This window comes from Acanthopagrus latus, chromosome 21 (assembly GCF_904848185.1).
Source record: "Acanthopagrus latus isolate v.2019 chromosome 21, fAcaLat1.1, whole genome shotgun sequence".
NCBI lineage: Eukaryota > Metazoa > Chordata > Actinopteri > Spariformes > Sparidae > Acanthopagrus > Acanthopagrus latus.
Genome location: NC_051059.1, coordinates 22,483,459 through 22,766,082, shown reverse-complemented (window position 1 = coordinate 22,766,082; position 282,624 = coordinate 22,483,459). Strand labels below are relative to the sequence as shown.

The 282,624-nt window shown below is 43.5% G+C and overlaps 16 protein-coding genes across 36 annotated transcripts; 11 read left to right on the top strand and 5 right to left on the bottom strand.

Moving 5' to 3' along the window:
- The first annotated feature begins 22,187 nt into the window (after nucleotides 1-22,187).
- On the top strand, nucleotides 22,188-25,332 carry LOC119011259 (C2 calcium-dependent domain-containing protein 4C-like). The gene is made up of 3 exons (XM_037084229.1): nucleotides 22,188-22,622; nucleotides 23,188-23,948; nucleotides 24,277-25,332. The coding sequence occupies exons 2-3, from the start codon at nucleotides 23,217-23,219 to the stop codon at nucleotides 24,826-24,828; spliced, it is 1,284 nt and encodes a 427-aa protein (XP_036940124.1). The 5' UTR covers nucleotides 22,188-22,622; nucleotides 23,188-23,216; the 3' UTR covers nucleotides 24,829-25,332.
- Nucleotides 25,333-28,805: 3,473 nt separating this feature from the next.
- fem1a (fem-1 homolog a) lies at nucleotides 28,806-32,624 on the top strand. Its single transcript, XM_037084489.1, has one exon. It carries the CDS (start codon nucleotides 29,133-29,135, stop codon nucleotides 30,984-30,986), a length of 1,854 nt encoding a protein of 617 aa, XP_036940384.1. The 5' UTR covers nucleotides 28,806-29,132; the 3' UTR covers nucleotides 30,987-32,624.
- Nucleotides 32,625-36,207: 3,583 nt separating this feature from the next.
- LOC119010936 (receptor-type tyrosine-protein phosphatase S-like) lies at nucleotides 36,208-110,137 on the top strand. Of its 9 annotated transcripts, XM_037083551.1 has the most exons (37): nucleotides 36,208-36,588; nucleotides 53,151-53,364; nucleotides 58,101-58,246; nucleotides 59,485-59,626; nucleotides 69,187-69,375; nucleotides 76,990-77,100; nucleotides 77,856-77,867; nucleotides 82,432-82,446; nucleotides 83,833-84,102; nucleotides 85,012-85,391; nucleotides 86,631-86,832; nucleotides 89,055-89,191; nucleotides 89,429-89,573; nucleotides 91,870-92,187; nucleotides 92,307-92,500; nucleotides 92,643-92,669; nucleotides 92,877-92,994; nucleotides 93,195-93,860; nucleotides 94,628-94,722; nucleotides 95,898-96,151; nucleotides 96,356-96,443; nucleotides 96,632-96,850; nucleotides 97,437-97,594; nucleotides 98,464-98,475; nucleotides 98,713-98,825; nucleotides 100,504-100,601; nucleotides 100,873-100,996; nucleotides 101,468-101,643; nucleotides 103,023-103,142; nucleotides 103,917-104,071; nucleotides 105,397-105,682; nucleotides 106,349-106,527; nucleotides 106,923-107,049; nucleotides 107,156-107,281; nucleotides 107,897-108,051; nucleotides 108,380-108,515; nucleotides 108,753-110,137. In XM_037083551.1, exons 2-37 carry the CDS (start codon nucleotides 53,220-53,222, stop codon nucleotides 108,819-108,821), a joined length of 5,907 nt encoding a protein of 1,968 aa, XP_036939446.1. In that variant the 5' UTR covers nucleotides 36,208-36,588; nucleotides 53,151-53,219; the 3' UTR covers nucleotides 108,822-110,137. The 9 variants fall into 9 exon arrangements, with proteins under 9 accessions (XP_036939446.1, XP_036939439.1, XP_036939438.1 ...); XM_037083544.1 differs by lacking the exons at nucleotides 91,870-92,187; nucleotides 92,307-92,500; nucleotides 92,643-92,669; nucleotides 92,877-92,994; nucleotides 93,195-93,860 and having other exon boundaries at nucleotides 36,212-36,588; XM_037083543.1 differs by lacking the exons at nucleotides 91,870-92,187; nucleotides 92,307-92,500; nucleotides 92,643-92,669; nucleotides 92,877-92,994; nucleotides 93,195-93,860 and having other exon boundaries at nucleotides 36,212-36,588; nucleotides 58,101-58,249.
- A 6,470-nt stretch (nucleotides 110,138-116,607) lies between these two features.
- On the top strand, nucleotides 116,608-125,434 carry LOC119011042 (GRAM domain-containing protein 2B-like). 2 transcript variants are annotated; one of them, XM_037083794.1, is made up of 14 exons: nucleotides 116,608-116,832; nucleotides 117,739-117,891; nucleotides 117,984-118,038; nucleotides 118,780-118,852; nucleotides 119,134-119,237; nucleotides 119,345-119,434; nucleotides 120,345-120,416; nucleotides 120,513-120,566; nucleotides 120,693-120,792; nucleotides 120,956-121,012; nucleotides 121,122-121,215; nucleotides 122,440-122,550; nucleotides 122,687-122,742; nucleotides 123,861-125,434. In XM_037083794.1, the coding sequence occupies exons 1-13, from the start codon at nucleotides 116,759-116,761 to the stop codon at nucleotides 122,694-122,696; spliced, it is 1,047 nt and encodes a 348-aa protein (XP_036939689.1). In that variant the 5' UTR covers nucleotides 116,608-116,758; the 3' UTR covers nucleotides 122,697-122,742; nucleotides 123,861-125,434. The 2 variants fall into 2 exon arrangements, with proteins under 2 accessions (XP_036939689.1, XP_036939688.1); XM_037083793.1 differs by lacking the exon at nucleotides 122,687-122,742 and having other exon boundaries at nucleotides 116,622-116,832.
- LOC119011041 (alpha/beta hydrolase domain-containing protein 17A-like) lies at nucleotides 125,435-134,351 on the bottom strand. 2 transcript variants are annotated; one of them, XM_037083792.1, is made up of 7 exons: nucleotides 134,164-134,351; nucleotides 133,265-133,350; nucleotides 132,581-132,806; nucleotides 132,313-132,508; nucleotides 131,904-132,098; nucleotides 130,917-131,096; nucleotides 125,435-129,249 (listed from the first exon to the last, which is right to left on the bottom strand). In XM_037083792.1, the coding sequence occupies exons 3-7, from the start codon at nucleotides 132,801-132,803 to the stop codon at nucleotides 129,024-129,026; spliced, it is 1,020 nt and encodes a 339-aa protein (XP_036939687.1). In that variant the 5' UTR covers nucleotides 132,804-132,806; nucleotides 133,265-133,350; nucleotides 134,164-134,351; the 3' UTR covers nucleotides 125,435-129,023. The 2 variants fall into 2 exon arrangements, with proteins under 2 accessions (XP_036939687.1, XP_036939686.1); XM_037083791.1 differs by having other exon boundaries at nucleotides 132,313-132,806.
- Nucleotides 134,352-136,457: 2,106 nt separating this feature from the next.
- Nucleotides 136,458-174,362, top strand: LOC119011607 (semaphorin-6B-like). Of its 2 annotated transcripts, none has more exons than XM_037084889.1 (17): nucleotides 136,458-137,204; nucleotides 154,647-154,770; nucleotides 155,777-155,888; nucleotides 157,461-157,521; nucleotides 157,641-157,703; nucleotides 160,767-160,865; nucleotides 160,957-161,047; nucleotides 161,290-161,409; nucleotides 162,078-162,166; nucleotides 162,251-162,468; nucleotides 162,560-162,691; nucleotides 162,979-163,128; nucleotides 163,207-163,383; nucleotides 165,299-165,439; nucleotides 167,486-167,563; nucleotides 168,665-168,726; nucleotides 170,033-174,362. In XM_037084889.1, exons 2-17 carry the CDS (start codon nucleotides 154,650-154,652, stop codon nucleotides 171,016-171,018), a joined length of 2,700 nt encoding a protein of 899 aa, XP_036940784.1. In that variant the 5' UTR covers nucleotides 136,458-137,204; nucleotides 154,647-154,649; the 3' UTR covers nucleotides 171,019-174,362. The 2 variants fall into 2 exon arrangements, with proteins under 2 accessions (XP_036940784.1, XP_036940783.1); XM_037084888.1 differs by lacking the exon at nucleotides 136,458-137,204 and adding an exon at nucleotides 143,895-144,026.
- On the bottom strand, nucleotides 167,551-204,423 carry gpr35b (G-protein coupled receptor 35 b). Of its 4 annotated transcripts, none has more exons than XR_005072229.1 (3): nucleotides 204,294-204,423; nucleotides 192,001-192,170; nucleotides 167,551-167,653 (listed from the first exon to the last, which is right to left on the bottom strand). XR_005072229.1 is itself a non-coding variant. In XM_037084896.1 (2 exons), exon 2 carries the CDS (start codon nucleotides 176,801-176,803, stop codon nucleotides 175,862-175,864), a length of 942 nt encoding a protein of 313 aa, XP_036940791.1. In that variant the 5' UTR covers nucleotides 176,804-176,809; nucleotides 192,001-192,135; the 3' UTR covers nucleotides 175,195-175,861. The 4 variants fall into 4 exon arrangements, 2 of the variants coding, with proteins under 2 accessions (XP_036940791.1, XP_036940792.1); XR_005072228.1 differs by lacking the exon at nucleotides 167,551-167,653 and adding an exon at nucleotides 191,120-191,319; XM_037084896.1 differs by lacking the exons at nucleotides 167,551-167,653; nucleotides 204,294-204,423 and adding an exon at nucleotides 175,195-176,809 and having other exon boundaries at nucleotides 192,001-192,135.
- Nucleotides 190,630-204,750, top strand: LOC119011608 (nuclear receptor ROR-beta-like). 2 transcript variants are annotated; one of them, XM_037084890.1, is made up of 10 exons: nucleotides 190,630-191,125; nucleotides 197,510-197,595; nucleotides 197,705-197,846; nucleotides 198,428-198,955; nucleotides 199,514-199,635; nucleotides 199,771-199,903; nucleotides 200,471-200,578; nucleotides 201,216-201,326; nucleotides 202,150-202,262; nucleotides 202,359-204,750. In XM_037084890.1, the coding sequence occupies exons 1-10, from the start codon at nucleotides 191,119-191,121 to the stop codon at nucleotides 202,518-202,520; spliced, it is 1,512 nt and encodes a 503-aa protein (XP_036940785.1). In that variant the 5' UTR covers nucleotides 190,630-191,118; the 3' UTR covers nucleotides 202,521-204,750. The 2 variants fall into 2 exon arrangements, with proteins under 2 accessions (XP_036940785.1, XP_036940786.1); XM_037084891.1 differs by lacking the exon at nucleotides 190,630-191,125 and adding an exon at nucleotides 192,073-192,210.
- Nucleotides 204,751-206,343: 1,593 nt separating this feature from the next.
- LOC119011610 (endophilin-A2-like) lies at nucleotides 206,344-217,501 on the top strand. Of its 2 annotated transcripts, XM_037084894.1 has the most exons (9): nucleotides 206,344-206,551; nucleotides 211,020-211,088; nucleotides 211,258-211,474; nucleotides 211,744-211,877; nucleotides 212,118-212,276; nucleotides 213,072-213,175; nucleotides 213,484-213,617; nucleotides 213,749-213,805; nucleotides 215,034-217,501. In XM_037084894.1, the coding sequence occupies exons 1-9, from the start codon at nucleotides 206,507-206,509 to the stop codon at nucleotides 215,213-215,215; spliced, it is 1,101 nt and encodes a 366-aa protein (XP_036940789.1). In that variant the 5' UTR covers nucleotides 206,344-206,506; the 3' UTR covers nucleotides 215,216-217,501. The 2 variants fall into 2 exon arrangements, with proteins under 2 accessions (XP_036940789.1, XP_036940790.1); XM_037084895.1 differs by lacking the exon at nucleotides 213,749-213,805 and having other exon boundaries at nucleotides 206,346-206,551; nucleotides 215,034-215,215.
- A 425-nt stretch (nucleotides 217,502-217,926) lies between these two features.
- stap2a (signal transducing adaptor family member 2a) lies at nucleotides 217,927-223,682 on the top strand. The gene is made up of 11 exons (XM_037084893.1): nucleotides 217,927-218,265; nucleotides 219,047-219,118; nucleotides 219,205-219,324; nucleotides 219,405-219,461; nucleotides 219,559-219,710; nucleotides 219,806-219,937; nucleotides 220,028-220,097; nucleotides 220,999-221,101; nucleotides 221,197-221,292; nucleotides 221,375-221,503; nucleotides 222,294-223,682. The coding sequence occupies exons 1-11, from the start codon at nucleotides 218,020-218,022 to the stop codon at nucleotides 222,347-222,349; spliced, it is 1,233 nt and encodes a 410-aa protein (XP_036940788.1). The 5' UTR covers nucleotides 217,927-218,019; the 3' UTR covers nucleotides 222,350-223,682.
- Nucleotides 223,683-225,282: 1,600 nt separating this feature from the next.
- On the top strand, nucleotides 225,283-232,716 carry sema4e (semaphorin 4e). 2 transcript variants are annotated; one of them, XM_037085137.1, is made up of 15 exons: nucleotides 225,283-225,592; nucleotides 227,155-227,471; nucleotides 227,603-227,748; nucleotides 228,367-228,429; nucleotides 228,515-228,613; nucleotides 228,706-228,805; nucleotides 228,907-229,017; nucleotides 229,127-229,278; nucleotides 229,438-229,616; nucleotides 229,721-229,877; nucleotides 230,042-230,264; nucleotides 230,398-230,513; nucleotides 230,617-230,774; nucleotides 230,863-230,915; nucleotides 231,026-232,716. In XM_037085137.1, exons 2-15 carry the CDS (start codon nucleotides 227,363-227,365, stop codon nucleotides 231,694-231,696), a joined length of 2,337 nt encoding a protein of 778 aa, XP_036941032.1. In that variant the 5' UTR covers nucleotides 225,283-225,592; nucleotides 227,155-227,362; the 3' UTR covers nucleotides 231,697-232,716. The 2 variants fall into 2 exon arrangements, with proteins under 2 accessions (XP_036941032.1, XP_036941033.1); XM_037085138.1 differs by lacking the exon at nucleotides 225,283-225,592 and adding an exon at nucleotides 225,618-225,826.
- A 98-nt stretch (nucleotides 232,717-232,814) lies between these two features.
- cactin lies at nucleotides 232,815-237,892 on the bottom strand. The gene is made up of 10 exons (XM_037085136.1): nucleotides 237,588-237,892; nucleotides 236,181-236,781; nucleotides 235,976-236,071; nucleotides 235,734-235,879; nucleotides 235,448-235,610; nucleotides 234,731-234,845; nucleotides 234,409-234,601; nucleotides 234,137-234,259; nucleotides 233,627-233,979; nucleotides 232,815-233,513 (listed from the first exon to the last, which is right to left on the bottom strand). Exons 1-10 carry the CDS (start codon nucleotides 237,890-237,892, stop codon nucleotides 233,023-233,025), a joined length of 2,586 nt encoding a protein of 861 aa, XP_036941031.1. The 3' UTR covers nucleotides 232,815-233,022.
- Nucleotides 237,893-238,396: 504 nt separating this feature from the next.
- LOC119011783 (ubiquitin-conjugating enzyme E2 R1-like) lies at nucleotides 238,397-243,748 on the top strand. Of its 2 annotated transcripts, XM_037085144.1 has the most exons (6): nucleotides 238,397-238,942; nucleotides 239,088-239,340; nucleotides 239,930-240,016; nucleotides 240,426-240,523; nucleotides 241,636-241,770; nucleotides 241,856-243,748. In XM_037085144.1, exons 2-6 carry the CDS (start codon nucleotides 239,155-239,157, stop codon nucleotides 242,064-242,066), a joined length of 717 nt encoding a protein of 238 aa, XP_036941039.1. In that variant the 5' UTR covers nucleotides 238,397-238,942; nucleotides 239,088-239,154; the 3' UTR covers nucleotides 242,067-243,748. The 2 variants fall into 2 exon arrangements, with proteins under 2 accessions (XP_036941039.1, XP_036941038.1); XM_037085143.1 differs by having other exon boundaries at nucleotides 238,398-239,340.
- Nucleotides 243,749-244,300: 552 nt separating this feature from the next.
- sirt6 (sirtuin 6) lies at nucleotides 244,301-253,226 on the top strand. 2 transcript variants are annotated; one of them, XM_037085141.1, is made up of 9 exons: nucleotides 244,301-244,518; nucleotides 245,535-245,662; nucleotides 247,556-247,738; nucleotides 248,907-248,966; nucleotides 250,528-250,623; nucleotides 250,710-250,790; nucleotides 251,714-251,837; nucleotides 251,984-252,249; nucleotides 252,331-253,226. In XM_037085141.1, the coding sequence occupies exons 1-9, from the start codon at nucleotides 244,453-244,455 to the stop codon at nucleotides 252,464-252,466; spliced, it is 1,140 nt and encodes a 379-aa protein (XP_036941036.1). In that variant the 5' UTR covers nucleotides 244,301-244,452; the 3' UTR covers nucleotides 252,467-253,226. The 2 variants fall into 2 exon arrangements, with proteins under 2 accessions (XP_036941036.1, XP_036941037.1); XM_037085142.1 differs by having other exon boundaries at nucleotides 244,303-244,518; nucleotides 251,984-252,474.
- A 5,860-nt stretch (nucleotides 253,227-259,086) lies between these two features.
- On the bottom strand, nucleotides 259,087-263,706 carry LOC119011781 (relaxin-3 receptor 1-like). Its single transcript, XM_037085139.1, has 3 exons — nucleotides 263,221-263,706; nucleotides 261,229-261,672; nucleotides 259,087-261,140 (listed from the first exon to the last, which is right to left on the bottom strand). The coding sequence occupies exons 1-3, from the start codon at nucleotides 263,425-263,427 to the stop codon at nucleotides 260,529-260,531; spliced, it is 1,263 nt and encodes a 420-aa protein (XP_036941034.1). The 5' UTR covers nucleotides 263,428-263,706; the 3' UTR covers nucleotides 259,087-260,528.
- Nucleotides 263,707-269,397: 5,691 nt separating this feature from the next.
- On the bottom strand, nucleotides 269,398-279,383 carry LOC119011708 (cyclic AMP-responsive element-binding protein 3-like protein 3-A). Of its 2 annotated transcripts, none has more exons than XM_037085043.1 (10): nucleotides 279,077-279,378; nucleotides 278,871-278,969; nucleotides 278,297-278,570; nucleotides 276,936-277,066; nucleotides 276,525-276,635; nucleotides 276,250-276,356; nucleotides 273,052-273,120; nucleotides 270,775-270,859; nucleotides 270,134-270,227; nucleotides 269,398-270,030 (listed from the first exon to the last, which is right to left on the bottom strand). In XM_037085043.1, exons 2-10 carry the CDS (start codon nucleotides 278,955-278,957, stop codon nucleotides 269,918-269,920), a joined length of 1,071 nt encoding a protein of 356 aa, XP_036940938.1. In that variant the 5' UTR covers nucleotides 278,958-278,969; nucleotides 279,077-279,378; the 3' UTR covers nucleotides 269,398-269,917. The 2 variants fall into 2 exon arrangements, 1 of the variants encoding a protein (XP_036940938.1); XR_005072261.1 differs by having other exon boundaries at nucleotides 269,982-270,030; nucleotides 270,688-270,859; nucleotides 279,077-279,383.
- Nucleotides 279,384-282,624: the final 3,241 nt, after the last annotated feature.

Sequence of the window (282,624 nt, the reverse complement as noted above, 5' to 3'; positions counted from 1 at the left end):
ATACATAAGAGATGTGATGGCAGGAGCCCACCTGATGTTTGCTATCAAACGCCTAGTGCTGGTTTCGTAATTTCTCTCCAGGTTTTCATATTGCTCTCAAAATCAAATTACACACTGATCTGAGCACCTTCACCACATTCTTGAATGTTTTGGAGTGTGTAACAAAAGGAGTGTAATGGAAACAGATGGCAACCTATATTTGCATTGGCAGAGACTCTTTTACATTTAACCCTCACACTCTGAGGGGCTTGGTTGGCAAGGCAACAGATTCTGCAGTCTGTTTCCCATGACTGCGTCTCAATAGTCCAGATCAGCCTCCTTATCCCTCCGTCTTCCTCCGGTGAACACAGGTTTAAAGCTTCAGTGTTGCGCTGACAGGGAGTGGGCAGCCCGACTCGCTTCATCCCACACCCACGTCCCTCAAACGCATCCCAGAAATAAATTACTGCCTGACCTGTTTGTAACAATCTGAGCCTTAAATGTTTGGAGCTTAGTTAGAAACCGCAACGAGGTTCGAGTAAACATATTTCCAAATATGATGCTTCATAACCACTTATCTGAAATATTTATTGGAGTGAAAATGCAATGCTACCTTTACTTCACCACAGTGAGCATTTATAGATGTGCACTGGTGTGTCTGTCGTGGTGATATAGCAGATTGTCAGCTGTACTTTCCCCGGTAAACACATCGACCCATTCAGCTCAGCTGTGTCTCTGGACTTGGATAGAGTGGATAGGCAGTGTTCACAGGGAGCGCTGCCCCTCCATAAGCACCGGTCTTTACCGTTATGTGGTTTCAACTGGGCGCATTTGCCTGTGGGAAGCCTGTGGAGGAGAAATAAAACCCAAGAAGAGCAGTGGTGGGCTGGTAAGAAGGTAACAGTTGAAGAGGATGATGTGTTTACTTGGGAAACTGCAGATCACTTTCTCTTTACCCAAACCTTATGGATCCTGCTGCTGTTGTTGAAAATACCTTCCCTATTCTTTCTATGATTAGCTGACAAGTCATTCTGAGCAAAACTAACTAAAATGCAGCTTTCCAGCGATGTTCCGTGTGTTGTATATGACATGTTGAATCTATGATTGTATGACAAATAATACATCAAGTGAATAAATACCAAATGCCAGGTACAAACAAGAGGGAAGAATTCATTGATCTGGCATCAGGTGATTTTAAAATTGCACACATCTCACTCACAAACAGGACAGATGATCATGTCAGGACCTTTTTTTGGGCTAATAATTGAACATAATTGGGAAGAAAATTAAGAAAAATCAGTTTTATAAGGGCCTGAATGCAAAATAAAATTAAAAAATTCACCTGGTTGTGATGGCAGATTTCTGTGCGATTACACAAGTCAGTACAGAACTTAGAGTACTAAAAGAAGAACTAAATCTGTGGCAGACGGGCGATAAAAAAGACAGTCAGCAACAGCATGCCTGCAGTTGGCACAAAGAGTAAGAAACTCTCAAGTGTCAGACGAAAGATTTTGTGGTCTGATGAAACAAGAAGTGAACTCTTCAGCTGTAATTGAAAGTGCCACAGTATGTCTGGAATAAAAGCCGGCACAGCTCATTAACCATTTAACATGATCCTGGAAAGACGCTGGTGTTGAGCAGCGGGGACTTGGACACTCGAATAAGAGCTAAAACATAAATGGAAATACATACGAGGAAAATATTGAGGAGAATCTGGTTCAGAGCGCCAAAGACTTGACTGAGAGAGCATTTTGTTGTCAAACAGGATCCTGAGCACCGCCAACTCTACATAGAAACGGCTTCTGTAGTCCCTGCCAACGTTTGGAAACTTTGAGTGCTTAAGAACACACTTCAGCAGCCTTTAATCACCGCTGACCACTTTCCAAGCCATGCAGTCGAGGTTCAGCTCTTTGAAAGCATGTTTTCATACGTCTCCGGCAGTCATTTCCAATCATTTAGGTTAATTTCCATATGACACGAAAATCACAGGTTTCCAGATTTAGAAACCTGCTTCAGTGCTGGAGGCCATTGTAGTGAACATCAGCTCTGCATTAATGTCCTTCAAAGTTAATTTGCCATGAAACTTGGATGGAGGATGGAAGAGACTCCATTAACTTCTGGGGCGGATCCAAAATCTTTACCACTGCCAGATAGGACCTGTTTTCTTCAAATTTATGGTCAATTTCTCAGGAAATGCGCAGATATTTAGGTGGCTGATATCTATGAGTGAGTGCAAAAAGGAGACTTTTGGGACATGGTGGAGGTTTGCGCTCTACTGAGTGTCATTCTAGTTTATATTTAAAAACCGTCTAACATCTGGTGTACATCTGGTCCCAGTCTACTTGTACCTGAGCGACTGGTGTGGCATTTCTGGCCACTACGGTAATAGAGAACATTTCACAGCCTCTTATTAACTATCATGTGATAATACAAAACCATCTGACAATGCAGTGAAATGTCAAGTGTGGGCCTTTTTAAGATCTTCAGGTGTGTTTAAGAGCGTCTTCGTGATCCTGCACAGGTCTGTGGTTGCATGTGAGGCGGCACTAGCTGCTCTGGTATGGGAAAAGCCAAATGAGCAGGTTTGACTCTCATGTCATTACCTTCTGCAACGTTTAAAGCATCATTCCGCATCCCATCCGATTGGCAGATCGCTGCACCGGCTCCACTATTCACATTCACAAAATGGCATCAGTGCTGGAACAAGCTGCAGCAGCAATAGTCGCTCTGCACCTGCTTGTTATAGGAAATTGACTTCAAGGAACAGAAGCTACATCTATTTCCCAAAACTTAATGAACAGATGAATACAGATGCTCAACAAAGGTTTTTGTCGTCAAAGGAAATTCAGTGTTTGTGGTCGGAGAACAGAAGAGCACATGAGTCATGCCAGATAAACAATGATGAAAGTGCCTCAGTTGGAAATGCACTTTTCATGTCATTTTTAGGCTGTTTAGACGCGTGGCGTGCTGCTGGCAGTCGCAGCAGCGGTCCTCTGCTCGAGACGTGCTTTCAAAAGGGAGGACGAGTGGATCGGCAATAACACAGAAGGGCAGAGAAGGAGACCTGTGTTCACCTGCTGCCTCGCAGCAAGCCCGGCCACTGCAGCTGTCTTTAAAAGAGGCCTCTCTCTTTCATGTCTCATATTTTTTCTTTTGCTTCCCTTTTTATCGACACTTCTCTTGAATTTTTTTTCATTTTTTTTTAAAAAAAACGCTTCATCTGGATCCGTCTTTTCTTCTTCCTCCCCTTCCCCACTTTCTCACCTCGCGGCCGACACCCTGCTGTGTTTCCTGTCTGTCGTTCAAGCAAATTGGTTGACTTTCCTCAGCTGTGATTTCTCCTCACCTGCCTTTGAGTCGCACGTACAAGTGTAAAAATTCAAAGAGGCGCTTAATAAGCCAGGTGTGTGTTTGGTAACTTACCCTGTGAGAATGTGCTATAAGCTATAACACTGTGAGTTCCTTTTTTGTTTCCTTTTCTTTAATGAATTGTAAAAAGCTTGTGTTCACAGCATTTCTATCGTAGTAGAAAGCTTCCACTCAACCTGCAGACAAACAACACAAAGCATTACATAACATGTGCATAACACATAACATACATAACACTTAAGACTGAAAAATAACATCATAGGTAGAGAAGATGTGTTACTTACCATTCATTCTGACTGTAGTCTGTTTTCTCCATATCAACACAGATGAGCAGATACTGACACATTGAGAATGTGGAGGAGATAAGCTCAGTAAATTCCACCCTCTTTACAATCCTCTAAAACCTTTCTAGATATTGACTGCAGGCATTAAATCAGTAAATGTCAAAAAGACCCCTGATGCCTTTTCAGCAACCCACAATGTTCCAGTGCCCCATTTTGCACTCAGGGCAGAGACGGATAAATCTATAACAGCCAAACAGGGGTTATTACTTCATTACGTGGTCCAAGTCGAAGAAATCCATTAATGAACCCTGCATATAGCACAGGAGACAAAAATGTGATCCACCATTGGGTCAAAATATTCGTAGGGGGATCTCGCTGTCCGTTGTTGTCAAGATTTCAAAAGTTTCAAAATCTGGCGAAATGTTTCTTAGACAGGATTTTCCTGAACGAACATGAGCTCACAGCACGTTCAGTCAAGCTTGAAAGATAAAGACAGAGACGGCCCACGTGTTATAATGCAGAGGAAGATGATGCATAACTAAAGATCAGCAAGCAACAAAACCTGCATAATAATAAATACAACAAGGTGTTTTACTCTTCTTTTTAATAAAAGTGTTTCCTAGTAGCCAGGCTGCTAGTGTTAGTCCTGGTGCTTTAATAAAGGGGCAGTATGTCATTTTGGAGAAGAAATTCAAACACAGATTTTTAATATTTAAAACTCAACACAAATGCACAAATATTTATTTTTTCCATAACAAGGTGTTCGCAGAGGAAAATAAGATCCCCAGAACAATGTTTGGTAGGTAGAAAAGGTGGCAGGGTCCGCCACATATGAACAAAGTACAAAGTAGTATGAAATTGTGTTGTCCTATATTTAAAGCCGTTATGGTGGTGGGACAGTTAAAGTTTGCTATGTATTGGAAAATGAATAGCGCAAAGCAACAATCAACTCTCACAATGGCTAAAAATAACTAACTTAAATAAATATACGGAGACGTTCCTTCAGCCCTCGCTGCTTGAGGTCCCTTGTTTTTGTGACAGCAGTGCCGACAGTAATACCACTGTGAAACACTAAGAGAGAGGACTTTATAAATTTGTCTGTATTCACTTTGCTTGATGAGTCGCTCTATTTTAGATTTCAATCGAAACATTGTTTTTACATTTCATGCTTCAAGTTCTGTTCATGGTTTGTAATGCTCTGTCTTTCATTCCTCTTGCTTGTTTATTCATTTTTATATGACTGTGAACTTTATTGCACGTTTGTCACTTTGAAAGGCTGATTTATATTTAAGTGCCGTATAAATCAAGATTATTGTTATACTAGTGTTATAACTGTTATGATTCTTGAGATGCTCTCATGGCACTTGTATGTAAAGGAATTTTCCTCTGGACACATTTAAAGTTGAAATAACCACCAAACACAAACTCTACCTGTACTTGAGTAAATATATGTTCTCTAGCCGCGGCAGCATCATTATAACTAAAGGCAGAACAATCACAATTAACTCATGCTTCCACTGTGATTTAATTTAGAAAGACATTTCTTTAACTTGTCATCAGCTCAGGTTCGACTGAAATGAGGACGACTGCGGAAGCTGTGAGACGCGAGTAATTACTCCCTCCTGTGGAAGCATAACCAAGTGGGGAGGCATGTGTTTGCCGTGCTATAAATAAAAAAAGTTGATTGAAGGGATAATTGTTTGACAGAGAGTTTCAGCTGGAGTGAACAAACAGAAATACAAGTGCATACCTTAAAACAGGCCTCCTGCTGCGGCGTCAGACAGAGAAATGTTTTGATAAAACACATTGTCTTCTTTTTCTGTCAGCTGAATTTATGAAAAAAAAAAAAAGACTCCTGTGGACGGATGGAGCGCTTTGACAGGTGGAGGTGACGGGTTTCGAACAGACACAGTAGATGCGGTGCATGGATGGAAATGTGATCTTCCTCTCCTTTCCCCTCAGTTTCAGTTCAGTAGGCTTTATATGGCCGTGACATTTCCTGGTTGCTTTAGCAACCGAGAAAGAATTTTATCTCCCACCCTTCTCCTCCTTCTTCACGGGGGTTAAACATCCCCATACATATATATTTCCCTTTTCGATATCGCTACATATGCATGAAGGCATGTGTGAAAACCAACCCGCACTTCACGTATAAGAACATATGTAGTTGATGAAGCCTCTTTTTTGTAAATTGGCACAGAGGGAGCTATGTGGGTGGTTGTCAGCATTTAAGTCCACCCTTTATTGGCTCATAACACTGATCATTTGCATAACAACAAGAATGAGACAATAACAGGTCCTTTGAATCACAAAATTGAATTTCAAAGCTCTCAAACTGCAACACACAGTTAATTATAATTCCACAGAACCTGTAAAATGACATACAGTGTGTCGGTTTAGATGATAATCCATTCAAATCTTTTACAACGGCTTTATAATCGCACCAGAGTTTGCTGGCACCTGAATCCAGAGAGCTCAGGGCTGGTGCGTCTCCAACTGTAGTTTGTGGGAGTGTTAACAACATAAATAAACCCGGGCCATGTGGCGTTACAGTGTGGCCTGTTATTGTCTCACCGCCTTCCTCCATATCATCTCTTAACACCACGCACCACTAGCCTTGCCGCTGGGTGAGCCAAGAAGCATAACGGGCAAAGAAAGCAGCAAGGACTCTGAACTTTTATTTAACAAGATAGCAGGGGCCATGCTGATCCCGTTCGCCGAGCGTGTAGGTTTGTTTTCAAGTCACAAACAATGGCTCTGCGACTGTGATTCATGTGCGACCAAGAACACATTTTATGTGAATGAGTCAGTGCATGTAACAAGGCGGCGAGCCATAAATACAGTCTAACAATCAAAGCTAGACAATTTGTCAAGTGTGTGCAAGTTTTTTTTTTTGCTTGACATTACCGTCCGCCAAAGCGTTTCATCTCTGTCGGCACGAAAAGCTTATCTTTGAGCGAGACAGGTGTCACATTTCCAACAGTTGCATCACAAACGCTGCACCGAGACATCTGCTCTGTCGGCTTTGGCGGGGCCCGTCAAGTCGGTTGGCTCACAGGGGTTTTCACTTCAGACAGAAGTGAATCTTCCAATACAAAGGCGAGAGAACGAAATAATGTTCGAACCTCAACAACTATCTGAGTCCACTTTCTTAACTGCTGCTATTTCTGCCCATCAAGCTTTCTGTTCTCGCTCCCGCACGTGACAGTTAACGGTGATCTACCACTCCAGATTCAGAGGAATCTAAAAATAAAATGAGACAAAATCTGCCTTCACATTTTAATAATAGCCACAGTGACACTTTACAGATAACGTGAGTCGTTACTGAGATGTGAGTGAGGAATGAATCAGGAATGACTTGATAGTTAATTCATCGTTAATGAGTAATAAACTGTGATTTGATTTGACTCTACAATAGATGATGATGAACTGCTGAAGAACATGTTTAGATAATGATTAGTTCATGAATATCTGAAAATATATCAATATTCTAACCTTCTTTCAAGAGTTGTTCACTGATTAATTATCTACTACCTGCTGATTGGCTCGAACTAGTGATGACTCATTAATTACAGAAGCACTAGCATGTTTTTTGTTTACCTTGAATTAAAGTGAAACATAATACTCAGTAATTACCCAACAGCTTCATTAAAAACTAATTACTTAATCATTTGTTACTATCTTTATGCCTCTACAAGTACGCTTGACTCTATTGTTGAATCCACTACTTGACCTGAGAACAGTCCTGCTGGATCCTGCCTGATCTGGAGACATTTACTGACGCAAGAAGAGCTCAGAGATCCTTTTTATAACTTTTAGGACTTTAAAGTGGATTTATCTTCACTCCTGTTTATCAGCCAGACTGCAGCTGAGATCTGCAGAGGAGAGCACCATCGTCGGTGTTGCATAGTTGTTGAGCGTTTACCTGAATTGAAACGCACAGACACACACTCCCCTTCTGTGCCATTGCTAGCTACTGTTAGCTTAAGGCTAAAGTGGTAAAGTAAGGAGGAAGGAGATCTCAGATCAAGCCGTTACACTCGACCAATGGACTTTGTTCTGGACCGACAGCACGCGGGACGACAGCTTGTTGGACTCTGCGTTTACAACATCTAATGACTAATGATGACAATCACCCTGACGCAGATTCACATGATGCACCACGTATTTATATTTGTTTCTCATATCAATAACTGTACATATGTTCTGTAACTTGTGTGGCATGAAGATTGAAGCAACCCTGTGTTGTATAATGACAAATAAACTACCTTGTACCTTGTGGAGGATTCTGAACGCACTTTTCCATTGTTGTATTTGCAGGCAACCTTTACTTAAGCAAACACAGCACACCAGTTTCGCAACATGTGGAGACAGTTTGAAAGGACTGGCCCTGTTATGACTGCTGAAGTATTATTAGACAACGGCTGTTTGGGGGAGGTGTTTGGTGGATAGGCAGCAATTAGCGTTTCTCTGTAGAGTACAGTGAACTTTTTCAAACGCAGTAAATGTGCTTTATGTTTTGCAAATCTTTTGTACCGTACTGATGGATATGATAATGATGCTTCTTATCAACAAAATCAAATCTGATCCAAATTAACTTCTGACATTCAGAACACAAAGACACAGACTTAGCACAGTACTAATGATCTGCTCTTCATAAAAACGTCTCACCGGTTTATCTTCTGTAAAACCTGTACATGTACACTAAAGCCTTTGTTAAGTAGTTAGTGCACGTGATGACAAACTCTGCTGACATAAAAACATTTTTTTTTTAAAAGCTGGAAAGTCTCAGGCTTTGAATAAGAGCACGCGGCGGTAAAGGACATTTTAACCGGACAGTGTCTGTGGTCACGACTGTTTTCTGTCCTGCCACCAATTATGGATTTTGAGTGTTCTGGAGAGCAGCGCTGTGCGCCCGCTGCCCTGCTGTTACCTTTTGCCTTCTACAATAAATACCAGCAATCATTCACATTTTCATGGTGAAGCAGGGCAATGAGTCATCCACATGTTGCCTTTATGAAAGGCCGGCAGAAGCGCTGCTCAGGACGTACTGAGAGACCACATAAAGGAGCCTGAAGGGTCGTCGTTTCATTTAACTCTGCCTATTAGCGGGGTACTTCAGTCCATGCACTTCCTCATCTCTCCTCGGGCTCTGTGCTGACATTGAGAAACCAATTTGGAAGCAGCGGGATGTGGTTTTTTTTGCTGCAAAGAAAGTATTAAAAATAGACTACATACACAACAAAATAGATATATTTTTGTGTCTTTGGCATCGTGTGTGTCCCCTGAACTCTGTGTGATCACGAACACATTTTTACTTAATGTTTTTTTTTCCTCTGTCGATTGAACAAACTGTCCTTTCAGAGATGATATGACAAGAGATGTTCAGTGGTTTCAAGAAGTATTGACATTTGTTGATTGTGGAACTAATCAAGCTCCTCTTGTCCCGGAGCCAATCAGCGTCTGCCGTGATTCACCCATCGATTTGTCTGATTCGGCGATGAACCCGGGCTGTTTTGTTTATCTTCTCGTCAGAAAAATACAGCGCAACATTTGGTCGTCCCATCTTGTCTCTCTGTCTGTCGGAGAGACACTGTTCATGGCCGGCATATTGTGTAAGGACTCATCATGCTGCCGATGTTGACAGATCTGACTGTCACACACTTGTCAAGATGCCAAGCAGTCACAAGGGAACGGCAAGAACACGCTCGCAGAGTGTATGAACGCAGGCGGGGGAGATCTGAAGTGATTTTGTCTCGTCTGTCAAATACAACTTGTTGATGGAAAAAGAAGCTCCAATCAAGTAAAAATCATATTTTACGTTTTAAAAAGTGCATTTTAAGAAAGCGGAGTGACAGAGGAGGAAAATCTGCAAGAAAACAGAAACTTACTTCAATGTTTTCCGTGTTATAAATTATTATAAAAAGGATTCCCAAATGATGTTGGTGTTTCTGGTTACTTGATCTGCCTGATTTGATTTGTATGGTCTTTTATATGTTTTCACAAGCTGAGGCATTCTGGTCACCGAGGGGTTAAACCACAGACCACGACACCCTCCATTCGCTCTCGCTCTCTCAAACTTGCATTCCTGTCGTCCGTCTACTTCTAACTGTCCAATAAACTGCCTCCCACAACCTCAGCTCTCCAACCTTTTTGGGACATTTGGTCTGATAAACCAAAATAAACACCATCTGCTTCTTTTTGCCCAGAGACAACAGATGTACATTAGCCGTTAGCTCACTCCAGGGCAATTATTTTTAATTGTGGGCTGTCCCTGTGAAAAGAAACAATAAGAATAAAAATCTATAAAAAGCAGAGCGCTCAGTTTTCTGGAGGCTAGTAAGTTGATACAACGATCTTTCAGGGAGGAGAGAGAATAAATGAGTAGTGCTGATACGAAATGGGATTTTATTTTAATGAGGAGACATTACAGTGAGATCTTAAAATCGAATCCACAAGATGTGGAGTGCTTACGGACGATCTGCTGCAGAAAAAGAATAATGGCTCGTACTTTTTTTTTTATGAGATATTATTGATACGATGTTTTCAAGGGTAAAAAAAAAAGTTATTTCACATAGCAGCAAGATGTTTTCATGTTATTATGAAATGCAAACACAATATGACAATAACTGTGATATTGTAACATAATGTGTAGAATACTATCAGGCAAGAACAAGATGTCTTTATGTTATAATATCACGTTATCAAATTCTGATGTTTGAACTATAAAAATGAAAAATAAATAAGTCAGAAATTCCTTTATTCGTCCCAGAAACTGGGATATGTGAGTGTCACAACAGCAAAGAACAGTTCAATATAACAATAAAGAATAAGAAGAGTAAAAAATGAACAATATGAGACAGAGTCCTATAAACATAATGTGTAGAAATATAAACAGTGTAATTATGAACAGTGTGAAATTGTGACTATATAAGTTAAAAAGCAGACTGGCTAATGTAAACTAGTTTTTGACACAATTATCTTTTTTTAGAGGAAATGAAGGAACAATGACTACTGACGTGAAGTTATAACGGTATAAGTTGACACGTTATGACATGATACATTTCAATACGTTTCTGTTGTTGCAAGTTTTCACGTTAACGCACGTTGCCAGACATTTCATGTTATAACAAGATACATGCAATCGTGTCTTGGCACGAAAAAATAGTCAAGTCCTGATAATATGAAAATATTTGAAACCTCTGCTGGCTTTGCCGGATTGCTATCGTAAAGTGAACACAACTCACCACTCTCCTGCAGCAGGTAGCTCGTTGTGGGGAAGCCCTGATGAGACGATTACCGAGTGCTGTAGAGTTCCGCAGCTCAAGGATGAAAATGTATGATTATTACTCCATGGAAATGCAATCAAAGTTCATATGTGTCTTGCCTACCAGATTATAACAGTTATTATCAAGAGCAGACTGGGAAAAGAATGGAACTGAACATTTCTAACAGCACTCGGTAATCAACTCGTCAGGGCTTCCCCACAACAGGAGGCTGCTGCAGGAGAGTGGTCAGTTGTGTTCACTTTACAATAGTTTACTGACTAAACGTTGCTGCTGTCGATGACTACGGCTGACGATTTTACTCTGTCACATGTGAAACCTGCACTGACAGACCGTCACATGACAGCATCTGTTCTTTCTGTGTGTCTGATAAAATATGATAAAAGCACACAGGTGAAACGTCACCCAGACTTGACACAAGGGATCCATTAAGAGCTACAGGTGTACGGTACTGGATGAATAGAGAACGGGTGTGGTGTATTTGCTGGAGTGTTTATGGGACAAATCGTTAAACTGGAGATGATCCGTAGACGATTAAAGATGAGCTGTGAATGAGGCATAATGTTCCTCGGTCAGCTCTGACATGAATGATTTAGGTCGTTTTTGTTTTTTTTTTAAGCTAATTTGAAATCATAAGTGAAAGTTAATGAGAATTGACGCCTTCAAGCAACTCTGGGTTTGTGTGTGTGTGTGTGTGTGCGTCTTTCAGTCAGTGAAGGCACTTAAAACCTTTTCAAACTCATTTTAAATTTCTTTTTAATAGGGAATTTGTCTGCTTCGAAGCGTGGGCTGGGAATTGTTTCGTGGTGTAATTGTTCGTATGGAATAACCTTTTAGAGGGTCAGAATTTGCACCTCGCGCAGATTGTCTTCAGTTCTTTCTTCGTTTTATGAGCAGCGAGCGATTGAATCATAATGAGGGGAATAAGCTGCAGCTGGAAGCTGTGTGCCATCGGAGGCTTTTATTAACTGAGAACATCTGCTTTATGTGCTGACTGCGCTGCGAGCTCACTGGGAGACATGAAATGAAATGCTCCTCTTTGTGTTTATTTTCTCTGTTCCTTGTTGTCCTCTCCTGTAGGCTATTACTCCCAACTGTTTTACAGATGGTCCAGGTCCACTCTTCACTTTGTAAATGCTCCATCTTGTACCGTCTTCACCCCCTCTCCATCTGGTCCCTCTTTTTTTTTTCTTCTTCTTCTCCTGTTTACTTGAGCGATGTAGACTCACAGCTTCTGGTCTGTTGGTCTGTATGCTCGACGATCCACAAACAAATTTATCACCGTAGCTCTGAAGACCAGCGATGAGCAACACTGAATCCACTCTCGTTAGTGTTCTTAGGGTTTGTTTACCTCGGTGTCCAGTGGCCCCTGAAACCAGATGGGTCGGTTGTCTCCGAGCCATAAAGAGGATATCGGCGCCGCAGCAGAATGAGCCCGGTGCCAAACTACACTGTGTATTCTCTGCTCGCTCAGACGCTCGCAGGGTTTACGGTTACATCCTTCACACGTGCAGCATCACCTCGCCTGAAGAGGAAATAAAGCAGAAATGAAGCTGAGCACATTCCACACACAGCTGCACAATTCACCGAAATATCAACAAAAATCCCAAAATGGCCAAAGTCAAAAGAAGCTGCTTTTTTTTTTTTTTTTTCCAAATCTGATTCTCCAGATGTAAGAACACATGTTTGTTTGGTAAGGAGCCTGATGAAATGTCACATCATTGTGACTTTTCTTCAACGAGAGTGAAAATATGTGACACAAAAACGATCATTCTCACTAATTGTGCATTGTGTCGGCATTGTGTTGGCTGTCAAAATAACTGCAACGGGATTTATTTCACTTTCCCTCATCGTGCAGCCCTTTGACACGTTAATACCACAGAAATATATGTTACAGATATCTGCTGGGTAGAAAGTACAGGACACATGAATGAGCTCCTGGTTTAAAGCAACATTATGTAGAAATTCACAATTTATGCATCCACGCAAATCCCAGGTTCTTGTAACAAGTTGTCAGATGTAGCGTTACATTATGAGCTAACCAGAAACGAAACGCGGTGCGTCATGACAACGTTGTGAAAACTTACATGTTGAAATAAACGTGCATTTTTGGACAGTTTGCTAATGCAGCCGAGAACTAAGCAAGTGCAACAACACTTGTAACAAAGCCAGACAGCTAATGTTACCTACTTTTAAACGGTAACAAGTTCAGCCCCCTTTGTGCAGGGTTTTATTTAGCGAAGCTGTCAGCAACCACAAAAAAAAAGCCAGTCAGAGATTTACTCTTGATCTACTCTCTCATTCTGTCACTCTGTTTTTCTCTTCTACGTCGACGTCTTCCTCAGTATCTTCGTCTCTGTTTTGACGGCTGCTGAGCTTGACTACATTACCCATTGATGCCTGTACTGAAATTAGCATGCAAACCAGCTAGCCCGGGCCCTCATCCTGTCTCATAACACCACTTCGAGCTGAGCCCCATTGCTGATGGTAATTCCCCCGTGACCCGAGGTCCAGATGTTGGCAAACTCTAGGGCCGCTGGCTCAGTAGGTAAATGAACCACGAGCTAAGCGGCTGACAGTAGATGCAATAGCCGAGGATAGTTAGCTGTGGATACTTAGTGTGGTGTGTTTATTCATCAGGATGTTCTTTATTTTGTTCTGAATGCTGAAGAGCGGGGACGTAAAGTGTTTGGACTGTTTCCAAAGTAAATCTGATCCCTGTGTCTCAACATGACTCAGCTCGCTGCCATCCTCTCATCTCTACCTTAGAGGAGGCCGTGACTCACACAGAGAGCCATTAACTTCATTATGGGCTATCATCGTATCTGCAATTAATTCACACAGCATCATTCACATTGTAGAACGGACTGAATGAGTTGTTGCCTGGAAATGAAACATCTCTAGTTTCCATTGACACGAGAGAAAATTAAGAGGACTTCTATGTAGTGTTGTAATGTTTTCATGTTCTTCTTGGTTACAAAATATGATGTTTTGCCTTGAAATGTGGCCCAATTTCCTTCCACATTTTCACTATCCATCATAGTCTCAGTTGCTGATCGATCATGAATCATGTTTATACAACTTACAACGCAGCACACAGTAGTTTAACATAATCTGAGCATTCGACGACGTCAGAGGAAGATGGCCGCCGTGTGATCAAGGTCTATTATCAGACTTCGTGCAAAGGATTGTCAAATTTCTGAACACATGCAGTTCTCCCCAAGACCTGTAAACAGACTTTGATGTCTAAAATTGCTTTAAGAATTAAATTCTGTCCAGGCCAGTTAAATCTGAAGGCAGAACTGGGTTTGTTCCTATGAAAGCGGCTCAGTGGTGTTCTGAAAAACTCCCGGCAAATTTGAATGAGAATAAAACAATTTAAACGTGCGGCTCCTCTAGACTTTCCAAGTTTCATTGGACAGAATGGCTCGAGTTGTGATGCTCAAAATAATTTATCCACTGTTTCACAGATGCTCCTTTCACAATACGAGCTTACTGTCTTTTTGGGCCGCAGCGCATCACGTGACAGTTTAATTACACAATAACTGGCCACTACGAAAGCTGGCTCCAAAGCCTGGCGCTCTTCCTGGGAGCTCGGCTCAGGCCCGAAAGACAAGGAATGTTATTTCGTAGACACAAACATTCATGCGGCATACATTCGGACGATGGACACAGATAACTTTACAGCGTATTCAGTGATTTGAATATTCTCTTCATATTTTTGAAGCAGGTTTAGAGGATTAGCCAATGAACGTTAAGTGCGTTTTAGTAGCGCATAAAAAGAAAATCTGGAATGGAAATGTTCTCAAATACATGACAGGAGCATGAACATATAATGGCAGTAATCCCTGTGACATTTCATCTGACATTTAGTTTTCAGTTGTGTTCCTCAGCGAAGAACTCAACCACCTACATCAGCGATGCAAGTAATGAGACCAGAAATCAATAGTTTCTTTGGCTCCCATTATACCCCTGGCACACACTGTACAAAAAAATAGATCTAAAATGAACAGATGGGGCTGCTATTTTCTCCGTGAGGCAGGATCAATTTTTACCTATAGCCCATAATAATGTCAGCGAGGAACATCGGTGAATGAACCCTAATGAAGGCGATGCTGCTGAAATGCGTAGGCAGACGTTTTCAGCCCATTGTGTCCCCGAGTCCTGTTTATAGACAACCTTCGCTCTAATATGACAAAACCAAGAAAATAGCAGGACTTTAACTTCATGGAGGATTTTTTTTTTCTCAGTCATTCCAGGTGAGCATATTGAAATAAAAAAAAAAATGAAAAAATATCAAAAGGCAATTTCCCCTCAAGATAATAGATGGAGCCTCTGTGTTGTTTATTGAAGCAACGAGTATTTTTAGATGTAGATGTAGGTTCGGAAAAATCATAGCAACAACGTTCAACCACTCAGTGTGTGTGTCTCTAAGTCAAATTTAATATCACAAAAAAAAAAAAAATATGGAGACAGATTTTTATTTGAGCCACCCACATGGTGGAAATACCAAGAGACACATGATAAACAAGAAAGAAACATAACATTAAAATGTATATAATCTTACAATTATATATGTTTTAACAATTTAAAATGCTTTATCAAGAAGCTGACACCAGTTTATCAATTAGAGAGGGAGTACTTAGTGCTATAATATTGAATAAAATTGAGATTTTAGAGAATACTGCATATACTTTACACTATACTGAGAGAGAAAGGCACGTGTGTGAGACGTCACCATGGGCGGATCAATACACAGCATAGTTAGGCTACTGATATTTTTAAAACCTCAGTCAGATAAAGGATCAATAATTCAGGCGGACAAGACTAATATATTCAACTAAATAACCCCCTGCGTCATGTTTCTCTCTGCAACAGACAGGTCAACAGGGGTCACGCATTGTTGTCGTTTGGCTAACAAGATGGAGACGGATGGCCTCCGCCCGCATGCTCACTCAAATCACCTACTGACCTGAAGTCCTTTAAACAGATATTAATCACCAAACTCTATCGTCCCCCTATGATGTCTTTCAGCGCATTGTTTTGGTTTTCCAGCCTACAAATGTATTTTCCAGCAGTAGGAAGCTGCTGTTTCTTCATGTTTTCAGCCAAAGATCTCTGATATAACCAGCTGGTGATCGTGGAGAACATGACGTAAGCTGGAGTGACGGATGTTTCCTTCGGGAGTTGGCAGAAAGCTTGCGTGTTAACAGGACTTACAGTCATCTGTATGTTTGCTGGTGGTGTTGATTTATCTGTGCTATTTAAGGCTTCATATCTAGTTAAAGAGGTCATATTATGCTAATCTTTGGGTTCATACTTTTATTTGGAAGTGCTAGTAGAACAGGTTTACATACTTTAATTAATTAAAAAAAAAAAACTAAATGAAATCATTCTCATGTGGTTCATTTCTGCAGCATCTCGTTTCACTCGGTGTTATGAACGCTACGTTTTAGCTACAGAGTGAGACATCTCACCTTTGTTCCATCATTGGCGAGAGCTGCAGATGTGCATTGCTTAGCGGGTTGAGTTTGGCAAATCAGAGACAGAGTGGGGCGGGTCCTGCTGAGCAAGGTAGTGTGATCTAAAATAACATTACAGCAGTAGAATGTCTGCAGACTGACTAGAGTGTATTTGTTTACAATAAATATATATATATATTTAAATGCATGGACTCAAAAGCATAATACGACCTCTTTTAAGCAGCATTATGCAGAAATCAGGCTCAACACCGCTGTAATAAATACAAATCCCAATTCTATAACTATATGTCAGACGTAATGAGGGTGCTAATGACAAACAAAACTCATGACATCATAACACGTCATGTGTTCTGAAGATCCACAGTGCAGAAACAAGTGACAGAGAGACTATTCACCCTGTTACAACACACTGTAGCGTCAAAACGAGTCTGAAGCTGTTGTTCTGAGGCTATAAAGTTACGTAATGTTGAGTGAAAATAAGTAAAAGAAGCAGCAAACTGACTTCAGTGTCATCACTGAGCAGAGTGTTATGACATATTGTCAAGTGACACGATGATGTTAATCTTATCCGGACCTCACCTGTCACTCGTGCAGCCGCTAGCTTAGCACAGATTATTATTCCACCTCATGACACGATGATCCGGCAATTCTACATGACATTATCATTACTTCATGTTTGTCACGTCAGAAACTTTAACACAAATAAACACAATGAAGCGACAACTTATGAACGTATCTACACACACACACACACACACACACACATCTGCCAGCATGGTTATGTGACTGTCAGCTTTAATTGGACCAAAGCTGAAGAGTTCTGTGTATAATGAGGCCGTCCACACTTATCTGATGGTTTCCACACTCTCTCCGACACAACCTACGGGATCGAACGCACCATTTCTTGCTCCAATTAAGTCTGTGCTATAAAGGCTACAGTACTTACAGTTACTATATCGACACCACGCATGTCACTTCGTCTGACCAGCGGCTCACTCTTTAATCACTGAGCGTGTTTGACATGTGAGCGAATGTGCTCTGTTTCTGCAGTTCCAACCAGCCGCATGTTGACTGGATTTGCTTCTCCACCTGCTCGCCGACTTGTTGCTGCCGTGGTTCAGACCGGCTTTTATGTGTGGGGAGTGTATTAACTATTGGATAGATAGCTGTGGGAATTGGTGCAGAGTTAAATGGTGGCCAGAGGATGAGTCCTGATGACTCTGAGGATCCTCTGAGTAAAATATCTCAGCAGCTTTTGGATGGATTCCCAGAAAATTGGGTACTCACAGTCACGTCCCCCGCCTCAAGATTTGTAACCACTTCGGTGATTTTGTTCCCACTTTTCAGCTAGAGACATCATCAAGTCAAGATTTTAAATGTGTCTAATAAGCCTTATTCGCACGGGACTTGCATTACCATTAGACCTCTAGTCATTTGGAATGATTGTGGAGGTTGTCTGTGATCGTAATTCTGTACAAATCTTGCCATGTAATTGCTACGTAATTTGTCAAAATAGATATTACCTACCATTTTTGTGGGTGGCTGTGGCTCAAGGGTACAACCAGTGTCTTATTATCCAAAGTGCTCGGCACCTTCGCATGGCAGCCACGAATTACTGTAAGTTGCTCTGGATACAAGCATCTGCTAAATGTAAATTTCACCATGCAGAGATATCATGTGATAGAATCGGTCCAGAGCGAGTAAATCTAAATCCGTCCAGTGTTACATTATTCTGACGGCAAAAGCACGAGTGACAGTTGGATCAGGCTCAGCTGTAGTTTGCAAATGTTAGCATGCAAACCTGCTCAAATAAGATGCTGAAGCTAAGTGCTGCACCTGCCAAACATTAACCAACAAACCACATTAACGCAGTTATACTAGCACGGTCATATGCTGATGGTAGCCTTTAATATAAGAATTGTGGAGCTCTGTTCTTTAAACCCCCTGTCAGAGATTTCTGTAGGCCTACCTCAGCGTTCTGTTCAATATTTTACTGTTTTCACCCCGCAGCCCTTTTCCACTTGGAGGGTTCCCAACTGAGATAAATTGATCTGGAGAAGTCAAAGCATCAGCCGTTATTTAAGCTAGTCGAGGAGAAGTACCGCGGAGAAGTGAATGCAGTGAAGGTTCATGAAGAACGGCCGACGATCCGTTAACATTCAGCACATTTATTGCAGTAACCTAAGAGGAGCTGAAGTCGCTCTGGAGGCGAAGTTGTACTTAATTGGGTAAAATATGAACCTGTAAATGGATGTGAATTTGACTTTAAGATATCATAAATGTACGCTAATGCTTTATGGGTTTTAGTGGATATAATATATGGTTATTGTTTTGTTTTTGTTTTTTTCCCACAACAACCTTTGCTTTTGCTGCATAGAGACTCTTAGTGTCATTACAGTCGATGCACATCGATGCAAAATAAATCATTCCTCCTGCTAATCACTTAGTAGTTGACTGGTCGAACATCTGAATGGATGGTAGTCCGGTGGATGAATCATGCCGCTGATGTACAAATCTAATGGCTCATCACTAATCTATAATTGACCACAGTCTATTTTAAGAAAAAAAGAAAGTGTGAGTGGATCTCATCTGCATTAGTACCTAGCATGTTTATTTAGGTCTCTGCCGAGCCGTCACTGGCAGCAATTAATCGTACGTACGTGTCTTTCCGGTTCACACACCTGCTTCTTGAAGTCCCTCTAACTCAATTACAAGAGCTGTGGAATGTGAGTCAATTGGTATTTTATGTTTTTCTCCAATACCAGTGTGTATTTCTGTCTGTAATTAATAAAGTAAGTGTTACTTTAGGGTGAAAGTCGTCGGCTCTGGATGAAGTTTCTTGCGGTTATTTGGAAAAAACAGAACGGCACTCTCAGTGAAACTCGCCTGATTAAGTATGGTTAAAGGAAAAATGCTTTAATTAGGTTTGCTTTTTATTCCCCTGACAATGGGGTGGAAAACAATTCAGCTGAAAGGGAAAATAAAATGGAAAATAAAAGTGAACAATACTGTCAGAGACATGGATTACTCGTTAAAGACCGAGACAACGTGCTGCATAAAACCTCTGTCGAATAACCCGTTCACCCTGAGCTTGTGTTACATCCAGCCAAGCAGAGCAGACTCTAACCACAAACAAGGAAAAAAAAAAAAACATGAAAATACCAAAATATCACAGAGTTTAGAGCTAGACACAAAGTAGCTAATCCATGTGTGATGATAAACAACTTTTAATGATCATATAAAGTTATGTGCAGACGGATAATTAGTGTGTTTCTCGGCAGTTCTCTATATTCGATCAACAGCATCGCCACCAGAGTGTCGACTCCATCAGGTGGGTATCCAGTGACATGCAGGCCACCATATCACCCCTAAAATACAATGATCTCATGTTGGGGTCCATAAGATTGGTCTCCTCTTTACTGTGCACATCAATATATACTTGTTCCCTCGTAATAAGTCTCTCCTAATTGAAATTTATACAGACGTGTTCTTTAATTAGTCTTTTATTTGACAGTAGTTGTGCAGTGCCAGTTCAAAACTGCTCAGCACACATCATTTTTGTTTACTTCCTGTTTTATTTTGTATTCTCATGTGTCTTCCTGTCTTTGTCTCTTTTCTGTGAGCACCTGTGTTTCATGTGTTAATCACCCCTCACATTCTCTATATTGTTTTTATACTCATTTTCATCACGTCTGTTTTTGCGTTATAACATTGTAAAGATTGGCGCTATTTAAATAAAGTTATTATTGTCTATTATTTCCAGCAACTGATCCTATGAAATGGCCTCAAATGTGTTGGTTGTGTTTTTAAAAAAAAAAAAAAAAACCTTGCAGAATACTGATTGCTCCAAAGGACTCCTACGAGATGGCTGCTCATACCATGACAGATCCACCTCCATGTTTAACACCTGGCAAAAGACACTGTGGGTTGAATGCATTCTTTGGCTTCCTCATCAAAACCTTCTCACTTAACTTTGCTCTGGTTTCACGTCCTCACACGACACTGTGCTTTATTTTTTTAAACTGTCGTCTGCATTAAAATGAATGGAATGGCTGCTCTCAGGAAAAGTGCGACGGATGTGTTCTGCTTCAGTGTGTGGTCAGGGTTTTTTAGACTTCCCCCGTTACCACATTATGTAATTTGGCAGTTTTTGTGCTAAAATCTGTCGTTCAGGGACATCATGTTTTGGCTGTGTTGTGTTGTTTTAAAAACTTTTTTTTTTTTTTTACATAAAACATAGTGACTGTCAGGTCTCACTTCACACAAGACACGCAGCTCAAAGTGATGACCGTCAAGGTGAACAACTTGAAATATTAGGTAACACTTCCACTGGCATTAAACCATGATTTAAAGGACACATGTTCTGTTCAATTTCATGTTCATCATGTTATTTTCGGTTACTACTAGAATTGGTTAACATGTTTAATGCTTAAAAAACATGTCAGTTTTCTCATATTGTCCTTGTTGAAATGCTCTGTTTTAGCTCCTGTGTCTTTAAGGCTCCTCCCACTGAATACCTAGCCTGCTCTGATTGGTCAGCTCACACACACACACACACACCTGAGCCAGCACCGTAAACAACAGCAGAGCAGCTGCACTACATCAGTTCTTACAAGCTAAACTAGATGCTAGGCATAAAATATGCAAATTCGGACACTGTGACACAATGTGATGTCACAAAGTAACAGATTTAAAGGCGGGACTACTGACGAGGTGTTTCAGGTGCAGTGTTTTCTGTGAGAGTCTGTTAGTGGAGACTTTGACCTCTTTAGCTTTCAAGACCTTTTAAGAACCGATATAACATGCTGAAGCATAATTCCATAACATAAATGGTTTGTAATATATATATATATATATATATATATATATATATATATATATATATATATATATATATATATATATATATATATATATATGTAGCTAGAAGGAGATGTAAGCATAACAGTTTTAACTTAACTTGCGGACATATTTCATATTATAACAACCTTGTCTTTCTACGTACAGCCTCCTCTGCTTATGGGAGCCTACAGGTGAAGTTATAGATGCTGACAAATACAAACGTAAACACATATTCCTGCTTACAACCACTTTATAGCATGCTGTAATAGTTATAATTGCTGAATATGGGAGGTTACGTCTTGACTGTAGGGATCCAAAAGACATGTGGTGTTTTTATAACACATATACAATCTTAAAGAACCCCAAGATTGTTGAGTACAGTACTTGAGTGAATGTATTTAGTTACATTCCCTCCACCACACCTTGTTTGCTCTTGCTGCACTGAGATGGGCAGGGCGACGGTTCCAGTGACTGGGTCCAACACCACATCAGGCAGCTTCACCGCAGGTCTCTGTCAGAGTTTTTGGGTAAAGGCACCAGCAGAGAGTCTCGCGGAGGGACAAATCCCAGCAATACATCAAAGTCAGCGGCGCAGCCAGGAGAAGATTTATGGACATTTAACGCCAGGATGTAAGAAACTATCAGAAAATGTGCTGGAGGCAAGTGTAGGGACTTGACAACAGGCTTTTTTTCTGAAAACTTCCTGCTGTGATGATTTATAGGCTCGTCTGACGCAGCACTAAAAAGTTTCAAAGCAAAAAGAAATAAGAATAAAAAATATCTAACAAAACTTCTGACCATCGACGTTCACGGTCATCTCAACTTTCTCCAGGCTAAATTGAGCAGAGCCGGTGGATGTAAACACAACATGCTGTCACTCCACATCATCACCAGACTCCCAACAGGAAGTCCAATTAAGGCGCGTGTGTCAGAGGCAGAGAGGAACTGTGTGGCAACAATGCATGAGAGGATGGAGCTCACGTGTAGGCTTAATGAAATGCCTGTATCACTCTCTTTAAGAAAAATCAATGAGGTGTGTGATAATGTGCAACACTTAGTGGCTGATGAGGCAGCAGCCTTTAAATTTGACTGCCCCCACCCGCAGGGAAGGGTTTTTATGGTAAATATCATGGGAGGCTTCCACAACCTTCTCATTGGCTCAGAAGTCGGAGACCCCCGTCGTATAAAGCGGGAGTACCTCATGTAGCAGCCTTTAACCGCTGGCAGGCGTTCTGAGTCACGCTTGGACTTGAGCTGAACGGGAAAATACCTTTTTTACGCACGGAGCGCTTGGAGAGGCTGCGGACGAGAGCGCGCCGGCGATCCATTTTTTTTTTTTCCGAAGGAAAAAGGGGGAAAAAGAGTTGCAAGACCAACAGGTTTGTTTGTGTGTGTTCGGTGGTACGTGTGCACTTCATGGGGCTTTGTTCGGGGCGGAAAAGTTGTTTAGACTCGCCTTTCCTCGTGTTTTAAACGATCTGAGCGCGTAATGACAACTCCAACGACTTAAAGTGGTTTTATTTTGGGGAAAAACGCAGCAGTTTGATTTGTTGAAGAAGATGAGTTTGTTTGAGGTGATACTAATGTCAGTACCGCTAGTTTAAAAAGGAGAATTAGGCTATGTACAAGATATGTAAAGTATTTTTTTTTTAATGTCACTTTGTTTGCACAATGATTTCACATTTAATTTGAAAGTCTATTTCCGGACAGTCTTTTAATGTTTGAATTGTGTGAGAATGTGTTGTTCTTGGCTCCGTAGCCTTCGTTCCTTCACTAATTGGTTCAAGAGATTTGGTTTCCTCTGTGGGTGACAGTGACACACACAGAGTCCAAGTTCTTATTATTTAGTTATTCTGGGAAAATGTTTAGTAAACCTGAACACAGAGATGTGGTTCTGCTCATATGTGTGTTTGTTTTGCTCTCTCCTCCTCCCTGTGATCACAGAAGCTGTGAGCTGAGGCGTCTGAGTGGGCATGTGGCTCCTGGAGAAGCTCCGTAGCAGTGGGACACAATCCCAGCCCCCGCAGACAACAGAGGCCATTCCCGTCTCTGTTTACGCCAACGTCCTCACTCCGGACAAGATCCCAGATTTCTTCATCCCCCCGAAACTGATCTGCTGCCCGCCAGAGGAGACCCTCACCCCCGAGCCTCAGCACTGCTCCAAGCTGCGCCCCTCCTCCTCTGACCACGCCATCTGCATCCAGAGCCCCAGAGCACGGAGCAGCAAGAACCCCTGCAGCCCTCGCCTCTTCTCCCGCATGGTGGGCGACACCCGCAACCTCCAGAAGTCGGCCAACCGTCACATCATCCAGATAGAGAGCGCCGACGAGCCGGCGTCTGTGGACAGGGTCAGCTCTGATGTCAACACCAACGCAGACCCTCAGTCACAGACTGCAATGTCTCTGCCCTACGTCCCCAAGGCTCAGACCTCCTACGGGTTCTCCACCCTGGTGGAGTCTCCCCACACCCGACGCAAGGAGAGCCTCTTCCACAGCGACCCCAACAGCCCTTTCACCTCACCCAACTCCCAGAGGCGCTCCCAAGGGGGGACTCTGCTGGCTCCAGCTGACCCCAACCCCTACCGGTACTTCAGCGGCGGAGAGAGCGACACCTGCTCGTCAGCAGACTCGTCCCCGTTTAACTCCCCTCTCCTGTCCCGCTCTGCCTCCCTCCTGCGCTCCATCACACAGCAGACACAGGCCAAGGTGACAGCTGTTTCTGACTTTAACCGTCGACTGCTTTGATAATCGATAAATCGTCTCAAGGGGAAAAAAAACCCAAAGTTTCTGATTCCAGCCGCTCGGCTGTGAATGTGTCCTGGTTTCTTTACTCCTCTGTGACAGTAAACACAATATCTTTGGATGAAACAAGACATTTAAGGAAGTCAAACAACCAAACATCCAAACAATTAATCGAGAGAACGATCAACAGATTATTCCATGATGAAATAATTGTTAGTTGCTGTTAATGACACTGAGGGTTTTTTTTCTTCTTCCTGTGTGTTTACCCGTTGCCTTTTCTCTCTCCCTGAAGGTGACTCGTGCCAAGCGCACCCTGGCACGCCACAGCTCTCTCTCCACTGATGACTGCAGCTCAGCAGACAACAGCCCCAACATGCAGCGCCGCCGCAACCGCTGCCCCCCGTCCCCCGCCTTCAGAGGGTGCAAAAGCGGTGGCTCGCGGGGCGCGTCGTCGGACGTCCTGCAGCGTGAGCATACCATCAACCTCCACAAGGGGGGGACACTGAGGCTGAGCACTCACTACGACCCGGAGGCTGCCCGACTGAGGGTCCGCGTGCTGGCGGCCGAGGCCCTTTACGACAGGCAGACGGATCTTAAGAGCATCAACTGCTGCGTGGCGCTCTACCTGAAACCAGGCAAGCAGCAGAAACAGAGGAGCACCATCATCAAGAACAGCAGGAACCCGGTGTTCAACGAGGACTTCTTTTTCGACGCGCTGCCCAAGGCGCAGGTGAAGAGCCTGGCCATGAAGATAAAGGTAGTGAACAAAGGGACCAGTCTGAGGAGAGACGTGCTTCTAGGCGAGAGGGAGGTGCTGCTCAGTGAGCTGCTCGCAGGCCTCTAGGGAGCCGCTGTCAAGACCCGGCTGAAAGCAAGCAGCTCCACGTCTCCCGGGGGAGGCGCCTTTTTTTCTTCTCTGGCTACCTTTTCTATCGCACTCCACAGATGTGGCGAGGGCTGGGCAGGTGAAAGCATGCCGATCACGTCGATGACAAGGGAGCTGTTTCTCACGCAACCAGAATATAGAAGCGCTCTGTCCCGATCCAACACATGAAGGCCACCGTTATGTACATGCTTACCAGTGTATTAGCAACGTGAACAGTGGAGCTGTTTGTGCCTAAATATTGAGGTGTTTTTCCTTCCGATGTGGCTTAGTGTCACATCAGCCGCAGTGGTGACGCAGTGATAGTACATGTGGATTTTTTGCACGTTCCTGTGGTCCTCTGTGTACTGAAGAGTTTATATATTTTGGGGATTAGACTGTAATGTGCCCCTGGGTGTACTGTTGATATGACTGTTGTTACATGTGATGACATGTGAACACGTGAATAAAAAAACGTTAAACTCGCTCATGCTTTTTTTTTCTTTTTTTTTTTTTTCCAGCCTGCAGCTTTGTCTCTGTGATTGTCTTCTAATAATTCCTCAGGATCAAGCACGAGCCCGAGGAAATGATTACACCCCCCTCGTCCCCCCCGCCGCCCTCCAGCGTTCCAGTTTTTGTAAACAGCTCGCTGGGCCCCGGGAGGCAGGCGCAGGCTGGGTGTCATTTGCGAGGCTTTTAAATCCGGAATCTCTGCGCACGATATTGTCTTCCTGTGCAGCCGAACTCCCTGTTTAATTTCAGAGGCATGTTTACTACGCAGCCTGTCCTCCGGAGGGGTTTCAAATTGATATTAAAGGCAGCGTGAGGTTTAATCACGACTCTCATGAATCAAGAACTCTCCTGCCCATCTGTACAGCGAGGAAACATCTTCATTTATGTGTTCAATATTTGGGTTGAGGCACGAAGATACGTCTGCGCTGAGGGAGTACAACACATCCCCGCAGTCCTCACCAATACATCTGTCATGCACACAGTGGTTGTTCTACTAAAGAGCATCATCTATAAATGTGGATGTGATGCGCCCTCTACTGGTGGAACACTAGAACTACATCTCACAATCTGAGAAATACTGAATTATGAAAAGCTAATTTAATTGACTTGTGACCTGCCCTCGTACACAGTGGGACAGACGCTCTGATGACCCCGAAAAAGGAAAGAAAAACACATTTTACTGAATAAAAACACTGTGAGAACACTCTCAGGCTGATAATCGTACTCTTCATTCACTTATAAAGGGACACATTCATCTGTGAGCTTTAAGAACTGTTCAATGCTGCAGACATGAGAGCAGAGAGATAAAACTGGCAAAGATAAATTAAGTGTTTTTGCGTTTTGCAAATTATGGGAAAGAGACAAAATAAGGTAATAAACTCTGAATGGAGTGAAGCATTAAGTGTTTCTATACCTTTTTTTTATTTCCACTGATACAGAAGTCTTTAAAAAAAACCCATTTCTCAATCAGCGTCATGCTGTAAGTAATGGGATCCTACTTGAAAACACATATTTTATGCCCAAGTTAAAACAGTTTTGGTTATTTCACAGTAACCTCTGCTCTTCTTAGGGGTTTATAAAGTGGCTGGGACTCATTTGCAAAAACCTGATGACAGATTGTGCTGATTATAGATTTGAAAGAAGCCAAACAGCAGTCATTTATCATGAGATACCACAAGCTCGTTCCTGCGATGTTTCATGCTTTTAAAAGAATCTCAGCCGTCAGGGCAGCTCGCTTCCTGACATTAAGTGGGGTGACGGAGAGACTTTGCTGAGGTCAGTCTCGAAATGCTACCCAGGCACTTTAGAATTGAATAATTTACATTTACATGAATAATCATTCATTTTAAGTAACAATTACTTCTGCTGTTTGACGAGAAATGCAAGCGGGGACTATCACACAGCCTGACTGCCAATGACATTATAATTCTGGCACAGTCGTCTGAATTTCCTTGTAAACAACTCAAAGTTTTAGTGTATTAAAAGTAACTATGGTACGTTCTCGAATGTGTTGACTTGTTTGTTCGATTATGATTTTTGTTTTCCTTTTTCCATCTTTCGGTTTAATAACAAAGAAGTGAAAATTCAGATCTCTGTGATTGTTGCCGAGCCGAAGGTGTCATGTCATTACACCAACATTCAAATCCCCCCAGATTTCAACTAGCATTAATTTTTTATTTCATTTTCTAATCCTACTTCACAGCTCAGCTCTCATTAACAGCTGCAGAGTCCTGCATGCCACACTGCATTCATAAATATGAAAGTAGGTGGATGATTTTTCAAAGAGTGGGAAGATCAAATTACATCCAAGTTACAATAAATGTTGTGTTTTGCACAACTTTACAATTTGCATGTCAGTATTCAAGTCCCCTCTCTGGTCTTTGGCTTTATGTAGGAATGTGATGATGTTAAGATTAGTCGCCTACAGTTTAATACCACATTGTTCTTACTGTGAAAATGTTTGTAAGATCTATAAAGAACATTTTGTACACAGGAGTCTAGAGATGTGATATTTATCTGGTAGGTGATGTTTGCAAAGGACAACTTATTATTTCTTTGTAAAGGAAGCATTTAAATCCACTGTTGGATGCTGAAGCTGGGGCCTTCATTCAGCTCTTCTTCTTCTTCTTCTTTTTCTTCTTCTTGTCTCGAGCATCTCAGTTGCGGATGTCAGATGGCTCTTCTGCTGCTTGTCACCTCTGTTGGTGACTGCTGCAGAGTCCTTGTCCTCTCCGGCCATCAGCTGTTCGTCCTTCCGCTGACAGACTTTTGAATCATCACTGTCCAACTTAGACTCAGCTTTCTGTCACCTTGCCTTTTACCACATGGCAATGATTCAGTGACACCTTCTGTTGTGGAAGTCTCTGAAACATCTGGCTCTGATGCTGTGATGCCAGATGTTGGATCAATAACCATCTCAGTGGGCTCAGCAGGTTCTGGAGCTGGTCTCTGCACGTGTCCACCAACCTCTCAAGAAGTTGCACAGTGGCCCAGTGGCTAGCACTGCTGCCTCACAGCTAGAAGATCGCCGGTTCGTGTCCCGGTTGGGACGCCTGGGATCTTTCTGTGTGGAGTTTGTATGTTCTCCCTGTGCAAGCGTGGGTTTTCACCGGGTACTCCGGCTTCCTCCCACAGTCCAAAAACATACTGAGGTTAATTGATCATTCTAAATTGTCCGTAGGTGTGAATGAGAGTGTGTGAGAGTGTTCGTCTCTATGTGTGGCCCTGCGATGGACTGGCGACCCGTCCAGGGTGTCCCCTGCCTTCGCCCTAAGTCAGCTGGGATAGGCTCCAGCCCCCCCGCGACCCTGCAGAGGATTAAGCGGCGTGCATAGATAGTACAGATGATGGATGGATGGATCTTCTTCTGTTAAGAGGTTTGATCTGCAAAGGCTCATCAATATTCGTTTATTTGTTATTTGTTCATGTGCTGTTCCTCTTTTTTTTTATGCACATTGATGAAGTCTTGATTTTCAGAACTCTGGTCCAAATAAATCAGACTTTTGGCTGCAAAAATGAGTGTGACAAGATGCCCCGCTCTCCCCTACTCAACATAAATATTTATATCAACATATATTCTTTACAACATGAAAAAAAAAAATTAAAAAAGAAGAAAACAGCTGCTCCATTTAAATGGTAATTTGATTCCCAACACTGTGGATACATAAAAACTGTATCACACTGTATATTTTGCTACAATAAATTTGATTCAACACGAAAAATATATATAAATAAAAAAATACATTTGATTCAACACAAATATATATATACATATATATTTTAATCTTTGAACTTTTTATTCTATTACTGGACTAACTCTTCTTCTTCTGTATCTGTTATCAGTTGAACGTCTCTTGTTTCTGGGGGTGTGTTCGGTTTGTGAGCCGGGAATCAGCTGGCACTGCCCGTCGACGTGAGCTGCTGCGAACAACCGTAACAAACGAACCCATCAGCTGGTAGGCCCTTTAACTACCGAAGTGCATCATGGGGAATGTAGTTCTGTAAAGCGGCTGAATCCCTCCCGCTCCGGGAACAAGGAATTCCGTCAAAAACTACGTCACCCACAATGCCTTGCTGTCATCGTAAACACAGACCTGTCAAACAACACAAACGCCATCTTGACAGCACCCTCAAAATGGCAGAAAGATGTGAGCTAGAAACCGAGTCCGAACTAAGACTCCTGCCCGGTGCTGTTTAAAAACAGACTCGACAGTTGGTCCAGAACCGAGTGGTAATGGGGTTGGTGTCCAGCGCGGCAGCTCAGAGCCTGTAAAATGGACATTAGCACGGCGGTTTTCAACGCGGCCAGAGATGGTAAGCTGAAACTTATCCAGAAGTTGCTGAGCAACAAAACTCCGGAGGAGCTGGAGGCTCTGGCCGAGGAGAAGACCCAGGGAGGCACGCCTCTGCTGATAGCCTCCAGGTACGGACATTTAGAGGTGGTGGATTACCTCCTCGAACACTGTAAAGCGAATGTCGAACTCGGGGGGGCGGTTAACTTTGACGGCGAGACCATCGAGGGGGCTCCGCCGCTGTGGGCGGCGTCGGCGGCCGGTCACCTCCCCGTGGTGAAGACGCTGCTCAAACACGGTGCCTCGGTCAACAACGCAACGCTAACTAACTCAACGCCGCTCCGAGCTGCCTGCTTTGACGGCCACCTGGAGATCGTCCGCTACCTGGTGGAGCACAGCGCCGACATGGAGGTCGCCAACCGCCACGGCCACACCTGCCTCATGATCTCCTGTTACAAGGGCCACAAGGAGATCGCCAAGTTCCTCCTGGACCGCGGTGCTGATGTCAACCGCAAGAGCGTGAAAGGAAACACCGCCCTCCACGACTGTGCTGAGTCAGGCAGCCTGGACATCATGAAGATGCTGCTCAAGTGCAACGCTCGCATGGAGAGGGACGGATACGGGATGACTCCGCTGCTCGCTGCAAGTGTAACAGGTCACACCAACATCGTGGAGTACCTGGCCCACCAGCCTCGCACCTCCAGGGAGGAGCGCATTGATGCGCTTGAGCTCCTCGGGGCGACTTTTGTGGACAAAAAGCGGGATCTCCTGGGGGCGATGAGGTACTGGAGAAGGGCCATGGAGCTGAGGCAACCAGGGGACAAAATCGGATCTCTGGCCAAGCCTCCACCTGGTCCCCCTATCCCTGCCTACGGCTGTGCACAGGAGGTGAACACTGCAGAGGAGCTGGAGGCTCTGATCACAGACCCAGATGAAATGAGGATGCAGGCCTTGTTAGTTCGAGAGCGCATCCTGGGGCCGTCCCACCCAGACACCTCTTATTACATCCGCTACAGGGGAGCTGTGTATGCTGACTCGGGCAACTTTGAGCGCTGCATCAGCCTGTGGAAATATGCTTTAGACATGCAGCAGAGCAACCTGGACCCTCTCAGTCCCATGACGGCCTCCAGTTTCTTATCTTTTGCAGAGCTCTTCTCTTTTGTTCTCCAAGACCGGGCCAAAGGCACCTTGTCAACGCGCATCACCTTCCACGACCTGATGACTGTGCTGGGGAAAAGCGTGAGGGAGGTGGAGAGAGCGGTGGCGCAGAGGGACAACCCACCAGAAGCTCCGCAGTTCACCAAAGCCCTCTCCATCATCCTGCACCTCATCTTCCTGCTGGAGAAGCTGGAGTGCAGCCCCGAGCAGGAGCATCAGAAGAAGCACACAGTGTACCGCCTGCTGAAGCTCAACCCTCGAGGCCGCAGTGGCTTCACCCCTCTCCACATGGCCGTAGACAAGGAAACCACGTCAGTGGGCCGCTACCCTGTGGGCCGCTTCCCCTCCCAGGCGGTGGCAGCTCTGCTCCTAGAGTGCGGCGCTGACGTCGACTCGCGGGACTGCGAGAACAACACTCCGCTGCACATCGCTGCCAACAACGGCTGTCCGGAGATTATGGCGCTACTTATGAAGGCCGGGGCTCACTTTGACGCTAAAAATGCACAGAGGAAGACGGCCTACGAGCTGCTGGATGAGCAGAGCAGCGGACACCCAGCCCTCTACCCGCTCAACTATGTCACCCTTCAGTGCCTGGCGGCGCGTGCAATAGAAAAGCACAGACTGCCCTACAGGGGACTGATCTCTGAGGAGATGGAGGCTTTCATTGAGCTGCACTGACTTCCACCTCTGTCCCATGAAGAGGCACCCCTGCACTACTTTTCCTGTTGACCCCCATACCTTAGTACGACCTGCCACAGACGTCCCGCTCCACGCCATTCTCCCTCTTCATTGTCTTCTTTTTGACATCCGCTTCGCTCCTGTCAGACCAAACCGTAGCAATATACATCCAGCCGCAGGGGTTCAAATCTCTGGCTGATATCTGGTCAGTTATTGCTCGACTTCTAACCTGAAGACATGTAGACTTTCAAAGTGATTGTTGGTTCCTACTGCTGTTTAAAGCTGGGTGAAACTTCCAACTTAATGTAGGCTTTAATGCATTTTCCCCCCCTTTTTTTTCCCAGTTAAAAGGAGACTTATGATACGATGGTGCTTGTGTGTGTGTGTGTTTGGTGGTGGCTGGACTGTACGGAAGATGGGTTTTAGCATTTACTGATAGGAAGCACCTGAACAAACTAGCCAGAAAAAAATAAAACATGCATGGAAATGAAGAGTGAATATTGTAGCTCACTTGCAAATTCATTCAGAAAAGGATGTGTTTGAACAAACTTTGCTCGCTGGCAGTTTTTCTTTGCCCGGTTCTGCCTGTTCACACGAAACCATTCTCTATACGGGAAGGTGTTGATTTTACTGTGCCAAATGTCAGCCACCCAGCCGTGTTCTGTTACAGACTGTTAACTGGTGGCAGAAAATGAAAAGCAACTAACTTAACTTTAATTATAAGGAGAGGTAATAACCTACAGGTGATACAGGAGTTACATGAAGCTTCCAGTTCCAGAAGATATTTGATATTGTCAGACTGTGACTTGATTTGACTTGGCTTTATAACTTTGAGGATAAGCATCCTCTCAAGGTATCCTCATGTGAAAAGAGCAGGTGCCATTGTTTGGCTAACACTCCCCAGTTCTCCCCACATATGTTTTTAACCTATGCAGTTTATGATATTCCAATTAGAGGCCATGGATTCACTACATGAACATATTTTTCATGGGATTTATTCTTCCATTTTACATGCTAATCCTAACCAGATGTTGACCACTGACCAGAGGCTGCTTCACTGACAATGAATTGGCATCTCGAGAATGTTTTCTTAAGAGATCTGCCTATGTCCAAATGAATAGTTTCAAACTGGAGCTCAAAGTGTGCCTACATACCTCTTCTTCTGTGTAATGTTAACAAAACCAGAGATGTCTAATTCGCTGTCAGAGAGGCGGCATCAGAAACAGAGCATTTTGTGATGATAACGGAGCTCAAGCCCTCCAGTTATTCTCCATTAGAAAAGTCTGTTCAAGATCATGTGTCAATTCTGTTTTTGGAGTGAATTTTCCCTTTAACCTCGGATGCAGCTCACAGAAATGGAAACACACGGCTCCATTCCTGCATCTTAGTCTTATTTTTAAATGGTCTCTCTTTTGTTCATCTTGTGTCATCATGAATGTTTTATTTGTTTGTCTGTGCGAAGCACCACCAAGTCGACTGCACACTGAGAGGCTCTAAATCCGAAATAGACAAACTTACATTCAGGCTATCTGAACAGTCGCTGCCTTTCTCTTTCTCAACTGATTCGTTTAACTGATGATAACTCGAGAACAAAAGTGTGTTGGAGATACTTGAATAAAATTCAGTGTCGCAACATGACCTGTGTGGAAAAGCTTTCTTTGAAAACTGTTTGTTTTAAATACGTAAACTGAACATTAAGCATCTAAAGATTGGTAATTGATTACCTCCCTCTCCATTGATCTGACTTACTGCAGGTTCTTTTTATCTTAAGTGCTGGTTGCATTTGCATTAAGAGCGTCGTCATACATAATTAGATGTATTTTAATGCTCGGGATTGCAGCACATTAAAAGCTCTACAATCCCATCCAGGCAGCCAGATCCATAAAATACTCTGATTTAGAAAAGTGGTAGACAAACTCTTTTACGTTACGTGATATCAGAAGAATACTAAAAAAACAATCAGTGCCCATTTATAATCAGCTCTTTATACCAAACATGTGCTCTCCGCTGCTCCGTCACATGAACCTGAGGACACTGAAATAATGCATAACAGAAACTTGATCTTTCTGAGTCCTGCACTCTTCAAGTATAAATAGAGCGCAATTAACGTCACTGCTGCGGGGCAGCAGTAGAGACAGGGCACTTACCCTGCTAATTTTAGGGATCTTTTGCCCTAGCTTCAACTCTGAAAATGGGAATACTGTAATGCTATACAGTCGGGCAGGTCGCAGTGTGACTGGCGGAGACAGTACACAGACAACAGAGACGGCATTATTCTGACAGGAAACAGAAACAGTCTGAGCTCATTTATTTTAACGATTAGTCCGACTGAAATATAAACTATCTGCTATCGATACTGTGAATGTGACAGGTGTCATGTTGATACAGTCAGCAGAGGAACACCAGCTGGGTAAAGAGGGGTTCAAGTCCCCCCGGACAAAATGCGACCCCCGCCCCCGTTAAATGAGATCATAGATCCGAGGGATCGCTTTAGCTGACCTGACCTCTGACCTTCCTGTAGAGGGTGTCTGGTGATGTGGTAACCATTATGTTTAGCCTCAATATCTTGACAATGAAAGCTCGACCTATGATGTCAAGAGGTCAAAGGCAGCTCCAGGGACAAAGAGGAAGTGTCTCCTGCGCTGCCTGGCGACAAAGAGCAATAAGAAGTACATCCTCTGAATTATAAAGATTTTCTTTGTGCTACATTCATCTTGGTTTTTTTTTTTTTTGTGTCATGAAGTTAAAATAATTCTTGGAAGCATTTTTTTCTTGCCATGGGACACGATGACACACCTGATCCTGTACTCAAAAAACCCTTTGTGTTCATTTTTTTTTTTTTTTTTTGAAGAGGCTGCACCAGCACATAATAGTGATCTCCCACTAGATGTCAGTAGCAACAAAGAAAATCAATCAGAGCGGCAGCCTTTGTCCCCTCAAGACCACGCTAAGGACTCAAAAACTGTAGCTTCCAATTACCGTCACAAGTGGTGGCAGTTGGTTAATTTTGCTGTCAAGCGGTCTCTTTGTCGGCGAGCGAGGGAGAGAGAATGAGTTGTTCAGAGTGACTTTTTTTTTTTTTTTTTTTTTTTTAACCAAGCCATTAGGCCAGGGCTGAGGATTCATTTGTAATGCATCAAGGATGGACAAAAATACAGGCAGGGCCGGAGTTGCTGACGCGGTGTGTGGCGCCGAGCTGAGCGGTGGTCAGCAAAGACGCGAGATGGCAAGAAGAAAAAAGCCTCGTTCACACAGTCCTGAAGCGTCACGCCAGCCTCCAACGCCACGGCCCCGACACCTCACACGCTGCCCTCGTGGCGGTTGTTTTTGTCACGTTGTGTGACCTAAATAAGACCAAATCGTATGAAACAAAGGCCTGTGTCGCCTGAGAATGTGTTTTTTAGAATCAGTGGGGCTTCTCTTATCATTTTTACATTTTTTTTTCTTTTTTAATGATGGATTGATTGATTACTGGCATAATTAGTTGGTGAATATTTACAGTAATTGCACCCGAACGAGATCTTCCCGTGGTGTACAATTCATAATGGGTGACATCTGCACATAAGAAAAGGTCAGTCTTCCCCGGTATTTTACGCTTTGTTCGTATTGTATAGTAAAGGTCAGGTATGGATAATTGGTACCCTGTTGTCCTCGGTTGGAGAGTTTGCCATTCGCTATTTCCTTCCTTGTCATTTTCTCTTTCTAACAGCCCAAATTTGTATCAAGGATCAGCACATATAATGTGACAAATGAGTAATTTGTTTATTGTTAAAATTAGGGCTGCACAATCAATCAAAATGCTTTTTAAATACAAATGTGTGACAAAACAGCATCATAAAGAAGTTATCCAGATGTAACAGTGTTGGATTGACAGAGATCCCAACACGATTTTATCTTTTACTTCTTATTCCTGCTCAGCAACACTTTGCAAGCTCTTGCTGGAGGATCCCAAGGTCTCACTGTGACCATAGAGCCACACAATTATCAATTTTCAGCTTCAAATCATTTGTTTTTCTGTTCGGTGAAAATAAAAATTGTGATGTCAAAATTACCATTAATCTTAATAACATCAAAATCAGAATTTCTTGCAAAATAATTGTAATTAGACTTTTTTAAGCCTCCTATTATCATTAAATTTAATGGAAATACTTTTAAAAAATACGTCCGTTTCACATTATGAAAGGTGGAAAATATTCAAAAGGTGCAATATGTAAAATTTATTATTAGTTTAAAACATTATAAAAGTAACCAAAATTAAGACAGAATAACAATGACTATTTTGAGGTTGTTTCGAAGACATCTATGTGTTGGGTTGTTAAAATACCTACTGAAGTTAGCATGCTGCTGCTAATTCTCCTGTGTGAACAAGACCGACACTACACCAGTGCTCTGAGCAGAACCGCTAGCTGCACGGCTAACTGAGCTAACAAGCTAACAGTAGCTACAGTTCAAAACATTTTTTTAAAAAACAGTAAATCAGTGACCAGAAAAACAGTGACAGTTCTGACATTGTTTGAAAGCCTTCTATGTATTGAGTTGCTAGCTGCACAGCTACCTGAGCTAACTCGCTAACAGCAGCCATAGTTAAAGTTCTTCCTCCATATTCAACTCCTAACATCTATTGTCCTCGACCACAGTTACCTGGTCTGTATGTTTGTGTCGTCCACCTCCTGTGGAGTTCTGAATATATTCTAATAAAGTCCAGGGTGAGCTGGTGTCCCTGCTCCAGAGGATCGCAGAGGGTCCGGCTGTAATTTAGTGAGGGAGTTCTGCTCTGTAGGAGCTGTCACGGAGCTCTGACCCTGTATCCCTGCCAGCAGCTATAATTAGACACTATATTAGGGGAATCTACAGGGTTTCAAGGTGCTTATCTTCATTTTGGCCCCTGAGGAGCACTGTGGAGGAAATCAGCCACCGCCGCTACACAAGAGCAGAGCTTTCCTCAGCGGCCACCTCTTTGCAGCAGTCAGCGATCCAGCCGGAGCAGGAGGTGTGTGTGTGTGTGTGTGTGTGTGTGTGTGTGTGTGGTTGGTGATGGGGGTAATAGGGGGTGATGGGGGATACGGTTGCTATTGGAGACCTTGCCTGCATCACGTCATGTGTTAAGGAGGGGGAGGGGGGAGGGGGAGGGCTCCGGTGTGTGTTAGAGAGAGAGAGAGAGAGAGAGAAAGGGAGAGCTGGGAGGGGGAGGAGAGGAGAGGGAAGGAGGAGGGCATTAAGGAAGGAGGCAGGGAGTATCAATGACATCAACCAGCAGTATCTGAGGCCGCCCGACCAGCAATGCTCTCCCGACAAAGGGGCTGAGGAGCAGCCGTGACCCGCTGCGTTCCCGAGAGCTCGGTCGGTCGACAGCCGGACAGGGCGGTGCGGTGCGGTGCGGTGCGGTGCGGTGCGGTTGCTGTTTGGGGGGGGGTGGAAGAAGAGAAGAAACGCCGGCGATGCGTGCATGCGTCCCGCTCCACAAAGGCAGACCTTTCTCTGAGTGGAGCTCTGCTGCCACTGGATTACATTCATCCCCGCTGTTTCCGAGGAAGCTTCCAGCTGCAAATCCACCCACATGAACCGAGCGGACAGCGGAGAAGACGGAGCACTTCCTACCAAGGTAACCAAGCATCCTTTAACACCGCCGTGCACCCCACCCACACCTATGCACTTGTCGAATACCCCCCCCCTCTTTTTTTTTAATATAGAGGGGAACTAATGAAATCTCACCTTCTGCTGCCGGGGGGTGAGATCTCACCGTTCACCCCTTCATCTCCACATCTCAAGGGCCGCTTCTGTGCGCTTGGTGCCTTTTCCTCCCCCCCTCTCCCTCTCTCCCCTCTCTCTCTCATCTGAGCATCACTTGAGACTTTGTTCCGAGCGGGTTTTGGGTGAGGATCAGACCGCGGGGCTGTGCAGACCAGGCTGGGTTGGCAACAGCGCTGCCAGTGAGTGAGTGCGCGTCCTCCCCTCCTCCACCTCCACCACCATCCACCATCCACCATCCACCCCCTCTTCATCCCTCCTCCCTGCTTATTGTTGGCAGGGCAGCATGGGGGACGGGGGGCAGACTGGCAGAGCCTTTTGTTCCTCCTCATCCGCTCTCGTTTTAAAGTGTTTTTTTTTTTTTTTTTTGTGATGGCCCTTTACAGCAGCAGCCCTCCAGGTGTAGAAGAAGAGAAGAGGGATGAAAAAAAAAAGGCACAGCGCATCCTGTAGATCTGTGAGGGATGTTTAGAAAAAGAAACAAAAGAGGAAGTCCTTCACTTCAGTTCAGTTCAGTGATGCCACAGCAAAGTAGAAATCCATTTCTGTTAACGTCTCACTTTTTGAGGAGGCTCCCAGGCGGATTATACATTCAGTGGTGCTGGTTGGTGTGGAAGGCACCAGGTGCCAAAGCGGAGGGACTTATTTAACAAGACTGTTCTCCAGACAATGGACTGGCTGCTGCATCTGCTGCTCTCAGGCTCTTTACTTAAAACAAGCCCATCTGCACATATAGGTTCTGTTGTCCTCTCCTATGTCTATAATTACACGCAGCAGGATTTTTGATGTTAACGCAGCCACTCAAGCGCGCAGCCGGAGTGTAATTTAACGATACATGGATTCATCCTGACACATTTTTCCGAGGGGCTATTGCTTGTTTGGGATTTAATCATGTGCACTCCAAATGCCCGTTTAGGTTCTGTGTGTTTCTGCGCTGTGTGGCCCTGCGTAAAGCTGGAAAATCGGCACTGTCGTGGTGAATCCGAGGGAGGTCTTCCTTCCTCGCACACAGATGGGGGGAGAGATTTTCCCTGGGGCACCGTGCGTTTGCTGGTTATTGTTCCAGACCATTTCCACATCCCTAATTATTTTAATCAGGCATTTTTACACATGGATTCATCTCTTTAGAAGATTTTTCCACCCCCCTCCCAGTTTTCCCTTCATTGGCTTTGAGCTCCACTGAAGGGGTGGCGGAAATAACACAAGCCACATACTTTCATGGAACCAGAGATCTGGATATTTACATTATTTTGACAGGGAAAAGTCATCACGGTGGGGCAGAATAATTCAGCCGGCAAATCTCGTCTGTCTGTCTGCCTCGGATCAAACACGAGTGAGCCGAGAGACGCTCGGCCCCACAGGTATTCATCCCGGCGCTGTCAGGAGCAGCAGCTTATGAAATCAGCGATGGCATGTTCTCCCTTAAATAGCATTTCACAGGGTTCAACCATAGGCCTCAGTGGTTTCCTGCTCTTTCCAAGCAGATACCAGCGTAAGATCCATCCACACTCGAATATGCCGGATGACACGGGCTCCCAGTGGAGCAGCTTTGGTTTCACGTCAAAGGCCTCATTGAAGTCTTATTCCCCGATTCTCGCTGCAGCTTTACCCTAACTGCTCCGCCGTCTTCCTTCCCCTCCCCTGTGTTACATGTTACATGTCCATGGATTTTTGTCAGGACTCTCCATTAGCCCTGTTGGCCCGTGTCAGGCTGGCAGGAAGGAGAACATCAAGGCAGGCGGCTCTGATGCCGAGGAGCGAGGCCCCCTCCTGTATTACAAGGAGACAGAAACTTTGTTGTTGTCTCGGCATTGATATTAATTGACCTTTTCAAAGCCTTTTCCCGAACAGTAAGCTTTTGTCTGCTCCGCTTCTCTTCTCGTTCATTCCGGAGCGGCTGGAAACAAAAGCGTACAGCGTGTGCGGAGTGAACCCATGAGGGGGCTGGCAAACATGCTGGAAATCATAAGAACAGTAGACTGAGAGGGATGGCTTTATGATGTTAAAATGTATATCTGCTCCACAACAAGGGAGCTTTAATCCGAGTCCTGTGGGAAATATTCAAACTGATGTCAAGTCAGTTTAACAAAGCAGAAGAGCCACAGAGGAATCCCAAAATGACTAATGTTTATTTATTAATCAAACCTTAGTCCAAACAGAGATTCTCCTGATGTGCGTTATCTCCAGTAAGGATGTAAATCTGTTTGTGGAATCAAGCTTTAAAACACGATCACGCAGTTTTATTGTTTAACAGCAATTCTGTCGGCTAAAATGAAGAATTGTGAACCGATTCTGCTTCAAGATGTTGAAAAAGGAGGCGTTTAAGTTCCTGTTGTAGATGCCTGGTGTGTCACTCTGATGGCGTGGTGTGTGCTCTTACTGTGTTCACATCAGCTAAACAATCGTGTGCATTGATTCTGGAGAAAAAATAAAATAAAATAAAACTCTTAATCTCTAAGATTGATCGTGAGTCATGAGACGAGATGAAGATTTCGTGTCACGATTATCTCGTCCAGTGGAACCGTGATTCACCGCGTTATCCAATAATCATCAAAATAACATTAAACCGTGATAATGAAAGCTAAGATCACACTTGAACAGACTTGTAAGCTCTTCCTGTACACATGAAGAACAAAGAAATCCCCCCTGTTGGTTTTTATTTAAACACACATCCGGTTTAACGTTCCAGCCGTGGTGACATGTTCATGTGATTCAGAGTAAATCAGCAAACCGACAGAACCGTACGTGAGCGAGCTGGACGGCCTTCTCAAGTCATTCATGTGAGGAAATTTGGCGATTATCCCAATAATGACATTCACAAGGATCACCTTATTGTGTTTATTTTATCCCAGTCCACAATAAAACCAAGATTGAATCGTGCCATTCCAAGATAGATCACATCAAATGATTCAAAAGTCAACTCAGTTTAATGAACCTGAGTATCATCAGATATCAGTTTAAAACCAAAACCTCAATTCATAATTTTCCTTCACATCCAGACTTTCACAATAAATCCAGTTATTACCGGAAAACATGGCCGAGTGCAGCATCCAACATTTTTTTTTTTGCTAAAGGTAAAACGTGTGAAAAGAAACAGCTTCACGATGGGAAATGTTGTCGTGCGGCAGAGAAGCCCTGGCCTGCGAGTCCTTGTTCTTCCAGATGTAAGAAAAACATGTTTTGTTTGGTTCGGGCCTCGACAAATTAACACCTTCTGTGATTTTGATGGAAACTGTGCACCAGAAAAAGTAATCACTCCGTTGAACTTGAATCATAATGCGATCGTAAATCAAAATAAAAGCACACCCTGCAGCCTCCACTTAACCACTGAACTGCAATTAGTGTTTAATACATACGGGGGACGACTGAGTTCTGTGTGAATATAATAAATTACATCAACTGGATGCGAGAAACAACAACAACAACAGTCTCTCCATTCCAAGATGCAGCTGAATACTGACTAATAATGCCTGATGATAATAAATAACGATGTGAAAAATGATTTAAAACACATCACACTCCATTGTCCTCCAGCTGCAGCACCCGTGTTGGTTAAAGAGTTTAAATCCGCCTCTCTGTCAGTCCAGTTCTGGCTTGTTTGACGTCCCTCCTGAGCTGCACGTGATTTAAGAAGACAGTTTTTTTTTTTTTTTTAATATTCATGTTGAAGTCAACACACACGCGCCACAGCCTCGCTGTGCAAAGATGCCTCTCAATCTGTTGTTGAGGGTCTCTGAAGCGAGTCAGACCCATAATTATCCCTTTCTCACCCATTTGCCAAGTCATGTGTGTCACGTGTGCATGTGTGTGCATGTGTGTGTGTGTGTGTGTGTGTGTGTGTGTGTGTCGTTGCCGTCCCCGTGTGCTCCTATGAGTGAAGGCTAAGAGATAGGTTGTGACTTGACTGATGCCCTTCTCCAGATGAATCAGAGATTCTCATGTGTCAGCAGGGATGAATAATGCACACCCCTTCGCTGCCTCTCCTCTTCCTCTCTTCCCCACCTCTTGTCTTCCGTCGTTCGCCTCCCTTTTCATCACAGCTGCCACATCTGAAGACATCTTCACCTTCCTCCTCACCCCTCCCCCTCCCTTCTTCCTCTCCTCCCCTTATGCAAAAGAGGGCATCATATCGCCCCCACCCTCACCCTCACCATCACCGCCGCCGTTGCTGCTGCCGCCACCGCCGCTGCCTCGCTGTCCTCTGGTCAACCCCTCTCTCTATTTCAACAGCTCCCTCCTCCTCCTCCTCCTCCTCCTCCTCCCTCCTCCTCCTCCTCCTCCTCCTCCTCCTCCTCCCTCCTCCTCCTCCTCCTTCTCCTTCTTCTTCTTCTCCTCCGCAATGGGATTTGGCAGTTGTCTTTTTTCCGGCCCGAGTTCTTTCTTTTGCAGAAGTTTACCGCACCCTGCTTGACAACAGGCACGATTTTTCTTTTCATCCGGCTGACTTTTTTTTTTTTTTTTTTTTTTTTAGCGCTGAAAATGGCTAAATGTGTTGATGTACACAGCTCATTATCCAATCATGGGTGGAGGGAGTGCAGCCATTGACTCGGTTTGACAGTTACATCCCTGACTGACAGGAGTCATTAGGAGGGTAGGGCTGACTGACAAGATGGCTGACAAAGCAGGAGACAAACTGCCTAATCAGAAGTCGGGAGAAAGAGTGGGCTCCGTCCGCTTTGAAGTGCACTGTAAGCCGCCAGCAGATGTTCAAACGGCGGAATATTCTATGCACCTTGCTTCGAGCGCCTGACAAGTCCTCAAGAGTATTTTTCAAGTCATGGAGGGGAAAAATCTCCTCGGAGCGTGCACAGAGGGGGGGCTGGATACATTTATCTGCGCCCAAAAATACACCCTGCAAAATATTAAATGATAACATCTTTTGTTCGGTTTTGATTCATGCGGTAGGACGAAGCCTCATGAAAGCCAAAACAGGAGAACTGGATCTGTGTTTGTCATGTGAAACCTTTTCTTACTAATCTGTCAGAGCCGTTGTATCGCTGTTAAGTGAGATGTCTGCACAGAGCCCAGAGGATGCTTAAAGACATCACCCACCTGTCTGCTGCCATCCGGCATAAGATACAGAAGTATCACCGGCGTAACTCATCCACAGCAGTGGACTGGTTAATCAAATTTGTTTTGGCACTGAGACTTTACAAACACAGTTTCATTTTACATCCCCAGTGTTGAAACTTAAAGGGTCGGCCGTGTTCGAAAAGCAAACACCTTCTCTATTGTGTTGTCAAGATGCAAAATGGATCCGGGATCCCAAGTCAAGATCCTCAGTCGACTGACATTCCAAACGAAAGTTAACAACAATTATTCATATAAACGATATTTAAAGAACATTTTACCTCACAAAACATAAAACAGCATCAACATAATTGTAATTGTTTGAATGTTTTCTCTTTCCTCCTGTACGCCAAATTGAGTCTTATTTTCCGGTGACCCAGCTCAGCTATAGCCTGCAGCCAGACTTTAAATGAAATGAATTTGTACCATTAAAACACAAAACTGCATTTTAAGATGACTCGGTTTTGACGCAAGTTCTAGCTATAACTCGCGTTTCATTGTTGGCGTTATCCGAGGAAGAGTTGAGCGCAAAAAGCCGCGTGAATTCATTCGTCCAATCAGCACAGCCGTCTGAGTGATGTAGCCAATGAGACGGCTGTGCTGATTGGAGTCTATTGGTCTATTTGGTTTGTTCACGTACTGTACTGGAAACTGAAGTAAGAGGACAATAAACTCTGCAGTCTTTATGATTTGTCTGAAAAGCAGATTGCGGAGGCCTCTGAGATCTGAGAGGGATGTCTTCCTGTCTTCTACGGGACGAATCGCCTTGAGAGTCATTACAGATATTCATGCTCTCAGCAGGATGTATCAGATGGTCGGCTGACTTTTCTTTCTGAACTTTTGAAAAGATCGACACTTGTGGGTTTGAGTGAAATGCCTCAGCAAACATTGGACGGAGTGCCGTGAAATTTGGCATGTCCTCCACGGGAGGAGTTGTAATAACTTTGTTGATCCCCTCGGCTTTTCTTCTGGCACCGCTACGAGGATGGAAACGTCTCAGCTGTTGGAAGAACTCCCATGAAGTTTGGCGTAGACGTTTCTCGTCCGCCCTCAGGATGAATTATAACCCGACTTTCTGGTGAACTGCCACCATCGAGTCCAAATGTCCAGGTTTTTTTGGACAAATACCTTCAAAACTGTACCTTTCTCATCAGCCTCAGCTGTACTGTGCTCAGTGCTTATTAGCAAATGTTAGAATATTCATATGTTAAACCAAGGTGTTGATTATTGTAAAGATACAGCTGCCTCACATCAGCTCGTTTGCAGTGTCATTTAGAGCATGTTAGCACGCTGATGCTCATTTAGCTCGGAGCGCTGCTGCGCCTGAGTGCAGCCTCACAGATCTGCTAGCAATGCTTTATTCTCTTAGTCTTGTTTTAAAAAACGCCTCATCAGAGTAATTCTCCATTACAATAACATTGTTTTTTTTTTTCTAATTTCCTTTGCGAAATAGCCCTGGCAGTTCTGTGCCATCTATTCCAAGTCAAGTGTGTCCTGTTGTACTCAGCTCCACATATCCAAGAATAGAAAAAGATTTTGGCATGCCTCCATTTGCCGGTTAGTGAAAGAACATCTTTATTGCATCAGAGAGACGGCTCCGCTCCACTAAAAGTCCTGCACAATGCAGGATGGGCGAGGGACAACGTCCAGGAAGCCGTTCCTTCCCTGCAACTCACAGAGAGAAAACTTGAAAGATAGAATAAAGTCGACTCGAGGATCAGACGGAACATCCTGCGGTGTGTTTGTGTGATGTGTGCGGAGTTGCGGGGTTGTGGTAGCGGTGGACTGGTTGACGTGGCCTTGCGTTTGTTTGTTTGTTTGTTTGTTTGTTTGTGTGTTTGTGGCATTTCATGATTAAATTCCTGAAGGATGCCAGGGTGGATAAAGCATTTGTTTGACGGAGGTGAAAATAATGGCTCGTCGTTGGTGGAAAGCATCCGTGCGCAAGTCTGTTACCCTTGACAAGCATTTCATCTCGTCACTTACGGAGACACACACACGACTCACACACACACACACACAGTGTCTGATTCCAGCAGTGAGACGGAGGACAAATGCAGTTTTTCTACGCCATTACTCCGGTTTTCAATCCTATTCACAACTTTATCGTCCCTCAAGGAGAAATTCATTTGGCGTCACAAATCTCATCTCCATCAGGAAGTGGTGCGATGGCTGGTTAGCAACAGAACTGCCGAGCGCTGGTCGCCTGCGTGGCGCGTAAATATAGGATTTGTTGTAGATGTATTGTACATTCAGTCGTCAATTCTTTAGGTTAATAGCCTTGTAAGTTGTCTGTAATTTGCCAACATTTCTGTGCTATGAATAGGCCGTCAAGGACCAGTGAGGGGTGTGAAGCGTACCGTTAAGCGAAGATGATCTCAGTGTTGTTGCGGAGCAGTCGTGAGATAATGAGCTCTCAGTGGACGACTGCATCACGTGACCCAAGCCGTACAGGTGATACCATGGCAGCACTAATACACAGGAGACAGCTGGATCACGGGCAAACACAGCGTGTGTCTCCAGGAAATTAATAGGCGCCTCCTCCCAAAGGCACCGGAGATATTTTTACATAAGAAAAGAATGAATTAAAGGGGGTTGCTTCAAGATTGCAGCACACGAGGACAGAAAGCGCTCGTGAGGCCCCGCGTGATGGCATTTTAAGTGTCTGTTCTCTGCTCGCAAAATATTAATTCGATATATCAATAGGAGGATGTATCCACTTGGAGTCCGTCCGCAGAGCGCGCATTAATGACATCCCCGTTGCATAATACCGTGCGAAACGATCAGTCAATGTGAGGTTATTAAAACAAGAGCACTGCGTTTTCAAGGTTGCCGTTAACACTCTCAACAAGAGACTTTAAAAAAAAAAAGAAATCTGCCTCACACAGCTCCCCCCACCACCACCACCACTTTGTCTCCTGACTGATGTGCAGGTTTTGCCAAACAGCTGAAACAGGGGAGGGGGAGAAAGAAGAAAAAAATGTAAAAAATGGCTGGCATGTCTCATTAATGAAGCGGCTATTTAAATATGATGATGGCCGGGGTGATGACAATGACGTTCAGGGAAGATGAAGGTGTTCTCTGTTGTCAGGGAGCCTCAGTCCTGCTCCGGGAGAAGCTCATTAATTGGCTGCGGTGTGTCTTCGATGACACGGGTCTTTACTGCAAGCGTGTGTGTGTGTGTGTGTGTGTGTGTGTGTGTGGCGTTCGATGTCGATGGACTTTAAATCATTCATTTTATTGGGAAAAGATGGTGAAGCTTTGATGCATGACAGCCATGAATGTTGGGTAGATAGATAGATAGATAGATAGATAGATAGATAGATAGATAGATAGATAGATAGATAGATAGATAGATAGATAGATAGATAGATAGATAGATAGATAGATTTACACAAGTGTTGCTTTAACAAACAATGGGGAAAAAAAGCTGATCACACCTTTGTTTCTTTTATCTCCACATACAGCGCCATAAGCGAAGCATTATAATCACTGAATTATTAATCGCCGCACTAAATTATGAATAAAGTCACTAATGACAAACTGAACCATTAATTAACCCAGAAATAACAAAACTTATCCACTGATAATTCATTCAAAAAATTAATAAATTTAAAAAAATGCAGTTTATCAGCAGCAGTGCGTCCGTGTGGCTCATGTATGATTCGGGGACGGCGACCTGTGATTGGATGATTTTCCACAGCTCCTCTCCCCTCGTGTGTCGGTGCTGTTTAACAATTAGGGATGTACATGCAGGCGCATAACTATGCGGACATCAGTATGTATATACAGTTCTCTCTCCCGCTAGGGTAAGAGTCTGTGCCAGCCTCAGATATGCTAATTGGACAGTGAGTTGACAAGGACTCAACCATCAGCCTGCGTAATGAGCCGCTGCACAGAAGACCGGCTGCCTCTGAAGAGCAAGACGGAAAGAGAGAGAAAAAGAGAGACATTATGAGACATGTTTGGGTCTTTGCGAGCTCCGTGTTGTCGTTTCAGTCGAGTGAACGCTGCGTAGGCGTCTGTGTGTGTGGACATCTTGTTGCTCGGCAAACTTTCACCTATCGGGTGAAACAGTATCTGCAAAATGTCAATTTTTTTGGGCACCGGGGAGGGAGGCGGGAAGAGAAAGGCAGCCGTGTTTCAGCTGGATGACATTGCATTTTTGGCATTACCCTAAGGGGCTTGAAAGAGGTTTATGAGCCTAAGGGGGTTGAAAAATTGAGTCAGCTCATGGAGGAGCAAGTAATCCTTCAACTTATTTGAAAGCATGAAAATTGTGGAAATTGAAGCTGTGAGGTTTTTCACCCCAACGCTGTGACGCATCGCTCCATTTTTAAACCCCGTTTGGGATATGGTGCACGTTGGGGCATATAGCTTGTGGGCACATTCACACTGACTCTCGACTTTCTTACCTATGTCAAAAAAATTAAAATACTATGCCCCTGAGTCCTGCTGTTATCGCAACCGAGAATCAGGTCTGTTTGGGCATAAACCGGCAAAGCAATAACTTAAAGGATTTGAACGTATTTATAGCGTAAGAATGCTTTATTAAAAATCCTTTTCAGAAAATTTGTTTTTACCATTTTGTGGAAGCGTAAGCAGTTGGTGGATGAAAGCAGCGCCTCGGTAAACAGGTGGCGCTGCATTAGAGATTAATTAATGAACCATTATTTGTTGAAATAAAGGTTAGAGAATAATTTGCTGCAATTTAGCGCCATTTGAAAATATTGTATTACATGATATTTCTGTTAATACATCTCTGCCACAGTGATCCCCTTCTCACAGGAAACGTTAGATTTATTCCTGAGCCCAGCAGCACTAACTGTAAGTTTCACTTAACCTATAAACACTTTTTCTGTGTTGCGTCTGCTCTGATCCCCTCCGATAATCTGCCCTATATGTACTTTTATACCATTTGGTAATACGCTTCATGTCTGGCAGAAGCCAGTCCATCTGTTGCCGGGCTCATCCGAGGCCGATGCATCCATTACGAGATGTCTCTTCTGAGCTGTTTTGGTTCGACTGACCTTGGAGCCCCTTTAAGATGGGTGGGCGTACGTTTGCCGCGCCATTGTTGGGCTACAGCAGCGTTGCTGTGTCCTAGACATGCAGAGATTGAGGTCACAGAGAAACTTTGTTTGGTTATTTTAGCGCATGGAGGAAGGAGAAGGCTTCAGTCACGCTTCCCTCTCCACTCCCCTCCTTTTGTTCTTCAATCACGAATCCATGTTTGGTGTCTCGGCTATGAAATGGGGCTGTGCTGAACAAAAAAAAAAAAAAAAAAAGCGAAGCACACGCCAAATTCTTTTAATAGGGAACAGAATCTAACAGCTGAAATGGTCTGAAATGATGGTGTGTAATCCTGTCAGTGTGCTGCTGACGTCTATGGATGTTCTTCACTTCCTGTTACTAAAGGTGCACTGTGTAAGATTTCTAGTTGAAAACACTCAAACAATGAAAAAGTAGAATTATCAACAGGATGCAGAAACAGCAGTACTGACGTCATGACTTCTATGTACTGTCTTGCAGAGCCAGCGAGCCCTGACCTGTCTGGTCCAAAGCTCCTGTGCTGGCAGTGTAAACACCGACACTCCCCTGGTGCTCCGAGCTCAAAGTCCAGACAGCTACATGCATGGCAAACCGAGCTAACTAGCTATCCGCTAACTTCAGTAAGCAGCATGAAGCGGTTAGACAGCTGGCTGAATCTTTCTATATTGCACCTTTAAACGAAGGGTCAGAAGTTGCTCCTAATGTGAGTGAAATGAAGGAAGTTTAATGTAGAGTTGAGGAAATTGTACACAATATCATCAGTTCAAGTTTGTCTTTCTTCTGTCTTTAAACGCCAGGCGCATGTGTCCTCTACCTCCGTTAGCTGCAGGTGATCAGTTAATTAAATTGTGGCCTGAAGCACAGCTCACGCTCTCTGCCACAGACAGCCACAGAGAGGCTGTGGGTGGATATCATTTTTAATTCATTCTTCTCATGATCCCAAGAAAGCTATTTTTAAGACATCTTTATTTTTATAATAATGAGAAAAAGCCTGGTGGATTTCTGAAGATGACGTATGAACATGTGAAAGGAGAACTCCCAGCGGAGCCGCTGAAAGGATTCAAACAGAGAACACACAGCTGAATACCTACACATGTTTCCATCAAAGGGAGGAGACGGAACAAGTGCCAACACAGATTGATATAGAAAACCTTCATTTGCAAGAAATTATCTAATAAAAGTGCTCACCTAGCACATGCTGTCAGTATAAGAGGAGGCGAACAGGGAACAGTTTCTAATGAAGATGTGACCGGAAACGTCACCAGCTGATACTCACAGCTAGAAAACTGATTTTCTGATTATTTTATTTTTGAACGTTATCTAGTTTAATATCCGCTCATTTGCATTGTATAGAACAGAAATCTGGACGTGGGGATCTGGGGGGGCTTTTTTATTTACTCCACCCCGACCTCTTAAACTATCCTGAGTCCGCCGCTGAAACTAAACGAGTGTTTTGGACATTTTCAGAAGCAAAATAGCCAAAAATTACACCGTAGACTGGTGCATTAAACATGGTGTTTTAACCTGTACTGCCTCCCCTTAATCCATCAAACCGTTATACTGTTTTCTCTTGTCTGTTCCACACATGTACAGGAAAACAAAAATAGAGAAAAATAGAGAAAAAAAAAGAGTTTTCCTCAACTCAATAAAGCAACAGATTTACTTATTTTACCTTTATTCAACCTTTAAGTCTCCCTGAAGTCGGTAAACTCCTTTATTGCAATGCAGAGCTGTCAAAGACTGCAGCATAAAGATTAATGCAAAATTCAGGCAACAGATAAAACACAGCGCAAAGAACAAATAATAAGCCGAAGAGAAGATTAAAAACAACCACATCTAAGCACGGGGACGAGAAAATACACCTAATGTTCCCTTCAATCATTTTAGTTTCAATGAAGCTATTATTTTTACATTAATTAATGTTTTAGTGGGTAATTCGTCCATCCACTCATAACTTTGTTTTAGCCATCAGCAATTAGAAATAAGAAAATTAAAATCATTATTTGAAACAGACCAGAATGATTTTTTTTTGTTTTGTTTTTTTTTGTCAAACCTTCAAGATATTTAGTTTAAAAGTACACAAGCTGGAATGAAAACTAAGCCCAGATTCAATGGTTCAGATAACAAGGATAGATAAATGATCATAGCGGCCAGCGTCCACGTTTTCTGATCCGATCGATGAGCTTCAGCCGCGCACTGCTCGTTCATGAAGAAAACGACGCCCTGGTAGATGATTACAAATATGGGCTTTCCTTCCGTACCCACGGGTTTGGAGTAGGCTTGCTGTTTCCATGACTCATGTTCCCTCTCGCCGCTGTGATTTTCAAAATGAGCGCCAACATTGTTCGTAGCTTCAGACCGCTGATGAGGATTGTTGCTCCTGGATGGGAATGTCATCGCAATTTGTCAATACCAGCCCTTAATAACCCTGATTTGTGTCGTGTGGGGCGACGGCATTCCTGACTCCGGCATCCTGCAGCATTAGGACAGACTGATAGAGACTTCAGCCGAGTCTCAGGATTCATTGATATTCAGGGCAAAGAATCTCCGTGTTTGAGTGACAGGTGTGTTTTCTTGTTAGAGAGGAGCCTCAGATAGTTTATTTCCACGGCTAAAAATGTAACCAGGGTGGTGCAGCTCATGCCTGCAGTAAGCCGTGCTTCATCCTGTGCCTCTGATCCTCAACGTGTGTGTGTGTGTGTGTGTGTGTGTGTGTGTGCGCGCGTGTGTGTTCTCATGCAAATGTGTCTGCATATTTGTGTGTCTGTGGGCTGTGTGTTTAAGAGAGAGAGAAGGGAAGTGTGAGAGAGTGAGTGCCAATCTCCCCCATGATGCTTTGCCATCTGCCATGTTTGTGTGTGTGTGTGTGTGTGTGAGAGTGTTATGTGCCCACGGGGTCCGGGGTCAGAGGAAACGTGAGGTGATATCATTCCCGGCCCCTCCTTCGTAAAAAAAAAAAAAAAAAAAAAAAAAGTTTTTCCACAACAAACTTTTCCCCGCCGAAGCTGGCAAACAAAGCCATGCATAATTCAAGATGGAGGTTGTTTTTTTTCACGTGGAAAAATAGAAGTGTACCCTAAAAATTCAGAGTTGTTGGAAGGAAAAATAAATAATAAAAAAAAAATAATGCGAAAGAGGACAAATGACAGTGGATGTAATATTGTTATTCGCCCCTGAACAGCGTTGTGGTGCATTGCTCAGGGATGGATTTCTTTTTCTCCCTCCGTCGTGTTCCCCCTTAAAATATAAATGAAAAAGAAAAAGTTTTATGATCGCTCTTTACTTTTTCTGCTGAACCAGGTCCCCCACCCCCCACCGAGCATCGCAACACACACGCAGCAGCATTCGAATTAAAGAGAGAAGGAGGTAGAGGTGGAGGGGGGGGATCAGGTGTTGCTGTCTCCTGCTAGCATCGGGTGCCGCAGGAAAACAGATCCGGTCTTTCTATGAGCGCTCCTGGCTGGTTGTCATGGAGACAGGCCTTGTGAGACCAGCCTCAACCCACTTGTGGTGAAAGGCATCATGGGTAAAAAGGGGTAAAAGGAGGAGGGGGGGGGGGGGGAGTCGGTAGAGGTGAGAAAAACAAAACATGTCATCTTCCCAGGGCCCCCGACGGAGCAGGGGCAGGTTGGATGCCACCTAAACAATGTTATTTCATCAGCCTGATGGAGCACAATCACCGGTGTACATTTCACCACCTGAGCTATGGTGTCATTATCTGCTCTCCCGCAATAAACAGCGCCATGTAGCCCCCATCAATCTATCTGCCTGGCTGACCATCTGTGTTGTCGCGCTGGAAAAAAAAAAAAGAAGAAAAAAAAAAAAAGGTAATAAGACCAACCTCCTGCTGTCTTCTCTCTGGATGCTGAGCCAGATGATCAGGGTAGAGCAGGCTGTCTGTACCAGTGAGGGGGCTGTGCAGACTGTAGGTAGAGCCTGAGTCATGAGAATATTCACGCTCACAATGCTCACACCTTTCAGCTCTGCCTCTGCGACGAGCCTCGCTATCTACCCGTCCAGAGAGGGAAAGGGGTTTTGCCTTTTAAAAAAAAAAAAAAAAAAAAAACGCGTTTAAATACTGCCATAACAAGCACAAGACGCTGATCCCGGTCCGCCGCTGCGTCTGATTATCTGTCTTTGGCTCGCTCCCTCGACATCCACAGCTGTAGATGCTCTAAGTCCCCTTTGTTTGAACTGTGTCAATGGACCAACAACAGCTGGAGCAGCTGGTGCAGGGCAGCTGCGGAGAGAGAGAGAGAGAGAGGAAGAGGATTTTTTTTTTCGGATGCAAGCAAGGGTTAGGAGTGCGTATATAAAGAGAAGAGGATGAATGATGAGGGGACGCCGAGGAGGAGACGGCGCCAAGAGAGGAGAGGTTAACCAGGGAGGCGAGGAGGGTGGTGGGGGTGGGGGTGGGGGTGGAGGGGATGAAAGTAGAAGGAGAGAGATTTCAGGAATACGCCGACTAATACAGGAGTGAGACGGGGGTAAGATTAAGGATTAGGTGGAGGGTGAGAGAGGGCTTTGTCAGCAGGTGAGAGACAACAGGGAGGGGTGGATGAGCTGAGAGTGATGGATCGGGATAGACTGAGGTCAGGGCGAGATATGAAAGGCCTCCCCCCTCCCGCCAAAATCCTGCCACACAGGCCAGAGGAGGGCAGACGCTGCAACATACGAGGAGCACCTAATGCTAATGTTGCAGCGGCTCCACGCAGAGCAGTATTCCTAGTTAGATTAACGGCAGCAAATTGAGTTTTCCGTAAGAGGAGAATTTACTTAACATGCTGCCAATGGTGCCTGAATGAGCCCTGATCTGATTTCTCTTATCGCATTGTTCAATTGAAAAGAGAAGGGGGGGCGGGCGCTGAAAGCTTTTTTCTATCCGACGTCTATTACGCGGCGTCAGATAAGACGAGGGCAGAGCGGCGCGGAAAAAAGAAAAAGAAAAGAGCGGGGCCCCGTATCAGATAGACGGCCATGTTTTTCATGTTTTTTTTCATTCAGACGAGCTATTTTTAGCGGTGGAACTGGCAGACGGTAATGTGTTTGAGCAGGTCATTAGCTCAATAAGTGGTCGGAGGAGTCTTTGAATATGTAACTCACCGGAAAATGCCTCTTTCGTTTAGTGAAGGCGGTTAAGGGTCGGCCCCCTGATCTCCGCGTCTCCGTTTCCTGCCCTGTGTGAACGGGCGACGTCGGGAGGTGAAAAGCTCGCTCGTAACAGGTTGTGCATATTTATGTGCCGTTCACAACGTGGCCCCCCCTTCACCTGCAAGAAACACTGAACGTCTCCCCCTGGAGCATATATGTAATCCTTGAAGTGAATGTGTGTGTGATATACAGCAGGTTAACAAAGGCCCCTTTCTCATTTAGCCTCCCCACCTGCGTTCTGACACATCGAGGGGTTGGGCGGGGGGGGGGGGGCTCGATGGGACTGAGGAGATATTGACTCGCAAGGCTGGGAGCTTTTGCACAGCTTGTCTAAAGCTCCGTAAAGCAGACAGGGGGCCGAATTATGTCCAGACTTCCAGATGTGCACGCGAGTTTGTGTGCGGAAAAGAGAGCAACCCCCCCCTCCTGAGGTTTGGGATTAACAAGACGGGGGGACATCTATTAAAGCAGCCGTTCCTGATACATTTTGCCGTTATTGAATTTTTCCTGCATTCCTACTGACCCCTCCAATCCTCTTTGTTTAAGTGTTTTCCATTACTGCGGCACACTCCGGGTGTATTATTGCATTAACACTTTTATGTGCCACCAGAACAGTAAAATACTGAGCGCTAAGAAGGAATTAGGCCAGAGCTAAAGTGAAATGAAATTATTAGGGCGTCTGAGAGAGGGGAGAAAAAAAAAAAAGAAAAAAACTCTTAAAAATGTATCATTGCAGCTCATTTCACGGCTCACTAGAAAAGGAGACTTATTAATACAGAAGCAGTACGCTGAAAACTGTTTTCGGTCTGTTTCTTGTCTTAGTTGTTGAGCGGTGGCTCCATTGTTCTGGTATTAGTTCAGTCAGAGCTGGCCTGCCTGAGCTGTTAATCCCAAGTCAGAAGTGCTCTGGCGAAATCAAAAGACCTAATCCTGCATTAGCATGAATTTGTCTTTAATTTTCTTCATGAGGATGTTCTCTCCACATCTGCATGAATTATTGTATGCTTTCCCCCCACCATCATGGCGTGCTGACATTTCCTGCCGTCGCTCTGAAAAGCAGAACGATGAATCACAGATCGAGGGAACTGTGCCTTTCGTTCGACTCAGCTGACCTTCATGGGTTTTTTTTGTGTGTGTCTGCAGAGTGCCTACCCCTGTTGAGTGAAGCCCGACTCGAATCGCCATCGTCTCCAACCAACCCACGGTGGTGCCATGCCTCGGCCCAGGACGGTTGGAGTCCTAGCCCGGTCCAGGAGGCCTATCCTGGGGCTCCGCCTTAGCTCCTCTCCCCTGTGTCTGCTGCTGCCGCTCATTATCCTGCTAACCAGCCCTCTGAGCAGCGTGTGTGGAGGGCCAGGTATGATGATCTATCTATCTATCTATCTATCTATCTATCTATCTATCTATCTATCTATCTATCTATCCATCTATCTATCTATCTATCTATCTATCTATCTATCTATCTATCTATCTATCTATCTATCTATCTATCTATCTATCTATCTAAATATCTAGCTAGCTAAATATCTAGCTAAATATCTAGCTAGGTAGCTAGCATTACTTAGCTGTCTGGCTAGGTGTTAAAAGTTTATTTTCAACCACATTTGGACAGCGATAACATATCTTTAAACATACTTGTACTTGTACCATGTATCATACAGTATCTATCTATCTATCTATCTATCTATCTATCTATCTATCTATCTATCTATCTATCTATCTATCTATTTGGCTAGCTTACTAGCTCGCTAGCATTACATAGCTAGCTGGTTAGGTGTCAAAAGCTAATTTTCAGCCACTTTTTCTACATTGATAATGTACTTTTCAATGTATTTGAACCACAAATTCTCTCTGTCTAATCTATCTATTGATTCAATTCAAACTGAAGAAAACTTTATTGGGCGTAGCCAGTTAGTAATCTATCTGGCTGCCCGCTATCGTTTTAGCAATAGCTAGCTCACCGGCGTGATGTGAAAAAACGTATTTTCACCTGCGTTTTGTATAGTGACCATGTATTTTTTCACTATATTTGAACCACAAATGTTTCAAGAGTTTCTATCTATCTATCTATCTATCTATCTATCTATCTATCTATCTATCTATCTATCTATCTATCTATCTATCTGTCTATCTATCTATCTGTCTATCTGTCTGTCTGTCTCGATATAGCTCGCTAGCTATACCTTTCTGCCTCCTTCTGTCTCTCACTTGGATGACAGCTGATATAAATTTTCAGCAGTAAATGTGATATACTAAGGTGTGAATATGTGTGTGTGTGTGTGTGTGTGTGTGCGCGTCCGTCCGTGTGTGTGAGTATGCGTGTGTGTCTATTAGTACATCATCTATGGACTGTGGCGTTGTTAATGTGTTTTGATAAGCCGGGAGGTCCCATCAGCATGTTCCTCATCATCTCCTTGATTACAACATTTCCACAGATTTTATGCCTCTGTGATCCACACACACACATACTCCCACACACACACTCTCTCTGTCTCTCTCTCTCTCTCTCACACACACACACACGCTCAGACACACACAGCTGTCACTGCTCTGAAAATATAACCAAGCTGATTTTTTGGAAAGCGAAAACAGGCTAAAGATGCAGATAGATCTTCTCAGGAAATGGAAAATCTATTCAAAAGTGTGTCTCCATTTGTGCAACCAGTATGAGGCCATGATCCTTTGATAGGACCAGCGTCACAACAGAAATATTTTTATATCCACTGAAGAGGGAGAATTACACAACACACAGCGTTCAGTTGAAATGTTGTGGGACTGAAGCTCTCTGCCTTCGGACCACCTACAGCGAATCCACCGAGTTCTTCTTCTCTCTCCCGTTAACAGGACGAATTGCACAACTTGTAAATTAGACCTAAGAAGCGGATTTAAACCACCTCCAAACAATCAAACCAAAAATGTACACGAATTGAAAACAAGGACTTTTGTTCTCCGCTGTTTCTCCTGCAAAGCTGATCCAATTTGAATGATTTGTGCTCACAACAAATGGGAACATCTTGGATTGCAGGAGTGCTTGGCTGCAAAGTTACGCAAAACTACTCAGTTACACAAAGGTGATTACTTATTTGTGAACACAACAGGGTCACCTAACAAGAATAAACACTTTCTCTTAAAAACTCCTACATGAGTTGACTGAGTTGCCTAAATTCTTAACGACTGACAAACTTTAGGTTCTTATAAATTTGCCTGTGAACAAGTTCATTAATATCCACAAACAAGAATTTAAATGTTAATCAGTTTGTCATGTCAGATTATGTTAGTTTCTTAGGCAAGTAGTTTAAAATGACCTGTGAATCAACTTGTTAAGGAAGATGAATTAATCAGATAACAGATAACATTCAGTCCTACCGGTGAGATTTGTTTATCGGCCCGACATGTCTCAAATTTCATCTTTCCTTTTTTTTTTTTTTTTTTTTTGATAATTACTCTTTTCCATTACTGTTTGGAAATTTTATGCAAAACACGTTTAACATTTCCCCTCGCAGAACATGATCCACATTTAACTTTCGAACAAATAAATGCAAATTAAGTCGGTAACAAAAACACAAATATTCCCCTCCTCGAACTGCACAGCACACTCGCTCATCATCTTTGTATCGCAGACTCATTTTTTGTTGCTCACATTTGTCTTTGAGAGGCGAGCGGACTTGACAGCAAAGACACACAAACAGGAAGAGATGCATTATTAAAAGTGGCTCAAAGGCTTGTCAGACCACAGCTGGTTGCACTTAATACTGTTAGGAAATGTTTCTTTAAGGCAGTAGTCCAACATTTTTACCCCGGAGTAACTATATTTCCCCTAAAGGAACATTTTTAAAAGGCCAAATTTAACTTTTATTTCTTGGTAATATTCCGATTGAAGCAGACTCTCTAATGCTGTTTTGTTCACACGACGTGCTGTCGACATGATTATGCTTTGCCTGCTGGTCCTGGGCATATCTCGGCATATCTCGGCTCAGCAGTAGTGAGTCAGTCAGTCAGATGATTGCAGGTTACAAAGGTGTTTCATTAAAAACCGACCAGTGGCAGATCAGTGGTAGACCTGCCTCGGCCAGCGCGACGAACTGAAACCTTGCGATTAAAGACACAGAGCTCCTCATTAGTCTCTCATTTTCCGGACAGGTTTCTAGAACCATCCCATCATAACAAGTCTCTGTTGAGTGCAAATCCGTCCGGAGCCGGAGCCTCGCAGGGCTTTTCCCTGGCTTTCACAAGAGGCTTAAGTAGTAACATTGCCAGTGGGGTCGGGGTTTTTTTTTTTTGTTTTTTTTTTTTTTGTGCAAGGATTGGTGTTGAAGCGCATTTAAGAGAACACAGTTTTGGACTCAACATAAAGCCACTGAAACCCATGTAGGAGCTCTTAAGAAGCACAAGAAATTCAATTCATAATCCCATAGCCGGGAGAAGATCGCCCCTCAGCCGTGACATTTTTTTGGACTTCTGAACATTCACGTACTCATACTGTTGGCAGGGTAAGAAGGGCAATTTGCTCGATGCTCTGCGAGTGTGTATGTGTCTGTGTGCCTTTCTTGAGAGCCTAACAGGCAGGAAATATCCTGCTCTTCAGACCCAAAATGGTGGGCATAAATGTGCTCTGATTGACTATACTGAACCAGCTTTTTGCCTCTTCCTGTTGAGGATTATGGCAAGCATAAAATGAAACCACTTTATTTCTGACATTCAGAGCGGTTCTTTCAGAGGCACAACACAGTGCGGCAGGCGCAGGAGCAGTCTTTTGACATGCCATTATTTCAGTTACTGTCAAGGCATTGTAGTGAAACTGGAGAGCGCCCTGTGTGGCTGTTAGCCGGCAAAGTTAGCAGAAGTGAGAAGTCATGCGAGCAGGCTTTAGAATCGGGTAGCGATCGTTTGATAAGCAATTTTTTTCCTTTTGTTGCTGCTCTGTCACGTCGGTTTTACTCAGGCCTATATAGTCCAGACTCACAATTTGCCTCAAGGGGCTTTACAACAACAACAAAAAAAACATGTTTTAACAGAAAAGAATGAAATAATCCTCAAGAAGAGCAGCACAGGATGCTAACCCTCTCCCAAGACGGACAGACACGCAGTAGATGTCGTCCGTTCTGAGCAGATTCGCATCAGAACATCGTGCTCTGTCTTCGGCGCAGAAGTGAATCAACACAGTAGGACCTCACCCACCCAGACTCAGGGGAGGTGGGAGGAGGGATCCAGGTTGCTATGGTAAGGGTCATCCTGACTTCACCCTGATGGATAGCACTGAGGAGGAGTTAAGCTGGGCGCCATGGCAACAGGCCACAGACAGATAGCGCGGGGTGGGTGGGTGCATGAAGTTGTTTGATTGATCTGACTCAGCCACAGCCGAGAAATATAGGTTCAGTACTGTTGGCTCAATATCAGACTCGGGAAATTGCTATTTTCTTACAGAGGGCAGCCGCTGCGTCTCTCACGTCGCGCAACACATGAAAACACGAGCAGCTCAAATTGTTCTGCCCCCCCCCCCACCCCAAGAGGCCAAAGCTGGAAAATTAACACAACTAATGTCGGTGGTTTCATTGCGTTCGTTAGCATCGACAGAATGTGCGAGAGCAAAGCCTTTTGAAGGGGAGTGCAGGCACAAAATGACACCTCTGGTATTAATACACTTAAACCAATTATATGCTGTGAATTTGCAGCCAACACTTCTCCGCTACCTGTGAAACACTCTTGTGTCATGACAGCCTGTGCTGCCTGCAGTACGAGGGTAGCCGGCCCCGGAGGCAGCGGCGAGAGAGAGAGACAGAGAGACAGACAGACAGAGAGACAGAGAGAGATGTTCCTCTGAAGCACAGCCCCATCTTTTATTTATGACCCACAGGAAGTCCTTCAGCACGTCCTCTAGATGATACCCAGGAAGTAAGCACAACACACAAGCCGTCAGAGGCACAAGTCAGCCCGACCAGTCCTCTGACAGCGAAGCGGGGCGTGGTCAGCAGGGGGTCGTTGCTGGTTGTGGAGTCCACTCTGATGTCCTCTGGGTGTGACTATCAATTTTCATGCTTGTGTTTTTATTCATGAACTCCCCCCCGTCTCCCCCCCTCTTTTTCCTTTTCCCAGCTCCCCCAAAGTTCACCAAGATTCCCACAGACCAGATCGGAGTGTCGGGGGGCGTGGCATCGTTTGTTTGCCAGGCCAATGGCAGTCCCAAGCCTGTCGTCTACTGGAACAAGAAGGGCAAGAAGGTCAACTCCCAGCGTATCGAGGTGGTTGTCACAGTGCTCAACGGTTACCTCCCAGTGTAGCAGCATGAGAAATGCAAAGCAATAAAGATCCATGAATATTTTAACGTATACGATATGATATACTTTCTAGATTATGCCGTGTATTGCAATATTTATTCGTGTTAAATTAGATATGGCTTTAAATATAAATTGTTAATATTTTGTTTTGGATTTTAGATATGTTATAAACTTGTTTCTTAAATGAGTAGTTCAACTTTCAGAAATTGACTTATTTCTTTCGTATTGAGAGATTATTAGCTTAGCTTAGCATAAAGCGTGGTAGCTAGGGAGAAACAGCTAGCCTGAGGTAACAATAAATTGCAATTACCTGCATCTTTGAAGCTCAATTACAAGTTAATTTGTTTATTCTGTAAAGATATCTCGAAACTGTTGCCTTTTAGTCTTCTTGCAATCTTTCAAAATTTAAGCTGGATATTATGGTGGGTTTGAGGTTAGCTGTTTCCCACTGCTTTCAGTCTTGATGCTAAGCTAAGGTAATTAACTCCCCGCTTAACTTCAGCATTAAAGCACAGACATGACGGTGGAATCTTTCTGCTCAGCTAATTCTCATCAAGAGAGCTCACATGTGTATCTGCCAAAATTTATATTTCTTTAAAAATATTAATTTGACAAGCATACCAGATTTTTGCTAATTTCAAATACAGGTTGCCAGATTGAGTAGAAACTATAAAAAGTAATCAGTGGCGACAAAATAATGCAACAGAAACTCAGAGCAAAGGGTTATGCATGATGATTTATTTTCTACTAAATGCACATATTGCTGTCCTGCAGCTACATGCTGTTCAGCAGGCTTCTCCACAGAGCTCTTAATTCCTGCAGCTCAGTCACATTAGAGGCCTGATTGTGTATCAGTGCGGTAACATGACCCCATAGTTAGAGATTTCAACCAGAGAAGCCACATTCAATCCCCCCCCCATGATTGTAAGTATCTACCCTGCAGAAGTGTCTTTGTGCGAGACACTGAATCCCTCCCAGCTCCTGGAAGGCGAGCTGGGCCTGACCTCGAGGAAGCGAGGGCAAGTAAAACACAGGAATTTCCTCCAGGAGATCAATAAAAGTGTAAAAGGCTTGTTATCGCATTATTGTTTTAAGAGAAGACAATGCTAAGTTACACACACTAATAAACAACACAATAATAATCCATGTCTCTGCTCTGCTGTGGCTGATGTGTCTTGTCCTGTGGTTCTGTGGCTGTTCAGACCGTAGAGTTTGATGAAGGTGCAGGTGCTGTGCTGAGGATCCAGCCGCTCAGAGCACCCCGAGACGAGAACATCTACGAGTGCGTGGCACGCAACAGTGAAGGAGAGGTGTCTGTCACTGCAAAGCTGGCCATTATCAGAGGTGAGTCACACAAAAACGCACGCACGCACCCCATCTCCATCCTTTTCCACTTGAGCGGTGCTTTCCATTCACGTGCGCACACCTGATTTCAGCCGTCGTCCCCGGTTCCCTGTGCTGTCAGTAGTAGATGTGACAATAGAGCCCTGCCACACCCTGTCTCCACAGCAGGCTGCGGTCAACTGTTCTTTTTATAGTCCCTCTCGAGTGCGACCGAGCGTGATCTGGCCGCAGACAGGGCCAGCTAGCGTGCTAGCTGAAGGGTGTTTTAGCATCCCAGTTTGCTGTAATCACTGCACTTCCCAGCTAAAGGGTGTTAATCTAATGTACCCTGCCTCCTTGGAGGGAAACGTATCTAATGTGCTGCTCCAACATGTGATGAAGTAAACTTGCAGCATGTGGCTGCAAGCCTGAGATCTGAGAGCTGGCCGTTTGCCCAGCACAGCAGGAAAGGACGAAGGAATAGAGGGATTGCTGCACGGGCTGTTACTACATGAAGAAAAATCAGGGGATTAGGCCTCAGTTTGGCAGACAACCTATTTCTGCCAGGGGACACTGAGGAAGAGAAGGAACGAGGGAGGAAGAGGTCGAGGGGAGGTGAGAGGGAGTGCGATGGAGGGCGAGGAGGTGGGGATGACTTGATAACACAACAGGATGGCGTGAAACAATAGAGATGAAATGTCAGAGGAGTAGTGGAGGAGATAGATGAGGACTGTGGAGTTGGCAGGGCTGTGTGGTAAGCAGAAGGCCGGTAGCCCAGGGAATAGACTCCTGTCCATCTGTTCCCCGGCCCATCATCTCTGCACACACAGCCCCAATCTGAAGCACATTACCACATAAAGTACACCTCGAGGGCGAGCCTCGCAGCGCGTGTGTGGCCGTCTGTGCCCGTCCCGGTTTGTGTAAACTTTTGTCTTACCGAGATCTGTGTACCATGACGTCCTCCCGTTCCCCCCCGTGACAACAGAATCAGCTTTCTTTGATTCTTCCTAATCTGCTGATGTGCTCTGCGCCGTAAATAGAATACAGGACCGTGATGAATGAAACAAATATTCGACCCAGAGCACCATCCTGACTCAGAACTGTTAGTAGCATAATAATTTCATTTCTCAAACACAGGATAAGGATGTGGAGACGGGTTTTCAGTGTGTACGGTGGGTAATATGATATATACTGGTTTGACAGTATGGAAGATTTTCTTTATGGTGCTAGATGTCCCTTTAATATCTCTGGGTGTGTTATGTTACCGTGGGCCATGTTGCAAATCAATGAGCAGGGCGGTTTTATGGCGATTTTATGGATTTTCATTAGATTTTAAGATCAGTATCATTAAAGTATCTCAATATTTTAGTCATTTAGCTCACTGGCTCTGCCAAACAACATACATCACTACTGGAACAATTTCTATAGATTTTCCAGAAATGTTACTTTATCTCAATATATATTGATATCATGAGATAAAATTTCATCTACCATGATCGAGGATTTTGTCTTTATTATCCATCCTTTGATTTCTATTTCAACATTTTCTAAGATATCCTCAATCAACCGTAGAGATATTTGAGGGTTTTTTTTTTTTTGTTTGGTAATTTAATGAAGTTTATATTCTGGCCACAAATTTCAGTTATTTCATCTTTTGTTTCTGAGAAGTCATTTTTCTTTCTTTCCACTTGGCATGACTAATGGTTCTAAATATTACAATACCCATAAGCCTCAGCAGCAATCGCTCTGGAGGAGAAGCCAGTCAGAGGTGCGAATTTAAGTGTTTGCCAATTCGGAACACTTTATCATCGCAATTGGGCAAAAAAAAAAAAAAACACAATGCACAATTGTCACACAGTTTATTCAAAACTGGTCCAGAATTTCAAAGTAAACTGTAAAGTAATTAAACTTCTTAAACTTGAGTGTAAACTCTAGTTTAGTTTCCTTTTTCTTTTCTTGCGCGGCAGCTGGATATTGGATCAGGCTCCAAGCTATGTGGTTTGGTTTCAACCAATCAGCATCCCATGAGGAACTCCTGGCAGCCACGGCCGTGGTTTGGTTAGCTAGATGCTGTTATAGCATCGGTCATATCAGAACTTGAACGTATATTTCATTGATGGAAGCAAAGGCAAGCACCAAAAGATTTTCAATCACATGTTTAGTTGATCTGATTGGGTGAAAGTCTGTGATAGTTCTCTGATTGTTCTTCAAATCACCTGCCAAGTATTTTGAAGAAGCGCCGACCATTTTCCAGACAGATACCGAGGACAAACGCTCTGACGTGTCAGGTTAGCTGTTAGCAACTCAGGAAGCTACACTCTGTACCGAGAATTGGATGTTCCTCACCAAGAAGCTTCCAGTTGACTTCTCTCTACTTACATTATGATTTTTCTATAAAAAGACTGATGACTTTTTTTTTTTTTCATCAAACAACCATCTGTCCCCATCTGCCCGCTGCGGGCCTTTCAGACATGCAGCCACTCGGCCGTGGAGCGCCACGCCACGGGGCGCTCTATCTGGACGGCCCAGTCGGGAACATAAGGGAAGCGGGCAGCGCTTCGCGGCACAAACTCCTTCTGGCGGTACGCCCCTTGGTGACGTAATAACTTTTCGTGCAGATTAATTTAGAAAATTATTGGCCAGTGAAGCGCTAAGACTCAACTGCCTCGACCGATTGTTAAATTCTGTCACTCACTTACTCACGGACAAATGCGTTGATACGGTCCAGACAAAAAGTATAACTCGTTGCTTGTGACTAACCTTTAACAGGATGCCTTCAGACACACACCTGCAAAACACTCTACAGTCTGCAGAGTGATATACCGTCAGATACATCACGTCAGAATGCACAGAAATGTGTTTGTGTCTTTTTCACAATGCTCAATTGGAGAAAACGTCCACCAGCCACTGAAGCAGAGAGGATGCTTTCCATTACTGACCGAAGCACCACCGTCTTTTCATCCCCTGATGTGTTTCATCTCATCATTTTGTCTAATGGTTGACCGACACTAATAGCAGTGTAGTACCGTGTGAGGGGCCTGTGGTTGGCCACAGGATATGGGCTGCAGCTCCAACCTGCCTAATGGATGGAGATGTGGTAGGTTATGGTCGGGGAGATCACTCTTTTTTGTGCCTTCAACATCATCATCACCAGCCTTCCCAATCCCATTACCAGCTCCTCTTCCTCCTCCTCCTCCTCTGTCTCTATCTTTCTGCGCTTGACTCCTGCAGCCTTCTCTCTCTGGCCCACAGCAAAGTCCGTTTCTAATTTTCCTCTCTCTTGTTTTATTCATTCTTTCATTTTCTCTGCCATCTATTCTGCCTGACCCTCACTGTCTATCCGGACTCTGTCTCCTCTCCTCCCTTTGCATTTTTACAGGCTCTCTGCTCCTCACCCCCTCCTCACCCGCCCCATCCCTCTTCCACCCCAACTGCTCTTTTCCATGGACACTGCAGTTGTGTTGTTCCGCCTTCAGGAGATGTGAATATCTGCAGTTCTGCATGTTTGAAAACCTCTGGTGGGCGAGATATTCTCATCACTGCAACTCTGTCTATATGTGCGCACTTGTATGTATGTGAGTGTGTGTGTGTGTGTGTGTGTGTGTGTGTGTGTGTGTGTGTGTGTGCGCACGCACAACCACCATCACGATTGTGTATGTGGGTGAATGCATGCACGTGGATCTCTTTGTTTAGGGGTGCGTGCATGTGCCTATCTGTGTGTGTAGGGCTGGTTTGTGCAGAGTAATCCTGATTATACTCACCTCCCAGTGTCCCATTTTAGGAGAAAGGGAGGCGAGGGATGGGGGAGGAAGAGGGTGAGAGAGGAGGGGGAGGAGAGATGTTCTGCCACCACGGCAAACACCCTTCAAATGAACAACAGAGTCAGATCAGTGATTCCCCCCAGGCGTCTGCTGCATTGGCAGGCCGGCGGCTCAAGCAGCATCGGCCTGAAAACAACTGAGAGTATCAACTCAGCCTGCGAGAGGATTACACTCCTTGAGTGGCGAACCGGCTCTTTCATCATATATATACCCCTGTCATCGTCACTGTTTTGTATTCCCTTTCTTCCTTTTCTCTTCTTCATGCGTGTTTGTACGTAGCACACTGTTCTGTGTTGGATCGTCGTGTTTAGTCTGCGGCTGCTCGATCTGTGAGGGAGGCCGAAGTCAGGCTGGTGGGGAACACATGTGGGCTCTTTTTTTTTTTTTGCCGGGATTGATCTATGATGCTAAGTCCGAGTCTGCATTGTATTGTGATCTATTATCATAAAGGGCCATTAGCATTTAAAGTGCTCCCCTTCAGCCCTCCTGCAGTCTATGGGAGTCAAAGCATTACAGCCTCTGAAGACCGCTGAGCGCTGGCAGATTAATCCTGAATCAGGCTCCCCGAGATCGGCTTTTATTCAGGCTTCTTTCATGCACATGGCCGTTCCCCTGCTGAAATGAACTGAAAGATGAATAGGCAACCTGTTTCTTAGCTGGGACAAATGATGATTTTCTGTCAGAGAGCGAGTGTTTGTGTGCGTGCAGTGTTGTGTTTGGGTGGCTGAAGGAAACACAAAGAGAGACAGGAAGAGAAAACCTGGATTCATGTTTGTTTGTTTGCATCATATGCATTGTGTGTTTGACTTTGTGTGTGTGCCTGTATGTCCTAGTATTAGTGTGTGTGTGTGTGTGTGTGTGTGTGTGTGCGTGCATGTGTGTGTGTGTGGGTTCACGCTGGTGCATGAATTGCATATTTGCCCAGATTCGTTTGGCTCCACCGACTAGTTTTGGGCACAGGGCCTGATTGCCCTTCTGCAAACATAACCAGGCCAAAATTTACGCTCTCAACCTCTTGATACACACAAATACACACAAACACAAAGCTCCAGGGAACAATGCCGGTCGGCCGGTGCCAATGTTCCCCCCGAACGCTGTTGACACACACAGTGTTTATGCACACATGGCGCATTTTTCCATAGGCTGTCTTATCAATTTAACCAGGAGATGAGGAATAAGCGGTGCTTTTTTTGCGCAGCAGTGTTTGTGTTTGATAAATGATTCATTTGGTGAAAAGTGTGATCAAGGCCATGCCCGCAGTATCTATTTCAAGCAGCCGCTGACTCATCCAGTAGCCGGGCTGAATACCTGTGGCTCTCTATTCTCCTCTCCAGTGAACTGTACTTCGGTGTCCAGTACAGCTCCGAGTCTGCCGCTCTGCCTGAACCTGCAGAACAGACATGTCTGCTGCATCCGTCTCTATATACGTCTAGAATATATTATCACCAGGTAGATGTTTTGCATTCATTTACAGTAAAATAACACCGCATGTAGAGGAGAGGACGAGAGAGGTGTGAGGAGTTTAGATAACAGCTAATACATTAATCAAGGAAACGATCCGACAGGTTGATCAACAATGAAACAAATGGCTGGTTACAGACTTTTACTGTGCGACTAAGAAGAAGAAGTAATACGGAGACAAAATAGTGAATTATCACCCTGGTCCCAGTGATAATTCACTATTTTGTCTCTGTTTACAAGTTAAACAATTAACCGAACAGACCGACATTAATCTTGTTAAGACTAATTTCTATTGTGGATGAATATATAAAGACAGTATTGATGCAGGAGTCCAGATTCTTCTGTGCAACAATTTAGCGTTTAATCAATTAGTTGTCAACTATTAATTGAGGGTTAGGGGTTAATCAGTTTGAGTAAATCTTTAAGAGAACAATGTAATTTCTTTGATTCTTAAATGTGAATTTTTTCTGGTGTATTCCTCTGTGATGGTAAATATTTAGGTTGTGGACAAAAGATCGAAAGATTTTCTCATTTTCTGATGTTTTTATAGACCAAATGTTTAATAGATTAGTCAAGAAACTAGATTAATTAAAGATTCAGCCTCAGCCGTGCTACTATTGATAACAAACTGATCGGTGATAATGTCTGCGCTCAAATGCTAAACATGATTTTCAGCGCCACACATGTGAACTCACACTCAGAGAAATTCATCTTTCACTGTTGTTGTTTGTCTTTACAAACCCAACAATTAACAGAACAAAGGACATTAATCTTGATAACTATCAGGCATTTTTCACCCCATCCTCTCAAATGTGGGAACTAGCCTCCTAATTAATGTGTTAATTAAACATCTTTTGGTTTTTAACAGTTGGTCACTTGTCAAAGACGTCACCTCGGGCTCTTGGGAATTATGATGGCTGTTTTTTTTTCCCCCCAATCATAAGATATTTTATGGACTACTCGCTGTTAAACAATAATTTCAACTGAAACGCAGTAAACTGACTTTTATATTCATTTATGTTTTATCCATGAACAACAAAAGCGACAAACAATAATTCTACATTTCTTTCGAATACATTTATTTTCCTACAGCAGGGCGATATCTAAATCATCTCATGTCTCTGCCTGGTTCTCCCTCTCCAGCTTCAGTCCAAGGTCCACCTACACTCTATATCTGCAGCATTGATAAAGACCTGACTGGAATACAGAGTCCGACCCCCTACAACACACACACACACAGGATTACACACACACACACACACACACACATGTACAAGCACACGCCCCGAGCCCGCTGCAGTGGCGTGCTCTAATTAACAGCCAGGGAGTCCATGTAGCTGCAGCCGGCGGGGTGATAAAAAGACCATCTGAACCCTCTCAGGAGAGGGGTGGGGTTGGGGGAGGGCAGAGCGGGAGCAGATGTAAGCCTACCATATTCCTTGCCTCGGGGGAGCTCGCCTCCTGACCTCCCCATCGATCCCCCCCCTTCTGTTCTCTTCCTCCTTTTTTCATCAATGGCCGTACCAGTGGTCTCCATTCAGGTGGATCGTTAACATCGATCAGTTGTGGACGGTGGAAGGGGAGGAAGTTGGAGGCCGGGGGGGGAGGATGATGGGAGGAGGAGGTAGTTAAAGTGGTCCCCTCCTTCCACTTGGGGTCCCTGCTGGCTGATATCAGAAGGGCTGATATGAGCTCTTGACGGCACCTGCGCTCTAACCACAGACTCGACGTCGCCGCAACCTCTGAGCTTTGATTTGCTCTCCTGCCTTTAGTGGGGTTTTTTTTCTCCTCCTCTCCTTCCTGATCTCAACCGCACCATCAGCAGCGGCTTGACATTCCGATCTGACGGCGTCTCTCCAAAGCTGACGACTGTGGAAAAGAGGGGAAGAAGAGAGCGATAGATCCTATCTCCACTCAGCCTCTCATCCCCAGCGCAGAGCGCGTGGAAGCAGATGGTACACGTCTGTCATGCGGTTAGGTAGCAGGGGGCCCGGAGGAGGAGAGCAGCGCAGGAAAAACACACAGACAGTTGACGTGGCCACGCTCTGCGTCTCGGACTGTGTTTGGCTCCAGATTTTGTCAGCGGTGCCCGGTTTGAGCTAGCTAACTTTTAGGGGGGATTTGTTGTGCTTGACAATCAAGAGTCTCCTGTGGGTTTGATTTATTAGCTGAGGAAATTGCCACCGTGATAATTGCTTTGCTGCTGTAGGGAGAGGAGAATATGTAATTATAGTCCCAGGTATGGAGGAGGTGTCGGTGTGTATGTGCGAGAGAGATAGAGTGGTTAAAAGGGTAAGGAGAGGAGGAAGCAGGAAGCCTGATGGATGCTTGATTACGTGTCTGGCCATCTGGACCGTTGTCACCGAGCTGCTTAATCCCATTCACCACTGAAAGTGTGTGAAAGTGTTTGTGTGTGTGTGAAATGGAAAGCAACTGCTTTTCTGCGTGCACAGGCCCTCATTTTCCTCGACGTGTGTGTACGTGAGTGTGTATGTGCATTATTCCACATGTCATACAAATCTGCAAAGATGCTAATAAGAACATCCCTATAGAAACAAATATGTGCACATGCACAAACAACACACACTTATCCGCTGCCTCCCCCCCTCCACCCCGCGCCCCAACGTAATCAGACATATCCAGACACATCCCAGATCGGCCTCTCTAATCGTTGGTACATTTTAACAATTACTGCTAACAAGTCCTTATTACCCCCAGTGCCCTGCCCCTCCTCTTGATCCCAGCTTCTAATTGCTGCTGCTGTTTCTGAGCAGCTCTCTGCATAGTTATTAGACAGGAATCATTACCACCACAGAGCCACACCACGGAAAACTCACAGTTCACTGCCACTGCCACCAAACACCTGTGTTTCGAGGTTAACAGTGTACTGTATGTGTATGCGTGTGTGTGTGGCTGTGTTTATAGCGTGTGTGTGTGTGTCTCGGCACTTAAGTAACTCCTGCTGACTGGGCGGTATGTTTATACTCCTGCAGAAACGACCTGTCACACACACACACACACACACACACACACACACACACACACACACACACACACACACACACACACACACACACACACTAAACCCTAGCTGTGCTTCTGCCCGCCTACCAGATCACCTAATGACAAGCTAGCTGTAGGAACGAGCACATGGCTTTGATGAGGAAGGGTATAGTGGCTCTGCTGTCCTCGTCAGTATCTCTACTCTCAAGCGTCTGCAGATGTTAAAGGCGGGGGAACAGTGGCTCTCACATCACTGTCTGTGTGTGAGCGAGAAGGGAAAGTAAGGAATGAATGCATGGCAGGGCTGACTCTGCCTCTGTGCGGGCAGATAAACCAGTCGCTTGTGTTTAGAAAAAAAAACAAAAAAAACTGCAGATCAACTGCCCCGAAAAATAAGGAGTGCACACAATTGTTCATTATTGTCCCGGTGGATTTGCTCCAGAATAAAGTATGAGCAAGCCTCACATCATCTAAACCACTCTGATCCCCAACCCGACAGCCCTCTGTCTCTCTTCATCACTTTATCTTTATCTCTTTTGAGCCATGCGTGGTTCTGGGGATGGCAGTCTGTCAGTCAGTTGGACGTTCAGCGTTCCACAGCTTTAATGAATTTTAACGGAAAATCTTGTACATACGTTCATGTTTCCGAGGCGATGAATCCCGATGACATTGAGGTTGATATTTGCGGCTTTGAGTGAAATATCCTGACAACTATTTGATGTTTTGCCTTGAAATCCACTCTAGATATTGGTATTCTGTCTCTGCATAATATGGTGTAACTAACTAGGATATGATGTGTCACATTTCAACATTTAAATGTCTAAACACGACTACACCTAAGTAAAATATTTGGTTGTGTCGTGTATGAATGTTTCATATCCAAACTGACACTTAGAACAAGTTGCAATGTTGCCATGGTGGTTGCTTGACGAGGAAGACAACAACTCCCATGATCCCACACTACTTGACGACATCATCAAAATCCATCTTTGTTTTCATGGTTTTGATACCGGTGGAAATTACAAACTGCACATACCTGCAAAGCTAATGGCATCACATCAGTTTCAGCTGTTCTAGCATGCTAACTAGCAAATGTTAGCATGCTAGAATGCTAAATCAAGATGTTAGAATTACATCTGATGAGCATCTGCATGTTAACACATGCTAATGTTAGCATTTAGCCGTGCATACAGGTCACAATGTTGCCAGCAGAGCTAAAGGGCACTTTAGCTAAAGGCCACTTTAGCTAGCATCTGTTAATTCTGAATCCTTTTTTCTTTCTCTGTCTCCTTCCAGAGGACCTGCTGCCATTTGGCTTCCCCAGTATAGACATGGGCCCCCAGCTGAAGGTGGTGGAGCGGACAAGGACGGCCACAATGCTGTGTGCGGCCAGCGGCATCCCCGACCCGGAGATCTCCTGGTTCAAAGACTTCCTGCCCGTTGAACCCAGCTCCAGCCAGGGCCGCATCAAACAGCTCCGATCAGGTGAGATGGACAAGTTATTGTCAGATTATTTCATTTGACAGTGAGTAAACAAACAGGGCATCTACAGCTTAGCATCGCTATCAGGTAAAATCCCTGTTGCCCTAAATTTGGTGATTATCATGTTTTAATTAGGATTGAGGGATTACACGCTCCTCTCTGAGTTTATCTACATCCTTTGGGGGGGTAAAACCTTTTTAGAGCCAATTTCATAAAAGGCTAATTGTGCCATCCTTAAGCCAAGACACACAAATGCTGTTTTTATTAACATTTGGGAGAAAAGATTATAAAAAGACAACACTTTAAGGGCACAAATGTCCTTCCATTGTGGAGCATAAAGGTCAAAAACAATGGCTGCATGTGATATGAAAAAAAAAAAAAAAAAGAAAAGCTACTGTAGGTCTCATATACTTAACACAAGTGGGTTGAAAAAGTTCACACAATTATAAATAAATCCCGTTTGAAATATATACTTAATCTCATAATCAATCTACCCCGAAAAACAACCATGAGTCTTTTTTTTTTTGTCAGATCTCAAAATCAATAGCAAGAGAAGATGGGAGTTTCTGCACATTACTGATGATCCTCTCATCATCTGACCCGCCCAGTCTGAAATGAGCTCAGTGTCTTCAAATGTGAATGTAAAATCGGGCTGCCAGAGACATTAACAGGGACGAGAAGGAGGGAAGTTTTCCATGCTGCTAGGAGAGAGAGATGAGTGTGTGTGTGTGTGTGTGTGTGTGTGTGTGCAGAGAGATCGAACGGTGAATGCAGAAGGATCACATCTTGCGCTTAAGACAGTTTGTTCAGCTTTGTTTATGCTCCTCTGTATAGATGATACAGTGTCTCCTGCAGTAGGCAGACGCGTTTTTTTTTTTTTCCCTCAGCCATTCTCACTCGGTCGTCCTCGGGGGAGGGAGGAGTGAAAGTGATGGTGAGGCGAAACCATTTTGTTGTTGCTTCATCCATATTCTCGGTGCTCCTCTGTCCTGCCAGCGCGGATAGCTCCCTGCTGTCAGCCAATATCCTTCACTGATCGCTGCTGCCCCCCCGTCAACCCTGTGTCTGTGTCTCCATTTGCAGCGTTTGCCTTGATGCCGTTTGAACTGATTAAACTTGCACTTGCACATCTCTTTAGTTAGTTACTGTTGCCGCTGAATTGACAGGACCTTGCAGATTCGATCTGGAATAGCTCGCTAGATGGTTATTGCTGACTCTGTGAGTTAGTCGGAAACCTCGTCAGAAGCAGAAACACACGAGGAGTCTTAAATACACCGTATATTATGCACAGCTGTAGAAATAAAGATGCAACAAAGAGCTATTAGCCTCATCTTTATAATGCGGTGTGAAAAGGTAAATGTCAGATTCGGATGATGCTTCGTTATTGAAGCGACAGAGGTTAGATTTGTTCTTTATTGTTTGTAATTTCACTTGTACAGAGCAGAGGCTTTCCGGATAACGACTTATTGTTTGGCAAATATAATGCTATTACGGGTAACGGGGTTGGCCTGACTTCCTGGAATGTTCTCAAATCCAATAAAGAGCAGGACAGAGTCGCTAACGCTAGCCCAAACTCTGATACAGTCGAGTCAAGAGTTGGCTCTCACACAGCGGGGTAATACCACACAGTCCTTTTCTGACAAAATAAGATAACATTAGCTAATGATGTGCTCCATGGTCTCAGAATTAACAGTGCATTAGTGTTACTCTCGGTAGTAAGCTGATGACTTGAGCTTGACAACCATGCTAATGTTAAGCACACTGTTTAATCAGTTCTCCATGATTTTGCTCTGAAAATGAGGAATAAAATGATTTAAAAACTCTCCCATACAGTATGTGGAGAAATCAGGAGCTTGTCAGGCCTGCAATGCGCTGATGTGAAAAAAAAGTGGATATTGTGATATATACGCAGTACCTGAAGTGTAATTGCCTCTGTGTGTAAAATACTCCGCAGTGGGCGTGGGTGGAATTTGGTGTAGGACCAGATTCACTGCTGCATGGAGGCAGGTGAGACAATAGATCTACTTAAAAACTAAAAAAATAAAAGGCCTTTTTTGCAGTCCATTGGAAACACGAGGAGGACGCCAGAGGCAGCAGCGGAGCGATTGTTTATAGATCCCTAATTACGATAAACACTATGCAAATGTTTCTCTATTCCCTGCTTATAATTCATGAGAAAGCGTTGGTGGCCTTGGAGCTACAAAATAACAAAGGAACCCCCTCACAACGCTCCATGCATCTCTGAAACAATAGTTTTTGTTTACTATTCTCCCTCTTAGTAGTTTCTCATTGGTGCATAGTACAACGGACACTTATTTTGGCTGCCTGTAAAAGCGTAAATAATTTAAGCATCCATCATAACAAGTTTCACTTCGTCGCTCCGAGGCTCGTTTTGTCCCCTGAACGCTGTCAACGCGGAGACATGACACTGATTCACCGGTACAGAGCGTTAGGCCACATATCACATCAATGAAACAGTAGCAAGACAAATGGCTCCGTGCGATTCACCGCTGGGTCTAATAGGATTTCAAATCACCAGAAGCATCACAAAGCCCGAGCAACAAAATGCACTGTATAATGAACCGAACGCCGCAGTGAAATGACTTGGAGGAAATCAATTACACCTGAGCTAGGCACAAAATAGCTTCGGAGATGTGTTATGGATGAAACACTCCTTTAAGATCTGTTTAATGGGGGGGCGCCTTCCAAGCAATGCCTCTGATTTAGTGGACGGCTGCCAGCTCTCGTTGGAGCGAAGCCAGGGATCTGTTTTGGGCCACAAACATTGTTTTCCCTCCGTCTTTTCCTTTTCGTTCTCTGTTGGGTGTTGGAAATATTTTTATGGGTCAGGATGAAAAATGATATGGAGAATGACTGCACTCAATTCCCACAAACGACGACGACTCTTAGCCATTTTCACGGCGCACAATTATCCATCATCTGCAGGTAACTGTCCAAACGGTGGCCGCTGACAGTCACGGGCGCCACGCGAGCGCACCTGAAGCCGGCGTGCACGCGCCATAGGTTTCCTGAGGGGAGAAACATATGGCGCGGTATAGAGCTGAACTTCTCCTGACATCTTTATACCTCAACCAAGGCATCCATCTATTTTTCCACACCATCTGCTGCACCAGTTTAGATGTACGTGAGGAGAACGGTGACAAGCTACCTGCCCATTGCTGACATTTGGGACGGAGATCCGGAGAGTTTACCTAAGCACTTAAGAGCCTTCGTAGACCCACGCGCTAACAGATGGCCTGCAGTATGGACCCTGAGGTTGACTGCTGGGTAATGGATAGACCTGTCTTTGCCAAGAACTGTGATCTGATCAAAGGTTGTTCTTATGCTAACGGTCACAGTTTGGGTCACTTTAATCTAAAGAGTAGAAGAAAACGTAAAGACTCAGTTAAATGTCTTTATATCGCTGCACAATACACCTGAAATATGTTTTCTTCACCTGACAGGCATCATTCAGAATCAGCTTTGACCATCTTTTTATTAAAGGCAGTTTCTCTCACAAGAATTTGGCCTGTGAATAATTAAGTGTCTTTGCCATGGAGGTTATTTTTGATCCTGTTTGTTTGCCGACTGTTAGTCAGCAGGATATCTAAAAACAGATTTGTAATGAAATTTGGTGGGTAATGAGGCCGTTGGCCAAATTAATAAATGATCTATTTTTGGTAAAGATCCAGATTTTCTTTTTTTTTTTTTTTTTAATGGTGCAATTTAGACAAACCTCTTTATGGATCATGTGACAGAAGATGTCAAGTGAAACATTCTGTGATTTGTTGGACTAAATCTGCAACAGAAATGTTTATATTTAGATTCAAAAACTAAGTTACACAGTGTTTTACAATAAAAACATATATTAAACGCAGTGAAACCCAGAACTTAAGATATAAACAAGATTGAAAGATGTAGAAATAACAAAAAAATACTGTTGCTAAAGCAATATATGGCAGCAACCTATTATTATTAATCCATTTTTGATTTATCTGTTGATTTTACCATATTTATTCCAAGTGTTTAAGACACACGCACATTTTCACATGCAAAGTGCAAAAGTCAAAAAAGAAAATAACATCGCTTGACGTAAGTACACAGTCTGACGTCACCGTCACCTACTGGGTCCCCACAGTTTGTTTTTAAAGAGGCTCTACGTACGAATGAGACTCTTCCCTTCCTCCGCTCTCTGTTGCTTCACTGTGGACTGTTTGATGAAGGTGTTCAGTGGATTTCTTTGCGAGGGACTTGCATCACATTTTTCCGTGACAGTCCAAAGGATGTGTTTTTACGCACATCCTGGAGTTTCTTATCTCAGCGCCTCTCTGAGGACAGAGAGCAGCAGGAGCCAACATAAAGTAAAAAAACAAAACAGAAAACACAACACTGAAGCTCCATGGAGCCCCTTTAAACTGCAGCAAGTGAACGTGTGGTGGTAAAAATAGCGTCCGCCTCTGCTGGTTGTTGTCCGGTCCGGTTAAAAGTTAATGTCTCACCTCGTGGGAGAGTCCAGGTGATCTGTTTGACCTACATGTTCGGGCAGAGCTATCAGGTTAGCGGTATCTGTTGTCATCTGATCGGCTCATTCTCTGCCGGGCGGACACAATCCACCGTCCATGATTTCACAGCAGCTCATTTTACTGAAGTCACATCTCATTCCGGGTCTGTCAGCAGCTCACTGACAAACAGCTTTCGCCCCCCCCCTCGTCTTATCCGTTCTGTTTCACTTTCTCTATTTCGTCCTGCTTCTCCGTCCTGGCTGTCATTAAGTTTGTCCGCTGCCAGCTTTCCGTCCACACCATGTGTTTATGTATATACAGCATGTGGTAATCTTCTATGAGCATAAATACTGGACGTGTAACAGCGCGTTTTGCATAAAAGAAGATTTCAATTGCCTATTTCAAATTTGTGCTGATGGTTAGCCATATGAGCTGCTTCCAGCTGTCAGATGAGTTCTTGTTTGCAGGGCTCCACCTGTCCAGCTCCATCTCTCCACCGCTCTGTCTCTTCTCTCGCTTCTCCGTCTGCCTCCGCCGCTTTCCTGGAGACGAGGCTCGGCTTGTAGAGCAGATAATTTATTCCTGTTTATCTCCCAACTCTGCCCTGTACCGCAGGGAAATGAGAGATGGAAAAAACAGAGGGAAAGAGGAGGGCACGCTGCTGTTTTCCTTTCATGTAATGCAGAAGACAGAAGCAAATGGATGACAGCTCCAGCTAGCAAGGGCCTCAGCTCGCTAAACATGCTCGAACACACAAAACACACACTTGCGTCCCAGCTGTGTGAGTGTACAGAGTCGAAGTTTCTTTCCTCAGAGGCTCAGAAAACATGTTGTTTAAACCTCTGCATGTGCCGAGCAGCTATTGTGCATTTCGGAGACTCAAATACAGTCACAAACTCTCCGTGGAGCCTTTTAGTGCTTAACTGGCCAGGTTTTTAAGATGTAATTACTAAAAGCTTTCCTCACCATTACAATAACACACCACGGAGGTCGAAAGGAACCAGCCAGTGCATTAACTCAAGCATACGGTTTAATTTCAAAGTACTGTTGCTTTCCTTAAGAAAAGGGCTGAAATATATCACATTATTTTCATTTCTAAACCTTCTGAATGTTTTCTTGATCAATCGATTTATTCAACGGGTCTGTAGAATGATTCCAGGACGACATTTTTCTTATATTAAGTGTCTAACTCACAAACACACACAGATATATAAAGTTTACAGCAATATGACGAAGAGAGTACCAAGATTGTTTGACGTGTTTTTACATTACATAGAAATTGGCTTTGTGTGCGATGCAGCGCCCCCCACTGTCATAAAAAACGATCCCGATGTCTGTTGATGTTACAAATTTCCCCATTGTGGGACTAAGAAAGTATTGTCTTATCATATTGTAGCTTAGTTTTGTTTATTTTAGCTTAGCTTATCTTATCTTGAGTATCTCTATTGCGTGTCATTGTTATTATAGTTACCGCATATATTCACATTTTACATGTAGATCATGAGAGCTTCTTATAAAGCAGGAAGCATTGTTACAGATTTAATTACCCAACAATATCACCTAGAGAAACGATCATGACTCAGACAAAAATAACAACTGCTGCTTATTTTTTTTGTTTTCTGTTGTTTTTTGTTGTTGTTGTTTAATTTTCATCAACATGCCGTCGGTCCATGTGCTGAAGTTTTAAAGGCATTCTTTCCTAAGACTTCTGCTGCCACCATAAGTATATTTGTGCTCACATCAGTGATGTTTTTAGTGTATTATTTGGGTGAAATGACACATCAGGCAGCTTTAAATGCTCCAAGTATATTAATGTACGATGAATAATAATGCAGTTTGGGGGTGAATACATGTGTCATGATTTTACATTCTGATAGGAGTCATTCTGCGTCATTTTAACTTGTGATTTATTGAACATTTTTTTGCATAATACTTCTGCACTTTCTGACATTTTGAAAGATATTTACCTGTAATACTTCAGTAGAGAATCTGAACTCGTGTGTGTGTGTGTGTGTGTGTGTGTCTGTGTGTGTCTGTGTGTGTGAAAACATTTGATATATAAGGCAGAGCACACTATATCTCCTGGTTCTCTATATATATCCATACATCTCCTACAAGCCAGATCGCTTTTATCAGTCTCCCAGAAGATCTGATTCTAAACGTTGTGCTTCGTGTCTGTGTGTGTGTGTGTGTGTGTGTGTGTGGTGTGTGTGTGGTGTGCGTTTCGAGTTGTGTCTTTTTCCTCTCCTCCTGCAGCAGAGAGTGTAATCCATGGTTTTGTGCGTCCTCCTCAGGCTTCATGTCAAAGTCAGTTTCAGATGAGATGAATATGACAGAGCAGGCTGAAAGAGCAAAAAAAAAAAAAAAAAGAGAGAGAGAGAAGACAATTCTCTGCTGGTAATTCAAAAGGCCGGTAGCAGGAGGGGGAAAAAAAAAGGAAATGTAAAAAGCAGTAAGAATAGCGCAGTGTGAAACAAAAGAAACAAAGGGATACCTGACGTGCACTGTGTGTAATTATAGCACATTTAGGGGAGACACTGTTTACCACGTCGGGATCAGGGCAGGAGAATAAAAATTGAGAAGTAAAAGACACGAGTTGAGGAGTTAAAGAGCATCGTCGGCTTCTTGCCGCGGGGTAAAGCTGTGTAGCTGCTGCCAGTTAACTGCCAAGATAGAAACAGGCTTTCTTCACAGCAGCACTGAGCCTGCTGTAGGAGGGGAATCACTCGCTTGACAACAAAAGGTCCTTTAACTGTCGTCTAAGTTTATAAAAAGTCATTTTGAGGCTTGTTTTTCAGCTCCAAAACTTTATGGAATACATTTCAGATTTGAATTCGTCACTGTTTTCTGTTCACTTCATAGGAAGAGAAACGGGGAAATACAACCGCTGGTGTTTGAGAGCACGGGGCCATTCAGATGGCGCCTCACAGAGATAATAACAAAAGCTGTTTTTTATTGGATGGTGATGCAACAGAAGAGAGAAAACCTGAGGGTCAAAATACAACAGCAGCAGACCAGACAGACGAACATCTCTGGACGGAAACATTTCTTCTGCAAACTCCACTAAACATTTTTGTCTCTTTTCCCTCTTTTCGTCCCCCCGCCCGTCTTGCAGGAGCGCTGCAGATCGAGAACAGCGAGGAAACAGACCAAGGGAAGTACGAGTGTGTGGCCACCAACTCTCAAGGCGTGCGCTACTCCTCCCCCGCCAACCTATACGTGCGAGGTAGGACGTGAACACAGAACGCACGTGCACACGCACACAACAAACACAAAGACAAACACGCAGAAAGCCCGACAGTTAAAAGGTGCTCTCGGTTTTAAATACAGCTATTTATTTTTCCATAACTGTTCTCTAAAAACGAGTATTACTAACCCATCCATTGTCTACGATATATGTTGATCCTGTTGTTTGGTATTTTCTCACGACCACCCTTAACAAGTCCACCTTTAAACCTTGGTGCGAGCCCCTCCAGCAGAATCCAATTGAACGTGAAGTTTTTTGGGGGACACACCTCGGTTTAACTGCATGGAAACATCACTGATCTGTCTACTAAAATGGTTTCTGTACAAGAGGCAGATTAAGAGGAAAATGTTGCACAAAAAAAAAAAAAATTGATTTGAAGATTTGAAGAAAGAAATTGGAAGTCAATCCTGAAAAATGTGTTAATGGCATCATTTGGCACCCATGTATCACTGGCTTATGGCTGAAAGACCACGACCAATGTTCACATTTACAAGTTCTAGTTTCTGTGTTAAGTGCGATATTCGGAGAGGTGTGTGTGTGTGTGTGTGTGTGTGTGTGTGTGTGTGTGTGTGTGCGAGTGCTGGTGAGAGGTGTGCGTGTGTGTGTGTGTGTGTGTGATGCGGTGGAACGAGTGGCTTTGCGCTGGCCGTTTTTATTCTCTCTGTGTTTCCCCGTTCTCTCTCTCCCCCCCCTCACGTCATTGTGTTCTGCATCAACCCCCTTCCATCCCTCAGAGCTGCGAGAAGGTTGGTGTGCTCTTTCTTTTCTTTTGTTACTCCTTTGTTTCAGAAAGCTTCACTTATTGAAACAGAGAGAAACAAAAAAGGAAAAAAAAACAAAAAAAAAAAACAACAACAACATTCTAAGGAACGGCGAGGTAGATTTGATGTGAAGTGATTTTCTTTTCCAAAAACGAAGAGAGTTGATTTCTCTAAAGCTGCTGCGATGATGAAGTGGTCTGCCTACGCAGCAGAGTGCATTGACTGCATTGTGAGGCCTTGTGTGCAGAACCCTTGGTATTGCCTTCACTCCCCGATCAATGTTTTCTGCATGGTATGATCTTGTTGTCATGGAGACCCAAGAATTGGAAGATTAAAAAGAGGCGATGTTTGCATGGAAGGAGCGAGAGAGAAAGAGAAAGGAGCACCGCTTGCATGTGTGTTGACTGACGGACTGACACGAGAGCATGGCACAGTGTGCGTTCACGCCTATTGATGTGCTCGGGTTGTGATATTATTGAACTTGCTGCCTTGTCATGTCCCGCTACTGCTGTCTCGTCTCCCTTTTGTTATCATCATGTGCAACGTTGTGTCTCAGCTCCCATGTCATCCCCTCCAGTCCTGCACTTGTTGCACTTGAGTGGAAAATGTTGCACCGGCGGTCATGCTTGTACATGCCCTTCTGCTCTGAAGTCATACGTGTTGTGCAGGTTTGTAGCAGAAGCATCTTCAGATTCATGACATGAACTCAAGATGGCAGGAGAGCCAAAATGTCAGCGGGGGTGGAAAGAAACAAAGCATGTTTAATCAAGTACTGTGCTTCAAGGTGAAGTGTGTAGTGGCAACTGTTGGCAGAAATTAGATAATATAATACTATATATAATGATGTTTTATTTAGAGTTTGAACTAATATTGTATAGTAATGAATTAGAATTTTTGTGTCTTCGTTACCTTACAATGATAAAATTATATCTATAAAGTTTGTGGGTCTTCTTCCAGTCTGCTATGTCACATCTACGTGTTTCTACAGTAGCCCAGAATGGACAAACCAAACACTGGCTCTAGAGCTGGCCTGCCCCAATGAGGGGTATTCAGTTGGTCCAATCTACAGCCTCACCACAAATTATCGCTAAATCGTATACACTGGACCTTTTAGTACAAATTTAAGGTATTTTTACTTGACTTGAGAAAAACATTTAGAGGGAAATATTATATTGATATCCCTTTATATATATATTTTAACTCTTCTAGGAACCAAAACATGCAAGGAATAGGATTATGCCTCGTTATATATATGTAAAACAGCTCAAATTAGCTCCACCTCAACCGATTCCAACAGTGAAAACACACCTTTATAAATGCATCAGTAATATTTACACAATAATCTGATCAATAACAGTGAACTGTGACACTCACAAGGTACTATATTTATTATTTATATGTTCTGTCTCTTACAGGTTAAAGTTTGAAATATCCACTTTTGCTCAATCCAATTTTAAGATTCAGATTTAATGTTCATTAGCCTATGGCAGCTAACATTAGCTACCTTTAGCACATGACAGCTAGAGTCAGTTCAGATCTTCTACTTTTATTCTACTGTTGCATTTAGCATTTTCCTTTCATTCATACTTGTGGTCACATTTAAGCAAATATTAAGCATTTTGCTGACAATAATGACATAATTTGACATTAGTGACTTTTTCAGTGCAGGGCTTGCACTTGTGATTGAGTATTTTTAGTAAAAAGTCTTAATACAGAACCGTCAATAGGCCTGTATTTACAGGAAGAGCAATATGCCAACTTGACAGTAACGTAGCCCGAGCTGTATCTCTCTGGCTGTTGCTATCTTGGCCAAACACTCTGATACGCCTCTACTGACTGACATTTGAAATTAATCATATCCATTCACATTTTTAGATATCGAGGGGGATATTAATGATTCCCTCTTACTACAGTGCTTAATGAAAGCCGTGTCCTTGAGACAGACGGGATGGCGCTGCGTAAATGTCAGCTCGGTGGCGGTGCTGAGCGGGCATATAGCAGCGCCGAGATACAGCGGTAATCCTTATAGCTGTGCCAAGGTCCCTCCAGCCTGTAGCCTCCAGACTCCCTGCAGAGGACAGGACTAATGATAGCCCCCGCTAATAAAGATTGAAGCTCCTGGCTCTCAAAAAACTTTATGGAAAATGGAGGGGAATCATGCGGCCCGGCTCGATTAACTTTAAGCTAAAGGCTCTGTGAGCATGTGAAGGATTATCCCTTGTTATGAGCTCACTTTATTGTAAAGTACTCGGCTGTGTCTCCGCCGTGGATTCTTCTGCTTTTTTGTCTCCGGTCCCGACTGATAGATTTTCAGACTGCTCAGAGTAGTGAGTTCATGTGCCCGATCACTGAGTTTTCACCTTGAGTCTTCACCTTCATCCTGTCGCTGCTCATGTTACCAAACTAATCCATACGCTTAATTAATCGTCCTTTTTTTTGCCACATTAGTAGGTGTAAAATAACTGAGTGAATGAAGCCGACAGTGTTGTGTCCTGCTGCGTTGCACCTGCTTTGTCTGTCCTGTGCATGTAGCTGTCATGGATGCAGTCTGTCTGTCTGTCTGTCTGTCCGTCAGCATGCTCATATGAGGAGATGCCTGCCTAATCATGTCTGTTTTCTAACAGATCTACCTGTTTTTGTCTCTTTGTCTCTTTCGTGTCTTCAACTTCTGTATCCAATTCTGGGTATCTTCCATTGTTTTTCTTTTTTCTTTTTGTTTTCTAAAACAAAATGCTTTGCACATTATCTGTTCTTCATGAAATGAGAGTGACGTCACGGCAACGTTTTCTTTTTCTTTTATCTTTTCTTTTTTAATTTTTTTTATTTGTTGAACTCATGCAAAAATGTTAACTTCTATCCAATTGTCTCTACATTCTTTGAGTAGGGGGGATGAGGCCCGTGAAGATTCCAAGTAATGATGTTACACATTAAGGAGTGGAGGTTGTGCAGTAAATTTACCCATATTTATTTATTTATTTACTTTTATTTACACATTTATTTTGTGTTTATTTGATTTTTCATGTATTATATAGATATTTATATATAAATATATATAAGAATTTCAGCTGGATTTCCAAGTCATCTAAAGAAACCTCTGATTGTTTTGTTACTGTAGGGTTTTTACAGTAAGTGTTTGGGAACACCTACATTAATAAATGTTAAATTTGTAGTTAATTAAACTTGAGTTAATAGTTATATAACTGTTAAGAAACAATGAAAAGCTTAATAAACCATTTATTAAGCAATTAAGGATAATAAACAACAAGTGTTTGATAAAAGTGAGTGTTAAATAGCTCTATAATCCAACAGTCATCGCTGTTGTAGAGTGTTTTGTCAGTAAGGTGAGTCTCTCCTCCTGCTGCTTCATGCAGTGAAAGAGAAAATAATTGTTCTGGTATCCCTGCACACTTCATCCAATCAGGACAGAGATAATGATAATGAGGCGGTCCTCCTGTTCGCAGCTTCGTCAGGAGATTATCTCTGCAGGATTGAGGGGACACTAAAACAACCACAGTGCTAACAGCAGCTTCTGTGATGGTTGTGCAGATGAACTACACCGTATTATTTAACCCTTTACAGCGTATTATTAACATTAGCTGTCTCTTAACAATATAATATTGGTTAAAGGTGCAGTATGTAAGAATTTGCCACATGATAAATACTCCAGACAGATCGGGGCAGCATGTCAACAGAGTTGCTAACTGCTGCTAATGGTATCCCGCTCAGGGCTGTAGCTACTGTTAGCTCGTTAGCTCGGCAAACCGTGCAGCTAGCCAGGGGGTTAGCTGGTTAGCATGCTCAACACAATACATGGACGTTTTTGCCATAAAGTTTTTAACTAAAATTCTTACATATTGCACCTTTAACAAATGATTTATAAAGCATGTTTTTGTTCGCTAACAGTCAAATAACTACTAACTAATGTTTGATTAATTTTCCATTTATTAATGATGGGTATTAGATACTGTTAGCAACCTCTTTTATCGTTTATTACTATATTCATTTTTGAGTAGAACATTTGTTGCTCCTTACGTTCCTGTTTTCTTTGATACCTTTAGTTTCCTGCAGTGTTGAGTTTAGTTGAGTTTATCGACTATGTTTCTGCTCTCTGTCTGCCCTCCCTTTCATTCTCTCCTCCCATGCAGAGATGTTTGTCCGTTCCTCTCTCTTTCTGTTTCCTGTCTTTTGTGACCCTGGGGTATCCTCCTCCTCTTCTTCTTCTTCTTCTTCTTCTTTATCTTCTCTGTTCCTCCGACATCCGATCTCTTTTTTTTTTCTTCTTCTTTTTTTTTCTCTTACTTTTGAAGCACCTACTTTCTGAATGGGCCTGACTCTGGTATATAGCCGTGTTTTTAAAATAGATCCATGTGTTTTCTTCTTCCTCGCTCCTCTTTTCTTCCCCCCTTTTTCCCCTCCTTCCCCCCGAAACCCTCTTCTAATCTTCTCTTTATCTCCACTCCCTGTCTTTTTCCCGTCCTCTCCCTCCCCCCTTCCTTTTTTCTCTTCTTCTTCTTCTTCTTCTGCATTCTGTCTGCACCCTGATGTGTAGGAGCGACAGACACATGTACATAAGTTTATTAACTTATAAACATGCACATACTACCTCACATATCTCTCTTTTTGCTCGCACTCGTTCTCTCCCGTTCTGCCTCTTTCATGCTGTCTTGGTGTTCTTTACTTAATGTGTCCAATGATCACTCTGTAATTGCCACAACACCTTAGTAGAACCCCTCGATCCACTCCTGTCCACATTTCCAACTCATTTGATTACACACTGTTATCAGTTATGAATCCTATGTATTGTACAGTATCTTGTTGTACAATGTGGCTGTCCTTTGCTACATTGCCTGTCATTGTCTTGAAGAGAAGCAGAGCTGCCTCTCTCTCTCTCTCTCTCTTTCTCTCTGTCTCTCTGGCTATGTCTCTCTCTCTCTCTCTCTCTCTCTCTCTCGCTCTATCCCTCTACCTGTCTTGTCTGGCTTCTCTCTCTCTCCGTCTGCCTTCGCTGTCCTCAGTTCTTCGTTCTCTTCTTTGTGTTCCTCCACCATTTTTTATCCCTCTTGAGTCGCCCAGGCATGCGAGTGACCTATGAGTTCAGTCTCTCGATGCATCTCTCGTTTAATAAATAGTCAACCAAAAAGCTCTGACAGATGCAGTATTGGATACAACTTGCCACTTTAGTTGTTCTTCTCATGGGGGACACACCGTTAGCGGGCAGGGCTTATTGATCGGCCCCGCTATGATGCATACACTCTCTCTAAAACGAGCCCATCTAGAGGCAGAAGCACCTCGAGGCACGGAAATCTGAATGAAGTAAAGTTTCTCTCCAAAGTTTTCTTGCAAAGTTTAGTCATTGTTAAAGGGGGGCGGTGGTATTGTATTTCTACGACTAAAACCAAAGACTGAAATCACTTATTTTTCATGTTTAATGATGATAAATGATTTTTTAAGAAGAGAAACTGACTATAGGTGTCATGTCCTGGTTGAAACGATACTCAAGAGTTTGTCACTTTATTATTTGGAGTAGGCAGCTCACTCTGTTTGGTTGAGCTCAACACAAGATTTGTGTCTTTCTGTTTGAATCATCAGTACCATACAGTAATTGGGACTAAACTTGAAATATCCCTTTTGTAATTTTCTGTAAAAACCCTGAAGTTCATTCTCCCCCTTCCTGTTACCTCTCCTCTCTCTTCTTCTTCTTCTTCTTCTTTCTTTTTATCTCTCTCGCCCTCACTTCCTCTCTCAATCTCGACCTTGCTTTCTGCCTCGCTCTTCCTCCTCCTCTTCTCTCTCTCCCTCTTTCTCTCTGATTCTCCCTCACTCCTCCCCCCCCTCCTTCTTTTTCTCCACCTTTCTTCTCCTCGCTCCCTTCCCCACTTTTCTCCTCCCCTCACCTTACCCCTTATCCCCCCACCTCTCCTCTCTACCCCCGGCTCTCCTCCTTTCCCAGTGCGCCGCGTGCCCCCTCGTTTCTCCATCCTCCCCTCCAACCACGAGATCATGCCGGGAGGGAGCGTCAACATCACCTGCGTGGCCGTGGGTTCGCCCATGCCCTACGTCAAGTGGATGCTGGGCACCGAGGACCTCACGCCCGAGGACGAGATGCCGATCGGACGGAACGTTCTTGAGCTCAACGGTGTCCGGGAGTCTGCAAACTACACCTGTGTGGCCATGAGCAGCCTGGGCATCATCGAGGCCACCGCTCAGGTCTTAGTGAAGAGTAAGAGATTCTCTAATTACATGATTAATCATTTTGGCTGTTGGAGAGAGAGAAGGGAGGGAGGAGAGCGCCTCTATTGTTGCTTTATATGAGGATAGATTTGTGTATTTCCTCCTTTTTCATATAATTCAATACTCTCAATTCCCAGAATGTTATTTTCAGATCCGATCCAAATTTGCCCTGTGCGTCACCTTTAATAGCACGTATCTAAAGTATGATTGAGGCGCATTCATCATCATGAGTTTACCACAGAGACCTGGCTGTGTGGAAGGTCATTTAATATTTCCCTTATTGTTGGAGGGTCGGTCAAATAAAGCTCCCTAATTAACGTGGTGCACTCTAATATCCTCAAAATGTTGATTAGGTTAGATGAGATCCAACTTAATTGTAGTACTATTACAACCAAAAGCAGGTTCTACTAGATACTGCGGACAGGCAGAAGGGGCATACAGATATATATGAATAGAGATGGAGATAAACCAATGCACAGCAGAAGTAAATGATCCTTTAATTAAAGTGTTTCCAAGTGGTATTGTTGTTTGTGCCGCTGTTGCAAAGACAACGGGGTCATTTCTGTTTGCATCAGATTCACAAATAACAACAACACAAGACAAGACATGAGTTTATCCAGTCATTTGGTCTGTGATAGAAATGGATCACCAGGTAACCTTCCTGTAAACGTCTGACTCCAAGATCTGCACAAGGCAGCTTCAGAAAGTGAGTCTGCCGGGAAGACTTATAATAACACAGGATTGTTGGAAGAGATGACGGTATAAAAAATGGTTAGTTTGAATAAATGCAGTCACAATATGTCTTTAATGCAACAGTAATCGGTACAGAGTGAACTGAGAGATCAATATTACAAACTAAACAGTACCCCTCCTCTCCTCTCCTCTGTCTAATCTCCAGCTTTGCCAAAGCCTCCGGGCACACCCATCGTCACGGAGACCACCGCCACCAGTGTGACCATCACCTGGGACTCCGGCAACCCAGACCCCGTCTCCTACTACATCATCCAATACCGAGCCAAAGGGCCGGACAGCAAGTTTGAGACGGTGGACAGTATCACCACCACCCGCTACAGCATCGGCGGCCTGTACCCCAACACGGAGTACGAAATCAGAGTGTCGGCCTTCAATAGCATCGGCCAGGGGCCGTCTTCTACTCGGGTGGAGGCCCGCACAGGAGAACAGGCACCGGCTAGCCCTCCACGAAACGTCCAGGCCCACATTATTTCACAGAACACAGTGATGGTCCGCTGGGAGGAGCCGGAGGAGCCCAATGGACAGGTGGGACGAGCACTGAAACGGCTCCTTTTGATCATCTTTTTCAGTAGAGGAAAACATGCAGTGTTTTTCTTTGTGGGTGTTCTTTTATTCCAGACAAATTGTTCCAAACATGCTGGTAATTATCTGCTGCAAAACAACTTTGTTCTTTACAATGTGTTGAATAAGACAAACGTCGTTGAAGACAGTGTTTGGTGTGACAGCTCCCAGAACCTACAGCCAGACAATCTAAAACTAAAACACATAAAAACACTCACACCCTCGAGCGTCTCTCAGCTCCAGTCTGCAAGTCATAAAGTAACGTTCAGCACATAGAGTCATTCAGCCCCTAAATGTTTAGTTTTTACTATAATTCAACATAAGTTTTTACTTATTTTTTATTTTTCACATTTATGGGAACATATAAAGTGACTGATTGAGTTAAAAATTAACACTGTTATCATATAAAACTGAAGGACATTGTTCCAAAATGATTAAAAAGGTCAGTGTACATATCTAAAACAGAACAAGAACAAGGTGAGTTTTGAGTTTGTATGTCACACATTTGACATAACATTTAACCTGAACTTATCACCGACTGACCACATTTCAAAAATTGCCCAGAAGCTCACACGAGGTTAAAACGATAAAGCTTTAATAAAATTCACCACTGGGAGCTTTATTCCAGCTGCAGGTTCGTGTCCTCTGCAGCGATTGTGTCTTGCCGGAGATTTCCCTCCTGTAACTCCCTCGCTACTTTCCTCACCCTCTAAAGAAAGAAAAAGGTAATTGGACTGTCCTCTCTAAGTTAAGAGCACTCCCTCTTGAGGCCTATTTCCTTTTTCTAGCCTACCTAACCATGCGGTAGGTTCATAAAAGTACACGACTGAATTGAGTGCATATGGGGATTATAGATATTAAAGAGTAATAACAGGAGAGGTGGTGGAGGTGGAGGTGGAGGTGGAGGGCAGCAGGATTACACTGCCCGTAAACAAACCCCTATAGGAGGACGTATAGCGATTATATCTTAAGCATTACAGCATGACGAGAGTTTTTATTGGAACTCTTCTGAGATTTGACAATCACGTGAGGACGTCACCTTGTGACAACGACCTCTAACAACCACGAACAGTCGAATCCACACGACCATCTGGATTTAAACCTCGTTCATGGACGATGACCTTTGCCGTGATGAAGTTTTGTTGAAAGATGGTATTATGGATTACCATGGATTGAGCTTAAAATCTGACCCCTCTGCTGTAGGTGAAAGGCTACCGTGTGTACTACACCATGGATCCGTCCCGGCCCATGAATGAGTGGCAGATCCACAACGTCCAGGACAGCGTGATCACCACCATCCAGAACCTGGTGACCTCAGAGACCTACACCATCCAGGTCCTGGCCTTCACCTCTGTGGGGGACGGACCCTTCTCAGACCCGGTCCACGTGAAAGTCATGCCTGGAGGTCAGTGTGTGTGTGTGTGTGTGTGTGTGTGGCTGTGAATGTGAATGTGTGTGTGCATCAACAAAATCATTAGTCTGTATAAGCTACCGCATTTATCCGGCATGCCGGTGCATAAATAACATCTACGTAACGGACTCCATTTATTCATGTGCAGGAGAGAAGTGGTTGTTTTTCAGCCGAGTGCATGCAGCGCAGTTCAAATGACTCATTATTTGTGTGTGTGCATGTATACAAACTGTTAAGTAGCTTATTTGAGTGACTTATGTGAAGTTTGTTAGCCAATCCGCTGTGAAATGCTTTTTTGCGAATAAGCTTGACCTGTCAGGAAATGTGACTGCTTTAAAACGAATAAATTCCACCTGCTGGGACGGAGCTGTGCACACTTCTGAAAAGGAAACAGGGATTAAGAGCCAGACATGTCCCTCGTACCTCGCCACTGCTCATGTCGCTGTGACAGCTGCTGTCGTGGGTTTTATGAGAAGGGAGGGACGTAGGGATGATTACTCTGATGGCATTACTGGTTTAAATTCCCGTGTAGCTCTGGCTACTGCTACGCCACGAGATGTGCCTAAAAAGTCTCTCATTTCCCAGAATATTTAAAAACTGCACAAAAATGCAAAAGTTTTGGCATTTATGAGTCAACTGGTTCCTTCTTGATTCCATTATGACTTCAGACCACCTTTTTCTGCGACCTTAGCTGAGGTGACATGGACAATATTTGATATTAAGATAAGATTTTATAAGATAAGGTGTACCTCTATTGATTATTGATCAGGAGAAATTCAGTTTGACACAGCACACAGTGTGCAAACAGTAGCAAGTGTCAGCATGAGAGTAAGAAGAGACTGAGAGGAAAATAAGATAGAGAGTTAAATCAAAATACACTCAAATAAATAGGATAGAAGAGATAAAATGCTGAATACTTAACATGGATCTGTGTGCATCTTCTATTTGAAGTCATTCTGATTAGAGAGTCCGATTAAACTCTTTACATGGAGGCTTAATAAAGTGATCCGATAAGATGTGTGCCTACGTACGCGCAAATGCTTTTAATATGCTGTAATTTCTTCGACATGCTCAAAGTGGCGTCGCCGTCTGTGAAGCGTCTAATCTACCAGAAATATAACAGAAGAAACAGAGTAGGAAGTGTTATTTGTACAACTTTAATCAGAAAATTAATATGAAAGAAAGAAAGAAAGACAGAAAGAAAGAAAGAAAGAAAGAAAGAAAGAGCTATTACAGCTAAAGTAACAAAAACAAACATCCGTAGCAGAGACTTAATTATAATCTCACACTAGCAAACAAAACTCTGTTCCACGACCGTGTGCGAGCGGTTTAATCAGATGTGATTGACAGAAGCGTTACCCTGCCAACATAATTCCCACTCCTATATCAGGGATATCAAGAACTATAATACACTTCATTTCAAGGGCACTTTTTCAGGAACAATTAGAGTAAAACCAACAAAACCTGCGACACAAAAAGAAAGAGCATAACTCTCTGAAATAATGAGGCAACCAGACCTGAGAAAAATAACACTGCTGACATAATAAAACATTCTTTAAAGGATTAAATGCAGATATTAAAATGAAGGATTAGGGATGTTAATGATTGAACATTACCGGATTAAAACGCTGGTAAAACCGACAGAGATCGCCACAAATACAGCAGAAAGTGTCTTGTTATAAACGGCAAATACTCGAGTGAGAAAATATATTAATACATTTTGGCCCTGAGTCATTATTTTCTGTTTATTTATTTTTTTAACAAAGTAGTTCAATGTCTTACTCTATGACAGTTACACATTTGGTCATGTTTCACTGCAGCAAAGTGGAGAAATCTCATCTCAAAATCGCCTCCAAAATGAATAAACTCTTGTTTTTACATCGAGCGATGGAAAAATGTCCAACATAGTTCACATACTTTTAATGATCAAGGACAATGTGTATCCCTGTGCAGGATATGAAATGGACACAGATGGTAAAATTAGAAAAAAAAAGTGAGTTTTAAATTAAATTCTGATTCTTGCAATGGAAACATTTTACCTATATTAAATAATCTGTATAACACTAACTGGCAGATAATTGTGTGTTCTTGTAGAATCCCATCACTCAGTAAAAAGCTATTTAAGGGCTTGTTTTCTATGCAAAAGTCAAAGACTTGGAGGTAAATGAATACATTTAGATGAGTCCTGGCTGACTGTTCACACGTTTCCTCCTCAGTCCCCGGTCAGCCAGGCAAATTTAAGGTGGGCAGAGTGACAGACACCAGCATCGAACTGACCTGGGAACCTGCTTACACCAAGGAGGGCATCGTCAACTATGAGCTGCTCTACAAACCTGCCAAGTTTGGCAGCTTGGTGAGACCTCTTACTCTTTTTTTTTTATATATATAAATCTGTCTGCTGAGTAGATTTTCTAACCCGACAGTGGGGATGAGAGGACGGATAAAAGAGGAAGTTAAAAAGATTAACCCAGGCGTCCAGCGACAGTCCTCATCTCTTTTTTTTTTTCTCTCCGACTCTGCTTTAATGTCTTCTTTTCACTCCCCTCTCGTCTTGTCCTCCGCTCCCCTTTTCTTCTTCTCTCTCTCGCAGGAGAAGCTGACCTTCGGGCCGAGAAATTCTTACACAGTTGAGGGTCTGAAAGCCAACACTGAGTACTCCTTCTCCCTCGCCGCCATCTCATCCAAAGGCATCGGAGCGTTTACCAACGAACTGGTGCAGAGGACGTCACAAGCCAGTACGTCTCCATTCCACTGGGTTCACACACACACACACACACACACACACACACTGAGACGCCATTTATGTTGATTAAATAATGTCTTTATGTGTGAGTCTTGTACACATGTTTTATTCAAATGTTTTGTCCCCGACACACACAGCTCGTACTGCATTGTCCTCAGCTCCTGACCTGGTGGAACCTGGGATGCATCTTCACATCTATCTCATTTATCAACCCATCTGTCCAGCACCCCCTCCCATCCATCCATCTACGTTTGACTGTGCCTTTCTTCCTCCGCTCAGCCTCTCGCTTTCTTTACGCAGCCAAAGCATCATGACAGATGGAGATGGAGCACCGATTAATGTCCCGCTCTTCCTTTTCTTCACCCTCCTTTCACTTTTTTCCACTCTATCAGTGTCTAATGTCTTTGAAAGGGCGAAACTGTCTGCCACTTACTGGCTAGCAGCCAGTGGCGAGGAGCATTAAAGGATGGCGGCTGGCCTGCTGTGTTGACAGGTAAGTGGCGGTCAGTCTGTATTTTATCCAACTCTGAACTTGGATTGTTTCCCTCGTCGCCTTTTTCCCTTTTCTTCTTCCTCCGCGAGCGCCGATACAGTCGAATGAACTCACATCGAGTCGTTTCCTGTCTGCTTTCAAGACAGAATAGAAAAGAAAAATGGGGAGACAACTGAGAAAATGGTGCGAGGGAAATGATTAATAAAGTAGTCGAGGTCGAGAAAGAGAGACCCAAGTCCTGCAGATCGGGGTGCCGTGACACTTCAGTGGTAAGTTTTTGTCAAGTATTTACAGACGCAAAAGTTTCATATGGACCCCTTTTCTACCACGATAGCTCTGGTTCTGGAAGCGGTTCCATTCAAGTTTACCTCGCCTGCATCTCCACTCACTGATGCAGCGAACAGTGACCCGTAGAATACGACACGCCCTCTTGGGTTTGCACTTCATATCAAGAGAAAAAAAAAGGGCTATATTTTCGTGTCCAGCTTCTGAACCGACTTGTTTTTTGGGTCGAAAAATCTCTGAACTGTGCAAATTAAATGCACGGAACCGTTTCCATGTTGGCATAAAAGGGGTATCAGTGTATTTATAACCAGATTATTTTCAGACATGAGTGTGTGCTAAACGTTTCTAGCTTGTCTGCTATTCTCTGTTTACCTTCAAAAAGAAAGAGACACCAAGGTGGTACATCGGAGGAGGTGGCAGAAGACGAGGAGGGGGGTTCAGGAAAGGGAAGCTGCCAGATAAGCAGACTATTTCATGCAGCAGATTTCATTTCCCAGGGAGGTTATGTGTGCTTTGTTATCGCCAAGCTTTGGTGCACATCTAGATTGTCCCCCGAGGCCAACAGAACAGTGGCTGTACGGCTGAGTGGATAGATACTTGAACCTGTCAGCTATGACTATTACACTCCCACACATACACACATGCTATACACTCCCGAGCTCATGCACGCCTCAGCTGGGCTCGCCACCGTGTCTGTGTACTTGTGTGCGTGCTGTTTAAGGAACATTTTATAGGGTGAGTGATAACAGTTCAGAAATCTGTGGTGATGAAGTCGATGTTTGGCTTTCTGTCCTCGTGTTTGTTACAGTAAATATCCCGGCCTGCTTCTGATTCAATTCTTGTCTACGATTCATCACTCTAGCCTGACTTTCAATATCCGTCTGAGTGCCTTTCTCTCCCGGGCTCCCCGTTTTTTTTTTTCTTTTACCCGCCTCCTAAATCCTCTCTGCGCTGTGTGAGATCTGTTTTAGTTTGTTTGTTTCTTCCCTCTGTGAAGACCTTCCCCTAGTCAGCGGTGGAAAGTCTCAGACCACTCTATTATCCCAAGGACTCTAGGATTATGCCACCATGGGGGCTGCTGTTCTGAAATGTGTATATTTGTCCGTGCTCCTGTACATCCCTGCTTGAGTGTGGAATACTTTTATCTGTGTCTCATTCATAAATCTGGATCCTTTTATGCCACGAGCCACGGCCAAAGGATACGATATAATCGTTGGGTATTAGATGCACATTCTCCTTGGGTGTAATTAAGTTGTCCACTCAGGGTCGATACTCTCGTCTCTGGTTTATTTCATTAGACTCTAAGCATAACATTATGCTTTTTCATTATGTGGTCGCCCCCCGCTTTGTATGCCTGAGTTATGTTTGTCTCTTTCAGTTCAGTTTACCTTAGTTTCTTATTGTTTCCTTTTTATCCTTATCTTCTATCCTTTTGCTTTTTCAACCCCCGATCTCTTGGGTCTCTCCTAAACTCTTTGCCAACTGCCCCTCTTGCCCCTTGTCCAATCAGAGCCCTCCGCTCCACCCGAGGGTGTGTCCTGCGAGAGTGCCAGCTCCACCTCCCTGAGAGTAAGTTGGAGGCCTCCTCCAGAGGAGGGCCAGAATGGCGAGTTGGCAGGTTATGAGCTGAGATACCAGAGAGTTGTTGGGGAAGGAGGCGGAGGTCAGGGCCAGGAGGTGCAGGGGCGGCCTATCCCGGCCCAGCAGGGGCAGACAGTGTTAGAGGGGCTGGAGAAATGGAGCTGGTACAACGTCAGCATGGCAGCCTACACTGCAGAGGGGACTGGACCCGAGAGCCTGCCCGCGCTGTGCAGAACTGATGAGGACGGTAAGAGTGAGGGCCGTAGATCAGACCTAATCAGTATTGACTGTCCAGCTGATTATTTACTGGCTAGACTGTTGGTCACTTAATTAATTCTGCATTTGTGTGTGTGTGTGTGCGCTCAGTTCCCGGTGCGGCCCCCCGTCAGGTGGACGTCCAGCCGCTGAACTCCTCTGCACTTCGAGTTACATGGCGGTCGGTGTTGCCACGGTTACGGCAAGGCCAGATCCGTGGATACCAGGTGCACTTCAACCGCGCTGAGAGCGGTGAATCACGAAACCTTCCCCGGATCAAAGACGTCCTATTGGACGAGTCCCAGGTGACGTCACGTCTGAATATTTAAACGATTCGATGAAGGCCGTTTATTTTATCATTAAACATCGTCGCTCTCCCCTTTTGTCCTTTGACTCACTCCCATCTGTCTGGGCTGCCTGCGGGGTGTGTCTCGTCTCCGGGATAAGATGGAGGAGGATGACTCGACTCAATATGTGAGTGCAGACTACCCATCCTCTTCTCATTATAAATGAGCCCACTATTAATTCATACACAGAGACGGTCATGAAATCCTCATTTAGCCACTGATATGTAATTTATTGATTCAGTCTAACTGATGCATAACCAAGAAGAAAGTTAATGAAGAGGTCTGTTTGTTAGCGGTAATGTGATGTGTCACTGTTTTGTGTTTTCCTCCACAGGAGATGATCCTGGCGGGTCTGAAACCAGAGACCTTGTACTCCATCTCAGTGGCGGCATACACCACCAAAGGGGATGGAGCGCACAGCAAAGCCAAGCTGGTGCAGACCCTGGGGGTCGGTAAGCATATGCCCCGTATACAGTTCAGTGCACTGGATTTAGTAACATACTCAAGAATTGATCTAACAGTAAGCTGCACCAGGAGCAGGGCAGTAAATAAACAGCCGAATCAATTCTAATTCTTGTACAAGATCTATATGATATATGTTTTTATATATGTATCCCCATTGATTTTCTGCTGCCCACGCTGTCGTTCGCAGTGCCCGGCCCCCCCTCTCTCTGGGTGCGTCCAGGATCGGGTCCGTCAGTGGTGGTGCGGTGGGCTCCTCCGCTGGAGTGCTCTGAGTCAGGCTCCGACAGCCTGGGGGCCCCGCTGCAAATCCTGGGCTACCGCCTACAGTTTGGCCCGAAGAACACATCTTTAGACACCACGGTGGACTTCACCAATCGGGAGACAAACTTCACTGTCAGAAACCTCTCCCCAGGCGCCTCCTACGTCTTTGTCCTCTCCGCGAAGAGCCGAGCCGGCTACGGAGATTTAGTGCAGCAAGAAATAACAGTTCCCATGTTCCCACCCTCGGGATACCCCAAAATATCTGACTTTATTAATGCCACCTGCTGCTCCCTCCAGTTCTCCTGGCTGCCCCCTGCTCCAGAGGAGTGCAACGGTGTCATCACAGAGTACACCGTAGCTTACAAAGAGGCTACAAGCCCCAAACCCTCTGCTGACCCTGTCAGCCCTTCATCCTTACCAGCCCCCCCTTCTCTCCCATGGCTGATCACGGTGCCGGCGCGTGAATCCAGCTACACCATCCTCGGCCTCAATCACAGCACAGCCTACGAGGTGCAGCTCAGAGCCCACAACAAGGCAGGGCCAGGCCCCTTCAGCCCACCTGTGGTGAGCCGAACCCTGGCCTTTGAAACAGGTAGGGCTGGCCTCAGGCCGCAGGAACAACCCTTCACCTTGTAAGCACTGGTGCAGCTTCACATCTCCCCTTAATGTGGATTTCACTCCGATACACTAAACTAAACGAAGTCTGGGCCAGTTCTTACAGGTCGGCCTTTCCCCCGTGCACCTCAGAGAGGCCAAGAACTGCAAAGTCCAGGGGAAACACGACTACTCCCCCCAATCTTCTCCACTCACTCACTTATACCTTCATCACCTACCCTTCACCACCAGTGGGAGCAGGCTGAATGTTAATGGATGTTTGCCTCGAGAGCACTGCTTATCACAAACCCTCAGGTAAAAGTCAATACAGGGCAGAGTATACAGTATCTAATACAGAAGGTAAGTGTTAAGTCTGAGTTCAAGTGAGTGTGGCGTCTGGTGCAGTATCTGCAGGTAAGCTTTTTTATCTGATAGACCTCCACTTTCACCTTTTTTTCCGAAAGCCTTTGCTGACATGCTGAATTCTGAGTCTAACAAACACGACCTAACACTCTGAGAATGTGGCATGTCACATTCCTGCAGCCGCTCTGTCTGATACGTGTACTTACTTACTCTCGCCATCCACTCTCCTCATCACCTGCCCATCCTCCTAACCGTCATGAATTCTTCCCCCCGGTAACAGATCTGACTGACGTTACAGGTTTTTGCCGTGAGAAAGCAGAGGAGCCGCCTATTCGAATACCGCTTCACCACGCGTGACTCTGTTTTTTTTTTTGTTTGTTTGTTTGTTTGTTTGCTTCCCAGATGTGCCGAGGAACTTCTCAGTCAATCTGGCCACTAAGACCAGCGTTCTTCTGACGTGGGAGTTCCCAGAGAGCAGCAACCCCTACCGCTTCACTGTATGTACACGTGTAGTAACTTATGTCTACATAATTTATAACACAACACAGCATATTATGTTGGAACATTCCCCAGATGCTTCCTGATTATACATTATCATGAGTTTATGTATTTTTAGTATGCGTGGCCCCAAAATGACTTTTACTCCCCACTGTGGACGCTTTGAACTGCGAGCAGCCTCTGATGATCCATCTGTGGGATGTTTGTGGTGTTAGAACCATTTACACAATAGAAAATTGGTTGTAAATAATTAATCTTTCACTGTTTTGATTTGCTAAGGATAAATAGCTCCATGGTTTTATTACAGCACGCCTAGAGAGCACACTTTGACCCTTCTTAAGCTGCTGAGCGTACCATTCTTAATGTGCTTATCGTATCTGTGCAGTATATTTTACTAAATGCTCTGACTCTACCGATGAAGTGGGCATCTTTAGTTAAAAGACGGAGCCACACTAACATGTAGAACTTCATGGAATAATGCCATGAGTTACCTGAAAATGTAATTTTTTAGTCCAACCAGCACCTTAGAGCTCACCAGTTAACATGATATACCTTGTTTGTTTAATCCACAAATAAGTGTAAAACATTATCGAGCTTTTGAGGTGCAGAAAGACAGAAGTTAACTGGCTGATTATGGTATAGATATTTGGCTTCTCACTTAATGGAACCTCTCACATGCTTGTATGCTAAATCTTAGGCTAGCACCAGCAGCCGGCTAACTTAGCTTAGCCTTGAGACTGGAAACAAGAAGCAACAGTTGGCTTGGCTCCATCCAAAGTTAGCAAAATCCGCTTACTGGCACAATATTTTGGGAAATATGCTAACATTTTTCTGTCGGATATGCTGTCAAATTCCTTCATTGATTTGTTTTTTTATTAATTCGGCTCCACTGCGGTGAGAAAATAAATAAACTGATTCCTATTCTATGACTGAAAAGGAGCAATGGAGGAGAAACATCCAAATGTACCTGCCCTTTACTCAACATATAAATAAACAACAAACATCGATGGTCTGTCAGTTAAAGTTACTGAATAATGCTTATTGTTGCAATGGAAACATTCACCACTCTAGTAAGTGGTGGATCTCAGGTACGTCTTCACGACAGGTAAACTAGTCCACTCTCACCTTTTGCATCTTTTCCTTCTAACTCCACTAACCCTCTCCCGTCCTCCAGGTGGAGTACAACCGACTGAAGATGGAGGTGGACGCTCGTCTGAGAAAGGCAGTCATCCCGAACCTTCAGCCCGACACCAGCTACGACTTTAAGATCACTGCCCCGGAGGGCAACATGGGAGGCCTTCGCCACCGCATCTCCGCCAAGACCTCCCCTCCAATCACCATCCGCCGCCCTGAGATCGACCACGCCCGTGACACCGAGACCACAGTCACCATCATCCTGCCGTCTCTGGAAACTCGCAGCCCCGTCAAGTGAGATTGAAGTTTCACATGTTGTTAGTGTTTGAGATAGTCCAGATGTGGTGGGGAACGATGATAACCTGCCTACCCACCTGATAAGATGGTGAAGACAGTGTTTAGTGCAAAAAAGTGGGCGAAGAAACGTGAAAATAGTTTGAGACAGGTCTGCTGTCGTACCAGTGGTGTTATACTGTCTGTCCTCCTCTGCTTCCACAGGAATGTTTATGTTGTTGTGGTTCCGCTGAGGAGAGCCCGCGGCGTCATCAGACACCTCAAGAGCCCCGATGAAATGGACCTAGAGGAGGTGAGAACCACAACAATGACAGCAGCCACTGATGTCTGTGCCTGGAAGGAGGGAAAGACCTATAAACACACACACACACTGCGAGGAACTCCTGGCAAAGCTTACCCTTTATAATTCAATATCAGTGTTTGAACGTTAGTCACAGATATTGGAAGGACTCAGTTTTCTTGTCCGTGTTTTCTCCTCAGCTGTTAAAAGACATCAGTCAAAGGCAGAGGGATTCTCGTCAGCAGAAGCAGGTGGACCTGCGCCGTGCTTACATCACAGCCCGTTTCACACCTGCCACCCTGCCAGCCTTCTTCACCCTGGGGGACCAGCTGGACTACGGCGGCTTCGAGAACCGAGCTCTAGACCCAGGGCAGGAGTACGTGTTCTTCATCCTGGCGGAGCTCAACTCCACAACCGGGGTAAAACAGCCACCGTTGTCACATCTCCTTTATAACCACTCCCTCCTTCCACCCGCTGTCTGCGCTTCTCTCCTGCAGGCTGTCACTATACATTGTAATCAATAAGGCCCCGCTGCTAAAACAATAAAATGCACGCCAGTCAAAGTGGTGTAAGCAAAAGGCAATAACCTTCACGTACTTCCATCACCGCCGCTAATAAAGAGTGAGTGTACCCACTGTGGCAGTGGAAACAATATTGCCCTGTGCGCTGCTTGTATATGTGCATTCGTATCGGGAGAGACTTAAATATACAACAAGATAGATTTTTATTTTTATTAGATGTTTTGTTTTTTTTGTTTTTATAAGGGGCACTTTCAACCACGGGGGATTCTCTTAAGAAGTCCCTCAGAGCTAATGATAAAACATTAAGTATTATAAAAAACACATTAAATGCAAGTGAGCTTTGGCACATTCTTTATGTGTCGCTTAGTTTGATCAGATAGCGGTTTGCTTTTTAATGCCTTGTAATATATTGAAACAAATTACTGAGAAATGCCAAAACACACACATCTCTTTCCTAAATATGCGCCTGCATGTTTGTTTACAGAAAATGTACGTGGCCAGTCCCTACACCGACCCGGTCATCGCCCCAGATTCAGACCCCCAGCCCCTCGATGCAGGCGATGGTCTGATCTGGGTGGTCGGACCCGTCCTGGCCGTGGTCTTCATCATCTGCATCGTCATCGCAATCCTGCTATACAAAAAGTGAGTGGGAGAGATAAAGTCTGTGACACATAATGCCAAAAACCATGATGCAGAGAGTTGATCAGCTGTGATTAAGACTTCTTAACGTCAGTTAATCCGAGAGTCTGTCGCTCGAGCCCGTATTCATCATCACTCTCTGAGTCTGGATCAAAATTATATTCTTTAATTTAATGATAAAACACATTGGGGTTGTTGTTCTTAGCTTAAATGGGAGTAAATAGTGTGCTGATTAATACACATCAGGTGTTGCAGTGAGTATTGATGACTGCATGATGATAAAGTAGAGTTGAATTTAGGTCCTATGAGCTGGAAACTAAATACTTTACTTGGTCATTTGGAGGTGATCAGTTTCCTCCTTTTTTTAAGTCTGTCAGGTTTTACAGTTTACGTCAATGATGTGTTAATTTATTTCTGACTACAAAGGGAGCTGTGCAGAGGAGAGGCTACGCAGACAATACTTGTTAATACTCTTTTGATTAATTGTGAGTTTTGGTCTCTTGTGATTTGTTGACAGTAAGAAATCATTTCCAGCTCTACTCTTTAAGTTCCTCTCTATCCTGCGACACTCTGCCAGCAGCTCCTACTGATATTTCCCAAACGGGGACTGTTTAATCTCACGCTATCCTCCCACAAAATGCTCAACTTTCAGCCCAATATTCATCAAATTTGTTCCCATTTAGAAGTTTGTTCTCCCCTCAGACAGCCATGAAGCAGCCCGACCCAGCTGTAAGACTGTGATGTCTGCTGCAAACCATCAAGCTTTTGAATACTAATGTAAAATATTGATTCCCCTCTCTAACAATGTGTCTGTTTCCTTCCTTTTCCTCCCTCTAATTATTCCTTCCTCGCTCTCGTTTCACTGGAAGCAGCAAACCTGACAGGTGAGATTAAACCAATGTCAAGCACTTTGTTCGCTTTAACCCGCAGCAATTACACAACACCAGATGCTGCGTGGAGAAACTTGTACAAAGCCCTAAAACAGCATAACTGTTAATGCGCTATTTACTCGATTCAAGTAGCAATGCTAATGACGTGTCAGCAGTGAGTCGTCTGCTTTTCTCTCTCTCCGCTTGTTTGCATGTGTTAATTGCTCTTTTGACTCACTGGTGTGTGAGCAGCAAGCGCAAGGACTCCGAGCCTGGAACCAAGAGCCTTTTGAGCAACGCGGAGATGATGGCCCATCACCCGACCGACCCCGTGGAGATGAGACGCATCAACTTCCAGACTCCCGGTATGAAGCGTGTACCCACACACACCCAAACACGGGCCCTCTATTTGCATAATAAAGTATACTTCCGATTGCTCGGCTTTCGATAATGAAATATTCATGGGACCAATTAAAACTTGGGAGAGATTATGCAGACAAGATTGTGAAAAGCACTCCTCCACATCACAACCAACAGCCACAATCAAAATGGCCGCCGCCCAGGTAGCTCAGTCAGTGCTTAGTCACGGCTGAGTCATGACGGTGTGACAAAATCTGATCATCTCCGCTCGCCCACGGTCCACATGCCAGGCAGCACAGAACAGACAGAAGCGACAGGAACCTCGACGCTCTCATATGTTTCATATTTGGATTTAATGGTCAGAATGATACATCAGAAGGCGGACGGTGGGGCAACTGTGATCGTTTATGAAGGAATCGACTCTGTCTTAGCAGGAATAATCAACCAAAACCCCACTGTGAAGTAACCACATGGACGCTGACGCTCCCCGCCCCCCTGCCGAGCGAGATCTAACAACACAGCCGCTTTGGTAGTGGAACCAAGCCGATAATGGTTCGCTTTCAATTCTTCTTCCCATTAAATTAACAACATCCTAATAACACGCATGGCCTGGAGGAATTCAATCACTGCTCTCGCTGTATTTTCATGCTCATAGCTGCCTCGCAGTTGTTGGAGAAGGTGGCAAAATGTGTCACCAGGGAGAAAGGTTTAGTCTAACCTGCCAGGATATATAAAGGCACACGAAATTTTATTAAATCCATAGATGAAGGTCTGAATTCTCCTTTTCAGCTTCGTTCCTCGGCAGCAAAGAGAAACCCACAGAATAAAGCGCCTCAGCTCTTCTATTCTATCTTTTTTTACTCTCATGTGGCTGCAACCTTGAAGCTCCCACCTCACCCACTTCTCCTCCCCAGAGATTTGTGCTTTTGAAATGCTCGGCAGAGATTAAATTTGTTTCCAACAAAAAAAACGGTTGATGCTATCCGAGGTCATTTTGGTCGTGACAGGAGCGTTTTGTCGTGATTACCTGTGGGCGCTGCGGTGCCAGGCTGAAGGAGAAAGTAAACGTTGATATGAGCCTGGTTTTTTTTTTTTTTTTATATAGCTGTGGCAACAGAACGACTTAAGCGCTCTGCATAGTGCATCGACAATAAGAGAAACACCAAAACACATTCTGACTTTGGCATTAAACGGATTGTGTGCATGGCTTTGATTCATTGTTGTAGCTATTTGCCTTTGGAATTGACAGTGGAGCGATAAAGCCTCTCTTTTCTCACTCCAGCTGTGAAAAGAAGCGACTGTAGGAGGCATAGGTTGCTTCCTGTGTGTGTGTGTGTGTGTGTGTGTGTGTGTGTGTGTGTGTGTGGGTGTGTGTGCACAGCCCTCCTAATTAGTGCTCTGTCTGTGTTTGTTTTCTCTGAGTCGTTGCTCCTCTGATCACAGAGAAAGCAATTTATCAAAGAAAAACAATTTACAAACAGCCAACACTCGCCTCACTTTGTCTCCACACATGGATCAAAATTGATTTTCTGCCTCACTGTGTTCCTTAATGATATGTGATGTTCTCTGATTGGATAATTATCTTCGCGTCTTTGCATATGAGCGATGCTGACCCGCGAGTGATTTGGGTTATCCGGCTGAAGTCGCGTGCCGCCTCTGACCCCTCCTTGTTTTGTCACGCAGGAATGATGAGCCATCCTCCCATCCCCATCAGCGAGCTGGCTGAGCACATCGAGCTGCTGAAAGCCAACGACAACCTGAGACTCTCCCAGGAGTACGAGGTGAGGAGCACATTATTATTCCATATGAGTAAATAGATGACATCCTCATTGTTCACAGACGTTAAGCCAGTTAAGGCTCACGAAGCAGATCTTATTTAACATTTGTATCTCCATCCTGCAGACTATATGTTCATGATTTATTCAGCGCTGCAATTTATAGCGCAACTTGTCTGCATTACGGAGCACTCTCTTTCCATTATCCTCAAATGCCCCGCTAAATACGCCTCCACACACTGTTAATGCTCGTGTGTGTTTGCTGCATGTTTTCCAGTCCATCGATCCCAGTCAGCAGTTCACCTGGGAGTATTCAAACCTGGAGGTCAACAAGCCCAAAAACCGCTACGCCAACGTCATAGCGTACGACCACACCAGGGTCGTCCTCGCCCCAATAGAAGGTGAGAGATCAGCGAGTTCAAGAGGATGTTTATGTGATGAAAGGAGAGTCTAAGCATGTGTGTGTGTGTGGTTGAACACAAAGATGGTGTGTGTTTATTCACGTGTGTGTGGGTGTGTTGGCGGAGGGGCGGGGGGTGCATGATGGATGAAAACTGAAATTGCAAGCAGTGCTCACGCCTGGCTGTGTGCAGCGGCATGAGACTGACAAACAGCGTGCGGGTGCATTCAAGTGCAGCCAGCGCTCCTCCAGAACCAGAAGGGGGGAGAACGGGTTTGATCTGGAGCTCATGAATTCACGCCGACAGACTCTTGTTTGTTCGCTGTCGTCCGCGAGTCATCAGCTGGAAGCTGCCGCCGCCAGAAACAACACAGTTCGTTAGGCTGTTTGATGTCATACGTGGAGGTTAATTCATTATGTCGCTCAGGCAGATTGCAGTTTAGGGAGAGCCTCACCAGTGTCTCGCTCTCAGGTATCCTGGGGAGTGATTACATCAACGCCAACTACATTGATGGCTACAGGAAGCAGAATGCTTACATCGCTACCCAGGGGCCGCTGGCAGAGACGTTCGGCGACTTCTGGAGGATGGTGTGGGAGCAGCGAGCCGCCTCCGTCGTCATGATGACGCGCCTGGAGGAGAAGTCACGGGTAGGATACCAGCTCACCCACTGACCCACAGCGTTCATTCTCTAGAGCAGACACTGGTTCTCAATGTTTTACAGTCCCAAATAAAGTCAGTGGACGTTCACGACCCCTCTACCCTCCCTTGCTTAGGCGTGTGTGAGCTGACCAATCACAGCAAAGGGGCCTTAAAGCAACAGCTGCGAAAAGCAGAGTATTTCAGACAGAGCTGCAGCACTGGACAGTATGAGAGAACTGATGTGTTGTTTGAGCACTAAAACATGTAAAACTATTCTAGTAGTGACACAAAATAGAATTATGAATCTGAAGATTAGCATAATATGTCTCCTTTAAATCAACTATTTCCCCAGTCTGAATTATTTTATTTCATTTTTTTCTCCACAACCATCTGGAAATTCGATGCCTTTAGGGACCTGTTTTCTATCATCAAGTGAAGTGATGACCGCTGACTAAGTGATAAATTTTATGGACATTTCATTTTATATTCAGTGCAAAACAATAACAGCCGAGAACAACTGATAATCTATTCAATTAACTCAAATACTGAAAGCAATAACTGCAGGAAGTTTGTGTTTACAATGAGCAGATTATTTCCTGTGACTATTGAGATGAATTTTTCCCGTTTGTGTTATTGTTATCTTTTAAATTCTCCACCATCACTCAGACTTTAGAGGCTTCTTTACTGATAACATTGTTCTTCTCCCCGACACTCAGTGATTGTTTAGTTAGCTTTAGAAATAATGCAACACAATTTTGAATTCTTTCTGTCCGCACTGTTCACCATTAGTGACTCAATAAACCACAGATGAATTTGCTAGGATGATCTATCTTTAGACCTTAAAATAGAAACCACACATTTTGTACAGTCATTTTTAGATGTTTCTCTGCTGCGCATGACTTGCGGTTTAGGCAGGAACAACCGGAAATGGTGTGTTCTTCTAACTCCCTCCAGCCAGCTGGTACCTTATTTAGGTTTTTGCAGTAAGATGAGACCGTCCTGTATCGATCACTCCTCATTTCGACTACATGAATAATCCGCTCCTCGTCCGTGTTCCACTTTCAAGACGAGCGGCAGGAATGAAAATAGAAACGGGGCCTCGGGCTCAGAATGACAGTCCAATCAAAAACAAAGAAATCAAGCTGATTCTGTTGCTGACACTCGCTTGCTTCACATACAGTTGGAACACATTGTTGAAATCAAGAAGGCTTCACGATCCCTCTGTGAAGCTTTGACGACGCCTAGTTAGGGTTGGGAACCAGTGATCTAGTAATGTTACATAACAATTTATGCCTTAGTTTATCTGTAATTTATAGCTCCAGAGGCTGTTTGCTGTGACAGTTGTAGTGATGATGATGATGATGATGCATTTCCTCTGTCCCTGTAGATAAAGTGTGACCAGTACTGGCCAAGTCGCGGCACAGAGACCTACGGCATGATCCAGGTCAGCCTGCTGGACACAATGGAGCTGGCTACCTTCTGTGTTCGCACCTTTTCCCTGCACAAGGTAAATTATCTCGCTCTATTTTCCTCTCTTCCACCCCTTGACTCCCCGCTCGGCCTTCTCCCTCTTATTAGTTACTGTCACATCCACCGGGACCGGCTTTGATCTGCTGAGTTTACAGTCAGGAGCCGGGACCAACCGGGGTGATCATGAATTTCCACCGCCGCTCGGCGAGGAGTGCAGGTGGACGCGCGGAGGAGAATAGATTAGTCTGGGGCTTCACGTAGTGTTCAAACCAGGCCAGCCTCCCTGTGTCAGGCGCTGAGATTTGATCACCGCTGGAAGCAGAGCACTTTCTTATAGCACAGGGCTAATCTAAGACCGCCAGACTAGCGTGTCACTGTGGCCTACTTACAAACACAGAAAACTAGGCCAACTGTAGCTTCCAAGTGTAGCACCGCTCCTCCAAATTTTTGTTGATGTGTCGGGAAAAGTCAAGATAGGAGATCTGTCGTAATGCACATGAAATATTCAGCATTGCTAGTACTGTCTTGGTTAGAATCTAGGAATATATGGTGCATATTCCTGTAATAAATACGGGGTTTACTGCGTTCGTCAGTATAAAAGCCTCTTTCTGTATGACAAAAGTGTGTCGTGGCTTTGTATGACTGGCAGTAATTAGGATGCAGAGAAACTGCACTCGAACAAGTCAACAAACGTGTCGCCTCCCTTTGACTACCTAATAGGTTTTTGTCTTGTAACATTTAAATAATGCAGCGGGGACACAGCGTACACATGCACACGTACAAACAATTATCTCCTGTCTTGTCACATCAGAGTGGCAACAGCGAGCGGAGAGAAGTGCGTCAGTTCCAGTTTACAGCCTGGCCGGATCACGGCGTGCCGGAGTATCCCACCCCCTTCCTCAACTTCCTCCGCAGGGTCAAAGCCTGCAACCCTCCGGACGCCGGACCGATCATCGCTCACTGCAGGTACAGTACACACAATTCGATCTTAAAGAGGTTGTCTGAGACTTTGGGGAATTTTGCCCTCTTACAGAAAGATCAATCTGTTTTTTGCAGAGTGAGTAGTTTTGACCAAACTGTAATAAAATATCAGCATTAAATTGTGCAACAAAACTAAATCTAAGAATTAAAGGAGCTCCGTGAATGTGTTGGAAGCTGATCGTTAGTTTATGTTGGCGGACTCCACTCCTAAATTAATCTTAGCTACTGTTGCTGTCTGTTGGTAAAGAAAGGCAGTGAGGCGAGGCGCTCCAGACTGGCATTAAGTCACATCCTTTGGACGGTAGTAGTTTGGCTGGTTGTAGTAACTTCTTGCAGTCTCCATTTGTTGGCCGACTCCATGGAGTCTCCACGTCCAAACAAGAAATAGTCCAGCACATACAGTATGTGGAGGCAAGAAAAGGGTCGTTAATATTTTGAGCTTCTGAAATGATGTTCCCAGCCTGACTTTATAATACAGAAGTGGGCTTGGTTTCATCTAGAGCGGGATTAACGATAGAAAAACGATAGATGTTGATTGAACGATCAGATCAGGTCAAAATCTGCATTTGTACCTGTAGCTGTTAGCTGTTAGCTTCCCACATCCACAAACAACAAACAAACAAACTGCTATTAAATGTGCAAATCGTCTCTCAAACTCAAAGTATTAATGACCCTTATTTGCTTCCATACCCAAACTGAAGCCCCTGGATAATCCTAACGTGTCCTTTTTGCATTATGGGTATTAATGAGTCAGCTTTAGAGGAGCTGCAGGGTGGATTTATTTTTTTTAAATTAATCTTTTGTTTCTAGTCTTTATTCTAAGTTGAACTAACTGACTGCTGGCTGCAGCTTCATATATGATGCACAAACCTGGAGGTGGTGACAGTCTTCTTATTAAACTCTCTTCAAGAAAGTAAACAAGGCTGTTTCCCAAAATCCTGAATAATTCAAGCAACATTATGTAACTTCTGAAAACTGAAAATAGCAGCTTCAACATCTTTTGATGGTACAGAGTCTTGTAATGGGATGAATGGTGTCTGTCACTTGTTTCTGCTCTACGTGACTTCAGAGAGAAGTTTTCAACACAGAACATTGTTATGATGTCATGAGTTTTATTTGTAGTTAGCATCTACATTACAACTGACAAACTGTCACAGAGATGGGATTTGTATTTATGACAGCAGTGTTGCGCTCAGAAACTGTGAAGGCACCAAATCACAAAAAATGCCAATTTCTACATAATGACACTTGAAATGAAATGTCAAAAATAAAATCCTCCCTGACATCCAGATCGTTTGTCTCTCTTTCAGCGCCGGTGTCGGTCGCACCGGCTGTTTCATCGTCATCGACGCCATGCTGGAGCGCATTCGACACGAGCGCACCGTGGACATCTACGGCCACGTGACGCTGATGCGCTCGCAGAGGAACTACATGGTGCAGACGGAGGACCAGTACAGCTTCATCCACGAGGCCCTGCTGGAGGCCGTGGCCTGCGGGAACACTGAGGTGGCCGCCAGGAGTCTGTACTCGTACATGCAGAAGCTGTCCAAGGTGGAGAGCGGGGAGCACGTCACCGGCATGGAGCTGGAGTTTAAGGTGAGCGGAGGAGGCAGGCCGGGATGTACAACAGTGTTTCTGACAGTTTAGTTTGTGGCTCCTTGAAATGAAGTCACGACTGCTTATCACAGGAAGAATTATTAGTACAATATCTGTAAGTAAAATTCCTGCGTTCAAAAACCTACTAAGTACTAAAGTATGAACATCAAACTATATGAAAGTAAGTACTCGTATTCTTAATGGCCCATTTCAGAATCATATACAGTCTGTTATATTATTGGATTATAGTTATTGATTGTGTTCACAGTGATGAAATGTAACTAAGAACATTGGAGCTGTTCTTCTTTTCTTAAATTGTTTCCTTTGAACACGCCTGAAGATGTAAAAACACATAAAAAATTAAAGAAAAAAACAAAATAAATTAACAGTACAGTTAATTAACAAAATAAACCGCCCAAAAAATTAATCCTATCATCTCACAACTCCTCAGATTTATTTTGCAAACCCCCCAAAGCTAGAAGCAACGAGACTGTAGAGAACAGAGCAGCCCTGAACGTTAACTAACAAATCAAATAATCCTGAATAATCCTGCAGTCTTGCATATAAAATCTTTTCTCTTTTAATGATAATGTACTTTGAAGTTTTGAAAGAGCATCGTTGCAACACATTCACTTTTTTTTTTTTTTTCTCTCGCCATCCATTCAGCGTCTGGCTAATACCAAAGCCCACACGTCCCGGTTTGTCACAGCCAACCTGCCTTGCAACAAATTCAAGAACCGACTGGTGAACATCATGCCCTACGAAACCACCCGCGTCTGCCTCCAGCCAATCAGAGGCCTGGAGGGCTCTGACTACATCAACGCCAGCTACATAGATGGATACAGGTATGTTTTCATCCCCATAAACGCTAATATGACCCGACCTCCTCGTCCTCTTATGACGGCTTGACGAGTGAATGGAACGGATAGGTTTTCACCACAGTGCTCTCACCTGTCACGTCCTGTCAGATCTGTCGTTACTGTATACATGTTCCCGCTATTCGTCTCGCTGCGCGGCACTCGCCTCGGTTCCCCCCGTCGGAGGGGACGCACGCTGAATCCCTTCTGATGATTCAGGCATTCAGAGTGTTTGTACACACATGTTTTGACTGTTCCTCTTCTTGCTTGAGGCCTGACCCCCTTTTCAGTCTGATGCTTGACAGAGGAAGAAACAGGGAGGAGGAGGAGGAGGTGGCGTCTTCTTAATGTGTGTGTGTGTGTGTGTGTGTGTGTGTGTGCAGGCAGCAGAGAGGCTACATTGCCACCCAGGGTCCACTGGCAGAGACTACGGAGGACTTCTGGAGGATGCTGTGGGAACACAACTCCACTATAGTGGTCATGCTCACCAAACTGAGAGAAATGGGACGGGTAGGGACAAATTATACGAACGCACACAAGCGCTACAATTAACATCACATTTCTGCTTCATTCAGAATGTCATCAATACCTTTATTCGTCTCTTCTGCTCTATCAGGAGAAGTGTCACCAGTACTGGCCAGCTGAGCGCTCTGCCAGGTACCAGTACTTCGTGGTCGACCCCATGGCTGAGTACAACATGCCTCAGTACATCCTCCGGGAGTTCAAAGTTACGGACGCCAGAGTGAGTTCAAGACTTGTCCTCGCGTTGTATGTTGTGTTCAAACAGCAGTGTACCATCACCATCGGCGCTGTCAGAAGGCAGCTATGCAAAGCATGTGCTATCGACCTGAGGTGTGTGTCGGTTAGCGTGTGTTTTGTGCGTGAATGTGTGCGTCACAACAGGTCAGCATCTATCGACAGGCAGCCCCGAATTACTCATTCGACCGTGCTGTCTCCAGAATACCTTGACAGATATACGTGTGTGTGTGTGCTCGTCTTCTTGTGCACATGTGTGCCGGTTACAGATAACTCCAGTCAGGCCTGTCCCGCGCTGACGCCACATTGACAGCTGCTGTATTGATCTCCATTAAAGGGGAGTCAGAGAGGCTGTGCAGAAGAGAAAAGATGTAATTGCCTACTGAGTGGCTGACAATAGCAAGACACACTGACGTTACAGCCTGAAGTTAACCACAGCCGCTGATCCAGGGTCAGATAACAGTAATCGTTAGATGGAGGGGAGGATGTTGCCTGGCAGAATCTCCCTCGTCGGTCAATAACAGCAAGAGGAAGCTCTTTTTGAATATCATCACCTCACGTAAACAGTTACTACACGTTCCCTGCTGTTTCCTCGTTTCAGGACGGCCAATCACGGACAGTGCGTCAGTTCCAGTTCACTGATTGGCCAGAGCAAGGTGTGCCCAAATCTGGGGAGGGCTTCATCGACTTCATCGGCCAGGTGCACAAAACCAAGGAGCAGTTCGGCCAGGATGGACCGATCAGCGTTCACTGCAGGTGAGCATCGTAGCAGCTCATGATGAAACTATTTACTGCTAATGTTCAGCTGCTCCAAGGAACTTTTTACATTTCATGTTGACTCGTGGGGCCCCTGTGGACAAAGAGAACCAAAGAGTCTCCTCAGTTCATCCTCATCACTTAAATGTTTTAAATTTTATGAGTCATCCGCCCTGGAAAAGTTTGAATCTGACCCGGTGCAGCCTTAGTTTGCTAGTAGTAGTGAAGGATCAGTATTAAAGTTCCTTGTAGTACAGTTAGTTTTCAGATTTTAGCTCGTCGTGGTCCCTGTAACCTCTGGATAACGTTGTTCCCTTCGTGGCTGCAGTGCTGGCGTGGGGCGGACAGGTGTCTTCATCACTCTGAGTATTGTCCTGGAGAGGATGCGTTACGAAGGAGCGGTGGACATCTTCCAGACTGTCAAAATGCTGCGCACACAGAGACCAGCCATGGTGCAGACTGAGGTAAACACTGAACAGCAGGAGGGACTAATTGATTCATTAAGCACAGCAGACACGGCACAGTATGCTCCTGCTTGAGGCTGTATTTTTAATGTTTTTACCGTCTATATTCGACTGATCGTAAATATTCTAAACTGATGTGTTTTTAGTTCTACACTGTAGTTGTGTGAGCTGCCTCTCGCCTGCTCAATTCAGCATTTTATTGATTTTCTTTGTCCCCGTCCTCTGTTTCCCACCCAGGACGAGTACCAGTTCTGCTACCAGGCGGCTCTCGAGTACCTGGGTAGCTTTGACCACTATGCAACGTAAGTGAAGAGGCGACCATCCATCCATCTTTCTGCTTCGAGGTCCACGAACAAAAAAAATAAAAAATAAACCGACAAGCGAAAAACAAGAGAAAGACGGCCAGAAACAACGAGAACATTGAACCTTTTTTTTTTTTTTTTCCCTCATTTTTTTTTTCCGGGAGCGAGACTCAAAGATGAATTCTACACCGACGACGACAAACAACAACAAAAGCGACAACAACAACAACAACAAGAACAAGAACAAGAAATCTGTGTCCAACAGCAGCCACGCTCACCAGGAGGAGCTGGTGGGTGTGGAGACTGTCCATGTGTAATCCATATAACTTACCTCAGTGTTCCAGTGTGAAGGACGTATAATACATGTGTGTTGTGGTCAGCTATCTCCAATATGAACCAGTGAAATACAAACGGCTTCTGAACAGGAATTATGATACTATATGTGTATAAAAAAAAAAAAACTAAAAAAAAGAAGAAAAAAAACCACAAAGAGCCTGGATATTTGCTGCACCCTAAATGGGCTTTTTATCCTCAACTTTGTATCTATTGGTTTGGTGTACTAAGGGAGTTACAAAGTGCAAAGGTGAACATTTCTATGTGTCCGTGAGTCTGATTTGAAGGCGTCTCCTGCTGCCACAGGTAGTCCTGATTCTAGTTTTAAAGCAGACGACTCACCACCACCACCACCACCACCACCACCACCACCACCGAGGACGGTTGGAGAAGCGCGTGGATGCTCGTTTACCCGACGCACAGTGCCAAGAGAAACCATACAGCGTGAACCGCGGCCTACGAGCGGAGCCAGCATAACATAGAGTCAGAACCAGAGACCCTTTTTAACGCACTGGCCGAGGATCAGTTCACGCTCCCCGATCGCGTCCTCCTCGCTGTGTAACAGCTGGCCTCTGAACAGTGATTAAAAGCCCGTCGTATCCTCGAATGGGCTGAAATTTGTAGTCCAGTGCATTCTTCAGTCAACAAAGCTTGCTTGCTATTTGCTGTGGTCCTTGTTCATCCTCCAGCTCAGCTCCTCTTGATGTCAGCCCCCATTGTGTCAGTTCAGCAGTGGCTTATATTGAAAGAGACGCTAACGACAGGATTCTTTCGCAGCTCTCAGCCCATTTTCTGCCATTTTTTTTCTTTTTTCTTTTTTGTGTGTGTGTATTTTTACTGTACGTCTTTGCCTTACGCCAACTTACTTCTTGTGTTTTTTAACATGCTGCTTAATGTTCACGCGTCGTGTGCTAAACTTTTATTGTCATACAGTATCTTTAAAAAAAAAAAAAAAAAAAAAAACTGAGGACGAAAGTTGCTCCCTGATCATCTTCCTCCTCTGAAGCTTACCTACTTGAATTGCACCACTTTGCAGTTAAATCACTTTGATATTTTACTGTTCAAGGCCACTGAGAGGAGAGAAACCCCAGAAACATCGAGTGGTGAATTTGCTCACTGTCAGCGGTCCTCCCCTCCTCCCGCCTCCTCCCCCAGACTGTCCCACCTCCATACGAATCTCTCTCTCTGTACAGAAACATCCCAACCCAACCAAAAACCCCTCCCTCCTCCGTCTCCTCCAGTACAACCGCACAAGCCCTCGATATTGATATATATCTTTTCTTGATTTGACATATAATCATAATTGGTCCCCTCCCCCGCTCCTCCTCCCCCATGTGGTGATTTGAAGAGCACAGCGATGTTTCAGTGTATCAGACATCTCGGGCGGTCTCACCGATGATTTTTTTTTTTTTTTTGTACATACTGTCTATCATTGGAGTCCTATACAGTACAGTTACATACGTCTGAGCACAAGAATATAACGTTGGATTGGATGTGATGTAGTTCTTATCGTCGCGAAAAAAAAAAAAAGCCTTATTGTTATATCGTTCACTTTGTCATATTTATTTCATATGATTTTTTTTTAAAGATATTTATTATTCTATTTTGTTACTTTTTACGTACGTTTTTTTTTTTTTTTTTGGTTTTGTTTTGTTTTTCATTTATTTATTTGGGATATCTAGCAAAACTATAACCAATAAGATGTTGTTTACTTGTTTTCTTTGGCGAGCCAACGTTAAAGTATGATATTGTCGCTGTTCGTTTTCTCTTTTTTTAAAATTTTTTTCTTATTTTGAATGGTCAGTTTTGGTGCTTTTTTATTTGCTTTGTTATTATAAAGTATGCCCTCTGTGTAGGGTGCTATTTGATACTGATTACTGATGTCCGACTAGATAGCTAGAGATGTACATTAGAGGCAGTACCTAGTTTAAGTTTACATCGATGCCCTCCCCTCACGCTGACCTCCCTCTTTGCGTGATCATAGCAGCAGAGGTATGATCCCACCCCACCGTGATAGGTTCAAGGGGCATCAGAGAAATTAGATATATAGAGCAGACTTGCGGGCGAAAAACCTCAGACAAGCTGCTGGTTATTTAGTTTGCTGGAAAAGCACATGGTAGCAAGTGTATTTTCGACAGAGAACGGGTGAGGAAATCGCCCTCCCCCCTTACCCCCCATCCCCCCTGCTACACACACACAAACACACACACGCACACACACAAAAAGCTATTGTTTAAAAACCTGAAATTATTCTGATATGAAATATATGTGTGGTCCAGAAGTCTTGACGGTGTGTGACATATATGAAATATGTTATTCCTTGGATTTCTAATGATTATCGTGTCAAGAGACATATAAGAGGCACACACGTGAAACATAATATGAAATGTGTCGAGAGGGTCCAGCTCTGATGACGCCATCCCCCTCACATATGTACCTGTTCTTTCCTTTCAAACCATGGATGTAGATATTGTATCTTGACTTTGTATTAAAAGCAGGATGATTGGATATACAGCACAACGAGCGGCTCGATTCTTGTGGCTTTTTCTTTTTTTGTTCGTTTGTTGCTCACTCCTCGTCCACTAGATGGGACCAAAGCACGTCTGTCACTGAACCTACAGATCATACTGTCACTAAATTACAGATAATAGATTCAACTTTGACCTTCTTTTCTGGCACCAGATGCACAAAGAATCTCCCGTCTGTCAGCTGGTTTTGGGTCAGTTCTGCTTTAGATTTACAGTAACACAGAACAGACACATGTGGTATCGATGCAGGAGGTGTGAAAGGATTCAAATACTCTGCAAGTAGAAAACCTCCATCCAATATCAAACTGTATAGTCCTGTATTAAGTTTAATTTTAACCATAATTGAAGCTCACTAGATCTAGGATTCGCGCTCACTCACTCATACCAGCCACCTTAATACACCTGAGTGTTTTCATCACCATCCATTATTCCCTGAAGCATTAACCAAAATGGCGAAAAAATGCAGTGAGAAACAAAAATCCTGGCTCCGTCCCTTTTATCTGGATCCAGACCAAAAGTTAATAGGATCAAATTCTGGGCTGGGACCCATCATCCATCTGAGTTTTTTTGGGGGGGATATCTGTTGTGCTGTTTTTGTGTAATCCTGCTGAAAAACCAACCAACCGAAAACAAACTCAATAATATTATTTGTGGAGAATACAAAACTGTATGCAGAAGACTTTTGGCTTAGTTATCTTACATTTGACAGAGTATACGGCTGATATGAGGCATATTTCCAGGCCTTTCTGTCACCTATAATTAGTGCCAAGTTGGATGTATTGATATATTACACAATAAATCCAATATGACTGTGACTGAACTATAGCATCAAAGACAACAACAAATATCTTAAAGAAAAAAGATTTATGATCTTATAAGTTTGACCAGAAAATAACAAAGATGCTTACAGAAGGTCAGAGGATTGATACAACCTTTACATGTGTATATTTGATATGAAGCTACAGTTAGCAGCAGCAGTTTAGCTTCACTCAAACAGACCATATAAACATGGCGGCCATTTTTCCTCTGAGGTAGCGCTCAGGGTGGGAAGCTCAAACTGTTGTATGATTGTGTTCCAGGTTGCAGGTTGTATAAATGTCAGAAATCTGACAAACTGTAATAATTTCACTGCTTCCTGATTGATCACAACCTACGTAGACGACAAGTGATGAAAATTCAGAGGGACACCGAGCCGTATTTCAAGGCAAGACACATATTTGACAAACAATTAGCTACGGTTAGCATTTAACCACTTAGTTAAGTTAGCTTAATATGCTTTTTTTACCTTGAAATGTGGCCTCCTGGTTTCTATTACTTTTCAGGAAGTGGTGAATTGATCATGATTTGTCAGATTCACCTCATTTCATCAACTTCATTGGAGCAAAATGGCCGCCGTGTGAATATGTTTGTGGGATAGATTGATGGACAGGAAGCAGCTGTTTGAAGGTAGGCTAGGCTAACACAACCTGCTAAGCTAGCACAACAACCTAATTTTTGCGCTTTTGTTCTGATTAAATAAATCAGAATTAATTAATTAATGAGTTTTGTAGGTATTTTTTTTTTAAACCTTTGTACAGAGCTAGGCTAACTGAGTGCTGAGTTTCCATTCTTTCTGCTAAGGCTAAGCTAACCAGCTACTGCCTGGCGCTAGCTTACTGTACAGTCATGACAGAGGTCTCGACCTGCTCTTCTGCCGTCAGAGAGGAAATGAACATACATGAACCAGGAAAGGAATTACTTTCTATTCGTCTACGGTCTCCATCAATTGTTATCATTCTTTAGGCTGCTAGCGCTACGCTCACGGTCAGGCGAGAAAGAGGAATGCTGCTCTTTATGTCAGACAGGTGATCGCAGGGTTTATTCTGAGCACAGCGGGGCACACGCCCATATTTGAAGAGATAACCTCGGCTGCTGGAATAACAAAACTCAATCTGGAATAATCTGATTTCAACACAGCTCCACACCTGTTCGGTCTGCTGCCTGGGTAAAGTTCACACGCATTGTTTCTTACAGGAAGGACACCTGAACGGAAGCCTGCTGTGTTCCTTCTCACTGAAGACAGATAGTGATTGGCTCTAATCCTTTGACCGGCTACTTCCTTGAATAATCTGTCAGAAAGCCAAACCACCCTGCTGGTCTGTAAATGTTTTCTCGTAATATGAGGAAAGTAGAAAAACGAGCTGTGAGTAGGAATGAATTGTTCTGTGCGTCCAGTGAATGTTTGAGATGTGTTGAGACAGGCCAGGTGACTTTACACCTCCAGCCGTCATCAGAGGGCCGTGAAATGTGTCTCACTCACCTGTATAAGGAAGTGTAAGTTGTTAATGCAGGTTATAGTGTTTGTGTCAGCCTCACACGCTGACGAATGTCACCACACGCAAAGATACAAGTCAAGTGTGACCCTGAGCTGCTCCGAACACAATAGATCATGTTTATCAGCTCGCATCAGTGTGAGATCAGAATGTGCCTCAGGAGAAGTTACTGTAAATTCATCCAAACACTTTTACTGACAGCTCGTCCCTGTACAGATTTATGGACCACTGAGGTCAGAAGTTAAATCCTAAATTTGTCTCCAGCAGTATCAGCTGAAATAAAGAAATTTAAAAAATAAATAATATGCCATTTAATGCATACATTAAATAAATTCACATTTCTGTTTTTATGTATTATTTAATTGGTTTAATGTTCCATTATATTTAATTAGAAATTCATTTTTAGATTAATCTATTTAACAATTTTTCCCTTTGCACAAACTTGTTTAGTTATGTGTTGCCTTTTTACGTTTCCTTATGCATTTCAGTTTCATAATTTAACAAGAAAATTTAACCAGAAAAACTGAGATAAAGATTATTATAAAAAGAAATCTGAGGGCATGTAAAATTTTCTTGAAAAGTTAGAAATTATTACTTTTTTTTTTTACACACTTCTATTTTTTTTCATGGTCTGTAGATGTAAATCCTGCTAACACCTGACACATACTGTTGTTACATCTGGCACCATATTTGAACTAAAACTCTTAATACTGTTGAAAGTACCTTCATCCAAGATGTCAAACTCATTATCCATTAGCAACACAGACTACTTTGTAGTTTCTAAATCTCCCGTATCAGATCGGAGCATGTGAACAAAGTCAAACACAGAAATCTGAGCTGCTCATGGAGACAAAGCTGGAGGAGATGTGAGGAGGAAGAGTGAAGAAGAGAAAGACAACATCTGGACCGACAGCGATCACACGACCACCTGTAGTGTGACGGTGTGTCAGCGGCTGGATGTGAAAGTTGCTGAAGCCGAGTGGTTTCTACAACTTCAGGACAGGAAGAGACTCTGTGTGAATTACCTCTGAGATGGTGATGCTTCCGTACTGCAGAGTGTAGATCTGCCTGAGGAACATGCACAGTTAAATGCAATTCCATTATTTTATCTTCTAAACTAAAGGACCAAAATGATCAGATTTTGGTGTAACAAACTGTCTCCTCCAGCCTGTTTGTGGGCCGTTCGTCCTTCTGAAAAAACAACAGTGTAACGGCCACTATTTCCTTCCTAAGGATTAAAAAGTTGTATTCGTCAAACGCTTAGATACTATGTGCAGTAAAATTAACAGTGGTGTACTTGTGAGGCTTGTAACGATACATATCCATACTGAATATCTGGTTTCAGTACTAACTCTCTGCAGTATGGAGGCTACTTGACAAACGCACCGCTGCAGTGCCCACATACAGACAGCCTACCTCCTCCCACTCTCCAGTCAGAGGTACATGTAAGGTGCAATATGGAAGAAACTGAACAAAACATTTTCAGCAGGATGTGAAGAAATAACAGCTTAAGCAGCTTTTTGTGAGGAGAAATCACATCAGGAGCAGTTTGGGGTTCAATATCTTGCCAAAGAACAGTTTGAAATGCAGATGAGGAGATTCAAACCAGTGACCTTTTGATAACAAGACAGTTCAAAGTTTTTTTGTTTTGAGGATGAATTTGACAGATGGCTGAAACTTTGACGTAGATGCTGTCGTGCTCAACACACAGAACACAATGTCCTTGTTGTTTTTGTCTAAAAATATATCATTTTCTACATAATATGTATATTCCAGCATTGTAACAACACCAGATTAGAATCAGACTATAAAACCAAAAAGAGAAAATATAAAGATAAAAACTGTAAAAGCAAGAACCCGACATGTACGCATGTGAAAAGTGAAACAGCTTTGACAGTCTTCAGATCTTCAGATCTTCATTGAGTCTGCTGAAGAAGTCAGACGCTGATAAAATAGTTCTTGTAATCTGTGGGACAAATATTTGATCATCTGAGTTTTCTCGGGCCATTTCTTGGAAAGTAGCTCCCGAACCATCAAAATCTCTGCAGAAACTACAAAAGGAAAATGGGACTCATTTCTCACTGCTCTCACACTCTCTGTGTCGCTGCTCAACTGTATTTGTTAATATTTTTCTCTTATTGTATTTCTGTTTGTCAGGTCGCGTGATGATCGTGTCACAACACTCCGCTGTGCACGTTTACAAGTCATAATAAGTCATTAACAAAGTAAGTAACACCGTTTTTCAGTGTGCCGGGATCAACGTCAAGCAGAGAAACACACTTTTCTTCTCAAGTCTTGCCACAATTTCTTTTTTTTTTTTTTTTTATGTCTCTCAGAAATGTAAATATTACATTAAAAACTGCCCCGTCATGATGTGTATCTGTCCTGCATCACTCTGTCTGATGTCTATCTGTGAGGGCAGGGCAGTCCACCCTGCAGGAGACATCGTGTGACTGTCACCACTCCAACACATGTCCCTGCATACCTGTGTCATACCTTTGTGTGTGTGTCTGTGTGTGTGTGTGTGTGTTGCCATGAGGAGCAGAAGTCCCTTATTGGCTCAGCTTGACTGCAGGCTCCCTCCTCTTCACGGCCGATTGGCTGGTCCAACAATAACAAGCCAATCCCAGATCCTTTTGTTACTCTGTCACCTGCATCTGAGTAACCACAGGCGAGCGAGAAGAATCACACACAAGGTGTTCGCACTGTCGCCTCCGAGCCATAGTGTCACCCTGCATGTATGAAAGTGTGTGAGTGCGAGTGTGTTCATGTGTGTGAGCTGGAAGTGCTTCATTTCCATCATGAGTATGAGGAGCAGGAGGTTCTCACTTGACAGCGCCATGTGAGTATAAATACTTTCCTCTCTCTGTTCCTCTCACACCTTTCATTACATTGAGCTGAAACCCAGGCGGCACTAATCATCCCTCTCACAGGTGAGCAACAGGTGTGACTGATGAAGCCCCTGTAAGCACCAGGTGTGCTCGCGCTCTCGTTACGCTGCTGGTGTTTTGTAAGCTTTGCTGGTTTACAAAAGTGAAACTGCTCTCCAGGGGAGGAATACCTGCTGCTGTTGCCCAGAGACTGCAGACTAACCACAGGTCTGATGGGCTGATCAATACAGCTGCTGCTGGAGGAGGTTTCTCAAGGAGTTTAAAGCGAGATTAACTTTTTTTTTTTTCTTTGCACTCCCCATGTAGGAGCTTTTAAAACAGACGAAGATATTAGATCATATTCACTTCTCTTACCTATTTAACCCTTCAGTCCACAGTGTTGTGAGCGCTGCACGTTTAAAGGTGCACTCTGTAGTTTCTGGGGAAGAAATTAAAATCAGGAGAGAAAGATCTTCATTGGCTGATTACTTTATGCCTGAACAAACTAATAAAACCAACTGTCTTTGTTTTCATGACTGAATCAACAAACGGACAACGAAGCTTCACGCTGTCTTATGTTGTTTGTATGTGGCGGACCCTACCACCTTTATGTTTCAAACAGCGTTTCGCGGACCTTATTTTCCTCCTCCAAGATATTTGTGGTTGACCCTTTTGACATACTGAGTTCTTTGTGTCTGTGAACGAACCTGCTAATCTTTGTGGGAAATCTGACTTCCACCAATGAAAACAATGGAAGAGCAGATAAAGCGAATGACCACAATCCAACACAACAATCCAACACATTGCTTCCTTCTCTGTCGTTCTGTCCCACCTGTGTGTCATGAGTGTGACATTTCTCTCCTGCTCTCTCGGGACAGCTCTCTGGATGGAGTTGGACCTCTGGGTGGAAGAAGAGGCAGCAGCAGCAGCAGGTTCAGCAGTAAGAAGTCACGACAGAGTCAGAGTTTGGACGATGCCCGGCTGGAGATCCACGAGCTGCATCACAGCCTGAATTCCAACATGCCCCTCAGGTGATTCTTAAACTTGAGCCTAGACAAAGACCTGATAACGGCCTTATCTCGCCCGTCACAGCCAGGTACATTCATCCTGTTTGTGTCCTTAGGAAGCAGACCATAGCCGAGGAGAACCTTGAGCGGTCAGACGGGCTCAACAGTCATGTAAGTCCTGCTTCCTGTTCCCTGCAACAGACTGACATTGTCTTTGCAGCACAGGGGAAATTAAGCCAGCTGTGATCAATATTTATCAAATGTTAGAACAATATCAAGCTGCAGATCAGTATCACTCGTATCTGCAGTTCAATGTGTAGCTGTCTGGCTTCAACCATACAGTTGTACGTGACTCTCTAGTGTTGTTTTCAACCACAGCTGGCAGTGAAGAGTCTCTGAACACAACCTGCTGAGCTCCAAACACCTGACAGACACAGTTAGCAGCTAGCTTGTAAACACATGAGCAGCTGAAGAGCCAGATATTTAACTCCGGAGAACAAAAACAGAGGTCAAAGAGAGACAAATGTTGGACTTAATCACGCTGACAAAAACATACAAATGATTGATTTGCTGGAACTGTTTGCAAACATGTCCACCGTATCATTTTAACAGGAGATGATATGTCAGAGTTGTGTTAGCAAGTTTTTGCAGGTTTGAAGGTGAAATACGTCAGAATTTTAGTTTAAAACATTAAAAAAGTAACAAAATGTGTCAACACAATATGAAAAAAATAAGGTCCAACAGTGTAAACAACAATAGCTCCCCAGTCTCTAAGTCCGTACCACTAGCTACACCGCTAACTTAGCTAACGGCAGCTACAGTCAGCAGCATTAATAAGACAGCTGTCTGTTTCTCACACGTTTTAAAGAACCTGTGATTCCAGTGACGCTGAGTATTGTTTTCTCCCCGCAGAGCTTCGTGAAGCACAACAAATCTTTCCACAAACTGTTCCCAGAGATTCCTGAGGCGGAGACCCTGACGCAGAGTGAGTGGAGCTTCAGGTCCACAGTCTGTTACTCATTCGCTGATATTGATCATGGAGATGACATCACACATAGTGGCCCCTTTTTTTTTTTACTCTCTGTTTGATTATTGCTGTGCCCAACTGGGAAAAAAACCAGCACAGACCAGCACCAGAACACAACAGCAGGATGGTCTCGTAGGAGCTGAAAGAAGTTTTTTTTGTTGTTGTTGTTGTTTTTAGAGAGAAACACCTCACGACTTCAAATGATCTCTGTTGTGTTTGTGTGTCGGTCTGTGTCGCAGCGTTCACCTGTGCCTTGCAGAAGGAGGTTCTCTATCACGGAAAACTCTTTGTGTCCGAGCATCATGTGTGCTTTCACTCGTCCGTGCTGCTCAAAGAAACAAAGGTCTGGACACCTCTGAGGGAAATTATTTACAGGAAAACAACAGAATATTATTTATGTTTATGTCCTTTTGAAGGAGTCAGAATATAAATGTTGTCATCACGTTGCAGGTGGTGATTCCTGCGTCCAGCGTCAGGGAGGTGAAGAAACATAACTCAGCTTTGTCCATGATGTCTATTGAAACTGCTGACAGAGAAAAGGTCAGAACAATTCTTCTCATTCACTGGTTATTTATTTATTTATTTACTTTTTTCATTTTTTTCATTGCTTCTTATGTGGAGTGCTTTTGATTGAATGTTGTCAAGAAAGGGCACATTTATACACATTATTTCCTCTCTAAACTGAAAAATACAACTTTTTATAATGCAATGATACACCGTCTTAATTCAATCCAACCTGTCCAACATGAAGAACAGTCATTTGGACCTTAATTGAATAAATCAAATGAGCATCCTAAACATTATACATTCCTCCTGCTGCCGACACTGGGTCAAACTTTTTAGGAGACGCTGCTGACTGTCTCCGGAGTGAATGTCTGAATATCCAACACAAAGATAACTTCACCTGTTAGTAAATGTTGCTGCTCAGGTTGGATGAAGGCTTCAGGACAGGGATCCGAAGACGAGGAGGAGGTTGAGATTGTCCTCTGCCCGTCTCGCCTCATGACAGTGAGCTACTGTAGAGCTGCTGTCAGAGGACAGAGAAGTTTAGCTGTGTGGGCAAGAAATCGAGTCAAGGAAGTAGAAGAGAAATAATAGTTAGCCTAGCATTAGCATTTTCACTGTATGCAAGTTAACTTCCATACAGCACCTTTTTAAACATTCAGTTTAGCAGGAGTAAGTTTTCGCCTCCCAGTCACAGGCCTGCTGCTCTAACCCTGAGGACAACACTGCCCCTGATTAATCATTGACTCGGTGTGTTCATTGGTTTTAGTGTTAACCACTAATCGATGAAAAGACAGACGAGAACTGAGTCAAGAAGAAGAGGAGGGGAAATTGCAGGAATTTAAACTTCCTGCAGTGAAAGGAACAAATTGTCAAACCAAGACTTTAAATGAACTTCCTCAACACTCAGCTTCCTCCCGCCTCTCTCTCTGCTCCTCTCCTGTAGCACTCCTTCGTGTCCCTGAGGAACCGTGAGATGTGTTACAAGCTCCTGGAAACCGTCTGTTCACACGCTCAGGTAGTCGATCCACCAGCCCACGTGTGAAAATGACGAGCAGCCGTTCTCAGTTTAAACTTGTGTTTTGTTGTGTGTGTGTGTGTTTGTCTGGAACAGGGCGTGAGCAGCCCTCATCTCTCCTCTGCAGAAAATGAAGCCGATCGTGACCTGGTAGGTTTTGGTTTTGCTCATGGAGGTCAACCAAAAGCAGGAATCTCAGTCATGTTGTTTCTAGCGGAGATGATAAGGGGGCGCGTGATGCACAAACTTTAACCTGAAGTGCTTCCATGTCCGCAGGGCTCGAGTTATTCCAGTTTGGAGGACAGCGTAGATCGAGATCAGAGCCGACAGAGCAGCATTTGTCTTGACAACGGCTTCCCGCAGACGTCCAGTGAAGGTGAGGAAACAGAGCGAGGGGTCATCAGCGCTGGTTGATATTGTATCGTTTGGATCTCTGTTGAATAATGACTTCTATTCTATATATACTCTTAATGGCTTCACAGACAACAATACCAGAACAATACCACTGAATGCAACCGTGTTTATTTGTGTCTTTCCAGCTCCCACGAGATGCAGCTCCGCCCGTCAGAACAGCTTAATAGATACAGACGACCGGGGTAAGATCTGACACACACACACACACACACACACACACACACACACAGTTATATCTACTTATAGTTACCCATCATGTTTTCATAACGAGCTGATTTTTGTCTCTGCTAGCTGTGTCGTGGATTTGGAGGATCGTTCAGAGGGTCACGTCGTTCTCCCTCCTCAGAGAAGATCTCAGCCCATTCTTCTACCTTTACATGATGCTGTGAGTATCATTATTCCTCACAGCTGAGGCTCCATCTTCACTGCTGCAATTACATTTACTCAACTACTTTGCTTAAACGCACTACAAGGAACTTTTAACTAGTTACAAAACTGTCTCAAGATTTAGCAGCAGATATCATGTTGCTGTTGGCTTATTATTGCCTTCTGTAACATTACCGTTACCATAACTTCAGCCGTAGCACAACAAGATTATTGTTCCCAAGCAGCTAAACCTGTTGGCTGTAGGATCACATGTTTTCCACCATCGTCACATTACAGTTATTAAAATTACACGTCCGCAAAGAGATGTGTTACCTCATCGCTCGTCTCCAAAACAGATGCTCGCGTTAGCCAGATCAAGATCTTTGGACACGACGAGGTGGCAGCTAGGATCATCAACAACAAAATAAAAGGCCCCGAATCTCCAGAATAAATGTCTACAATGTCATTGTTTTATAATCAGGAGAAGATCGTGTTTTGGCCTAAAAGACCTGGTTTGGTTTCTACAAACGTGGCTGGAAATGTCCTGAAGTCTCCTTTAAAAATATCCAGCGGTGTCGCACCTCCAGATGTTGAAACACCATCTCAAGCATCCATCCTTAGCTCGCCTCGATCCGCCATTGTCATTGTTGATTCGCCATCATTATAGATTTGAAAAAAATAGTATAAAAACGAATGAAAATGTTCTTTGCCTCAATCAGTTACAACATTACAGAGCTACAGAAGTCTGCTCACACTTTAATGCATCTGTAATAATTATACAGCTGCTTTTGACCTGAGCTGTGAACTTTAATTCCAGGAGTTTCACTTGCAATAAAATCCTTTTTATGTTCTGCTTTACTGCAGTAAACATGGCTGTTAAAACGAGCGTGAGTGAGCATCAAACAGAACTTTAACACAGTTCTTCTGCTTTTTGTTGGATTCCTCCACGAAACGTTTCGGCATGTTGTCTTTCTGGATGGACTGGAATCTTTCAAGGAAATAAAATAATCTAATCCTCGAGTTCAAAAAAACATCTTTCACACAATGTTCTCTCGGGCTCAGCACAGATACAATTTACTGATATCTTATTGCTCAGTTTGTTCTGATCCGAGACCGTCTGTTAAGCTTTTGATTTGTTCTGCGCAATACTTTCGCTTTTGTGGGTGAAAGTTTGTGAGTGGAGAGTTTATTGTCGTAGGAGAGTGTAAAAAGTAATCCAACATGATGACTTTGTGTTTTGTAGGATGGTGGTGCTGCTGCTGGTGTCGGGGTACATCGGCCTCAGGATCGTGGCTCTGGAGGCACAGCTGGACTCTCTGGGAGCGCTAACTGAGCTGTCTTTACGCCACAAAGAGTGAGTGGACGCACACAGAGCGGTCAAAGAAATGACCCAGAAAAAGGAAGTTGTGTTCGGTTCTGGTCAGAAAAAAAAAACCGTCAACGGGGGTTCAAACCTGTTTTAAGGTGACTTTTGAAACCATTACTTGCAGATCAGATTAGACGTGGGAGTCGTTCAGCAGGTTCATGACGGCGGCGCAGACAAAAGATAAGTGATCACATTCCAGCAGAGTCACACCCAGTTCAGACGTCGATGAGTTGAGGTGATGCACCGGTTTTTACGACAGCGTGGCGGCACGACTTGGATCTCGTACAGATTAAGACTGTACAGATATTTGTACAGATTATTTACTTGAGTGTCCCCATTTTTTTCCACGCTGTTTACTTTCCATTTCACTAAATTTCAGACGAGAATACTGAACTTTTCACTCAACATTTTTTTTCTTTTTAGGAGCTGAAGTTACTTTACAGATTAATTTTTACATAAGAATCACGTGATTAACACAAACAGTTTTTAGGGGAAACTTTAGAAGCATAACTTTTGAAGCTACCACTACTCCACACTGGAAGTTTAAACTACAGCGCAGCGTCCAGGGAGAGAGAGAGAGATGGTTTAACTAAAGCAAAAACACTGCATGAACAGAAAATGACAGATCTTGGTGATGTAAATATTCAATGAAACTTTAAAATATGATAAAAATGCCACTCACTTGCCTTTTGGCAAAACAGCCCATTTATTAACTTGTCAAATATAAATCAAAAAAATAATAAAACTCCTCAACGTGAATGGGAAATGCAAGAAATGTCAGCTTTCAATCACAGTATAGTAGAAAAATAAATATAAAAGTCATTCTTGTCCTTTCATCACAATGAATGCATGTTTCGTTGTCACATATCTCTTACATTAATGATATGAAGGGGCTAAAAGAAAATAACGAAGTAAATTATCTTTACAAAATATATGGAATAGAAAGCAGTAGCAGTGTGGAAGAGCCTTAAACTGTGGTTGAACTACCAGTGTAGTTTGATTACATGTGGTTTCAACACTGAACATAAATATGAAAATGAACATTAAACGAATTATTCGGGATGTAAAGTAGCTACAGTAGAATCCTTCTCAAATATTAATGCAGCTAAATTTAGAGTCATTCTGCATAATTGAAAACTTTAGATCTGATACTTTGAATATTTTTGGCTGATAATACTTCTGTTCTCTTACTTTTAGTAAAACGTTTAAGTCAGAACTTCTTTAAGTCAGCACTGTTTCTTCTTCTTCTTCTTCTTCTTCTTCTTCTTCTTCTTCTTCTTCTTCTTCTTCTTCTGCAGGTTCCGAGAAATGTAGCGACAAACAAATCCTTGTAGGAACCCTCTGCGCCACTTTATTAAGATTCTGCTCTTCATCGATCTCCGTCTAGACACACTCCCAAAAGCATCTTAGCTGCGAGACTCAGTCCGTTTGACACACAATGCACCTTCAGTGAATCATTCTGTCCAAAGTGCTGTACAACATTTTGCACTAACAAGTTGACTCACAGTAGAAAATCAGCCTCCTGCGCTAACACGCTGTCTGCAGAGAGGCTGCAGGTCAGCAGTAAGATGCTTCTGGGATGTCTGAACAGGCCTCACGCGGTGGACTACATCGGATGACTGACTGTGTTGGCAGAAAACCACCAGGACAATATTTCTGTGAGGAGTGCACTGGGGTTTTCTTTTTTTTTTTTCTTTTTTTCTTTTTCTGCTGACGGATCAAAAACTGACACGAAGATCTCCTGCACTGAGCCATATGGAGGCAGCCTGCTGAAGCCATGTTTATTTCCTGGCCGGTGAACAGCTGAGCTCAGCTAGCAGAGGTTGCTGGAGTCCCTGCCATCTTGGATCAGCACAACCAGTAACACTGAGAACACAACCGAGTCACAAAGAAGCTCTTTGTTGTTGCTTGAGGTTAAATCATCTGTATGTTATGAAACAAGGGCTCACATTCAGTTAAGTTCATTGCTGGTGTCGGGAGTTAATGGCAATGATCATCCAGCAGAGGGCAGGACTGCTACACGAGGCAGAGGCAGGGTGCCACTAAGTTCTCTCCAGGCACTGAAAATGTCTCAAAATACAAATGTTAAGTCACTTTTGCTGCTTCCTGTTTGTCAGATCAACCCTGTTTACTGACACTGGAGAGTTTACGCTTTTATCTTATCAGATTCAGTGGAGATTTTATCTTTTGGAGGTGCGATGTGTAAGAATTTTATTTTAAAACATTTAAAACAAAAGAACTTAAATAACAACAGTGTTAAAAATGTTCATGTACCGTGTTGCAGAGATATCTTATGTTAATATGCTAACCAGCGAGCTCTTGGATTATGTCGGACAAGCTGCATGTTTGGAGTTATTTGACCTTTTCTTAGTTATTTAACACATTAAAACGATTCCCATGTAACCCTAACTCGGCATGCGGGTGAGTAGATAATGTCTGGATTGTCATTTTTGGGTGAACTTGATGACGAAACATTCTGAGAGTTCTGTGTAAACACTGAAAAGGAACAATATATAATATGTGGTTTTAAAAACCCCTGTGGTGATACACAAGTGATTGATTGTATGTCTGCTTTAATGTTAATAATCAAAGATCATGTTTAAATCTGAAATTCATTGAACCACAATTTACATTCCTGGTGGAACTATTCCTCAAACTTTTCCTTTATCCATCCATGTATGAATCCTTTATATTACCTTCAAGCATTCCAGCCAACCTGAGAATCTGATCTGATTTTATACATCGTAAATCAAATATCTTTTGTATTGTTGACTACCACATCTTGCACCCCTTCTTATTATTAACTTATGCACTGTATAAATGTACAATGACTGTAAAATTGTATATTATAAAAAACAATACATCCAGTTTCTTATTTTTGTACATAAGTGATCTTTTTTTTATTATTATTTTGTAGTCCATAAAAAGGTCAAGATTCAGTCCCATGAATTAATTTCATTACATCATATTCTCAGTTCAAAAAAGCAACATAAAATTACAAATCATAATACAAAGAATAGAATAGGTAAGTACAGTAACCATATAAACAGCCCACTAATATTGTCTAGCCCCTAACCCACCCGCCTAGCCACCCCGACCCGCCCACCACTGCCCCGCTCAAACTCTAGCACGAAACTCATAACAATACATCAGTTAGTATCAGCAATAAAAAAATTCAAATAAACGTCCCGTTTTTTTTTTTTTCTCTTTAAAAAGCGCTTCAATGTTCCGATGCCATGAGTTCAGCTTTACCCTCACATAGAATACATAATAGAGATAACATCCCACCCCGTCACTTGCTCTGCAAAACACAATAGACATGCATACAGTTTTCACTGTTCGACCCTCCACCCCCCGCCCACCCCCCGTCAATAAACATTCAGGGCCAGAGGATACGATATACGTCAACCATAGTGGTGCGTCAATAAAACGGCAAAGTCTCCACCCCGTTTCTTGAACCCCATGAATGAAAAGGTGGATCCAGTGGTTTCCCTGATAAACACGACCTGTCCAGGAGAAACTGAGGCCTACTTCTACTTCTTCTTCTTCAGAGAGAGAGAGAGAGAGAGGCGATATTTCTCTCTTAATTCTTCTGACAGCTCAGATCCCTGGCTCAAGATGGTAACAGATTTCCATTATTTAAATATCAGAGACACGAAGCGCAGCATGAGAATGGAAAGATTCCCTGGTCGTAAAGGGGGATGACAGAGAGCGAGTGGTGTTTTTTTGTTTTGTTTTTTTAGTAAACTTTCCACTGCTTACCGAGACCCACTAGTACTCCCAAAATGGAGTAATCAGATCAGTGCTAGTTCAGAACATGTTCCCTTAAAAAAAACTCAACAAACAAAAAATAAAACGCAGCTACTATCACTGAAACTGACGGGTCTCCGATGAAGCAGGCGCCTTGTGTAGATCTGAAAATGCGGTGATAGCACGCCACAGTTCTTGTCCGTTTTCAGGACTACACACGGCGCCTACTTACTCAAACGCGATGTTAATATCCCTAATGCTGGCCTGTAGAAGACAGTCAATAATAATGAAGACACACAAACTTACATTTTATACCCTTATTACACTTTGGATGCTTTGTACAATAGTGCTGAACTTAAGACCTGCTTTTGTCATGCTTGATCTGATATATATAAATGTGTAAATATACTGTATACTACAGTACATGTATTACGCGTGTATGCATGTGTATGTTGTGTTTCAATGTGTGTGTGTGTGTGTGTGTGTAATGATGTGCAAAGGTGTGTGTGGTGGAACCTGCACCACACAAACAGTGAGAGGCTCAAATATGGCTTGTGTCAGACATGAAGCGTGCTGCCACCCATAAGAGAGCTCCTGTACATTTTAGGGCCACAGAGGTTAAACAGAGCAAGTAGGCATGATGATGTGCCGTCCGGGCGCCCGATCTGAATCACACTGTTAGTCACAACAACGACGACGACGACACATGGTTCTGAGACAAATAATCCATGGCCCTACACTACGTCAAGAACACGTTCGGATTAGTTACATCGAGACGAAAAACGACGAAGAAACACAAATGTGCTGAGGGTGAATGAGAACAGCGGGCTGACCGAGCCTGGTAATGAGTCCTACTGCTGCGACGACGCGGGGTAAACAAACTGTGCTGTAAGACTACAAGTAATCGATATTACACAAAAGATGTTCCGACTGTTCTGAAGAAACCAGACATGATCCTCGTTAGTTCGGTGAACAGAGCAGCTACTTTGTCTCCTTACACCTTCAGAACCAGAACGTCGAGCTCCACAAAGGGGGGGTGTGTTCAACCAGAAGAGACAAAGTTTTCACAGACCTCGTCAACAGCTACACTTCAGACTCAAAGGTTCAGTTTGACATTCAGGAAACACACTTTTCTGCTTTCTCGCTGAGCGTTAAATCAGAAGAAGCATAAAGACTGGAAACAGAGGGAAACAGCTAGCCTGACTCTGTGCAAAGGTAACAAAATCCACCTGAAAGTAGAGCAGCAACGGTCAATCGATTACCGATTAGTTGAAGTGTGAGAGTGACGTGTTGTGGGTTTTGCGGATAACTTCATAACTTTCAGCAGGAAAGCAAAAAAAAGCAGGTTTCAAAATGTCAAACTATTCCTTTAAATCTGACTTATTCCAAGTCTAAGCAGTCTACCTTTCAACATCAAATATCAGTAAATACAGCAGGGATACAACCATGTCTTTGGAGTGTGACATGGAAATGACTGTGTAAACCTACAGCTGATCTATGGCTGCCAAAGAAACGTCCACATGAACAGAGACACTCTTCTCAGTGTGGCTCTCAAAGACCTGTTCCCATTTCAACCACACCATCATTCTCCATCACAAATATGTAGGACTGGATGGGGGGGGAAGTGGGGAAATCAAAATAATTTCCCCTGTTCTGAGGACAGCAAAAACGCTAAAGCTATAGCACAGCCAGGAAATGAAGTGGAAGCCGGCCATTCTGAGATCGTATCAAGAGTCGAAAAATGAAGGGAAAGTATGAGACACCCGACAGCCGTACGAGCCATGACAGTATTCCAGACTAGTCCTCGTGTATCCGCCGTAACTGACGCCGAAAAAAGGAAAGTAGATGGACCCCCAAAACCACACAAGTAAAGTAGGTTAGTGTTAGCTGGACAACAACTTGGGAAATGCCCTGGCAGTCAGATGGATGTCCATTAACAGGTAAACAGGGAGTGTAGGAGGTGGAGGAGGTGGAGGAGGTGGAGGAAGGGGTGTAGGGACACGTGCTTGACCAGCGTTTGTCCACCGCTGAGAGAACTGGTCAAGCCGTGGAGGTATTCTTCATACATACACGCATAATCAAAGAAAACAAAAAAAAACAACCAAAACATCAATATTGATAAGTCTCCGTAAGCCTCCTCCACTTGCAGGATGTCCTTCATTTGTTTCAGCAATGCCCTGCTCACACACACACTCACACACACTTACACACACGTGCACGTATTATTCGATATGAATACACACTCACACATTCACTAAAGCTTACTTAAAAACTACATCTGTGTGCCTTTTTGGACAAAACACGTCTCTGCTTCTTAATTAATTCAAGTGAGTGACACATTTTTAAAACTATAATTCATAACAATCTCCACGTTTAAAAAAAAAAAAAAAAAAACAGATCTGTGAAGTTGCTGTTTTTAGTGTTTCACCACACTCCGCTGCACAGATGGATGCAGCTAATGATGTGTTAAAAAACTTTCTCACCGTTAAAACAGGAAGTTATTTCAACCAAGGTGCAGTTGAGAAAGTAACCTAAAAGGTGTGCTGCTTCAAAGACACACAGATGTGACGAAAATCACACATCCATTATTAAGTCAGTTTCTCACCCGTACTTTTGTATCATGCTGACGTTTCCTCACTGACTCACACATACGCAAACACACGCACACTGTCTCATTCATACAAAACGCAGAGAGGCTGATGTTTTGTTTCTCAGGCGTGCTGTGCAGCCAGGTCCTGGTTGATGAAGCGCCGTAGCCTCTCCAGGTACTGACTGTAAAGCTCAATGTCGTTGTGACCGGCTCCCTCCACCCAGAGGGGCTCCACGGCCTTGGGGCAGCGCTCGAACAGGGCGAGGCCGTGAGAGAAGTCGATCACCTCGTCCTCTGTACCGTGGATGATGAGCACTGGAGACGGGATCTTTGACACTTTCTCTATGCTGGAAGAAGAAAAGATGGCAGGCTGTTAATGCAGAAATCAGGTTACAGCAGGTCATTTTTCCATCTGCATCAGATACATTTCAGTGATTTCAGGGTGTCTACAGTATCATATATTAAATGTAATGCTTTTAAGAGCTTTTCAAGATCATTTTTAACCAAATTTAAGTCTGATTTTTGGGTTAATTATCTTCTTTTTTATTATACAAGCAAATTAGGTAAGTATTAGTGTATGTAGTATATGATCCCATTCAGATGTAGGTTTTAATTAGGTTAATCTACATTTTGCCAACAGTACAGTTATAAAGTAAAAAGACAGATTTAAAGATTTGTGACATCAGAACTGTGGACTGAGCTTAACATGAAGAACTTAAAAAGGTGGATAAATAAACTAGACAGAAATGAAATAAGATCAAATGTTTTGTGGCAATTAAGACCTCACAAATTCAAATGTAAGACTATTCAATAACCCCAAATCTATAATATTGAATTTAAGACATTTAGAGACTTGCAGACACTGAATGAACCAAAAATAGGGCTCTCTGCTCATCGTCTGGCAAAATGAAGCAGAACTTTTAAAACGAGGAGGAGCAATGGAGCACACAGATTAATTTGCAATCTTTAATTGTGCACACAACGTTGTATAAAATCAATTGTGCAGACAACAATTAAAGGCTGCAAATTCATCCGTGTGCTCACTCCCCCTCCTGTGAAACTTTGAAACTATACACCGAAAATCTGTCTAATGATTATCAGCCACCCCCGTTGGGTTTAACGATGACCATAAAAGGTTTTGTCCTTTTGACCACAAACAGCGGGTGCAGACAGCTTCGCTTCATTGCAACATGTTCCAATCAAGATCCTTTTCATGGCTCCACGTCCAAATACTAATTATCGTTGTTAAATCAAAAGTAATGGCTAAATAAAATACAGCACATTTTAGGAATATGAATTATAAAATCCCAATATATCAGAAGTTTTAAATAACCAGCACATGCAATAATGGTGCTTTATCACATCTGCCACACAAAAACATGAACTACAGGAAGAGTAGTTGTTGCCAAGGTAACAACCACTGGGGATCCAAATATAAAATAAACAATAAAATCTAGTAAACTCATTAAATGATCCGCAACATTGCACACAGAGGTCTAATATGGCAAGAGATATTAAAAGGAGAAATAATTCGACCAAAACAACATAAATCTCTAATTCTGTCCAACCTTATTCAGTTAATGTACAGTTTTCTCAGACGTGTCTCACATTAAGCTCATTCAGCCTCCATAGGAACAACAGTTAGATGTGTCAGACTGATTCCATTAAATATTAATAGAGGCTCTGGATTCACAAATGTAATGTTTCGGCTCGGGAACATTTTGGCCAACGGGAGAGAAGTCGATTATAACACAGGAGTGGTTTGACATTTTCAGACTCCTTCTTCAACAGCGATAATTTGTCACCGTTCAGGGTTTCATGTAAATGACTAAATTCAAGTAAGAACAATCACAGCTCTGTTCTTTTTACAGAAACCCTTAAAGTTTACAGTGGTGTGAATATTCGATACTAAAAAACAGATTTAGAATGAAATGTCACTTTGGGATATCGTATTTAAATCACTGACAACACAGGAGAGAAAAAGCGAAGATGAAGTCTCAGTCCTGAAACTTACTTAGGGAAGGCATCAAAGCAGTATGTTTTCTTGGTGTCGGGGAAGGCCACTCTCATTCCAGAGGTGAGAGGAGAGTGGAGGACCACAGCAGCGCACTCGAACCGTGATGCCAAGTCCACAGTGGGCACTGTGCCGATGCTCTGGCCGTACAGGATGATATTCTCGGGGCTGATGCCATACCTGACACATCACACGCAGATTTTAGCACAGAATATCAGAATAGGAAATCTCTTTTGTTCGGCAAATAAACAAAATGCAACAGGACTGATGTGCAGAGTACTTGTGTGTGCATGTCTGTATGCAGATTGGTTCGGTAAGCCTTCCAGTCCAACAAAGGGGAACAGGTATCTATGTATTTCGTTTCATACTAAGATTACAGTTTGAAAGAGAACATCAATCCTCACTTGCCAAAGACTGCAAAGCCCCCGACAAATGTGAATTGTAACAATTATTACCGGCTATTTTTAAAACCAATACAGCTTATTACCCCACCAGTGTAAAGACTACTTCAAACACAGATTCACTGAGTAAATAAAGTATTCCTTATTACATAAAAGTTTGTTCTCTTTTGAGGTTTCAGTGGCCTCAAAGTTCGACTGTATCGTCACCTGGGAATGTAAGTTTCTGCTAACATTAGGCTCATTTACCAGGCTGGCAGCAGATAAACTACAGGATTATTCTTCAGAATTACAAAATGCTGCAACTTCCTGCTGAGCGCAGCTTGCAGACAGCCAATCACCAGCCTGTTTGATACAGAGCCATTGTTTAGCTTTGATTTGACTGGCTGATGGTCACAGAGATTAGTATCGTGGTCAGCAGGGACACAACTCGTGTATAACTGAGCCAACCAAATGTCGTTCTCACAAAAACCTACTGGCCAGTTATGTGAGTGACTGTCACTGATTTATCTACCGAAATCATAACTGGCACTGGGTGTTCATTTTTGGACCCTATCAGAACAGGAAGGGACAGTTTGTGCCTGCTTACCGGGAGCGCAGGGCGTGCCAGGCAGCATCAATGTCAGCATAAAGGTTCTTCTCGGAGGGCTTGCCGGTGCTAACACCGTAGCCTGAGTAATCATAGGAAAAGATGTTGCAGTTGATGCGTGTGCCTAAGCCGATATAGAAGCTGCTCATCTGGCCCAGGTCTACTGCATTGCCATGGGAAAACAACACCGTGAACCTGAGAGACAAAGGAGGAAGAGGAAAGAAGGAAGTCAGGGAGCAGGCTGAGGTTAGGCGGGGACACTGCTGTCCTGGGAGTTGATGGAAAAACACGGGATAGAACTGTGTGACTAAGAAACATGTTTGTCTTTGGCTCCATCAGAAGACAGACAAGCTTCCCTATTTAAAGCACAAGCAGTAAACAAAGCAGGGGTTTGTTGTGTGTGTCTCACCTGGCATTGGGGGCGCAGCGAATGTACATGCATCCCACCCTGTTCCCTCGGCTAGATCTGGTCAGGAACACATCCGTCACATCCAGCTCTCGCTGAGAATACTGGAACTCCGCTCTCTCTGTGAGATGAAGCTTCCACCTGCCTTCAGCCCCAGAAGTGGTGCTAGTGCTACCAGCGCCTGCTCCGCCTCCTCCACCTCCACCAGCGCCGCCACCGCCGCCTCCACCGCCCCCTCCTCCTCCTCCTGCACCTCCTCGGTCACTTCCACTACTAGTGCCGAGCCGGGAACGCAGTCCTGGGGCTCCGATAGAAGGCACAGAAGCCCCAGAGGTGGATCCAGCGGCAGTTCCAGCTCCAGAACCTGGATCTGGGTCAGGTAAAAGGGCGTAGGTGGGCTCTGGAGGGAGGAAAGCCAGTTTGGCTGCAATGCGGCTGGGGCATGGGGGGCAGCAGAACAGGCAGCATAGCTCTCGTATGGACAGACCGTTCATCTTCTGGTAGAAAAAAAACAAACATGGCAGACGGAGTAATTAGGTGGCAGGAAAACAGAATAACAAGAGCCTTTAACCTTAATTTCCAACAGGGTCTGTCCCTCCACTGTTGCCAGAACATGTTACATTTAATTAAAAATAATATTCAGCTTATCAAGGCTCAAGGGAAAATGAACAGTGGCACTTCAACACATAACCACACGCCACAAATTAAATCAGTGAGCCAAATGTTTAGATCTAGTAACTTCAGTGATCGAACGATGTGATGCGTCAGGATCTCCAAGTTCAGCAGGTGATTCACTGTCCCATCACATCCTACGTTTACTTTGCAATTACTAATCTATGTTGCATAGTCAGTGGGGGGGGGACTCTTTCTTCAAGATAGTAACAGCAGAAATAGAGGTAACAACATCCCTCTATTGACTGATTCCAGGTGCACGTTTATCCTGATATGAACTTACCTGGATTCAGAGATCCCTGGGTCTTGAAATGAACTGGCACACAGCGGTGCCAAGGCTTCCTGCTCTGGTCACTTAGCCAGCTGGATCTTGAGTTTAAAAAAAAAAAAAAAAAACACATCAAAATGGCTTGACATCATGTGGCAACATACCGTACCTGACAACATATAGTCACAAAGGGATGATTAACTTAGGTTGATTTTATGTACTGTAGCTCTTTCTGAAGCTTTAATGTGCTGATATAAAGCGACATGATATGTATTAAGAATAATTTTGAGAATATAGTTGTTGGAAGCAAATTACACATAGACTTCAGGGCACAGGGTGGTGTAGTATAATAGTAACCTGGGATGACAGCTATGAGGAAGATATGACTGCCTTAAAGATAAAAGACAACACTGACTCAGACGACAGCTGTTGTTGTTGTCATCGTTTTACAGCTCATGTAACCAACTAGCGCTTATTAGGGCGAAAGTTACACGCATTCATACATTCACCGAGGCTGCTACCACCTCACATCGGGATTAAAGTGACTCAGATCCCCTAATGTGATCGTGGACACCGGTGACTAATTACAACACCCCCTCAGCACAGACACAGACAGCGACAAGGGGGGGGCGACTGATATGCTAATGGTAGCTACATGGTTAACAACGATATTAACCTCTAACGTTAGCCATATCTGCGGGCACAAAACCCCGGAGCGGCACATTGACGTCGCGTACATATAACTTGTCAATGCAGACAAGCGACACGCTGCTGCTATTGTTAGACGGCCACCACACCGAGCAGGTTAATGCCAGCGGACAGCCAAAATATCACCACTTACCGTTAGCAAGGCAAAGCTGCTAGCGGCGGCGGCTAGCTCGCTAACCTCGCTAGCATCAAAGCTAGCTACTTACCGCTTCACAGTAGGTTGGCAGGCAGGCTGGTGTGCCCCTATTTGTACACAGAAGCAGCACACGACTCCGAAAATCCTGCTTTTGTCTTGACATGGATGGTTTTACTCAAGCGTACTGACAGCTGTCGGTGGCTAGCTAGCTGAAATTCATGGCAACCAGATATTTTTTTTTTTTCTACTACTGCCCGACTAAACCCGGAAGTGACGTCAGGGCCTATTCCATTTCAAAACTTTATTATAATGTGTCCTCGTCTAATTTATCATCAGAGTATTTAGTCTTTAAATTCATTTAAATATGACTTAAATCTTGAATCTGTAAAAAATCTTACACTTAACAACATAATAGTTAATATAAAAGGTAAAATAAGCTTTTCTGGAGGTTATATTACACATTTGTCAGGATTCTGTCATTAAACACATTTTCAAATATTACAATTATTTTTTAGAAAAAATATCAACAATGAAAGAGAATCTGTTCAATCCAACATTGGAAACCGGATTATAGAAAAAATCAAAGTGATTTATACAGATGTAGCACAAAAAAAAAAAAAAAAACTGTTTTAGGTTTTTAATGTGTGTTTTATATTCACTTCAGTCTAAATGTTTAAAACAGCAACCAGAATCAGAGAGCAAGTCAATTTAACAGATGATTTACTCAACTAGAAAACATCAGTACTACAATACAAAAAGATTCAAGATGTTTATTGTCACTTGGAATTCTTATGCTTAGAGAGTCCACCACAGAAACGGTAAATAGTTCATTAGTAAGAAAAAAATTATCTAAGAAATAATAAAAATGATAAAATAGTAAAGGAAGAAAAACAAAAATGGGGTATACAGTATGAAAATATGGACAGCAGGGATAAAGAGCATGTGTATAAACTGTATCTGTCTATACATGTAAGAACATGAGGCCATGCAGAAACAATAATTATTAACGTAATATAAATAGCAATGAAGCAGAAGGTATAAGTAAGTTAATAAAAGTGATCAAAGTGTATTGATGTATTTATGAAGGTGCAGCAGTGATGGTGGCAGTAAGAAGATAATAAGAACATAATAAGAATATTGTGTTGTAAAGTCCTGCATTCATAATCTTACCTGATTACAAATCCAAAAGTATTGTAAATAAAATATAATTGAATCAAAAGTTAGTGTCTTCATTATGCAGCAGAGAGGCTCTTTTCAGTCTAATCATCTAAACAGCACTTTATATTGTAGCTGGGCCGGTGAGAGTTCACTTTAATCCCTAAACAGTTTTTTACAACTCCACTCTGATAACGCATCATATTCAGAAACCGTTTGTTATTCAAACACAAAGTTTCATCTTTATGTGACTTTAATTAAGAGCAACAGAGTAAAAAGTGCAACATTTGCTTCTCAAATGTTTGGGCCAAGCATAAAAAAGAAAAATGAATATTAAGCAAGTGTAAAAATGATGCTCAAAAACAATATTGTATCTGTATCTATATAACGAATTCATTTAAAAGCAACATCAGCACCAGTAGAGCTGCAACGATTTGTCAATTAATCAATAAATCAATACAAAGAAAATCAACCACCCACATATTTGATAATCGATCATTCATGTCGGACATCTTTTACACAAAAACGCTGAATATTTGCTGGTTTCAGCTCCTTAAATGTAAAGATTTTATTCCTTTTTTTCAACATTTATGAGAGTAAATGACGAGTTTTTGAGTTTGGGACATTTATTGATCAAGCTATCGACTACCGAATACTTAATCAATTACAACTAAATGGCAGAATGATCAATAATGAAAATAACCTAGTTGCAGCCTTTAACACCAGTTTGATTGATTTTCACTGGAGTGCACATAAAAAAAACAGGATTTAGGAAACATAAATGAAAACAGAGATGCATTTTATTTATCTTTAAACAAAATCAATGTCTGTATTCTGAGATGAAGTATATTCTGCCCCACACCATGACTGTACACACTTGGTCTGATATTCATTTTCATTCTTTTATATTTTTATTTATCTGCTGCAAAATGTTGCCTGATTTAAAAATGACTGATTTTAATGCCTTTCAACTTACAACTTTCCTGAACAGCAAACATGTATTTAAATAATGGCTTGGCATAATGGCTTAATGGTGTGTGTGTGTGTGTGTGTGTGTGTGTGTGTGTGTGTGTGTGTGTGTGTGTGTGTGTGTGTGTGTGTGTGTGAGAGAGAGAGAGAGAGAGAGAGAGAGAGAGAGAGAGAGAGAGAGAGAGAGAGAGGTCCCTCCATTCATCATTGATCCACTGCAGGACTGTGTTTCAGGGGGTGTGAATTATGGGCCCCTGCTGTCAGTGTGACTGCTCCGCGTTGGACATTTCACCTCGACACTGTAAATTCAAAAAGGAGGGATTACATTCTGCTGACTGCTCATTTCAGGGCTGAAGCCTGAGCCCACCGGCCGGTCCCCTCCTGACAGACACAAGACTTGACACAGTCCGCAACTGCAGGATTTGGGATTTCATTTCATTCTTCTCTCCTTCTTCTTTATGCGTGCGAGGTTGTGAGCAAGGCTTCGTCTCCTGGATCTCACAGAGAATCTCCCTTTCTTTTTTTTTTTACGCATCCATATTACGGACTCTTTCTCTCCAGCGGAAGAGAGAAGAGGGGAGAGAGGAGAGGAGAGGAGAGGAAGAAAAAAAAACGCGTTTTGTAGTTGGCTGGGCGGTTTTTTTCTTTTTCTTTTTTTCTTTCTTTCTTTTTTCTTTTTTTGGACGCGCTCGGTAAACGGTGATGCTCCGGCGGCGGCGACGCGCAGGAACCGTAGAGGGGAAGAGACAGGTGAGGTGCGGCTGAGGAGCTGCTGTTGTTCCAGGAGACAGAGACAGAGAGAGAGAGAGAGAGAGAGAGGAAGAGACAGACAGGCAAGAGAGGCTCTGGATAACCGAGAGCCGTGCGATCCATCACCCCCCGTTTTCCACCACAGAGAGGAGGAAGAAGGGCGAGCGGAGGGAGAGAGAGGGGCGAGCTGGCGACTGGCACCTGCGTCCGCCTCCCTATACCTGGCCATCTGGTGCGGTGAGTGTGCCAAATGGTGGGATTGAGAGATGGATATGTGGGATGGGGGGGTTGGAGGGGGTGAACAGGTACATGCAGCATGTGCGCATTTTTTTTTTTTTTTTTTATCACCGACACCAAACGCGATGCTGCATTAAATCCTTGCGCCCTGTTTTTCGTGGATGCGCGTCTTGGCATCGCCCGGACCTTTTGTGTCTGCCGCCTGCAAGTTTGATGTGGTTTTTTGTGTGTGTTTGTCTGTGTGTGTGTGTGTTTGTCTTTAACATGCGTGTCATGCACATCATTGTTCTTTCACGTGTTGCATAGAGAGGCTAATTCTCCCAGTGATGATGTCTCAGCAGAAAGGAGCTCAACAACACTTACAACACTGCGCTGCAAGAAGGGAAAAAAAGGGACGAGGCACAAAAAAAAAAAAAAAAAAAAAAGACGCCTGGTGCGAAAAAATTCTCATTTGGATCACGACCCCGATCACAGGTCGGGATTTAAACGAGCTTTCAAATGTTCTACCGGTTCGTGTGGAGTCGTGCTGCTTTATTAAACGTTTTGCTGGAGGGAAAAAGGTCACATGTGATGATTTGGGAGCCCATAAAGTCAATTGATTATGTCATTACAGGAGTGGCTTGATAGATGCACTGAGCACACCGTCTCCCTGCTGTTTAAAGGAGCACTCTGTAGTTTTTTTGTGTGTGTGTGTGGTAGTGATTTTTAAATGTTCTATGTCTAAACAGACTGAATACACACACACTCTCTCCGGTTTCATGACTGAATAAACCGCACAAACAAACCGATCTTAAAGGGCGACACAGTTTCTGTGTTACTTTGTTTATATGTGGCGGACCCTGCCACTCTTCCGGCTTCAAAACAGTGTTCTGGGGACCTTGTTTTCCTCTGAGTTTGTGCTATGACCTCATCAACATTGCAGATAATACAGTTCTCAGTCAGCGCCTCTTTGAATCGAAGACATTCTCTATCTCTTCGTCTCTTTGTGCTTCACTTTTATTCCCAGCGAGGAACTGATAAAACCTGGAGGAGTGAGACCTCTTCAGTACGTCCCTTTGTCTTGCACGATTGCAATAACTTGTCACCTAAAACTGCCCACACTCTCAACCTCCACAGCCTTTTTTTTTTTTCCCCCGTATATGTAATTTATTGTTTACAACTCCGTCCTTCAACACTAAAAGCTATCGAGTTCCACAGAAGGACTATAACAGCTCCCAGCTGCTGCTGTTTGTGTTTCCGTGTGAGTTGAAAGGCAAAAAAAAAAAAGAGAGAGAGAGATGGCTGGAGAGAAAAATAGGAGGTGTGTGGGGGGAAGAGATGGGAACACAGACAGACAGACAGATTGGGGGTACAAACGATAAAGTGTGGCAGATAGAAATCTTCGCCGTGATGTAGAGAGGCAGAGGAAGAGATGATGGAGCTCGCAGAGTGAACGAGCGCTGAGGGAGAGGGGCTGCAGACAGCAGTCTGAGCGGGTGTGAATGGTCTCCCTGTTATCCCTGCTGCCCACACAGACAGCCACACAGCAGCCGTGTGAGCAGGTGCTAACCCCGCAGCACAGCAACCGCAGGGAACAACAGGTGCAGCCACTGTTTCCTTCAGCATCCCCCTTTTTTTTTTTTTTGGGGAGCGGGGAGTCTTAACACCCGCCCCATCCCAAAACATACAGCACTCCCAAAGCCACCAAAAAAAGAAAAAACACCCACAGCCAAATGGATACTTAACTTCAGGCTACATTTAGGGGAGAAAAAAAAAAAAAAGAAAGAAAGAAAAAGCACGCAGAGGCCGGGCGTGAGTGATTCAATTAGAAAATTAATTCCAAACAAAGTTGCAACAACCACTTTGGAGCAGAGAGGGCCTCAGGTAAAAGCAATCTATGAGAGCCTCGGGGTGAGACAACTGCCCACAGGGACATTTAATGAGCTGTATTGATCACACAGGACCCTATTCAATCACACATGCTAAGCTGCAAACACGTGGGAGAAAAGAAAAAAAAAAATGAGATTGGGCTGCAGCATCACACGGGCCTAACCCACAAAGAGTGAAAACCACGGCAGATTAGCTCATCGGGGGGGTTTGCTAAGAGCATGTTTTTGTAGAAATGTGTAGAATGACTGTGAGGTGTTTTTGAGTGAGTGTGTGTGTGTGTGTGTCTTTGTGTGTGTTAAATAGAGTGAGAAGAAGAAACAGACAGAAGATGTTGGAAGGAGAGAGAGATGTTACCTAACAGCTCCTCTGTTCCCATCGCCAAGAGAATACGTCAAGCATTCGGCGACAAATTGCCTCTCTTTACCTCCGGTACACAGAGAGGAACGCTGACTGACTCACACACACTCCTGTGTTGTTTTGTTTTTTTACACCGTGTGGCCTCGAAGCTGCGACTAAAAATCGTCTTTTTTCGTTTTTCATATCAGACGTCGGACTGAGTTGCTTCTTTCGCCCAGGACGGCATATTAAAGCGGCGCTCATGTAGTGATGGAGAAGAAAAACTCAGAAATCTTTCCAGAACTGAATACACAAGCTGGAAAATCAGGTCCCCACATCACTGTTTGGTGGCAGGGTCCGCCACAAATGAACAAAGTGAAACAGTATGAAGTTGTGTTGTGCCCCCCCCCCCCCACAAATCTACACAGCGAAACTTTAAAGCTTTTCTTTTTTTCCCTACATTTCTTTGAATTGTCTTTGAATCCCTGCAGATTTCCTCGTTCCTCACACAGTCTGGAGACGCCTCCCACTCACTGCTCGGCTTATACATGAAGGAATGTTAACGTACGCTCTTCAAGTGTTTGGATGAACTTCACGTAACTCGCTGCATTAACTCCCATGTGCGCCCCGGTGCAAGAACAAGGGCCTGTTTTCTCTAATCTGATCACAGAACAAAGCGAACTTATGATCACCGTCGAGAGATTTGAAGGAACGCTTTTCCTCAAAAGCAGCCGGTTACGGTATATTCACACAGAGAGCGATGTTTATCTGGTTTTTAGGGGTTTGGTGGGAGTCTTTTTCGACAAAATCAACACTTGAAAAGGGCGTTGAAGTCTGTGGACCTCGGGGGCTGTGAGATCAGAGGGAATCTGGCCGGGCAGGCATCTGCTGGGGTGAACCTTTCCTGCAGGGTCCTCAGAGTTCGGACCTCAGGGAGTCATTGTGCAGGATTATGAGGGCCAGAGGGTCAGGAGTCATGCAGACATACTTTTCTGCTGCCTGTCAGATGTGAGCTCTTATCCCGAGACAGGTATTTAAAATAAACTCCCTCATGCAAAACATTCCCTGTGCTCATGTGAGAGGCTTTCAGGAGCCTAACTGGGCTTTCTCCTGACAAGTCCTTCCAGATGTTTGAGGAGGGAAAGATCAACGTAATAGCTACCACACACGCCGAGGAGCTTCACCTGTGGCAACCTCGGCTACAAGATCGTCCGCGGTGTCATAAACTGTACCGCGCAAGATAAATGATGTCCAGGTGGCCGAGGTGGCTGCAGCCAGGTGGATTTGGTTGGCACATGTAGTGTGTAATAATACCCTGCAGTTGTTTTCAATGTAAGAATCCCTCATATACTTTACAGTGGCCATGCATCTTCAGTTTTATGACTCCCTGTCGTGGCTGATTCCTCCCCTGAGGTGCTGCTTCTTCTTTATGAATCCCTCTGCGCATTGTGTGGCCTCAGCAGGCGCTGAAACACACTAACATGTGTGTTCATCCTGCAGTGTGTTGTAGTTTAACATCATCTCTCATTTTATATGTGTCATTGTTTAACGTCACTTTTTAATAACCATCATTAATAAATCATATATTTATAGTTAATCCAAGTTTAGTTATCAGGGCTGACCGATATGGCCTTAAAATAATATCAATATATTTAATCCTGGTACATGATACAAATCTCCTCCTATCGCCTTTTTGTGACCCAATACTTTGATATCGATATTGTGACAGTATCATCATCATGAAATATTAAAACATTGACATCAATTACATTCAGTCATCTGCCTCCTCGAGCGGTTGCCATGTTGTTGCACCACCTAACGTTGCTAAAGCTAGCCGATGTTGCTAACATCAGGGCAGCACAGCATGCTGGGTGCAGTCTGTGGAGCTCAGCGGGCGGCTGTAGCTCAGAGCGGATTGGCCAGTAATCGGAAGGTTGCTCGTTCGAATCCCTGGCACCCCCCCGGCTGCATGTCGAAAGCATCTTTGAGCAAGATTCTGAACCCCGAAATGCTCCTGATGAGCGAGTTGGCAACTTGCACGGCAGCCTCAGCCGTCAGTGTATGAATGTGTGAATGTGACAAGTGTTGTAAAGCTCTCTGTAGGAATGAAAGTCCGTTTACTCGACCATTTTTTTCCACAGACCGGCAGCTACCAAGACTGTTGATCGCTGTTGAAACACAGATACCACGTGATCCCAACGCTGTTATACCACTGACTCACAAACCTCGTTAGAATCTGTCAGAACTGTCAGAATTCATGAAACATTCATCATCATCAAATCATTTTGGACCCGACAAACTGCAACCTTTCTACAAACTCTGTAGATGTTTTCTTTTTTAAAAAAAGATTTGGCAACATAAAAATATTATCAATCTGAACTTTAGAGCAAAAAGAGACTTATAACCAGCTTGTGCTGTATCTGACTACAGCACGGGGATTTCATCACTTTACTTAAGACGCCCATTGGCTAATTAATCACATTTTAATGCGTTATAATCACATTTTAATGCATTATAATAGTGGTTATACTGTGTTTAAAAGGGTCATAATGTACTAGAACTCTGGCACTATGATCTGTGCACAAATAGAGAGCGACCAGCGATAATGAAGAATGGATACGAGTCGATGTAAAATGCTTAATAATGTACGATTGTTGTTGTGAAGCGTTATGAATATTGATTAACTGATTATAAGTATAGACACACTATAATCCTGTGTGAGTGTGTTTTACAGCCTGATGGACGTTAGGACATCATAATGAGTTACCATTAATGCGATAAAGAACTGAAAGGACCTGTGATCAGACACTACAGGTGCATTGTAACACTTTGTCAGTATGTTCATTAGAGCCCGACTGATAAATCGGTTGGCTGATATTTTCGGACGATATCGGTCTATAACGGATCACGACACAAAATAAGTCAGTACTAGGAAAAGATAAATACAAATCATAGAATAAAAGTTGAATAAAATGGACTCAATAAACTAAAGTAGATAGTTACAGTATTTACATTGAGGTTGGTTGGGTTGTGCATGAAGCAGCAAAAGCATCTTCCTAAAAAAATTGTGTCATTTTATACATTTCTTCATAGAAATTGTTACTAAATGCTTGTCAAGTCATTTATTAATCATCTGTTCGTTGTAAAGTTGCCTCTGATGCTTTTAAACCTTCGCGTCGCTTAGCAGCAAATTGTTTACGAAGTGTGTCATTGTTCGCTAACAGTAAAATATCTTAATTTAAGTTTAATTAACTATAAATCTTGTCTCCCATATTGAACCTCTCTCCCTCTGTTTGCGTGCAGCTGGTCCTCCCCATATAAACCGCCTGGCAATTTTTTTTTTTTTTTGGGGGGGGGCGGATGTGAACGATATCGCAGCTGTTTCAACTTAAAAAGATAAAGGTAGTCTAATCTCTCGCCGTCTGTTTTCTCATTTGCATTGCAAAAGTAGCAAAAGTGAGAAACTGATCCGTCCGCTTCACGCTTCACACGAGGACACGCGAACACAATAAGCAAATAAGAGCGTAACCTTTACTCAAATGCCATCGCCGAGGCTCCTGACTTTTTTACTTCTCTGCACAGAGTGAATGGACGTATATAAATTTCCCGGGCGCTCGCTCCGTCGTCTCATATTTTTCTGCTTTTGTTGCCCAACAAATTCGGCGAAGACCTACGCCAGCGGCAGGCTTTAGTTATGGCAGCTTAGCCACAGGGATTTGGAGGACTTTTTTATTGGGAGATAAAGGCACATCCGAGTCCTTTGTCTCCCAGCTACTCTAGATGGTTTTGTAGCCCTGATGAAGCTTTGTTGTGGCTAATCTTTCTCCTTCCTTCATCCTGTCCTCTTCCTCACACCCGTCCCCTCCTTTTTTGCAACAAACACAACTTTTCTCTTTTAATTATGTCTTTTCATCTGGGGCCCGGGCACAGCCGAGAGGAGAGGAGCAGCAACACAATTATACCTGCGAGGAGGATGAGGAGGGGGGGCGGAAGCTCTCAGGGGAGGGTCTTTTTGTCGGTGTGCTCTGGGTCTGTACGCCACCGTGTGCACACGTCAATCCACGAAGCAGGTTCTTTGGCATTTTGATGTCTGTTGTGTGTGTGTGTGTGTGTGTGTGTGGACCACCTATTGTGAGCTGTGATCCTCTTAGTAGGGCTCCTGCCAAAAGAGCTAAATTTACCCTTACTGGTGATCACAGCGCACAAAGAAAACAACACGACGAGAATATGAGCTACCTTTTCAGCCTCCTTACCACGCCGAGCATGAGAGAAGCCACTAAAGAGCGTATGAGATATATGGTAATGGCTGCCATGTTGAGACATCAGCACAGCCCGTTTAGCATAGTCATTGTTGAAGTAGAGAAATGGGAGGCGGGGAGATGTTTGGGGCTGTGGTCAGAAAAAAAACCAAAAAAACATAGAAAGCAAAGAACCCAGAAATATAACACAGTAAAGGCTGATATGACAATGTGTTTATGAGGACGACAACACCAATTTTCGACTGTGTGTTGGAGAAGCACAATGGTTTACTTTAAGCAGAAGAAAAGACACTCCCCAGGGACGGATGTCATGGACTTTCCTTTCACAGTAAAGAAGCAAAAACAGCCTCTAAAACAGGTCGGAATCACAGATGAAAAACGGGTGCGACTGTTGTGTAATTATCTTCATCTTCATCGGGAGTGTGCGTGCGCTCGCCTCTGTGCTCATAGCGTGTGTCTGAGTGCGTGCACTGCATACTCATGTGCTCGCCTCCAGCTCGGAGCTGTGCAGTGAATGTATATGTGCTTACTGCAGTCAAACTCTGGTTAGTAACGTTTGCCCTTGCTGCAGCTTTGTACAGCGCCGCGATCGTGCATGTGTGTGTGTGTGTCTTTGAGTGTGTGCTTTTGTGTGTGTGTGTGTGTGTGTGTGTTGTTTTCATGTCTCGGTGCAGCACCAGAAGTCGACACATCGCCTGTTCTGTCGCCCACATTTCTGTCATTTGCAAGTGTTTGATTGCTTTGCACCTGCATTTTTCTGAGCCTGCGTGTTTATCCCGCTGTACGTACACGTCCATTATCCATAAGCTGATAACTCACTGCGTCCGTACGGGCCACTGTGTGTCTGTCACCGGCAGCAATTTGGCTTTAGGCAAGAGGGCCTGATTGGGGAAGAAGTCTGAGGGGAGATGGAGCTCTCTCTGGCTAGACTCCAGCTCTGTCCATCCTTTTTTAATTACCTATGGCACTCTCCCAGGGGAATATCTCCCTTCGTCTCTGCCTCTGTATCTTCTCTCTTCTTCTCTCTCTTCACCTCCATCTTCTCTTTTCATCTCTCTCTCTCTTCTTCCTGTCTTTTTATTCCTCTTTTTCGTACGTGCACGCATCACCGTTGTAACAGGCAGCATGCAGCCTGCGTCAAAGGGCCTATGCAGAGGTAACCTGTGCATTAGCATATAAATGACCCTGTAGATTGAATAGTATTTTGGGATATTTAACAGCAAAAGACAGATTCCCTTAACTCTGATTAGACCGGCTCTTATGAGACAGGCAGCCACTTGAGGGAATATCGCCTCCACCTCGATAAGATAAAGACTTGACACAGTGATTCCACTGCTGGAGCGAGCATGATTGTGTGTGTGCGTGCATGAATGCACGAGCGAGTATGTGCGAAATCACATTTGCTCTTCCCCGTGTTTTGCATGTGACCAGATCCTTCTGTCTGAATAGAAAATCTGCGCGTTCGTTTCTCTCCAACCGGACCTGTTTGACACCATGTGGTTGGACCAGCGCTGCAACCTGTTCCGGGAGATTTTTTTTAATGCCACTAATAATTATTCCCACGGCAACCATTTTGAATTTGAATCAAGCTCTGACGCCCAAGCCGGCAATACTGGCACACATGTAATTCATAATGTCACATCGTTACTGCAACGTGAGGGGAATGTTTACCAACTGAGCCGGTCAGATAACCTTTAAAAAGTACAATGACTATCAAATTAAAGGCGACCTAGCATACTTTTTTCATTTGTTCCCTTCCCCTTTTGTTCTGTATTAGTTCTTCTGCATGTAAAAGATCTTGAAGGTTTAAAAGACCAAAGTCGGACCAACAGGAGCTCCTTTCTCCTACAGAAAACACCGCTCCTGAAACGCCTCGTCAGTAGTCCCGCCTTTAATTCAGTGACTTGATGACATCACACTACGTCAACATGCCAGGTGGCTTGTTTGGCATGTAAGAATTCAATTAACACAGCTGCTCTGTTGTTGTTAGCGGTGCTGGCTCAGTCGTGTGTCAGCTGACCAATCAGAGCGGACTGGGTATTTGGGAGGAGGGGCCTTAAAGAGACAGGAGCGTCTCAGCACAGGACAGTATGAGAAAAATTATGCGTATTTTGAGAATTAGAGCATGTCAGCGTTTTCTAGTAACAACCTAATCTAAAATTATGAAAATGAAAATTATCATAATCTGTCTTAAAACATTTCAGGAAGTATGTGCATCGGTTTTCCAGCAGAGTCAGAGAAGATCGATACCACACTCATATGAAGCTACAGCCTTTAGTGAGTTAGCCTTGCTTAGCACAAAGACAGGAAACACAGGGAACAGTTAGTGTGGCTCTGCCAAAAGGTTAAAAAAAAAATAATCCACCTAGCACCTCTGAAACTCACTAATTAACACATTTCATCTTGTCTGTATAATCTTCTTAGAAACTGAAGTGTAAAAACGTGAACGCTCAGTTCTTATGGGGGTTGTGAGCTGAACTAGTTCGTTGGCTGGGAGTTGTTGCCAGTCAACCAGCAGAAACTCCGTTAAGTCGCTGCTCTGAGTCAAGAATCAGTCCGGTACGTAACCTTGTGTCGTCATTACACTTCACCTTTCTACAAACATCCTTTCGGGTGGATTAATTTCTAAATCCTCAGAGCTCCTCTAGCTGTTTCTCTCTGTTCACATTCATGTGACCGGGGCTGCCTAACGTGGGGGCCTGCAACTATCATTCTTCTTTTTCCCCTCCAAAATCCTTAATTTCTGCCGTTTTCATTTTTTGCTATGTAGTAAGAAGCTCTTTAAATATGTAGGTTACCTAATTATTAATGTTTCATAATCTGAGCATGGCAGGCAGAGTGGCACTTTGCACAGGAAGTCATTCAATCATGGAAACATGGGATCCTATCGTGCCACTCAGCATCTGCACAATACAATACAATACAATACAATGCAATATAATACAATACAAAACAATAGGTGTTTGTTTTCAGCCCGTACCCACCATTAAGTGTTAGTTTCGGCCCTCCAAGTCAAAAATAATGGACACTACAGCTCAACACTAATCAAAGCTAACTGGCTGCTGGCAGGAGCTTCATATTTAATGAACAGATAGAGAGTGGTATCAATCTTCTCATTTAACTCTATAACACTGTCAGTACTAAATACTGGCATTCTGGTCGCCCAGCTATTACACCAATCTTAAAATTTGAGTTTTTTACCCCTCTGGATAATTAAGATCCATGTGTTAGTCGTACATTTTCAATCAAACGGCCATCAGACCAGAAACCAGAGTGAAAGTGCTAATATATCTCCAGAATCTCTTCACTGCAGTGAGAGTATTCCCAACTTGTATCCTAAAATAGAAGCTCAGCACATATTTAATTTCTAATTTCACTTTTTTCAGCCAATCGTCTTACAGTTTCTCCAAAAAGAAAAAAACTAAAGAGATGTGACACCACGGAACGATTCCCAAATCCAGCCTTCAAAACATCCCTGCAGGTGTCGTCACAGATGCTCTGTTCAGTTTTTTATGCTGTGTGTCTTCGGTGTGTAATCTCTGAAACGCGTGAAATTATTTAGTCTTTCTCCATTTATTTAGTATGAAATGCATCTTGGCTCTTAAAAAAAAAAAAGAGCCTATAGCTGGGACTGCACTCGCTTCATGGCAGAGTTTCAGAGTGAGAAGCAGGTTTGAAATAAGCGATGTGGGTCTCGCATCGATCGGATGCTTTAACTTTGGAGCTCGGCAACAACTTTGTGCTAAAGCTCGAGGCGAGAGAAAGAGAGAGAAGCATCTGCTACGTATTCTCTAACGCACCTCCCGCTGTTGTCGATGCGCCCAGCTATTCTGTGGAGTCATATAATGTTTGTCTGAACGTCACTGCGTTGATGTTATCTGGAATCGGCGATTGTGCCATAGTCAGAAGAAAAAAAAACACGGCGAGATCTCGGGACGGATACATCTTGTTCACGCCCGTTTCTGTTTTCAGTTGAAGTCTCTTTTAAGTCTGTTAATGAAGCTGTAGGGTGGAGAGCTGAAGTGTGAAGGTGACCCACTTCTTCCCAGTTTAGCCCGTGTCTGCGTTTCTACCCTCAGGCCATCTTACTTTATTCAGGGCTTTAACCTGCATACTCTCCTGGAGGAGCGAATGGAAGGAGGGTGTAAAGGATTCTCTTCACGCTGCCACGATATTTATTTCTTAACAGTCTTGAATCCGACTGTCTTGATCCCTCTTTGTGTTTATTGTAACCTGCCGTAATTAGAGGAAGTCTCCCAGCTTTCACACACAACAAGCTCTTAAATGCTTCCTTTTGTCGTGGCGGTGCCGCTCACCTTCATGTCCTGTAAAGTTCTTCTTCTTTTTAATGTTTTTACATAAACAAAGGAGCGATGACCGCCCAGCGCGCCAGTTCAGCATGAAATATTACATCTTAGAAGGGGAAACCCCATGAAAAAGAAAAAAAAAAAACAGAGGCTTGGCAGTGAGCATCTTTTTCCAAGTGAGGGTGTAATAATAAATGCACGGTTGTGTTTTCAATGAATATCCTCCATTGTTGACCTATTGATTTCAAATGAGCTGCACTGTTCTGCCAGTGTGTGTGTATGTGTGTGTGAGTGTGTGTGTGGATAATGTGGAGACAAAATGCTTGCAGCTCCCCCATCCCCCTCCTCGCTGAGAGAGAGAGAGAGAGGGGACCCCCACCTCTCTATATCCGTGTCCATGTTCGTGCCGGCTCATATGATCTCACTACGTGGATTTCGGGTTCATGATTAAGCGTCAGTGTGTGTATGCAGGTGTGTGTGTGTGTGCAGGTGTGTGTGTGTGTGTGTGTGTGCTCACATGTATGTGCTCATGTGTATGTTTAGAGGGCGAACCCCTCCCCTCCTCGCTTTTTTTTTTTTTTTTTTTAACATCTACTGCAATAGAACATCTCTGCCTAGTTTTGCTATTGGTTGCTACGGTAACAAAGGCACAGAGTGGAGTGGCTGCAGCAGCTGAAGAGAGAGAGAGAGAGAGAGAGACAGAGGGAGAAAACAGAGAGAGAGAGAGAGATTTATTATTTGTAATGCCCGTGGACTCAATCACAACAACAGATTTAACAGAGTTCACATGCAGCGACGAGCGAAAATGTCAACGCCACAGAGAGAGATGCGTTTTGGATGCACACACATGCGTACACACACTTATCAAAGGATTAATTAATGGATGTATTGTAGTCGGGGTGCGGCACGGGTCAGGGCTCAAGCAGCAGCAGCAGCAGCAGCAGCAGCAGCAGCAGTGAGGCTGGGTTTGGGTGGATGTGGACCTGCGTCTACAGACAACACAGCTTTTCTGTTTTGTTATTATTCCTTCCTCATGGTTGGCGGATGCTCCTCACTGCGTGGAGGGGATGGTGCTTCTTTATTCTGTCTCTGTGTAGCAGCGGGCCAGTGTATTGATCTCGCTCAGCAGCTTTAATAGTTGAGATGCCCTGTGCAAACATGAGCACGTCCAGCATACACCGAAAAGGCCACGGAGGCATTTTGGGCCGGGAATCATGGGTAAATATTAGAAAGATAATCATTACATAGATATATTTCATGTTGCTTGTTGACTCGCTCTCTGGGGGGGTGGGGGGGGGGGGGTTGTGTAGATACTCCCAGCATGCCTCTTGCCCCCTCTATGATTTCCCGTCCAATCAGACGAGGCAGGTGAGCCAAAGCCACAGACTTCATGAAATGGAGCTCAGTCCCAGCTGATGGGGACTAAAACATATGGACGGGCTGATAAGAGGAGAAATCAGGTGATTATGCCTCTTCAGGTGACCTGCTGATTGGTTAATGATGTGAGTGTTAGCAGGTGATTTGCTAATGTGCTCGCCTGATGAGGGCAGATTACACCGCGTGGCACGTCGCCATCATTACATGCGTCCCATGATAACCGTGTCGGTGTCACACCATTTAATCCCATCACGCCAACATGATCTGACACAAATAGCATAACAGTCCTTTTCTTCTTTCCACACGACTCGTCTCTCTTCCCTTGATTTGCTGATACTCATTCTGTCACCAGCGGTCTGTTTTTTATATCTTGATGAGCTGGAAGGCTGTAGCAGGCAGTTTTTTCCCTTTTGTTTCTTTTTTGTCTGCTGCTCAAAACCATCCCTGTCTTTCATCCTTCATCTCTCGCTCCCTTCTGTCTTTTTCGGCTCAGCGGGGAAAAAAAAAAAAAAATCAAAAAAACCTTGATAAACGAATGTCAAAGCTCAGCCCCGGACCTCTTTTTATAGCCCAGAGCTGGGAAAAAAAATACTGCCCTTGTCGCTTGGCGCTGGCTAGCAGCAGATCTCTAATATGCCGGCCTTGGCCAAGATCTGATGGTTTATCTTAGGGGATCAATAACCTTAATCAATACACACTCTAATAAGGAGGCTCCATCGATGATTCGCCTGCAGGGTTTTGGTATGTAGCATGTGCAGGTTGTTTTAACGAGGAAGGAAAGAGGGATGTCCAGTGTTGAACCCGGAGCTTTTTGGTCCCTTCTTTCTCTTTTTACTCACAGAAAAAGCTGGACATTTTTGTCATTTAACCTTTATTTATAATGTGCAGCGTGGCCTAGTGAGAGTATTTACTCTGTTTTTTCATGGGTACCATATGTATTTTGGACAATAAAAGCAAAAAATAAAATGGAACATTTGTATGCGTATAAGTAATACTTACATTTTGGGCTTGGGGCAATTTTTTATCAAATATCGCGATCATTTTTCCACAATATCGAACAGCTTTCACAGCGTATTCGGCTTTTACTTTTAAAAGTGAGAGCTGGAGCGTGGAGCAGCTTTGGGAGATTACTTCAGGTTAATTGGTGTGACGCACGCAGTATTAAATGCAATATTATAGGTTTAAATCAGGAGACAGAGGAGAGCCGAGGGATTTGAACGATTTGACTCGTCGAGCGATCATATCGTCCACTGCATTATTTAGGCGGGACAATATCAAGATATAACGTGTCGGATACTTGGGTCTTAAACTGGGTAAAAGGGATCCGCATGTCCAGCCTTGCAGCAGGTTTTTACACATCGTCTCACGTGTGTAAAAGCCAGTTTCTCAGTTTCAATCGTGGTGGTTTTCAGGGACTAAATCATCTCGGTATCTTAGTGCAGTGCGTACTTGATCTATAATTAAGAAGGCGTGTAATATACCCAGGTAGTTGGCCGAGGAGCGCTTTGTTAATATATTAAATACGGTGCCGTTCTCTTCCCGCTGCCAACTATCTCTGAAGGTAAACAACGATGCCTTCTAAAACCAGGAGAAGTTGTCGTTACTGAAGAAAGCCTGAAAATGTGGTGATTTTCAGGCCAGTTCTGACTTACAGAGAACGTCTCTTATCTATAATTTCGAAGCCTATTTATGGACATTTATTAAGCGAACGGCATCAGAAACGATAACGATCTCAGACGGTATGAGTCACACATATATCTGTATATAAATGATAGAGGGGAGCGTCAGTGTTTCAGGGATATAACAACCAACTGAAGGGACACTTTGAGCCTTAGAAATGTCAAACATATATTAGATTTCAACACACTTATTTCTGCGTTTTGTTGTACTTTCAGAAGCACAATTTCAACAGTTCTTCGGGGATAAAAACAGGAGGTGTAATATCACAATGGACTGAAGCTCCCACAGCGTGTTTTCAGTCTATTGTTATTGAGTTTTGGCAAAGTGGCACCAATAAAAGTATGTTGGATTACATATTAGAAGTTCTTGTATGCAATATAACCATTGATGTACGGACAAATATAGCTAGATTCCTTTATACTGTAGAAAAATTAAAAATGTGATTATTTGAAGACAAATTCTGAGATACCACAAATAATTTCTAAGCATATTTTATAGATATTTATCACACAAAGGGCATCAGAAATAATGATAGATGGGGTTCAGTAATGAGTGGAGAAGCAGATTGTGTCTTTCAGTGGCAGCGGGTTAATGTGAAAAGCCGGTCTGTCACCACACGAGTCTAATCTCACCGCAACACGCGTTTCAATTAATTCCATCCATCCATCTTTCGGTCGAGAAAAAACAGAATTTCATTTCAGGTTTTTTTTTTTTTTTTTTCAAGCATCACATTTGGATCCCGCTCATGAAACATCCTGTAATGAAATGAGGCCGACCCTAAAAAAAAAAAAAAAAAACCCTCTAAACTGGGCGCCATCGGTTCTGGTTCAGGGAATATCCCAACGGAGAGAGTTGAGTCGAAAACAAGCCGCCCGCTCCCCCTTCAGGGCTCCTCCGATGCCTCTGATGAGGAGAAGGCTTAAAGATGTCAAACCTGCAATCTTCAAGCTGGAATTTCATTTGAAGTGGCCCCTGGTGGAAACCATGTAGCCCACACCGCCTCGCTGATGTCTTCAAACAGAGTGTCACTCAAACGCATGCACAGTCTGAAGTGTTGGCAACACAGGTGAACGTGCTCATGGATATATATATATATATATATATATATATATATATATATATATATATATATGAGTGTGTGCCCCGACCTGTACATCTGGATGCATTTGTGTGTGCTTTCGAATAGCAGTTGTCATCACCTTAGCAACTACATCTACCTCCCTACCTGGAGCTCTATCGCTGAAAACAGTGGCGGGGTCTTTTTGTCCTGGAACAGACAGGCCGGGAGATATAAAGAAAGAGGAATGAAGGGAGGAGGCGGGTGATGGCGGGAGAGAGAGATGGAGGATGAAAGGAAGTAAGCGGGGGTTCGGCTGGGTGGGGGGGGAGAGAAACATGGTATTCAGCTTGATTTGACGGGAACAGCAGCGCACCTCTTTTCTCTTCAATTCTCTGACCCGTCTTTTCATTTGAGCTTCATCACACTCTCCGCGTTTTTTCACGATTTCGGCGGCGCTCGCGGCAGAAACGAGACAGAAAAAAAAAAAAACCAACAACAACACAGAGCACTCCGCCCTTTTTTCTTTCCCCTCATTTGTCTCGTCTTTCTCTTTAAATCTTCTCTTCTCTTTCAAAGTCTTCTCACATCAAAGACCGCCCGCTCTGCCGAGCTGTGAGGCCGAGCCACAGGCGTTTTTTTTAAGTAAATGCACAGAAAAGCTTCTACATTTAAACATGTGTTTGATGGTGCGGCTGCCACAATTTATGACTGGTAGTAACTCATGTGCAGCAGTGTTATTCCTGCTGTCCTGGTTTTACGGGTGAGAGAGATGCTGATGTACAGCACGAGCGCTTGTTTTTGACTTTTTGACCCCGTTATCTTGGTTTTTAGTCGTGCAGCCGGTCGGTCAGCCCAACACTTTGCTCCAGACTAGAATGTCTCAACTTTCATGGTCTCCAGAGGATAAATCCTGCACTTTGTTGATCCTCTGACTTTCCCTGTTATGCCACCATCCTGTCAAAATGTTTATTTGGGAACACTTGCACCCCAAAAGTTAGGCCCAAAACATTTGACTTTAAAGAGGGTCTGGTGAATGTCTGTGCCGTGCCGGGAGCCGGTCATTAGTTTCATTAGCGGACTCCATTTCTAACCGAACATTAGCTACTGTTCCTCTCTGTGAGCGGAGGCAGTGAGGCGAGGCGCTGATGAACGTGCTTTGGATTGTCACCAAAAAATTCGACCCTTTCTTTTTACAGAAGAAATCCATTCCTTTAAAACAACTTCAGCAAATCATCCACCGGCTTGTAAAGGCAACCGAGAAAGATGGGCAAGGTCTAATTCTTCATGTCGCGTTACAATCCGTTCACATACAGCCAATCAAAAGGTGATTAATACATGGAAACTGACGAAAATTGTAAACATAAAGCCCCTTGAAAATGTTTGATTGAATTTTATGACACAACTTAAATGTAAATGGTCACATCATGTTGAGTCAGCGTGTGAAAATTAAATATATAAAGTTGCGGGGGACTTCAACATAATCATAACTTGTTTACTCAAGTGTTTATTATTCAGGTGTACATAAATCTGATGCATTTAAAAAAGGTTATTCTGTCTCTTGTAATAAATCACAAATGGCGCTATTACATCCACACACAGCGACTCAACGTGAAAGACAGAACTTTCAACCAAACTTGACTCTTTACATTAAACAGCCCGAGATGCTGATAACGGTAAAACAGGAACCAACACCTGCTCAACATCAGCATGTTTACATTGTGAGCTAGTTAGCATGCTGACGGTAGCTTATAGCTCCGAGCACTGCTGTGTCTCGCTGCAGCTTCACGCCGCTGGCATGGCTGCCGGCTCTTAGTCTTGTTGTGTGTGTGTGTGTGTGTGTGTTTCTGTGTGTGTGTGTGTGTGTGTGTGTGTGTGTGTGTGATTGCACGTGCACACATCTCGCACAGAATGACCCTTTTGTGGCCTTTTTAGCTTTTTAAAGACCCAGATCTGTTCCCCTCCGTTGATTTAGGGGGTTCTTAACTTCTGACCTTTAGAGCGACATTGTCCGGCCTGCCCGAGTCGCTCCCTTCATCTCTCCCTTTTTCCACCGTCACTCTCTGATAACATAAAGACCAGCTACTTCTTTCTTTGTCACTAATTACCGGTAATATAGCCTCCATATGTCCGCACAGAAACACACGTCCAGTGAAAGCAACATTACCACCCCGGAGTGGCTTTGTAATCCTGCGAATGTTTTGTCTCTCGGTGTGTTTTATGGCTGGGAGAGTCTCCTCCGACTCAGGCTGTTTGACAATGGAGTGACATTTGTGACAATAGATCCCCATTACAACCTCTGAGCAGACAATGGAAACACATTAGCTCCCCTGCTGAAGACGGGCTGGTGACAGCAGTCGCCCTGCTGCACTGGTGACCCTGTCGTCACACACACACACACACACACACACACACACACACACACACACACATGCACAGACCTGTTGAATCGCTGTCAAAATGTCAATACATGCACACACATGGAGAAATATTGAGTGCACAACAATGACATTTTTCTCCACCCTCCCTCCCTCCATCCCTCTCTTTCTGTTAACAGTGCATGTGTGTTGCTGCCATGGGGACCGTGGCTCCTCCCCTCGCATTTCTCCTCCTGCTGCTTCAACTGGCTGATGGCTCATTCCCCGAGGAACCCAGTCCTCTCAGCTACGTCCCCGTAGAGGGTATGTTTCCTTCCTGCTGTGTGTGTGTGTGTGTGTGTGTGTGTGCAGCATTGATGAATGACTCCGCGGTGGATGTGGAAATCGGGGGTCAAGGGCCAGAGCCTTGGTGTGGAGCTGCTTTAAAAGCTACCCAGGCAATACAGACAAATTCAAAGAGACTCCGCTCCGTCCCTCAGTGGCAGCGTAGGAGATTACTAAACATGAGGGAGAAGGATATGGAGACGGAGAGACGGGAAGAAGGAGAAAGAAATGATGGGTTATAGATGTTGAGGGGTGCAGGAAGATGAAAAAGTGGGAGACAATTAGATTGGATGGGGGTGATACAGATGACAAGAGAGAGGGCTGAGGGGTGGAGGAGAGAAGGGGAGGAGACAGGTGGAGATGGATCGCCACGTCCTCCCTCCCTCCCCGGCAGTCAAGGACAATGAGACGTTTTCCCAATCTGTCTCCCGATGATGAGGGCTCCCTGTGGAGACCGTCCTCCTCCTCCTCCTCCTCCTCCTCCTCCTCCTCCTCTCGGAAACTTTCTTCCGAGTCTGACGCCGCCGCCGCTTCCTCTCCCCACCTCGCCCGTGCACTCTCATCTATCCGAAATTTAGGAAAAGAGGGGCGGGGGAGGCGATGGTCTTTTCGCGCAGAGCAATAATGATTGCATGCAGTTTTTCTCATTACGGAGCTGCATGCATCAACAAAAGCATAAAAAGAAATAACACTAAGAGGATAAAAGCGTTGCGGTGTGTAACTGCTACACCATTCGTCTCTGCCCATTATCTTTGTTTTCCTAAACAAAAACATCAAGGATGACTGAAGACACTATTAAAGTGAAGGTTAGAGAATCTGTTTTACCGCCTGCCTGAGCTCTCTGGGTAAACACACTGTATGCGGGGGAAAAGTAGTGTCTCTGTCATCAACTGGCAGGCTATCCTTGAGCAAGGCACTTCATTTTTTTCACTTGTTTTGGGTTTTTTTTTTTTGATTTTTTCCTCCGTCTGTGTGCTCGTGTCAGTTGTGCGGAGGTATCCGGTGTTCCTGGGCAGAGCTCATCGTTCAGCTCAGAGACAGGAGCTGCACATCCAGACGGTCCTCCAAGTCAACCGCACGCTCTACATAGGAGCCAGGTAACCAACGGCAACCGCCTCCAACCGTGTGTTGCCGACGCTCTCGCATTAATATCCTTTCACTTTCATTTGATGCCGCGGCTTCCATCTGCTGTCACTCCGCAGAGGACATTCAGCTTCTTGTTAAATGTCAAGTGAGAGCTGTTTGTTCACATTATCTTCCTGCATATATAGAAAATAAGAATTGCTTTTCACACCAGCAGTAGTTTCATACTGCTCCCCAGAGACGACCGAAACATGTTTGCCTCCCTGACGACAGCTGAAGTGCTCACTTAACATAGTTTACGTTAAAACTCCTGCATGATTTACAGACATATCATGTGGATAATAATGTCAATGAAAGGCTGATATATTTCCTAATAGATATGTACAGCCGCCACAGGAAAAGAGAGGCAGAGAACCCAGACTCTCATGCAGAAAGAGAGTAGAGAGCAAACCTCCACTAAGTGCCTTTTAATTCAATCAGGTCCAAAGCAGTTTCATCAGCATTCATGCATTATTCCCTGAGAATTTAAGAAAAATAGCAAAAAATGTCTCACAGCGTTACAGTTAACGCTCCTGCAGTGTTTCCCGTACGCAGGCTTTTTACTTGGGAGCCTCGTCAGGTAGATAAAATCAGAATTCAAACTTTTCTCCAATCAAGACGTGCAATTGTCTTCATGGTCGTTGTCTAATTCAAGGTGGGCTGATTTATTCAATTAGTAACATTCCACCGTAATAGTGGTTGTAGCTGCTGTTATGCTCAGTGTTTCCCATTCATAGGCTCAACGTGGGGTCCCTGTAGGACGAATGTGACAGCACACAGCTGCTCTGTTTAATTTGTAACTTGTACAGTGCTCAGTTCAAATAGAAATGTAGCTTCAATTTACTAAGAAATTAACAACTCCTGACAAAATCCAAAGGGCGACTGATTAATGAACAACTTTGACCAAATCAATGTTTTTGATTCCAGAGCTGACCTCACCCTGCAGTCATGTAGAGTTAACATCATAAACTGTACACTGCCAGCAGATTATAGGCCAAAAAAAAAGAGCTTTTTTTCACAAACGTGTTTGTTTATTATCGAACTCGTCCATCACATCCCTGTGGGAAACACTGTCCTGATCCGGATCCTATTCTGTCCCGAGCACCGTCCTCCATCCCAGTTTTGTAGAAATCTGCACACTAGTTTTTTCGATTACACAAATAAATAATAAAAACAACCTAATTTAAATGAAACATTTCAAACAGTTTGAATTCTGTGGCTTTTGCCTGTTTGACTAGAAACAGATTTTACTCACAAAAACACAAACAGGTGGCTGAAATGCTGCGCTGATAACATTTATTTCCTCGGGCGACAACAACAACACGAGTACTCTCATTCAACCATTTATGAAGCAGGCTGCTGTTTTCTCCTGCACAGATCGTACATTCACACACACTCACACGTAACGCATCTCTGTGCCAAATGAGTTTTAATGTAAGCTGCTGTAACTCTGATAGCGCTCAGTTACTGAAATAAGTTTTACTCTGAAATTAATTAAACAAAAATAATGATATAGGCGCTGATTTGTTGTGTTGTGTGTTCTGTAGAGATGACTTGTACAGAGTGGAGCTGGATAACATGGCAGGTGATGAGATGTTCTACAGCAAGGTAAGACTCGTTCTCTTGCACACACACAAAACCAAAGATGCACTCAAAACTAATAAAACACACACACACACACACACTCGTATCAAATATATCCTGACTGTGGCTCGTTCCTTCGGCAGAAACGGACGTGGGAATCCAATAAAAACGACATCCGAGTGTGCAGGATGAAGGGCAAACACGAGGTAACTTTGAGAAGCACTCTCACATGCGTCGACACTATCTACACTATCACACGCATGGACAGACACAACAGCTGTTGGAGAAACCTTATTTCCTCTGGGTGCACCTGCATACGGTATTTACACAAATTTGATGGTGTTGATACAGAATCAGCGTCACTTAATCACGCTAGCTCAGTGAAACGTTACCCAGGCAGAAAGATGTCCACAACAGCATGAAAGCCGTTTTGCTCGCACACCTGCATAATGGCAGTTTTTCCTCGTATACCTGGTTTGTAGCCTGCAGGGGAAGACTGGAAAGTGGAACAATTATTGTGTGTGTACAGAGTGATAGTTGACAGTGTTCTGCGATATGAAGGGGAATGTGATCAAAACTACAACAAAAAAAGAGAGAGGGATGCTAGTTTGATGGACAGGGTTTACCCTAAAATCCTAAAAATATAAGCTTTTATTGTATAAATGTAGACGCGCCGCCGGCAAAATCCAATGTGGGTGGAACTGGAGGAGAGAGACGAAGAGGCAGCACAAGATGGGAAACATTATAGAGCAAACTGTGCAGAGAGAGTGACACAGCCTCAGGAAAGGAAACAGTAATTGAAATCACTTGAGGAAGGGAGCTATAGGTGGGGATGGGATGTGTGTGTGGGCGGGCGGAGGAGAGCTGGGGAAGGACGACAGCAGAGCCAGACGCCAGGATGTAAGAAAGAGGTGAGAACGACAACACAAGGAGAAGATGTGTTGCATCAGAAAAACACAGACGAAGGAAGGAAAATGTGTGAGGGGCTGGTGAAAGGAATCAAGGCTGAGATGTATTTTGAAAAGCAGACAGGTGGAGAAAAGACTGGCCCGAGGTAAAGAGGTGGCGAGAGCATGAGAGGAAGGAGACAAAAGACAGAAAAGATGGTAAAATATCACTAAAACCTGCGAATGATGCAACTGTGACATAATGGTTAACAGACCGGTCCTAATGCTCCTCAGTGTCATAACATCCATAGGTAAGTGTGCAGAATCACTTAGCCGAAGTTATTCCAGTCCGAGAATAGCTCTTTTTTCACAGCAGACATTTTTGAAATGTCATACGAGGGGAGGCACAGGTGGAAATAATAACATTAGCGATGGATCTGTGAGCCAGTAACCTGAGTCGGAAATACCTGGAAATTAACTGGAAACTGGACTCTATTCTATTATACTCTAATACACTCAATTGTAAATAGTCTTTGGGGGGGGGGAAATACTCTCATATGCTTCCTGGCCTGGAGTTAGAAAAGAGAGTTGACACCACACTCACGTCTGTGCGGGAACCAGCTGACGCCAGCAGCTGTGAGGTTATTGAGCTTAAAGACTGAGAACGGCTAACCTGACTCTGCCTAGCAACACTTCTAAAACTCAGCCGCCTCATTAACGTGTTGTGTCTTGTTTGTTCAATCAAAATAAACAAATGTGATGTATGAAGTGTTAATTAGTGAGCTTCAGAAGTGCTGCTTGGCTAGCCGTTTCCCCTCCATCTCCAGTCTTTGTGCTAACCGTGCTCACTAGCTGCCAGCTCCATATTTAGCGCACAAACATTAAACTGGTAGTTTCTCATCTCGTGCCAGTAAGCCGGGATCACCTGGAACTGAACTGAATGAAATGTGACCATTATTAATAGTTTTTGGGAAATACTCTCTTTGTTGCCTGGAGCTAGAAAAGGAAACTGATACCACCGTCGAATCTGTACGTTAGCTTAGCGACTCAAACAGTTATCAACACTTTCTAATTAACATGTGATAACTTGGTTGTTTTATCAAATAAGCAAATAATATATATTTCTGTTAACTGTCAAGCGCTGCTTTGCATATTTTATTACATTTGAAAGGAAAATTGTTAAACATTAGCCTATATCTTGCTTATTTAATCAAATAATCAAATTAAATGATGTTGCTAATTAGTGCAACATGGCATATTTTGGCTGTTTCCCCACCATTTCCAGTCTTTGTGCTAAGCTAAGATAAGCTAAGCTAAGCTAAGCTAAGCAGCTGCTGGGGGTCAGCATATAGAGGAGTGAGTCTTAAAACCATGTCTTTTTTTAGTTTCCTCGTCTCTTGATTTTTGGTTTAATGTCTGAAATAAGGTCTGTGGTTAACATAAACATAAACAAGGTTTTCATGTTTTGTTCTACAACCTAAAATATGCAAGTAAACACCCTCCGTTTGAATTATAAAGCATGCACGTGTGTCAAACAGGCGATAACAAGTGGCTAATTATGACTTAAGTTGATAACAGTTCTAACTGTAGGATGCTTAGTGTTGGTGATGCTGAAGTCATGTGACTGCAGTAGAGTTTGTTTATAGTCTAACCCCTAATTTCCAGTCTTTGTGCTAAGCTAAGCTAACTGGCTGCTGGCCCCGACAACAAATCAAGCATACAGTCATTAAAGTAGTATCAGTCTGACTCTAAATCATCTAGCTATCATTACAAAAGGAAAGCAGCATATTTCCCACTTCAAACTATTTCTGAGCTACCTCCAGCTGAGCTTTTCCTGCTGTCAGAAAGTCTGACACAGCAAATTATGCAAATTTTTATGCAAAGTACTCCAACAAGTAATACTGTTCGCTAATACACAAGCTGGAATCGTTCAGCGGAAATAAATAGCGCTGAATTTCAGAAACATTACTTAAGTTCCATCCATCATTTTGTCTGTGTGTAAAAATGTTAGAGCGAAGGACCTGCGGGGCTGAACGGTGTCATCGAGTGTCAGATTCAGCGGTGGGAGCTTTAAATTTCAGCTCAATCAACAGCCTTCCGCTTTGAAGACAGCTATAAAGTCCAAGTCCTGTTGTTCCTCCAGATGGAGTGTGGTCAAGGGTGTTATTTCCTCTGAGGATTGTTTTAAGCTGCATTTTTCATACTTCACACAGGCAGTTTCACCCTCCGACTGGTAGTTTTGAGCTTAGATTTGGATCAAAACCGCCCTTTTAACGTTGCCCTGCACCTTATGATTTCCTCCTTCTCTTAAATCTTTTTCCTTTTTGTGTTTCTGTGTGTGTGTGTTTTTTTTTTTTGTTTTTTTTTGTTGTTTTTTTTCAGGGAGAGTGCCGTAATTTCATCAAGGTTCTGCTCAGCCAGCACGGTGGTCTGTTTGTATGTGGAACAAACGCCTTCAACCCGCTCTGTGCCAACTACACCGTCAGTATCCATCCATCCGCCAGTTCCTGTTCCTTCTCTGTGCATCTGCCAGTTTATTTATCTATATGCATTTTCGTTGTTCTCGTTGCAGAGAGACACTCTAGAAATGGTGGGAGAGCCTGTCAGCGGGATGGCACGCTGCCCGTATGATCCCCGCCATGCCAACGTGGCTTTATTTGCAGGTACTGTGTCGTGTAATGAAGAATCCACGGCGTCTAGCGGAGATCAGACTCAGTTTACGGCTCCAGAAACTGAAACATCTGCGCCCTTGTGTTTACCTTTACCGATGATTTATAGTCAGACCTCTCGCTGCGTTTCTTGTTTGGTTTTAATCTTCCTGACCTTGTGCTATCGCTCCATCTGTATCTTCCCCCTTCTACTTAATCTCCTCCTTTTGCTCTTTTCCATGCATCTCTCCCCTCAGATGGAAGTCTCTTTACCGGCACCGTGACAGACTTCCTGGCCATCGACGCCGTGATCTATCGCAGCCTCGGCGACAGCCCCGCCCTCCGCACGGTCAAACACGACTCCAAATGGTTCAGAGGTACTTTTGGAGACAGACGTATAAATGACCGACCAGAGCCAGACACCTTTTACAGACAATCCGGAAGCAAATACCTTAAGCTGTTCCCGTCAGAATCTCTAATTCACTTAAAGAAAATGAAGTAGCTGTCTTTAAATGAGGCTGAATACGATGGTTTTGAGCTGCTAAATAATAAAGCTACGTTCTGGGGAAACCAAACATGATGAGGCCCCACGTTTGATAGACTCATTATAAGCCGAGCGCGCTCTGACAGAGTGATGTATTGAGGTTAGTCGGACTCCACAGATTCGGGGGTTTTTAACAAGCCTTCGATTGAACAGTTCCGCGCCACTTTTTTTTCTTTTTTTTTTTTCCACGGAGAGAACAAAACAAGTCGGGGCAGGTCAGAGCTGGAACAGCGCCAGATGAATAAATGATAAATACTTTGGATCTTCTTGTCCATGATGATAAATTAAACAAGACATGAATATTTAATGAGCGAGGCCGGCGGACAGCAGTGGGTCTATGTTGATGTGGCTGTTATTACGGCGCCGTGTCAGGGACTGTGGAGGGTTGCGTTTGGCCCCGGGCACTGTGTGTGTGTGTGTGTGTGTGTGTGTGTGTGTGTGTGTGTGTGTGTGTGTGTGTGTGTGCTTGTCTAATAGTGCTTTTCTCATATTATTTTTCAGAGCCGTACTTTGTGAGCTCCATGGAGTGGGGGCCTCATATTTATTTCTTCTTCAGAGAGATGGCCATGGAGTTTCATCATCTAGAGAAGGTGCCTTCTGTCTTTCTTTTCTTTCTTTTGTTCTTTAACTCTTATCGTCCCTTCATTTTGCTAAACTAACCCGTTGTGTTGAAGGTGATGGTGTCCCGCGTGGCCCGTGTGTGCAAAGCGGACCTGGGCGGCTCTCAGCGCGTCCTCGAGAAACAGTGGACCACGTTCCTCAAGGCGAGGCTCAACTGTTCAGTCCCGGGCGACTCACACTTTTACTTCAACCTCTTACACGCCACGAGCGGCATCATCCACATGCAGGGACGGGACGTCATCCTCGGCCTCTTCTCCACGCCACCCAACAGGTAAACGAGACGCATGCAACCACGCATTCAAAGAAGTGCAAGTGCTGTTTTTGGTCTCATCAACTGTGTCCCTTTTCTGTGTCTCCGCCAGCATCCCCGGCTCTGCGGTGTGTGTGTTCGACATGCAACAGCTCGCTCATGTCTTCGAGGGTCGGTTTAAAGAGCAGAAATCCCCCGAGTCCATTTGGACTCCCGTACCGGACGAGGCAGTGCCTAAACCGAGGTATTGTTATGCAAAGTGTATGTGAGCAGAAGTTGCTGCAGTGCTGCTGTCCCGAGCATCTGTCTCACGTATACAGTAGTCTACTTACTCCCTCTGCTATAAGCTCCCACTGCCAATCACACAGCAACTTCGCTGCTATTCAGCAGATATTCTAACACGGCCTCCAGCAGCCGCAAAAAAAAAAAAAAAACAACTCCTCTGGCTCTCTCCTTCTCCCTCTCCCCGGACCTTCTATCCATCTCTTCTTCAACCCGGACTTTCTCTTTTTCTGTGTCTCGCTCCTGCAGACCGGGTGGATGTGCAGTGCAGGGATCCAGATTTAGCTCCTCTACCACACTGCCGGACGAGGTGCTGAACTTTGTGAAGACCCACCCGCTGATGGATGAGACCGTTCCACTACTGGGCCACAGACCCTGGGTGGTCAAGACTATGGGACGGTACGCGCGTTGACTCAGTTGTTTCATAGCGCCCCTGCAAAAACAAGCGTTTTCTAATGTACATATCTGTCTTTCTAGGTACCAGCTGACAGCCATGGTGGTGGACACAGAAGCCGGTCCTCATAAGAACCGCACGGTGTTGTTCCTGGGCTCAACTCGCGGAACCATCCTCAAGTTTCTAATGGTTCCCAGTGGAGATTCTGTCTCCCACAGCAGCGTGTTTCTGGAGGAGGTGGAAGGATTCAACCCAGAGAAGTGAGTAGGAGTCAACGAATATGGCACGATCTAATATCGTTGTGTTGGTGTTGTTCCTACAACATCATAATTAATTTTCCTCAAGGGCCGTCACTGCAACAGGAAAGTCACGTTTCTGGGAAAAAGACAAGAAAATACCCACATGAGAGATGTTAGCCTTAGAAACATGTTTTTATTGTTGGGAAAGGGTGTGTTTTGACCTAAAACATGATGTTTTTTGTTTCCTAAACCTAACCTAAAGTGCCCCTTGCTCTTACTGCGCCTTGTTCTCAGCCTTCATTTTGATCTCAACCAAACTCCGCACCTTTCAAAATATTCAAGAATGCCTCTGGTATCCCTTTCACACTGCACAAAAACCCACTTAAACCTGCTAACATCTGGGTTTGGTGTTCAGTGTGAACGTATCTTGTAGTAGTCGCTGGTATTCATCGCCTCTGTGTTGAAGTCAAGGCTGCTGGCTTGTTAGTATGTTTCCATCCATCTCTGTCGAGCAGCACTTGACCGTTGTTCAGAGTTTGAAAGAGCGGCTGAAGAACAGTAACCTTCCATATGGTCTGAGCCTCTTCAGCGGTTTGATCGGTAGAGAAAGAAGCGAGATGTCTCTAAAGACGTTTTAAAGCCAGTTTAACATCTTCATCTATGGTCTGATGAGGTATATGATCTGCTGCTTTCTATTGTTTCCTCTTTCCAGCACACCAGGCTGAAAAATACAGAAAGGCAAACTCGTCTATCAGCAATGTGAACAGAGTTAATTGCCAATTAGTAGCTGGTTTACCGATGTTTAAAAAACCTGCATATACCCGCTAATTTCAGTGTAACACACACCCACATACACACAGACTTGGAGGGTGAAAGCATTCTAATTAACTTATAATGGCAATAATAAGTCAATTAAGTCTAAAGATAACAAGTCAACAATATAATAATAAGTGACATGTCGTACAAACCCCGCTGGCCTCCGCTCTCGATTTCTACTTCGGTGCTTTTCGCTCAGTTTCAGTGATTTTCCAGGAGCAACAGTAATTATGATGTTGTAAAATCAACACCGACGCGGCGGCGGTCTCGGATAAAGCGACATTTGTCCTTGATCTCCAGTAAATTATATATTTTGACTTGTCACTCAGGGCGGATCAGGTCTCATGTTGTCGGCCTCCGTTTGAGATCTGAAGTGCTTTTCAGACAAGAGCTGTCTTCAATTACACTTACTTTTAAATATTTGATTTTCACCTTTATGGAAGTGCAGCTCGGAGTAAAAGCCCTCTCAGTTATTTATTTGGCCATATCCATCCCAGTTATATTCACATACATTATTAAAGACTGTTACCTGTTGATTGTAACTGTTTTAAGAAGATCAAAAATGATGAAAAATACTAATAACAAGTCTTAAGGGATTTAAAGAGATATGGATACTGTGTGTTTTACGTGATCAATAGTGAGAAAAAACACAAGATATTCAGCTAAATATCATTTATAGCAAAGAAAATGATTAAATGTGCACATTTTATTGTCTGGAACCAGAGAATATTTGTCATTTAAGCTTGTGAAAAGATCAGAATCGTCGCCTGTTGACTGACTTATTGATTTGACCAACTAAACGTTTCTGCTCTGTTTGACTCGATGATGAGAATAAGCCCCTCGTTTGTTGCCGGATTGATCAGGATTTATACAAACTGTTCCTGATTTGATGTCATCCAATCATTGTTTTGTTTTCTAGTCAAGAGTATATTGTTCCCTCAGCCACACAGCTTGACAGGCTCTGGTTCTGGATGTTGTTACCATTTGTTTGAGGGCTCTTGAAGCGGCAACAGATGAGGCCTTTAACCCCGTCACAGACTGATGTGAGAAGAGTACGTTGACCCACCTCTGCTGGCTCCTTACCCTCTGCCTCCTGTCTTCACACACACTCTGTCTCCAGGTGTGGCGAGGACTCTCCTCAGGCCCGTCAGCTCTTGTCTCTGTCGCTGGACCGGACCAGCCACACTCTGCTGCTGGCCTTCCCCTCCTGCCTGGTCCGAGTGCCCACATCTCGCTGCCACCTTCACTCTCGCTGCATGAAGTAAGAGACGCAAACACACACTCACCTGTTTTTGTCTCGGTGAGGATTTTTCTTTCCCTCTCTGGTTCGCTGGCTGACAATTAGACCAGTTTAAATCTAGTTGTGGCCACTAGCCAAGGTACGGCTTATTGGCCAACTTTTGATTTGTTTTTGGCTTTTCTGGCTCTGTAACGGCCGTCATCCCAATAAGATTTGCAAATTCTGTTTTTGTTTCAATGAGCAGGGGGGAGAATTGCATGTCTGTTTGTTAATCCACAGCTTGCCTGTTTGGGTTAATATTTATTTTGGGAGAATTTGTCTCCCTGGGAAATACTGTTTAACTTGACGCAAGAGGCTTCAAGATTGTGATTTATTATGAATACCAAGAAGATATTTGTTTATGACTGCACATATGGGACGGATCTGTTGAAGCTGAACGCCGTGAACAAGATTCCCACAGCAGCCATATATCACACTTGGATACAACAAGTAGCAACTTGATACATACTTCTTCATATATGAAGATGAGTGCCAGATGGGGATTTAACATTTCGCAGGTTTCTCCACATATTGCATTTAATTTTCACAAACAATTCCAAGTCCATAGGGCCATACAGTACTTCATATTCAGGGTTATAATGAACCTGTACACCTGATTACTGTAGGAACTCGTGCTAGGTAACAAGATAGTAAGCTAGCTAAAGAGTTGTCACCCTTGTTTCGACATTTATAGGGGACTTTTATAGTGACTGGTTTTTAACGCTAAAGCACATCACAAAAAGATCTCAACTGACTTGTAACATAAAGTATTTAATATGCTGGTGCTAGATTTTAACAGTCCACAGTGCTGGAGATACCTTGTTAGCCAGCCAGAAAGTAAGAGTTAATTTTCCTGCTAAACTCATAGTTGTAGCACCTGTTACCGCATTTTACAGGCAACTCACTTAAGTTGCTAAATAAATCTCAAGTCCATGGAGATGTATTTCATAACTAAGGGTTGTAATGGGCTTTTATATCTATTGTAGGTATCTCGCCAACAAGACAGTGAGCTAGCTAACTTCTCGGCTAAATTCAAAGTTGTAGCACTTGTTCCCAGTTTTAAAAGTTAACCCTCTCAAAAGTTTTTGCTGCTAACACTTCACAAAAAGTGAGTATTTTTATTTTTTAGGGTTATAACGGGCCGCTACACTTGAGCACTGCTGGCTAACTACATTGTTAGCCAGCAGGGCATTAAGCTAGCTAGTTTCCCTGCCAAATTCATAGGTTAACAGCTGACTTTCACAAAGTTTCCACCACTGAAATGCATCACAGATAAAAAAAAAAAGTCCACAGAGACATTGATATTTTAGGGTTATATTGGACTGTTATGTTGTAGGAACCTTGTTAGCCAGCAAGAGTGAGCTAACTAGCCTCCTTGCTAAAGTTATAGTTGTAGCACCCAAGTTTAATGGGTAACTTTCTCTATGTTTTTACTACAACACATTACAAAAAAACCTAAGTCTATACATTTTTAGGGTTTTAATGATGTGTTATACTCAACTATCATAGCTATCTTGTTAGCCAGCAAGACAGTAAGGCAGCCCTGTTAAATTCATAGCACTCGTTCCCTGGTATAATAGCTGACTTTCTCAAAGTTTTTCTTGCTCCACAGAGACATAAAGTATTTCATATTTATCATTATAATGGGTTTCTATACCTACTCCACAGTTTCATGGGTTACGTTCCTAGATTTCTTACTGCTTAAATGCATCACAAATAAACTAAGTCCATAGAGACGTGCAGCATTTTGTATTTTGGGTTATAATGGGCCGCTGTACCTGACTACAGTGGGCACCTTGTTTGCCAGCACGACAGTAAGCTTGCCAACTTACACTCTAAAGTCGTGGTTGTAGAACTTGTTCCCAAGTTTCACAGGTGACTTTCTCCAAGTTTTTTCCTTGGAAAATGGTCAAAATTTGCTGTGAGAATCAGGTCAGCATTTTTTTTTTTTTTTCTAACTTTATGTTTTCAATGGTGTGTGTGTGTGTGTGTGTGTGTGTGTGTGTGTGTGTGTGTGTGTGTGTGCAGGAGTTGTCTTGCCTCCAGGGACCCGTACTGTGGCTGGACCAGAGGCAGCACCTGCTCCTTCCTCAGACCAGGCACACGGTGAGGAAAACACACCCAGAGACGAACGGCAGCCTGCAAAAGTTTCATACCTCTGCAGCCTGCAGCTCTCTCAAAACTCAGGACGAGACGCTGTAAACAGAGAAAGTTTAATTTGATGAAGTTGCAACATTTCTGTATGGAGAGGTGTGGCAACTAAGATGATGCTAAATTGGTATATTCATATTCATTACATAAAATAAGTGGAAATAAGTGTTCCTGTAGTTTGAGAGACAAAGATTAATGCCCCTGCAGTTTGTTAATTTTCACAACGCCCTCTCAAGGAGACATGAGGACAGGGCAGAAGACAACGTAGCTCATTTGTTGAAATCAAACTCAGCGCAAATACAAAAAGAGAAGAAAATACATACTGTATGTTAATGGTAAATTAAAATGTCAAACGCTCAGCAAGCACTCACTAGTTACTTAAAATAAGCTGTTTTTATATAAACAAACTCAAGTCATTTGTATCTTTAAGCAACAGACTGAACTCACTACTCATACACCGACAGTATCTCTATTAAACAGTATTAATTAATCATGGTTACATCACACATTTCTGGAGTATCTGCACTTAAACATGTTATATTTGTACCAATGACCCGACTCTCCTCCGTCTGTCTGTTTAGTGGCCATTAGTATCTTTTAATCCAGTATTCAGTAAGTAATAAAAATTAGCATCTGTATTAAAGTCACACATTCCGCGTAGTGTCACAATCCCTGCCTCCAGCTCCCATCACCACCTGTAGGGTCACATGGCTCTGTGACCCTGACCTCTGACCCCACTGACGAGTGGCAAGCAAAAACAAAAATCAATATGGGGGATCAATGGATTTAACCATTACACTGGATGACACATCGATATGTGCCATATGAATTTATTGAATACTACCGACCAACAAATGTCCTCATTTATAAACAATTTGCAGTGAAAATGTGAACATTTTTTACATTAAGAACTTATTTTCAAACAGGTATAACTTAATGAGACTTCATAACATCCATCACAAACAAAACAGATCACATAACTGTACATTGTGGATTAAGGGCAGTGTGATAACATGTTTTTCCTGCTGCTGATCTGTGATCTATGTGTGACTGCAGGCTGCCCTTTCAACAAGACGTGGAATATGGAAACACCACCTCCCATCTAGGAGACTGTGACGGTAGGTTGCAGCACTATGACATGGATGCTTCTGGCTGTGGACGGTGAACTGAGGGCAGGCTCCGCCTAGTGGCTCATTGTGTCATCACACCTGTCTGATTGTCACCGAACATTTTGTTCTGAAGAAGCCCGTCTGACACTGACGAGCCAGAGAACATTTCTAACATTTTCGGTCATTTGCCTCGTTTGTAACGTGGTTTCCTCCCCAGCTCAGACAGATTGATTCAACCTTGGTTATAGCAACTGAATGTTTTGTGGTTTTTTTGTCAGGGCTGAATCAAGTGGGAGTGGAACTGGGATTTTGGTTTCAGCCTCATTTCCTACAGGTCAAAACGCTCCCAGTGTGAGACAGTTTAATTACGGAGGATGTGATGCATCCGGTAGACAATACCAGCAGACTGCATGATAGGAACGGCAACATCCTCCGAGTGACGAGGCTTTGTTCTCTCCGAGCTGAACGTTTGAGGGAGGAATGACCAAGGGTGGCCAGCGAGCAAGCTAGAAATAGCTTAGCATAAAATACTGATGTCACTTCTGCTGAGAGGCTCAGGTGTCAGTGCGGTAGCGCCAGGCAGGACCTCTTTGAACCTCGCTCTGAAATTCACAAAGTCAGTGGAAAACAAATTTTTCTCTCCGGCAGATTCTTTCTGAAATGTTTCCGCCCCCGTTTGAGGCCACTCAGAAAAATCAGTTTGGCTGACGCTGAATTTCCCAAAAAAAAAAGCGACAGAAAAAGGAGAGCTGATATACGGCACTCGAGTTTTTATCCTGCTCTTAGAAACTGATAGCAGGAGAAGTCGGCGGTGCCAGGCTGCAGACCTGAGCCAGAGACAGGCATGTGCTGCTGTGTCTGCAGATGGGAGTGATTAGAGCTGGGTGGAAACACTGAGGTAATGGCATGCTGCGAGGAGAGACTTTCTTACCAGGCTACAGGAATGGAAAGTGTGAGGAGAGAAGAGGAGGAAAGGAGAGTCGAGCCGCTGTGGTCGGAGCTGTGCTGATGACAAGTGCAGGCCTCTCTGAACCTGGAGCCTGTGGAGCCTCAAGGCCAAGCTGGAGAGAAGCTCCTTTTAAACATTACCGTCGCACACGATGATCGGCAATAACGAGTGCTGTCGTAGTTGTTGATTTATTATGATACGTTACATCTTGCGAGGGGTAAAAGCACAAAGCAGAAGTAGCTGAATGGCACTATGTGTGATAATAATGATCGTTTTAAACTGCACCCTGTGGACAGACACTGGGAGGATTTCCATTGTGCTGTTCTACTAAATGTCATCTTCATAATTGTCTCTCTTAATCTTCAGGAATCCTGCAGCAGAGTTTGCTGATTGAGCCGGAGAGTTTGGTCTCCCTCAACCTGCTGGTGGCGTCTGCGGTGTCTGCGTTCACCATCGGGGCGGCGCTCTCCGGCCTCGCCGTCTGCTGGATCATGGCCCACAAGCCGACCAACCGTCGCCATGCTAACACCGCCCAGTCCGCCATCCAGCGGCGGGAGAGAGGCTTGCTGAGTAACGGCGGCGGGATGGGAGGCTCCGTGCTCAGCGTGACGCGGCAGGGAGGAGGGGAGCGCCCCTGCACTCAGAGTGGGGAGACCCTATTTGTCATGCCTAACGGCTGGGTGAAGTCCGGAGAGCTCGACCCGGGTTTCCTCCCCACCCCGGAGCACACACCCCAGCAGAAACGCAGAGGCCTCCGACTGTCTGACTCCAACTCCGGAGGGTGGGACACCAGCCAGACGTACCTCGGGGGAGGCTCCGTGGGTCTGGGTTCACCCTGCCGCATACCCCCCTCAGTCTACCTGACCACCAGACTCTTCCAGCAGGGGGGAGGCGGGAGACACGGCGGTGAGGGCCGGGGGAACGACACGCCACGCCAGCACTATGTCTGCCTGAGCAAGCAAGAAAAGGGAATGAAGGGGACGCCCAAGGCCCCTCTCAGGAAGTCTGCAGGAGAGTATGTTTACCCCATGACCCCCCAGGACTCTCCTGAGCGCCGGAGGGTGGTCTCAGCCCCCAGCGCCCCCATGGAGTACGGCGAGCCACTGCCTTTGCGCTGGCCAGCCCCGGAAGGATACATCCTCAGCAGCCACGGCATGGTGCCCGTCCCCCTGCCTCCACCCTCCATGCCCGCTCCCAGTGGCCAATCTTACGTGTCCCAGCAACACACCCCCGGGCTGACCAGGGCTCTGCTGAGAGGGGCCCTGGAGCGAGGGGAGCTGGGCGAGCTGGTGGATCTCAGCCAGCTGATGAGTAAGAAGAACTGCAGTGACAGGACTCAGACGGGCCAGTGACTCTGGAGGAAATGAAGGAGACGGGAGCTTTTCCATGTTTGTTTACACAGGTCTCTCTTTTCTCTTTCCTCCTGATTCTGCCTACCCCCCCCCCCATCCCCTCCCCTCCCCTCCCTTCCCTCCTCTTCACCCCTCCATCTTTGTTTGTCATTCAGCCGCTCTGATCTCCTCTGTCAGTCCCTCAGGCAAACTCCCACTTTCACCCCACGACGAGTCTCTCCTTATGACTGGCTGCTGGCTCTGCCACTCATATCCCGGCTCACGCTAATTGGTCAGATGGACTGAGGTTGTTGCTGTGTCTGCATTGCAGAGTTGCCTCTCCCTCCTGCTACTGAGCGGCAGCAGGAAGAGGGAGGAGAGAGGATGGAGGGGGCAGACAGAGAGAAAGAAATAAAGAAAGAGAGGAAGAAAGAAATAAAGAAAGGAAGGAAGACAGAGTGAGCAGAGAGGTTGTGGATGGAGTCAGAGATGGACACGGCTCTTAAAGGCTGCCTCCTCTTCACAGATAAACGGAGGCTGCAGAGACAGTCAAACACTGCTGCAGGAGTGGGATGCTTCTCCCCTCTTGAAAAACATTAACAAGACTGCCACCCATCTGTTCTCCACTATATTACCTGTTGGTCTGATTGCCAACAAGGTACTTGAAGTGAAATTGCAAATTTTGAACGGCATAAAAGTGTGTGTGTCGCTGTAGGTGACTCATCAGACAAGTCGTTCTGACTGTAAACACAAATCTTAAGGATGACGAGGAAACACAAAATCCCCCCCCCCCAGTCCTCTTTTCCTCTCTCCTCAGTGGATGCACACATGTTTCTGTACAGGTGACGGAGGTATTTAGTATTCTATGTGTACGAGAAGCGTGTGCCAAACGCCTCTAACCTGTCTCGTAGGGATATGGGACCATAACTCACGTCTTCAGAGAGCAGGAGTGCAGGACTGAAATGTCAGCACTATTTCTGCCAGCCGCACGCTCTCTGGAATGACGGCATCCAAAGCCGTCCATCGCTCTCTCTATCCGTTTGCCTCCTCGCACTCCATGTACTCTTTAGTGACCAATCGCTCCACGTGGGGCGACTGCACCAGAGCACCGGACCGACACTGCAGGACAGATAGGAAGCAGAGGGGAATGTTTCGGAGAATGCACTGCAATATATAACGAACACCTTGTCCTTCACTGTCACCTTAGGGTGTTCCCACACACACACACACACATGTTCATTAATGCTGCATTAGAGAACACAGTTTGGTTTTATTGGGCAAAATTTCCCCTTAAGCCAACAGTGGGTCAAGGTCCCGCAGACGTGATACAGAACAAAGTGGCAGTTACAGCGGTGATGATTTAAAACTCTGGTTTAACTCATAGCCAGTGGGGCTAATGGAAATGTTCCCAGCAGGCAAATGGGACCATATATTCAGCCCATCAAAGTGTCCGCTGCCGTGAAGCGGTCGGCGTTTAGATCAACACAACACGGTTTTGAGTGTGTTAGCGAGGAGGAGGTGGAGGTGATAAGATAAAAAAAGAGACGAGAGGAAGAAGACAAGGAAGACTCGGTTGAAATGAGGTGCAACAACAACGACGACAACAGAAAGTAGTGAGCAGACGACTTGATCTTCGCTCTCAGTCGCAGTCAGGAGACGACAATATGAATGCTGGTTTTGCTCTGACCTTGTAGTGAGCAGCAATATATGGTTCATCTGTACATAGTAAACTTTAATTTAGATAAAAATGATAATGTAAAACAAACACACACACACAAAAAAATGATGTCAGGCGCTAGCTTGCAAACAAAAACAAAAACACACACTCATCATGCCATTATAACTATTAGTGTATGAAAAAGCCGTTTTCATATCGACCTGCTCTGAGCATCACCAGTGTCTTCTCTTTTTTTTAAAACATCTGTGTGCCAAAACCAAGTCATGAATGATTTCCTGATGCCTGATGATAACTGAAGCAAAAAAAAAAAAAGAAACAACAACAACAACGGAGAGAAAACTTGTTTCAAAGTGCCATGACGACCATTTCAGCCCGCAGTGCGCCTCAGACACACTGCGGCGTGGGACAGCTCACGTATCGCAGTACACTTGTGACGTGTATGCCTTCGACACAACTTGCTGAATGTTTCATTTTTTTTACTTAGGTGTCGGCTTGTACTGTTGATTTTTAATTTCCTTTTTTGGTTTCCAGCTCCCGAAAGTGTTCGAGGGTCTGTTTATAAACTCCTTTGACGCGTCACGCCATACTTATATACTGTAAATATGTAAGAATGAATACAGACACTTGGTCACACCCCTTTATGATTATAATGTAATGTATTCACTGATGCCATGACATGAACTGTGTCCTCATATGTAATAATAATAATAATAATAATAATAATAATAATAATAATAATAATAATAATAATAATGATAATAACGGTTTAAAGGAAGTTTGTAAGCAAACCTTCAGACGGACTGCGATGCTCCTGAGGGGAGGTGGACACTGTGGATCATGTCTCTGTCCTGATTCTGGACTCTGGCGTCTTTTTTTTTTTTTTTTTTTATAGTCTAGTGATCATCTGTCCGCCATCGCCAACCGACTGCCATACTTGAGGATCTTGAAGCTACTCGTCAGCCTCCTGAGTGAACGAATGTACTCATTCTTCTGTTTGTTTATACTCATTCTACTGTGCAGTAATAAGGAAAAGCACAACGACTTTTCTCTCTCTCTCTCTCTATCTCTCTCTTCTTTTATTTTTTTTGCATTTTTGAAAAGGAGCTGTTCTGTATCATTTGTGAATAGTGTAAATAGTCATCCTGAAGGTATAGTGTATCAGTTTGGTTTGGGTGATGGGGGAGGGGAGAGGTAGGGATGGTGGTGGGGTGGGATCATTCATGCTCTTCTGAGGCAGGACTGTGTTTGAAATGTGAGGTTTATTTTCTTTTCTTTTTTTTTTTCTTTTCTCGGTGACGATGCTGTGAATAAGATGTATGTACAGTATTTACGTGACTTTGGCTGACTGCTGAGCTCAGCAGATTCCTGTTATTAGAGTAGAGTCGCAGGCCCAGATCTCAGCCAGAACTGAGCCTTCTCATTTGACTGATGCCTGCTGAGTTTTTTTTTTTCTTTTCTTTTTTTAGTTTTCTTTTTTTTTTCTTCCCTGCAGTAGCTAAGACACTGCTGTTATAATATCCATCAATCTTTGGAGTACTGCTATTAAATGGCATTATATAATTGACTGCTAATGTTGTCGCGTGTGGTTCTCAATGCACGCACACAAACACACACATTTACAACTCCGCGGCTTCGCTGCACTCTGCGTAATCGTTATTGCAGTTTATTTTCCGCAAATGAGACGTATTTATCATCAGAACGACAGCTTGAAACTTCACAAGCACCCCCTCCAGCAGAGAGGAGGCAGATGATCTTTCAAGCATTAGGCTTTGCTCGCCACAAGAGGGAGCTGGACGCTGGCATTCGTTCATCGGGTGGCCTGTGTTGGAGGGCTCGGGCTCCCATGGGTGCATCGACTGGACATCGTCTGTCTCTGCTTGATGCCGACTGTGTTTTGTTTGTTTTTTTTTTTGTCCAGAGGTCTGCTGCTAAGATGAGAATGAGCTTTGTGCTCCTGCTTTGATAAAGTAATGCTTTGAACATCACACAGAGAGAAATAAGGTCAACAAAAGGTTGAGTTAAATGACAGTTATTTATACACACACACACACACACACACACACACCGACAGCTGCAGAGTTCATACAGCGACTTGATGATTTAAGGCCAAGCCAGATTTTGTTCTGCCACCTCTAAACAACATGATGTAACTTCTTTTAAAACTTAACTTGTTGCTTTAAATTCTGACATATTTAACAGTTCTGTAAGGAAACTCCCACACTGAGTTTAAAAGCCTGCAAACTTCCCTCCGATTAGTTGGAAGTAAAGAAGCCTCTTTGTTTGAGAGAAGAAACGTCGTGAAGAAGCTGAAACGCATCCAGCTGCCTACGACACAGCGCCTAGAATTACCATGACCTGGATGACTGCAAACCTTCATCAACATCAAGGACCCAGCCTACAATTCCCATGATGCAACTGCCTCCTAAATAACACACGTTCAGATTTTTTTTTTAATGCAGGTTTATATCAAAAAGCCACAGTTGTTATTATATTTATTATTTTTTATTTCAGTTTTCAGTTTTCATTTCAGTTTAGGTCTTGTTAGTTTCCAGAGGTTCAGTCTCAGTCATGTTGAAAATGTTTTTATTAGCGTCAGAATACATTTCAGTTTTTTATTATAACGTTGGAGGATTTGTCAGGGGTAAGATTCAGGAGGTTATGTACAATATAAATACACATAAACAGCACTTCATGTGAGGGCAATGGACTCAAAGTCATGTTGACAAGACATCCCAGTCTCAAAAACATACACACTAATGCCTCCTAACAAAATTAAACACAAAGACATTTCCTGTATGTTTCAAGTTCAGAAATTCACAACATCAAATGATCTTTCACACCCAGTTTTAGCTTTTAGTTTAGTTTTAAGTACATCTACATTAGTTTTCCTCAGTTTCTGAGTGCGACACCGCTGTCGCAAATCCAAACTCCAGGTCCGCAACAGTCTGCAGACGTAATGTAGGTGCTGACTTTAAACTATAAACTCATGACATCACAACAGTGTTAGGTGTTGAGAACTTGTATGTTGAAGTAAACATGTGTGTAACGCTGAGATCTGACCCGCTCGCTGAAGTTACATAATATCCCTTTTAACCAATATTTTTTGCTGTAAGCTGTGTAGGCTAAAATAATGGCACGCAAATCCTGTGTTTTAAAGACAGAGGAATTTATTGTGCTCCCACTGACTTACGAATAATAACGTGTCAATAAAAAGTAATAGCTGATGGAATCAAAGCAGCAGTTAGTGGAAGCGATCCATTCAGAAAAGAGTAAATATAAATGTGCAGGTATCGGATTACACCACCAATCAGAAGGCACATCGTTGTAAAAGTTGACAAGGAAGCTAATATGGATCGGCGTGTAGCAGACGATGAACACGATCATGTTTGCTGTGACTATGCTGATGGTGCTTTTCCTTTTAAGTGACTTCTCATCCAACTTTTTCAGAATACTGATGATCTGACTGGAACAGAACACGATGATCAACAGCGGAGCGAGGAAACCCACAAACACCACCAGTAAGAGAAATTCAAGTTTAAGTGGGAGATTTTTACATCTTTCATAACAAGTCCAGAGTTTGTGAGGGGCGTTGTCCTTGTGGAATATAGAACATATCATCACAAGGAGTCCCCAGATGACCAAACACACAACAAAAGCTGTCTGTTTCTTCTTCCTCCATGATCTGGTCTGTATTGGGAACCTTATAGCCAGGTAGCGCTGGACACTGATGGCCGTCGTGGTCATTATGCTGGCGTACATGTTGATGTAATGTGTGAATATGAGGAAAGTACACAAGTAAGTCTTTGGCAGGCAGATGAAGGCATCAACGACCCTAAAGGGAATGAAGAGGACGAGGGCAAAATCAGCTATAGCCAGGTTGAACATGTAGACATGGGTGTCTGTCCAGGAGTCCCGCTGAGCAATGAAGGCACGCAGAGCAGCAGCATTGACGAGGAAACCCAGGAGAAACAGAAGACCGTACCCAACACCCTGAAGTGGATCCACTTTGCAAGGCATGTCAGTGAAGCAGGTGGTGTTGGTGAGGCCGGTGATGTTGGCGACGCAGGTGGTGTTGGTGAGGCAGGTGGTGTTGGTGAGGCAGGTGGTGTTGAGGGTGTTGTCCAACATGGTTGTCTGTAAGAAGTGGCCATGTGTCAGAGTGAAGATCATCAGCATGTTACTTTCGGCAAAAGAGTAAACACTGAGCTGCAGCACCTCTGAACACCTGTGTTAGTTCCTGTCTCTTTAAGGCCCCCCACCCGCTCCAAACTCTGCTCTGATTGGTCAGCTCTCACATGCCTGAGCAGACACCCCCCCACCATGTTTTCACACTGCCTCTGCCTTATGGAAGTTTGTTTGTAGACGCAATTTCTGAATACAGGCTTTCCCAGTAGTCAGTCTATCGATGTAGTTACGACGACACATCCAGTCCCGAATGTCTCTCGATTTTCGCATTAAAAGATCGATATCTACGCTCTGTAATTTGGGGGAGGGGGGGGCAATGTGTGTTTTAAAATCAACAGGGACACAGCAGACAGTTAGCAAAGTAAATAATACCCAGCTGACAGGGACTACTTCTGTTTCTGCATGTCATGAGAAAACTGCAGTTCTATAAATGTGACAGAAAGAGGAAAAAGAAGGCCGACCACAGCTGCTGTCAAGTGCGGAGGTTTTCCATTCCTCAGAACAGCAGCCACACTTTATGTGATGTACGTGGGAAAAGTGACTCACGTCTGTCTTTGTTTCAGCTCGTGAGCTGATGTTCAGACAACGACAGTTCCCTGCATTCTTTAAAACTACTGAATGGCATTTTATTGAGCTTTTGTGCAAAGTATTGATATCAGCTGTACTGTGCTAAAAACCTCTGGCTAGCTGCATGGCTGCGTATGAGAAATACAGTCAGCAGTCACTCTGGTGATACGCTGCCCCTTTTTGTTGGAAGTCTGAATCCAAGGTGACCGATTCTTACATATTGCACCTTTAAATAGAGTTTAACCAGATTTATACTCGCTTATTAAACAGTTCTGTGTAGTTTAGGAGGGAAGCAAACAGTAGCTGTGCACGGTGAAGTAAAACAGACCAGCCATGTTAAAACACAGGTGCGCATCATGATTCGGTCACAGAAGCAGCTTCAGACGATCATAACGGACAAACTCTCATGTTGTGTGTTTGTGTCTCAAGTCTTTTCTGTGCAAACGCAACTCTTTGTGTATCCGTTTTCTACAGCTCAGCGAGGAAACACTGGTCAGAACTGTAACCTCATAAAACACCACTTTGACTTCGATAAGTAAGTCTACCGAGGCCTCCCCATCTCTGACACCGGAGCCCAGTTAGGAAAGATTAATTTACAGCAACCAACAATGGGTTCAGTGTTGTCAGCGTGTTGAGTGTTGTTTTAAGACTAGACTTGAAAAAATGTGAACCCGTCCTTTAATTTCAAAAGTCCACCGTAGCTCTGTTTTTCTATGAGCACATGTAAAACTGATGAGATGAAGACTGAGAGTGGCAGGTGTTATTTAAGCATTTAGGCATTTGTCATACAACAACTGACGACTGCCTCCTTTTATTAAAAAAGTTATTCCTTAAGAACAGACGAATATGCTGACTCATGTCAATCTCAGTCTTCTGTGTTCAGAAACAACAACACAACATAAAACAACACAGAAAGAATCACTTCTTATTTATTGATCACGTTCATAAATATACACAATTAAAACACAACTTACCAACTGAGCTGTTCACCTTGTGTGTATATCTTAACAGACTAAAGATTAAGGCAGCAGCACCAGCGTGTCTTCGACAACCCGGCTTGCGTGACGCTTTCTGCTTGACTTGCATCATTTCCTCTCTTCTTAATAAATATGTCTGAAACTGAAGCGAAAAGTTTCACACGCAGCAAGTTTGCCAGAAGAGGAGCAGCAGACCACAAATACAGTTCCCCGCCATAGTTTCCTGTGACCGCTGATGAGTGAGATTTGCTGGAGACAAATATATGCATGTAGATAGGTATTGAAAACTGAATGCAAAACTAATGACAACCGAAACTGCAGCTCTGTAGTACTTGTGGTGGCCATCATGCACACAGACATGTTATTGACACACACCCAATAGCTTCCTGTGTGCCATTTCAGTAACCACTGTGCTAGAAAACATCGCTTTGTACAAAGACTGTTAATGTGACTTGACTAGTTGAGTTTTTAAAGGGTAATGCCACCAATTTTACTCATTAAAGTGTGTTTGCAGGTCCTGGGGGGGGGGATGCATTTAATCTGATTAATTGCATTTAATCTGATTAATTGCATTTAATCTGATTAATTGCATTTTGGGTAATGCAGGCACAAAAGCTGCGAAAAGGAAGAGAACTGTGTGGAATAAAAAAAAAAGGTGATATCTGTGGTTCTGCTCTATAGATTATGAGCATTTGTTTCTTAAACAAACGTTAGGCCAGTCGACTGCTTTTCATAACTCAACACCTACATTACCCACAATGCAACTTAGGGAAAAAAAAAAAAAAAAAAAAAAAAAAAAAGCTCACATTATCACAGAGGTAAGAACATGAGGTTCAAGAGTGGCACTGACAAAGCCAGAGTGGGAGAGGAAATTGCTAAATAAATCTTGTGCAACAGACGCGACTTTAGAGCACAACCCGTTCACTCTACTAACAGCTAGACTATGGCAAGATGTTTTAACATTTAATACTTAGACTGGATGTGTATTGCAGATATCTGTAACTCAGTTCTTCCTAGTCAAAGCCCAAACCACATGAATGGCAAAAGTGACGTCCTTTGTCCTTGGAAGAATGTCATTGTGGATATCTGAAATGTCTTTTTGACTAGGAAGAACTGAATTAAAGATATCAGCAATACACATCTAGTCTAACTATTAAATGTTAAAACGGCCACTTATACTTTTTAAGGATTTTTAGATATCTTAAATTTAGTTTTGACTAGTACAATCAAAGTTGTAGATATCTTGAAGTAACATTTCTACTAGTAAGAATGTTTTTTGCGGATATCTTTAATTACCATTCTGACTAGTGAGAATAAAGTTTTGACTAGGAGGAATGCAATTATGTCTATCTAAAATGCAATTACAGATAGGAGTGTGGTTCGATTAAATGTTAAAACGGCTTGCCGTAGCTAGACTGTTTGTAGAGCGAAGGGGTCTTTATTTTTCATTTGATAGCTGAGAGCATTAAACAACAAATTTCAACCAAAACCAGCCTGACTTGGAGGTAATGGGAGCTTTTCTCTTGGAAAGCGTGCGTCATTGCATGCACGCTGATTGGGGGAAAAAATGTTTCTCTCACAAATTATTTTCCATTGTCAAACATCAATCGACCGGCAAAAATAGGCTGTAATTTCCCTCCAGCTTGTCAGCAAATGACAGTTCCAATAAAACAGCCACAGGCCGCTTTTTCTAAAACCCTCTGTGTATAAAAGAAGTTTCTGGATCCAATAAGGAATCAAGATATCTGCAGGCATTTCAGTACCTTCATGCAGATCAGGCCAGACTATTATTTGGTCAACATGGCCTCGTCAAGACAGATTCGGTGGGAGGGGCGGGGGGCTTGGACACAGGCCGGTCTGGCTGCTCGCTTAATGGAGCCGCACAACGTTTCATAGCACCACCATGTGTCAGCTTGCATCGCTCTTGTTGTCATGTTTTGCTTTGTTTTTCTTTACAGTTACTGCGTTTCCATGCGCTTGTTTGTCTCCTGAGGTCTGATTCATGTGTTTGTGGCAGAGGGTGAGTGCGGTCTGAGTGACTAAGCCACCGAGTGCCACATGACACGACTGAAATCCCGAACGTCGACTGAACAAAAAAAAGCCAAAATCAGTCCGCTTCCGAATATAGTTTGCACCCTGTAAAGCTGATGAGTTTCTGCATCTGACAACATGTTGGATGAAATCAGGAGAAGACGAGTTAGATGATGCAACATTTCCTGAAATTGTTTTCTTTTTCCTCACTGATCATGAACATTGACCAGATTTGAATGAGATTACAAAGGTGTGTCATCGCCTGCATCATAATCTTTTATACCGTGCTCAGATTTGAGCACTCGAGTACCGAAAATGACGGGCCCAGGGGTTTGTAGGACACAGACCTTCAGCACGGGCAGATGAGGTCATGGTTGTAAATAAAGGGGGAAAAAAGACGAGTTGTTTTGAAAATGAAAAGAACATCTAAAATATTTTCCTGAGTGAGGCTCAAGGCACCAGATCGTACAATGGTCGTCTGTGTTGTGACCTTACATGAGTGAAAGAGAAGGACAGCTTTGTTTGAGAGGAGGAGTAAGACTGTTTTGGTGACACAGATTTATCTTTTTTACTTTTCACGGCCCCTTCGATAATCATGGGTCACTCAGGAGGTTGCAAGGTGAGCAAAGTGCAGAGATAAGAGGCGTATTCAGTTTGTCACTGAAGACGAGGACTTCAGCAAAAATGCAGAGCTGAAAGTTCATTCGATTCAACAAGGGGAAGAAAAGATTGACGGAAACAAACTCAGTGAACGACTTTTAAAGAGAGAAGGGAAAAGGGGGGGAAGTGGAAATCTGAAAATGTGATCTGGAAAAAGGAAAAAGTTTTGGAGCGACTGAGCGGAACAGTTGAGAACACACGACACAAAAAACAGATGACGGCGCAGAAAGGTTTGCAGTATGAAGGTGCCCTTTTACTTGTTGTTTCATGTAGTTAAAAATCTATTTTTAGTGACTGGTTTGGTTTCGGGGGAAAGCTTGGCGCGAACCTAAAGAGTCGGGCCGCTCCGCTGACCGTGACCTCCGCACTGAAATGTGGACTATTTGAAGCCAGAAGGGGAAAACAATCATCCAATCAGAGGAGAAACTGGAGGTTAGGTGTAGCTGTTTAAATGAACAAAGACCATCATTGTGAGAGCGACGAGGAGATGAAGCGGTGTCACTGTGAGAGCGACTTATAACTAAAGGGTAAAGCCACCAATTTCATGCATTAAAGTGTGTTTACAGGTCTTGGGGTGAACCACTTCAAATGTGAAAATAGGAGAATGAAGCCTTTTGTGCCTCCAGAGGAAGTATCAGTTGTATCATGTGATCAATTACCTCCGGTGATGTCACTCAGTGGCTAAGTTGCATTGTGGGTAATGTAGGCACGTGGTTTTGAATAGGAGGAACAAGCATGGAACAATAAAGGAAATATCTATCTGTTGTTTTCCGTAACATCAAAACACTTCAATGCATAAAAATTTATGAGTCTCAGGTGAAGCTTTGGGATTGTTGGACTGGTCTGCCGCCATCTCAAAGCGTCAGTTTTTGGCGATATGGGAAACCCGAGTTGGGAATGAGACTCAAAAATCTACTTTTCATACAAATAGCACCTTTAAACGATGACTTGTTTACAAACAGCAAACCACCAGTCCTGCAAAGTATGCCGTTATTACTAGTTACACAGAATTTAGTTTTCCGCATCAAGATCCCTGATCAAGCATGGAAAATTGTTAGATCACATCCAGTTTATTAGGAGTTACAAACTGTATTTTTGCAGTTATTGCATTTCCTTGCGATGCTCTGATTTCATTAAAAGCTGCTTTACGCTTCAAAGATGTTACTCTCTGGAAAATAAAGGCAGAAATCCAATATCGCACAGGATATGAAGGGGTTTCATATTTCGGATTGCTGTCTGTTGTTATCATTAATTTGTTTTAAATCCCTTCAGGCTTATCCTGTTTTCACAGAGATATTTCCCAGATCTACCCCAATCTGGTATATCACTGTGGATATATTTGTCTGCAACCCTCGGCCGAGCTCGACTCTCGCCTCCTCCCCCCCACCGCCTGCCTCTCCTCTCGCCACTTGGCTTTCTCTCTTTCCTGCCTCCCTGCGTTCATTCCTGTCTGTCTGGTTCTGTTTGAAAGTGCCCTTTACACGTCAGTAGTGCAGCACAGCGGTGGATGGGTGTGTGTGTGTGTGTGTGTGTGTGTGTGGTGTTGGTGGAAGGGGAGGGGGGGTTTCCATCGCTCTAACTAGGTCAGTGAAGACACACCCCTCTCTCCCCTCGCCGTGCCCCTGCTCACCCCCCTCCTGTCTCTCCCTTTTCCTCTTCTCCCTCCTGCTGTGACGCAATGCAGACTTTCTGCACAGTCCTCCAGTTTCTCCATTATTACCTCCCGAGTCTGAAACACACTGCACGACAACACAAACTTCCACTTTGCCGATGAGAGTCTTTTAACACACAGCAAACCATCATCAGCTGAACAAAGCACTTTTGTAGACGCCGGTCGAGTTTGATGAATCAGCTGCACCACATGGATCTGATCCCGGGCCAGAGTTTGAAAGATCTGATCCAACTTTTTTTGTTGTTGTGATGACAGAATGCACAAGGGATTGCATAATGTTTGTATGGGTTGACAATCTGTGATCAGCTGTGACACATGGAGGGTCAGTCAAGTGGAGCCGAAAGTGTGTCATTGTTACTGTTCTTTTGCTTTGGAAACACACACTCTTATTTTAAAACAACAAACAAAAACTCCTCTATTGTGCTGCTGTGTGTGCAAGAGGTGACAGAAAACAATCCCTGCAGCTGCATCTGCAGCTTTTGAACCCCATAAAAAACAATTGACTTGTGTCTCATCATGTGTTTGTGCCTTCTGTCCACAGTACGGACTGAGAATCATTAAATATGCACACCAAGGCGCAAAGACCAAGTATTACATAAGCCCAGCGTGCTGCTCCACAATCCCAACACTAGATGTCTCTGTTCCCTCTGGCCGCTGCTGTGATGACTCATCTGGGCGGTTATATATGAACTGAATTACAAAAATCTCACCCATACCTGGGTGTCAAAGGCAAACAGTGTTCGTCACAGTAAATAACAATGTTAGGTGAGATATGTTGACGCAAGAGGCATTGTATGTGTTCAACAGATGGATTTAGAGAGAAAGAAGCCAAAAACAGGGCGTTGGAAGATAAACCTGTTTGGAAACCAGACAAAGGAGTTATGTTTAACTCGCTGTCATGTGTGTATATGCATGAGCGGGTCATGTCAAATGGTGAAAACTTGAGAAAATCTAAAGGGATGAACGTTAAAAACAGCTCTTGTTTGAAAGTGTAAAAATAGAAATGGGGGGATGTAAAGGAAATATAGGAAGAATGAGGAAGCTTGAACACAGTAGATCGTGGAGGAAGCACCGTGAGGCGAGGCGGAAGCAAGAGCAATCACAGTTGAGGAACATGTGAAGGACAGCGGAATAAGTTTTTCCACCTCGCTGTGCACACCGGCCGTCTTCACTGCAGATAGAAATATCACAATTTTGTCGGTGTCCACATGTGATCCCACGTGTCATCCCATGTGTGATCCCATGTGTGTGTCCATGTGCGTATGTGTGTATTCACACTCAGTCGGGTGTAACTGGGTCAAGCTCACATGGCAAAGCACGCCGATTCACACTGGAGATACACACCACAGTTGCCGCGGCACATATTTGCATTTGCATCAGATTTGTGCGTTCGTCTTGCCACAGACAGAAGCAGTCCTGTTTTTTTTCCATAAGCCCAGTCACTCATCTGTGATTGTGACTCGGGTCTCATGGCTGTCTTTTGTGTTTTATAACGTATTAGATGTTCAGTATAGAATGCATCAGCAGCTCAGAGGCTCTCCCTCTATTCAAGTGTCTCTGGGTGTGGAGGTTGAATCTGCTTTGCTGGGAACAAAAGCGAGAGATGAGTGGAGGCGGTGAGCGAGAGACTTGTGGCTGATTGTGTTTGTCAAGACAAGACTGGACACACTGTGGAGATTTAAATATTTATGCAACTCTGTGTGTGTGTGTGTGTGTGTGTCAGCAGACCTCTTACACACTCACACAACCATGAGGAAACGTTTCCAGGCTGAACTAAGCAACATGTTGGAAGGATGCGTGGAGGTTTAGAGAAGTGGCCTTCCTGGTCGGAGGGTTGCTAGTTTGATTCATGTGACTATTTGTACAGAGGAAACAGACGAGAACAAATCTCCCTCTGTTCAGCACTCTTGAACAGGCGCTGAATGTTCAGGTGCATTTATGATAAAATGCTGCGGCCCCGCTGTGCAAACAGGAGGAGTCGGCGGCAGTAATTGTGTGTGCAGAAAGCAGCTTGGCTGAGATGAATATCTGATACATATAATTAAAGTGAGATGGTCTGTAAACACTGATGTGGAGCTGATCATATAGAGTCAAACATTAACTTAAAGAGACAGTTCACGACGTCAAAAATACACATCTTAACTCTAACCTGTAGCTACCTGTAGTCACGGCACGGTTTCTGAAGATAATTCACAGAGTTTAATGTGAGCGGTTTGATGGTGGAACTATTTTCTTTTCCATCAAACTACACCCACCAATCGCATTACCATACAGAGGTGAGCGTGTATCTTCTCATGGATGCCAGGTTTGGCTTGTGAGAGCGCAGGATTGAACATTAAACTAATAAATTCAAGCGAAAATGAAAGTCATTATCCACTCACGCTTGTGTTGATGGAAAGTCAAATAAAGTTTCATAGTTCATAAAACCGGCGCTTCACAGCAAAACTGCATTTCAGCAACCTAAAAAATAAATAAATAAAATGGCTTCATACAGCTCGTACAGTGTAATCAAAGCCTCTGAAAGCTACAAGATCCTTTTTTTATGTTTAAAAGAAGTTCCAATCTACTTCAGTTGCGTAGGAGAACGCTGCAACACTGTTTAGTGGACGACAAAACGTATTCCTACTTTCCATCTACGCGTGGGTGAGTAGATAATATCTGTGTTTTCATTTTTGGGCGACCATGTCCTGTGATGAGCTGTGAAGTTACTTAATTAGCTTAGTCAGCCTTTCGTCCTTGTGTGACTGCATGCTGCCTTCCTCATGCTGGTCTGGAGGGAAAAAGAGTTTTTCTAATGTATTATTTGGTGCTTTGAGCACTGCAAGCCGAGTGCCTCCTAGTTTCATTATATCTGAGAGAAGGCAGACATCTCTATCATCGATAACTCCAACACAAGGCAAATAAAACCTGCAGTCTAGATTCATGAAACCTGAATGTAAACAGAATCAAAGAGATAAAATGTGTTTTTTTTCCAATGTTTTGGGGTGAAATGTCCTTTAAAAGGCCCAGAAATTCGCTAATAAGTTTTAAAACATATTTAGTTGTTATTTATTAAGAACTAAACTCTAATTAAACTCTATTAAACTCAGCTAATCTCCTACATCAGGTTTGTGCAGGTGTGGTTTTTTGATTGACAGCAACCAAACAATCCACCAACAGCCATCAGGTCTTAATCAAACATTGACGCGTACAGTTGGTCGGTGGAAGTATGAGTATGAGTCCCGCCTGCCTCGAACCGGCGAGAAGAAAGATGAACACTGAAAATTATATGTATTAAAAACATACATGAAAACAAACTATGGTTAATATGTTGTTATGTTAAAAGGATCAGCGTTTGAAAAAGCTCCTCCTGTGTAAGATGCATCTAGTTTTTATTCAGTGCAGGTCGTGCTCGACCTCCTGTACGGGTGTTGATGATTTCTGATGTTCAGTGATGAATGACATAAGAGCTGTATCTGGACACTTCACAATAGCTCATTCTCAGCAGTGTAATTGAGTGTAAGGCAGGCCAAGGACACTGCAGTAATATATGTCTGTGCTCCTCTTGTAATGCCTGTGAGGCGGAGGGAGTGTGAGCGCCGGCTGACAGGAATCTGTACCTAATGACCTGTGATTGAACTCATTCTGCTGCCTTTATCAAACTCCAGAGTTGTAAAGTGAGTGAAAAAATGAAACTGATAAGGAGAAACTGAGGAGTGGGAAATAAAAAAAAAAAAAAAGGAACATACTGAATGTGCTCGAGTGAGGAGAGGTAACAGGAGCCGGGGAGATAAAGAGAAACGGGTGAATAAAAAAAAAAAAAACAGGAAAGATGGAGGAGGAGATGGGATGAGAATGTAAAGTGGAGTCGAGCAGAGGAGTTCGACTGTGACTATCTGACACACTGACCCAGTGACGCAGCAAAGCTCACAGCTCACAGATTACAGTGGGAGAGGAGGGGAGGGGAGGGGAGGGAGGGATTAGCAGTAACTCCAGAGAGGAGAAAACAGGGAGATTAACTGAATGAGGGAGCGAAGGGATTACAGCAGCCAGAAATAATCCCAGCAAACCGACTGGCACAGTCCAGTACGCGTGTGTGTATGTGCGCGCTTGTTGCCTCTTCGTGGGTTTTTTTGCGACTTACAAATTAGTCCAAATGCGGAAGTGAAGGACACGGCCTAGTGAATGTTATCTACAGTATGTGCAGCTCAAATTACCCCAGTTCCCTTATGCATGCATGCAAGCGAGCGATACTGCGTGTGAGAAGACGGGCTGGAATGTAAGGAGTCGGTGCTGCGAAAAAGGCAGAGAGATTGGCCACGGGGCCCCACTGAAACCATGTGCAGCCAATCAGTTACAGTTGGTCCCTCATCCCTACAAAGACTCTTTGATGTGAGCGAGGCCTTTAACTTCAACCCTGGGGAGTCACAAGGCTGCGCCGGCTTTGATCTGAGTCAGGAGAAACCTTCTGCTTTTCCTTCTGCACAGCAACAAAGCGTTGCAAAACTCGTCTGACATCGAAAAATCGCTGGCGATGGTGTCAGCAACAAGCGTCGCTCTTAACCTACTTCGTGTGCATCTCCCATCTTATATTTTCTTTTTGCCCTTCAAAAATTCCCCCTTGTGCGGGTGTGTTTTATCTCCCAGAGCTTAAAATACCCCTGGCAGGTGTGAGCTGTAAATACATAATGATGCTTCTCTGCGGACAGATCGTTCCTGCCCATCACAGCCTCCACAGGACTGTCACTTCAAAACCACGGCCTTGCTTTGGCCTTGAAACAGCTCAAGGCGAAGTGGACGCGGGCTGTTTCACCTGTGTGTGCTTGGTGTCGCACAATATCCGTCCATTTATGTATGACTCTTCCCCCATCTGCTCGATCATCCTGTTATGCTGCCGTTGCTGGCAACCTCCCAAGATCCTCTCCAGCTTCTCCCGGCACTAAGCTCTCCTCCTTCTTCTTCTCCTTCTCCTTCCTCACCTCTTACTCTATCATCGGGCAACAAAATGTCTGCCACATACGAGCCAATGCCGAAGCCGTCTTCCTTCTCCTCCTCCTCCTCCCACTCCCTCTCTCTTTCTCTCTTTTCTCCTTCCTCTGCTGTCTAACCATAGAGCTGCACAGCGGTTACATAAGAACTGAGGTCAAAGTGTCACTGCCGTTGTCAAGGGAGACACAGAACAGAGGGGCTTTAGAGGAGATTGTGCACAAGGGGGGGGGAGAGAGAGAGACGGAGGGGAAAACAGCACACACACACTCAAACGGCTGGGAGGAAAGATTGTGCGGAAAAAGGCGAGAAACATAAGGATTTGAACATGTGTGCATGAATAAAAACATCAAGATGCTGCAGCAAATTTCACCGGGGCTGTGACGAGGAAGTGTCTATATATACCAACAAAAAAAAAAAAAAAAGATGAGCTGTTTTGAAAAACAAGGAAGAGGGAAAAGGGTTCAGGAGAGAAAAAAACAAAAGGATGTGAACGCCTGTGTCTCTGCGTGGGTGAGAAGCAGAAAAGGAATCTGTGATTGGAGCTCTGTGCCCGACTGCTCCACTAACCTAGTTTGAGTAATCTCTGCCTTCATGCTGTTTCATAACACTCCTGCCAGAGCATTGCATCATAAGGCCACTCGCTCAACCCACCCCCCCACCGACTCCCTCCACCTCCTCATCACAGTCACACACGCCGTCCTGAACACACAATTTACATCAGAAACAAACAGCACAAACTGTCTGAAGAAAATGACTCACACCAGCACAAAAAAAAAAAACCCAAGACATTTGTTGCCATCGTGCCTGAATATCACGAGAATCAAATAAGTCAAATACACGCTGCAGGAGCGTTCATGTGACATGTTCCTGCGTGTCCAGCGCAGAAATATAAAGCTGAAACAGGAACCAGACTGCTGTGAATCATAAAAAAAAGTGTTTGGCGAGGTCACTGGGTGTAAACTCAGAGTTGCTCCACAGAGGACAAATAGAATCGCGGTGAGCAATCACTGGGAGGGGAGCCAGGGATCTTGATGATACTCAATGAACACAACTTAGCAACAAAGCTCATTTCAAAACAACAGCTCAGATGAATATACTCGTGAGTGCTCATACTCATTTAGGTCCACAGAATGAGTCTCGCAGTCACTGCACTAGACGGTGTGTGTAGTGCCATTCTTTTTTCTTATTACTTTCGGAACAGAGGTGTTCGTTTTTATATCAATCACATGCATTATTAAAGGTGGCAGCTGAATATAAAGTGAAACAGCGTCTTTCTACAGTTAAGAAACAGTCTTTCCACTGAGAAGTTTGTGTCTGTTGGTTGGTTGGTTGTAGGAAGTTCTGCTCACTTTCTGTAACATTGCAGGATACGGTACGATAAGGTACAATACAGTACGATACGATACGATACGATACGATACGATACGATACGATACGATACGATACGATACGATACGATACGATATGACATGATATGCTGTACTTTATCGTCAATTTATGAACATTGTTCTTGGGTTTCGTGTTACTTACATTGTTCGTACATGCAAGTGCCAATAAAAGAAAAACAAACAACATACTGAATGACTTTACACGACATATTGCACTCAGTATTGCACAAAACAACATATTGCATTGCACAGTAGCATTGCACAAAATAACAAGCATTGCATTATAGAAGCAGGAAATTGTTGACACTGACAACAGATCTGGGCTATTTTACTGTTCTATAGAGGTTATGTGGGCATTTTGTTGAAAGTAATTAAAAAGTTATGTAATACGTCAATTGTCACTCTACGTAACTTTACTCTCAAGGTTGCTAGTAATACGTTTTATATTGCATTTCAAAATTAACTTGCCCAACAGTGGCTCTGAAGAATTAAGAAGGCGTACTGTTTGTGTTGCTGGTATCTATGAGTGATTATCCGTCATCTGTGACTCAGAATGACAAAAACCAGCATTAAAGAAGCTGGAACAGGTGAATATGATGTATCTGTGCCCAACAAATAAGATTAATTGATAGTTTACCATCATAAAGGTGTAAAGAAACAAGAAAATATTTACAATAAAGAAGCTGGAATCTGATAATTTGGACTCTTCTCTCTTGAAAAGTTAATAAATCTGATTGTTTGATTGGCAAAATAGCTGTCAACTAATAATTGACAACTGATTGATGAATCGACGCAGCTCATGTCTTATTTCTCGTTTCCTCTCTGGATTTTCTGCAACATTTTTCAGGCTCTTATTAGAAGCAGACGCTCAAGTCACAGCCGGGCGACACGGCCTTAAAAATAACAGCTCGATACTTTTCGGCTTCCTGTCAGAAGTTCTTCATAGATGCTCCGCCGGGATGAGAAAATCAAAAATACAACATTAAAGACTATTGGTATTTTCACAACACATTACAGTAATTAGATTTATGATTTATGATAGAAGTGATCAGCTTTAATGACTGAAGAAAATACAACACCGATATCCATAATCTCAGATGATATTTAGTTTATTTATGTGCCCAAATATCAACGTGATACTGATATACTGAGCAACCCTTGTTTACACGCTGTGGTGTTGGCTCTCTGGCAGAAGAGGAAGTTGTTTTAAAGCTTCTGGCTGCGTGTCATTTAACAGCATCTGATCAAACAGTTAAGAATCACATATTCTGTTACTGTAACTGGTATAAATGACATGAAATCAAGGCAGCAATTTATGTTAATGTTTGTTTTAAAGCTGAACCCATTCTGGGTCTAATTACCTCCTTATTATCTCCTGGAAATGAGGATCTTTATCATATTTTAGTTGTTTTTTTTTTATTTCACGTCTCCCTGCAGGAGTGAGTGAATGATTCACTCAGCCACCTTAAGCTCGCTCCCGACTGCGCGCCCCCGCGGCCGCTGCGAGAGGAGCTGACGGCAGTGAGATCATGGGAGAGTCCACGCTCGGAGAAAGTAGGTTAGCAGGGTAGACTGAGAGGAAAGCAAACGGAGAGTCAGAGCAGAGGGGGGGTTACCGAACACATCTCGTTCACCGTGGGACTATTCTGTCAAAAAAAAAAGTTGAGCCGAACCTTTTTTTCTCCGAGACGATGCGATCCAAAGCGACTTTCTTCACTCTTTTATTCCGCCTGGACTTGATCGAGCGATAGAGGAGAGGAGTTTCGAGTTGTTGTATTTTGTCCTTTTTTTTTTTCCCCATCTTGTTTGTTGGTCGTGCTTTATGAGAGCTGTCTGCAGCCGGGACGAAGTTAATATCTACAGATCCTGCTCAGTGCGCTTTTCTTTATTATTACCGTCATATTATTATTATTATTCTCCTTCATCCTGTCACCGACATTAAACCACATGTAGCCGAGTTTCTTATCGTCCAGCCTTCACAAAGAAAACATCAAAATGAGAGGTAAGTTGATTTTATTTAATGTCACAGTAAATGTGTTTGAACTTGGTTTGAAGGATCGCACTGTCGGGGGGGATTTGTACGACCACATGTGTGCGCACGGGGGGGACTTGAGTGCGCCTGTTTTCCTCCCAGTGCGCACTAATCCCTCATGACTGGATTATCCGTGCACGGAGCCAGAGGCTGCATGCTCCACACTGAAGTTCAGCATGCAATGATAAGAAAAAAGCTTCTCAATCACGAGAATGTGCCTAACCAGATAAATCATGCTTTTTTTTTTTTTGCTTTTTTTTTTTTTTTTCAAACCACCGCTCAGGTCTGTTTATGCTGGACTCGGTCCTCGGTTGGACACATGCGCGGTTACGCAGTATGGTTCGTAACTGTGCCAAATGGGTCTGTTTTCTCAAAGAAATGTGAGTCATTTCTCTCAGCAGGGAGTCCTTCTGTAAATTGTGTCTGGGGATCCATGTCAAGAGTTATGCAATAAGGAGAGGGAGGGGCCATGAGAGGAGGCTGCTGTTAACCAAAACTAGAATTATGTAATCCAGATTATCAGGTTTCGCATCAGGTGAACACAGAACTGCAGTGTTGGACTTTTTAAAAAAAACACATTTGCTTCAAAGAACAGATAGTTTATGAATATATTGTTTTGGCATTTGTTGGTTTATAATCATCACATCTGGTAAATTTCACTCTTCTTGAAAAATAAAGCAAGTTCTGGTGATTCTTACAAACTTTTAGTCACAGTAGCTGTTTTTTTTTCCACTTTGCAGAATGGATTGGCGCTGTTGGCGTAGTTGTGATGTTGTTGTGGTGTGATGGCTGTGCCAGCATGGCCGACAGTGTGAGAGGAAGAGGGGCCTGGCTGTTCCACTGACCTGGTTATGTCACCCAACATTATACAGCGCGCGCAGCGGAGGGAGGAGGGGCGGCTGTGGGAAGCGCCGTGCCGCCGGGCCGTGCAGCGCCATGTGCGGTTACAGGCGCGCAGTGACGCCCGGCCTTCAACGTGTCTCTCCCTGACACAGGCTGAGCTTGAACTTGGGGGCTGTGGGAAGGAGGAGGTGGGCAGATTATTAACATGGAAGGTTGGTTTTATACAGCAACATAACATCTGAGTGTTTTAATTAAAATAGGTCTGTAATTACATGAAAAAAAAATAACATTTGTTTAATAAGTGTTATTCCGTGTCTTTTGCGGTGCACATGTTACATCTGGGTCAAGCTGTAACCTCTGGAAAAAAAAAAATGAGCAACAGATTTTCATGCAGATCATAATCTTAATCATCCCAGTCTGAATTAGAATAGTAACCTGGTGTTTGGTTCCGTTCTTGACTTGAGTTTCATTTTTTTTTAACTCTCTGAGCTGCAAATCTTTTGTTGTGCAGGACAGGCGATAAGGCTGCAAGGAGGTTTTTGGGGGAGGAAAGAGATTATATTTTTGCACTCAGAAGGGTGAGGGAGGGAGGGAGGGAGGGAGGGGAGGAAGAAGCAGAGGGGGCCTCTGGTGGAGGGAAGTTCCACTTCGGGCAGGATATCCAAATGTAAACAAACTGCGGCCCACTCTTAGCTCACTGCGCTGCCTCCAAATGTAGGTTAGTCGCCCAACCTGTCGCTCCCTCGCTGGTGAAGCATGTCAGCAGTTTTATTCCAGTTCCAACACGCATCTGCAATCGCAGTCGTCTTACTATTAAAATTGTTGAGTCACGCCAGCAGCTCTGGCATGGTGACAGACTTTTTTAGGGGGCTGATCCTGTTGTCTGGAGCTCCGACACGTCCTCATGCATGTGTGCAGAATGTATTTATCGCACACAGACACGGTTGAAAGTCTTGTGAGATTCATGACAGCAAGCAGAAGAAGAGGCCTATGGAATTCTTCGCTCTGTTGTAATCCCCCCTCTGTGGGCCCCAGCTTAGCCGCCGCTGGTATTTGCATCTTTTAAAATAGAGCCACTTGATTTGAATGCAGCAACGGCCACGCAGCCTGATTGTACGTCTGCATGCATTTTGGGTAAAGTCTCATCTGGTTCGTTTGCAGTAAAGTGCTGATATTCTGTGACAGCTGTATGTCAGAGAATGGGGTTAAGTGTAACAATGGATTGGAGCGGAAGACAAGAAAAACACGTCTTCATGTCAGAGAACGTATCTGCTCTCCTTGGGTTTGTCTCTGCAGGCCTCGAGGCTTTGCGAGCTCCTCGTCTCACAGAAACATAGTAACGTGGTCGAACACTCCTGCACTCCAACCAGATTTCAAAAGAGGAAGGGCGACCACGGTGGGTTATTGTGATACAGCTCAGTGCTGTGCAGTAAGCCCACACCTGGCCGTGTGAAGCATGACACAACATTTTACAGCTTTATACCAATATGTATAGAGCATAGGTATAACGCCCTCCACCTTCTATTGTATGTGTCTCCTCATTCTGTCAGTCATCTGAAGAGGTCAGGGAAAGAATCAGTAGCTGGTATAGAGCCTTTTGTCAATCTGTGGCTCAAGGGCGTTTGGCAGTGTGCATATCATGGATATTTGCATAATAAGAAAACAAGAACATTGTGTCCGTGCGCAAAAAGAGGTTGTTACATTATAAAAACGAGAAGTGATCTGCGTCCGTGTGAGCTTATCTGTTCTCTGAACCTGTGGAGGGTCAGAATTCAGCTTTTTATTTTCTTCTATGTCAAATTACTGACACACTGACACACTGAACAAAAGGCCAGTTCAGTAGGTGTGTAAAACGGTTAACACGGCTACACAGGCAAACTGATAAACACACTGGGGGCCAGTGACCGTCAAAGTGTCAGTCCACAGTTTTTTATTTTGTGCAGAGGCTTGGGCGTGCCGTGCAAATATGCAAACACCAGTCCGTGTTTGCCTTTTTGCACAAGTTCCCCTTGTTTGTTGAATTTTTTTGTGACTTGGTTAATGTGTTGTCTTGCAGCCTTCATGCATCATGTTAGCAGAAAGCAGGATTGGTATCGATGTTCTCAAAACGCTGTCCCTCCCTGGAGAGCAAAAGGTCAAATGTCTGAGGCCTGTGTTTTAGCAAAGGTCAACACTGATATTCAGGGTTAAAGGTTAAACGTTGCTTTAACATTAGTGTGGGGACTGTTGTTGTCTCTCGATCAGCTTTCTTAGGCAGTTTAATCTGTCATATCTGTTAAATAAGCTTTTTTTCCCCCGTTTTTTTTCACCTATTAAATGTGTGGTGTTGGAGAAGTAACAATTATTCAATCAATCAATAAGTAGATAGGAAGCAACTATTGTTCCAGTCACTATTAGCAGCAAAAATGCAGTACAGACACCGGCTCCAGCTTCACAAGTTTAGTCTCATACGACAGCAGAAAGACTGTAATTGTGGAATATGTCGGCTGTGGCTCCAGAACATTGAGATGGGCATTTGTCACCCTTTAGTGAACGAATAATTCATTAATCCAGAAAATAATGGATGCGATTGAAAGAATCCGTCACTAAATCTTTAAGACACACTGTTAATTTTCTGTACCAAGAACATGTAGGGGCTACAACTAAAGAATACTTTCACAATCAATTTATCTGCTAGTCCAAAAAAGTGACAAAGAATTTTTAAAATTCACATTTTCCCAGAGCCCAAAATAATGTCCATGAATAGCTTTTATTATCCAACAAACAGTCAAACACCCAAAGACTCTTCAATTACTGTCATAAATGACAAAGGAAAACAGAGAATCATCACATTTAAGAAGCAGGAACAAGCAAATGTTTGACATTTTTGCTTGTGTCGGTGTCAAAATAGACAGCGACTCATTTGCTTCTGACTGACACACATTGGATGTTGGAGATGAATATTTCCCCGTGTCTGGGTCGTGCCCATATATCCGCAGAGAGTCGGAGAGGAGGAGTGAGAAGGCATGTATGTGTGTGGTTGTAGCAACAGGGGTGGGTGGCTGGGCATCTGTGTAATTCTGGCTCTCAGCACAGGACGAGAATAGAAACAGGTTGAAGCGAGGGCTCAATGTCAAACACCAGGGAGAGGGGTGCCTGCTGAATAGCTGACATTCAAGTTCATAGCTAGTCTGCGTTGTTTGGACCGTGGCCACGTACAGTATGTTACAGTTAAAAATCAAAAGTGGTTTCTTGTCATCAAAAACAGCGCAGAGATTGATAATTGCGTAGAAATCAGTCGATGCAGAAGTAGACTCCAGTGACGATCTGTCTTGGGCATGAACTGAATGACTTTGTTTTGTTTTTTGAGGCCCGTCGCCTCTGTAGGTTAATTTCAATGTTATGTAACCAGCCAATTTTACTGATGCAAGCTACGAGCCTTTAGGGAAATGTTTCAGAGGGAAGTGTGAGCATTGTTCAGCTCCACCTTAAAACTGGTCTGCGGAGAGCAGGGAGCGCGCACGCCTCCCTCCTCCCTCTCCCCCTGCAGTGGGAAAGTGTGTCAGTAGGACAGAATGTCCACATGGGCTGACAGGCTACAGCGCCCGAGCGACGGATAACTCAGCCAATAGCGAGGAGGCTGCGAGCGCCGCTCAGCCAGTGGGAGAGAGGGAGTCTGAGGAGGGCGGGTTGTTGGTGTTGCTAGAGTGAGCCTGCTGAATGAGTGTTGTGAGGAATGCTCACAGACGAGAGTTATATAACTGCGAGCCGAGGGAGGGGTGGAGGGGGAACCTGAGAGAAAGAGAGGAAAGGAGGGAGGGAGAAGGAGGAGGGAGATATTTTTCCATTGCATGCCTGCAGCTGCCCTGATCAGTTGGAGTATTTTAGTCAACTGTTTTAGAGAAGAGACAGCCGACTGTGTCATTACAGGGGAAAAGAAGTGGAAAGTTGTGTTTTCCAGTACCTAAGAGTGCAACAATCCCTCCTCGATCACACAGTCGACCTAAGTAGTTTTCCATACACCATCCACACAAAAGTAGTTCAAGGGATTTTTGTACAAAGGGCTGCACAGACAGCAAAGCATCTAATGATATAGTTGCTGTATGTTGTTTATCTTCATGATCGAGAGAGAAGGCGCCTCTTTGTGGCTGAGGCATGTGATTCCTATCTGTTTGTGTGTTCTGTTCCCTCATGGGGGCCACATGCAGGGTGCAGACACACAGTTCAAGTCAACTGATCTTCTCCTCTACAGTATGTGCTTACTGTAGGACAGGTTCTCTCATTAAAATATGTTTGTATCTTTCATTATCAGGTGCAAAGTACAGGACTCGCCTGATTCAGTTTCAAACAATGTGTTACTGATTTCCTGGTAATGGTAATAAACCATGATGTATTGCTGTTGTGTCAAACAAAACAAGTGCAGCAGTTATAGAGAATCATAAAAGATGTGAGATCAATAAAAGACAAAACATGAAAGTGATACTTTTTTTGGAGTTATTAAAGACTTAAAAAATCTGAATTTCAAAAGCTCCCAGAGAGAAGGGAGGCAAGGACAGTGTGAGGTGTAATGTAAGAACACAATGAAACAGAAAAAGGCTCACAGCTGCATTTCGTATCAGCTGGAGGCAGGAGATGGCCTTCTTCTAACGGAGCTAAGAGCAGACAGCAGTCTCACTGTGAGGAGATAAAAGGCATGGACGACCTTTTCAAGGTCTATAGAAGATACAAAAGACCTAATTCTGGCCGGGTAAAATAACATCGTAACACAACATGAATGACCAGCGATGGGGAAAGAAAGAGATCATGCCTGCCCTGAAACATGGCTGCTTTGTATTATAGTGATGGAGAAGCCTTTGTGCCATTAAGCAGGAAGACACGCTGTTTATCCAGGGTAAAAAGGGAGAAGGTGTTTTCATAAAGAAAGGGTTATTTTGCCATTTTGTAAGGTTTAAGTGGAGCCAACTGTTTGGCTGTATATGATTAGCATGTCATTGGAAAAGATCTACACATGAATGAAGATATGTAACATACTACTTGGTTACACCAGAGGAGAAAGATGCTTTTCCAAATACAATAAACTCTTAAACCAAGTTTATTTGTTTAACTTCTGTCAAGATACAATTACCTAGAAAGTAGCATTTCAGTGAGATATAGGAAACTTATTTTTGTGACAATTCTCACGGTTTTCTTTGACACCCTTTGTTTTCTTTTTTAAAATTTGTAGAGCTGTACAGAGCACAGACGTCTTTACAGTATCTTGGACACTGTAAAAGTACTCTACGCTGGTGCTGAATATGTGGCAAATATAAGATTCTGTGACAGAGTGTTATGACTGGACGGATGATTAATGTTATTTTAGGTTGTGTAAGTGTTTAGATAACGGTTTCTGGCAACAGCCCCTAGTATGACTCAAAAGGGGTGATACGAGCCAAAGATATAACTGCTGCCGATCGAGCTCACCCTCTATGTCAATTCAATTATGCAGCAGCAATATTCTGACCTCTCTCGTCTGTTTGTTCTTGTGACTTGCAGCTCAGATCGAGGTCATCCCCTGCAAGATCTGTGGGGACAAGTCCTCAGGAATCCACTATGGTGTCATCACCTGCGAAGGCTGCAAGGTGAGGGGGAAAAACATAGAGTAAAAATCGGGCGTTCTAAACTTAACTTCAGCCAAACTGTTCAAAAGTGCATGTTGTTTACAGTGTTTGTATGTGTGTTTGTGTCCAGGGTTTTTTCCGTCGCAGCCAGCAGAACAATGCTATGTACTCATGTTCCCGCCAGAGGAACTGTCTGATCGACCGAACCAACCGGAACCGCTGCCAGCACTGCCGCCTACAGAAGTGTCTGGCCCTGGGCATGAGCAGAGATGGTAAACCCACAGAGAACACACGGTGCTCTCTTTACACACTAACTTTAAACATGAAATTCAGCCGGCGATTCATCACAAATGACTTTTATTAAACTTAAATCTTTCACATAGGACAGTAGATGGTGTTTCTCTGGTGATTCCCAGTGCGACTGTTCCTTTAATTTAAAGCTGATACCAGGAGAATTTGAGACCCCTCAGCTGTAAGGTTTCACATCAGCTGTCACCCTCTTCAGTAGGGTGTGAGGCAAACACAAATACAGTAAACACACTTAAGAGGTGACGAGCTGTCAACGAGCAGACTGGATATAGGGACTAGAACATACAGTTCTCATGGATAGGTGGAAGAAATGGGCCAGAAAATATCTTACAATTAGGTTTAGATTACAGCTTATTAAATTGATTGTTTCAGCAAAAATCTCTCCACTAAGACGAAAAGATAAATATCAAAAATAAAAAGACATAAAAATAAATATTTTCCTCTAATGTTGAGGTGAACTGTCCTTTTAAACATTCATAATTCTTTGTAAGATGGCTGTGAATTGTTTTATGTGTTGCCTAATTATGAAATCTATTTTCTGCAGCCGTCAAGTTTGGCCGCATGTCCAAGAAGCAGCGCGACAGCCTCTATGCTGAGGTGCAAAAACACCAAAAGTCCCAGGAGTGTGTGGGCTCCGGAGGAGGCGGCTCTACCACCCTGTCCTTACCCAAGGAGGATGGCATCTGTGGCGGTGGCGGGGAAGATATGGAGGAAGGTCTGAGCCGGTCCTACAGCACTGGGGGCTCCAGCTCCACCCTCAGCGACCTGGACGACATTGCGGCGCTGCCTGACCTGTTTGACCTGCCACTGACCCCCGAGGAGGCCAGCGAGTACTGCAGCCTGGATCTGCTCGGCGGAGGAGCCAGCGCCGGCAACACCTCCAGCTCGTCGTCCTCTTCCTCCACTTCCTCATCCTTGTCCAATCAGAATTCCCCGCAGCAGACTGCACTAGACGGGGTGGACGGCAACGGGATCCAGCTCCTGCATACACACTCTCACACACATCCGCTGCTGGGACACATACATGCACTGCTGGACCAACTGCCTGATGACTGCTCAATAACAGACCTCGGTGAGAACCGATAATCATAAATAACAAATGATTTCTTCGTTCATTTACTCATTACCTACACAAACAGTGTAGAGTGAAAACTATCGATTCAAAGACAAGCTTGAAAACAAGGGCAAATAAAGGCATGATGGTGTGGTGGTATTTATAGAGGTGAGGAAGCACAGGCAATTTTTTAGAGAAGTGTCAATAGAGACCTTGAGGAAGAATACATTTGTATTTTATTTGACATCTTAACGGTTGTTGGCAACAATGAGGCTTTGAATGAGACTCTGGGGAAACACTGAGTAAATATTGTGACTGGGGGATATTATAAGTGCAGGAAGTGTCCTCACAACTGAGGAGATTAGATGAGTAGATGAGCCACTGGCACTCAATTTTGTCGAGGGCACAAGTGGCAAACGTAGCAGCTGAGTGCTTCAAAGCAGCTTGTTTTTTCAAGGCCACGCTGTCACAACATGGACACGTAAACAAGATCACTGTTGCACTCTGCTACACTCTCTCTGTGTCAACTTAAGTGAGAGAAATGCTCATCGTGTATGTGCGTATTTGTTTTCACAGAGCACATCACTCAGAGTATTGTCAAGTCTCACTTGGAGACGTGTCAGTACAGCGCTGAAGACATGAAGAGATTCACCTGGATTCAATACACACCTGAGGAAACACGCACTTTTCAAAACAAGGTACATATTAGATCAGAATAACAGGTCAGCATCATAAAAATCAGATAATTGTGACCTCAAAACAATGTGCTGAGTTATGCTGAAGTGATGTCACTGGATTTATTCATCTAACCACTTTCTGTTTCACTCTTCCAGTCAGCTGAGTGGATGTGGCAGCAGTGTGCACACCACATCACCAATGCCATTCAGTACGTGGTGGAGTTTGCCAAACGCATTGCTGGCTTCATGGATCTGTGCCAGAATGATCAGATTATTCTGCTGAAAGCAGGTCAGTGCCCAGTCTAAAAATACTCACTTCTCAAATATTTAATGCAGTGTGAAACTCTTCTGAAGTAAACTGAAACTGAAAATTTGCTAACTTTAGCTCCTTCCTGTTTTTTTTTGTCTCCAACCTTCTATCTTTGCCTTATTTACTCTGTTGATGTGTTTGAATAAATGCCACACCCCTTGTTTGAACATGGCAATGAAAATAACAACACTTTCAATTACTTTCTTTACCTATTCCAAAAATATATATCCATATCTGCATAAATATATGTATATATGTGACATTAAAAAAAACACATTTATTCGACAATGCATTTACTTTTTGTAAATCTTTTGAACTTTTCAAAAAAAATCTTGATGGATATTCATGCTATCCTGTTGATTTTTAAACGGTTCAAAAATGTCTTATATCTGCTGTGTGCCAATCTGGGTCAAAATTATTTACATTTTTGCTGTGTTGTTTTGTGCATGTTGGAGTATCTTCGTCCCCCTCTGCTCCTTCCCCCTCTCTTCCTGTACTTTCCCCATCTCCCCGTATCTATGCCTCTATCTATGGCTACCCTTTCAGGCTGCCTGGAAGTCCTGCTGATACGCATGTGCCGAGCCTTCAACGTCAACAACAGCACCATTTTCTTCAACGGGAAGTTTGCCCCGGCTCACTTCTTCAAAGCACTTGGTGAGGCTCAGATGAGAATGCAGATGTGCGAGTTTTAAAGCATTCAGATATCACAAAAGCCTCTTACGTGAGATAGAAAATCCTCAGCTGACATGCGCTTTGCATCAATTACTTAAAGGATGAAGAAAATGCCTTTGTTCCTACTGTTCTGAATCCATTAAAAGATATCTCTGAATTGACAGACGCTATTCATCATATTAAATGACTTGACTGTGGTAATTGTTCCTAAAATGTGAGAAGACAGGGATTCCAGATCCAGTCTTGACAGCAGCAGTTTCATAAAGCAGGAGCTTGCTTTGATGAGAAGAAATTTAAAGTCTGCTGCTGAATGTTGATTTCCAATTTCTGAAGCACAATCTCGACACTTAAACACAGTGTTACAATGCAACCCTGATGGAAAAAGTGAAGACTAACACCATTTAACAAAGCAGTAAACATTTTGATAAACTCATTTGTTAATTCTGGACATTATGTTGAGTAAAAAGATATATTATATCAGTCGGTACAACTTTATTTCTCTATCAAAGACTGAGATGTTATGACAATCATTTTACTTCAATGAAGTCTTCAAGCTACTATTTTTGAAGTAGTTAATAATGAATAATTAGTAACCGATCCATTTCCTGTGTGTTCACAGGTTGTGACGACCTGGTCAGTGCAGTGTTTGATCTGGGAAAAGGACTCTGCCGCCTGCAGCTGTCTGACGAAGAGATGGCTTTGTTCAGCGCTGCCGTCCTTCTATCTCCTGGTGATTATTTTGTTTTTCCTCCTCTTTCTATTTGTCTTTCTCATTCATGTGTGCATACATAACCAGAACAAGTTTAAGTTCAAATATAGCAGTCTATTCAATGCTGTTCTGTCCTTGGTAAAGACGAGATGAAGATGTCTCACACATGTATTTTTTATTATATTATTGGAGCTTATTTAGCTAACATGTAAAAAAAATTGTATCATAAATGTGGTCAACTTTTGGCTTACATTTAGTGGTTAGTACATTACATCATTGCTTAAATGATGCAGAACATGTTTATCTTGAAGCAGCAGCCTGCCATTCCTCTCACCATCTGTTTAAACTCACAGAACCTGATTTTATAAAATATATATATATGTTTTACTGGAGAGATCCAGAGATCCTAAAGCTGTTTTTAAAAATTACATGTCGGTAGAAGACTCATGAAAAATGTGTGTCGTGGTTGCGAGCCTGTAATCCCAACTGTAGATTTAAATGCATTCCAGTGCATCTGCTTGGAAAAATCATGGACCCCTGCAGCAAACGGATGTTTGTATTGCACTTCTGTGAACTTCACAATTCAACTGATTAGATAGATGAGAGGCGTAGGCTCATGCCGCATGCTTGCAAAGATTTCTATCAACCGCAACTTAGCTGAAAATAAAGAAAAATCTCAAATACAAAGATGTTGTTAAAGGTAATTTCACAATATAAATACTGCAGAAAGAAAAAAAATGATGAACAGGGTAAAGGTAGTTGTTCACTGTGCGTTGCCATGTGTGTTGACGTTGGCTAACCTTAGAGCTGTGTGTTAAGAGAAGATGTTTTTTCTATCCTGTAGACCGACCCTGGCTAACAGAAGGCCAAAAGGTTCAGAAACTGCAGGAGAAAGTCTACCTGGCTCTGCAGCACAGTCTACATAAGAGCGGTGCTTCTGATGAGAAACTGGACAAGGTAAAGACAAGCTGCCAGGACTCTTCTTAAACAAATACAATCACGTAAAGATTCACATAAATAACCTTTACATGTCAACATCTTCTGTCCCTGCAGATGGTGTCCAAGCTGCCCACAATGAAGTCTATCTGTAATCTCCACATCGACAAGCTTGAGTTTTTCCGTCTGGTCCACCCAGACACCGCCTACAGTTTCCCACCACTGTACCGGGAAGTGTTCGGCAGTGAGATGTCTCTGCCGGACTCCAGCGACAGCTAGACGGGTAGATAGACGAAAAACGAGACAGATGAAGAGAGTGTATAAAGAGGTAGGGAAGCAAAAGGAGAGACAGAGTAGGATAGAGATGTTGAAGCTCAACAACCAGCAGTTAAAGAGACAATCCAGGACTTTAAATACTCGTCTCCCATGATCCCAAAGTAGTCCTCCACTTTCCCAGCAGGCAAAAGCACCTTACACTACAGACCACACATGCTCATGGTCCTCTGCACATTGTAGCATTAACAACAAGCGACTGGGCGTCGTTAGAATAACACAGCAGCCCACGAAGCACAGGACGGCTCTGAGCTCTAACACTTGTTGAACATCTGATCCACTCTGGATCACCCAACCAGTAATGAATGTACCTCATCGATAAGCACCAGTGCACAAGTCAGAACTATACAGTGAATGTACAACACTGCCACCAGGCAGGAGTTAAGTCATAGTATTAGAATGATCAACAGGTCTATTAACTATTACTACAGTTATCGGTCAACATTTCTCTCTATATTAATACATCTCAGTATGATACGCATGGGTACTCATACAGACAATATATTTGTACTGACCATCACTTAGGGACCAAGATCATCACCCATGTTCTCCGCTAAATGAAAAGACTCACACAGACTCACATCTTAGGCTTAATCAGCTGAGAATCGGTCTCACGCACATGTAGTCAGTGTTCGGTGCTGCCTCTTTGCAGGCTAATGCAATGAGAAACCTCAGTCCCACACACCCCTTTCCTTGTAAATGCCACTTAGAGACAGGACAAGATGAAATTATCTTTAATTTATATACACATTTATAAACAAATATTTTAAATAAGAATGTAAATAGATGAATATATAAGTATATGGAGAGAGTTAGAATGTGTGTGAGAGAGAGAGAGAGAGAGAAAGAGAGAGAGAGCGAGGGAGAGAAGAGTGGATATTAAGATGTAGAGAGAGGGTGGAGAAAAAAGACGGATACTTCGATGAAGGCGGATCTTTTTCTGGACTATTTCCTCTCTTGACAGTACTCTCAGGTTTCCGTGGCAACAAGCCCCTCTTGCCCCCATGACGACACAAACCGAACTCAGCTGGGTTAGGTGCGGTCATCGCGCAAGCGATGGGGTGGACACTTGTTGCAGATGCAACACAGCAGGGGAGGCAGCGTACCCGAACAAAGGCGAGGTGACATTGCCTTTGTCCTGCATTTAAACTGAACGCTTTCAGACTGTGCTGCTGCTGCCTTCCCCCTCCCCACCTAAAGAGACAAGAGGACACTAAAGAGAAGAGAAATCAAGGCAAAAGTTGACTTCACGAACTGTAAAATAAAAGGGGATACACATACAGGGTCCCCCACCTGTTTCTAACCAGCAGTCAGAAAAGTAGGTGTGGTATACTTGTCTTTCACTCATAATGTTTCAGTTGGCCGGAACGACAACGATCCATAACATGTCTCATGAACCCTCCTCGCTGGTTGGAGCAACTGTATTATTTTGTACATTTGCTGTTCCTCTCCTTAAGTCTTGATCCCAACACTTGTCTGAAGCACTTATACTTTCCTCTTTCTCACTGGACACTAGTCTAAGGCCAGACAGAGCTACCAGCTGCCCCCCTGAGTTGGGCCTCAATGCCAGTAAGACGTCATAGTTTTCAATCCGTTTCATTTATCTTTGTTTTGTTTCTCGTTCGCACCTTTCATGTACACACATAACCTGCTTTCTGAAGGTTGTTGTAGCATTGAGAGGATGATGATGATGATGAAATGATGATGATAATGTCTTACCCGGGGTGCTGTGAAGTTTCTGAGCAGAGTCTGAGGACCTGCCGCCTGCCGCTCAGGGAGCTAGCTGTGATCTCTTGTCCCTTTATTTCCAGTGTCGTCTTTTAGCCTTGTGCTCCTCACACCTTTGCACCTAAGATGAGACCCATAACAATAATCACTGTGGACGTAAGTTCTATTTTTGTGAATGTTACTCACAAAGTGTCAAAGCCCTTCCTGTTTGTCCTAATATTGTAACATTTAAAATTTTACGAGACATAGGAATTAAAAAAAAAAAGACATAAATAAATCACTTAGAGTTCAAGATGAATTTCATTATTGGGGTTTAATGTTTCTTTTGCTGTGATTTTCATTTTATTTGTCAGTCTTTTATCCACCTTTCTTTACATGTCTCCACTTCTGTCTTGTAAAGTCAGTGATCAATTTTTTTTTTCTTTTAATTGAAAGATTAGGAAAAGTGCAAACACAAAAGAGTAGTTTGTCTCCCTTCTCTTTCCCTGTATGACAAAATGTACAAGAGGTATATTACTAGTCCAAGAGTAACTGAGTCACACAGCGCGATATACATTGTTGTCCGATGGGATACATTATATGTGGTTTTAAGAATGTAATAAATGGTTTCTTTTTCTTTTGAGAAGTTTCGTTGAGTCTTATTTAAACTCGGAAGTTGGTTTTCATGTCCATTTTACACGACCCGTCCCTCATGGAACTATTAAAGCACATTAAATTTGAGCAAATCAAACATTCATCATCTACAACACAGTCATGAAGCTCAAGACACAATACCCAAATCACACATACAAAACAAACACATCAGAAACTTTATCTGGATCCATTGGTGCTAAACTCTGTATATTTGATCAGGGTCATCAGTGCTTTATCCCATGCTTTGGAGACATGCATTATCAAAGAGGTATTAAATAAGAGCTCCATCCTCAACACAGACCAAATGTAAATCCAGAACATTAACTTTGCATGTAGGCATATTGGTGACTGATTACTCTCTTAAATCACAGATCATTGATATTATAATCCTGCAAATTAAAAGGCCTTTATCACTCTAATGTTCTAAAGTCTCTCATCAGTCAGAACACCGAGCCATTCCCTGTTTGCAGTGAATATAATTTGGTGCCGCTTTTCTTAAATATCATAAAGGAAATTTCTGTGTAAATTTTATATTTGAGAGTGAAAGTTCCTTCTTTATCTTGGAAGCAACAATTATCACCCAAAGATCCACTGGGGGGGCTTTCAACCACCTCTCAAGGACTTCACCAGGAGAATGGATCTTACAAAGACCGAGGAGCTTGTGTGAAAATATCACATTTTTAACCATGAGCCAAATGATTAATGACAATGGAAAAAGTACATTGATCAATGAATAATTATTAATCATACATCTTTATTTCTGTAAAATTTCCTGGATCAACACACTTAATATATAATTTGTGCCAGATATTCTGTTAGTGCAGTTAGTGGATTGTGATTTTGTTGTTTTGTTCTGTACATCTACTGCATGTCTGTCCGTCCTGGGAGAGGGACCTGTCCTCTGTGGCTCCACCTGAGGTTTCTTCCATCTTTTTTATTTTACCCATGTTAAAAGTTTTTTTTTCTCAGTATTGACAAGTTGTTCCTTACTCGAATCGAGGGTCTAAGGACAGAAGATGTTGTTCACTGTACAGTTCGTAAAGCCCACTGAGGCAATGTGATTGGGATTTTGGACTATATAAATGAAACAGATTTAAATTTGATTTGATGAAAACAATCTTTTTTTTTATTTTTTTTGGCTAGCTTTTTTTGGTTTGTTTGGTCATAAGTCTAAATGAGGCAGCAGCAGTGGTGTGTAATTGGGGGTGATTTTTTTTTGTGTGTCACCTAAAGTCAAAGTCAGCAATTTATTCATTCGTGACATTTTGCTGAGAAAGAAGGATGTATAGATGCATGATTTATGAGTGTGTGTGTGTGTGTGTGTGTGTGTGTGTGTGTGTGTGTGTGTGTGTGTGTGTGTGTGTGTGTTGACCCACTTTATCCAGCAGGATGGAGCCTCCCACATGAAACTGGGTCCAGGAAACTGTGGTTGCCTAGCAAGTTTCACATCTACGGTGCAAAGTTTGAAGACGTGCTCTCCGCCCGTTGCAAACTACAAACCCACAGCAACTTCTTCCAAACTATTTTTTTCCCCACATCGAGGTCCAAGGTGGTCACGCTGACGGTGCAAGATGTCCGTCGCAGGATTTAAGAAGCAGTTTTACAAAGCGAGTCAGGTAAATGCGCGACTTCTTTTTGTTTCTCTTTCGCGTTAGCCGGTTAGCTTAGCTGGCTAACTTAGCTAAGTCTATCGGTACTTTTAATTGCGAGTTTACGCTAGCTTCGTGCTAGCACAGTGGAAAACGTTTCTAGGTAATGACAAAACGCGCCTTTTTGGTTACATACTAACGTTTTATGAGGTGTTTTAACTTGTTAATAAAAATATATATATATACGACCAACGTTAGCTGTGCTGTCATTAAACTCACCAACTGTCAAATTTGTTGTGGCTCGCAGGTAACGTCAACGGTCAAACGTCAAAGTAGCTAATGCTAATCTGGAGCGTTAGCAAGTTCACGAAACGTTGTTAGTTTACTTTATTGTAAAACTAACGAAAACTAACGTTAGCGTGGCTACTGGTGCCTTAACCTTCCTGTTAGGTGTAGTAAGTTCATTTAGTAGTCGGGAGGTTGTTTTCTGTCGACGTGGAGTGTAACAGGACTTTGCATTGTCACTAACTTGAGGTTAATGTACACGATCGACCTTAATTTGCCGTCACAGAAGTGAAGCATTGATAGGATGAGTTTCTGTTCCAAAGGAGATGCTGGATTTATGTCATGGGCGGTGTTTGGTTTCGTTGTGTTTGTTGTCATGTTAAATAGCAGGCCCATTTCATTGCTCAAGGCTTTTACCCCACCGTGCTAAAGTGATGTGCGCGTTTGTTTTCTGTGATTTGATGTATTGCACAATGTGTTGTGGTGATAAACATTAACCCTGTCCATTACACACGACACATGTTTGTGCCTTGAATCACGTACATCAAGTCATTAAGTCATTTCTCAGCTTTGAATATCAACTACTACTAACTTATTTTCTCATATATAAAGGGTCTATTATGTGAAAGAGGTGCTGAGATGGATTAATTGATATCACATGGATTGTCATTTAGTTTAGATTAGTTTCCAATACTGAACATCTTACTTGGATATAATTCCAGTTTTCGGTATACATTGTCTGTAATTATCACGTCCAGTAATCAGCATTTTTCTGATTATCGGTATCAGTGAGTTTTCTCAACAACCTCTCACAAAATGACTGGCCCCCAGCACTATCTGTAAACTTGTCACAATTGATAAGCTATAATCACACACATACACAATCTGAATACGAAAAGTAACCAGTAACTAAATGTATCAAATAATTGAGGTGGAGAGGAGAAAGAAAAGTAGCAGAAAATGGAAATACTCAAGTAAAGTACCTCAAAATTGCACTTAAGAACATTACTTAAGTAAATTGTAATTTATTAAATTAATTTAATCTCGGGTTGTTTGAAGTTTTGAAACAAAGAGTTTAATTTGTTCTGCACTGGTCCCAAATTTCGGTTTCAGTCTCTTTGATTTCTAATAATTGGGATTGGGACTGGAAAAGCCATATTGGTTGACCTGTAGAAACATTTATGGAAAAACTTAAAGCACATATGCTAAGACTAGATTGATCTGGAAGTTTGAGAAGCATGTCAATTCTTACAATTGCAAGTGTTGAAATCCGCCCCGTCTCTTACTGGTGCATCGCTATCTCAGCCCTGCTTGTGTTCCTTTTCAGAAATCGGGGATTTATTGAGTGAGGATCTTTTCCAATTCAAAAAATCACATAGCACACATTAGTCTTAAAAGTTGAGCCATCTCAGCACCCACATGAAGCTCAATCAGACATGGAACGCAAAGCCGGTGGCCTGATTTTTGTTGACACCTGTTCCGCTTGTTGCTTTGGCAGATGGGTGTGTATTGGAATCCTAGTAATGTGAATTCTCTGCCCAAACCACCTTCTTAGGTAAACCAGTATATTTAGTCAGAACATTTACAATACATCAATTGTAACAAACCAAAAGTCTTATTTTCTGTTAGCTTTTGCAAAACTTCAGCAGTGCAGGTGGATTTCTAACACCACAGTATAGTGGTACGGGCCAGCTACCACTGAGAAAGCCTAAACTATTGGGGCATACCGCATAGCTTGTAAAATATAAGTCCTTTATTTAACATCGTCTATTAGCAAAGGCCAGCAAGTGTTACATCATGACATTCAGGCTGTTATTGTTGTATATATTAGTTGCCTAGCCAAGGTCCACTTCGTAGTGTGATTGAACATTCACAGGGGAAGTGATTAACAATGATCATCCTGTAACAATGCAATGATCTAAGATTGAAACTAATGATTATTTTCATTGTCAATTAATCTATTGATTATTTTCCTGCTTAACTGTTTAGTTGTTTGGTCTTTAAAATTTCAGATAATGTTGAAAATGACAGATATGGTTGATCAGGTGCTCCCAAAGTTCAAAATGACTTCCTGAAATGTCTTGATTTGTCTACAATCCAGTAACATTCAGGTTACTGTCATAGAGGAGAATATGACTTTTAACTATTTATTTAAAAAATACTCATACCAAGATAAGACTTTATTGATACCTCACTGGGGAAATAAACTGGTTACAGCAGCTCACGAGTTGTAGGCACAGGGGGAAAAAAACAATGATTCTGTCACAGATTAAAAAAATAAAAATGAGACAAAAAACAAGTTAAAATGGAAAAATAGAAGAATAAATTAGAGATATTAATAAAAACAGATTACACACGCAATCGCACAAACACACACAGAGTGTGTAGCAGTATACTAAAAAAAATTAAATTAGGAATGTAAATGCACACAGAAACTGGATTGCAGAGGATACCAACAAGATAGAAAACATGAGTTGCATTGCAATTGATGAGCACAATAGCTGGAAGTTAATTTAATAGTTGACAACAAATCATTAATATGTGCTGCTCTACGATGTTCTGCTAGGGAACATTGGGTCCTGGCATTCGTGTGGTTGTTAGTTAACATGCATTACCTGCCTGAACTTTGCTGCAGACCAAGCAGCCTCCCAGATTGATTGATTGGATTCTGATCTATGGAGACTGTAGGCCAGGTTAACCCCTCAGGCTCTCTCTTGTGTTCATTGTGACGATGCTGAGCAGTTTTTGTGGTTTGGTTGGTCTGAAACGGTGTTTAGGTGGCTGGCAGGTGTCAAGTAGTATCCTTACGTATGTCAGGACCCAAGATTTTCCAGAAGAATATAGCATTGCATCATGATCATCAGTGTTATAAACTTCAGCCGTTAGTGGTTAAACGTGGCCATTGATAGTTATTGCATTATATAAGGCTGATATTCTGCACATGGTGTTTGTTATTCTGGACCCATTGTTTGATTTTAGTTTACATCTTGTCCACAATGACCAAAAAGACTCAATCCAAAAAGAATCTGAAACTTGTTTTAAGTCTTTCGTCCATTTCAAGTAACAAAATGTAAAGATGGTGTAAAGCTAAGTATCATATAAGTACAACTAAAACTCAAACTTTTCTGAATAGATAACATGCCATAGGCAGACTGGGATGGGCAGGTTTGTTTGTCATGGAGGACAAAAACCTGGTGATGGCAGACATGAAGCCAGATGGAGTGCTGGAAGAGTGGTGGTGTTCTGATTTCACACAACAACTTGCCACAACTTCACATCTGGTGCTGAGAGATTCATTAATTGCTGTTTGAAATGGTGTGTGTATTAGACTTTTTAATTAGCAAACATGTGGGGTAGAGTTGTATCCCAGTAACCAGTCAGCAGTCTGTGCCTCAGGCTTATTGAAAGCCACCAAATCATTTGCACAAAGCAACTCTGCCAGTCCTGTGTATTATATAAATCAGTGAGATTGATTGATCCATCTGGTCATAGAGTTATGTGCAGCATGGTGCAGACAGCTGCACTGAGTTACACAGACAGACACACAATGAGTCTCTGTTTGGCCTGCCAGCCAACTGCACAGGATTTTAGAGTTTGTTGCTGTGGATGTGAAATGGTGACTGTATGTGCCCTGTGCGAGGATATGAAAAAGTGAGCGAGAGCAAGATGAAGTTAGCATGTGTGTTTAGTAAAAGTATCCATGCAGCAGCTCTACTGTAGGAAACTGCAATGAATGTGCTGACCTGATGGAAAAAAAGGAAAATCCTCAGTATAAAACCTTATGGAACAGAGACTCTCGGCACAGAGGAAAGTCCAGTTTTTCTCTCCCTCACGCAGACTTGAGGAGGTTCCTCCACTAACGGAAAACATTGGCATGTCTTGGAATTTGAGATTTGTGTTAACAAGGCCCAGGGAAAATAGAACAGTGTGGTTGTGAATGTCTGATTCAAGCTTGTTTGACAACAGGTTCTTTTGTTGAGCAAACCTCTCATCCCCTATCAGCTCCAGAATTTTTTTTCTGCAGTTGACCTCTTTCTGGAGGTGTGTAAGTGGAGAACAGTTCACTAAAATATTCACAATATTATCAGTACATTTCTTATTGATACACAGGACTGAATCATTTATTTTCTCTCAAGAACACATGCATGAGAGACCAGGGAATGCTCTGACTTCAGTCGGCTTCATTGCTGGAATTACTCTGTGTTCACAGATGGTGAGTGAGAAGGTTGGAGGAGCAGAGGGAACCAAACTAGATGAAGACTTCAAGGACCTCGAAAGGGTAACATACATACATTTTAAGAAAAAATCTATACAGAACCTGTGGAACATCAATATTTCCTTTTGGTTTAGTGAAAGTTTAATGTTAGTTAAACACTATCGAAGGCTTACAGCTCAGAACATGCACACATGTATCGATTATTGTCTCTCTCTCTAACCTGTGCCATCAGAGAGCAGATGTTACCAGCAAAGCAGTGGTGGAAGTCATCAATAAAACATCAGAGTACCTCCAGCCCAACCCAGCAACGAGAGCCAAGCTTTCCATGCTTAACACGGTGTCCAAAATCCGCGGGCAGGTGAAGAGTCCAGGTTACCCCCAGCCTGAGGGCCTCCTGGGAGAGTGCATGACAAAGTATGGACGGGATATGGGCGATGACACCAACTTTGGTAAGAACAGCGTTAAACAGTTAAAGAATGAGGTACTGGGTGGAAGAGATGTTTGTTTGGAGACTGTGAAAAGAGCAAAGCGTACAGCAATAGGGGAGTTTGCATGTTTGTATTTGACCACTGGGTGATGGTGAATCTGCTTTTGTTAATTTTTTTTGTTCATATTTTAACCTTCACTATAGATTTAACTATTCAAATCTTTATTAATATTCCTCACAATGTCCCACGCTCCCTTATGCTACTATTTTGAATGTGTGTATACTCTTCAGGTGGAGCTTTAGTAGATTTCGGGGAGACAATGAAGAGAATGGCTGAGGTCAAGGACTCTCTGGATATTGATGTGAAGCAGAACTTTATTGACCCGCTGCAGGCAGTCGCTGAGAAGGATATCAAAGACATTCAGGTAGAATCAGAGAGGTAGTATGCTTCTGCACGTACAGGCCAGGCATTGACTAATGAGACTGCACTTTATGAGTCAGCATCACTAGAATAAGAATAAGCATTTAAAGTCCAGATGCATGAAAGTGGAATTGCAGCCAAATTGTTTCAATCTCAAAACAATCATGTTTAAGTAAAAATACGTATTAGTGTAATATCATCTGAAACATAATCCTCCTAATCCTAACTCTTTTCATCCTCTCAGCACCACTTGAAGAAGCTGGAGGGCCGACGTCTGGACTACGATTATAAAAAGAAGCGTCAAGGTAAAATCCCAGAAGAAGAGATCAGGCAGTCCCTGGAGAAGTTCCACGAGTCTAAAGAGATGGCAGAAAGCTCCATGCACAACCTGCTGGAGACAGACGTGAGTAGCCTGTAGACTAAATTTGATTCACTTTGCGTTGCAGATGGCACATTAAACTCTGCTGGTCTTGTCTTGTGGAAAAAATGTGTTTATAAGGATGTGTCTGTTCTAATTTTACCTCCTGTTGATTAACAACTGCTGTGTTACCTCGTGTAGGAACAGGACATTTAATTTGATCAAGAGCTGTATAGTAATTCGGTTTTATTGAAATGTATCAGTGACGTAGGCTAAGTGATGTCAACACGTTTAAAGTCCAAGGTGAGATAACTGACTACAATAGGCTTAAAGTAATAGATAAGCAATCTGATTGAGTCAGTGTCAGTGGAAATGCAGCGTCACCTGATTATGTGTGCACACAAGCTAAACGTTTAATAATCCTGTCTAGTTTTCTTTATGGAGCCAAGAAAGAAAATCTCATGCTTGCCAGTACATCTTTTGTGTGCCTAGGCAGGTCCAGCGAACTATGTTTTCATATAGTGACAGGGGAAATGCATTTTGCTTGCTACTCACAGCTTCTCAGCTAGCAAGCCACATGTTGCTCCTTCAAGAACAGTATGTCTTTTTTTTCCCCACAGTGACTTGCAGTAGTGTGAGCTTGTTAAACACGTTCTGCTTGGTATTTACCATTTTTGTAGCTGCCCACTGAGATGCGTCAGAGCGAAGTTATTGTGACAAACAATACTGATGTAATGACGAGAGACAGAAATGCAAATGGTTAACTCGTAGAGAATGCTCCTAAGGGCCTCTGCTGTTTGGTCTCACTCTAAAGTAATTTTTGTTTGTATGTGTGCATAGGTGGAGCAGGTGAGTCAGCTGTCTTCTTTTGTGGAGTCTCTGGTGCAGTACCACAGACAGGCCTCGCAGATCCTGGAGGAACTTTCTGACAAACTGAGACAAAGGTCAGTGCTGTGACTATTTATGGAAGATGGCATGCCTTTTGTGTGTTAAGGCTGTGTCCTCTGGCTCATGACGACTGATGATTCAGCTGCACCATTGTTTTCTTTTACCCATCTGATTACAAGTAGGGCATGTCAATGCAAAGCTAATGCTGGCAGCAAATCACTTATTTTTACAACAGTATGGACTTTGATAAGTATCTTTGTTTTTTCATGCACAGATAATATTTGTATCTATTTGTTTGTATTTGTGAATTTGCTTACTTTTGAACTCGGAGAGGTGACATTTTCTGTTCTGAATTTGTGTGCAGGGTAAATGAAGCTCAGTCTCGTCCGAGGCGTGAATACACACCCAAACCCAGGCCAGTTTACGACTTTGGAGAGGTAGAAAACTCTAACGGAGGATACTCGCCAGCTGCAGCAAACCCCCCAGCTTACTCTGCCGGTAAACTCTCATATGTATATTTTGTGATAGCTGTGTGAATGTGTGTGCAAGGCCTACTCCCAAGAAGGCATGTGTGCTAGTCAATCTCATTCTCAAGACTGATGTGTCTTTCCTTGTGCGACATCACCCAGCCCCAGCACAATATCCAGGTTCATCCTTCCAAAGAGCCTCCATGAAGAGCAGACAGCGTGAGTGAGACGGATGAAGATAACATGTCACTTACTTACAGAACTAGAATGTTTCACTACTTTCACTCACTCTGTCGCACATCTGTGCAGCAGAGGGGTGCAAGCATGTCCGTGTGATGGTAAAATATTTGACTAACACTGTTGAATGGTGTCTGTAAGGTTTCCAGAACAAGACGGGGCTTGTCATGGTGTGAGTTTTACTCTGTCTGATGAAGGCTGCAGATATATAGAATTGTCAGCAAACCAGTGACTGTTGAATTTTAATCCAAGTTGTCAACCAGGGGCCTCATTACTTAAAATTGTCCTAACTACTTGTCCTATCTTAAGTTTCAAAAGGTTAATACCATTGCTTGCCACCAGCACTCTGATATCAATGTTAGTTTCCCCAACAGGCTGCATTGATGTTATCCTCTTAAACAGGCTAACATCAATGTCAGCTCCCTCAACAGGCTAGGCATAAATGAACAGTAACCAAGAGTTACTGTCTGAGCAGCCTTTCAGTCACAATATTTCAATGTTCATTTTGTTCTTTTGTTTTTAATCGCTAAATCCTGTCCTAAGTTAAGATTCCCCTTATTACACATAGAAAACATGTTTCTGTATAACCAAAAATTCTCAATGTCTTCCTGGACTGAGAGGAGATAGAATTTCATGCTGAGGAGGTGTCTGTAATGACGGCCCAGACCATACGTTTAACACAAGATACTTAATGAAACTGCAGTCACGGTTTTCTGAATTGTATCTATCTGACAGCCAGTATTGTGCATCGGCTGATTAATCTTCTGAACCTCAAGAAAAAAAATTATTCCCTGCCACATAAATTCATTTTACAGATGTGTTATTATTCAACTCTTCAAGAGAAATTAAATGTGAAAATTATCGAGCCTAAAACTTGAAGATGATCATCGTGGTTGGAATAAAAAAAAAAAGGCCACCATTATATAAAATGTCAGCGAACTGATTTTGATCTTGAACGTCAGAAGAAGCTTCCCTTACCACACTGATGACTAATTTGTCAAACACATCCTGTTTTATTGACTTTCCTTTTACAGTCTAGTCCAGAGTCGTGTCGGAAAACATGCTGGTGACGCACTGTCCCTGATGACGTTCTTTTAAAATGTACTAATCTTGTCAGGGGGAATTTGCCCAGTAATCTTATTACAAACTGACAGTATTTGTTCTGCCTCCCTCCTTCATCTCTTCACTGTTTTGTGTCTTCCTACTGCAGAGCCGTGCTGTAAAGCCCTCTATGACTTTGATCCAGAGAACGAAGGTGAGCTGGGATTCCACGAGGGCGACATCATCACCTTGGTCAGTCGAATTGATGAAAACTGGCTGGAGGGGAGCATTCGAGGCAGAACAGGATATTTCCCCAACAATTATGTTGAAGTGATGGTGCCTCTGCCATGAAAACAGCCAGGAAATAAGAGGGGCAGCAAGATGGAAAGGAAGAACATGGGGGATGATGGAGGATTGTCTCTCAATAATCACAAGATATCTTTTTTTTTATTGTAAATGAAGGGTAAACATCTCAAGACAGGGACCTACTTTTTGTATCTAGGAGTTGTTTGAGTAAAGAACTTTTTTTTTAATTATTATTCTGTCAGATAATGTCAAGATTTAAGGGATTTTTAAAAACAATAAGGACCCGAGAATGTTTAATCAGAACAACGACGGCTTAATCTTTGGGTGCATTTTCCATATCATGAGTCCTTAAATTCATTCTCTATGCACCTGTGCACTTTGTACACTACACCTCCATCACTGGGACTGCAGAAGAAAGAGAGCATGTCACCTGTCCAGCAGTATGCTGAAACACTAAGAAGTGCAACTACTTTACTCGTGACCTATTTTATACTCACAAGAGGACATTTCTTGTTCTATGTACTGTTCATATTGGTACTGCACACATGCATGTATACACATGCTTCCCCGTGAGCACTCTTCTACACTCCCAGTCTCACTCCTGTGCCTTCGGGCTTCAGTACTGTTGTCCACATGGACTAGAATCAACATGGAGGCAGGGCTGACTTTCATCGGTGTTTGACACTATCCTCCACTGCCATCTGGTGGTACTTGAGATCATTCTGAGTCATTATTTAAGTGGTACTCACATGAGGTCTCTTTTATCTCTTAACAAAATCCCTGTTAGGTGTCTTATATTGTCTTGTATTTTAGTGTAGAAGCTGTGAGGCAGTTTAGGTGACATTAATCACATTTTAAAAAAAAATGTTGTTTAATAGTTTATTGTTTCTTAAGAGCTAGAGGCGCCCATGAATATACTTCATTTTATCATCTTTATCACACTCAATCATTACAAAGTTGTCAATGGTTTGATTTACTTTCAGCACTTTCTCATTGCACTCCACTCTCTTAGTGCTGATGCCAAAGAAGGGCTGCACAAATTCCCAGATCGGACAAACCTGCTGTTTGGCATTAAGTCTAAATGTTTTCCAACGCTACAAAATTAAGAATTTTAGAGATTCTATGCAAACATCTGGTTTTCCCTTTTTATTTTCTTCATACTTTAAATATGAAAAGCAGACGTTTGTTCCCATCTCTGTGCAGCCCACAACAATGTAACATGATTCGCCCCCCCACCCCTGATATTTTGCAGCACCACACCAAAGCCATAAGCTTGCATCCTTCAGCCCCTTTATTTTCTCAGGCTCTTTTGATACTGCTGGCAGTGTCATTCACAATGTTTTGTGGGCTTTCACCCCACTGTGTTTGTCAATGCATTTTCAGCCTGTGATTTGTTTTCCACACACAGCAATGGGGTCAGCTAGGTTTTTGTCCTCTAACCTCCAATTTGAAGCATGGAAATTAATCTGATGTGTGATTGGGTGTGTTTGTACCTGCCTCAGTTTTCAGGCTGAAACTGTGCACCAGACCTGACAGAAAATGCAATCTCCAGACTATTGTGTACAGAATATACTAATAATGAGGAAGGCCTGTGCACAATAGCTGGTTTCAGTTTCAATTAAGCCTATTACAATCTTGCTATGAACTGTGAGGGCTGGTGCTGCTCACTCAAATGCCAACTTTCTCCTCTTGTCATGATCCCCTTGTTAGACCGCCCCGCGCCCCACTCATCCCTCACGTATCTGTTTAAACTGGGAGTGGAACAGACAGCTCTTTTGAGCAGGGAAGGGTGCACAGCGGTGGATTATGCCCTCCCTCCCCCCACTGGTCTTTATTCACCACCTGCCTCTGTACCCCTACCCCCTTTCTCATTATCTGCCCCTTCCCAATCCCATGGTGCCTCTGGAGCTCAGTCTCCTGGTTCATCCCCTGGAATAATCTCCTCATTGTTATCATAGTATGTGCCTCTTTATGTTATTTTGCATGTTATTCATGTTATGTATTAGGGCCAGGGGCTATGGCCATGCTGGGTCATATCTGTGTGGTTCAGGTGTGGGTTTACATGCCTCATTACACTAAATCAAAGTTTGAGAGGGGGGATAAAGCAGGGTCAGGGGTTCAGGTTGAGCTATTATGCAGCATGTATAATATTGATGATGAATAATGTCATGGAACAAAAGGGCGAAGATCAATTTTTGTGAGCTGCTGCTGCTGTCACAGCTGAAACAGTTGTCCGAACGCTTGGGCTGACATTTATTACTACACTACGTTCTGTGATGGCTCCTTTAGCATCCTTACCTATAAGTGTCTACACTTTGCAATAATGATGAATGAAGTATTATCAGACTTTAAAAGCTTTATTTTAATGTGACCAATGTTAATGGATTTTTCTGTGTTTAAAATGTAATCGCTTTGCATGTGTCTTCGCTGCAGTTTCTGTGTCTTCTGCAATGCCTTATATTTTTTTTGTGTGTAACTGTGACACCACGGGGAGACTAAAAGTGGGATTATCCTGGATAATCTTTAGGATATATGGATTACCTCTATACAAAGTGTAATCATATGTGTATTGTGTATTTTATATTTTTGTAAAGGGGATGCTGTTTGTTTCTCTTCTTCAAATAAATATTGAGTAATTTGGCTCTCAGTGTGTCTTCACAGTTGAATTGATGTTTTTTATATGTATGATTTGTACATTTATGCAGAAAATATCATGGGACTGAAGAATTATCTTTTTTTTTTTTTTTTTACACTAGATCTTATTTAAATCGATGTAATTACATTATCACATATTCTATATATTATATTTTAAAGATTCAATTTTAAAACCTTCACATCCACACGTCTGCATGATCCCCAGACACAGCCGGCTACACCAGCCAGCTGTTGGATTATTGCCACAGCACTATCTCATCGGGGAAGGCGTGTCACTCCCCGAATTACTCAGCGCCCCTTTGTCCTCGGTCGGTGCCCAGCCAGCGACACTCATGGCGGCTGCACCCGTCAGGCAGCGCTCCGGGTCGGTGGGACCCCGGGCGCAGCTCCCGCCCTGCTACTACGAAGGATACCTGGAGAAGCGAGGGCCGAAAGAAAAGGTAGGATCAAGTGCCATGTTGTTTCTGATGCATGCTGTGGTCAGTAGCTCTCCCTGTATATATTTAGGTGTGTGTGTGTGTGTGTGTGTGTGTGTGTGCACCGCACACCGGCTGGTCTCCCCATTTCCCAGAGAGAGCTGTCAACTTCCTCGTTGTGTTAGCATGGGCGAGGCGATCGCTTCACATAGCGGATCACAGATTTGTTGTGTTGTTGTTGTTAAAAGTCTGGTCTGGTATTAGGAGGCATGCAACAATTTATGAACGAATCGCGACGTGTGAAGCGTGGAGACCCGACTGCTGTCAAAACACTGTCATTTCCATCCCATCACAGGGAGGATTTGAAGCGGCTGTGTGTTCCTTATCTGTGACATACATGCAGCATTTCCATCACTGGCTCTGAGAAACACTCTGTCTGACAGTCTGATCAGTGAACTGCATCAGCCAATACCTTGCATGCAAAGTTGCATACAGTAAAATTGAGGATATCCCTCAATAGTTATATTTTATGTTGTTTTAATGTGTGTATATAAGGTGACAAAGACCGGTGCAGACCCTCCCCCAGGCTCACCCTCCCTCATTAGGCTCATTTTAATGCAATATAGACGTGTAATGTGAGCCCGGCTCAGGTGCAGGGGACTGCGCTGATCCATGGCCGCAGACTGACAGCAGCTGTGACCCACCCCTCTATCCATCTCTTGGGACAGGAAATGTGGAAGTCATAAAAAAGGGGCAAATGAATACCCATTAGACAGATGTGTGTGTTTGTGTCTGTGTGTGACAGGCTTCCAGGCGGCTGTGGACCTGTCTGTGCGGGAATTCATTGTTTTTCTTCAATAATGCCAAGGATGCTCATGTAAGTTCAAGACAGAAAGTAGGCCAGCAATTTTGGGGGGAATCACTGTGTGTTGAAACGTGTGTGTGTGTGTGTGTGTGTTGCAGTACGTGGAGAAGCTGGACCTCGGTGGGTTTGTGTCCCTGAAGGACGACTGCAGCCGGGACAGAAACCTGGAGGCAGCCAGACTCATCCTGCGCATGAAGGATGGAGAGACCAAGCTCACAGTAACGCCCCTCAACAAACACACACACACAATTAAACTTAAAACTTGATGCTTGATTTAAAGGGCTGTTGTCTTTTCCAGGCGCCGAACTTGGAATCAAGGGAGCTGTGGAAAGGGTTCCTCTACTCTGTTATAGATGTGAATATCCATCTTTTGCACACGTGCATCCCTTTACCAATCCGTCTCTCTCTCTTATGCCGTCTTGTAAAAATTCCTCTGTCTTGTGTCATCACAGCTGAATGTCCCGTCCTGCCTGACGCTGCTGCCGGGCCAGCTCCAGATGCTGAAGGAGGTGGTGGACAAAGAGAGGTCCAGGAGGAGAACCCGAACCCCCACACGAGCTCCTCCCTCGCCCCTCTCTGTGCCTTTAGTGGGAGAGATCCCACCGTGAGTCCCCCTCCAATGCCTGCTTATTAGAGGATGCACTGTAGCACCTTGAGTGTGTGTGCATGACTAACAGCGTGCCTGTGTGTGTCACGCAGGTGTTTCCGCCCGGTGTCTCGAACAGAGGCTGAAGTCCTCTTGGAGAGGCACCCAGACTGTGGCAACATGTTGCTCCGTCCCGGCAGAGACGGGTGCTCGCTGGCTGTCACAACTCGGCAGGACCTCAACGGGTAAACACCTGCCGAACATCTGCACGGCACAGCTGCACATCTCGCAGTCAGACACAACATTCACCGCAAGCTGTTTCTGTTCCTGTCTAGGTCGGTGTTCAGACATTACCGCGTGACTCAGAGGGACCAAGGTGGTTACGTCATTGATGTAGAAAACCCTGTGAGTGTGTAAAACTTGCAGAACAATTCTTATTACAGAAGATTTACATGTTTATTCACAGTTTATAATGTTGTATCAGGGGTGTGTTTTTACAGGGGAAACCTCAGGTAACTTTTGTCCATGATACAGATACTTTAATTCATGGTATCTGCTGATAACGTTCAGCAGACTTATTATCCGTGTGTCATCCGAATCTTTTTAATGTCAGTAACATGAGGCCAGTGACTCATGTGGCTATGAAAAGCCACAGCTTGAACTGCCTGCAAAAACACACAATTAACATGAATAAATAGATATGAATCAACCACATCATGACTCATACCCTGTGTGGTTCTTAAAGAAATACATTATGCTCATTTTCAGGTTCATAGTATTGTTATAGGTTACTACTACGATAAGTTTACATGCTTAAATGCTCCGAAAACACATCATGTTTTTCAAATTGTCCAGTGCTGCAGCTTTGTGTCCCCCTCTGTTTTAGCGCCTGTCTCTTTAAAGCCCCTCCCCCTGGATACCCAATCCACTCTGATTGGTCAGCTCACACATGCCTGATGCAGTGGAGCTTTAAACAACAGAGCAGCTGTGCAGAATCAAGTCTCATGTGCCAAACTAGCTGCAGATTGTGTAAACGTGTGACTCCCTGATGTAGTCACAGAATCAAAGTGGGGGGAACTGCTGACGAGGCGTTTCAGGAGCAGTGTTTCCTGTGGGACAGAGGAGCTGCCGTTGGTCCAACTTTGACCTTTTTGACTTCCAAGATCTTTCTACATGCAAAAGAACCTTTAACATAAAAGTTAATCTGTCTCCTATAATAGTAGTGGTGCAAATACAAAATGGGAATATTGGATGGATGCATGAACATTATTTGAGGCATGTCAATAAAGCAGGTTTTCTTTTCCAGATCCCCTGTGCTGACCTTCACGAGGTCATCGACGCTCTGGTAGAGAAGACAGCAGGAACTCTGCAGCCCTTCCTCCTGGAGGAGCCGTATGAGGAGAACATCAGTGAGGAGATGCAGCACAAACATATATTCAGGATGTTTATGTTGACTTCTTATGCTTTTTTTTGCCATGAGGCTGAACTCTCTTTGTGTCATCAGCGTACGTTTCGGCCAACGATGAGAACGGAGAGAGGATCCTCCACACCGCCCCCTCCAGCCCGCTGCCCAAGGCCCCCGCCCTGCCTCCAAAACAAGGTTTGTCTCAACCGCACAAACCTCATGCAGTCAGTCTGCACAACAGACCGTGATAATGATCCCTGCTTTCGTTCTGGTGCAGATCGTTGGCCCGGCAGCCCCTTGTCCAGGTCTCCCGCCCCTGACCGCCGTATCCTGACTTCCCCAGTGCCGGCCTCGCCCACCAACCCGATGAGACGACTCATCCTCTCCCCCTCACCTCTCGCACAGAGTGAGTAGACAGTTAATCCTGATTTATTACCAGATATGGCTCAGCTCAGTGGGTGCGTCCCAAGACTCACACTCGCAGTATTTGCAATTAGTCAGCACAAGGGAGCGATAAGCAGGTGAAGGGTTTTTTTTAATCTTAGAAGAGCTCACTGGGACGCTCTTGATTAATAAGGAGGACACAGCTTTGCTTCACTCTCGCAAACACTAAATACTATACATGGCACAATTAACAACAGATATATAAAATGAACCATCGGATGACCCTAAAAAAACAACACGCTGGTTACGGGTCGGTGGCTCGTTTGACGGCACAGTTTTGAAATACATGCTGTGTGCATTTCTTCCCGTGGATTTAGCATTTTGATACTCTCACAGTTTTTACATAGCACACAGACCTGCTTTATCATGAAGACAGGGAAATCATACTTTTAACAATACAGGGCCTTTAACACAGGATCTTGTAATATTATATTATTCTCAGCAGTCCCATCAAGAGGAGCAGATTCCTAATATTATGTGATTCGTAGAGACTCTGCCACAACTTCGTAGACCAGAATAATAGCACTGAATCCAACATCCAACTTCATGTCTGCAACAACTGGAGCGATGTCAACGACCGTGACAAACTGTTGGATTCGCTTGGCTCTGAAGTGCACATCAATTGTGGGTTAAGTGGTGTTTTTCTGACTCATCCACCACTTGCTCTCAACACACGCACTCAAGCTCGAGACAGTAAGCGTCGTTAACTGAGCTGGACCTTGACCCGGTGTGTTTCCTCTGTCTCTCCGCAGCACTCAACGAGGAGCTCAAAGTGAAGCTGGAGAAGAGACGAGCCAGTCAGGAGTGACCCGCTCGCGAAGGAGCGACCTCCTGTCACAGCACACTTGATCTTCAGTGCCAAACCCCTTCTCACCGCAGCTATGTACTCATCTTGTGCCTTCTAGGTGGAAGACAAGGGACTACAAATACCGCCACTTTCTCAAAGGAAGATACAAAATGCTCTTAGTCTGATTGTTTTTGGTCTGATGATAAAAGACTGGCTGGTAAACACTGGATTTGGGTCATAAACTACATTAAATGCTGCCTGCCTCGGTTGGGGCAACACTCCACCAGTGCTTTGTCTACTTGCATAACGCTGTTTACAAACTGACTGAGCAAAAAAAAAAATAGGGACACAAGAAATCATTTTCCTTCAGCATAAAGTCCAAGAAAACACTGAATCCGTATGACAGATCTTTGTGGCGAAGCGCTGACACGTGCCGGACCACCAGCTCAGCCTGATGTTTTCTGTCTGAGGCCCCTGAAGCTGCTGATGAAACTGCTGCAACACTGGAGACTAAGAACAAACAAACACAGACTCGCAAGATTAACACTGGAACAACAAACTCTGACCTGGGACCTCAGATACTTTATCAGCTCTGAAAGTGAAAAAAGCTCGACACGAGCTTGAACGTGAGACAGGAATCGTCTGAAACTGAAAACTACACGATCTCTGCCTGCTGCTCCCGAGTGCTGTTTGTGATTGATAAGCAACCTGTGATGTATCGTTGATTCAGTGACACCATTGTGACTCCTGTAGGACTCAACTTTAACTGTACTGTCGGTGCTCATTTGAAAGTGTTTCCTTATTCTCTGCTGTTGTGTTCCTGTCGGTGCTATGACACACCAGTGCTCAGACCTACCTGGAAACCCCAGGTGATTTTCAGTTCCTCTTCAAGAAACCCAATCGGCCGTGTTCGTATGTGAGGGGTGCCCTCTGGTGGAGCGTCTGTCGTCTAAAGGGGCGAAATATTTGCAGCACAATGTCTTCGCAGGCGTTCACTTGGCAAAAACCGGCCCGTTTATGATGCAGACGCAACCTGGCAAAGACTTTTGGCTTCATCACAGCATTACACCACGCCCTACCTCTAATAACAAAATTATAATTTATTACAGAGCTCAAGGTGTTGAAACATGAAACAAGTATTTCTGGACGGGGAACTCATGTATGTGACATTTCTGTCATCTGGCCAGTCCTTACAGATGTGATGTGTCTGAGTACTAGTGGCAAACTGTGATCAAGTGTCTTCTTACAATGAACGGTTTCTTGTATGTTTGTACATGACGTGTTGTGTCTACTCGATCAATATCAAAGAATAGTGTTTGTTAGATAACAGGGGCATTAAATTGTTTTGCATGGATGTGATTTGTCCTTGTTGTGAATTGATAGCTTGTGCTTTCTCTGAGCGTCGGGTTCTTAGGATCCAGTCATTGATCGATGATTGATGAGGTTGAATGAGGAAGTTAGATAACGTTGGAATTCATCAATAATAGGTTAATAATTGTTACAGAGAGGATGCCAGACAATCTGTCCTGTCGTTTAAGATGATAATCAAGTGTTGCTAATGATGCTGACCACAGAAAGATAAAAGAAAAGAGAAAATACATTATGGTTTACAAATGTCTAAGTGTTTTTGTTTACAGTTTAACGTGGTGGTCAGTGTGTTTTCTTTCATCGTCAATGATCTCACACACCTCAGTAAATACTTTAATTAGAAAACTGTTGTTTCTTCAAGTTAAATAAAGATAAATAGATAATTTCATTATTTTAATTGAATTCTGCAACCATTAAAAGTGTTTTTTTCAAAGTATGATTGACTTCCCTCGACTAATTAATGAAAACTATCCAATTTTGGGATGTACGTACCAATGAATGAAGTGTGTTCTTTCTCTCCTTTAACTTTTTTAATTATTGTGCCTTCTGTCCTCTCTGACAAAGATATCATCTTGACTGAGGCAGGATATTTTACAGTTTAACAGGTAACTTTATCGTCCAAAATCACATCAGTGCACTGAAACAATAAACTTTACTAGGAATTTAATAATCATAAATTACTCTTAGCATCTTTTCTGCATTTTGTTCTGTCAAAATAATTCAAAAGTCATACTAGCACAAATTGGACAACAAATACACCGATACTGATGTATCTGATTAGCCAATAATATCACCAGTATACCAGTCAGGCTCTAACATAGATCCAATGTGCAATGTGTACAAATAGAGGGCAGCATATCACCAGAGTAAACTAACTGCATGTCACTGTAACTACAGAGAGAATTTAAGTCCTATAAGAAACACACACACACAGTGATAAAGCGGTACTCCTGCCACCCTGCCACTCCTCTCAGCAGCATCTTGAGAGATAGTAGATGAATCAAATGTTTTCAACCATTTTAATTAATTTTCTTAATGTTTTAAACTAAAATTCTTTCACATTGCATATTGCACCTTTAAAAGTAAACAAAAAAAAACACTAAATGTGTCAGTAATGTAAACTGGAGGGACCCAAGAAAGGTGAACATCTGTTTAATTTAATACAATTTAATTTGAATTACGCCTACTTTTTGCTGATATTATAGTTGTAATTGTTGGTAATGTTTTTTTGCTGTTATTGTATTTTTGCTGCACACTATGCCAGGAAACTGTGGACAAAATAACAAAAACACGCACAAAAAAATTTGGTAAAAAATTAAAAATTATAATCAAGTGCAGGTGCAACATGAATATAACTGACACGATGACTGCATGAGAACAATTGAAACATTCATAAAACGCAGGATTACACCCACAAACACAAGCGCTGGGTAACGTTACTCCATCACTGCTGTTTCAACATGTTGCTTAAAAGTTTAAAAAAAAAAAAAAAAAAAATCCCCTGATCACCCCGCAGCTGCTTTTATACTCCACCTTATCCTGAATCAGTTGAGCTCATCTCAGACGTATAAACATGTATGAGAACAATGGAACCTGAATCGGATCACAGATCAGCTCCTCCCGGCTCCTTCACGGCAGTTTGAAAAAAAAAAAAAACAGAAGACCTGCGGGGCCAAGCGGAGCAGCAGCCGGCCATTCAGACCCCTCTCACCGCTGGGAGCCTCTCCACAATAACGCTGGGGACCGCTGTGACTTTGAGGGGACCTGGATAGAGACAGAAAAACAGCCTCTGAGCTGCTGGAGGACACTTTTCTTTTTGTTAATTCTTGTTTTTTGTTTGTTTGTTCCAACCGTTGGACCTGTAACGTCTCACGCGGACAAGCCTTGAAGGAAGTTGTAAGTTAAGCTAGCGCGAGTCAAAGTTTTCTGTCAGCAGACGGGCGGTAGCGGGGCGTGAAGGGGGGGTGGTTCACCACACCGTTCAGGCGGTTAATATTACTATGAGTTAGCTTTACGAACGACATGTTTATTAATGGAGAATTAGTGGTTTAAGAAATCGCTCTTAAAACAGGTGTTCCGTGTGTATTTTTAAATAGAAGTCTCCGCCGGTTTGGGCGTGTCGATGAGCAGGTAAGTGATTAACGTCTGACGGTTAACTCTCTTCACATCCTGCACTTTGCTAGTACGTGTATTCGGGGAAATATGGAGGTTAAAATCTTAATTAAATGCAGTAGAAATGACCTAAACTGAACACATTCTCGTCCGAATTAACTGAAACGACCCAGCACGCTTGCTCTCAGATTGCTCCAAGCTGCATTATTAATCAGCACGACTGATTTCAGACCAGCTTTAACGATTCCGCGCACTTGCACATAATGTGTTTTAATGTGCTTAAGTGCTGATGTGCTTTGTGATAAGTTGTCCTCATATGTGTTGTGTTTTCATACACCTTCTACCTGCCGGGGACAGCTGCTGTCATGGTCCGGGGGAGTGGTTCTCTTATTTTACTTGTGTGTGTGCTTATGTGTTGTGTTGTGTTTTGTTTTTTTTTTTATGCCATCGAGCTGCCAGGGACTGCAGCTCAAAATTAGCCTTTGTGGCTAAATCTGGCACCTTTTACATGATAGACTTTGTGCTCGTGTTAACTAATGTGTATTGTCCCTTCCCAACAAACAAGTATGAAAGCCAAGGTGCACTGTGACTGTGTGTGTGTGTGTGTGTGTGTGTGTGTGTGTGTGTGTGTGTGTGTGTGTGCAGATGATGAATGTTGAGTGAAGACTGGTTTGAGCCCCAGGGACAAATATGTGAGACATGTTATCAGAGCTGCATTCTCTGACATGCTGCAGCCCATCAGGAGCCCACAGCACACCTCTCTTGGGCAAGTGCAGTACACACCCCACTGTGCACATTGCGGGCCATATCACAGAAAAACAACAGCTGTTACTGTTACAGCAGGGTGTTTAGGTGAAAATCAAGCCCAGGCTGATAGTCACTGCGGTGTTAGAAGAGGTAATTGTGAGTCAAACCACCGTGTTTCCTGCTCTTTTGCAACAGAGTTGCTGCAAGAGCGGCTCTCTCATCTGCACCAGTTTTTGGCACTCGGTGCGGATCTCTCATTGTGTGCTTGTGTTTGGTGCTGCAGGAGAGCTGAAGTTGACATCCCTGCACCCCGCTGAATGCCTTTCATGGCCCTGCATTAACATCACTATGGCACTGACAGAATTACTGCCGCGCTGACTTTAGCTCACTCTAGCCTTTTCTGGCCGTCCCTCTACTCCTTTCTTTGTTTTTAACACTTTGTTTTCGATGTTTCTCTGCACACATCCACATTTTCTTTTTTGTTGTTTTTTTTTTTGTTGTTTTTTTTTTTTTTTCTATACATATTTGAAGCTACTATTTTGTCAGGTCTCACGTCTGGTGAATTGATTGTGATATCCATACAACCTTGTCTCTTTCAGCCCTCCTTGGCTTTGTTTCTTTGGACTGAGCCATCCATCTCATCATGGACAGCCTGCTGAGCGAGGCCAGTAAAGGGGCCAGTGCCCTTCAGTCAGCCCAGACCTCGTCACGTCATAGATGCCACTTGCTGTCTCTGTTCCTGTATGACTGACTGTTTCAGAAACAATAAAGCTTAAATTCCTCTTGAATTGCCTGAACAAAAGAGCCATGCATCCGGTGCTGTCCCTCGCTGTCTTTTGGCTGCTGCCCCTGGCCTTGACGCTGGAAGAAGACTCACGGCTCGACTGCCGCCCCCGTAGATCCGTGCCCTATCGTAGTGAGTGTTTCTATCTGTCTTGTTTCGCCATGAGTTGCTGGCTTATGTGGTTTAAGTTTTGCCTGACTTATTGAGAAACAGGGTTTAATCACTGGTGGTTGCTGAGTTCATTGGCCATATTCTGTCTCCAGGTGACAACGCTCAGAGGTTTCATGAGGAGGGAGTATTCAACTACTCCACCATGCTTTTGAGAGAAGATCTGGACCTGCTTGTGCTTGGTGCCAGGGAGGCAGTGTACGCACTTGAACTGAAAGACATCTCGAAGAAACGCACTTCAGTAAGAAAACCTTTGTTAACACTGCAGTTAAGGCCAATCCCACTTTGGAACAGCGCCCATTAATGGTTGGGCTCAGTCTACTTCAGTTTATTATCAGAGCTTTCATGACCTAGGGCTAAGAACATTTTGAGAACAGACTTGTGTAACATGCCAGGCAATCTACCCTCAGCAGAGCCTTACAGGCAGCACTTGCCTTGAGAAAACTGTTGTGGAGTAAGTCCTGCCTGGGAGACAAACATGTTTTATGACAATGTACACTGTTACTACAAAATCACTGAACACATACTGAAAACCAACCAGCGTTACTGAAAGTTATTCATGATTTCAGCAGTTATACCTAATTAAGTTACATTTGCCACTGTGCTCAATCTTAACCTTTTTTTACTTTCAAACTTTTGTGTAAATGTCAAGGATATGAGTCATGTGGAACATCTCCAGTGAGTGCCATATATCACATTATGTCCCCGGTTTGATTCCCTATGTTCCCTGTCTCTCTCTCTCTCTACGCATTCAGCTGTCAAATAAAGGCATGAAAAATGCCACAGAGTGTTGTATTTATCTATTTCTACAACAGAAAACATTAAAATGTCTCTAAACTTTATGACACTTTTTTTTTAGGTAAAATGGGAAGTGACCCCAAAGCAAAAAGATGAGTGCAGAAACAAAGGAAAAGATCCTGAGGTGGGTCCCTTTCTGAGCTTTTTCCTTTTAAAAATGTTTTGCATGTTGAGCAGATGAAGTCATTGCTTTTGAAATACGTTTCTAGATGGACTGTAAGAACTATATCAGGGTCCTGCACAAGACAGAGGACGACAGGATGTATGTGTGTGGAACCAACGCTTTTGATCCGGAGTGTGATTATATGGTGAGAAAAAGCTGCTTATCTTCATTCATATTCCACACTGAATAAATTGATACAGTGTATGTAGAATGACTCAAAGATGTTGGTCTGTGCAGTCCTTTGCAGATGGAATGCTGACTCTTGAGAACAAAAGAGAGGATGGCAAAGGGAAGTGTCCATTTGATCCTTTTCAGAGATACGCCTCCATCATGTTCGGTAAGGAGCAGTTATAGAACAGATAAGAGAGGGAGGAGGATCAGTTTAAGTAGCAGGATGTTTTCATTTATATCTGTGTGTCTGCTGTTGTGTCTTGCCAGAAAACAACCTGTACTCAGCCACTTCAATGAACTTCCTGGGCTCTGAACCTGTCCTGATGCGCAGCGGTTCTGTCTCCATACGTACTGAGTTCAAGAGCTCCTGGCTTCATGGTAAGATGTGATAGTGTGTAATCTGTTTGTTGCCCAGTGCTATGTTCACATTAATGTTTCACTTTGACAGCAGCAGACTCAAAATTGATGTGTCTTCTTTTTATGTCAGAGCCCAACTTTGTTTCCATGGCCCAGATGCCAGAGTCCATGATGAGCGCAATAGGAGATGATGACAAGGTTTACCTGTTCTTTAGTGAAACGGCTGTGGAGTGCGACTGCTACAACAAACTGGTGGTCTCCCGTGTGGCCCGCGTCTGCAAGGTGAAGGAGTTTCTTTCAAATAACAATGACATATAAATGGCACTTCCTCAATTACTGTAGGTTCGTTCAGCCCTTTCCTTTGCGTGATTGTGCATCCCGTATGTCTTTGTGTTTTTCCACTTGACATTGTGGCATGATGGTGTCTTTCTGTGCCCAAAGGGGGATCTGGGAGGTCAGAGGACCTTGCAGAAGAAATGGACATCCTTCCTGAAGGCAAGAATGGACTGCCCAGTGCTTGAGTCTCAGCTGCCGTACATTATCCAGGATACATACCGCTGGTGTGACCCCCAGCAGCACTGGAAGGACTGCTTGTTCTACGCTGTCTTCACACCACAGTCGTACGTTTGAATTAAAAAACGTGTTTGTGTTAAAGGCAGGAGGCTCTTGTTCTCTTCAGTTGTCTCTGGCACGCCTCTTGGCTCATTTTCTGTTTGTGTTTCAGGGACACATCAGACCTGTCTGCAGTGTGTGCGTATCGTGTGTCCGACATCAGCAAAGTGTTTGCGGAGGGAAAGTACAAGACACCAGTCACCGTAGAAACCTCTTTTGTTAAGTGGGTGATGTACAGCGGAGATGTCCCCGTCCCTCGGCCCGGAGCTGTGAGTGTGCCCTCTAGTCAACGTGTGTGTGCATGTGTGAGAAACAAAGACAAAACTCAAAAAGCAACTCTTTTTTTTTTTTAACAAGTGGCCCAGCAGGAAGCTGATTCCTTTTGTCTACTGAGTCTGTTGTCTCTATCTTTTCTCTTTCCTTCCCCCACCAGTGTATAGACAATAAGGCTCGTAAAGAGGGCATAAATCAGACCCTGGGCCTCCCAGATCGGACCCTTCAATTTATCAAAGATAGGCCCCTCATGGACCAAGTCATCCAGCCAATAGGAGAGAAGCCTCTACTGGTGCGGAGGGGAGCTACATTCACATGTATTGTAGTCAACCAAGTGCAGGGAGCAGATGGAGAGAAGTACAACGTGATGTTCGTAGGCACAGGTGTGTTTCGTCAGGGTTGCATTCTGTTTGTGTCACACTGATGCTTTTGCTAACCAGACAACATCAGTGGTGAGCATTACGCCACAAATGTCTGTGTTTAAATGTTGCATGTTCTCTGTTTTCATACAAAAAGAGGATGGCACACTGCTGAAGGCTGTAAACTACGATGGAGAAATGTTCATCATTGAGGAAGTTCAACTCTTCCAGGATAAAGAGCCGATCAAGATTCTAAAATTCTCTAATGTCGCGGTAAGTTAAAACTCCTGCATATCTGTGTTCACAGTATACCAGAGTGAGGCCCACATGAGTGTTGTTGCTCTGTGTTTGTGTGTGGTGGATCCACTGTGTACAGGGTCAGCTCTATGCAGGCTCAGACTCCGGAGCAGCGCAGATACCACTAGCTACCTGTGAGAGGTCGTCATCCTGTATGGACTGTGTGCTAGCCAGAGACCCGTACTGTGGCTGGGACAAAGTTGCTGGGAAATGTACTCTTCTCTCCAGTTCACAAGGGTAGGCAGCTGTCCTGACATGAAGAGCATAACATGTTGTTTTGATATTTGTTGTATCCAAACTTCAATTATTGTATCTACTGCTTTAGAGAACTAATCCAAAGTGTGAAAGACGGAGATGCCTCTCTCTGCCCGGATGCTGGTGAGTTAGTGCACACCATTTGTACTTCATACTTCAAAGAACCATAATTGAGGTTGATTGTAGGCTGTTGAAATGAAAATGCATCTGATGCTCCTCTGTTTTGTCTTCAGATCCTGTTAAGCCCCTGAATAGGTCCATCTGGCCTATGGGAAACCTAAAGCTCGACTGTCCTCCGCCTTCCAACATGGCAGAAACCACCTGGGAGCGAGACGGCAGCCATCTGATCCCTGCGGAACGCCTTCAGATTCTCCAAGACGGACTGCTTATCCTGAACGCCTCACACTCTGACGCTGGACAGTACCGCTGCCTGTCAGTGGAGCACTCCAAAACTAGCAAGTACACGACTACTGTGGTAGAGTACCAGATTAGTGTACATCCAGCAGGCTCTGGTGATGGGAAAGCGATTCTTCCCCAGGCTCAGACAGACGGTCCCTCTGTGGCTGGACTGCAGGCTGCAATAGGACTCCTTGTTGTTTGTCTTCTTGCCCTTTTGACCTGGAACTTTTACAAGGGCCATCTACCACTGCCCTGGAACTGTGGAAACAAGAAGGTAGAACAGTCCCTTGACCAGGAGAGTCTGAACTCTCATGTGACCCACCAACAAGCACAGAGGTCTGCACAGGCAGAGGAAAAGCCCCTGGTGGTGGGAAGAGACAATGGCACCAGTAACAACAACCACAGCGGCGGGGAGGCAGCAGGCAGTGCTGCAGAGGAGGAGAACAATGCCCCAGAAGTTAATCTTCCATCTCTGCAGTTTATTGATGATGAGTCAGAGATTTAAAAAAGACTATCCCATTACTATTACCAGTTTCCCATTCAATGCAGTTGAAATGTGAACAATGAAAGGGAATATCCCACTACTGGATTCATCGTCTCAGCTTAATTTTTGAGTAGAAATCTCAACAAAATGTGGTTCAAACTTTGTTTTGAGAATATGAACTGTTGAACACACCAAAAGATTCTGATGGGCTTTGTTCTGTATGACAGACACTTGAACTCCTGCACCACTTCTTTCTTTGAGTACAACTGTTTGTATATTTAAAAGTGTATTTTAGTTAAGGGATGCATGATATGTTCGGCTGATGGTGGGAAATGTATGTTGTCAGCCGTTAAACTGCTCCATTGAATTTATAGCTGTTAAACAGAGGTGATAAAACAAAGCCAAACGTCTTTGATTAATGCGTCAAGTGCCTGTACCCAGGTAGAGCCACACAGAGTAGACTTAAAGCACAAACATGTTGTCACATGGACGTTTTTTCAGTTTCAGAGAATGATAATATGATTGCAGCATGCAATACACGTTCTGCAGTTTTAACACATGAAATCTGATTCGAGCTGTGGAATATTAAATCATCCATCTCAGCTTTTCTTCCCCTCAGGTGTGCATAAACTAAAGGTGATGAATTTCTTTTAAAATACAGAAGTTATACATTGTTTATCAGAATGAGCTGTATAAATCCATCCATGGTGAATTCTTACTTTTTAATTGTTTCTACTAATTGTCTTAAACCTCATTTTAGATCAGAATATCTTGTTATGACTGGTATGATTTCACAAGGAATGTACAATAACTGAAATTGAGCCATTTCACTTCTAACCATTTAACCTTTTGTTGTATTAAACCTTGTCTACCTGATTGTTGTGTTGTTCCAGCGGAGCCACATAGCTAACAGGATTTACCACTTTTCTGCAAGACTGGACTAGCAGAGAATGTAACGAACATGTGTGGAAGTTAGCTGCTGATTTGAATCACATCTTTGTATGACTGTCTCATTCTTAAACTACTGTCCCTCTCTGCTGACTGATGAGTATTCAATGTCAATGTTTGTATTCTGTATCTCAAAGTATGTTTTACACTGGAGTTCACATCAGAAAAAACAAGTGGCAGCTTACAAAAGATTAAAAAGTGGGAAAAAAAATCTTTAATGTGTAATTTTCAGACATTACAATTTACTTTTTCAGCCAACAGTACAGAGTCATTTGGAGATTTAACAAACTGCTTTTTGGTATGAAAGCAGCTAAAAAAAAAATAGAACATGTCACATTGACTGTACAGCCTATAGAATATACAGTGACTGGGCTCTTGGTCCATCTTGTTAAATGGCCCCTATCTCCTGTAGCGGTACCTCTTGAAGTGGAACCACAGCTGGAAGATCCCGTTAGCGAACTGACAGCGGAAGCCGTGTCTGTGCGAGTACTCCCACTCCCTGTTCACGATCTTAAAGGCAATGTCCTCATATGGAGGGCCTGCGTGGAACCTTAAAATCCCAAAGTCCTTGTTGTCGGGACTGGGCTCGAGGAAGTACTGCGGCGTTGAGCGCTTGTCGATCAGGTCCGGGTAGAAGATGTTGAACTTGTAGCCCTGCACGATCTTGGGCGGAGGGTTGTCGAAGTCATAATGCGTCTGGTTGTATTTGTTCCACTCGAAGCCCGTGTGGACCCTGTTGAAGAAGCGAGGTTTTCTGGGACGGTATTTGTCCGCCCACAGGTACATCTTCCCCGTGACGGGAAACTCAACACTGAACTGGGCCTCATCGGTGCCCATGCCCTCTCTGGCACGACGTATGAAGGCGTCTTCTGCACTCTCGTTGGCGTCACCTGATACAAAAAGGTAAAGAAGCGACAGTGAGCGACTTGGGGAGAAATATACATCACACACTTGTAAATCCAACACACTTTGTACATCAAAGACTGTTTCATTCGTCTCGTACCGGTGACTTGTAGCTGTCGCCGCGCTAACTGCAGCCTGTGGATGTCCTCTTCCGGCGTGATTGTGTGCGAGTCCAGCGGCAGCTCGGAGGACGTGAGCAGCGACGGGCTGTAGCGACCGGAGTCGTACTCCGCCTGGCTCTGCTGGATCAAGTCCTCCTCCGTCAGCACGGCCTCCACCACCTCGCCCTTTTCCTCTTCATCCTTGTCGCCCTTTTCTGCTCCGTCCTCATCTTGGTTTCCTGCTCTGGATGTTGAAGGTTCGGCGTCATCTTCGTCATCTTCCGTTTCTCTGCTGTTGTGTCTTGATGAAGACTCCTCTGTGGTCGACGTACCTGGTTGCTCTTCTCTCTCCCTGATGTTACAAAAAAAAAAGGGAGTCACTAATGCACATCCGCACAGAAGTGAGAATAGAAATTGTGAACTAAAGGTTGAACCTCAGGTGTCACTAATAATATGCACAGTGAGTGACTGAGCCAAGATTTTCAGGATGTGGTTTCTAGGTAACTTACACTTCTTCATCACTCCTCGGCTCCTCTTTGATGATGGGGAACAAAGGTTCACTTTCCACCCCCTGTTCCTGTTTCAGTTTGAACAGCTTCTGACGCAGCACATCCTGGTGTCGCTCTCTCAACCTGAGACAGAAATTTGTGGTTTTACACACAAACACTTCTGTCTGTCTACGTTCAACTGTAGATTGATTTTTGGAACATGCATATAAATCAGGCATGTAAATTACTGATATACACGAATGGAAGCACAGTACAGGTTCCTACAAACGTACCTTGCTCTGGCCATGTAGACTCTGACTTGCTGCAGCAGGCTCTCCCAGTAACCGATATCGAGGTTGGACCCTCCGGCCCGAATCTTCGTCTCGATGTTCAGATGCAGCGCCTGCAGCTGGCTGTACGTCTTCCCTTTGAACACTGTCTGCACATCTGTACTCACAGCTGTGTTGATGCCCTCACGACGATCACCTGTGAATCAAAAAGAACACAGAAGGGGAATAAATGTGGTTGAGTGCTGCTTTCCTGTTACACACACATTTGTCATTCACAAAGGCAAAAGCAAAGAGAATCCAAGTATTGAACTGAAGGATTATGTACCTGGTCCTTTCCCTGAAGCCTCCAGCTTCCTCAGTTTGCTGATCTCGTCCTCTGTGATGGTCGTCATGTCTCTCCAGAAGTCCACGTTCTTCCCTTGCTCCAGCTCCATGTACACCTACCAGCACAACAACACCCCTTCAGTTAATAATCATAGATCACAGGTCGTGTTTGGGGTCAATCGGCACAAGATTATAAGATTATATGTCACATTTTACTTCAACACATTTTTCACAGATTTCACATTCGCTAGCTGAACCTGTCAGAGTATGCAATCTTAACATTTTGGGACTTGGCTCCCCTCTGTGTCAGAAAAAGGTAATGACAGAGAAATACAACTCTAAAATAGATCTGTTTTAGAAGATCTGGTTAAGATTTGACTGCAGGTCATTTTAGCAGGTGGCCCTTTTGCTGACAAAGTGATGGAAGACTAATCACAAAATCAAGTTTGTAAATTTGAAGATTACATGTTTAGTTTGAGTTCACAGTAACGGAAATATTACACGAGTTAAACAAGGCTGCAGTTTTTTTAATTCAATTTTGAGCTGAACAATCAGTCGATAAACTGATTACTTAATTGTCAATATTTGCTGGTTAAACTTTAGGGGACTGCTGCTTTTCCTTGTCATTTATGATAATAAGTTAACTTAATCAAGAATGAAAACAATATTAAGATGCATCCCTAAATACATTACAACATCCTGTGTAACATAACCACACCTTAATGTCCTCCAGCAGGTCATCCATGTCGGTGACTGTCAGCCCGTTGAGAAAGGTGTAAGGCTCGTGCATCTCCACAGCCAGATCGTCGTCTTCTGCACTGATGTACTTCGCCAGCAGGTCGATGGGTTTAGCACGACCATCACGGATTCTGATCTTAGACCTGGACACACGGCACAGTATTGTCAGACAGCTGCAGGAGTGGAGCTTTACTGGAATTACAGAAACCGAATGAATCCTCGTCTTTGACATGAGAAGAGGAGGCTGACTACCTGCTGATGCTCACCTGAGTTTGGCCTGATGCAGGTGGAAGTTGTCTTCCTGCTCAGCCCAGGTCTTAAAATGCTCGGCCTCCTTCTCCCTCTGCAGCATCTCCAGCTCCGTCTCTCTCATGGCCTTCTCTCGCTCCCTCTCCAGGCGCAGCTGTTTCACCTTGATACACAAATTTGATGTGATGAACGGAAAGGCCACAACTCAAAACAACTCAACATTGTACTTAAGGCATAAAATCCAGCCCACAGTTCATACCTTCTGCAGCTCTCTGCGGTTCTCTTCCTGGATCAATTTGTTCCGCTCTTTAAGGTCTTTTTCTCCAAGATGGCCGATGCCTTTCACATCCAATGCCTGAAAATGCAAAAACATGAGACTAAGATGAGTTACAATATAAAAAGCCAAGTTATGGGACTACAAACACATTTTGGAAATGTTTGTTACATAATGCTCCCCGACTCACCTTCTGCCATTTGAATGTGCCCAATAAGTTGTTGTCACCAAAGGGATTGTCTGCGTTGGTGTAGCCCATGTACTCCTCACTCCATCCCATTTTCTCTCTCCTTTTCTTCTCCTTTGCTTCCTTCTTTGCCAGTCTTCTGGCTCTCTTCTCCTCAGGCGTCTCCAGAGCTTTCAGCATCTCCTTCTGTTTCTTCTTGTCCTCCTTTTCTTTGGCTACACGGACCTCGCGACCAGACCCCGAGCTATCAGACGAGTCCGGTGAACTGGAGCGACGCCTCCCTCTGTCTCTGGCGGGGCTCTCTCTCCCTCTGACACTCCTCCCTTCCTCCCTGTCCTTGCTCCTCTTCTTCTGCTCTCGGCTTTTGTCTCCTTTTCTGTCCCTGTCCCTGCTGTTGCTCTTCCGCCTCTCTCTGTCTCTGTTCCGCTCCCTCTTCTGTCTGTCTCTGTCAGGACTTCTCTGCCTCCTCCTTTCTCTGTCGCTGCTTCCATCGCGGGAGTCAGAGCTGTGCTGGGACCTTCCCCTTCTCCCCTCTCGAGATTTTCCAGCCCGGTTCTCCATTTCTTTTCCTCTCCTCCTCCCTCTGGAATCATCTGAGTCAGAGCTGAGAGAGACACGATTTACTACATTTGTGGATCAACTACAGCACCTTGTGACCATGCAAGGGATTATATTAATGGTAAAGCATCATTATGTAGAAATTGGCCTTTTTATGTGATTTGGCACCGTCCACAGTCTCTGAGTGAAACACCACTGTAGTGAATCCAAATTCCAGGTCTGTAACAATTTGCCAGAGGTAACGAAGGTGCTAACAATCAGAATCAGAATCAAGAATTAATTTATTTGTTCTTCATATGGGGAAATTTCTTCATTACAGCAGGCAAAGGACAGTGGTATTGTAATAAACAATAATAATAGTAAAAGAATAAACAATACAATAAAAGAGTAAGAAGCAGAAATAGAATTATATATATTGTATATAAATAATGTTTTACACTGTTAACATTGTAATTGCAAGCAGTGTGGCAGTGTGTTGTTGAATAATAATGAATATGTGAATGTAAAATTGTACTGTTAGTGCAAAAAACAGAGAAATGACTTCTTGTATGTCATAATGCACATGCTGGGTCTATTGGGAGCAGTGCTGGTTGTGCAGTCTGACAGCAGCAGGAGGGAAGGACCTGCTATAAACTATAAACAATCCTCATTATGTTATAACAATGTTGTGTGTTTAAGTGTGTAACGCTGTCAACTTCGCCTCTCACTGAAATTACATAGTGCAGAAAGAAGCGATGGAGACAGAGACCATTCCGCCTGTTACATGACACCGTACCATCAACAGGATATTAAAGATGATATTTTCTGGTTAAAAAATCGAATCGAATCGAATCAGCCAGTAAAGACAGTTACCTTGATGATCGACCTCTCGCACTGCTCCCGGGTCTCCGTGGTCCACGTCTCCTGTCGCCCTCCGAGCCGCTCCTGGAACCTGGACGGTCCCTGTGCTGAGGCCGACGCGGGCCAGGAGAGCCATCGCTGGAGTCCCTGCTGCCAGACCGTCCCCGTCCAAAGGCGGGTCTTTTCTTGTCCACAGACCGACTGCGGCCTCCCCTCTCCTCCGGGGACCGAGACCTGCTCACTCTGGACTTGTTCTTCCGATCCCGGCTTCGACTTCTGGACTTGGAGCGGGACCGTCGTCGTGATTTCGAATCCATCACGAACTTTCTGTCGTTGCAGGGGTCCGAAGTGCCCTCTGTCGCGTAAATAAGACGTAACAAAGAAAACCGTTTGCCGTCTTCACAGTGTAAAATTAATTTTTAAAAAACACAAGTTAATTAAATTGATGTCAATATCAGCCTGAAACACAGACCCTCATCAAAACCAGTGCGTTACCATGTCGAGTTTTAATTAACTAATCGTTCAGGCAGAAGAAAGGCAAGTCGAAGGGCTTTCTACAAAATGGCGCACATTGTAGACGTCACGAGCACATCTTGAGAAAAAAATAAAGTACAAATAAATTCCCTTCGTTCAGCTGTAGTTCTAATGGGACCGATCACCACCTCAATTGAATTAACGTCATAAATATGTGTTGGCGAGCTCAAATAGTTTGAAAATGAAAATAGGTCACGGCTGCTCTTCAGAAACACAAACAACATTCGTGTTTTCGTGACGTCACACAACTGACGAATGTAGTCCCATTAATTCCGCCTTCAGGGAAAATATTTAGAAAATACCGGACACAACTTAACACGCTGTCCTTGATTGTTGTTTATACGTGCAGCCACGTAATTGTGTCCGTTATTGTGTGGCGTCGTGTTCGTTTTGACGGTTAAAAATAACGTTTACAGGAGAACACTGGACTACAAATCCCAGGCGACACCGGGCGCCATCGCCTGTGTTGAGGGGAGAGGGGGGACTCCTTTTGACAACATTCTTCTTTACCCAGGCTGCTGTTAGGGCGATATCTTCCACATTTGTGACTATTATCGTTAGAGTTTCCGTTTGCTAGCATTTCACATCACTAGCCGGGTTTTCTTTTATAATTTGACTCTCGTATGGAAGTAGGAAGTATTACGTGCCGCGGTAAACTCGGCTTCGGCTGGTCGGGAAGGTAGAGCTTGTTAGCTAGCTTACTTTAGCCAGCAGCTACCAGTAGATTACGGGTTATATCCGCGGCTGCCCTGCCAGGTAGATCAACTAAAGCCCGAGGTGCTGCTCAGCCACTATGGTTCGGTGTGTTCGCCAGGTTCTGAGCACTGACATCGGTTCGTAATCCTTCACATTTGGCTGACAAATCAACGCAACCTTTGTTTGGTTTGTGCGCAGCCTGGCTGGTTTGGCCTGTTTCATTGTCTCCGAGCATCGAAAACACTCAAGTTGTTTTTTTTGTTTTTTTTTTCTCGGTGTCAGTTGGGTGTTCGGCTAGTTAGTCACCTACCGGCTCCAGGTAATCTTTTAAAAGCTAACCCGGTCCAGTATGGCGCAGCACGACCACTCTCATGTAGCCAGCTCACAGAAGGCACTCATGTTGGAGATGAAGAGCCTCCAGGAGCAGCCTGTCGAGGGCTTCAAAATAACGCTGGTGGACGAGGCTGACATGTACAACTGGGAGGTGGCCATCTTCGGACCCCCAAACACTCACTATGAAGGGGGGTATTTTAAGGTAAGAATACAACAGGATGCAGTTTAAACCGACAGTTCATTAAAACATCAGCACATACGCACACAACAAAAGAAATGGCATTAAAACAATACACCATACAGCTCATACCTGTGAAGGTTACATGCCCACTTTAAAGTGGCACTATGTAGTTTTGGAGAAACTTGTAATTTTGATATTTACAATATTAATTTGGTAATAATACACATATAGGTTTTTTTTTTTTTTGTCTATAGCTGAATATCTCAGAGGAAAATGAGGTCCAAGGAACACTGTTTGTATCTAGAAAAGGTGGCAGGGTCTGCCACATATTATAAGATAAAACAATTTAAAATTCAGTCAGTGAAGAGCTTTTTCTTCTGATTAAAATGTCTTTCTCCAAAACTACATAATGCACCTTTTTAAAACTACTAATTGTTTTGAGCAGATAAAAACAGTCATTTAACTTGAGAAACATATTTTATACTGCTCCACTGCACCATATGAAATCAGTAATAATCTAGCTTTTTTTGTAAAAACATTGTATGCCATTCAGTAGAATGTAGTCAACACAGTGAACAGCTGCGTGTAAAGACCTGTTTTTGTGCCCCAGGCGAGGATCAAGTTCCCTATAGACTACCCATACTCCCCACCAGCCTTCCGGTTCCTCACCAAGATGTGGCACCCCAACATCTATGAGGTAAAGTATCACACGCTGCATCTCTTTTATAACATGAAATGTACCGTTATATATTATTAGATATATTCTATTTTAGAGTTTGTTTGTATAGGGACAAGTATGCAGGATAAACTGACACCACATACCACAGTATAGGTGGTGGAAGCTAATTTGCAAGCCCGTCCATAGATGGGTCTTTAAAATGGGTGAAACTCAACAACAAATCCACAAAAGACAATTTGAACACAAACTCAACCACTAATACTACAAGAAAAAATGCACAAACTGTTTTACAATACACACATTATAAACTGTAATACAAAATAACACATTTTCATTCATTTATCACAGTATTTGATTTGATGATACATTTTTCAGTGGTTTTATGAAGCTTTACATGGTAAACTGAGTGAATTTCTTCTGTTTTCAGAATGGAGATGTGTGTATTTCTATATTGCACCCTCCGGTGGACGACCCGCAGAGTGGAGAGCTGCCTTCAGAGAGATGGAATCCCACCCAGAATGTCCGGTGAGTGCTCTCCCTCATTATCTCTCCTGATATGTCTCTCTTTTCTGGGTGCCTCCCTTCCTTATGGTCTCACAAACATTTTCCCTTCAGTGGATTCTCCTCAGCGGAAGCTATCATTGAATTAACATCTGCGTAAACGACACCAAATTTGTAATGTGATCTGGTTTTTGGCCACTACTATCATCAGGCACCTCCTTTTAATATGTTGTAGACAAACACAATGTGTGATTATTACCATTCAGTGTGAAAAGTTAAATATTTCATTTTAAATAGAAGATTTTTTTTTAATTTAGATTTGTGTTAGAGAACTATTTCTTCCAAATAATTTATTAAGTCATAATTTATTAAGGCCTCCACATCAAGAAATTCTCCACCACTGCTAAAAATAAAAAGCGCCACCTTAACTGAACCCACTTAATACTCAGCCACAAACAAAATGAGGTCAACCTTTTATAGGTAATGTTGTGAGAGGAAGTACAATTTTAAATTACATTATTAATGTATGGAAATATGGGCTATATTTGCATTTTTGTATGACCAAAATGAACAAGGATTTGTTTTGTTGGAATTATAATTTGTAGTATCTTTTAAAATGAATCACATGGGTCAAAATTCTGTTCTTAGTTCTTTCAGCCTTGTTTTGTAAGAAAGAAAAACCCTTTTTCACTTCAGTCTTTTTGATTCAGGAGCACAAGCACAGGAGAAACTAATGACTTAGACGATGGCTGCTTTCCACACAGGTTGTGGAGGCCTAATTAATGTTATTAGTCACATTTGTGCTTTCCGTCAACATCTCTGCTGTGGAAAAAAATGTCTATTGCAATAGAACTTTCAACTCCCAGTGTGCAACACTACTGAATGTTGTCTGTGATGTTAGTAAATTCTGATACAAGAATTGTTATTTTGCACCATCAGGTAATCGATAATTGGCATGTAAATAGGCAATGCAAAAGAATCTGTGTTCATTCAAAAAAACAGAAAGGCAATCTCCACTGGCTCTGGGAAAAGAGAAAGTCAATTGCATGTTTTTTTTTGTGGATTGAACAAAAAAAAAAAAACCTGCATATAAGCACTAATTTTTGTGTAAATATTGAATGTGTGTTTTCTCCCAGGACCATTTTGCTGAGCGTGATCTCACTGCTGAATGAACCCAACACCTTCTCTCCTGCGAATGTGGACGCCTCTGTCATGTACCGCAAATGGAGGGACAGCAAGGGCAAGGACCGAGAATACGTGGAGATCATCAGGTAACCCACAAAACTTGGACCAAAATATGTAGAACCACTATGCAAAGTTTCAGTCTTGACTCAGTCATGTAATATCTTCCCTCAGGAAACAAGTGTTGGCCACCAAGGCGGAAGCCGAGCGTGACGGCGTGAAGGTGCCCACCACGCTGGCCGAATACTGCGTCCGCACACGTGCCCCGGCCCCCGACGAAGGCTCCGACCTCTTCTATGACTACTATTACGACGAGGACGACGTGGAAGACGGGGACGGCGACTGCTGCTACGATGAGGATGACTCAGGCAACGAGGAGTCATGACATGCTTCTCAACAGCGCCCTCAATCTAGCTGACATACGCTTCCACCTTTTTCTGTCTGGGTTGCCAGAAATTCTAGGTCGACAACGAAGAAAGATTTGAAGCTTCCCACTTCTAAACCAATGAAAAGAGCAGTTTTTTCCTGAGCCTCCGAAATTCTTTTTTCGCAGGCGTAAACCGACGCACCGTTGTGGAAGGGTCAGACCTGGAAAGATTTGCACCAGCACAAAAGTCACCAGTTTCTTCAACAGTTTTCATTATCACCTTAAACCTTACATTGAGAGTATAACTTAATCTATTACTTCATCCTACTGAGTTATTGTACAGTAAATGGTATCGTGGGGTTAATACCACTGTTAACGATAGCAACATTTGCACTGGTGCAAACACTTCCAAACTTTGCTCAGCGTTTCTCTCGCATATCCTTATTTCCCCTAATTCTAACTGGGCGTTGCTCACCAACAGTCTGTCCCAGTGACTGACAGAAGACTGAGGACTTCCAAGAAGCCTGTTTGTGTCGAACAGTCTACTGAAAATACGATGAATCAATGACATTTTCAAGTTTCACAGTCCGTCTCCGTTCAATCGGACGAGATGTCATGAGACGACGCTTTCCAAGTTCTTGTGCATGCCAGAACATCATCGGAAGCTTTCTGTCTCTTTTACTGGTGGACTGTTTACCGACATTATGATCTGTTTCCAGCTCGCCGATAAGAAAGACTGGTTTTTCGAAAGAGATCCCAGAGAACTTTTTATCTGGACGACTGGCTGGCAAGCTGAGTCAGCAGGTCAAATGTGAACTTTTTTGGTAACATGAAATTGATCTTTGCTGTGTTTCTTCTGATTACCGTTGGATGTGTTTCTGTCTTTTTGAGTGTGGGGGTTGTGTTATTTGAAGTAGCTCAGATTTAAGAGTCGTGTAGGACGTTTTTCCGGGAGGTGGGCAGAACTAATTAAAGATCAGATTTGTATCTCTCCTCAGGTTTGCTCTTTTAGAGGCCTGATGGAGCCAAAGAGCTAAAAAGGTGTAAAAGAAAGCCCAAAACATTATATGACTGTTTGTTGTATTCTTCTGTTTGATTGCTCTCTTGTGAGCTTTGTTTTTTTTTTTTTTGTTTTTTTTTTCCGTCTCTTTCTTTGGTTAGACATTATGCCTGCAATCTTTGCTTGAGAATGATTTATGTGATGAGATTATTAGGTTTAATTGGCAAACATTAAAAAAAAAAGCTTCTGTAGGACCAGTGTCTGTCAAAGGTGTTGTTGCAGTATCAGTCAGGATTATCAAAGTTGAGGTGAGAGAGAACAAGGCCGTCGTGTTTGGATTTTAATTTTGTATTTCCTGTGTCAGCGGAGAGTGGACGGGTTTTGATATAACCTTTAGAGTGCATGGGTATCCTCTGTATTTTTCTTTTGCATCAGCAATATTGATTGTTTTCATTTACTCAAATTGGCACTTCATACTGAATTTCTCAGGATAATGAAATACATAAAACAAAACAATTTAGACGAACAGTTTTCCTCTTTTTAGGTGGTCTTTAGAGTTGGTTTACAGCTTTAACGGGAACCATAACTGATATGCACATGTAGCTGTATGAATGGTCACCGTATTGTTCTATTCACCCATCTTTTATTTTTTATTTTCGGCTATTTAAAAACTGAAAAATAAAGATTTATTGGCTCACTCGCGTTGTTTTTATTTGAGTTTTGGTCTCCCTTCTTCGCTGGTTTGTACGTCCAATATACAGTTTATATATAGCTTATAGTACGTGTGTGTGTGTGAGTGTTTGCCTCCAGCTAAGAGGTTTATTGTTCTTGATTGTAAGCTCCCTCAATGTACAGGACCAGTAGTGGTACCTACGGTCTGCTGGTCACTAGATGGCACAATTGCTCTGTCAGGCTTTCCCCAAGGCTATCAGAAATTTAAAAAAAAATAAAAATAAAAATCTCTAAATATGATCTTGCACAGAGATACTGTAATACATTTCTTATGTGTGTGTTTGAGTCACACTGTCGAACTTTGCCTAACAAGGTCTGTGAAATCCAGCAAAAACAACATTTATGTGAGATGTTTTATCAGAAACAAATGTTTGTGTTTCAGTACCTTACAGTTTGCTGGGGACCCTTTGCCTCTCATCTGTAGATCTACAACTATGTTAAAAGTCGACTTTTATTCATCCAACAAAGACTATTGAGCAGATTTGGTACCCTTTCATGTTCCACCTGTTTTGAATGCAGCATACTCCGTCGCTCAAAGATGACGTCAGTTTAACAACACAGTTAAAAACCCGCCTGGGAGCTCTACTGGAGTCTTACAATACAGAAGCAGCTTTCTGAATCAAAACGATACAAAAAAAAAAACAAAAAAAAAACACGAAGACAACAACTGTCATGTCTGTGAATTATGCAGCCGGACTCTCTCCGTACGCAGATAAAGGCGTCTGCGGACTTCCAGAGGTAAAATATGAGCTAGCTTAGCTGCTGTGCGCTAACTTGTTAGCTTCGAAGCAACTGTTAGCAGGTGAACCGAGGATGTTTGGATCACGTTCGGTCGTTAGGATGAGAGAAAAAGATTAGAAATGCCTGAATGTATGAAAGCAAAATCACAAATGAAACTTTTTTAAGAAATGCAGATTGTTAGCAAGCAACAGATACCACTGAACTGAAGTAACTGATGGCGTTATGGGCTCCATTCAGAGTTGTTGTGTAAGGAGGTTTAAAGTGTCGTAGCTGGTTCAGGTGGCGTCGTGTGTAACTGCTTTGTAGACAGTGGGTTAATTTCAATAGCAAGCATTGTAATGTATGTGTTGTATTGTCTGAAAGTAGCCAGTGTCCCTGTTTGTGTTGTAATTATAACCTGCACAGGTAAGACTTAACATGAGAAGCACAAACTAGAGCTGAAAATAACAATAACAAACAATATGACTCATAAAGGTACAGCATATTATGCAGAGGTACCACTGCATCCAAACTGTGCACTGTAAATGTACTAAAGGTACTTTACTTTCCACTTCTGTTGTGATTTGGTAAACACAAAGTCACTCTCTCCGCTATTACAAGTTGTAATAGCTTGTGTCCCATTTGTGCTGAGAATATTGATTAGATTGAATTCTAATGACACAACATTGAAACTGCAATATAAGATGCTATATTCAAATGTTTGTCATAACATTGTTACCATATTTTTAAGACACAAGCTGTACATACGATATACATTTTTGGTCTTTTTTTGTCTTCGGTTGTTGGAGCTGTGTGGGAGGATCGCTCTTCCTGCATGGCTGTCATCACACATTACTTTTATTCTCTGAGACTATGTTCCTCACCCCATGTAGATAAATACTAGATGAAAACATTCCTTCTCAAGTTTATCTCCCCCAGTATTTTTGATATGTAGGCACCACTTAAAAAATATTATGACATTTGATTGTGTCAGTGCATCTGTCTTGAACCTGATGTTTTCTGTTCCATGGTAGACGTTTGATAATCCTGAGGACCTGAAGGCGAAGGTGGAGACCCTCGCTCAGCTGATAAAAGAATCTGAGTACTTGGTTGTCCACTCAGGAGCAGGAATCAGCACCTCGTCAGGCATCCCAGACTTCAGGTGAGGCACAAACAAGTACAGCTCTTTCCTCAGATCAACCGTTCTGACAAACACTTGCTGTTTTCCTCTCTCAGCCAAGGAGACAATGACCTCATGAGTTGTTTAAACATTCTGTATCAATAACAATACATTATTACCGATCAACTAAACAAAATTCAATACTGAAATTTAATTTAATGCTGCAAAAATAACAATGAAGAATCAAGTACTGCTGACACAAAAAAAATATTTAAAAGTATTGAATATCTTTTGTCAAAGGATATAAATCATCCGCACCAAACTCTTCAACTCTTCAACAAACAACTAAAAAGAAAAAAATAGTATAAGTAAAACATTTAAAATGACATTTATTTTTGTGATTGTCAGCGAATATTTCACGTTCTAGCTCGACCTGTGAATCCACAGTATTGTATATTATTGAGAAACCTACAACCTGCTGTAAATCTAGACCGGACATGATCATTTAGCTTCAATAACTTTTATTTTCTATTTGTGGTAACGTGGATTTCTTTGCGCAGCCCCCTGATTTCTCTTGTAGTACCACTGTATGAGCAGATGAGGGTGTAATTTAACTGCTTTTCAGGTCTATGCCCCTCAGAATTGGAATGACTTACAGCTGCTCTTGAGATAAATCATCTTTTCGATAGTTTCAAGTGCCTGTTGATCAATGTTCTGTAGTCTGTTTGTAATTGTAATTTACGATCATATTGTGTGTGTGTGTTTTCATGTATTTTGTACTCAGTGTGTCATTGAAAAAGAGAGTTTGCTCCCAGTTTACCTTCCCTGAATAAATAAAGGATTCATTCATTCATTCATTCATTCATTCATTGTGTTAGTCGTAGTCAAATCCAGCAGCTCTTTTAAAGCAGTAACACAATCTGATTGTGGATCATTTTGTTTTCTTCAGTCAGTGTGAGAATTTCCTTTTGATACTGTACAAACAGATAATTTACTCTGATATTTGAGGAAGACCTTAATTGAATTCATTCCGCTGTGAATTCATACAAACATGTCTAGAGGTTCAATCATTGGAAACCCGACCAATGAATATTTGATTGCTCTGCCTGTCAGTCAGGTGAGGGTCGACCTTGAACGGCAATATCAATAAAGCCAAGGTTTCTATCTACCCATCAAGCCCAGTAACACATATATACGTATAACCGCACTACTACCCCACAAACACACTCACATGCTCCAGCTGAGAGAAAGAAAGTCAAGGCCCTCAGATTGATTTTATCGATGTCAAGTACGCCGAGCCTCTCTGTTAATGCTGCTGTGTCTTTGAACTGGTCTTGGCGGAGCAGGCAATGCATCACATTGATGGTGAGAGATGGGACAGTTCAAGTTCAGACAGACAGATGAGAAGGTTGTGCCGGCGTTTGAGGATTCACAGAATACATTTCCTCGTCCGATGCACAAAGATAAGTGGCGTGTCCTCGAAGCAACTTGGCAACTGTGAGGATGATGGATCGCACCAGTGCTGACTGCGCTCGTCCCTCATTTAGACACCCAAAAACTGACTGGTTAATCAAAGAAGTATGAACAGAAAAATATCAGATTGAGCAACAGATATTTAGTTTGAAAACATTTCTGTCTGACAAGAATGTGGATTTATCTGTATATATTTGTGTTTTAATACAACTTACCAACTTTTCTTTGTAGATTTTTGTTGTTGAGATTGTTCCTTATTTTCAGTGGATTTTTGGCAGCAAGTTGTCAGATTGTTTCACAAACTTTGCAGAAATCTTCCCATCAGATTGTTTATACTCAGCCGTGAACAAAATCCACTCACCAGTTTGACACGTACATGCTTCCAGTCCACCCTCTGCATCACAACCTGCCTGTCCTGATTACAGCTGCTATCAGCCTGTTCATCGCTGCGTTCTTTTTCAGGGGTCCAAAGGGTGTTTGGACGTTAGAGGAAAAGGGCGAGTCACCTCATTTTGACACGACATTTGAAAATGCCCGGCCCAGCTTGACTCACATGGCCCTCCTGGGACTGCAGAGAGCCGGGTACCTCAAGTATCTCATCAGCCAGAACGTGGACGGTCTGCATGTCCGATCAGGTTTCCCCAGGTAACTTCTGCCCTGGCTTCTGCAGATGAACAATATCGATGCACACACATCAAACTCTTTATACACTCAGTTGCTAACTCACATCATAGTTATCGGTAGACATGAAGAAATACATTATAAACAAAATCGACGAAAGCCTTGAGGGTAAACCTAAATATTAAAGTTGTCCTCAAACCAAAACAATGAACTGAAAGATGCTAAAAAAGCTCCACAGAATGGAATCAGGAGATTATTCTCTGTGGGTTTGTCTCTTTGAGTGTCCACCTTCCACACTGCATGTACTCAGCTAAAACATAGTTAATATAAAATTATTCACAGTGCAGCAGCCTTCCTCCCATTTCAAAAAATGATTCAAGTGTAGATGAAAATGTTCTCCATGTGCTAATGCTGAGAACATTTTGGGGACATCTCTGTGCTCGGAGCGAAGCGAGCGGAGAGACGAAGGAATGGCAAGTGAGAAGTGGACGTGAGACACTTACTCAGAGGAAAAGGGAACTTGGCGGGGAAAAATGCAGGGATTTCCTTATTCAGGATGAAACAACAGACTGATACTGTTTTTGTATTTCATCAGTTTCTTGTATTTTCCAAACATACAGAATTGTGGGCTGTGTGGCACCATTTCACACCAATTCCCAACTTGTTGAGTCGTGATCTGTTCTAACATATTCAGCAGTGTCAGAAATGATGCGCTCAAATACGTTTGAATAACGTTCAGTGTAATGGAAAACGTTCAGTCTGACTAACCCAGGGCCAAGAATCCAATTTTTCATTCACTGCGTACGTCCAGCCTTTACGCATATTGGAAGGCTTGTTTTCCCCGTGAGCCATTTCTTCGCTCTCCCTCCACTTTAAAAAAAATAAAAAAATAAAAAAATAATCTTTGGACGAGCGTAGGCAGCGAAGTGGTAGTTCTCTGAGGAAATCACAGAGCGAGCAGACAAACTGGTTTAGTAAACTGGTTGGTATTATCTGCACATATGCCCAGTGAGGCGCAGATGTGAAAATGGCCTCAGAATATTTATCAGAGCGCGAGTCGCAAAGATCCGACCGAGAAAAAAAGTTTTGTAGAAGAGTCTCGACATTAACTTCAAGGACAATGATCTGAGTGAATATCATCCGTGTGATCTTTCTGCCTGTGTGAACTCTTCTCTCCCTCTCGCTCTATTAGGGATTTGTTATCAGAGCTTCATGGGAACATGTTTGTGGAGGAGTGTGAGAAGTGTGGCAGGTTTGTGACACACACGCACACATGCACACACGCACGCATACAAATACCGATTGATCACCCACATATTCATCTTGTAACTTTGATCATTTCCATCCTGACAAGCTGACACTGACTTTCACTTTGAGGCCGTTTTGTTAGGTACACTTGTTCTGTACCACATACAGCAAATCATGCTGCTGCAACTTAATGTAATATGGCAAATAATACAAAATAAAAAAACAGAATAATCTGAATCTGCAAAATAACAATTAGCTAAAGTTCTCAGATTAATGATGAGGGGTAAAATGTGCTACATTTGCATGAATATTTCACAGAAAATGTAAGTATGTTTATTACATTATTGAATTGTAGTTGTTTACATGCTATTGCTGGTTATTCCACATTTTTATTTGGACGAGGATTTTAATTTCAGCAACTGTACATCATCCATCAGTATCGTCCCTGAAATAAACCGTATCTGTGAGTCTCCAGTCTCACCTAACATTAGTGTACACAGTGTTAGATATCTCTGTAGTATTTCGAGAGCTGGCTTCCTCCTGCAGGTTCTTCAGAGAGTGAAAAATGATTGAAACTACTGACAGACCTCTTACAGTTCAAAGGAAGGCCAAAAGGACACAAGAGTAATAGCTGGAACGTGCAGGAGGCCGTCTCTGAAAGCCTCTCTCTCCACCCTGCAGCAGCAGAACTCACGCTGGCTTCCACTCCTTTTTGGATTATTACAAAAAGGAGGAAGGCTAGAAAGTCACGTAAATGCGCGAGTCAGAAATTCAGTTAAAAAGCAGAATGAAACACGGTTGCTTTGCGGCAAAGGTAAAAGCAAACACAAGGTGCCTCTTGTGTTCCGGCACAAGGGGCACCTTTTTATACCAATGGGTTCTGTATATTTGTCCACGGCAGAACAAAAGGCCCTTTCTCAGAGCGGTCATCATCTCAGATAATGACAGTGACTCCATTTTACTGAAGAGACCCGCGCAGACTGAAGATCTCATCCAAGTAGATTACCTTTGGGGAGAAGTAGAACAGAGGCAAACGTGTATTTAACAACTTTGCAGCAGGTACATGAATCACTGATATCTTCAAAAACATAATGATTTAAAGAAATCAGGTGTGTTTTCTGGTTTATCTAATAAAGTGTCCTCAGAGTCTATATTATTATGTTTTTGTGTAAATGGAGCTTGTTATTGTCTTAATCGTGTTTATGTTGAAGTCCAATCAGTGTTGAAGGTAAATCCAGTCGATTCAAACAATAGATCCTTCTGTGCTGACCGAGAAAGTTGAGTTTTTCCAATCGGTGACAACATGAAAAACTTACAGCTTCAAAACTGAAGTCGGGTCAAGGCTGGAATGGATCTGTTTTCTTTGTACCTTTTAACTGATGATTCAGTCTGTAGTAAAATGCACAAACACAGTCTAGTTTCAGCCGATCACCAGCAACACTGATGGGACGTTTAAAAATTTAAAGAAAAACAAAGACTGAGCAATATTTCCCTTTTAATTATAACTCAACTAAAAATGATCTGGTTGAGTGGAGAAGTAATCTGTAGAGGTCTTGATGTTCCAGACAGTACGTGAGAGAAAAAGTGATCGGTGTGATGGGGCTGAAGCCGACAGGACGGCGCTGCGATGTGGTACGATCCCGAGGACTCCGAGCATGCAGGTGAACGCACGCTTTCACAGTGTTTTGAGACAATGTACCCTGATCCATTCATTGGTCTGACTGTGTATTCTTTCCTTTTTAAAAAGAGGAAAGCTGATAAGCACTATACTGGACTGGGAGGATGCTCTTCCTGACAGAGACCTGAACAAAGCAGATGAAGCCAGCAGGTGAGACGGGCAAACATTTTGCATTCAGCACGTGTCTTGTGCATCACAGTCTGCTGTAATATTTTCCATTTTCCTCTTGTGCTACAAATGTTTCTAATCAATGTTTTAGCCACAAAAAGCTTCTATTGTGTGTCGATATAACGGCAACATGAATTGGATGTAAGTGACCCATAAAAGATTCATAACCGTAATTTCAATCACAAAGCGGAGACGTACAGCTGTGACCACTGAATTGGGTTATTTGTTGGAGGCAGGTCGACGTCACAGTGGAGGTTTGGATTTATACTACAGTCTGGATTTCACCCGTGGTGGCACTACAGGGTTGCATCACCTGTAACCAGGCATGGTCATGCATGGATTCTTCCTTTTTTCATTCTTTCATTGGCTTCATCGCACGGCGAGCAGAACTGGAGTTGCATCCAAATCACTCCTGTGTCGCCGTTTCTCATGAATGCGAGACTGCTGGTGTGGAATCACTGTGTTTACCCTTGTTCATTCATTATGAGGGGATGCAGGGAGCAGATTGTTTGAAGTGGAGATGGCTCTGCTTGATGTGTTTTACTGAAAAGCAGCAGATAACAGTTTGTGCTTCTCGTGTATAAACACTCCAGCTGAGGGACAGTTTCTCTGAAGAAAACAAGAAAATCTCCAATGTTTTGAAAAAGCAGCAGGCTGCTTCTTCATCTCACCATCTGGAAGAAAAAAAAATCCCCTTTGTTAAAGAATATCAATATATATGTGTATATTTATGTGTATAAATGTGAAAGCGGAGCTGCATCAAACCCTTAAGAAATCTCAGCCTTCAACAATTATAAATCCTCCTTAATAACAGATTAAAAGCCGTCATCACCAGCAGTCAGACATCTATGAATTATATATTAAATACTTTATCCATGACACGTCTCTATTCTGTTTGCGCCCAGGCGAGCAGACCTGGCACTGACGCTCGGCACCTCCATGCAGATCAAACCCAGCGGAGACCTTCCGCTCCTCACCAAGCGCAAGGGAGGGAAAGTGGCCATCGTCAACCTGCAGCCCACGAAACACGTGAGTTTCCATTAACACACCGCACACCTGACACACTTGTTTATAAAAATCCCCCCAATGCCAATTAGAGGTTGTTTATATTACGCTGCTTGTGTGTTCTGACCAAGATGTTCAGTTTAATTCACGGCTGTAATTTTCTCTAACAGGACAAACATGCGCACCTGCGTATCCATGGCTACGTGGACGAGGTCATGAAACAGCTAATGGAGTTGCTGGAATTGGAAATACCAAAGTGGGAAGGTCCGACCGTCTGCGATAGCTCCACAGCTGACTCCACCACCGCCGCCGTCAAACCACCACGAGGAGTTGCCGCAAAGCGAAAGGTGAAGGAGGAGGAGGAGGAGGAGGAGGAGGAGAGGAAAAGAGAAGCGGCAGCACTAACAGACGATGTGAGCGTCGAGGAGGAGACGGGGTTAGTAAAGAGGGAGAGATCAGACTCCTCAGTTGAGATAAAGGGAGAGAAATAGCCTCAGGAATGTTTTTTTTTTTTCAGCACACAAAACCCGTCCAGGAAAAAAAAAAAACTTACAGCAGAGGACACACACGGGGAGAAGAGGGGGAACTTCTTCTCATCTTCAGCCCTCAAAGACTCTTCTTGTACTGTCGCTGTTTTCTTAAATCCCAGATGAACCACAGAACTGTTCTGTAAAACTGACTCCAGAGCTGAAAGTGAGCCTCATGAAGCTAAAACTTTTTTTTTTTTTTTTTTTTTTTTTTTAGGGTAAGAAGACGACAAAATGTTAGATTGGGACTGTTTTTGATATCTGGTCAAACAACTTTGCAGATTATTAGAGAACTTGGAGTACAAACGAGATGAGATCTGGAGCACACGGTTATATTTAAGCTATTAATAAGGTGTATAAAGTTGCTGCACCTTATTAAAAAGCTTTATTAATAACAGGATGCTCCAGATCTCGTCCCTAGAGATGAGAAGAGCGATTCAAAAGAAGAGGATATGAAGTCAGCATCGATAGGTTGGTTCATCTAGTAGGCTTGTAACATTCAGGGGAACATCGTAGATTATTATTATTTTTATTGTTTTCTAAATTAACCGTTCTCTCGGAACTCATTGTCAGTTCTTGCAATACAAAATAATTTTCTTTTCTTTTTTTTTTTTATCCTCAACAATTGCAAATGCGAACGATCTCAAACCGTCAAACTGCTTCTCTCATCGTACGCGAGGTTCCTCTTCTGGCGAGATTTATAATTGCACCTGTTTTTGTGAAATAATGGAGCACCTGCTGCTGATTGGCTGTGAAAGGTTTGTAATCACACTGAAAGTTTCTAGGAAACTTCACAGGAAAAAAGCGTTGCACTCTGTACTGTCTTTTTTTTTATATATATATATACGTTTAATCGGGTAATAAACGCAACACGCTCCTGCAGGAACATCCTGTGTATTTGCTCTCTAAGTGGACGCTTCAGACGGAGACGGCCTGTTTTTGTACATGTGAGATGATGGTTCGAATCTGTGTTCAACCCCGTTATCATCTTTGGTCTGTGAACTGTCAAGCCTCCTCAACCCTAATATTCAATCGGATGCTCCAGCTGTACAGTGTGTGACAGGTGTTTGTGCTTTATCACTGCAGCAAACATTTTGCTGCCTGTGATGTTCAATATGCCTCATCCATTAAGGCACTTCTGCCTCTTTTAGCTGTTTAAGCACGTTATATACCAGCTGTAACTCAAAAAGGATGCATCAACTTCCTGCTCTCTCATTATTACACAGATCTCATTTCCGCTGCTCCAAGTCTTCCACTACACATCCATTCTTTTTTTTTTTAATTGTTTGCTCTATAGTGCTTGTTAGAGTCTAAACCACTGGTGAGTAGACTCAAGTGTGTTTGAGAGACACAGAGCAGTTTTACTTTTCCATTTGAATGCTAATTGTCTGCGCTAATTGAAATCAAATGAGGAAATTCATTCTCAGGGCGCAAACAAAGAACCAGGGGAGGGAATGCAGCCTTTCTTTTTCTTTTCTTTTTTTTAAATGTTATTTCCTTGCGCTGTCCATGAAAGCCGTAGAGGGAACTGAATACAAACACAGATCTGTTAACGGAGAAGATTACGACACAGCGTGAACACAGTCGCACCAAAACCTTAATGTGACCTCGGCTCAGCTGTGCACAGCTGTTGAACGTTCTGCAGATTCTTGTATCATCCAGTGATCCGACAAGAGGGCAACAGACAACTTGTGTGTAATTCTTGGCTAATGTCATCCATTAGTTCATTATTATGAAGACAATCAGACACCCAGAGTCTGCAAACAGAAGGACGCCAGGTGTGAAGGTAAGTAGGTAATCAGATCAAATGTGCAAATGAGACATTCTTGTGAGAAAGTAAACGAAGAAGGAAGGATCATTACATCCCAGAATCTCACTTTGGTGCCAGACATGTAGTGTCAGCTGCTCTACAAACTCTACTTTCTGGAGTGGTTCGCAGTGTAATCGCAGTCTCATCAGCGATAATTGGTCGGCCATTTTCTAACTTGACACTCTGGGCCCCCAACTCATCAAAAACAAAGACGCCTTGGGGTGGCTGCCAACGCGTCCTGCCGTCCCGGTGTGACATTAAGCGAACTGATCTCACTCTGCCCTGATTTTCATTATGCTGTTGTTCCCTAGGTTGAAATATGATGATATAATAAAGGCATATTCCAGAATACGTTTAATCCATGGTCTAACACACCGTGACACCTAGTAAGACCCTCAAGAGATCAAGTTTACCGACCACTAGATTATGTAGTTTTAGCAACCTCAGAAAAGACCGCACGATAGGAATACACTGCTCTATATGCCTCCAGTGACAAACCGCTGTCAAAAAGCCACAAATAATGTTCAGAACAGCACCAAACTTCATCAACAGTACAAATAGGGTCCCAGCACATAGTGCGAGGCATCAAACATCTGCTAGCTTTGCTGGATTTCTACTGAAAAGAGAACACAGCTCACCACTCTCCTGCAGGAGCTTGGTCGCTGTGGGGAAGCCCTGACGAGTCGATTACCGAGTGCAGTTAGAAATGCTCGATTCCGTTCTTTTCCCTGTCAGCTCCCGATAATGACTGTTACAAACTGGTAGGTAAGACATATATGAACTTTGATTGCATTTCCATAGAGTAATAATCATACATTTTCATCCTTGAGCTGCAGAACTCTACTGCACTCGGTAATCCATCTCTTTTTGGCTTGCGACCCCTTCGGCAGCAAATGATTTCCAGTGGGTGTCTGTTTCACAGGCTCCATCACTGGTGCAGGTAAATAACACCCGACAGACTCCTCCTGCGACCTTGGTCAGAGAGTCTCTGTGAGAGCGCTGCTGGCTGTGAAGGCAGATCTCTCTGGAGCGACGCCAGCCAGTGCAGCAAGAACAAAACACGAGTCGGTGCTTCATGTCAGGATGGCCGTAAGGAGCCAGGCAGTGATGGCGTGCCTGGAGAGAAGAAGAGGACTGAGCATCAAAGATTTGTGGTCTGATGACGCCATAATCACACTTCTCAGTTGTAATTCAAAGAGTTGCGTCTGGAGGAGAAGCGGGCGCAGCTCATTAAGCATTGAACATGCGACCTGCTGTGAAGCACCGTGCTAGCAGCTCCACGCTGCGCTGGAGACTTTAGCTGGCAGTCACTGGGACACTTTAAAGGAGTCTGAAAACAATGAATGGAGCTAATGAGACCAGACCACGACTGCGTAAGACGGAGCTAATTCTACGTGTCAGAAACCAGAGCCTCATTAAAGAAATGTGTGCAAATGGCATGAAGGCTGTTTACAGATGCTCCCCAGTCAGCTCGAGCGAGTCTCCGAGGAAGACGGCTGAAGCTGTTATCACTACTGTCAAAGGAGTCGCAGAGCCGAGAGAGGAAGAGACCGAAAACAGAAAACTTTAAATGAACGTCGCACCACTAATGATGATGATAAAGAGAGCGTTTTCTAGAGACAGATCTTTACAAAAGGCTCCCTCTTATCTTCGTTCAATATTGATTTCACCGAACTGGCTCTTAATTTTGCTTTGGAGATTAAAAAATGTCATCCTTTCCTTTCGATTGAGGCCAGTGAACCTCCCCCCGCCCCCCAAGGCTGAACTTCCAAACTCACAGGAAATTTGATGAGTTCAGAAAGTAATCATGAGCCGTAAGAGAGCAGACAGCCCTCAGGTTTATCCTGAAATTCCCTTTTAAGTGTGAAATAAAATGTTGAAATGCCATAAAAATGACTCTGAATTGAGCCGTTCTGCTAAGTGAGCGCAGTTCGAGGCGTCTCTTTGTCCAGACTCCGGTCATCCCTCTCTGACCCCGTGGCAGAGGAACTCTTCCATGCATACGTCACTTCCCACCTGGAGTCCAGTTCCCAGCAGAGCCCTGGACGGGCTCTAGTATGTCCAGCATCACTTCCACAAATCCTCGTCCTCACCTACGAGTCCCTCCATGGCCTTTCCCCCCCGGTACCTGACAGTCCTCCTCCACAGACAGACCCCGTCCTGGACTTCTTGTTCTTTGGACACCGGCCTCATCCATATTCCCCCCTCTCGCCTCTGAAACCTTTGTTGACAGAACCTTTTGTGTTGCGGCCCGTCACCCTCGGGAACTCTGTGGGCATTTTCAGTAAAACCTCTTCAGACCCAGCTGTTCAGCGTGGCCTTTGCACGCCAATTACACATTTCACCCTTTCTGCTTTTGTTTGCTTTGTCTTGTTTTGTATGAGCTGTTGGTGTTGTTGCTTTGTTGTGCATTGTTATTGACTGTTTTGTCATCTGTACAGAAACCTTGGGTTCAGTGAAGGGCACTAATATTATTATTATCATGATTGTCATTGACGATGGACTGCAATTGGCAGCTGTCTGTTCGGGGTGCAAAACCTTATTTATAAGGGAAAAAAATTCTCAGAAATGTCCTTCTTGAAAGAGAAGTATTAGCATTGCCTGTTTTTATGCATTTGAATTTTATTTGTAATATGACTGAGTCATGTGTCTCACAGGCTCCAACGTCACTAACAACTGCAGTCAGATTCGTCGCCACATTTCTCGGCGGAGATGACTCTCTGAAGAGAGTCGTGTTTTTGTTCCTCCAGCCTGTGCTGTGACACAAAGTGCGTTAAGGCTCTGCATGAAACTTGATGTCATTAATTTGAGTTTAATCATCTCAAAGTGCTTCCAGTAAATGTGTTAGAGCGAAGGTCAATGCAGACAATCACGTGTATAAATCAGAAGACCAAGACCTTGAAAAGAAATAAGATTCTTAAATTATGGGTGGAAACGAACCACTCGTCTGGAGATGCCGACCTGCGGCTGTGGGTTAATTGGTTTAGTCCCTTGGCGGTTGGAATGAATGAAGTGAGAATATCATTCTGGTGTAATTCACTGCAGAGAAGAGTAAAATTCACAGTATATGCTGTCTTCCATTAGCTAGATACACTTTTATCTGACAAACCCCACGTTCTTCAGCCAGAAATGTGAAACCTGCTTTTGCTTTTGAGGAATTTAAGACCTAGTGATTCGAAAATGACTTAGATTCACTGCACGTTCACTGCAAACTACAACCGTAGGAATGTTACGTTTGTTGTAATGGAATAGCCGATCATCTGAAAAGCTAACTAAGCTAAATGCTAAAAGCACCACATCATCATCTTCCTCCTCATCCTCTCCTTGCAAGAACGTATGAAACAACTCAGAAACAAAATGAAGCAAGGAGTTAACATTAGCTACCAGCCTCCTCCAGATTGCCTCGTGGTTTTGCTTTTCATGTGCAGTCGGGGTTCTTAATCCCTGTTTAATTCTGCAGCAGGTTTGATTAACACATATAAGGTCCACTCTGTATATCCTTGCGTCTATAAATAACCGCTCTGTTGTATTTAAGAACTGGCTTTTCGTCAGCGGTCGCATTCAAGCTGTTTTCCGAACGGCTCTGCTTGCTGCATTTTAACAATACATCATGAGCTCGTGACTCACTTTGACCCATTTCTGTGCCTTTATATGTAAATCTATACATCATTCATGCACATGTTACTGTGAAGGAAAAACAGCTTGAGCCTCCAACAGCTTAAAACCGGTGATCCATACTGACGCTACAGCTACATTAAATCAACAGTATCCTCAGTGGAAATGCTTGTTCCTTACTTATCGTTTTACCATTAATGAAGTGTAAATGTCATTAGACTTATTGATTAACCTGTGCTGCCTTTTTAGCCCACACAGTATGTTGCTTGTTATCTGCCACTTGCATAATTTTTTACATTGTTTTGTAAGATTACCCTTTAAAACCTTTTAGAAAGTAGTGTTTGGGTCAAATCGTGAAAGGCTAACATTAAGTTTTTTAAGGGGAGTTAATCGCTTAAAAGACTTGAGTAGCAGGACCGTGAACCTCCTCCACTTCATGCTCCACATGCTTCTTGTTTTTATGCCATCTTTGCAGCTTCCTGCACTTAAAGGTCGCAGCCCAGACACATCCTGACAGAAAAATAAGGACAAAGTAAGAAAATATCAAACACATCGTTCTCGTCCTTCCCGGGGAAAACATCTTGAGCCTGGAATATCTTTACGTCGGTGTTAAATCCATAGGGATAGGCACTTTGATTCCTCTAGTGGTTTTCATCCCTGTACTTGAAAATGAAAAGCTGAGCCTTGGAGATTGCAACCTGTTGAATGACGTTTGCTTTCAGTGAAAAACGGGCCCGAAATGGGGGGAAAAAAAAAAAAGGATTCTTCAATCCGGCCATGAGTGGGTGAACTGTAACCGCTCGGTCTGTCAGACAGAGCTCGAGGATTTAACAGTAAAGAGATTAAACGAGGGGGAGACGGAGATTGAATCAGAGGAAACAATAACAGGTGTCAACAAGACTTTCTTTTTGATTAGACAAGGTGGGGGGGGGGGGGTCAATCTGAACAAGAGGACTGGCATCAATCACACTTTGGAATCACAGTTTTGTTCGACTGCCGTCTGCCGCTGGAAGACGACCCGCTTGCTTTTCAGAGCCTCTCATGCAGAGACCCGTTGGATAAATCCATGATTCTGATTGGAGGAGTAATTACAACCTGAGTCACACACAATGGAGGGACTGTCATGGTGTGTGTGTGTGTGTGTGGTATTTGCATGTCAGGCCCTATCTGCGGCCAGCTGACAATGGCTATCTGCGTTCAAACTCTAAAGGTTGCAAAAGGGTAAAAACGTGCAGCAGCTTTTGTGCGGCTGATTCATTTTCCCTCGTCTTCCTCCCTCGCGACTGCAGACGAGATTAACTTCCCGGAGACGTCACCGAACTCTTTTGTCCTCTGGTTTTATTTAATGTCACATCACATATGTGTAATCACAATCACAGCGGTACAGCAAGGCAAGGCAGACACCGAGAGACATCAAACACCGACTGCCAAACACCTCGGAGTTCAGTTTCACTGCATGTGATTAGGGAGACTCTAGTTTCCTCACCGAGTTAGCAACAATTAACACATATAAATATTGAACACATCCATCTGAATGGCGATCCTAACAGTTCTCATGATTGCCTGTGCGGGTGCTTTAGCATGACTTTGCATGAGCTGGCTCGTTTTTTTTTCATGATAAAGCTAAAAACACAACTTTCAGGTTAGTCTGTAACGGGTGAGTCTACACGTGTGCGCGTCCAGTTTGAAGGCTGAGAGATTTGGAGGTCTGACGGTGTCACGAACCCTGTTAGAAAATGGCACCAAAGAAAATATGGCACGGTAGATCCATAAGGGACAATTTTCGTTAGGACGAAAGGAAAAGTTTGACATTTTGGGAATATACGATTGGGTGCTTTCTTGCCTGGAGTTGAGATGATCAAATTCATTCTCGTGTCTGCATGTTAAATATGAAGCTAGACCCACATTGGTTTGTGGACTTCTATGATGAGTCGTCTGTTTTGCTCTAACTGGGATCGTAATTTACATAATGAACATCGCGCTCCGTTAAAGTAGACCTGAAACAAGAAACTGAGACCATGAACGGATTAGGATGTGAGAAGTAGGGTCATTTTCTCATAGACTTCTATACAATCAGACTCATTTTTAAGGCACCTCCGTGTCGGCCTCAATTTCCAGACCCAGGAGCTCCTTCCATTATTTACACTCTGTACGAGCTATAGCTAGCAGCTGGCTAACTTAGCTTAGCACCAGCCGGCCTGGATCTGTTTAAAGGAAACAACATCCGTCTAGAAGCACTGACGAAGCTCACTTAGTGAACGACATCCGCACAGAAACCAACCAGCAAAACTGAGAGCCAAGATAAAAAACAGCTTTTAGTCGTTCTTCACCTTTTTTTTTTTTTTTTTTAAACTTTACACATGTTAATAGGCTGATTTAAAGGTGGAATATGTAACCTGTTGAGTCAAACATGCTTGGGCACAGTACAGACTGCCTTGGGCCTGGAGGGTCCAGTGCTAGCTTGTTAGCATGCTTTCTGTTGTTGTGCCACATAATATGAGAGGTCATAATGTTAAAACTGCTATTCCTCCACATTGTGCTGAGAATTTTAGTTTTAGTTTTGAATTCGTACATAAATGCCTTTGCATAGAGCCAGGCCATTTCCCCTGTTTCCTAACACTGTGCTAAGCTAAGCTAACCTGCTGCTGGCTGCAGTTTCATATTTAGGGTACAAACAAGAGTGGTTTCTTCTTATTTAAGTCTCAGCGGGGAAGTGAATACATTTTTCCCAAAAAGTCAAACGTTTCCCTCCTCCGGAGTAAATCACATATTGATCTCCTTGTGTATCATAACCAGGCTGGGTGGTGCCTCCTCCACCCTCCTCCCCCTCAGAGCCGCTGTGAGGAGATTTCGGAGGGAGTGCGACACTCTCAGCAGGAGCGCCTTCAGTCCGGCTCTGTACTCCTTTCGGATCAGGCAGTAGAGAACTGGGTTGAGGCAGCTGTTAGCGTGAGCTAAGCACACAGTCAGGGGGAAGGCGTAGGCCTGGGTGTTGTAGAAGGCTTTATTGAAGGGAACCAAGTCAAATTTGATGAGCACCCCCCACAGGGTGAGGGCCTGGTTGGGCAGCCAGCAGAGGAAGAAGGACAGGACTACGATGGTGACCGAGCGAGTGAGTTTGGAGTGGCGGCGGTGGCGTCCTCTCTCTGACTCTGACGCCTCCGTGACACTGTCGCTGACCATGCTGCCCACGATGCGGCGGCTCAGGATGAACCTCAGCAGGAGGAGGTAGCACACGGAGATGACGATCAAGGGGACTACGAATCCCAGGAGGACTTTCTGTGTTTGATAGAGCCCAAGCAGGACTTGAGGATCCCAGTGGTCTGAGTCGGAGTCAGAGAAGCGCACTAAGCACAGCTCGTCATCTGCAGACACCTGTGAACAACAACAACAACTGCATGAGAGGAAGCTAACAAGAGACGAAGCATGTGTGGTGTCAGCAGGGATGGTAGATCAGCCTCACCTGGACTGTGGTGGAGTAGAAAGCATGAGGCAGTGTAGCCACCAGTGACACCACCCAGATGGCCAAACTGGCCCATTTAGCTCGAGCAGCGGCTTTCCTCGGGCTCTCCATCTTCAGCGAGGTCACCAGGGAGCGGTAGCGGGTCACGCTCATGGCGGTGAGGAAGAAGACGCTGGCGTACATGTTCAGCGTGGTGACCGAGCTCACGATCTTGCACATGACCCGGCCAAAGGGCCAGCGGAAGTCCATCACCGTGTCCACGGCCCAGAAGGGCAAGGTGAGGACGAACTGTAGGTCGGTCAGGGCGAGGCTCATCACGAAGCAGTCGATGGATGAGTGGTGGTGGCCCCGGCGGCGGGAGTGGAGCAGGAAGAGGGCCAGGAGATTACCCACAAGCCCCAGAACACACACCACCGAGTAGATGAGGGCGATGAGAACCCGCACCTGTCGAACACATGCACACAGTCACGTTTTCACATCTGTGAAGGATTCAACTCAAGTCCAGGCAACTTTTTCATCATGTTTAGAGGATTCAAAGAAACAAAGACTCGTCTTCATTCATGATGTGGCTGATCTTACTCTGCAGGTGTGTGAAGACTGAGTGAAGGACAGTGGATATGACATCATTCAGGGGCCTGTAGGGTACATTTACTCAAGAACTGTACCTACAGTTTTTAAGTATTCATACTTGAGTCTTTCCTTTTCAGGCCACTTTCAACTTTCACACCACCACATTTCAGAGGGAAGGATTGAACCTATTATCTGAGCTTAAATTACTTTACAAATCAAGATTGTTGAACAGAACACGCAAAGCTCTTCTAAAATGTGATCGGGGTGATTGTGATGACACTTTTTACAAACCAAACAATCAGTTGATCCCCAAAAACAGTTACTGCAGTTAAATCCTGCTTAATGTTTGAGTAAAAATAGTTTTTTTTTCTGCATTAAGTACTTTTACTTTTAATATCAAATTGTCTTTTTACTTCTCTAACATTTTAAGTGCAGGACTTTTACTTGTAACAGAGTATTTTATCACGTAGTTACTAGCCTTACTGTTCAGTAAGAAAGAAAGAAAGAAAGGTGAGGAAAGTAAGGGAGGCAGAGAAAAGGGAAGGAAAGAAAGACAGACAGCAAGGAAGGGAGAGAGAGAGGGAGGGAGAGAAAGGAAGGAAGGAAAGAAAAACAAGAAAGGAAGGAAGGGAAAGTGAGAGAGATATAGAGGAAGGAAGGAAGGAAGGAAGGAAGGAAGGAAAGATGAGGAAAGGAAGGAAGGGAAAGTGAGAGAGAGAGATATAGAGGAAGGAAGGAAGGAAGGAAGGAAGGAAAGATGAGATAAGGAAGGGAAAGTGAGAGAGAGATATAGAGGAAGGAAGGAGGGAAGGAAGGAAGGAAGGAAGGAAGGAAGGAAAGACGAGGAAAGGAAGGAAGGGAAAGTGAGAGAGAGAGAGATATAGAGGAAGGAAGGAAGGAAGGAAGGAAGGAAAGATGAGATAAGGAAGGGAAAGTGAGAGAGAGATATAGAGGAAGGAAGGAAAGACGAGGAAAGGAAGGAATGGAAAGTGAGAGAGAGAGAGATGGAGGAGGGAAGGAAGGAAGGAAAGATGAGATAAGGAAGGGAAAGTGAGAGAGAGATATAGAGGAAGGAAGGAAGGAAAGACGAGGAAAGGAAGGAAGGGAACGTGAGAGAGAGATATAGAGGAAGGAAGGAAGGAAGGAAAGACGAGGAAAGGAAGGAAGGGAAAGAGACAGAGGAAGGAACAAAACAAGAACAGAAATAAAGAGAGGAAGGGAGAAAGGAAGGAAGGAAGAAGGAAATAATGATGACATAAGGAAGGAAGGGAAAGAGAGATAGAGAAAAAAGAAAGACAAGAAAAGTAAGGGACAGAGAGGGGGGGCAGAGAGAGGTAGAGAGAGAGTGGAGGAAGGAAGGAAGGACGGAAGGAAGGAGGGAAGGACGGAAGGCAGCCTGGCTGCACCCTTCAGAGGACCTACTGCCAGGTTGGCGCTGTCTCCGTGCAGGTCCAGTGAAGACTCCTTGGACAGGATGTGCAGCCAGCAGTTCAGGGAGAGGTTGAAGGTTGCCAGGTTGGACGCTGCTTCCGTCGGGCTGACAAGTTTGAAGATCTCTCGCTCGTCCTCCTCTCCTCCGCACACACTGAGGGCGGTCAGGGGTCCGGAGGCGCTGCTGTTGCTCTGCATGATGCTGCAGAGGAGGAAGAAACTAAAAAAAAACAAAAAAAACCGCGACTTTCTTCTCAAAACCAATCCCGACCCGTGCAGACTGAGGGTGCGCAGGTGTGGATGCGATAAATCCCCATCGTCCCTCGTCCTGTTTGTTCAAAGTGTCCAAGGGATGAAAACTCAAAAACTTCAACCTTCAGCTCTTATCAGCCCAGAAAAATGATGATAAATGACAAGAAGCTGATTAAATCCACGTCGGTGTATTTCGGCGGCTGACATCTGGAGTGATGCAGCCGCCTGCTCCGTCACAGATGTGACAGCGTCCCCCAAACTTGAGGCTTTTATACCGGCTGAGAGTCTCCTGCACCGCTGGGGGGCGCACTGCCTGTCTGCACACACACACACACACACACACGGCTGGTTATTACAGCGGGTGCAGGTCGTAGTTAGACTTTCAATTTACATTCAAAGATGGAGTCAGATTATTGTAAAGGTTTCAAATCTGAGCAGGGCCCCATGATTCATGACTGAGGGAGGGAGGATGCAAGGAAGGAAGGAAGGAAGACTAGGAGTGAGAGAGAGGAAGGATGGAAGGAAGGAAGAAAGGAAGGAAGAATAGGAGAGAGAGGAAGGAAGAAAGGAAGATTAGAGAGGAAGGAAGGAAGGAGGAAGGGATGGATGAAGGAAGGAAGAAGGGAAGACAGACAGAAAGAAAGAAAGACATGGAAAGTTAAGGGGAAGAGAGAGAAAGGAGTGAAGAGAGGGAGGAAGGAAGTAAGGAAGAAAGACTAGGAGAGAGAGGGGAAGGGAGGGAGGAAGGAAGAAGGGAAGATGGAAAGAAAGAAAGAACAGTAATTAAGGGGAAAGAGAGAGAAAGAAAGAGCAGAAGGAAGAAAGGGGGAGAGAGCAAGAAAGGAAGGAAGGACGGAAAAGGAAAGAAAGAAATTAAGGAAAATGTGAGGAAAGTAAGGGAGAGACAGAGAAAGGAAGGAGGGAAGGAAGAAAGAAAGAGAGGAAGGGAGGGAGGCAGCCTGGCTACACCCTTCAGGTGTGGACCTGCTGCCAGGCTGGTGCTGCCTCGGTTCAGGTCCACTGAAGACTCCGCGGGTCAACAAACAGGGGAGGCTTGTTTCGAGGAAATTAATTAGTCGTCTGACACTTTGCAGAGACATCAGTGTTTTGTTGTTATTTGAAGAGATTCCCGGTCTAAAAGAAAAATCTTTGAAAAACCAATCAAATTAGAGCCAACCCTCTGAAGTCTGTCGTCAATCACCAGCCAGCCTCCTTTTCATTATCCCCCCCCCACTTCTGTTTGATGGACTCAGCCAATCACAGCCCTCCGGCGTTAACGTTCCAAACATCACCTTCAATATTCACGATGTGAGGGAAGTTAAATTATACATGATGGTATTTTCAGAAAGGTTTCCTAATCAACACACACACACACACACACACACACGAGGGTTTATTCACACACATCTGAGGAGATGCACATCAGAGGAATGATGAAGTCGATTTCAAACAGCCTTCAGTCTTTGCAAGGGAGCCAGAGAGAGAGATAGTGTGTGTGTGTGTGTGTGTGTGTGTGTGTGTGTGTGTGTGTGTGTGTGTGTTTGATTTGCATTTCTTATAGGTCACACAATGCATCACTTTGGCTGGTTGTGTGTGCATTAGTGAGAAAAGGCGACTCGAAGATGAGAAATTCATGTTTTCTTCCGCCGCTCTCTCTCAGCAGGTCCGGACCGGACTGGACTCAACAACAGAACGTCTGACGTCCCGTTACGAGCTGCAGGACCTCACCAGATCGCTACCAGCGCCAATAAAAATGCTGCGTCAAGGTCATCAGGGTGAAGTCATGAATTGCCTTTACTGGATCTTAAAGGAAAAAAAAACAAAAAAATCACCCAAGCATGAAAATTCAGTCATTATCTGACTCATCCTCAAGTTTTATTTTGTAGTCCAGAGTACTTTTTTGGAGCTTTGTGGCAAAACAGTGTTGTGACATTCTCAGAAATGAAAAAAAAAACAACCAAAGAAGGAAACATGAAGTGTCTCCATACAGCTCGTTAAGTCTCCGAACCCCCCGAGGTCCCGATTCGACGTGCAAAGATGTTATTTACACCCGTTGTCGAGATGAAATTTTCACTGCTGCTGCTGTAAATAACTTATTTTCAGATCAATTTGGGACTCGGGGTCTTCTGGAGATTTGGATTATGCCCAACAAGTCACACGGAGCAATTTTGTGGTTGTGTTTTTTTTTCCCCCGTTTTAAAACAAATTCCCATCTTCTTCAGCTGTTTAGGAGACTGCCACAACGCTGTTCTGCTTCAGAAATCTTTTTCCCCTCACCCGTCTTTCCATCAACACGGAGGACGAGTAGATAATTACCAAATTTTTGGGTGAAGAGTTTCCTTTAAAGTCCTGTCAAGGCTGTCTATTGTGATCCCCGATTCTTTTGTTTGGTTTGATGAGCCATCAAGAACAACTTGAAAATGAAAACAGCATTATATTGTTGGCAATTTTCTTTTTTTTTCCCCCTCTCAGAGTATTGAGCCGGGGTGGAGATGCAGATGGAGTCCGTCCCTGACGCGGCTCTTTCAAGCCGCCCATTTGCATTCTATTAAAGCTCTCCAGGACCATTAGAGATGTCTGATTTCATTTTCATCGGTTTGTTTTTGTTTTTCTCGGCACTTAGGAAACAAAGAGACGGGGGGATGTTGACGTCGAGTGCGTCGGAGCGTCTCGCCGACAAACTGATTTGGATTCACATCCCAAACTTCTGCCTCCTCATTGCTGCCATGTTTAAATGTAGCACCAGTGGAACGAGACTCACGCATATCAGAGAGATGTGGGGAAAACTATGGTAAATGGACTTCATGCATTTTGTACAGCGCTTTTCCAGTCTACTGTTTCACAACACTTGTCACGTTCGCCCGTTCACACACACACATTCGTACACTAATGGCGGGGGCCGCCACGCAGGGAGGCCGACCGCTCATTAGCGTGCGACCCCAGTTTGGGGTTGGATTTGTTGCTCGAGGATGCTTCGACACGCTCGGCCTCCTGAGCTGCAGCTGCTACAGTCACCAGAGAGAACTTTCCAACAAGGGATAAAACACATTTTTCATATATCGTTTTATATCTTCAACATCCCCCCACATCCATGAAGTTATCAGTGAAGCCTTGACCACATACAAGCATTTAAAAGGAATGATAATCATTTTTGCAAACATCTCTTTCTCCTCAGCAGTTATCTCTGAACCTACGCTCGTTTTGTCCTTGAGACGTTCTCAGGTAGCAGAGTTTCTACCTACGTCTATACCTCTCTGTGCCGCTCGCAGCAGTCAGACCTGTAATTTATTTCTGGCTCCCCCGGCGTGGGTAGTGTACCTTTGGAAATTAAGGTGTAAAGTTTTGTCAGTGTCTTGTCACGGCTTGAACAAACAGCACTCGGAGAGGATTGTTCGATGTAAATGAAACCTTTCTGCAACACAGCGGCGGCCCGCGTTTTATCAATACAGAGGTCAGACCTGCATAATATTTCTGAAACTCTCACAAAGTGCTGAACTCCTCTCATTTTATTCAAATGCTTTTAGTTTATAGAAATGCCAGCCGTCTGGCTTTAGCGATGGTAATGTGGATTGCTTCTGTGGTCCGCCACTCTGGTCCTGATTCAAACATCTCAACAACTATTGGATGTATTGGCTTGGAAATGTGGTTCGCTAACATCTGCGATCACCAGATGTTTCCTCTCTACAGCCATCAGGTTGACGCTGTGGTGCTGAACATCTGCTGGATGAATTATGAAATGTGGTCCACTGGTGATGCATGTTGTAATAAGCTGAGCGACGCCTTGACTTTTAACCTGCTAAAGTAATGACGTGCCCTCGGCCTCAGCTGCATCTGCGGGGAAGCGCCAATTAGCAAATGCTGACTTGCTAACACACTGCTGATCATGTCATTGTGAGCATGTTAGCACACTGATGTTAGCATGTAGCTCAAAGCTCTGCTAAACTAAAACAACATCAGAATCAGCTTTGAAAAGTCAAACAACACACGTATAATGCACATGTTAGTCGTACATATGTCATATTTTGAATAAGAATATGTTTATATATGACTTTGGTGACCTTGTGACTTTTCCTCAAGCCTCACCGTGGAGTTGACTTTTATTGTTTGGAGTGAATGATAATCTAAAACCATAAATAGTGTCACATAGAGGCGTATCCATATCAGAGTCAGAGCAGGAAACACAAACACGTTCTGAATGAGTCGCAGACGAGCGAGTGAAGTCTCTGGGTTACACTTCCTGAAAAGTAGGACTGAGTTTCCATGGTGATTAGGCAATACTGACCCAAGTGACTCGCACAACCCGGTTCTATTCAGGGACTCTTGATGACTCGAATCCTTCATTGGAACCGTATTTACCAGCGCTCGTCCTCAGTGCAGCCCCACAGAGCGGCTCGCCCGGCCGCAGATTCATCTCCTTTGCCTTTAAAATTTAATCCAGGGAAATAAATTACCATAATCACGACCAATTATTTATTTATCTCTTATCAAGGACACGACGTCCTTGTACTCCCGTGCTAGCTAGGCCCACCGTCTGCCATCTGCATTCCTGTGAAATATCTGCACATACTGAATGTATGTAAATGTGGGAGCGACCTCGGGCGAGTTCAGTCTATGAGAGCGAGCGGATACAGCCTGTCCCAAAAATAATCCACATTCACCTTGATAGTGTCCTCAATCTTTGGCTGGGAAGGAACTGAACTGATAAAATACAGTACACTGCTCAGTAAACTACCAGACCAGATGGAGAAAGATTAAAATCCAAGCAACATATACAATGAGATGATTAAACTGAAACTTGGTCTGGGGAAAATGTCTTAAAGAATATAATATGGAGGGAGAGATGAGCATATTAATTCCACGCTGGGAATCAGCCGTGTGGGATTCAGACAAAAAGCTGATAAAGGTATAAAATCGGTGTGCGCAGTAATCCAGGGAGGAAAACAATAGAATAATGTAGAGGGAATTCGAATCAAAATATTTCTTGTGATACTTATGAATCAAAGACAACGACGGGGAGAAAAAATAAAAATAAAACAGAAAAGTCTCAGAAAGGAAACGCAGTGACAGATATTCAGAAGAGAAAAACTTTTTCTCGAACTATACCAGAGTCTGCAGAGAGGCAGAGGGGGGAATAATACCGGATATATCAAAGCAAAATGGGAAAAAGAACAAGACACAGAAAGATCACAGGAAGACGGGCGGAGAGCGTGATGTGAGGAGCACAATTTTCATCCACAAGCTGAAAGAAGAGGAAAGAGGAGAGAGTTTGGTTGGGGAAAAAAAACAGCAGTGCTGGTCCAAAAATTCACATCATGGGGGGAAAAATCATCATCTCCAGGAAAGATTGAGACGATGTTAAGATCCTGAATCTTGGCTGATTGTTAATGTTTTGGTCCACAACATCACAACGAATGTATACGAGGATAAACTGTGATTTTACAGAAATCCACGGTGGAATTAAGTTGAATATTTTATTTTATCAACACTGGAAACATTTGGCAACTTTGCTGCTGTGAGTGCCACTGCTGTTGCGTTTCCCTTGACCCCACTTTAAAAAGGCCCGTACCAAGAATAAATAATCAGCCGATAATTATATTTCAACAATAATAATAATAACAACAGGCTTCTGCTGTGAAAATGTGATATGAACTCTGCTGGACGTATTCCCTGGTTGAGAGCTGGCTCTAAAGTAAAGTTTTTAATTGAAGCGAGGAGTCATTCAGCCACTTTAGCTGACTCTCGCCTAATTATAATTTAGTTTTTGGGTTGTTTTTTTTTTGGGAAGCGAGCCGGACACATGGCGTTACTGAAACAAACAAATCCCTTCTGGTGTCTGGAGCTGATTTTTTAATTCTCTTCCCTTGGCCAGTTTTGCACTGAACTGTTACAAAATGCAACTCAAAACTTTTTTTTTTCTTTTTTTTTTTAATACAGTTTTCAATATATACATTAAAAGTTAACAATAAAATACAGCAGTGAATGTACATCGGTGTCTCTCACAGATCATATTTTGCAGTCGTACATCAGCAGCGTGCTCCCTGACGCTCTGTTTACCAAAGGCACAAAAACACAAAATTACATCTGTTTGGCTGACCTCCTCGCCGACCTCTATCTGAGTGAGTGTATTACAGGTCGGGGAAAAAAATAATAATAATAAAAATCCTCTAATAACTCGCCGTTGTTGTGTGTTGGAGCAGCTGACAAACACACCACAGCACCTCACTGGGTCCTCACCTCAGTCTCTGCAGTGCACAACAGACGCTGGAAAGCAATCAAACCGTTCATTTGGATGCTGCGCTTGCAAGCAGCCCGCGCTCATTTGCCGCATCTTCCCTCCTGGGGGGGGGCCCCCGAGGAGATCCGTGATTGTCTCGGCGCCTCTCATCCTGCTTGCAGGAGGATGGTGGAGTATAACGTGGGGAGATGGAGGCCTGGGTCAGAGCTTCTTCATCAGGCTGCACAGATCCTCGTATCCCCTGGAGACGGAGAAGAGAGGGCGAGGGTGGACGTCCTGCACTTCATCCAGCGAGAGCAGGGAGCGGGACGGCGCTGAGGGGGCAGAGACACGGTTCAGAGACGCAGCTCAGAGGTGTCGGTGTGTGTTTGTGTGCGACGGAGAGACGGAGAAGGTGTGTGAGTGCGTCGAACAAACCTTTGGTCTGCGTGTACTCCGCCTGGCTGAGCTGGCTGTAAGGTTCTGGCTGCAGATTTGAGGAAATGAGCAAAGAGAAGGCGAGGAGCAAAACCTGGACGGGGGAGAATAAAAGAGAGAAAAAAAAAGAAAAAAAACAGACAGAGGATGAGAAGAAAAAGAATTAACGAGGTGTAACCTACTTACAAGGGTGCACAAAAGACGAGCGCAGGCTCTGTTCAAACCTTCGACTCAATTCAAATATTAAAGGGGCACTGCGTAGGTTTGGAGAAACAAATTCAAACTCAGGCTGAAATATTCACAACATTAATGAGGTCTGAAATATTTACTTTTTCCATAGCTGTGTTTGAGGCTGGAAAGGTGGCAGGGTCCGCCACGTATAAACAAAGTGACCTGTGCCCTCATGTAAAGTCAACTTGTTCATTCAGTCATCAGAACAAAGACAGTTAGTTTATTAAGTTTGTCCAAATCCGTCAGTGAAGATCTTAAAGCTGCGTGCTGCACCTTTAAAGGAGCAGAGGCAGGTGATTTTAATACTGCACTCAGGCACTGACCTGCATCTATCATTTAGTCGTTGCAGGTGATGCCGTCTGAGCAAATTCTCAGTGGTTTAAATTAAAGTGCTGCCTCGTGTTTCTCACCAGGATGCGGGTCGCTCCGTGTGCTGTTCTGCCGGAGCTGTTCGGCAGCAGCGCCTGTAGCCGGTTCAGCTGCTCCAACAGGGCGCTGCCAAACAAACACACAGAGAGAGAGAGAGAGAGAGAGGGGGGATGAAAGAGACTGTCAAATTGAGGGCCACAGTTTCCTCAACAACATTTTCTTTTTTTTCTTTGTTTTTTTTTTGGTTAGCTTTTGTAAAACAGCAAAAAGAAGCCCCGGGGAAAGTGTGTTGTCTGTCCCACATCACAGTCACCACAAACAGCGTGACGCGATGGCAGGTCGACAAATCAAAGACAGAGAACGCCGTGTGAAGTTTTTAAATTGGATTGAATTCTTGTGATTTCACTCCTCAGCGTCTCCTCTGTCCTGATTTTAAACAAGTGGGATTTTTCCGAACGAGGTCGTCCGAGGGAGGGAGGGAGGGGCCCCCCCACGTACCCCGGGGGACAAAATCAATGATCGCGATCAATGAAGCTCTCTCGAGACGCAATCTGACACACAACAAAGGCACAAAAGAGAGAACGGGATGTGACGCGTACGAACAATTTAGCCCAACATAAACAAGTCCGAGAGCGAGATGAGATTGGCAGAGATGAAAAAAAAATTAAAAAATGAGGCATTAAAAATACACAAGGCGCAGCTTGAAGGGGGATTTTTGGTTGAGCTCCTGCGATTGAGATTTAATGCCCATGAATGAGTCCAAAACAGGATTCATAAAGATTTCAAAGATTTGGATCAGATGTAGTGAATGATACAACAGCAGCATCGATCGTCCCTGAAGCGAGGATCAGCACTCAAAACAAGGCTTTGTTCGTACGGCGGTGCATGGGGGCATTAATGAGAGCGAGCTTTTATTAATTCAGGTAGTCTGAGTCGTGTTTTTCTGCCTTTTTGAGGGCCAAATGTGTGAGGAATCGATTAAGAAGTGTGTTTATTTTGCACTGCAGTCGTTAGCGTGTCCAGCTAACTACTGACAGTACATTAAATACAGCGCGCTGGTGTTACATGTGAGGCACATCACACTTTATTTCCACACTGTGGTGAAATATCAGTCTAATCTACCTGCAGATGATCACATTTTATCTCCAGGAGCACATCTGAGAATCCTGTTAGAACAAGTTGGCTGGAAGTATCAAGAACTCAGCCGGAGTCAGCCTACTAATCAAAACATCATTTCTGTTTCTCGGGGTGTCTCAGTCAAAATGATAACCAAAGGCAAAGTGTGAAGACATTATGAATTAGTGTGTGGTCAGGTGGAGTCACAAGCACAGTGATACAGAGAAGAGTAGTTTCCCTCCTCACTCTCTGACCTCTCATCTGGAGTTTCCCTGGACGTTACCGCAACTTAAGAGCGTTCAACGCCACTGACATTTATGCTATTTATGTTTTGTCAATGTTCATATTTCTCTGGGTAAGAACATGGTTGGAAACATTTGGGATAATTGGTCTCTGGGGAGAATGGACTGACCTTTACCTACTGAGTTCTGTCGTTTCTGTACAGAAACACGACCTGTTATTGGCAGTTTACTGGACTTTATTATGACTCAGTTAATTAGTTAATAAAACGTATTCTCAATGAAGAATAATTACAGCAATAATTCACTTTGTTTATTTTAGATGAGTGCTGCAGATGAGACTTATTTGGCGTCTGTTTCTTTCAAAGGTGCAGTTTGTAAATTTGGGGAAGAAATTTTATTCAGAGGACAAAGATGTAGATTGTTCTTTCTTTCTTTTTTTACACACAACTAAATAAACAAACTCTCTTTGTTTCCATAACTTCATACTGTTGTACTTTGTTTATATGTGGCGGACCCTGCCACCTTTCTGGCTTCAAACAGTGTTCTGGGATCTTATTTTTTCTCTGAGAACAGCTCGTTTATTCAGTTATGGAAAAAATATATAAACTTGAGTTTGTATGTTTTAAATATTAAAGTTCTGGGTTTTAATTTTTCCTCCAAAACTCTAAAGTGCCCCTTTAATGTATGATTTCTTTGATTTGTTGTTGTTCTTTGTTATATGGCTACACAAGTCCAATGTATTTTTATTATTCTTTTTTTTTTAATTACCTGTGGAGTCTGTGTGGGCGCACATGAAGCCGTGATTTATTATTTATGTGTTTGTTTTCCTCTGTGGGTAGCCGTAGTTTAATTTATAATTAAACAAAGATTGTTCAAGCAGCAAAGTGCGATAAATCAATCAATCACTGACGGAAAATAATCTAAAGTCGCAGCACTTGTCGGCCTTTTGTGAGGACTCACCTGTTGGTCTCCTCCAGCTGCTGGATCTTCCTCTGCAGCTCCAGGTTGTTGGCGCTACATGCAGACATCCTGCAGAGAGAGAGAGGATCAGGGGTGAAGATAAAATTAGGAAAGAAGAGAGCGTCTGTGTTGTGATGCTGCATTGTCTCCCCCCTTTTTTCGTTTCTCTCTTTGCCAATATCCGTCTGCTGGGTGTTATCTTGCGCCCCATTCTGTCATCCAGCATCTCCACCATCACCACCGCCGCCCCTCTGCTGTCTCTCTCGCTCCTTTCAGTCCCTTTGAGTCATCCTCCATTATGGCCCTCCGACTGAGCTCAACTGAACTGATAATGACTCCCCGTTGATACGCAGGCAGCCGACTTAATTACCAACAAAACGCTGACTCCGCTGTCTGTTAACACTCCTGCCCCATCACGAAGCTTTTGCTGTCCGGAGGCGATAGACCTCATGCATGACTGAGTGTCGGTAGCACACTGTTTGATTTTTAAAAGCTCCCATTCAATAATTAGGGATTTTCTAAAAAAAAAAAAAAAAGTGGGGGGTGTGTGTGTGCACAAAGGTTAGTCTGGCGATTGAGAGGCCCTGCCGTAAACACACAAATCAATCCTGTATTCATTTTTGACAGAGAGTGAGGCCAGACAAACAATGTCTAAAATATGTGTATTGACGTAAAACACCGAGGTTCTTGGTTTATAGATTACCACACACCAGGCACAGCTGGTCCACCTTTGAACCCCAAACTTTCTACTCTCGTATCAGTCATGAATCAATGATGGAAAGTTTTTAGAGACCGGAGGAACAAGGAGAGCTGTCTGAAGCTCGGCATCAGTAAAACAACGCAAACCCTACAGATACTGCAGGAAAAAGTTGATGAACAATAAAAGAGTCCTGTATGGTGAATTGCTGCAATGCTGGGCTTTTTTTTTCTTTTCTTTTTTTCTGCAAGCTTTTACTCTGAACCGCTTGCGGAGGTGTGATGAGGCAGAACAGGCAGTGTGGGGGAGGCGGGCAGGATTAAACAAAATTTTGTGACAAAAACTGGCTGTGGTGCAGGGCTCACTCTGCACAGCCTGGAGGGAGCAGCGAGGAGGAGGAGGAGGACTAAACCGAGCTCCACTTTGGCCTCTCAATTATGAGATGCTGCATCTTCAACCTCCGCTTAACTCCCCCACCACTCCAGCTGCAGCACAAAGCGGATAAGCTGCTCTTAAGTACCACCGGCTATGCAGCGTTTCTGTCCGACTGACCTCAAATCAGACAAAGAAAGCTGAGTCGTCTCGGCGCTGCAAACGTTCACATTGTGAGGCTGTTCATTCAACACAGGGCCGCCCTCAGACACCTGTTTTCATCAGTAATACGGTCAAATATATATGACTTTGACTGAATTATCTGTTTTTATCTGTTGAAGGTCACGATTCTCAGTGTGTTCTGTTCGCAATCTGGATTGTATAAATTAGAATTTCTCTAGAAAATAGAGAAAAAAGGCAAAAGACGAGCAAAAGTGATGACACTACCGTCCGCATTGGCTGTACTTTGCACTTAGTGCTCATTAGAAAATGTTTTCATGCTCAAATACTAAAACTGAGATGTGTAAACATCTTAGCTCAAAGCACCGCTGTGCCTAAATACAGGCACAGTGGGAGTCTCAGATCAGATTGGTTATAAAAACTCTTGTTAAGCAAGCATGTGTGCATGTCAACAGCAACCTCTGGGGCTGAAAAAACGAAGCCAGCGCGGATGTGCCAAAGACCGGGGCGCCTCAAAAAACATCCACTTTGTGCAAAAATGAGTCAGCTCTCCAGAAGCCCCCATGTTAAAAATGCCCACCTTTACCACAGAAATAAACATGTTTTCAGCCGGGTACAGAAGAGGTTTTGGTCTTCACTGTGCCAAGGTTGGATTGTTATACAACTCACTTGTTTAGATTTACTTAGAAACAAAAGTTAAGCCTCATTAGGGGCACGGATCTCGATCTCTTAGCCGTAGTTTGTGGGTTTGAGGGACAGACGATGGTGCTTCAGATCAACAAGTGACCCTGTTAGCGATTACAGCAGACAGCCATGGACAGAGCCCAAAACCTCTGGAGGTGTAAACACAAATTGGGGGTCTGTTTTGGTCGGCCTATATGATGCCTCAGAGGGTTACACACTTATTAACACCTCCACTAATATGTAAATCTGAGCCGTCGATGTGCCGGCAACTGTGTGAGACGGGCGGAGGTGTCGATGACCTGCACTGTTGTGCGACACACAGTCAGGGAGTTTGAAAACCAGGAAACAGCTGATCACAGCAGTCAGTCCATCATTTCATCCACGGACATCAAGATGAGCGTCTGGACAGCCGCTGAGATCCGGGAGATGCTAACGTCTCCTCGGTCTCTGTAGCTGTCTTCACTGTCCGCTTGTTGTTGTAGCGGCAAGCTACTAACCGTCGCTACTTTCAAATTAAAAGCCCACCGCTAAACTCCAATGAGGTGCAATGTAATTCGACCTGCTTCACTGTTCACAGCCCAACTTCATGCTTCACGTCACGTCACATGTTTACACCTACCCCAGTGGCAGCCAAGTGGCGGCTTTTTGGAAAAGAGGGAATATTACACCTCCCTTTTAGATAGACAAGGCGGCACAGGGCACTGATTAGCCAGGAGGTAGATTTTTTCAGCCACGTTCTCACGCTGAAGTGTCTCTTTTTTTTCCCCATCGTTACATGTGTTATGTCTGTGGTACTTTGCCACTGAATCCTCTCAGATATCAGTTAACTTTTTGTCGAGCTCTGTGAAGCCTCATCATCTTGAAAACCGTTCGGGTCCTTCTTGGTTTGGCGAGCCGTGACAGCTCCCACAACTCGGCTCTTTGTCTTTCTTTTTTCTTTTTTTTTTTCTTCATTCCAAAACAAAACACTTCTGTTGCTGCGAATTTCCTGTGAGCCTGAGAAGCTTCTCCAAAGAAAAAAAAAAAAGAAAAGGAAAAACCAGATAAACACCAGATATCAGCAAGTGAAAAGTCTTTTTATCTCAACTGTGTGAAATCATAAAATGGATATTTACTTTTTGAGAACATTCACAGTCCGTCCACGCAACAGCTTATTAAAGTTAATTAAGTGTATGAGAAAACAGTGAGGGCTTCAGAGCAGAACAAATGGCTGCAGATAAAAGTTATTTCTAAGCCGAGGAGAGAACGTGGTGCTGAGCTCTTACCTTCCCTCCAGACTATCAACATATTCCCTCCTCTTCTTCCGACTTTCCTGAGCCGAGTGCTTGTTGCGGATTTTCCGCCGGATCTTCTTCAAAACCCTCTCTTCAAGCTTGTCAGGGAGATGAAACACACGGGAGGAAAAAAAAAGAAGGTGGAAAGAAGAGCGTAAGCGAGAAAGAAGAGGGTTGGACGGGGACAACTGGGATATGTATTAATGTGTGTGTGACAGAAGAGAGTGTGTGAAGGTACGTGAGAGTTGTGAGCCTCGCTCGTGTACCTTGGACAGGGGAAATTTACTGGGTAAGTTCACCCCTTCTTTGGCCAGAAGTTTCTTCTCGTCCTCATTAAGTACGAGCTCCTGCCGGGAGTGCTGGGGGCTCTGCCTCGCCTGTGAAGCAGATGGACAGAATATTCCAGTTAAAGCAGTTTACCCCAGAAAAGTCACTGGAGTGGACCAGTTCATAAAATTCTGTTTGTTCGATCCGAAGGGTGCTCTCTCTCGCTCGAGGCAGGTTTCCTCAGAAGGTCTCTTGGTGAATTATACAGAGGAGCAGCAGAGCGGACCCTCAGATCACACTGTATTTATTCAGGACACTGAGGCCGACTCCCTTTTCTATTTAATACCCTCTATTGGCTAGAAAGCCTTACAAAATTCCTCTCAGAAACATTCGGCTCTCTTTCTCCTTACTGTCTGTCCAAGGTTGTTTAGCAGCAGGTCCTTCACTGTGAGAGTCTGGGCAGGGGACAGAGGGGACGTCTGCTTCGTGGTGAGGTAGTAAGCGATGCCAAGCTGCTCTTGGAGATCAGCGGACTCCCAGCCTGCAGAACGAGTCAGTACAACAGCAGGTGATGATTGACTAAACTGCCTCCGAGCTCCGTTTAAAAAGAACACAACATGTTAAGGTTGCTGCGAAAGTCTTATACATAAAAAATAATCTAATGTACGTCTGACATGGTTTTGTTGTTTAAAAACATATTTAAAATCCCCACAGTGGACTGACCTGTAGACTGAATTACAGCGGCGTCACGCTAACAACAGCTAAAAGTTTCCACCAGGTAGAAAACGGGCTGTTAAACTTTCTTACAAGTTGCACCTTTACCTGCTGAACACAAGATCTCCTCCCTCACTGTGAAGTCATTTTCAAGTTTCTCTTCGAGTTTCCACATCACACTTGTGTTTGCTGAATATCTGCCCAAGATCGACTTCCAAACCATTTGTTTGATGTCACAGATCATCTTCCAGCCTCTTAAAATCAGTTTTCAAAGAAAATGTATAGAGTTTTGTTACTTTCTGTTTTATTTTGAAGTTCTGCCCTCACGTGACACACTTTTCTTTTCATTTCCTGTCTTTGTGTGATTTTCCCTCCCTTCCTTCTCACCGCTCACGTCATTCCTGGTTTGCGCTCTGCTTTTGATCTGTTTCTCCACTTTTGGATTTGGGATTTTACATGTTTTGTTCTTCAGCTTTAGTTTTTTAAAAGCTTGCATTTTGTTCAGTATTTGTCTGCCTGCATCTTGCGTTTTGGGTCCCGTTCTGTGCATCCTGACACAGTGAAGCTCGAACATTCAACGGCAGGAACAAGAAGAGAGAGACAGTTTTGACTGGAGGTGGACTTTTGTTACTGCTGCACCCTGCTGTTCTTTGGAAAACACTACAAAATATAGGTCACACCTCTCTGTGTGTGTTAGGTGTCTGTCTTTCTGTTGCAGGTATAGTTTTCTCAGTCAATTTCAGTATTTTTAGCAGCGAGAGGGTCGACAATGCACAAGAAAAGGGACCCATTATTCAAAAAGCTGTCCCCCAAGAGATAATTTCTTCGCGTGATGAACGGCCGCTGCTCAAGCTTTTATCCCATAAAATGCGCAGAAATTGGGAAATCCAATTATTTGCATTTTGAAGGCCGTAATCAGCGGCTGTCATTATTCTGCAACAGAAAGTACAAATGGATCTCACACTGAGGTCTCCTGGCAATCTTCCCTGAATTCACATCTAGTTTTCTCAGATGTTTCACATCGTAATTTCCTCTTTCACTTAAAATCTGACCTTACCCAGATCTATGGAAACGTAAGGTTTTCTTTCCTCCGCCGGAGGGTGATTCTCCAGAGGCGGAGGCTGAGGGAAGGGTTTTGTGTCAAAGGCTGGAAAACCAGTGCAGGGGGTCGGCTGGAGCCTCTCTGTGGGGTCTGTCGGCGGGTCCTCGTTGATGCCGCTGTCGGTGGTGCAGGGCGACCACAGGGGGGACGCCTCAGCCGAGGACGAGGTGCTCCCACCCAGCAGGGCGTCCAGGAAGTCATCGGCGGTACTTCTCTCAGGGCTTAGGGTCTGTTGGGGAAGAGGGAACGTACACATCACCTCTTCATCTAATCAGATAATCATATTCCGACACACGAGCGCGGACAGGAACCTTTACACAGAGCTCATTTGTCTCAATCATGCAGGAGAGCACAATGAAACTGTAAATGAGCAAATGAGCTCCGGTGTCCCCGGAGATCCAGCTCAGTAACTCTTGGCCCTCGTTGAGAAAACAGGTCACACTCAGCAGACAGATTTATCATTTTCTTTTTTTCAAATGAGATTCAGCGTATCTGTGGGTGAGATAATGTGGACCACCTCAGTACTCACATCATGAGTCGTGATATTCCACGGCTGGCTGCTGTGAGGAAAGGGGATTTCGTCTGAGTTTCTGAGCAGGAGGTCGGTGAGGTCCATCCCTGCACGCACCTGAAATATAAAAACCGCTCTGAGCGATGGGTTTGAAAGTCAAGCTGCTCCTCGCTTCATCTGAGTAATATGACTCAAATCTTCAGTTGGAGGTGTTGTAAACTTACTCAGTCCCACGACGACCTTCACACAGACGCAGATCGACACACTTTAATCTCGTTTAACTCGATCTGAACCTCTCTCTCACTCGCAAATCAAAACGAACACGGCGCGTCCTGCCCTGTCTGTCGTCAGTGACATAAATCCAACTTTAAAACAGCAGCTGATGAAATTACAGTGAAACTATTCACCAGGAGGAGAGAGAAGAAGAAAAGGAAAAAAAAAACACACAAAGCCAGATCAATACGTTCCTCTCCTTGAGCTCTGCGAGGAATGTCTCAGTCTGTTGCAAGGGACAAAGTTGAAATGCCATATCAGAGTAAAGTATTCATGAACCCTGCTCATCACCGTCCAATCAAGTGTTTAGCAGACAGATAACAGGGCCAATCAGCTCGAAAGAAAAAAAAGACTCACTGACGGATAGTTACCAGAAATTGCTCCCTGATAGGCCGCAGTGACCTTTAATGTCATCCCAACATGTCAGGACTGGTTCCCTGAGTGCTTTCAGAGTCATCTTTTCTTGATTTTTTTTTTTTTTTTTCACGCTTTTAACTTCATCTGTCACCGTCAGTAGAAAGCTCAAGTTTATTAGAATTGATTTCTGCCCTGATCCATTTCTCACTGCTCCTTCCTCCGTCTCGTCAGCTCAGTCCTGCTGGAAATCAAAACCAAATGCACATATTTCAATATCTCATGAATATCTGTCATTCAAACTTACAAACGCCTGAATTCCTCTTTTATTGAACTAAGACGGGCTTAGTATTCATTTTGTTTACGTCATTTAGCTACGACATAAAGTAAATAAACACACCAAAATTAAATTATTTATACAGGATAAAAAGTATAAGTATAGTATGATATAACAAGACAGGGCCAGGGCTAGCAGGTTAGCATGCTAACTTCAGTAAACATCTCGTCAACGCAGCACGTAGACGACTTTGACAGAACGTCCTTTTTTAAAATGTACATTTTGTGACTGTCTCCCCTTTAAAAGTCTGTCCACAGAGTCCGCCATGTTTCTACAATACCTCAGAATTTGCAGACAAAACACCAACTATTTCATTTTTTTTTTTTACTTTCGTAGCGGTCACCATAGAGGAGGGACAGGCGAGGGGTGTTCAGTTGGTCGCAGCCTGAAACCACACCACTAGATTTTAAAAGATAAAGTCTGTTGACAGGTTTTGGGGAGTAAAAAAAAAGAGTTGGATAAAATCTTCTGTGGCTCCATGAAAATGTAAATTGACTTAAGTGATCAGACGGAGCTCAGGAGCACAAGTAAGTAGGCTTATACGAATCATGTTAGCATGCTGATATTAGCATTTCGCTAAAAGAAACGCAGTGCCTGAGTACAGCCTCACAGAACTTATAGCATGGCTGCTGCTATTTCTAGACATATTTGTCAAAGCGCAGCGTTCCTTTATTCTTCAGTAAGTCACTGGTAAATTTTTAGGTCTCAGACTACAGGGATGCTTCAACAGAAATGAATTTCCTTTGTGGTTCATCCGCTAATGAGCTGTCGCATGCAGACATGGCTGCGCTCTAAAGGGACACAAGGAACTTTCACACTTCTGACAAACTTTTTCAACACCTGCTGAATCCAATTTTTTTTTTTTTCCTCAAAATTGGTCCAAGTGGACTTTGAAGTGAGAACTTTTCTTGAATGATGCACTCGCTGCGGTGAAGTTTCCATCATTTACCAGAGCTGAACAATAACAAAACTTCTCTTGCCCACCTGTGGCAGAGCGACCTCGCCGAAGCCTCACCGCTTGATATCTTTATTGCCGTTATTAGGAGCGTTGCTTTCGATCTATTTCGAAGCATACTTGCCATAAAGAGCAGGGATTATGTAATTTGTCCCACGGTTACACCAGAGGAACGTGCACACTTGCAAAGACGTATCTAACCATTATCACAGCGGGTGAAGAGATTCTTTCAGTGGCGGGGCTATTATCGTCCACTTCAGCACAGAACAAGTAGAATCAACAGTCTGTCCTCAAGTTTTTCAAGAATGAATACCATCAACACAACCCTTTCATCACGGCCTCCACTTCAAGTATTGTGAATTACGTATTATACACCTCAGAGGAGAAAGACTCATGTGGATCCGGTCGCTAGAATAATTGAAAGTCATTTTCTTTTCTATTCAGATGCTTTCTTTTTCCTCGTCAGACAGTTCAAAGCCAGCAGAGATGTGATGTACTGATATATTTTTCTTATGATTGTATTTCTTTGTTAGCTTCTTTTCTCTGGGACGTTGTTAACTTAACTAAACCGTTTTTAAACAAAAGTCTCAAACTTGGCGAGAAAAGGAGACTCTCCTGACTCAGAGGTGCCGGGTCAGAATCAGAGAGAGGATTTTAATGATGCACAGATGAGACATTGTTTGTTATTTATTTATTTATTTTTGTATCAGTCTCTCTTCTGATCATGTGTTAGATACAGCACCCAATGTGAATAAATCAGAGCTCTCTGAGGCACACTGCGGAGACGGACATCAATCTTTAAGCTCATGAGCTTTTCAGAGTCTCATTACGTGATGAAATATACAAGAATGTCTGACGTTCATCCTCGTATAAGAGGTTATAGTATGTCAGGGAAAGGTTCAAGGTTATTTAAATGAATTCTGGCGGCGCCTTGGTGAGTTGTGGTTTCACTGATTCATGAAGCACCAGGGCCTGATGGATTCATTGTTATTTCATGCGATCAAAATAATTCATACAGCGTGGCCCATTGTGTGAACCCCATCTGATCACAATCCTTCACTCTTTCAAACTGTTGCCTCTTATGTATTTGTTGCATTAAAATAAGAGTAACTGCAGCGTGCCCGGTGTTATCAGTACTGTAATAAGCCTAATTGCGCTGCTATCTTTATAGTTGTTCTAGCTAGAGATTAGAGAGTTTCAAAGTGCACGCAGATATGATCAAACCAGGACATTTTAAGCACATCTCTGGATACCAAGAAATGGCTGCAGCTCATAGATAACTGCTGTGTTGTTGCATACAGGCGGTCAGTATTATCATGTCCGCTCAGATGCACAAAACTGAAGGTCAAGAAGTTCTGCCGTCTCGTCCGTACGCTTAGGATTAAAGGAGAGGATGTGTCCGACGACCCTGCGAGTGATTCACCGAGTAGCTGAGATGTACCATGAAATCAAGCAGCCGAATTCTCCTTCGCTGACTTTATTAGACCTGCACATGCAGCGTGAGTGCAACTCAAGTCCACCGAAAATGATCTCACAGTCCTCACAGTCCCATTTCCTTGAGGAGGGGTATGAAATTGAAAAGGCGCATGTTGAAAATGGCAGAGTTGAGCTGTGAAAACAGAGCTGCTGGGCCAAGAAAGCTACTGACGTGCACTCGGCTATACTTGTTTATCAGATCCATAGGGCGGATAAGAGAAACAGAGAGCTTATAGATACGGCGTTATCACTGCACCACCCGTGACACGCATGTTGGGTGGCTCTAATCTGCAGCTCGATGATAACTGATGTGCACAACATGATTAATTGCCTGCAGCTGGTGGAAATCCCCAGTGTGTCACCAGTAAGAGAAACGA

Bases quoted from the DNA above. Each gene is read 5' to 3' on its own strand.
- LOC119011708 (XM_037085043.1), bottom strand. From the start codon at position 278,957: ATGGACCTCACCGACCTCCTGCTCAGAAACTCAGACGAAATCCCCTTT. The intron at 276,636-276,935 runs GTAAGGAGAAAG...TCTGCTTCACAG, and splicing joins TAAACAACCTTGGACAGACA to GCGAGGCAGAGCCCCCAGCA. The intron at 270,228-270,774 runs GTGAGAAACACG...TCCCCCGTCCAG, and splicing joins ACGGAGCGACCCGCATCCTG to GTTTTGCTCCTCGCCTTCTC.
- stap2a (XM_037084893.1), top strand. From the start codon at position 218,020: ATGATCCCCAGACACAGCCGGCTACACCAGCCAGCTGTTGGATTATTG. The intron at 219,325-219,404 runs GTAACGCCCCTC...TGTCTTTTCCAG, and splicing joins ATGGAGAGACCAAGCTCACA to GCGCCGAACTTGGAATCAAG. The intron at 221,293-221,374 runs GTTTGTCTCAAC...GTTCTGGTGCAG, and splicing joins CGCCCTGCCTCCAAAACAAG to ATCGTTGGCCCGGCAGCCCC.
- sema4e (XM_037085137.1), top strand. From the start codon at position 227,363: ATGCATCCGGTGCTGTCCCTCGCTGTCTTTTGGCTGCTGCCCCTGGCC. The intron at 227,749-228,366 runs GTAAGAAAACCT...CTTTTTTTTTAG, and splicing joins TCTCGAAGAAACGCACTTCA to GTAAAATGGGAAGTGACCCC. The intron at 230,775-230,862 runs GTAGGCAGCTGT...CTACTGCTTTAG, and splicing joins CTTCTCTCCAGTTCACAAGG to AGAACTAATCCAAAGTGTGA.
- LOC119011610 (XM_037084894.1), top strand. From the start codon at position 206,507: ATGTCCGTCGCAGGATTTAAGAAGCAGTTTTACAAAGCGAGTCAG. The intron at 211,878-212,117 runs GTAGAATCAGAG...TCATCCTCTCAG, and splicing joins AGGATATCAAAGACATTCAG to CACCACTTGAAGAAGCTGGA. The intron at 213,176-213,483 runs GTCAGTGCTGTG...ATTTGTGTGCAG, and splicing joins TCTGACAAACTGAGACAAAG to GGTAAATGAAGCTCAGTCTC.
- LOC119010936 (XM_037083551.1), top strand. From the start codon at position 53,220: ATGCCTCGGCCCAGGACGGTTGGAGTCCTAGCCCGGTCCAGGAGGCCT. The intron at 93,861-94,627 runs GTAGGGCTGGCC...TTTGCTTCCCAG, and splicing joins AACCCTGGCCTTTGAAACAG to ATGTGCCGAGGAACTTCTCA. The intron at 96,851-97,436 runs GTAAAACAGCCA...GTTTGTTTACAG, and splicing joins AGCTCAACTCCACAACCGGG to AAAATGTACGTGGCCAGTCC.
- fem1a (XM_037084489.1), top strand. From the start codon at position 29,133: ATGGACATTAGCACGGCGGTTTTCAACGCGGCCAGAGATGGTAAGCTG.
- LOC119011259 (XM_037084229.1), top strand. From the start codon at position 23,217: ATGTGGCTCCTGGAGAAGCTCCGTAGCAGTGGGACACAATCCCAGCCC. The intron at 23,949-24,276 runs GTGACAGCTGTT...CTCTCCCTGAAG, and splicing joins CACAGCAGACACAGGCCAAG to GTGACTCGTGCCAAGCGCAC.
- cactin (XM_037085136.1), bottom strand. From the start codon at position 237,892: ATGGATTCGAAATCACGACGACGGTCCCGCTCCAAGTCCAGAAGTCGA. The intron at 235,611-235,733 runs GTGAGCATCAGC...CCGTGTGTCCAG, and splicing joins CTGCATCAGGCCAAACTCAG to GTCTAAGATCAGAATCCGTG. The intron at 234,260-234,408 runs GTACGTTTGTAG...TTTCTGTCTCAG, and splicing joins GTCTACATGGCCAGAGCAAG to GTTGAGAGAGCGACACCAGG.
- gpr35b (XM_037084896.1), bottom strand. From the start codon at position 176,803: ATGTTGGACAACACCCTCAACACCACCTGCCTCACCAACACCACCTGC.
- LOC119011607 (XM_037084888.1), top strand. From the start codon at position 143,931: ATGGTTTACTTTAAGCAGAAGAAAAGACACTCCCCAGGGACGGATGTC. The intron at 157,704-160,766 runs GTAACTTTGAGA...GTTTTTTTTCAG, and splicing joins GGATGAAGGGCAAACACGAG to GGAGAGTGCCGTAATTTCAT. The intron at 163,129-163,206 runs GTACGCGCGTTG...CTGTCTTTCTAG, and splicing joins GTGGTCAAGACTATGGGACG to GTACCAGCTGACAGCCATGG.
- LOC119011041 (XM_037083791.1), bottom strand. From the start codon at position 132,803: ATGAACGGTCTGTCCATACGAGAGCTATGCTGCCTGTTCTGCTGCCCC. The intron at 131,097-131,903 runs GTAAGCAGGCAC...GTGATGTGTCAG, and splicing joins TGGCACGCCCTGCGCTCCCG to GTATGGCATCAGCCCCGAGA. The intron at 129,250-130,916 runs GTAAGTTTCAGG...TTCTTCTTCCAG, and splicing joins TGCTTTGATGCCTTCCCTAA to CATAGAGAAAGTGTCAAAGA.
- LOC119011042 (XM_037083793.1), top strand. From the start codon at position 116,759: ATGTGTGTGAGCTGGAAGTGCTTCATTTCCATCATGAGTATGAGGAGC. The intron at 118,853-119,133 runs GTGAGTGGAGCT...TCTGTGTCGCAG, and splicing joins GGCGGAGACCCTGACGCAGA to CGTTCACCTGTGCCTTGCAG. The intron at 120,793-120,955 runs GTGAGGAAACAG...GTGTCTTTCCAG, and splicing joins CCCGCAGACGTCCAGTGAAG to CTCCCACGAGATGCAGCTCC.
- LOC119011781 (XM_037085139.1), bottom strand. From the start codon at position 263,427: ATGCAGAGCAACAGCAGCGCCTCCGGACCCCTGACCGCCCTCAGTGTG. The intron at 261,673-263,220 runs GTAGGTCCTCTG...TGTGTTCGACAG, and splicing joins GAGACAGCGCCAACCTGGCA to GTGCGGGTTCTCATCGCCCT. The intron at 261,141-261,228 runs GTGAGGCTGATC...TGTTGTTCACAG, and splicing joins TCTACTCCACCACAGTCCAG to GTGTCTGCAGATGACGAGCT.
- LOC119011608 (XM_037084890.1), top strand. The intron at 197,596-197,704 runs GTGAGGGGGAAA...GTTTGTGTCCAG, and splicing joins TCACCTGCGAAGGCTGCAAG to GGTTTTTTCCGTCGCAGCCA. The intron at 200,579-201,215 runs GTGAGGCTCAGA...GTGTGTTCACAG, and splicing joins TCACTTCTTCAAAGCACTTG to GTTGTGACGACCTGGTCAGT.
- sirt6 (XM_037085141.1), top strand. From the start codon at position 244,453: ATGTCTGTGAATTATGCAGCCGGACTCTCTCCGTACGCAGATAAAGGC. The intron at 250,624-250,709 runs GTGAACGCACGC...CTTTTTAAAAAG, and splicing joins CGAGGACTCCGAGCATGCAG to AGGAAAGCTGATAAGCACTA. The intron at 252,250-252,330 runs GTTAGTAAAGAG...TTTTTTTTTCAG, and splicing joins AGCGTCGAGGAGGAGACGGG to CACACAAAACCCGTCCAGGA.
- LOC119011783 (XM_037085144.1), top strand. From the start codon at position 239,155: ATGGCGCAGCACGACCACTCTCATGTAGCCAGCTCACAGAAGGCACTC. The intron at 239,341-239,929 runs GTAAGAATACAA...TTTGTGCCCCAG, and splicing joins ATGAAGGGGGGTATTTTAAG to GCGAGGATCAAGTTCCCTAT. The intron at 240,524-241,635 runs GTGAGTGCTCTC...GTTTTCTCCCAG, and splicing joins AATCCCACCCAGAATGTCCG to GACCATTTTGCTGAGCGTGA.